The following is a 288358-nucleotide window of genomic DNA, read 5'->3' on the forward strand; positions in this document are numbered from 1 at the left end:
CTCACTAGTGTGGGTGGGCAGGCACCTCTCCCTATGCGTGATAGCTACAGAGCTTTCCGTTTGGTGAATTGTCTGTGTACGTCTGTTGCCATTTTAAGAATTGGGTTTCTCATGTTTTTTCTTTGTGATTTGGAAGAAATTTTATCCTTTTTTTCTTTAACATTGCAAATATCTACTCCCAATCTATCACTTGTTAATTTTAACTAGGAGGTCCTTTATCTAACCCAAATCCTTAATCTTGATGTAGTCATATCTACATGGCTTGTACTTTTGGAGACTTTTAAAAGAAAGTTGACCCCGCCCTAAGTGTACAAGGACATTATGTGATATTTTCTTTTTTTAACTTTATAAGCTTACAGTTCACATTATTCTCTTTTATCCTTCGGGAATCCTTTGGAGTTTAGAAAACTTTTTCTTCTTCTCAGACAAGAAAAGATAGTTATGACCCTGGTAACTGTGTGAACACATGGAAAGGGTCACTGATAAGAACAGTATGATGACTGAGCCATTCAAATCATGTTAGCACCTTCACAGGAATGGGAAAGGGCAAGGAATTCACTTCACAAGCCCCTACAGGATGAGGCTCTTTAAAGAGTGCACTTATTTACTTTATTTTAGAGAGAGAGAGCAAGGGGAAGGGCAGAGGGAGAAAATCTCAAGCTGACTCCACAATGAGTGCAGAGCCTGACTCTGGGCTCAGTCTCACAACCCTGAGATCATGAGCTGAGCTGAAACCAAGAGTTGGTCACTTAACTGACTGAGCCACCCAGGTGCTCCCCAGAGTGAGGCTCTTTAAACCCTGTGGTGGTTTTTCAGTATAGGTACAGAATCTCTGAGTCTCTTCCCCTCAAAAGGCCGAGCCTAATTCCCTCCCATTAAAGCATGGGTTTCTCCTAGTGACTTTCTTCTAACAAATAGAATGTGGCAGAGGTGACGCTATTGTCTTCTGTGAGTAGGTCATAGAAGACACACTGTAGCTTCCTCCTTGCTCTCTCTCTTAAATCACTTGCTCTGGGGGATGTCAGCAGCCATAGCATGAGGATACTCAAGCAACTTTAGAAAGAGATTTATATCGTGAGAAGCCGAGGCTTCGTGTCAGCAACCAGCACAACTTGCTAGAAAATAAGTCTCATCAAACTTCTCATCAGAAACCAGGCAAGCTGGAAGACAAAAGAGTCACATTTCTAAAGTGTTCGAAGACGAAAAAAAGTCAACCCAGAATTCTAAAGCCAGCCAGCAAATGTATCTTCAAAATGAGGGTGAAATAAAGGCTTTCTCAGAGAAACAAAAACAGAGAATTCAGGGCCAGCAGATCTATACTATAAAAAATATAAAAGGAAATTCTTTAAGCAAAAGAAAATATGAGACTGTACAGAAACTTGGATCTATATGAGAACATGAAGAGTGCAGCAATAAGTGAATGTAAAATAAAGTGCATTTTTTGCATATTTACTTTCTCTAAAGGATAAGAGTCCAAAGCAAAAATAGTAGCAATGTGTTGTTACATATAGATATTGTTGCATCTAGCATGTGTAAAAATAAAATATATGTCAACAATAGCCAAGGATGGGAGGAATTGGGAATACACTATTATAAGATAACACTATTCAGGAAGCACTATAACAGCATTTCAAGGTAGACTCTAATTAGTTATCGATATATTAGTAAACCTTAGGGCAATCAATAGAGAATTATAAGGATAGTTATAAATACATAGTAAGTCAATTATGGAGATAAAATAGGATCATAAAAAACGCTCAATTAACCTGAAAAGGCAAAAAAAAAATATGGAAAACACTTAGCCAGATGGTAGATTTTGATCCAACCATATCAATAATCATACTAAATATAAGTGGCCTAAATGTGACAATTAAAAGATAAACTATATGCTGTCTACAGAAAACCTGTTTTAAAAATATTACCTATAGATAGCTTAAAAGAATGGAAAAAAGATATACCATGTAAATCCTGACTGGAAGAAAAATGGAGTAACTGCACTACTCTCTGCCACGGGGTGAGTCAAGCCCCCCATATTCATGTGTTGACACCCTAGTCCTAAGTATCTTAGAATATGACCTGATTCAAAGATTAGGTCTTTATGGAAGTTCTCATGGCCAAGTGAGGTCATTGTGGTAGGCCCTTCTCCAGTTTGACTGGTGAACTTGTAAAAAGAAAAATGTACACAGAGACACAGAAAAAGAAAGATGATGTAGAGAGACACAAGGAGAAGGTGGGCATCTACAAACCAATGAGAGATCCTGGACCAGATCCTTCCTTCAACCCCTTAGAAGGAACCAACCCTGGCCCACACCTTGACTTTGGACTTCTATCCTCCAGAGCAGTGATAGTTTATTGCAATAGCCTTAGCAAACTTGTATGCTATTAGACAAAGTAGACTTTAAAACAAGAAATATTATCAAGGATAAAAAGGGAAAACTTTTTTTATTAACATACAGTGTAGTATTTGTTTCAGAGGTGCAGGTCTGTGATTCAGCAGTCTTACACAATTCACAGCGCTCACCATAGCACACACCCTCCCCAATGTCTATCACCCAGCCACCCCATCCCTCCTGCCCCCCGCCACTCCAGCAACCCTCAGTTTGTTTCCTGAGATTAAGAGTCTCCTTTTCTGGTTTCGTCTTGTTTCATTTTTCCCTCCCTTCCCCTATGACCCTCTGTCTTGTTTCTCAAATTCCTCATATCAGTGAGATCATATGATACTTGTCTTTCTCTGATTGACTTATTTCGCTTAGCATAATACCCTCTAGTTCTATCCACATCGTTGCAAATGGCAAGATACCATTTTTTGATGGCTGCATAATATTCCATTGTGTGTGTGTGTGTGTGTGTGTGTATACCACTTCTTCTTTATCCATTCATCTGTTGATGGACATATAGGTTTCCATAGTTTGGCTATTGTGGACATTGCTGCTATAAATATTGGGGTGCAGGTGCCCATTTGTATCTTTGGGGTAAATACCTAGTAGTGCAATTGCTGGGTCATAGGGTAGCTCTATTTTCAACTTTTTGAGGAACCTCCATACTGAAAAAGGGAAAACTTAAAATGACATTGTAGAACATTCAACAACAGCAGAATATATGTTCCTTTCAAGTGCATCTGGGACATTAACCAAGAGAGACCATATGCTGGGCTCTAAAACAAACTTTAAAGGATTAAAAAAAAACAGAAATCATACAACATATATTCTGTGACCAATGTAAGACTCAACTAGAAAACAAAAACAGAGTTATTTCCAGAAGATACCATGTATTTAGAAATTTTATAACACACTTGTAAATAATCCCTGGGTCAAAGAGGAAGTTTCAAAAGAATCTTTTTTTTAATGATTTTATTTATTTATTTGAGAGAGATAGAGAGAGCACACAAGTCGGGGGGGAGGGCAGAGGGAGAGGGAGAAGCAGACTCCCCACTGAGCAGGGAGCCCGGCGCGGGGCTCAATCCCAGGACACTGGGATCATGACCTGAGCCGAAGGCAGATGCTTAACCGAGTCATCCAGGCACCCCAAGAATTTTTTTTTAAATTAGGACCAATTAAAACATATGAAAAATTGGGGGGTGCAGCTAAAGGAGTGCTTAGACAAAAATTCATAGCATTAAACACTTTTTTTAAAAGAAAAAGTTATCAAATCAGTAGTCTAAAAACTTCCATCTTAGAAATCCAGAAAAAGAACAAAGTATGCTCAAAGCAAGAAGAAAGGAAATAATGAGGATGAAAGCAGAAATAGACACACACAAATACAATAAATGGATATCTGTCAAATTTTCAAGGCAATTCAATGGAGAAAGGATCATTTTTTCAACAAATGGTGCTGAAATGATTTGTTATTTGCAAAAAAAAAGGAAAATCTGCCCACACTTCACATTTTGTACAAAAATTATTTCAAAATGTATACAGACTTTAAAATATAAAACTGTGAAACTGCTAGAAATTAGGTATAGGAGAAAATACTATGATTTTTGATGAGGCAGAGTTCTTATATGCACCAAAGAAAGCACAATCTATGTAAGAACAAAATGATTAATTGGACTTTAACAAAACTATACACTTGCTCTGTGTAAGATGCTATAAGGACAATGAAAAGGCAAGTAAGAAACTGGGAAGAAATACCAGCAAATCACATTTTGATAAGGACTTTTTCCCAGAATATATATAAAATTCTCAAAATTGAACAGTAAGAAAAACACAATTTTAAAAATGGGCAAGGGATGCCTGGGTGGTTCAGTTGGTTAAGCATCTGCCTTCTGCTCAGGTTGTGATCCCAGGGTCCTGGGATTGAGTCCCACATCGGGCTCTTTGCGCAGGGCAGAGCCTGCTTCTCCTTCTGCCTCTCATGCTCTCTCTCTCTCTCTCTCTCTGACAAATAAATAAATAAATAAATAATCTTTAAAATTTATGAATTAATTAATTAATTAAAATGGGCAAAAAATAAATAAAATGAAATAAAAATAAAAATGGGCAAAAGACCTGAACGGACACTTCACTGAAGAGGTAAAAACAGCACCAAAAAAATACGTGGGAGGCAGCTAAGCATACAAAAAGATATTCAACGTCATTCGCCATATGGCAAGTGCAAATTAAAACCATGGTGTGATCCTTTTACACAGCTAGTACAGTATCTGAAACAAAAAACACCACCCAAAGCTGACAGTGTCAAATACTGGCAATAACATGGAGCGACCAAAACTCTCATATATGTTGGTGTCGATGTAAAATGATACAACCACTTCAGAAAACTGTTTGGCAGTGTCACATTAATTTAGGCGTATACTTACAATATAATCTAGCAACCCCACTCTTACTGATCTAAGAGAAATGAACACTTGAGTTCACGCAAAAACCTGTATAGTTGGCTGTTTTTGCAACTGTACTAGTAATCATCAAAAACTGGGAGTGGTCCAGATGTCCTTCAACAGATGAATGCCTAAACAAGCTCTGTTACATCTATACAATTGAATGCTACTCAGCAGTAAGAGGAATGAAATATTATCACAACAAATTGAATGAATCTCTAATACATGTTGCTAAGCAGAAGTAGCCAAACTCAAAAGGTGACACTTTGTAGAATTCTACTTCCATGACGTTTTAGAAAAGACAAACAATAGGGATGGAGAACAGATCACTGCTAAGTTTGGGTATAACATGATGAAATTTTACAGGAGATGGAACTCTTCCATGCGATGACTATGGTAATGGACATACACTGTAGACTTTTGCGAAAACCCATGGACTATATCATGAAGATTAATTCTTCCTCTATGTAAATAAAGAAGACAGTAAATAAGCTAAATATACCAGTTTAATGACAAAGATTGTCTGGCTACATAAAGAAAAACCCCCAGTACAAGCTGTTTAAAGGGTACATTTTAAATACTGGGACACAGTAGATTGAAAAGAAAGGGGTTTAAAATGATACCATGGGGTGCCTGGGTGGCTCGGTTGGTTAGGCAACTGCCTTCGGCTCAGGTCATGATCCTGGAGTCCCGGGATCGAGTCCCACATCAGGCTCCCTGCTCGGCAGGGAGTCTGCTTCTCCCTCTGACCCTCTGCCCTCTCGTGCTCTCTATCTCTCTCATTCTCTCTCTCTCAAATAAATAAATAGATAAATCTTAATAAATAAATAAATAAATAAATAAATAAATAAATAAATAAATAAAAATGATACCATGAAAAGCTAACCAGAAAAGAGCTGGAGTAACTGTATTGGTGTGGTCTGAGAAGGTAGACTTAAGGCAAGAAGAATTATAACATATTATAATCTATTACTGACTTCATAATAAAGACAGCGTCATGTCAGTTTAGTAGAAAGATATGACTATTTTATATTTACCCAATAACTAAGCCTTTAAATATATAAACAGAGAAATCCATTCTCATGGGCATGAAAGATAAAACCTAAAGTTTGAATTTGTGTCTGGGGTTTAACCTGCATCTATAAAAGGATTTGCCATGTGATGCGCCCTTCAAAATTCAGTATTCAGGAGCCCAGTGGCCTGACTGTTCAGCGGGTCGGTCAGTGAAGGCCCATGAGTCTATGTGCTTCAGTCATGTCAGTTTGTATGCTCTGTGGCCAATCGATCTTCACCCTAGCTGCACAGTTTCCAATGCTGTGGGCTGTCAACACTTTACCTTCCCACAGTGGACGGCTGCAGCATTCCTCTGGAGGTGCCACAATGGAACAGACTTCATTCTCAGGTGGCACGTCTGTTGTCATGTCCCTTGGTGGCCAGGGGTTTGGGAAAGCAGCAATGAGCATGTGTGTTGCCTGCTGTCTCTTGGTGCAGATTGCTAAGGCCTCTGCATCCAGGCTTGGCCTTCAGGTAGACATGCCATTTCCATTTCGTATGGGAGCTTTTTGTACCTATTGGGACTTTGGTTCAGAGAAGACCCCAAGTGGGATGAGAAGTCATAACTCTTCTTTGGGCTTGATCGTTGTTATTCACTAGGATTTGAGCATATCAATGCAGTTAGGTCTCAAGGGGCTTACACTTCTCAGAGGTGGGGGGAAAGTGTGAAGTGGAAAAGCCCAGAGCCCACTAAATAATGGGGGGCTGTCACTGACAAAGGCTACAAAGAGCTGTCAGGTTGATGAGAGATTCCCATAACTTCACAGTTCTGAGGAGGATGGGGGACAAAGGCAGAGCTTGTTTCAGATTTAACTGAACCACTTCCAAGGCCACCATTCAGATTTAGCTGCATTTCTGTTGACTTCATTCAGAAAACGTGTGAGAATTCTCAGGTACGTAATTTGTGGTCTCCAACACTAAAGAAGCAATGACATGGGGGCATCCTTTGTCATCGTGGGTTGCATGAACTCAGTGATTCCCCTGGGGAGTTTGTGTGCCCAGACCCCAAACCTAATCTTATGTCCATGTGACAAAACTGAATAGTGAATCTCTGGTGCCTAGATCCACTTTAGTCTCAGAAGATCAAAAGATGGCCTATGGCCTTCTCTCCCCAAAACCCTCTTGCAAGGTGGGACTTCTGATAATGGCAGTATGAAGAAGCAGAGCAAATCTTCCTACAGAAGACAATTATGAAAACTGGACAAAAATATTCAAAACAAATATTTGAAGTCACTGAAAAATAAATACAGGCAGGTAAAAACATGAGAAGAACTTTGATACTGAATTACTTGAATCTTGAACGAAATGGGTAGGAACTGCAAATCATAGCCTCCTTACCTATGGGAGCATTCTCCTAACTCTTTATTGCTCTCTCTTCTTCTCTCATTTTCTCCTTCTCTTTGATTATTTGATAACTGCAGCCCCAGTGGCTCAAGAAGGCGGGTGATGGCTTTCATGGTGCAGAGTAATTGGAAGTTTAGAGGGAAAAATATGAAAGCGAGAGAGCAGCAAAAGTATTGAGATCCCAAATCTAAGTACAAGCTGCAACAAAATCCCTGGCTGACCACTAATCTGTGCATGGTTGTGGGACACTCAAGAGAAACTGCTAAAAAACCAGGAAGAACTAGACTGGTCCTGGTGAATTCTGCACGTCCACACTTCAACTGATGAATTCTTCAGTTAGCACAAAGCTTAGGCAGCAGAAAGCAAAAACCTTACTGGTTTGAGGTGTCGAAGGTCAGAACTTGTGGTTGGGGTGGGTATCTGAAAATTTAGGGGAAATATCAAGGACAAGGCAACCACAGAGACAGTGAGGCCAAAATGGAGTAGAAACTGTCCAAATCCTTCGTTGGCACACTAAATTACACAGATGCAGGACAGATCACTCGAGATTCAGGATAAAAATGCAGCAACTGGATATGGGAAAACAGAGCCAACACACTAGCTATCACATACAGCAGGGGTTCACATTTCACTGTGTGGTCAAGGCAAGTTGACCATTTTCTAGGAAAAAAAATAAAGGCAATCCTCAGAAAAATAAAATAGGTTCCAGATTTGCTAAAATATATCTCTGATATCCACTTTTAAAATAAATATTATCAGACCTTCAAAGAAAGAGAAATATGTAACCATAATGAGAAAGTCAACAGAAATGTTGACAGCATGTCCCAATATTGGATTCAGCATTCAAAGACTCCCACGCAGATCTAAGAATTTCAAAGAATTGAATGAAAACATGTTGAAGGAATTAAAGGAAATCTTGGCATTAAAGGGTGCACAGGGAAGAAATCTGAATGAAAAAAAATAGAGAGAGGACCAAATAAAAATTCTCAAACTGAAATGAAAATTCAGTGGATGAGCGCAAAGGTCTTGGGAAGGCATCGAGGTTGAATATAAATCCATAGAAATTACCCAATCCAAAAAAAAAAAAAAAACCACAGAGAAAAAAGAATGAAAAGTAAATAAATCCTTAGAAACCCACAGAAGAATATATAAAAGGCAATAGGCAATAGACAGTCAATCGGAGTTCAAAACTAAGGAGGAGGGAAAAGAGCAGAAAAAAAGATTTGAAGAAATCACATTTGAAAGGCTCCGACTTTAGCCTATAGATCCAAGATGCTCAATACACCAAGAGAGACCACCAGGAAGACCACCCAGGCACATCTCTATACAACTGATGGAAACCAAAGATAGGAAAAAAATCTGGAAACAAGCAGGAGATAATGATACCTTACATATAGGGTGTGGTGGTTTAAAAATGTTCACAAACTCTAATTTTCCTCCTCTTGAGAGGTCAAACTAATTCCTTTCCTCTTGGGTGTGGACTGGACTCAGTGACTCACTTCTAATGAAAAGAAAAAAGTGGATGCCATGTTTAGAGATTAGGTCATAAAAGGGCCTGTGGTCTTTTGCACTCTCATTCTCTCCTTCTCTTTGATCATTTGTTTTGGAAGAAGCCAGGTGCCGTGTCATAAAGATGATCACGTGTGGCAATGGCCATGTAGTCAAAGGCTAGGGCTTCTGGCTAAGTGGCCAGCAAGGAACCAAAGCCTCCAGCCAACAGCCCCATGTGTGAGCTTGAATACACCTCCTTAGCCCCAGTCAAGCCTTCTCATCATTGCAATTCCAGCCAAACTATCGATAGTAACCTAATGAGAAACCTCTAGCCAGAAATACCCAGCTAGACTGCTCTTCGAATTTAGACACTCAGAAATGGATTGAGATAATAAATGTTCACTGTTTCAAGCTGTCTCCTTTTTTTGTAATTTGTTACACAGCAGTAGATAACTATTACAGGACTTGGTGTCTGGAAATGGGGTGCTGTTGTAACAAAAAATTAAAATGAGGTGGTAGATTTGGAATCAGGCAGTTGGTAGAAGTTGGACTTTGAAGTGAGTTTTTAGGAGTAATAGATTTACATAAATAACCCAAATTTTCAGTAAAAGGTGCAAAGACAGTAAGGAGTCCTAGAGAGCCCTAAAATTCTTCTGTGACTGGAGACTCAGGGCAGGATTGGGAAACACAAATACAGTTATGGGACGGGTTTAGAGAAGCTTTGAAGAGAAAGCAAGCTGAAACATGTGTGCAGCTGCTAGCACAGGCCATCCTTCATGGAACAAGACGGGTCACTAAACATGCAAAACTAAGATCCCAAGTATGTAGACAAGAGCCTCTGGTCCGGGGCTGGGGGATGTCTAGGATCTCATTGTCCAGTCTTCTCCCTGGCCTCTCGCATAATATTTTCTTCCCACAGGAGAAAAAGAAGGGGGCTATGCTTAGCTGGAAGTGAGTTTGAGTCAGGAGGTTGATCCCTAAGACCCTTAGGCCCATGGGCGGGGGGAGCTCGCTCACTCCATGATTCCTCTAGTTATAGCTCTGGGCTTGGACCACATCCCATTGTTGTTCTGCTCCAGGAAGTGAGATTGCCTAAGGCTCTGATATGTCTCTCAGGGTTCCTAAAGGTGAGACCCTGAAAGGCCCGGAGTAGGGGAGGGGTTGGGGCAGAGGGGACACAATGGAGTCATGGGGATTCCTTGAGTGGGACATTTTAGGCACATAATGGACTGCTGAGAATGTCAACACTTGCGTGACTGGGATGCCTGGGTGGCTCAGTCGGTTAAGCGGCTGCCTTTGGCTCAGGTCATGATCCCAGGGTTCCAGGATCGAGCCCCACATCAGCCTCCCTGCTCCTTCGGGAGTCTGCTTCTCTCTCTCCCTCTGCCTGCTGCTCCCCCTGCTTGTGTGCATGTGCGCGCCCTCTCTCCCTCTCTCTCTGACAAATAGATAAATCTTCAAAAACAAAAACAGAAATACACTTGTGTGATGTGACCAACCTGAATTCGTTCGTGATTGCTTTTTTCTAAAGTGTGAGACAGCTGCCTTGGGTCGGACTGGTGACACGCGATTTGGCCCCACTCCCACGGCGGGACCTGCGGATGCCCTGACTTCTCGTCCTGCAGCTGGCATCTGGACAAATCTGTGCTCCTATTAGCACGATGCGAGGAGCTGGGGAGACTGGCCCACCCCTGGCCCGCGAGGACCCCCTCCCCACACTGACCTCTACGTTTCTTCCCTCACCCACTTTCCGGTTCCCGCAGAGGCAGGGCTGGGCTGTATCCCTACCTGTTTGTACTTCATGTCGCCCTGAGTAGTAATGTCTTACTTCCCTATTTAAAATAAAAGTCCAGATATGAATTTCTTTTTTCTACTTCTTGTCACATGGAGTTGATGGGCTAATAAAGGAAAAGATTTGTAAAGTTTGAGACAGAAAATAAGGGGAAGTCTGAGAACCTTCCAGAACCTTCAGGTTTGCTGCTGTGAGTCTGTTGCGGGTGGGGACAGGAGAGGCCCTGAGGAGCCTCGCGTGGACGGGGCCTGTGTGGGCTTTCACCACGGTCACTCTTGGGCATGGTCACCTCCTCTGCTCCTTTGTCCTTGTCCCTTCAGTAGAACCTTGTCCCACTAGGACCTGTGATCATAGGGACCTGGACACCACGGGGACCTTGTCCTGTTTCCAGGGCCCTGGGCAGCAAGGGGTTCATGTAGCTGGGTCAGCCTGCGTTCTGGCCTGGGTCCAGCCCTCAACCCCTCTCCTTTCTGTAGTTGTATTTTTCTTCTGTGGGTTCTTTTGGATTCTGCCTCTTCTTTTTCCTGTGTAGAGTTCTGGTCTCCTTTTCCTCTGGGCTTCCCCCATCTCTCACAGCAGGAGGAGTCGTTCTGCCTGTCAATGTTCTTACCGGTCCCGGGGAACCCCTGCATGCAGGCCTCTGTAGCATCGAGGGATTCATTTTCACACTCATCCAGCTCTTGCCCTCCTTCCAGGGCTGTTTCCTAGGCTGTTTTTCCCATCTTTCCAATCTTTTTTTTTTTAAAGAATCAGATCCTGGAATCAGTAGAGAGGAAGGATCCGAGAGTTTTTCATCTTAAATTCCTGTTGGGTTCCTACGTTCTCTGCAGCTTGCCCCCTTCCTCTGCCCTTTCCTCCAGTTACCCAAGCTCTGGCTCTCATGCAAACTCATGGATTTATAAGACAAAGTCTAATTTAGGTGCCCAGTTGGTTAGGAAATAGGACCCATAAGCCTAGGATCATCTTTTCTGGAGAAATGTAATCCTGTGCTGTGCAGGAGGGTTGGGGTGGAGGGAGGAGCTGAGCAAAGGGAGAGAGCAGCATGTGAGAAAGCATGGGCAGCACTGATGGCAAGTGAGGGGATTCGTGCTACAGTGGCCACCAAATAGAATTTGGCCTAAGGTTGCATTAATAAAGATACTGTCTCTAGAGCAGGGAGGTGCTCTATGCTGATTATTCATTCAACTGATTTCTGTTGTGTGGCAGATATATGACAGACTCTTTTTGATGTAGGAAACCTCAGTGGAAAAAATAAAGAAAAGTAAACATTGCCAGCCTTGTGGAGTATTTGTTCTATCGCTGAGGGGCAGGCTGTACACCACAAGCATAGTAAAGAAGGAAAGGGTTTACATTACAAGTTTACGTTAGAAGCCTGACCTGGGGCTCAATCCCATGACCCCGAGATCATGACCTAGCCGAAATCAAGAGTTGGACGCTCAATCGACTGAGCCACCCAGGTGCCCTGATCCCAGCCTTTAGTGGGCACAGGAATCACCCAGACCTCTCGTCAAGATCCAGAATAGTCTGGAATAAAGCCCGAGATTCTGAATTTATAATAAGCTTGGCGCTGATGCTTCTGGTCTTTGGATCACACATTTGGTAGCAAGACTGCAGACCAGGATTCCCACATGAACGTGCAGCAGCCTCACATGTAGGGCTTGTTGAACAAGTGATTCCCGAGCTTTGTTCCCAACATTCTAAGCTGGTGGTTCCAGGAAGAGGCCTGAGTATTTTGTAATAAACCCACAAGCAATTTTGGCACTCAGCCGTATCCGGAACCACTGAGGTCAGTGATCAGAGAGCCCTCAGGGTAGGGAAGGGACTTAAGTCCACATTTAAATGTTATTTTTTCCTGTGAAGAAAAAGTCAAAACATGCTAGGAGATACATGTTGTTTTCTCTATCCTGGAGTATAGCCAGGTGGAAGATTTAGAAAGTGATTATCAGCTCAACATAAAGAAAATCTCTAAGTTGCTAAGAGTACATTTCTTAAATGTACTCACAACAAAAAAAGAAATGGTAATTATGTAACTTGCAGGTGTCAGCTAACACTGGGATGGTAATCATTTTGCAACACAGAAGTGTACCAAATCAACAGGTATTCATCTTAAACTTATACAATGTTATATGTCAACTACATTTCAATAAAACTGAAAAACAAAATCTCTGAATCCTTGCTGAGACTATTTCTTACATGAATTTCTCTTTCACTTCTTGGTGTGAACAACAGATTCCAAGTTGTTCTAATTGAAATAGATGATAGATATTTATATTTATTATATACTCACATATATATAGATATATATACACATACATAAACACACCTTGTTTTATTTCAGGGAATACCAGAGAACAGGCTTGCAGCCGGCTACACAGCCAGGAACAGAATCCAAAATCCCACCCTATGTGGTTCCATGTAGGAATTTATAATAAGCCCCCGCTGCTGAGCACAAATGCCACTGCCCACAACACTGACTCCAGGGATGCTGGACACTGGACCTTGCAGCAAGGATTGCTGTCTGCTGCTCCTGGCAACTGGATACACTTTGCAACTCACACCACTTATGCCAAATGCATGCAACACTGTTCAGCCTATCTGTCCGCACGTCCTGAGTCAGAGGCTGGCATGCGGTCACTTGAATACTGGAACTTCATGCTCTGTTCAATGCAAGAATGTTTGGGAAGGTGAGTTTTCCTCTCTTAATGGAGGCAAGTGGGCTCTGCTTCCTACCTAGACTCTGTGAATGTGGGACTAATGTGGGAAGAGGGTACAGGTTCCAGGGGTAGAGCATGGAGGTAAGCAATGGAAAAAAGAATGGTAAATTTTACTTTTTGTAGCAATGCTCTGAGATCTAGAACTTTATCTGGTACATTGCGGGCACTTGGGTTTGGTTGGATGAATGAGTGACTAATAAATGACATCTTTCAACTTACTCCCTTGATAGTCTGTTATAGGGTCCCCCTTTTGTCTACTCCAGTTTATACCCACAAATAAATGGAGTGGCAAATAAGTTGAATGATGAAATGATTACTCAAAATCATTCCCTAGAAAACTTGTCAGGCTTTGTTTATTCAAGAAGGGTTGGGAGGACAGATGCAGGAGGGACCCATCACATGATACTAGGGGTGGGATGGGGGTGCGCTGGACCCCAAGCTGACTCCTCAAAAGCCAGGGGAGGAACAGATCCACTTCTTCTCTGGGAGTAGAGTTCCCAGTCACCAGGCTCATTTCTTACCCTTGATGAGGCTGTCACTGCCCCGGGTGAAACTTTCATCTTGTACGTTCAGGACGAGGTTGTCCGCAGTGAGATAGATACTGTTCTGTGATGTGGCAATCGTCTTGGAGATGTTCTGGGCTGCCCGGATCTTGCGCAGTTTGATATAGCCAGGGTTCTTGCTCAGGGCTTCTCCAAGCATTCTGGCGGCCTCAGCCTCATCCTCGGCCTGCACAATCTTCTGCCGCTCTTCCTGCTTTGCTTTTTCCACCAAAAACTGGGCTCGCTGGGCCCCCTGCTGAGCCACTTGTTTGGCTTCCACAGCAGCTGTGTATTCTCAGCTAAAGCTGAGCTCTGTGATGGCCACATCATCCAGGATGAGGCTGAAGTCCTTGGCCCTCTCTGTCAGCTCCCGCCGGATCAACAAGGATACCTGGGCCCACTGGGTGATCAGCTGTGAGGCATTGAACTTGGCCACCATACTCTTCAGCACCTCGTTGACAATGGACGGCAGCACTCGCTCCCCGTAGTCTAGCCCTAGGCGCTGAAACATGCTGGAAAGCTCCATGGCATTGGGTCGAGACAGGACTCGCAGGGAGATGTTCACCATCTGCAGGTCTTTGGAGCCTGTGGGGGAGGAAATTTTTTGGGGTCTGGCCCAAATGTCATAGATGATGGGGTACTGGAACCAGGGGATCCTGAAGTGAAGGCCTTCGGCCAGTATGGTGTCCTGCACGCCACCAATCCGATTAAAGAAAATGGCTCTGTGTCCTCCTTCCATGGTGAACACGGATTCGCAGACGCCGTAGACCACAGCGCCGTCCCACAGCAGCAGCTTTAGCACCGTGCCCATGCCCCGGGGCCCGGAGGGCAGCCGTCCCACTAAGTCCTTCAAGTTCTGGGCCATGTCCGATCCTGAGGCCAGCGGCACCAGAGGTCAGAAGCAGGTGCTGGCCCCCCTCAACCCCACTCCAGTTCAGAGATCACACCCTTCACACAAGGATCCAGGGCCCTTGCCTTTGTCTGTTGCTAGGATTAAAAGAACAAGATCTATAAGATTTCAGAGGATCTGTGTATATATATATATATATATATATATATATACCCTGATATTTTATATTAACTTCCATATTTCTCTTTATGTGCACATATTTCTGGGGAGAGTATCCATAACATTTATCAGTTTTTATGTGGTCCCAGCAAAAGTCTAAAAAAACCATCCTAGTTTAGACATTGTGCTACTCAATCTCTGGTCCATGAAGAGCTATCAGTCTTCAGCAGATCCACTGACATGATATAAATGCTCATCTTTTTTGGCAATTACAGTCTGGGACAAGATAAGGTAGAGGTTTCGTTGCTTATATTCACTTTCAATTCCCAACTGTATCTTGATAACAAATAGTTCACAAACCAGCACTGGCTTACAGAAGACACAAAGTAGCACTGGTTTAGGTAGACTTGTATTCCAGGACCTGTCCTGGTGCCAGATAAATAACAGAAGTGAAAAAATAGTTAATGGGATTCCATGTCCAGGAACAGGGTAGACTAGATTTTAAGTTGCCTCTTACACTAAAAATAATTGATAAAATATAAAAAACATCTAAAACAACTATCAAGAGAAGTCATTTAGTCCAAAAATATAAATGTAGGCAATAATCCAGAGAGAAAAGTTGGTTTTATCCTTAGGGCATCTGCCAAATCTGGAAAAATCTTAGCTTTGGTTTTCTCACGTTCATGAATTATAATAGACAGGAAATGATGCCCAGAGCTTATTCATGTGGGGAGCATATGAGATATACCCTCCCTGAAAATCTGAGAAAGCAAGATTCAAATTCTCAGAGTAAGAATGAAACAAAAAAATAAAGTCTGTTCTACCCTCTAATAAGGAAATTTTCATTTCAGACAGCAAAAAAAGGAGCAAACAACTATTTTGGGGTATCTGCAATCATGAACTAACCCATCTCTGATTTATAGTCTAAATTTGCTTTATCATTTGGGCCAAAATAACCTCAAGCCATGATTTCATTTTATAGGGGCCCTGGATTTGTGATGACCCAAAAACTGGAAGAAAGAAACAAAAATCTCTAGAGAAATCCATATTGAACCTAGGTGTCAAAGAATTTACACAAATAATTTCATAAGAAAAAAGAGCAACTTACAGCAAGAAATGAGTAAGTACAAATGGACAAAGAAACTATGATTGAGAATCAGCAGAAAGAATATATAGTAAAAAGAAGTTCATAAAAATTCAATATTGAAATTGTGAGACACAGAACATAACATAATCAAAACTTTATATAAATACATAATATAAATATGTATATGACAAAAAGAAAAAACACTTAAAAATGCCTGGAGCAAAAATGACAAAAGAGCTGCTTAGGAAATAACTCAACATTGTGAAATATCATTAAATAATTTAAAAATTAGGGTAGAAAACATCCACTTAATAAAAAAGGAGTCAGTAAAAGAGGAAGGAAAGTACACAAGAAACATAGAACACAGAAGGTAAAATGGCATCATAAATCCAACTGGACCAGTATTCACATTAAATGTAAATGAATTAAACAAGTGAATCAAAGTGCAGATTGTTAGACTGAAAACCAAACAAGAACCAACTATGCTGTCTATAGCAGACACACCTGAGATTTAATTACAAATTGATTAAAATTAAAGGGATGGGAAAAGATATCCCAGACAAACAGCAACTGTAAGAAAGCTGGAGTGGACAAAAGTGGACATATTTTAAAAATATGCGTAGAGATAACAGGGACATTCTATACTGATAAGAGGGTTAATCCATCAGAAAAATAAAACAATTATAAACATATATGCACCTAATAACCAAGTACCAAATACATGAAAACAAAACTGATGGAAATTAAGAGAGAAATAGACAATATAACAATAATAGCTGAAGACTTCAATATATCACTTTCAATAATGGATAAGACAACTATGCAGAAGGTCAACAATAACAAAAAAGAAGACTTGAACAATACTATGAACCAACAGGATAAACTAACAGACATTTACAAAACACTTCACCCAACAATAGCAGAATATACATTCTTCTCAAATGCATATGGGACATTCTTCAGGATCAACCATTCCTCTATAAATTTAAAAAGATAGAAATAATACAAAATATGTTCTCTTATCACAATGGCATGGAATTTGAAATTTATCCACAACTGAAAGAAATTTGAGAAACTCACAAATATGTGGAAACTAAACAATGCACTTCTATATAACCAGGATCAAAGAAGGTATCAAAAGGAAATTAGAGGGGCGCCTGGGTGGCTCAGTCGGTTAAGCAACTGCCTTCGGCTCAGGTCATGATCCTGGAGTCCCGGGATCGAGTCCCGCATCAGGCTCCCCGCTCAGCGAGGAGCCTGCTTCTCCCTCTAACCCTCCCCCCTCTCATGTACTCTCTCTCTCTCTCATTCTCACTCTCTCAAAATAAATAAATAAATCTTTTTTAAAAAAAAGGAAATTAGAAAACACTTTGAGATTAATGAATATGAAAACACAACGTACCAAAATTTATGGGATGCTACTAAAGCAGTGCTGAGAAGGAAATTTATAACTCAAAAAAAAGAAACATCTCAAAACACTTACCTAAACTTCCACCTTACATCAAAGGAAAAAGAGAAGCAAACTAAACCAAAAGGAAGCAGAAAGAAAGAAAAAGTAAAGATAATAGGGGAAATTAATGAACTAAAGGGAATATACAAGCAATACATGAAATTTACTAAATCAAATTTGGTCCTTTGAAAGAGTAATAAAACTAACAAATCTTCACCTAGACTCCCAAAAAAATAAAAAGAGAGAGAGAGAAAGAGAAAGAAAGAAAGGAGAAAGAAAAAGAAAGAAAGAAAGAAAGAAAGAGAAAGAAAGAAAGAAAGAAAAAGAAAGAAAGAAAGAAAGAAAGAAAGAAAGAAGGAAAGAAAGAAAGGAAAAGAAAGGAAAAGAAAGAAAAAGAAAAAGAGAAAGAAGACAAATTACTAGGATCAGCAATAAAAGAGGGGACATTATGACTGACCATACAGAAATAAAGAGACTTATAAAAGAATACTATGGGGCACCTGTGTGGCTCAGTTGGTTGAGCGACTGCCTTTGGCTCAGGTCATGATCCTGGAGTCCCGGGATCGAGTCCCGGGATCGAGTCCCACATCAGGCTCCCTGCTCAGCAGGAAGTCTGCTTCTCCCTCTGACCCTCTTCCCTCTCGTGCTCTCTATCTCTCATTCTCTCTGTCTCAAATAAATAAATACAATCTTTTTTTAAAAAAGAATACTATGAACGATTATATGCCAAGAAATTAGATCACTTAGATAAAATAGACAAATTCATAGAAAGACAATGTACTAAAGCTGACTCAAGGAAAAGTAGGCAGTATGAATATATCTGTAACAAGTTAAAAGACTGAATCAATCAGTAATCAAAAACTATCCTCTTCCCCCACCCCCCCAAAAAAGCCTAGGACCAAATGGCTTCCCTGGTGAATTCTACCAAATACGTAAAGAAGAATTAATAATGATTATTTACAAACACTTCCAAAAAGAAGAGGAGGGAACATTACCCCACTCATTCTGTGAGGCCAGTATTAATCAGACACCAAAACCAAAGATATCACAAGGATAGAAAACCCAGTATCTGCGTATAGAAACAGAAATCCTCTACAAAATATAGCAAATTAAATCCAACAACATATAAAAATAAATATACACATGACCAAGTGGAATTTATTCCAGGAACATAAAGCTGATTTAACATCCAAAAAAATCAATTAACGTAATAAAACATATTAATAAAAAAGAAAAACCCATGCTTACCTCGATAGAGAAAATAGCATTTGATAAAATCTGAAACTCTTTTATGACAAAAACTACTCAAAAACTATTAATAGAAGGAAATCTTCTCAATCTGGATTAAGGGCATTTATGAAAATCTTACAGCAAACATCATACTTAATGGCAAAATACTGGTTACTTTCCTCCTAAGATCAGCAATAAGACACAGTTACTTCACATAAAGCCTGGTTCAACATTCTAGTTTTCATAATCTTATTGACCCTGACATGTTTACATGCTCTCAAAACTAATCGCAGCCTGAGTGAGGGCCTCAAGACTGGGTTTTGGTACCACAGTTTGTGGGACTCCTGAATCAAAAAGTCCTGGGAATTTCTCTTCACCACCCCCTCACCATTTTACTCACTCCTGTACAAAATGCTTTGGCTCCCTAGCTAGGAGCTGAACAAGGGACCCACGCCCTTTGGTGACTCTTTAACTTGATTAATTGGCCTGTTGCCTCGGGGGATTGCTGGTCAGGCTTCTCGTGACAATCCCTGCCTTCTAACTCCCTGAGTTTCTCCAAACAGGGGTAAATAGAGTAGACTTGTTTGGGGCCCTTTAATGTTGGTAGAGCAGTAGGGAGTCCCTTTGTCCCACCTAACATTAGGTAGTGCTGTATTAAATTGGTTTAACCCCATCAATATCCATTTTATTCATCCCATTTTTTTTTTTTTTAGTAATCCCCAATGTGGGGCTTGAACTCATGACCTTGAGATCAAGAGTCACATGCTCCTCCAACTGAGCCAGTCAGGTGCCCTTCTTTATCCCGTTTTTAAATAAACATCTAAAAGATTTCCACCCTACGGGAATGAGATAAGTCTCCTGACCTACCCCTTTCTGTTTCCTCTTTGTTTCACTCCTATCAATACTTGCTTTATTCACTTTCTTTCTTCTTTTTTTTTTAAGATTTTATTTATTTATGTGACAAATACAGTGAGAGAGGGAACACAAGCAGGGGGAGTGGGAGAGGGAGAAGCAGGGAGCTGAGCAGGGAGCCCGATGTGGGGCTCGATGCGGGGGTCGATCCCAGGACCCTGGGATCATGACCTGAGCCGAAGGCAGACGCTTAACGACTGAGCCACCCAGGCGCCCCATTCACTTTATTTCTTAGTAACTGTTTTAAAATGTCCACCACTAGGCAAGGAGAATGTTCCTGGGTCACAATGGAGCTTAGTCATTGAGGGGGATTCATCGGGAGGGTGGCCGAGCCTCTTAACAATGCACCCAAATCCAACAGGGCTGCACTGTTCTAATCTGTTTCATATAGTAGTGTTCCACATGAAGTTTTATTTAAAAACTAGATTCTCCTCCTTAAAAAACAGGTGTGAAAGCCATTCAGATTGTCTTTTGCCTTACTTTTGAGCAAGAAACTACTTAAGGAATCCTATACAGAAGCTTAAAGATTTAGAATGGCAGTATTCCATCCTCCTGCACTCGAGACAGTGCACAGTGAAAACAAGTGGCCTTGGAGTCCAAGAGAATCAACCCTAGCTCTGCAGTGATGAGATATGTGGCCTTAAGCAAGTAATTGGCCCCTTCATTATCTGTAAAATGGGGATCATAAAAGTTAACTCACAGGAGTGTTGTGATTGTAAAATGATTAATATCCAGTAGCCAGCTTAGATGGCCACATAGCAGGTTCAGTAAATTTCACCCTCTCTTTGCTTCTTTTCCACCTTAGGGCAACCCCTCCGTACTTTCCCTGGAAAGGAATTTCTTTCCTACTCTATGGTGCAAAACCCATTTTCTCTTCAGCTTCTAGCAAAGATAAAAGATGCTGGATATCATCTTAAACAATGAGCCCTCATGTGTTACAGAAAATTATTTTATTTATTTTGTTATTTGTATACTTACTGTTCCCTCCACATGGTTCCACCGGGAGAACTTGAACTTTGTATGCTTGATACTTTATCCCCATCAACTAATCTGGTCCCAGTACCTGGCAAAATTATTTGCTAGATGATTGAAGATGCTTGAAGACCAGGAGAAAACTCCCCATAGCTTTTTCTTCTCTGGTTAATACCGTCCCATTGCTTCACTTTTTTTTTTTTTTTAATAAAGAACTTGCATTCCAACTCTTTAATCATATTTCCCAAATGACTCAGCAATTTTGGCAATTATGAAAGCAGATTTACTAAAGTAAGACAAAATCATTCACTCTCATGCATTATGACACATGGAAACTTACATCTTGCTTACTTAGTTCAACTTGCTCACTGCTTAGAGTCTAGTCAGGGGGTAGTATACTTAATAAATAAAGCAAAATATTACATCAATAATTCCAAAAGAATGCAAATGGAATTTCAAGCTGAATGGTAGCATTGCCAAAGCTGTCTAAATAACTGTGGTTTGTGGTTTATGGTATATGCTACGGCCATACAGGACCTTGGTAAACCTTTAAAGAAGGAATAGAGTATGACTAATTTCCAAGAGAGCTCTGTAGTATTTTCAATTATTTTATTACTTCATGAAATAATGAAAAAAGTTTAGAACTTTATTAGTCATTCTAGAGGACTGCTGGCAAATAAAATGCTTTCAAGTAGAATAAGGCAGATGTAATGAGTAGAGACATTTGTTTATTTTTCCAAGAAGAGTTTATTTGTTAAGACTGGTGGGAAGAATAAGTGTAATATGGAAAAGTATAAAAAGAAAGAAGCAAATGGATTTATTAAAAAATTTTTTAAATGTATCTGCATTCTTAAGGATTCTTTGTTCAGATATGTATGGAGCATGATAAACAGAAGCTCATTTAAAAGTGTAACTCAGAAAGTAGTGCAGGCAAAGTGTTTATGCCCTGAAAACTCAAATAGATACACAGCTAAGTGGAAATAAAGAACTCTATAGTCAGTCTCACTGATTTGCTTTACAGAATAAGAATTAAAGAGCAAAGTTGCCTATACTATATGAATTAATGATCTTAATATCATATCAGTCCTTCTCAGTAAATGAATAACAGGACTTGCCTGGTTATTTGTATGGAGTTGTCTACTCCAACCTTCCCAAGTGTCCTGGCCCAAACAGTAGTATTGACTTAGGCCAAGAATGGTCCCAGGCAAAGTGGGCACATAGGCCATGTTTATCTCCTGGGTAAGAGTATCTTTTTTTTTTTTTTTTTAAAGATTTTATTTATTTATTTGAGAGAGAGAGAATGAGAGATAGAGAGCACGAGAGGGAAGAGGGTCAGAGGGAGAAGCAGACTCCCCGCTGAGCAGGGAGCCCAATGTGGGACTCGATCCCGGGACTCCAGGATCATGACCTGAGCCAAAGGCAGTCGCCCAACCAACTGAGCCACCCAGGCGCCCTGGGTAAGAGTATCTTGAACCATTTTCTTTCCAGTACATCAAGAAAAAGGACAGTATTGTCAGAGCTTTAAATAACAACAACAAAGAAGAAGAATGTGGTGGTAGTAACTAAGTCAACAATAAAATCATTTCTTGGGGCACCTGGGTGGCTCAAATCGGTTAAGCATCTGACTCTTGAGTTCAACTCAGGTCATGATCTCAGGATCATGAGATTAAGCCCCGTGTCAGACTCTGTGCTGGGCATGGAGCTTGCTTAAAATTCCCTCTCCCTCTCTCTCTCTCCCTCTTCCCCTCGACCACCCCACTTGCATGCTTTCTCCCTCTCAAAATGATAATAATAATAATTTCTTATTTTTTAAGACATAAAAACCTGGGAGATTATGGTTAAGTGGCACAGTTCAAAGGACAAACTTAACCCATCTCTTACCATATGATCCAGCTCTTTAGTATTTACCCAAAGGAGTTGAACACTTATATCCATGCAAAACCTGCATATGGATGTTTATCAAAGCCTTACCCATATTCATAACCGCGAAAGCTCAGAAGCAATCAAGATGTCCTTTGGTAGGTGAATGGATAGAGAAACCATGGTATATCCAGACAATGGAATATTATTCAGTGCTAAAAAGAAATGGGCTCTGAAGCCATGAAAAGACATGGAAGAATCTTAACTGCATATTACTAAGTGAAAGAAGCCAGTTTGAAAAGGCTAATACTGTATGATTCTGACCATATGATATTGTAGAAAGCAAAACTATGGAGACAGTAAAAAGATCAGTGGTTGCCAGGGGTTTAAGGGGTAGGGGGATGAATAGGTGAAGCACAGAGGATTTTTAAGGCAGTGAAACTACTCTGTATGATACTATAATGATGGATACATGTCATTACACAGTTGTCCAAACTCATAAAATGTACAACACCAGAAGTGAACCCTAACGTAAACTACAGACTTTGAGTGATTATGATGTATCAGTGTAGGTTCATCAGTTGTAACAAATGTATCACTCTGGTGGGGGACATTGACAATGAGGGAGGCAATGCATGTGGTAGGGAGGGGACATCTGGGAAATCTCTGTACTTTCTTCTCAGTATCATGACCTGAGCCAAAGGCAGACGCTTAACGACAGCCACCCAGGTGCCCCTCCTCAGGTTTGCTGTGAAACTAAAACTGCTCTAAAATATAAAGTCTATTGAACACGTACACACGCACACATAAAGATAAAGAACTTGTATAGAGAATACACAAAGATTTAATGGAATGCTATTCAGCAATAAAAAGGAACTACTTAAAATAAGACGAAATCAGAGAGGGAGACAAACCATAAGAGACTCTTAACTATAGGAAACAAACAGGGTTGCTGGAGGGGAAGGGGGGAGGGGGATGGGGGAACTGGGTGATGGGCATTAAGGAGGGCACGTGATGTAATGAGCACTGGGTATTATTATATACAACTGATGAAGCCCTAAACTCTACCTCTGCAACTAATAATACACTATATGTAAATTAATTCAATTTAAATAAAATAAAATGTTTTTAAAAAATGAACTACTGATACACGCAATAATATTGAAGTGTGTCAAATGCATTATGTTAAGCCAAAGAAGCCAGATTGAAAGGCTACCCAGCGCTCAGTTTTATTTACGACATTTTAGAAAAGAGCAAAATATAGCAATAGAAAACGGATCAGTGCTTGCCAAAACCAGGTGGTGGTGGGAGAAACTGTGCCCAAAGAGGCAGGAGGAAGATTTGGGGAATGACGGAACTTGATCACAAGACTTGCTTCCTGGATCCTGGAGGGGCCATCGGCAGTGCTGCACCATCAGAAACACTGGAGTGAATTACTTGAACTAACTACATTTCATTAGGCTTTGGACATGCAAATGAGCACGGGGAAGTGAACACCTGAGATGGCTATCTGCTCAGAAATCTGTTTATAAAATGAGGAAGCAGCTACAAAGGAAGGCCATGGCTCCTCTCTGGCATTTAATCTAGACAAACCAACCCGAAGCCTTTGATGGTTCCCTTCCCTTTTCGGAAACAATCCAAAATGCTTAGCTTCGGGCGCCTGGGTGGCTCAGTTGGTGAAGCGAATGCCTTCGGCTCAGGTCATGATCCTGGAGTCCTGGGATCGAGTCCCACATCGGGCTCCCTGCTCAGCAGGGAGTCTGCTTCTCCCTCTGACCCTCTTCCCTCTCGTGCTCTCTATCTCTCATTCTCTCTCAAATAAATAAATAAAATCTTTAAAAAAACAAAACAAAACAAAACAAAATTCTTAGCTTCATTTACAAGGCTTTTCATGATCAGATTTGCTCTCTAGAATGATTTCTTGCACCCCGCACATCCGTCCTGCCCCAGCACACTCTTGTGTCCTTGTCCAGAATGACTTAGAGTTCCTGTAACTTACCATATTCTCTCAAACTTACAGACTTTGCCTATGCTGGCTCCTCCTAAATACATACCTCTTCTCTTCACTTCCGAAAGTGTACTGGTAACTCCTCTTCGCACTTGAGGACCCACTCAAACATCTCTAAATCAAGGGCCACCTTCCCTGATCTCTGCTCACTCTCGATACCCACGCTGAAGCAGACACTCCTCTTCTGTGCTCCCATTATGTATGCTTCACACATTCCTGTGCCCTGATTCTAATCAGGCCACTGGAAAATTGTTGCTTCATTTGTTTCTGCTTCTAGACTGTCATCTCCTTTAGGACAGGAACCATGTTTTTCACCTCTGTGTCTGGAGTCTAGCATGATACCTGTTCTGTGAAAATACGTATTGATTACATGAATGGCTGAATGGATTCTTGGATGGATGTGGATGGATGAATGATGGCTAGATACATAAATAAAAGCTATAAAATAAGCATGTAAACATATGTTTCTCTATTTCTTGTTCATTAAAAAATCTGATTGACTGATTTTGGATTTCTAGTTATCCCACCACCACTCACTGTTTTCAGGTATGAAATGCATACCGATTAAGTTAGATTATAACAACTGTAGAAAATAGTACATAGCAGGTTGGAGGGGACTTACATAGTTTAGCATTGCTTGGCTGTGGATCATCTATATGGCAGAACCATTCAGGAAATACTAGTCTCATGGCTTAGACAATATCAAGATAACCAGCAAATCAGATAGTCATCACATACTATTCCAACTTGATCATGGTTCTATAGGCCCACATTTAATCTCAAAAATAACATCAAGTAACTGAAATATAACTGTAATTCTTCCTCCTCTGCACTGAGGAAAAGGAGAAGTGGCAGGAATGGGCACAAGAGGACATATGCTCTACTTAGATAATTACCGGGGACAGAGAACTAGGCTTAGATGAATGAAGCAAAATGAATAAATTAAGTAATTATGCATGAGGGGGAAATGTAAAAATTAAAAAGTACTTTTAAAATGTACTTTTGGGGCACATGGGTGGCTCAGTCGGTTAAGCGACTGCCTTCGGCTCAGGTCATGATCCCGGAGTCCCAGGATCGAGTTCCGCATCAGGCTCCCTGCTCATCAGGGAGCCTGCCTCTCGCTCTGACCCTACCCCCTCTTGTGCTCTCTCTCTCTCTCTCACTCTCTCTCTCAAATAAATTAAAAAAAAGAAGTATCTTTAAAAAAATAAAATAAATAAAATAAAATGTACTTTTGGTATAACAATGCTTTCTCCCAGATACTCTTAAACTTAATAAGTTAATATACAATTCAAGTAATATAAGTGATAATGATAAATATGCATATAATATGGTATGAAAAGAAAAGCAACCAATTGTCAGGCTGTTATTATTAAAATACTATTGAAGGTCAGTGCAATAATTTTGAGTTCTGCTAATTGGAACTATCGCTCAAATTTTGTTATAGCTTCTAGTTATTTGTGTTTGCTTACAATTTAAATAATATAAACCTATTAATAATAGGAACATAATTCTAGAACAAAGATGCCTTAGATATGAACATAATTCCAGAGTTATGACTCTATAACAAATAGCTGATATCTAAGAGATGGATAACATTCTACTGTTCCAGTTTTAGAGAAGCCATGTAAGAAATCCATAAATCCATACCACATCAAAATCCATACCAAGATCAAAATTCTGTAGATCGTTACCAAATCCCTTTGCAAAGCTGTTTTTTTTAGTATTATTCAAATTTTTTAAATTCAATCCAAGAGAGCATCTCCTGAATACAGTAAACCCTCAATCCCTAAACTTCTGGTTCTCTAAAAGCATAGAAATAATCAAAGCCCCTAGTGGGCAGTTCAGCAACATCTCTCTGCACCACTCCCAACACACACACCCCTCTTCTTTCCATTCACTCACAGCCAAGAGGGTTTTGTCCAACTTGAATTGGGGAATCCACCACAGATGGCATAAACTTTCAATCACCAATCCATGAGCAGGGAGGCTGTCTTCCAAAGTTACGGTACCATTTTAAAATCCAAAATTAGGAAATGGGGATAAATATGCATCCATGACAAAATATTATAAATTGGAGGATCTGGGAAAGTCTAGAGCCATGGTTACAGAAAGTCAGCACCTGAAATCAATGCCATCTTCAGCTACACTTTGCTCAAGAGCCAGCACTATTTTGTCATGTGGCCAGTATTTGCTGTCCTTCTACCCCTGAGAATGCAGAGAACTAGAAAGCTAGCGTCATGATGAGGAACCTGGCACCAGAGCGACCAGCCGAGAAGAGCAGTTGTGTTTTCCAGCCTCTCCCACTGCGGCCCTGCTCAGAAGACCTGGTATCTTCTCTAGCTCTTACCAGGTTCATCCCTCAAGGGACTGGACCCCATTTCCTGCCCTCCTAGCATGGGACTGTGATCCTGCTTTAAACCACATGGACCGACCATCTGAAGTAGCAAGGTTGGGGCTACCTGACTGGCCCCTTGTCCTGTCCACCTGGAGACTCTTATACTTAGTCCAGAAGATCACAACTGCTGTTAGCTTGTGCCAGTCCTCACCAGGAGGTCTCCAGGCTCTTGTAGATGCCATGGTAAGGGTTGCCAGCAGCCAACTAAAGGCATTGCCTCTAGTGAGTGAGTTGGCTGACCTTGTCTAACCAAATGTCTTTCCAAATGTCCAGACATGGAAGTCCCGGCAAGCTTCCTGGTAAGCCAGTGCCAAATATATGTCCCCATATTCCAAACTGAGAGTAGTTACGAAGATTGCGTGTATCAGTAGCAGAGGACTAGTGAAACTCATGTAAACTAGGACAGAGGGGCATACATCACAGTCACTGCAAGAATTAGACTTAATGAAAAGCAGGATACTATAATGAAAGAAAGATTTGGAACCAATGGAGCCAGAATCCTGGCTCAGGTATCATCTGCATAGTTGTACATGATTAACCAGTTTGATTCTGTTTTCTTATCTCTAAAATAGGGCTAATGACTGCATTTGCTAGCTATTGTTGCATAACAAATACCTCCAAACCCTAAAACAATAAACATTATCTCACAGATTTTGTGGGTCAGGAATGCAGGCGTGGTGCACCTGGGGACCTCTGATTTATGGTCTCTCTGATGTTGCCGTGAAGATGTTAGCTGGGCCTGGGGACTCATCTGAAGGCTCAGCTTGGGGAGAATTGCTTCCAAGCTCACTCATCTGGTTGGCAGGACTCAGTTTCTCTTAAGCTGATGGACTGAGGGCAACTCAGGACTGAGGTCTTCCTCAGTCTCTTGCCACAAGGCAGCTCACATCATGTCAGTTGGCTTCTCTCAGAGCTGGCAAGCTAAAAAGCAAGAAAGGGCTCCTAAGGCAGAAAACCAGACTTTTAATAACCTTATTTCAAAGTTTCAGCCTTGCTCTTCTGCCACATTCTATTCATTAGAAATGAGTCCCTAAAGGGGTGCCTGGGTGGCTTACTCTGTTGGGCATCCAACTCTTGATTTCAGCTCAGATCATTATATCAGGGTCGTGGGTTCGCCCCCCCCGCCCCACCATGGGGAGTCTGCTTGTCCCCTTCCCACTGACCCTCCCTCTGCTCCTCCTCTCTCAAATAAATGGATAGATCAAATCTTAAAAATAAATAAATAAATTTGAGTCTGTAAATCCAGACCACACTCAAAGGGAGATAGTTACACAAGGGCGTGGATACCAGGGGCCAGGGACCAATGGGTGTCATCTTAGAGGCTGCCTACCACTAGGCCTTCGATGTAAAGGGGAAAAATATATGGAAAGCACCCTGTGTTTAGTAGGAGTCTAATAAGTAATAAATATTAGTGAACTTCTGGCAAGCAATTCCTGTTTAAAAGCCACAAATTTGTACCTCTCAAAGAAGGAGCCATGATAAATTATTAGATAAGATTCATTTTTATCTAAGGACTTGATCACTGAGATAATTGTGCTTAATTGTATCTCAGACTAAGTTTCAGGTAGTGGAACAGAGATTTCTGAAATGTTTACCTAAGCTTAGGAGAATGAGAAAAATCATAGGGTAAGAGCAGGTGTTCCTAGTTGCTAGGAGAGCAAAATCCCTATAGAGATTAGTCATTTTGCAAGTGACACTTCATAATGACATTTATTTTTAATGTAGTATTAGTGAAAATAATCAGGTAGGTAAGTGTTGAGACCAGAGGCTGTAGCACTTGTATTTTGGGGGAAGAACATCAGAAAGACTTAGCTTGTGATCTCACAAGAAATGTTCGTATAATGGGTCGCCTGGGTGGCTCAGTCCAACTCTTGATTTTGGCTCAGGTCACGATCTCAGGGTTGTGAGATGGAGCCTTGAGTCGGGCTCTGCACTCAGGGTGGAGCCTGCTTAAGATTCTCTCTCTCCCTCTCCCTCGGCCCCTCCCCTTGCTTGAGTGCTCTCAAAATAAATGAAGTCTTTTTTTTTAAAGAAATGTTCATTAAGTGTTGTTCAATAGCCCATTTCTCTCCCCTCTTAAAAATAACTCAGATTAAAATGTTTAGCACTCATGATCTAACAGGGCAATGTTTCTTAGTATATTTAGATAAAATTCAGTAATTTTTTAAAAAAAACATGAATTCGAGGGGCACCTGGGTAGCTCAGTCAGTTGGGCATTTGACTCTTGATTTTGGCTCAAGTCATGATCTTGGGGTCCTGGGATCAAGCCTCAAGTCGGGGAGGAGAGTCTGCTTAAGGATTCTCTCTCTCTCTCTCTCTTTCTGCCCCTCCCCCTACTCCCACCACATACACTCTCTCTAAAATAAATAAATAAATCTTTAAAAAAATGAATTCAAAGATCTCAAAAATCCAATCCTTTACAACTTACTTGAAATAGTTTTATCATAGGGTTCCCCATGAAACTAGTAAGTCCATCCAATGCACTGAGTCTCTTATTTTCCTCTGACTCTTCTTCAAAGGAGTCATTTGGTAATTATGGTTACATAAAAAAATAATAAATTTCTCTACAAGTAGATACTGAGTGCACTTGAAGTAAGCCAACTGGGAATTAAAAACAAAAGCAAAAACAAAACCAAACAAAACCAACCAACCAACCAAAAACCTTCAACGAATGTGAGTTTTCCAAGATAAAAAAGAAGTATTCACAAGAGTTCAAGAATCTCTTGTAATGAATCAGGGGACAGTTTTCTGTTTCTGCTGAAATGTTAGTGTACTCCTTGTTAAGGTCCTGACTCTCCCTGTCAATGAGTGCAGGCTTCTTGATTTCACTTCCCATGTGCCAACAGATGCTGTATTTCAAGCTGGAACAAAGCTTTCCCTTCAGAGCAGTGCACCGAATGGAGGGTTTACTCTGTTCCCTCATTCTCTGCGCATCTGTTCCTCCTTGGTCCTCTTTCCGTGTCAGTTAGCCCCTATCTTTCCCTCCTTCTTTTCCATCTGCTCTTCTCACTTTCTCTTCAAACACTTCTTACTCGTTTACCCCAATGTCTTTGTTTTTTCCTTTTTTCTCTTCACTCCCCACATATGCTCACCAGCTGTCCTTCTTTCTGGTGCACACTCCTTTTCACTCATTTATTATTCACTCTTGAGTACTCACTACTGAATCCTCTTTTCTTGTCACACCTGGTCCTACTGTCAGCGAGCCAGCATCAGTGTTCACAGTCTGTACTGAAATGAGCGTGTCAGTGTGTGTGTGTGTGTGTGTGTGTGTGTGTGTTGGAGAAAGGAAAGCGGAGAAAATATTCAATGTTTTTCCCTTTTCAATAATTTGAGCATCAGCTGTTAAGAGGGATGCCTCTGCCCACCATCCTGTTCCCAGTCTTTATTCCACCTCTTTTAAAATGGCATTATTTAGCTTACTGAACAGGAGATGAAGACAGTACATAGTGTGTGTTGGGGCACTTAGTAAAATAAATTGGAGCGAGAGAAAGGAAAACACTACTTATGCCCTTGGAGACAAGTCACCAGGTTAAAGTGAAGAAGCCGGGCAAGAAAAATAAAAGGACAGGCTGAATTGGACCAGGCACAACTCAGAAGGCATAAAACCGTCACATTTTAGTCACTAATCCAGGAGGACTGATGAACTTACAGAAACCCCTCAACCAGGAAACACCCCACGTGTCATGGTTGCACACATTAGTGCCTGGAGGACGTACATTATAAACAAGGAGTCGCTTTCCATCTCAACACTTTAATCATTTTATCAAAATAATCTGAACATGAATACATACTTGATTTGTTATTAGAACGCGTAGCATAAAAGTCCCTGAGACACATCCAAAAAGAACTTGAAATGTATTCAATGCAATTATTAACCATACTGATTACCAAGAACTTGGCTCCCTTCCCTCATATCTAAGGCATGTGACACTTTAATATATGTGTGTGTGTCCATAAACATATATATGCATGTTTTAATGCTAAATCAGTCTCCCTCTCTGCTGCCTAGTTTTCTGCCAGTTTACTGCGGCTGGGTAGCAAGTCTTTTCCAGACTGTAAGGAAGGCACATGGGGAGGTGAATCAGTTCCTAAGCCCTGGGGTGCCAGTCGGCAGAATGATGGCAAGTGAAACTAGAAGGTCCCCAAAAAAGACTTTGTCCAACTCCGTCATTTTGCAGTTCAAGTGACAGAGGCTCAAAGGGGCTGTGACTTGTGACAAGCACAACTGGTTCTGCCACTGTGACCGTAACCTTAGGCTTGTCTGGACTCCTTCCTCAGTAAAATAGACTGGTGATAATCACAGCTAACTTCTTCCAGGTGCTTCCTATGTGCCAGACACTGCACTGAGGACTTGAAGTGTGATCTAATTCTCCCAACACCTCCATAAACTATAGATGATTACCTTCAAATAGAGATGGGAATATCAAAACACAGAGGGCTTAGATGATGTACCCGAGATAAGACAATTAGGTAACGTTGCAAAGCTGATCTAGGAACCAGGAATATCTGCCTCCAAAATTCTTCGATTCCAATTCTTAAATCCCTTCTAAGAAATACCCATCAGGTAGGTTCTCAGATTCCTTAAAAGTCTAAAAGTCTAGCACAGCGTTGACAAACTATGGCCAAATCCAGGCACCCCATCCGTTTATGTATTGCCAAAGGCTGCTTTTGCGCTCCATCAGCAGAGGTTAGCAGCCGCAGAGACTGGATGGCTTGCAGAGCCTGAAATATTTACTCTGGCCCTTTACAGAGTTTGCTCATCCTGTTCTAGAACGTTGAAAATTTAGAGTATACTCTAACTGTGCAGCACTTCACCGTGTACGAAGCACTTTGGGCCACATAATCACATTTAATCCTCATTTTGCTGGGGCATTCATGCATTATAAAGGAGGAAACTAAAACTCAGAGAGTTTCAGTAACTTGCCTAATCAGGATCACAGGGGCAGAAAGTGGCAGAACCACATACCCAGGTTCTGACCCCAAATTGCAAACTCCTTCCATGAAGCCATCCTGCCTCCTCTAACTTACTGCCAGGGAAGGGCTTAGAAGCTGGAAAGGAGTGTGAATAGTGAAAGCAAGTCAGCCTGTCTTCCCGATCCCAATGTCATTCCGGGTGCGCTCATGTCATTAGAGTCATCAAGTGCCAAAAATATGAAATTTGTAATAAATTTGAAAGAAAAGTTTATGCCTTAAAGGGAGGGCATGACAATCATAGAAAAGACATTCTTAAATATATATGATGCCTTCATATGCATTCTTATATGAATGGATATGAATTTTAACCTACTCAATTTAGAATATGAAAAAACATAAAATGAGCAATTGCTTTATTTAAGATTTTATTTATTTGAGAGAGAGAGAGAATGAGAGAGCGAGCACATGAGATGGGGGAGGGTCAGAGGGAGAAGCAGACTCCGCACCGAGCAGGGAGCCCGATGCGGGACTCGATGCGGGACTTGATCCAGGGACTCCAGAATCATGACCTGAGCCGAAGGCAGTCGCCCAACCAACTGAGCCACCCAGGTGCCCGCAACTGCTTTATTTCTGTCTCTGAAGAGATCAACCTAAAAATTCTGCTCATTCTATACCCAAAATTTGCACATGAATAAAAATGCAAATATACCTTCTTTATGCTAAATATTTAATAAAGGTGTTTAGTTTTAAATAGACTTACCACTAAGAAGAGCGTCAGTAAAGTAATAGTTACTCATGTAACTATATAACTCAATTTTTTTTTTCAAAGAAAGCCAGGTGCTTCCTCCTAGTCTGCAAATTCAAGTTCAATCTAAATAACAACGGTGATTCTTGAAATAATATAGTCGAGCTTTAGAGATATATTTGAAATACACAATATGAGGCCCCTTTTTGTTTCAGAAATATCCTGAAATATATGTTGAGATTTAATTTTACACATACAAATGGATATGGAGGAGCCTGAAATCACTGCAAAAAATGAAGGAAAAAATTTATCTTTTGCCAACTGACTGCTATATGTTAGGCGCCTTTATTTATTTTACTTCCCCTAATGCTCACAATGAACTGTGAAGTATTGTCCTCCTTCATTTTTCAGATAAGGAATCTGAGGCTCAAGGTTATTACTAATTTGCAGAGGTCACACTAGCTGGAATTAAATCTAAGCCAGATTACCTCCAAAATCCACTCTCCCACTGCCACATGTAGATTCCCAACAACACCAAGATCATTGGCCAATACCTCATAAATACTCATTTTAAGAATAGAATTTTTCTGGGCACCTGGGTGGCTCAGTCAGTTAAGTATCTGACTTCGGCTCAGGTCATGATCTGAGTCGGCTTCTCCCTCTGCCCCTCCCCCCGCTAGGGCTCACTCTCTCTCAAATAGATAAATAAAATCTTTTTAAAAAAGAATAGAATTTTAACTTCTTCTTTTTGGCTGGCTGATACTTTGTAATTCCACCCACACTATAATATTTAAATAAGGAAATTTTATCCATGGGCTTTAATTTCTCCTTTTAAGGAAAAGAAAGAACTGAATAAAGAATTGGATTTTAGTGAGCTTTTCAAGTGAGTCTGCAACAAATGAGCAGAGAGAAAACTTACTTTATGATTCAGCTAATTGTCCTAATCAAGTGCATAGTTACTGCTTACAGCAGAACTTTATATAAACCTAATTAATCTCGGACCGTACCCACAATAATCAGTCACTGAGGGTCCCTATTATAATAAATCGAGGATTTCTTTATATTGTATCTATATTAGATGATGGATATTACCTGAACCTATTGCAACAATCATTTCACATTCTATGTAAACCAACCATCATGCTCTATGCCTTATACTTATACAGTGACATGTGCTAATTACTTCTCAGTAAAAATGGAAAAAAATAATCATAGATCAAGGAGAAAAAGAAACCATTGTTTGAGGCTGTAAATCAACTGGCTTTCTAATAATTGACCTATGGCCCGTATTACATTAAAGAACGTCACTTTAAATAAATAGGTTCTGCCAATTTATCAAAGTTACTTACTTGTAGGCAGTGGCAGATTCGAGGAGCCTTAAAGGAAAGGACCTTCCTTGCCTTACACATTTGTGTGTCTTTTCTGGCACCTACAGCCCAGTGTTTGGCACAGAGTAGGGCACAGGGTGACACCTACTAAGTAATCTATTCATTCAACAACTTTTCAAGGCAATGCATATATTTTCAAAGTTGGCCCCATGACACAGTCTCAAGGTCACTAGGCATGTGAGGATGTACTGTACTACCATGCAGACCAGGAGGGGAACTTGCTGGCCCCAAGGAAAGTTGCAGATTTAGATTTTAACAAAAGCCAAACCTCACTGCAGGCACTAATTTAGTTTCATTTCCCAGCAACTAAACATTGCACTAAAAACTGAGCGGGGGGGGGGGGGGGGAACAACAACAACAAAAAACTGCCATTAACAGACACCACGAAATTTTTTTCCTCTTCCATGATTCCACAATGCGGTACAGTCTCTTTCCTTGTTCTGCAGATGGGTAATGCCAGCAACCCTGGAGGACGGACATTCCTGCTGAAATTTCAGGACGGACATTCCTCCTGAAATTTGTTAATTAATTAACAAATTAATTTTGTGGAGAATGACACCGTGGCTTCCTTCTCCTCTTTCTGTAATCACAGGCTGGTTTTCTGGAAAGAGGGAAGAGGTTGCTTCCACTTTATTTTCATATCTGTAATTTTAATGTGCTTTTGAAAAATTTTAGGTTATAGAAAAACAGACACAGAGGAAATAAGTTAGGAGATGATGATTCACATTGCAAAGGGATTCTCCATAGGGTTGCATTAAATACTAAATTCTCCTAAAGCAGTGAATTTGGGACTTGATTTAAAAGCAGCTTTCCAAAAATACATTTCCAAAAAATACATTTGTAAAAGTGAGGTATACCTATAGATTCATCTTAACTCTCCTTCGAGGACAATTTAGCATCTTCTTTGCACTCACAGGGCAGGGGAACAAAAAGGACTTGTTAAGGAACAGTCAAGGGATTCTTGGACCACCCTCCTCATCTGCCTTAGGAGATGAGGCTTCTCAGAATTCACCCCAGACAGAGAAAGACCCACTTGTGGCCCTAGTCCTGTCACTGTTCTGCAACAAGGCTCCTTCTAAAAGCAGGGGCTTTCTGCGCATCGGCCCAGTGAAACGGGCGTCAAGGAGCAGTGTGTGTGGATTTGGATTCCGCACAGACCACAAGTATGGCCTGTGGCCCATGAGGAAGGTCAGAGCAACTGACTCAAGGGCTTCTGGTAGGTAGGCTGTTTCCTCCCCTCTGCACAGGTTACAAGGTGAGGAAGGACCCCCTTCTTCACAGGTGAACACTGATGTCCATCTACAGCAGACGGAGCCCAACTGCTCTTTGTGCAAAAAACCCATGAGAACGGGGAATCCTTCCCACCCGTCTTTGTGCTGAATAATATCGATTGGTAACGACCATTTCCCCACAGAGTACAAATGGGTGTTTGGAAAACTCCGTCCCATGATTCAGGTGTCAAGGAGATGCACCGCTGAGGCTCCAAAAGCTGAGGATTTGACCTCCCTGGGTTACACCCAAGGCAAGAGTGGCTTCACCGCTCAAACCAGTGAGCCAAGTTGCGTATGCTCTTGGGCCGGTCCCCGGCGGTCTGCACAGCCTGGCAGACCCGGCACCAGGGCTCGTCCCAGAAGGAGATGATGTGCACCGCGAAGCTCCTGCGCCAGTTGAAGTAGCGACGGTAGACTGATGGGTTTCGGTCGAGGAAGAGCAGGTAGGCGGCCAGGGAGGAGGCACTAGGGAAGTCATCCACGTGGATGAAGGCACCGCGGGGCAGGAAGCGCTCATAATTGGCACGTTTGGGGCCCAGCACCACCGGCACGCTCCCGGCCAGCAACGCGTTGCGCCAAAACTTCTCGGTGATATAATCCAGGTGCTGCGAGTTCTCGAAGGCCAGGTAGAACTTGTAGCGGGCCACTGTGTGCAGGAGACCAATGTTGGGCACCGGCCGCCCCGGCCCGCTCCTGCCGAACACGTCCACCGCCACGTGCTGGCTCAGCTGGTGGTAATAGCGCACCCGGGCCTGGCGCTCGTCCCAGTTGCTCACCACCCAGGCCACCAGCCCCCGTTTCCGGGCGAGCGGCGCGGCCAGGCCCAGCGGCGGGTCGCTGGGATGGGTCCTGGGGTAGAGCGAGCCGTAAGGCACGAACACGTCCGAGTCGGCCCGGTAGGAGACGGTCCAGTTGAAGAGGTTACCTGCCAGGCTTCGCAAGCCCGGGGAGTGGGAGGGCGACTCGAAGTTCATCCACACCCAGCGCTGGCCCGGGGGCCTGAGGCCCGAGATGGCCAGGGCTTCGGCCGCCGCCACCCCCTTGTCCAACACCCGCAACTCCGGCCCCTCGACCCCGCGCACCTGGACGTCCCAGGGCGGGGGCCAGTCGGGGGGGCCCTTCACGAGGTCCCGGTGGTGGAAGAGGACCGCCTGGGCCTCCGCATAGGCCGCCCGGTCGGTGAGCAGGCGGCAGCCGCTGATGTTGAAGCGCAGCCAGCAGTCCGGCGGCCGCTTCGCGCGGCTCTCGCGCCGGGTGAAGGGTTCCCACCACAGCAGCACGCCCACCGGCCGCCGCGGGCCGGAGGACGCCCGGGGCAGCGGCGGGCCGGAGGACGCCCGGGGCAGCGGCGGGCGGGAGGACGCCCGGGGCAGCGGCGGGCGGGAGGACGCCCGGGGCAGCGGCGGGCGGGAGGATGCCCGGGGCAGCGGCGGCAGCTGCCTCCAGCAGTAGTAGGCGGCCAGAGCGGTGCACAGCAGGCCAACAGCCACCAGCGCCGGGGCGCTCCGCGGAAGCCCCAGGCCTCCGCGCCGCGCGAAGAGCCAGCCGCCTGCCGGGCCCCACGGCGCCCCCATGGCGCGCGCAGGCACCGCCGCCGCCTCTCGCCGGGCGTCTGCAGGCGTCGAGCAGCAGAGGCCGCTCTCATGGTGCCGCTGCGGCTCCGCCCGTCTTTGCCGCTCGCCGCTGACCCTGGAGCGGGAGAGGGCGGTCCCGGAATCCCGAAGCTCGCGGGTGTGGCTCTCCTCCCCGCGAGTCCCCGCAGAGCGCGCCACCAGGGCGAGGTGAGCGGGTCGGGCAGCCCAGCCCGGGGCGGCCCCGTCCCTCCTCGCCACCATGCCTCCAGCCCGACCCGCGCGGCCGCCCCGGGCGTTTCCTGCCACGCCTCCGCCCGCCCCCACCCGCCCCCACCCGCCCCAGGGCTCGCGGCCGTGCGGCCTAGGCCCCCTCACCCTCTCCTTGGGATCCCGCCTCAGGGGGGGTCGCGGGCCTTTCTGCGCGCGCCCAGCGCCCTGGCCTTAACCTGCCCGCGGCTCCCTCCCAGCTGCGCCCCGGCGTTCGGTCGCGGTGGCCTGCACGCTCGCCTGGCACAGGGAGGACCTGGTTCACCGCAGCGCGCGTGCAGAGGGCGCTAGAGCAGGCGCGCGGGCTCCTAGGGAAGGCGGGCCCGGGGTGCCGAGTCCCCGGCAGGGGGACGGAAGATCGGGTCCTCTTCCTTCCTCACCCGCCCTGCTGTGGCCAGCGACGCCTGCCGGAGGGAGGGAGCCCTAGAGGCCGCGGGAACGTGCGGGCTGCGGCGCTGCCAACACGTCGGTGACCGTGACCTCGTGACCCGCCGAGACTGGCCGGCGGCGCGACGCACGGAGAGGTCTTGCATTTTGTGAAACCAAGCTTCCAGGGTGGATATTAGTTAAACCGTACTGTCACAAGAACGTTTCCTCTGCCTACCTCCCCAGCAGAGGATCAGAGGCATAACACATTTTCTGAGCACTTAAAACATTCTTTTCCCTCCCTCCACCTCTAAATACTTCTGACTGCAGGTATCTCGCTGCTGCTTCCCGTGTGAAGGCATCTACTTCCACAGTCGCTTGAGCAATTTCTTCCCCTACACCTTGAATTTAAATTTCTGGGTTTAGGCCTTCACTTATGTTATTAAACTCTTATTCAGTGAAATACCAAACAGGCCATAGATGGGCAACTGACCTAAGAAGAGGAGGCAGCTCTGACACAATTTTTAGTAGAACACAGCTATGCATCGCGGTCCCACAGCTCAGTGCCATATTAAGTTACAGAATGTTAGAGGAGAGGTAGGTTTGCTGGGAATAGGGCCAACCTGTCAGGTGTTTTTGATGCTATGCATACAGAAAATAAACCTGGGGGCACCTGGGTGGCTCAGTTGGTGAAGCGACTGCCTTCGGCTCAGGTCATGGTCCCAGGGTCCTGGGATCGAGCCCCGCATCGGGCTCCCTGCTCGGCGGGAAGCCTGCTTCTCCCTCTCCCACTCCCCCTGCTTGTGTTCCCTCTCTCGCTGTCTCTCTCTCTGTCAATTAAATAAATAAATAAAATCTTAAAAAAAGAAAAGAAACCTGGATTTGCCATTAGAATTTCCTGGGAAGAACTTTCCTCATTAAAAATCAAGTACAGACTGTAGGGGCGCCTGGGTGACACGCTGGGTGACACACCTGTTTTGAGCTCATGTCCTTGACCTCAGGGTTGTGATCTCAGGGGCTTGAGATCCAGCCCCGCATAGGGCTCAGCGGGGAGTATGCTTAAGACTGTCTCTCCCTCTCCCTCTGCCTCTCTCCCCGCCTCTCAAATAAATAATAAACCTTTTTAAAAAATCAAGTACAGATTGTGAAAGCTTCTATAAAGATGGTTTCCTGTGGCATGCCTCCAGTTTTGGAGCTGGACAGCATTAGGCGCCCTGACTGTACCCATCAACCTAGTGACACTTTCTCCTACACACTGAAACCTTTTATGTTTGTCTTTTCTCGTTTTTCTTTTAATTTCACAGAATCATTTTCAAGCTACTTAAGCCAATTGTCATTGAAATTAGGAATTTCACTTCCACTCTTTTATTTTTAATTAAAAAAAAAACCAAGGGCACCTGGGTGGCTCAGTCAGTTAAGCATCTGCCTTCAACTCAGGTCATGATCCCAGCATCCTGGGGAGAGCTTCTCCCCCTCCCGCTGTCCCTGCTTGTGCTCTCTCTCTCTCTCTCTCTCTTTTTCTGTCAAATGAATAAATAAAATCTTTTTTTTAAGTAAAAATGAAAAGGAATAAAAAAATAAAAATAAAAAAAGCTTTGAATGCACAAATAACTTTTTTCACCCAAATGAAGGAAAGGACATATTAGCTTTGCTTTTTATGCAATGCAAAAACCTGTACATTCATGCACATTCCTCCCCCACTTCAGTTAAATAAGACATCACAGGAGGAGCGTAACGTTGTGTCCAGCACCTGGTAGGTAAGGCTTTGGTTAATGTTGCTTCCTTCCCCCACTCCCAGTTTTCCCGTAAATCCTTCCTTCAGATAGTCCAGTTACGCCAACTCTTTCTTGGTGGAATGACTCTGATCTCATGAATATCAATTTCCATTGTCTCTACTGACCTTGGTAGGATGAAGGATACAACTCTCTATTTAGTCTCATCTTGATGTTGGGGGAAGGGATACCTAGAAGAGGGTATAGTTGGATCAATAGAAACCAATCATGACTTCTCTACAAACAAGTGATTGATTTATTCCCTGGGCCATGGTTTGTTCTTATTTTAAAGGAATGGAGTATTCTCATGTCTTTATTGAACCAGTTGGGAAACTGGGATAAAAAACACTTATTTCGACCTTCAAGAATCTGAAAGAGGCAGAGGGAAGGAATCCTAGAAGGCTTTGGTAAGGTGGATCGTGGAATAATTAGGGACCACTGAAATCAGGCAGAGGGCCGAGATGTTAGTCTAAGCAGCAGGGGCAGCACACCAATGGCCAGACAGTGAGGATGAGGGTGGTAGGTTAGAAGTCACTAGGGTTTAGTTTGGCTAAGGAGATGGGGTTTTATCCTGAAGGTTGTAGGGAGCCTTCAAAAGGTTTGAACAAAGCGAGGGAGCAAGAGCAATATAATGGGATTAGTATTTTTTATTTTGTTTTTTGTTTTTTGTTTTAAGATTTTATTTATTTATTTGAAAGAGAGAGAATGAGAGATAGAGAGCATGAGAGGGAAGAGGGTCAGAGGGAGAAGCAGACTCCCCGCTGAGCGGGGAGCCCGATGCGGGACTCCAGGACCATGACCTGAGCCGAAGGCAGTCGATTAACCAACTGAGCCACCCAGGCGCCCGGGATTAGTATTTTTTTAAAAGCTCGTCGTGAGGGGTGGGGCGTATATGGAAGTTGACATAAGATAGGCTTTGGTGTGCTAGCCCTGTTTATTGACATAGGCACTGGATAATGGGTGTGTTTTGTTGAGGAAATTCATTAAGCTACAGACTTATACATGTACTTTTGTATCTGTATATTATACTTCAGTAAAATGTTTCTAAGGGAAAAAAATCATTCTTTCATCAGTAAAGGATGAATTGGGTATTAGGGACCAGGATAAGAGCAGAAGTATCTCATCCAGTTGGAAAGATATTGCTATAAATCACATACGAAATCACATACGAAACAAAATGCCTGAACTAAAATAGTAGATGTGAGAATGAGATTGAATTAAAATTAAAGGAGAGTAGATTCAGAGATAGTTAGGAGGCCAGGGCCTTTCTCCAGGAAGCCTTCCCATATGCACAAATCCAGGGTAGGTTACATATATGTGCTCCCATATATACATCTTTCAGAATACCATGGGGGCAGGGATCATGTTTCGTTCATAACTCCAGCCCTAGCGCAGAACCTGGCACGTAGTAGTATTCATCATCTCAATGAATACTTGTTGAATGAAGGAGGGCTCTTAATGTATTGCTGAAATAATCTGTTGGTATCTGTGTTCCCCACTAGAAAGTGTGTAAGCATCAGGAAAAATTGGCTACGTGAATGATTTGCTGTGACATTAAGAAGCCCCTTAAGCTTTCAGGGGGTAAATGCAACACATGAATTGGAACCCTGATGACAAGCATCAGAAACTCCATCAAATTAGGCTGCCTCTCTTTGGCCCAACCTGGACCAAGTGCTCATTCTTGAAGCAGTCACTGTGGTCAGGAGATGTGGACTCTCTTGAGATCTTCTTCTGGAGCTACAGGATAGGTTTAGCTAAACCTCATGGGCTAACAATAGGGGGAGAGTAGTTCCCCAAAGTAAAAAATAAAGTGCTGTTTTCTGAAGAGGGAAGGGTTGGAGGGCAGTCCAAAACAACATGCCTATTAGCCATACAAAAGGAATTGTTATTCTAAATGAACTCTAAATCACCTCAGAATTTTAAGAAATCAAAAAAAAATTTAAGCATTCTAGGATTCTTCTTAATTTGGTTAAGGATAAACAAAGTATTTCTTGTATATTTAAAGGCCTCTCAGTTTCCACAGACTATTACACAGGAGGAAGTGGCTTTCTGTTGCAAGCATGAAGACAGGGCTTTTGGCCCCTGAGGACTGCTAAACCACGGTAGAAGAGAGGTCCACAATTCAAGGTGCATTTTCCCAAGCTGAGTGAGTCATCACCTCCCAATGTGTCCAAGGAGGATCAACTCAGTTCCAACATTTGATAGCGGATAGAATTCTCTGAGGCCAAGGCCAAGGCCAACTCTGGTTGCTAAAAGTCTAACCCATTCTTTGCTCTTCCTCAAATAGTTCATTGTAAGCTGTCCTGGTGCTCCTCGCCAGTGACATTTGGATGAAGGATAGTTCAAAGAAAGGCAGGCAGGGACAATGGGTCCCTGCCCGAGGAGGAAACCACCCTTAAAGGGATTTTACACCACCCTGGAAGGGGCCCTCCACCCTTTCCCACTCCATAGATAGATGACAAAAACCTGATGGGGTGACAGACGGCCTGGAGGGTTGATCAGATTAAAACAGCCCACCAACAAGCCCATAAAAACCCCTAGACTTAGAAACTCCAGTGGTGAGGCGCCTGGGTGGCTCAGTAGGTTAAGCGTCTGCCTTTGGCTCAGGTTATGATCCTGGGGTCCTGGGACCGAGTCCCGCATCGGGCTCCCTGCTCAGTGGGGAGCCTGCTTCTCCCTCTCCCTCTGCTGCTCCCCCTGCTTGTGCACTCACTCGCTCTCTCTCTCTCTCAATGTCAAATAAATAAAATAAAATCTTAAAAAAAATCAATTAATTAAAAAAAAAAAAAAAAACCAACTCCAGTGGCAACCCTCTCAAATCACCTCTCTCTTTGGGAGCTTTCTGCTATCACTCAATGAACCTTGCTGCCCACCACTCTGTCTGGTCTACCCCTTCATTCCTCGAAGCGACGTGACCAAGAACCGCGGGCACCAAAGGAGAAGAAATCCTGTAACAATTTGCTATTTCCTGGGAAACCCCAGAACAGATTTTGACTGCCTTAGGCCTTTCCACCAGCACTGAGCTGGTCAGCTAGGCTCCACGAGGCTGCCCTCAAATGGGTTGCTATCTGTGCTTGGATCTGAGATTTCTGTGGCTGAACATTGACCTATGTATACTTTCCATTTGTTTCCTTGAAGAGACAAAAGGGCAATTCAGCAGTTCAGAGTCCTTCCCTGGTTTACGTACTTACTGGGGAATGGGGAGCGGTCCACAAACAGGTGTGGTTAGAAAGGCTGACCCGGGTGCAAATAGGTGTACCTTTGTCAGGTACAATTTTTCAACTGTGCATAATTGGGCAGTTGAGTGTGGAAACAATTGTTAGTTAAAAATTATAAGAATTGTGTAAATTCAGCAACAATCCACAATTTATGGTTCATTGCCCTGTTCAATCATTGGTAGAAAAAGAAAACTAACACCAACTTAAAGCGTCTTTCGTTTTTATCCAAGTGCAAAAATTTACTGGCCCTGAAAGACATTGTTAGGAAAAGTCAATATGAGAACTTACTACATTTACTTAAGGTTTTTACTCTTTATGCACTCAAGTTCTTCCTGGACACTTACCTGACTGAAAGGTCATACAAGGATTTTGGATGTTCAGAAAAAATGTACACAGTGAAATTTTAATTGAAGTCAGAAATATTTATATGATTCTTTAAATATTTGGAGGATTTACCTCTGCATTTTTCTTGTTAAACTACTTTCTCCTAAAATAGAGATTATTTGTAGTCACATGTGAAAGTTACAGAGTGCAAAATTTACACAAAGGAAAATTATTTTGACATGGAAATAAATATGTTAATATCACAAAGTGCAGTGCCTGGCACATATGAGGTGTTTAAAAAGTATTTATTAAATAAATGAATAGGTGAATGAATGAATGAACACCACTCTTAATTTTACATTTCATGAGACACTTATGAAACATTTCCATTTCTACACTCATGAAGATTATGCAAAAGACTTTGGACCCTAGGGACTCCTGACTGGCTCAGTTGGTGGATCGTGTGACTCTTGATCTCGGGGTTGTGAGTTTGAGCCCCAGGTTGGGTGCAGAGAGAACTTAAGAATAAAAATCATAAGAAAAAGAAGAAAAAAAAAGATAATTACTAAGATAAATAATACAGCACAAGTGTAGGGTAAACATTGTAAGTATCATACTGGCCTCCCCCAATCCTCTTCAGGTTCACCAGCACTGTCCTTCTACCCCCAACCCAACCCAAGTCTACTTGGGTCTTTAGTCAAGTGACTTCTGAACCGGGCTTACTGTGGGACCTGCCCCACATTAGTACTAATGTGTGGCTACACTCAAGGCAACCAGACCCTAACTCGGGACCAGACCTTAACTCAGGGAGGCACCCCAACCCTCTGCAGATGGAGGAAGGGATCCTGACTACCTGCCCCCCTCCCCACCTTGTCCTGACCCTACTTCTCACACAGCCCCAGGGCACACTTCATGAAAGAAAATGGAGAGAAGATGCATTTTTTTCCTAGAAGTCAGGTAATTATGCCTTGACCGGTCAGTTCCCCTCAAGCGGTCCATCAAAACAGAACTGGGTTCCATCCCACTCATTCCTGTGATTCTACCTCTAAAAAAGGGTTTGAGGTTCTTACAATGTTAAGAGATACTTGTTGGGTGAAAGTGAACAAAATCAGTGACATACAAGTAATTTTGGAGAAGTGTGGAAAAGGGAAGCTAAAGTGAATGTTGCTCAGTTGGCACGGGAAGAAAAATTCCTGAAGAAGATAGCCAAATGTTTATGATTCCGGGTCAAGCTTACTGTGGCCAAATACACCACAGCCCAGAAGTCTCGCATGATGCAGAAGGGTGAGATCTCATCAGTGACGCTGGTCATAATGGGAATGTTTTCAACTGCTCTGAAAGAACCTTTGGTCTGTCCTTAGTAACGTTTGGTGCAATTCCACGAACGTTTTGTCTTGGGAGAAAGAGAAAGACAGATGAAGAAACACTACCCCGGCTATCTAACAGCACTGCATCACTGGGCTCTGCATAAAAAGGAAAATTCTTTCTTCAGTGAGCTCACTGTGCAAAGACTTCGTTTCCTGGATCACCCAAGACAGCGAGGAAATAGCAACGACTCTTAAAGTCAGAGAAGAGAGATTAGATATGAGTGAAAGTGGTAGATGCTGTCTGACCCCCTGTTCACAGAGCCCACCGCTCCTTTCTTCCATCCCTGAACAGCTGTTTTGCCTCTCAGCTCCCCTGAAGCTCTGCTGGCGCATTTCCCCGTCCGCAATTTGAGAAAGAGTGATGGGGATTGTTGTCAGAAGATTTTGATATGACGGCCCCAGGATTTGCTGTGTTCCTTTGAAAGAGGAAATGCTTCAGTTTTTCTTTACTTTGATATACTTCGGCATGATACCTTTTGTCATTATCGGCTTGTAGAGCTATTGGGTTTTTTGTTTGTTTGTTTCCTGAAGGGTTTTCCAAAGAATACAGGATTGAGAATTGTCCTATATTGACACTCGCAGGACTCCATTAGGGTCAGACTCTGTTCTGACCTACAAAAGAGGCGCCTGGGTGGCTCAGTCGGTTAAGCGTCTGCCTTCGGCTCAGGTCATGACCCCAGGGTCCTGGGATTGAGTCCCGGATCAGGCTCCCTGCTCCGCGGGGAGTCTGCTTCTGCCTCTCCCTCTACCCCTCCCCACTGCTCATGCTCTCTCTCTCTCTCTCTCTCTCTCTCTCTCTCAAATAAATAAAAATCTTTAAAAAATTCAACCTACAAAAGCTATAACTTCATGCGATAACATTTATTGAATGCCAGTTAGGTGCCAGGCTCATGACAAACATTTCTGTCCTTGGAGGACATGCTAGTTATCACACTCAATCCACCCTGTTGAGTTACAGCTTTAGAGCAATTCCAGACCTAAAGAATTCAAAGGCTGATACCAGAACCCGAGATGTGTTAGGTCTTCAGTAGCCCTGCCCACTGGCCTCTAGAATATTTCCTCAACTGCCTTGTCACTTACTCTGTCCTTTGCCACCTCTGCATCAATCAAGTGGCATTGTCAGGGTAGAAGTTTCTTTTAGGCCACCTGTCTTTGGAACTCTCTCCTCTACACTTATGATTAATTAGGCAAGGTTTGTCAGGTTGTCAAGGAAGTCTCTCAAGTGAAAGAAAAGCAAGTTTCCCCTCCGCCTCTAAAGACTTCTGACTGCCAGCTGGGAGCGTTCTTTGTACGGGGTTAGGAGGACTCATAAACCAAAGATAAATATAGGGCCCTTGTGGCCTTTGTGCTCAAGGAACTTCCTGCCTATTCAGTGAAATGAATGAATGAAAAGCACTATTGATTTGACTAAGCACAGAAGAAACAACTGAATTTCTGTACTCAAGAAGATCAGGCAAAACACTCTCGACTATACAATGATGGTTGAGATAAGTACTACAGCACCCAAGTTTAGGATGTGAAAGATAAGTATCTCACTGTCGCTTCCCATGTGAAGGCATCTACTTCTACAGTCGCTTGAGCAATTTTTTCCCCTACACCTTGAATTTGAATTTCTGGGTTTAGGCCTTCACTTATGTCATTAAACTCTTATTCAGTGAAATTCCAAATAGGCCATAGGTGGGCAACTGACCTAAAAAGAGGAGGCAGGTCTGAGACAATTTTTAGTAGAACACAGCTGTGCATCGAGGTCCCACAGCTCAGTGCCATATTAAGTTACAGAATGTTAGAGGAGAAATAGGTTTGCTGGGAATAGGGCCAACCTGTCAGGTGTTTTTGATGCTATGCATACAGAAAATAAACCTGGGGGCACCTGGGTGGCTCAGTTGGTGAAGCGACTGCCTTCGGCTCAGGTCATGGTCCCAGGGTCCTGGGATCGAGCCCCGCATCGGGCTCCCTGCTCGGCGGGAAGCCTGCTTCTCCCTCTCCCACTCCCCCTGCTTGTGTTCCCTCTCTCGCTGTCTCTCTCTCTGTCAATTAAATAAATAAATAAAATCTTAAAAAAAGAAAAGAAACCTGGATTTGCCATTAGAATTTCCTGGGAAGAACTTTCCTCATTAAAAATCAAGTACAGACTGTAGGGGCGCCTGGGTGACACGCTGGGTGACACACCTGTTTTGAGCTCATGTCCTTGACCTCAGGGTTGTGATCTCAGGGGCTTGAGATCCAGCCCCGCATAGGGCTCAGCGGGGAGTATGCTTAAGACTGTCTCTCCCTCTCCCTCTGCCTCTCTCCCCGCCTCTCAAATAAATAATAAACCTTTTTAAAAAATCAAGTACAGATTGTGAAAGCTTCTATAAAGATGGTTTCCTGTGGCATGCCTCCAGTTTTGGAGCTGGACAGCATTAGGCGCCCTGACTGTACCCATCAACCTAGTGACACTTTCTCCTACACACTGAAACCTTTTATGTTTGTCTTTTCTCGTTTTTCTTTTAATTTCACAGAATCATTTTCAAGCTACTTAAGCCAATTGTCATTGAAATTAGGAATTTCACTTCCACTCTTTTATTTTTAATTAAAAAAAAAACCAAGGGCACCTGGGTGGCTCAGTCAGTTAAGCATCTGCCTTCAACTCAGGTCATGATCCCAGCATCCTGGGGAGAGCTTCTCCCCCTCCCGCTGTCCCTGCTTGTGCTCTCTCTCTCTCTCTCTCTCTTTTTCTGTCAAATGAATAAATAAAATCTTTTTTTTAAGTAAAAATGAAAAGGAATAAAAAAATAAAAATAAAAAAAGCTTTGAATGCACAAATAACTTTTTTCACCCAAATGAAGGAAAGGACATATTAGCTTTGCTTTTTATGCAATGCAAAAACCTGTACATTCATGCACATTCCTCCCCCACTTCAGTTAAATAAGACATCACAGGAGGAGCGTAACGTTGTGTCCAGCACCTGGTAGGTAAGGCTTTGGTTAATGTTGCTTCCTTCCCCCACTCCCAGTTTTCCCGTAAATCCTTCCTTCAGATAGTCCAGTTACGCCAACTCTTTCTTGGTGGAATGACTCTGATCTCATGAATATCAATTTCCATTGTCTCTACTGACCTTGGTAGGATGAAGGATACAACTCTCTATTTAGTCTCATCTTGATGTTGGGGGAAGGGATACCTAGAAGAGGGTATAGTTGGATCAATAGAAACCAATCATGACTTCTCTACAAACAAGTGATTGATTTATTCCCTGGGCCATGGTTTGTTCTTATTTTAAAGGAATGGAGTATTCTCATGTCTTTATTGAACCAGTTGGGAAACTGGGATAAAAAACACTTATTTCGACCTTCAAGAATCTGAAAGAGGCAGAGGGAAGGAATCCTAGAAGGCTTTGGTAAGGTGGATCGTGGAATAATTAGGGACCACTGAAATCAGGCAGAGGGCCGAGATGTTAGTCTAAGCAGCAGGGGCAGCACACCAATGGCCAGACAGTGAGGATGAGGGTGGTAGGTTAGAAGTCACTAGGGTTTAGTTTGGCTAAGGAGATGGGGTTTTATCCTGAAGGTTGTAGGGAGCCTTCAAAAGGTTTGAACAAAGCGAGGGAGCAAGAGCAATATAATGGGATTAGTATTTTTTATTTTGTTTTTTGTTTTTTGTTTTAAGATTTTATTTATTTATTTGAAAGAGAGAGAATGAGAGATAGAGAGCATGAGAGGGAAGAGGGTCAGAGGGAGAAGCAGACTCCCCGCTGAGCGGGGAGCCCGATGCGGGACTCCAGGACCATGACCTGAGCCGAAGGCAGTCGATTAACCAACTGAGCCACCCAGGCGCCCGGGATTAGTATTTTTTTAAAAGCTCGTCGTGAGGGGTGGGGCGTATATGGAAGTTGACATAAGATAGGCTTTGGTGTGCTAGCCCTGTTTATTGACATAGGCACTGGATAATGGGTGTGTTTTGTTGAGGAAATTCATTAAGCTACAGACTTATACATGTACTTTTGTATCTGTATATTATACTTCAGTAAAATGTTTCTAAGGGAAAAAAATCATTCTTTCATCAGTAAAGGATGAATTGGGTATTAGGGACCAGGATAAGAGCAGAAGTATCTCATCCAGTTGGAAAGATATTGCTATAAATCACATACGAAATCACATACGAAACAAAATGCCTGAACTAAAATAGTAGATGTGAGAATGAGATTGAATTAAAATTAAAGGAGAGTAGATTCAGAGATAGTTAGGAGGCCAGGGCCTTTCTCCAGGAAGCCTTCCCATATGCACAAATCCAGGGTAGGTTACATATATGTGCTCCCATATATACATCTTTCAGAATACCATGGGGGCAGGGATCATGTTTCGTTCATAACTCCAGCCCTAGCGCAGAACCTGGCACGTAGTAGTATTCATCATCTCAATGAATACTTGTTGAATGAAGGAGGGCTCTTAATGTATTGCTGAAATAATCTGTTGGTATCTGTGTTCCCCACTAGAAAGTGTGTAAGCATCAGGAAAAATTGGCTACGTGAATGATTTGCTGTGACATTAAGAAGCCCCTTAAGCTTTCAGGGGGTAAATGCAACACATGAATTGGAACCCTGATGACAAGCATCAGAAACTCCATCAAATTAGGCTGCCTCTCTTTGGCCCAACCTGGACCAAGTGCTCATTCTTGAAGCAGTCACTGTGGTCAGGAGATGTGGACTCTCTTGAGATCTTCTTCTGGAGCTACAGGATAGGTTTAGCTAAACCTCATGGGCTAACAATAGGGGGAGAGTAGTTCCCCAAAGTAAAAAATAAAGTGCTGTTTTCTGAAGAGGGAAGGGTTGGAGGGCAGTCCAAAACAACATGCCTATTAGCCATACAAAAGGAATTGTTATTCTAAATGAACTCTAAATCACCTCAGAATTTTAAGAAATCAAAAAAAAATTTAAGCATTCTAGGATTCTTCTTAATTTGGTTAAGGATAAACAAAGTATTTCTTGTATATTTAAAGGCCTCTCAGTTTCCACAGACTATTACACAGGAGGAAGTGGCTTTCTGTTGCAAGCATGAAGACAGGGCTTTTGGCCCCTGAGGACTGCTAAACCACGGTAGAAGAGAGGTCCACAATTCAAGGTGCATTTTCCCAAGCTGAGTGAGTCATCACCTCCCAATGTGTCCAAGGAGGATCAACTCAGTTCCAACATTTGATAGCGGATAGAATTCTCTGAGGCCAAGGCCAAGGCCAACTCTGGTTGCTAAAAGTCTAACCCATTCTTTGCTCTTCCTCAAATAGTTCATTGTAAGCTGTCCTGGTGCTCCTCGCCAGTGACATTTGGATGAAGGATAGTTCAAAGAAAGGCAGGCAGGGACAATGGGTCCCTGCCCGAGGAGGAAACCACCCTTAAAGGGATTTTACACCACCCTGGAAGGGGCCCTCCACCCTTTCCCACTCCATAGATAGATGACAAAAACCTGATGGGGTGACAGACGGCCTGGAGGGTTGATCAGATTAAAACAGCCCACCAACAAGCCCATAAAAACCCCTAGACTTAGAAACTCCAGTGGTGAGGCGCCTGGGTGGCTCAGTAGGTTAAGCGTCTGCCTTTGGCTCAGGTTATGATCCTGGGGTCCTGGGACCGAGTCCCGCATCGGGCTCCCTGCTCAGTGGGGAGCCTGCTTCTCCCTCTCCCTCTGCTGCTCCCCCTGCTTGTGCACTCACTCGCTCTCTCTCTCTCTCAATGTCAAATAAATAAAATAAAATCTTAAAAAAAATCAATTAATTAAAAAAAAAAAAAAAAACCAACTCCAGTGGCAACCCTCTCAAATCACCTCTCTCTTTGGGAGCTTTCTGCTATCACTCAATGAACCTTGCTGCCCACCACTCTGTCTGGTCTACCCCTTCATTCCTCGAAGCGACGTGACCAAGAACCGCGGGCACCAAAGGAGAAGAAATCCTGTAACAATTTGCTATTTCCTGGGAAACCCCAGAACAGATTTTGACTGCCTTAGGCCTTTCCACCAGCACTGAGCTGGTCAGCTAGGCTCCACGAGGCTGCCCTCAAATGGGTTGCTATCTGTGCTTGGATCTGAGATTTCTGTGGCTGAACATTGACCTATGTATACTTTCCATTTGTTTCCTTGAAGAGACAAAAGGGCAATTCAGCAGTTCAGAGTCCTTCCCTGGTTTACGTACTTACTGGGGAATGGGGAGCGGTCCACAAACAGGTGTGGTTAGAAAGGCTGACCCGGGTGCAAATAGGTGTACCTTTGTCAGGTACAATTTTTCAACTGTGCATAATTGGGCAGTTGAGTGTGGAAACAATTGTTAGTTAAAAATTATAAGAATTGTGTAAATTCAGCAACAATCCACAATTTATGGTTCATTGCCCTGTTCAATCATTGGTAGAAAAAGAAAACTAACACCAACTTAAAGCGTCTTTCGTTTTTATCCAAGTGCAAAAATTTACTGGCCCTGAAAGACATTGTTAGGAAAAGTCAATATGAGAACTTACTACATTTACTTAAGGTTTTTACTCTTTATGCACTCAAGTTCTTCCTGGACACTTACCTGACTGAAAGGTCATACAAGGATTTTGGATGTTCAGAAAAAATGTACACAGTGAAATTTTAATTGAAGTCAGAAATATTTATATGATTCTTTAAATATTTGGAGGATTTACCTCTGCATTTTTCTTGTTAAACTACTTTCTCCTAAAATAGAGATTATTTGTAGTCACATGTGAAAGTTACAGAGTGCAAAATTTACACAAAGGAAAATTATTTTGACATGGAAATAAATATGTTAATATCACAAAGTGCAGTGCCTGGCACATATGAGGTGTTTAAAAAGTATTTATTAAATAAATGAATAGGTGAATGAATGAATGAACACCACTCTTAATTTTACATTTCATGAGACACTTATGAAACATTTCCATTTCTACACTCATGAAGATTATGCAAAAGACTTTGGACCCTAGGGACTCCTGACTGGCTCAGTTGGTGGATCGTGTGACTCTTGATCTCGGGGTTGTGAGTTTGAGCCCCAGGTTGGGTGCAGAGAGAACTTAAGAATAAAAATCATAAGAAAAAGAAGAAAAAAAAAGATAATTACTAAGATAAATAATACAGCACAAGTGTAGGGTAAACATTGTAAGTATCATACTGGCCTCCCCCAATCCTCTTCAGGTTCACCAGCACTGTCCTTCTACCCCCAACCCAACCCAAGTCTACTTGGGTCTTTAGTCAAGTGACTTCTGAACCGGGCTTACTGTGGGACCTGCCCCACATTAGTACTAATGTGTGGCTACACTCAAGGCAACCAGACCCTAACTCGGGACCAGACCTTAACTCAGGGAGGCACCCCAACCCTCTGCAGATGGAGGAAGGGATCCTGACTACCTGCCCCCCTCCCCACCTTGTCCTGACCCTACTTCTCACACAGCCCCAGGGCACACTTCATGAAAGAAAATGGAGAGAAGATGCATTTTTTTCCTAGAAGTCAGGTAATTATGCCTTGACCGGTCAGTTCCCCTCAAGCGGTCCATCAAAACAGAACTGGGTTCCATCCCACTCATTCCTGTGATTCTACCTCTAAAAAAGGGTTTGAGGTTCTTACAATGTTAAGAGATACTTGTTGGGTGAAAGTGAACAAAATCAGTGACATACAAGTAATTTTGGAGAAGTGTGGAAAAGGGAAGCTAAAGTGAATGTTGCTCAGTTGGCACGGGAAGAAAAATTCCTGAAGAAGATAGCCAAATGTTTATGATTCCGGGTCAAGCTTACTGTGGCCAAATACACCACAGCCCAGAAGTCTCGCATGATGCAGAAGGGTGAGATCTCATCAGTGACGCTGGTCATAATGGGAATGTTTTCAACTGCTCTGAAAGAACCTTTGGTCTGTCCTTAGTAACGTTTGGTGCAATTCCACGAACGTTTTGTCTTGGGAGAAAGAGAAAGACAGATGAAGAAACACTACCCCGGCTATCTAACAGCACTGCATCACTGGGCTCTGCATAAAAAGGAAAATTCTTTCTTCAGTGAGCTCACTGTGCAAAGACTTCGTTTCCTGGATCACCCAAGACAGCGAGGAAATAGCAACGACTCTTAAAGTCAGAGAAGAGAGATTAGATATGAGTGAAAGTGGTAGATGCTGTCTGACCCCCTGTTCACAGAGCCCACCGCTCCTTTCTTCCATCCCTGAACAGCTGTTTTGCCTCTCAGCTCCCCTGAAGCTCTGCTGGCGCATTTCCCCGTCCGCAATTTGAGAAAGAGTGATGGGGATTGTTGTCAGAAGATTTTGATATGACGGCCCCAGGATTTGCTGTGTTCCTTTGAAAGAGGAAATGCTTCAGTTTTTCTTTACTTTGATATACTTCGGCATGATACCTTTTGTCATTATCGGCTTGTAGAGCTATTGGGTTTTTTGTTTGTTTGTTTCCTGAAGGGTTTTCCAAAGAATACAGGATTGAGAATTGTCCTATATTGACACTCGCAGGACTCCATTAGGGTCAGACTCTGTTCTGACCTACAAAAGAGGCGCCTGGGTGGCTCAGTCGGTTAAGCGTCTGCCTTCGGCTCAGGTCATGACCCCAGGGTCCTGGGATTGAGTCCCGGATCAGGCTCCCTGCTCCGCGGGGAGTCTGCTTCTGCCTCTCCCTCTACCCCTCCCCACTGCTCATGCTCTCTCTCTCTCTCTCTCTCTCTCTCTCTCTCAAATAAATAAAAATCTTTAAAAAATTCAACCTACAAAAGCTATAACTTCATGCGATAACATTTATTGAATGCCAGTTAGGTGCCAGGCTCATGACAAACATTTCTGTCCTTGGAGGACATGCTAGTTATCACACTCAATCCACCCTGTTGAGTTACAGCTTTAGAGCAATTCCAGACCTAAAGAATTCAAAGGCTGATACCAGAACCCGAGATGTGTTAGGTCTTCAGTAGCCCTGCCCACTGGCCTCTAGAATATTTCCTCAACTGCCTTGTCACTTACTCTGTCCTTTGCCACCTCTGCATCAATCAAGTGGCATTGTCAGGGTAGAAGTTTCTTTTAGGCCACCTGTCTTTGGAACTCTCTCCTCTACACTTATGATTAATTAGGCAAGGTTTGTCAGGTTGTCAAGGAAGTCTCTCAAGTGAAAGAAAAGCAAGTTTCCCCTCCGCCTCTAAAGACTTCTGACTGCCAGCTGGGAGCGTTCTTTGTACGGGGTTAGGAGGACTCATAAACCAAAGATAAATATAGGGCCCTTGTGGCCTTTGTGCTCAAGGAACTTCCTGCCTATTCAGTGAAATGAATGAATGAAAAGCACTATTGATTTGACTAAGCACAGAAGAAACAACTGAATTTCTGTACTCAAGAAGATCAGGCAAAACACTCTCGACTATACAATGATGGTTGAGATAAGTACTACAGCACCCAAGTTTAGGATGTGAAAGATAAGTATCTCACTGTCGCTTCCCATGTGAAGGCATCTACTTCTACAGTCGCTTGAGCAATTTTTTCCCCTACACCTTGAATTTGAATTTCTGGGTTTAGGCCTTCACTTATGTCATTAAACTCTTATTCAGTGAAATTCCAAATAGGCCATAGGTGGGCAACTGACCTAAAAAGAGGAGGCAGGTCTGAGACAATTTTTAGTAGAACACAGCTGTGCATCGAGGTCCCACAGCTCAGTGCCATATTAAGTTACAGAATGTTAGAGGAGAAATAGGTTTGCTGGGAATAGGGCCAACCTGTCAGGTGTTTTTGATGCTATGCATACAGAAAATAAACCTGGGGGCACCTGGGTGGCTCAGTTGGTGAAGCGACTGCCTTCGGCTCAGGTCATGGTCCCAGGGTCCTGGGATCGAGCCCCGCATCGGGCTCCCTGCTCGGCGGGAAGCCTGCTTCTCCCTCTCCCACTCCCCCTGCTTGTGTTCCCTCTCTCGCTGTCTCTCTCTCTGTCAATTAAATAAATAAATAAAATCTTAAAAAAAGAAAAGAAACCTGGATTTGCCATTAGAATTTCCTGGGAAGAACTTTCCTCATTAAAAATCAAGTACAGACTGTAGGGGCGCCTGGGTGACACGCTGGGTGACACACCTGTTTTGAGCTCATGTCCTTGACCTCAGGGTTGTGATCTCAGGGGCTTGAGATCCAGCCCCGCATAGGGCTCAGCGGGGAGTATGCTTAAGACTGTCTCTCCCTCTCCCTCTGCCTCTCTCCCCGCCTCTCAAATAAATAATAAACCTTTTTAAAAAATCAAGTACAGATTGTGAAAGCTTCTATAAAGATGGTTTCCTGTGGCATGCCTCCAGTTTTGGAGCTGGACAGCATTAGGCGCCCTGACTGTACCCATCAACCTAGTGACACTTTCTCCTACACACTGAAACCTTTTATGTTTGTCTTTTCTCGTTTTTCTTTTAATTTCACAGAATCATTTTCAAGCTACTTAAGCCAATTGTCATTGAAATTAGGAATTTCACTTCCACTCTTTTATTTTTAATTAAAAAAAAAACCAAGGGCACCTGGGTGGCTCAGTCAGTTAAGCATCTGCCTTCAACTCAGGTCATGATCCCAGCATCCTGGGGAGAGCTTCTCCCCCTCCCGCTGTCCCTGCTTGTGCTCTCTCTCTCTCTCTCTCTCTTTTTCTGTCAAATGAATAAATAAAATCTTTTTTTTAAGTAAAAATGAAAAGGAATAAAAAAATAAAAATAAAAAAAGCTTTGAATGCACAAATAACTTTTTTCACCCAAATGAAGGAAAGGACATATTAGCTTTGCTTTTTATGCAATGCAAAAACCTGTACATTCATGCACATTCCTCCCCCACTTCAGTTAAATAAGACATCACAGGAGGAGCGTAACGTTGTGTCCAGCACCTGGTAGGTAAGGCTTTGGTTAATGTTGCTTCCTTCCCCCACTCCCAGTTTTCCCGTAAATCCTTCCTTCAGATAGTCCAGTTACGCCAACTCTTTCTTGGTGGAATGACTCTGATCTCATGAATATCAATTTCCATTGTCTCTACTGACCTTGGTAGGATGAAGGATACAACTCTCTATTTAGTCTCATCTTGATGTTGGGGGAAGGGATACCTAGAAGAGGGTATAGTTGGATCAATAGAAACCAATCATGACTTCTCTACAAACAAGTGATTGATTTATTCCCTGGGCCATGGTTTGTTCTTATTTTAAAGGAATGGAGTATTCTCATGTCTTTATTGAACCAGTTGGGAAACTGGGATAAAAAACACTTATTTCGACCTTCAAGAATCTGAAAGAGGCAGAGGGAAGGAATCCTAGAAGGCTTTGGTAAGGTGGATCGTGGAATAATTAGGGACCACTGAAATCAGGCAGAGGGCCGAGATGTTAGTCTAAGCAGCAGGGGCAGCACACCAATGGCCAGACAGTGAGGATGAGGGTGGTAGGTTAGAAGTCACTAGGGTTTAGTTTGGCTAAGGAGATGGGGTTTTATCCTGAAGGTTGTAGGGAGCCTTCAAAAGGTTTGAACAAAGCGAGGGAGCAAGAGCAATATAATGGGATTAGTATTTTTTATTTTGTTTTTTGTTTTTTGTTTTAAGATTTTATTTATTTATTTGAAAGAGAGAGAATGAGAGATAGAGAGCATGAGAGGGAAGAGGGTCAGAGGGAGAAGCAGACTCCCCGCTGAGCGGGGAGCCCGATGCGGGACTCCAGGACCATGACCTGAGCCGAAGGCAGTCGATTAACCAACTGAGCCACCCAGGCGCCCGGGATTAGTATTTTTTTAAAAGCTCGTCGTGAGGGGTGGGGCGTATATGGAAGTTGACATAAGATAGGCTTTGGTGTGCTAGCCCTGTTTATTGACATAGGCACTGGATAATGGGTGTGTTTTGTTGAGGAAATTCATTAAGCTACAGACTTATACATGTACTTTTGTATCTGTATATTATACTTCAGTAAAATGTTTCTAAGGGAAAAAAATCATTCTTTCATCAGTAAAGGATGAATTGGGTATTAGGGACCAGGATAAGAGCAGAAGTATCTCATCCAGTTGGAAAGATATTGCTATAAATCACATACGAAATCACATACGAAACAAAATGCCTGAACTAAAATAGTAGATGTGAGAATGAGATTGAATTAAAATTAAAGGAGAGTAGATTCAGAGATAGTTAGGAGGCCAGGGCCTTTCTCCAGGAAGCCTTCCCATATGCACAAATCCAGGGTAGGTTACATATATGTGCTCCCATATATACATCTTTCAGAATACCATGGGGGCAGGGATCATGTTTCGTTCATAACTCCAGCCCTAGCGCAGAACCTGGCACGTAGTAGTATTCATCATCTCAATGAATACTTGTTGAATGAAGGAGGGCTCTTAATGTATTGCTGAAATAATCTGTTGGTATCTGTGTTCCCCACTAGAAAGTGTGTAAGCATCAGGAAAAATTGGCTACGTGAATGATTTGCTGTGACATTAAGAAGCCCCTTAAGCTTTCAGGGGGTAAATGCAACACATGAATTGGAACCCTGATGACAAGCATCAGAAACTCCATCAAATTAGGCTGCCTCTCTTTGGCCCAACCTGGACCAAGTGCTCATTCTTGAAGCAGTCACTGTGGTCAGGAGATGTGGACTCTCTTGAGATCTTCTTCTGGAGCTACAGGATAGGTTTAGCTAAACCTCATGGGCTAACAATAGGGGGAGAGTAGTTCCCCAAAGTAAAAAATAAAGTGCTGTTTTCTGAAGAGGGAAGGGTTGGAGGGCAGTCCAAAACAACATGCCTATTAGCCATACAAAAGGAATTGTTATTCTAAATGAACTCTAAATCACCTCAGAATTTTAAGAAATCAAAAAAAAATTTAAGCATTCTAGGATTCTTCTTAATTTGGTTAAGGATAAACAAAGTATTTCTTGTATATTTAAAGGCCTCTCAGTTTCCACAGACTATTACACAGGAGGAAGTGGCTTTCTGTTGCAAGCATGAAGACAGGGCTTTTGGCCCCTGAGGACTGCTAAACCACGGTAGAAGAGAGGTCCACAATTCAAGGTGCATTTTCCCAAGCTGAGTGAGTCATCACCTCCCAATGTGTCCAAGGAGGATCAACTCAGTTCCAACATTTGATAGCGGATAGAATTCTCTGAGGCCAAGGCCAAGGCCAACTCTGGTTGCTAAAAGTCTAACCCATTCTTTGCTCTTCCTCAAATAGTTCATTGTAAGCTGTCCTGGTGCTCCTCGCCAGTGACATTTGGATGAAGGATAGTTCAAAGAAAGGCAGGCAGGGACAATGGGTCCCTGCCCGAGGAGGAAACCACCCTTAAAGGGATTTTACACCACCCTGGAAGGGGCCCTCCACCCTTTCCCACTCCATAGATAGATGACAAAAACCTGATGGGGTGACAGACGGCCTGGAGGGTTGATCAGATTAAAACAGCCCACCAACAAGCCCATAAAAACCCCTAGACTTAGAAACTCCAGTGGTGAGGCGCCTGGGTGGCTCAGTAGGTTAAGCGTCTGCCTTTGGCTCAGGTTATGATCCTGGGGTCCTGGGACCGAGTCCCGCATCGGGCTCCCTGCTCAGTGGGGAGCCTGCTTCTCCCTCTCCCTCTGCTGCTCCCCCTGCTTGTGCACTCACTCGCTCTCTCTCTCTCTCAATGTCAAATAAATAAAATAAAATCTTAAAAAAAATCAATTAATTAAAAAAAAAAAAAAAAAACCAACTCCAGTGGCAACCCTCTCAAATCACCTCTCTCTTTGGGAGCTTTCTGCTATCACTCAATGAACCTTGCTGCCCACCACTCTGTCTGGTCTACCCCTTCATTCCTCGAAGCGACGTGACCAAGAACCGCGGGCACCAAAGGAGAAGAAATCCTGTAACAATTTGCTATTTCCTGGGAAACCCCAGAACAGATTTTGACTGCCTTAGGCCTTTCCACCAGCACTGAGCTGGTCAGCTAGGCTCCACGAGGCTGCCCTCAAATGGGTTGCTATCTGTGCTTGGATCTGAGATTTCTGTGGCTGAACATTGACCTATGTATACTTTCCATTTGTTTCCTTGAAGAGACAAAAGGGCAATTCAGCAGTTCAGAGTCCTTCCCTGGTTTACGTACTTACTGGGGAATGGGGAGCGGTCCACAAACAGGTGTGGTTAGAAAGGCTGACCCGGGTGCAAATAGGTGTACCTTTGTCAGGTACAATTTTTCAACTGTGCATAATTGGGCAGTTGAGTGTGGAAACAATTGTTAGTTAAAAATTATAAGAATTGTGTAAATTCAGCAACAATCCACAATTTATGGTTCATTGCCCTGTTCAATCATTGGTAGAAAAAGAAAACTAACACCAACTTAAAGCGTCTTTCGTTTTTATCCAAGTGCAAAAATTTACTGGCCCTGAAAGACATTGTTAGGAAAAGTCAATATGAGAACTTACTACATTTACTTAAGGTTTTTACTCTTTATGCACTCAAGTTCTTCCTGGACACTTACCTGACTGAAAGGTCATACAAGGATTTTGGATGTTCAGAAAAAATGTACACAGTGAAATTTTAATTGAAGTCAGAAATATTTATATGATTCTTTAAATATTTGGAGGATTTACCTCTGCATTTTTCTTGTTAAACTACTTTCTCCTAAAATAGAGATTATTTGTAGTCACATGTGAAAGTTACAGAGTGCAAAATTTACACAAAGGAAAATTATTTTGACATGGAAATAAATATGTTAATATCACAAAGTGCAGTGCCTGGCACATATGAGGTGTTTAAAAAGTATTTATTAAATAAATGAATAGGTGAATGAATGAATGAACACCACTCTTAATTTTACATTTCATGAGACACTTATGAAACATTTCCATTTCTACACTCATGAAGATTATGCAAAAGACTTTGGACCCTAGGGACTCCTGACTGGCTCAGTTGGTGGATCGTGTGACTCTTGATCTCGGGGTTGTGAGTTTGAGCCCCAGGTTGGGTGCAGAGAGAACTTAAGAATAAAAATCATAAGAAAAAGAAGAAAAAAAAAGATAATTACTAAGATAAATAATACAGCACAAGTGTAGGGTAAACATTGTAAGTATCATACTGGCCTCCCCCAATCCTCTTCAGGTTCACCAGCACTGTCCTTCTACCCCCAACCCAACCCAAGTCTACTTGGGTCTTTAGTCAAGTGACTTCTGAACCGGGCTTACTGTGGGACCTGCCCCACATTAGTACTAATGTGTGGCTACACTCAAGGCAACCAGACCCTAACTCGGGACCAGACCTTAACTCAGGGAGGCACCCCAACCCTCTGCAGATGGAGGAAGGGATCCTGACTACCTGCCCCCCTCCCCACCTTGTCCTGACCCTACTTCTCACACAGCCCCAGGGCACACTTCATGAAAGAAAATGGAGAGAAGATGCATTTTTTTCCTAGAAGTCAGGTAATTATGCCTTGACCGGTCAGTTCCCCTCAAGCGGTCCATCAAAACAGAACTGGGTTCCATCCCACTCATTCCTGTGATTCTACCTCTAAAAAAGGGTTTGAGGTTCTTACAATGTTAAGAGATACTTGTTGGGTGAAAGTGAACAAAATCAGTGACATACAAGTAATTTTGGAGAAGTGTGGAAAAGGGAAGCTAAAGTGAATGTTGCTCAGTTGGCACGGGAAGAAAAATTCCTGAAGAAGATAGCCAAATGTTTATGATTCCGGGTCAAGCTTACTGTGGCCAAATACACCACAGCCCAGAAGTCTCACATGATGCAGAAGGGTGAGATCTCATCAGTGACGCTGGTCATAATGGGAATGTTTTCAACTGCTCTGAAAGAACCTTTGGTCTGTCCTTAGTAACGTTTGGTGCAATTCCACGAACGTTTTGTCTTGGGAGAAAGAGAAAGACAGATGAAGAAACACTACCCCGGCTATCTAACAGCACTGCATCACTGGGCTCTGCATAAAAAGGAAAATTCTTTCTTCAGTGAGCTCACTGTGCAAAGACTTCGTTTCCTGGATCACCCAAGACAGCGAGGAAATAGCAACGACTCTTAAAGTCAGAGAAGAGAGATTAGATATGAGTGAAAGTGGTAGATGCTGTCTGACCCCCTGTTCACAGAGCCCACCGCTCCTTTCTTCCATCCCTGAACAGCTGTTTTGCCTCTCAGCTCCCCTGAAGCTCTGCTGGCGCATTTCCCCGTCCGCAATTTGAGAAAGAGTGATGGGGATTGTTGTCAGAAGATTTTGATATGACGGCCCCAGGATTTGCTGTGTTCCTTTGAAAGAGGAAATGCTTCAGTTTTTCTTTACTTTGATATACTTCGGCATGATACCTTTTGTCATTATCGGCTTGTAGAGCTATTGGGTTTTTTGTTTGTTTGTTTCCTGAAGGGTTTTCCAAAGAATACAGGATTGAGAATTGTCCTATATTGACACTCGCAGGACTCCATTAGGGTCAGACTCTGTTCTGACCTACAAAAGGGGCGCCTGGGTGGCTCAGTCGGTTAAGCGTCTGCCTTTGGCTCAGGTCATGACCCCGGGCCCTGGGATTGAGTCCCGGATCAGGCTCCCTGCTCCGCGGGGAGTCTGCTTCTGCCTCTCCCTCTACCCCTCCCCGCTGCTCATGCTCTCTCTCTCTCAAATAAATAAAAATCTTTAAAGAGTTTTTTTTTTTAATTTATTTGACAGAGAGAGAGAGACAGTGAGAGAGTGCGCACAAGCAGGGGGAGTGGGATAGGGAGAAGCAGGCTTCCCGCGGAGCAGGGAGCCCGATGCAGGGCTCAATCCCAGGACCCCGGGATCATGACCTGAGCCGAAGGCAGACGCTTAACAACTGAGCCACCCAGGCGCCCCATAAATACAAATCTTTTAAAAAATTCAACCTACAAAATCTATAACTTCATGCGATAACATTTATTGAATGCCAGTTAGGTGCCAGGCTCATGACAAACATTTCTGTCCTTGGAGGACATGCTAGTTATCACACTCAATCCACCCTGTTGAGTTACAGCTTTAGAGCAATTCCAGACCTAAAGAGTTCAAAGGCTGATATCAGAACCCGAGATGTGTTAGATCTTCAGTAGCCCTGCCCACTGGCCTCTAGAATATTTCCTCAACTGCCTTGTCACTTACTCTGTCCTTTGCCACCTCTGCATCAATCAAGTGGCATTGTCAGGGTAAAAGGTTCTTTTAGGCCACCTGTCTTTGGAACTCTCTCCTCTACACTTATGATTAATTAGGCAAGGTTTGTCAGGTTGTCAAGGAACTCTCTCAAGTGAAAGGGAAGCAAGTTTCCCCTGGGGGAGGGGTAGACCTGAGTGTCTCCACATAGTAGTTTCCACTCTCTCTCTCTCTCTCTATGTGGAATTACAAAGCAGAGGGAAGCTGTTTAGCCCACACACACGTGCTCCAAGCAAGCAGTATAATGAGGCCAGGTAAAACTAAGAGCAGTTGTATTAGTAAGGGTTCTTTGACTTGTAGTTACGGTGACTCACCGGAGGCAGCTTTTAGACCAGAAAAAAGGCAGGGTGGGGGGCACAGTTTATTTTAATGTGAGAACTGAGCCTCATAGAGACCCACTTTTCAAAACATTTTATTTATTTATTTTTTAATTTTAAGTAGGCTCTTCACCCGCCCAGCATGGAGCCCAATGTGGGCCTCAAACTCACAACTCTGAGATCAAGACCTGAGCTGAAATGAAGAGTTGGTCGTCCAACAAATGGAGCCAGCCAGGCGCTCTGAGATGCACTTTGTTTTATAAAGAGTTTTATTAAAGATAGGTTAAAAAAAACCTAACATAATTAAGTTAAACAATTATTTGGCAGAAAGTTCCTGAAATGATAATGAAGGACTTAACCCTCCTGTGAGGCCAAAGGCCCCCCTCCACCGAGGGAGTCTCCAGCAACATCCTCCACCACAAGCATTTCCCAGCTCTCATCTGTCACTCAGTAGCAGCTAAGGCCTTGGCATTTCTACCCAAGGCCAGCCCACAAGAGAGTGCTCACTTGGACATAATTTACTATCACATGAGAAGTGGGTCTCATGGAGCCCAGGAGGAGGATTGCAGCTAGCCCTCTGGGCAAGCAACGCTGTTAGACTGCTGCATCTGCTTCAATTTCTTCTTCACATCCCCACTCACACCCTCCTAGATCAGCTCTCTATACCTCTCCGGGTCTCTGGGCAGAACACAGTACTCCCTTGTTCCAGAGTTCTCTGACAGCAGAGTCTGATGGGCAGATTTTGAATCTCAATTTTAAATCTTTGACAGCAAGAATCCAACTGGGCCATCCTGGGCTTTGTCCACCCTGGTGAGATTAGCTATAGCCTAGAACAGAGTCCCAAGTGGTGGTCAGTGGATTGGGGGTGGGGGGGGTGGGCAGGGAGTCAGGGATGGGGTGGTGGACAGTTCTTGGGGGGAATGAACATCTTTATGAGCTGAACAGTTCTGGAGAGGGGTCCAATGCCTATGTTTATTTTGTTTTTCAAAAAATAAAGATGACCAAGGAAGGAACTTCCTCAACCTTCTTACTAGTTCCAAAAATAAATCTTTCCTTCTATCTAAAGCAAATACTTAAAAACAACTTATTATGAAAAACTTTAAACATAAAAAAAGAAAAAATAGGTTGAACCCCAAATTCCTTTGAGGATTCAACAATTGTTAAGATTACCCATATATGCTTCTTTTTTTTTTTTAAGACTTTATTTATTTATTCATAAGAGACAGAGACAGAGGCAGAGGGAGAAGCAGGCTCCCTGCTGAGCAGGGAGCCCGATGCAGGACTCGATCCCAGGACCCTGGGATCATGACCTGAGCCGAAGGCAGACGCTTAACCATCTGAGCCACCCAGGTGCCCCATATGCTTCTTTTAACCCCCTTTCTTTTTTTTTTTAAGATTTTATTTATTTATTTGAGAGAGAGAGAATGAGAGATAGAGAGCACGAGAGGGAAGAGGGTCAGAGGGAGAAGCAGACTCCCTGCCGAGCAGGGAGCCCGATGCGGGACTCGATCCCAGGACTCCAGGATCATGACCTGAGCCGAAGGCAGTCACTTAACCAACTGAGCCACCCAGGCGCCCCTTAACCCCCTTTCTTTTATTTCTGCTATGTTTTAAAGTAAATCCTCTATGTTATGTCATTTCACTCCTATATAAATCAGAGTTCATCTTTTTTTTTTTTAAAGATTTTATTTATTTATTTGACAGAGACATAGCAAGAGAGGGAACACAAGCAGGGGGAGTGGGAGAGGGAAAAGCAGGCTTCCTGCCGAGCAGGTGCCCCAATTCAGCGTTCATCTTAAAAATATATAGGCATGGGCGCCTGGGTGGCTCAGTCGTTAAGCGTCTGCCTTTGGCTCAGGTCATGGTCCCAGGGTCCTGGGATTGAGTCCCACATCAGTCTCCCTGCTCGGCAGGAAGCCTGCTTCTCCCTCTCCCACTCCCTCTGCTTGTATTCCCTCTCTTGCTATGTCTCTGTCAAATAAATAAATAAAATCTTTAAATATATATATGTGTATATATATATATAAAAGCATATATATAGGTATTTTCTTACATAACCACAATGCTATTATCAGACTGCAAATTTGACAAAATTGTCCCAAGACTTTCTAAAACACAGTCCAATTTTTTAACTAAATTTTTAAAATTAAAATGAAATCGTTCTCAATTGTCTCAAAGTTATCTTTTTTAACAGGGATTGTTTGAATCGGTTATGTAAATAAGGCCTGAATGTTACACTTTGTCATTGTATCTGTTAAGTCTCTTTTTATCTCAAATAGTCCCCCACAACATTTAAGCTTGCATAATTAATTGACTTGCACAGAAACTGGGTCAGCTGTTCTGCACTATGTTGCACATTCTGGACTTGTCTTATGCCTCCCCATGGTGTCATTTAACCCATTCCCCATCCGTACTTAGTATGAAGAGAAGTTACCTATGTATTGAGTACACTCAACTTTTTTGACAAGGATATTCCTAGAAAGCTGTATGCTTCATGTTATGTCACATCAGGTGGCACACAAGGTCTCAACTGTACTTGTGTGGCATTAACAAACAATAACAAGCCCAACGTGGAGTCACTTGTGTCTGAGCCCCACATCAGCAAACAAAGACTTCACATCTAACCTCATTGCAGTGTCTGCCTCTCCCAGGAATGTGACCTGCAACCACTCAATCCAGAATTACCTGGTGGGCACTAACAAGGTCGTCTGCCTGTTAGACCCCGACCCTCCCCACAACAGGTGGCTATAAAATACTTGTAATGTGCTAGTATTGTTACTTAAAAAAAAACCCAAACCTCCTTACGGTATGATTTTTACCTCTATAAAGATTTTAGTTGGAAAACAAATAATGTGTTAATAAGAGAAACCAGGGGATAAGTTTCTTTAAAAGTCAGACTAAAAAGTTATCTTTCAAAAAAATGTTGTCCCATCTCATACAACTAATAGTTTTTCTAGTCATTTTGGCTTTTTATTTTCTACTTCTAATCTTATCATCTGTGTGGCTCACAGAAACTTTTGCCATGACTATTTAACCAAATTAAGAAGGGTGTGAGCCCTATGACATCAAGTTACCCTACAGCAACTTCTTCAGCCTGAACTTAGAAAATTCAAGGACTTTTTGGGCCAGAAGCATATAAAATGAAAACTAAATGGGAGCAAGCTGCAAACATCTCTAGGAAAAAAAAAATTTTTTTTTTATTTTTGACCTTAGAAGGAATGCTTCTAGTATATTTCTTTTTTTAAAAAATATTTTATTCATTTATTTGTCAGAGAGAGAGCACAAGCAGGGGGAGTGGCAGGCAGAGGCAGAGGGAGAAGCAGGCTCCCTGCTGAGCAAGGAGCCTGATATGGGACTCGATCCCAGGACCCTGGGATCACGACCTGAGCTGAAGGCAGCAGTTTAACTGACTGAGCCACCCAGGCATCCCACTTCTAGTATATTTCATCAAGTATTAAAATGGGGACGCCTGGCTGGCTCAGTCGGTAGAGCATGCGACTCTTGATCTCAAGGTTGTGAGTTTGAGCCCCACATTGGGTGTAGAGGTTACTTAAAGATAAAATCTTAAAAAAAAAGTATCAAAATGGCTATGATTTAAGATGGCTATAAATTTCTATTACTTTAAAAAAGTGTCCTTGTAATTCTGGTTTTCAAAGAGTTTTTATTTTAAAAAATGCTTATTGAATTAAAAAAACAGCTGTATCATATAATAATTTTTTTTTAAAGATTTTATTTGAGAGAGAGAGAGAGAGAGAGAGAGAGAGAGTGCAAGTTGGGGGAGGGGCAGAGGGTGAGGGAGAAGCAGACTCCCTGATGATCCCAGGATCCCGAGACCATGACCTGAGCCAAAGGCAGATGCTTAACAAACTGAGCCACCCAGGTGTCCCTCATATAGTAATTTTTTAAAAAAATCATCCCCTATATTTGGCATTGAGATAGTTTCAATTATTCCCTATACATAATGCTGGCATGAAAAACCCTGTACAGGAATCTACTTGGGAAGATGTACATTGGGGCAATGAAGAACAGAGTTTAACCACAAAAGGAACCAGGGCCCCAAAGTAGAATAAGGACAGAAATCCTAGCAAGGAAACAGAGCCATGCAATCAGTCCTTGGTGGTGTTAGCAGCTGATCAGGAAGTGGGAGACTCAAGCAGAGCACCAGGCAGCAAGGTTGAGAATAAACAAGGGGGAGTTTGTTTATTCGGCAGGAGTAGAGTGGAAATGAGGAAGGAAATCCCTGTGTATGAGTTTGAAAGCCACACTGGTAGTTCAAGAGCAAATAGGACATCATTTCAACAGATGAATAAAAGTTGTACTCCCCACCCACTATACTTTTTGTGTGGCATCCTAATAAACATGCAAAAAAGATTATGGCAAGAATTTTTAGAAGGTTGAGATTTTAGATGTGTAAGAATAGTGAAGGCTTCACCCAACTCCAGGTGGTTTGGGGTGTTATATTTCTTGACTAACTTAAAATGTAATCTATCCAATTTTAGCCACAGCACCATTTTTGAAGTAGCCAGTGATGAGAGAGTTCCATAAACATGGTGGTGGCTGGAATTGGCTTACGTGTAGGATCTTGTCTAGTGTGTATTTACTAACTGGAAATTTTTATATTAAATCTGGAAAAGTCTGGATCTTGACTTAAGAGATTATTGACTGTTTCACAGTGTAAATATTTTTAAGTAGGGAAGGGACATACCCAGTCAACAAATCTTTGTTGACTTGACTTGATTTATTACATTAAAACCGAGAAATGAACTTGAGAAATGAGAACTGAAAGAAGTTTTAAGATGAACTTAGCCTAGAAAAGAAGGAAAATGAAAGGTATATAACCAGGATACTGGGAAAAAGAATTTTTTAAGGGGACAGGAATAACTATTATGAAAGTTATATATAAAATGAAAAACTGAAAAAACACAAATGTCCAAACAATAGAGTGATAAACACAAAAATTTAGCACGTATGATTTTTAAGTGTAATTATGTAAAGTTATATCTTAGAAAACACTAATTTGAAAAGATCTATGCACGCTTTGTTTATTGCAGCATTATTTACAATAACCAAGAAGCAACCTAAGTGTCCATTGACAGATGAATGGATAAAGAAGTTGTGGTATATATATATATATATATATATATATATATATATATATATACAATGAAATATTACTCGGTCATAAAAAAGAATGAGATCTTGTCATTGTGACAATAGAGATGGACCTAAAGGATATTATGCTAAGTAAAATAAATTAGAGAAAGACAAATTCTGTCTGGTTTCACTTACATGTGGAATCTAAAAAAGAAATAAACACAGCAAAAATAAACCTGTAAATACAGAGAACAAAGTAGTGGTTGCCAGAGGGAGGATAGGTACAATGGATGAAGGGGAATGGGAGGTACAGGCTTCTAGTATGGAGTAAATAAGTCACAGGGTGAAAGGTAGAGCATAGAAAATATAGCCAATGGTCAGGCACCTGGGTGGCTCAGTTGGTTAAACATCTGCCTTCAGCTCAGGTCATGATCCCAGAGTCCTGGGATCGAGTCCCACATCGGGCTCTCTGCTCAGCAGGGAGTCTGCTTCTCCCTCTCCCTCTCTGTCAAATAAATAAATAAAATCTCTAAAAAAAAAAAGAAAGAAAATATAGCCAATAGTATTATAACACTGTTGCATGGTGCCAGATGAGAGCTACACTTGTGGTGAGCATAGCATGATGTATAGGGTGTCCAATCACTATGTTGTATGCCTGAAACTAATGTACCATGGTGTATCAACTCTACTTCAACTTAAAAAAGTTCTATTTTAATGAATGGGAAATTGTATGATGTTAATGTATGTTAAATAATCATGCATTATTTATCTTCAAATAAATAAATTAGTAAATGAATTTGTAAATTTGTAAATAAATTGTTGTTTTTTTAATTAAGTAGGCCCTGTGCCCAACATGGGACTCGAACTCACAACCCTGATATTAAGAGTTGCATGCTCTACCAACTGAACCAGCCAGGCACCTCTATTTGTTTTGTTTTGTTTTGTTTTTTCCAACGGATGAACGTAATTATACTATGGTGAAGGGTTAAGGTTTACAATGCTTACCTTGAAGTAAAGACTCAATAAACATGCCTTTGTTTTTACCATGTTTCACATATTTAATAAAATAAGCTAATTAGAAACCCAATGTATTTCAAATGTGCCAACTAAAAATAAGTATAATATTCTTCTTCATTGTTTCCAGGTGCTTAGCAAACTTTACCAATAGTCCTTCATTGCCTTGGATTAATTTATAGATAGGAATTAATACCAATAATAAAAATATGTATTTTTTTATACATCTTAAACTGTGAAACAAGCTTGGGTTCTCTGTTTTTCAGACATCAGGAGGAAGTTTCTTCTCAATGGAAAAATGTATTCATCTTATCCTAGAGTAAAGAAAATAGTGAACAAATCAGTAAGTTTCTACTTTGGGAAATGCTCTTTAATCCCAACCCCATTTTAACCTAAATTTGATTTAATATTGCCAACAGTATTTCATTTGGTAGAGCAGAATATAAAAACCACACCCATGTGATCCAGGTAACTAAAGAACCCACTGCTCAGTCTTCCAGACCCTCATTGCTCAGAGTACAGTGTCCAGACCAGTAGTGTTGGCATCACCTGGGAGCTGGTTAGAAATGCATAATCCCAGGGACACCTGGGTGGCTCAGTTGGTTGTGAGATCTCATGGGTTGTGAGATCAAGCCCTGTGTCGGGCTGCATGCTCAGTGGGAAGTCTGCTTGAGATTCTCTCTCCCCCTTACCTTCTGCCCTTTCCCCCATTTGTGTGCATGTGCGTGTGCATGCGCTCTCTCAAATAAATAAATAAACCTTAAAAAAAAGGGGGGGAGGAAAGAAAGAAATGCAGAATCCTGGACCCCACCCCAGACCTACTGTATCAGAATCTAAATTTTAGTAAGATACCCATATCATTTGTAGACACATTAAAGCTTCAGAAGTACTGGGCTAGACAGCTTTAGTTGTTATATGCCACAGAACAAGAAGGAAATGATAGAAGAAAAGGAATAAAACTTGTTAGTATGATGAAGATAGCGGATGCTTCGCAGTTTCTAACAGCAACGTGTTTTAGAACTAAAACTAGATGATTGTGATTCTAATTTTCAATTTTAAATAATGTGTATTAAATGTTGAGAGTCACAACTACAATGACCATGTTGTTCATGAGAAAGAGGAAAAAAAGCTCAAGTGAATAGGAAAAAGATGAGTGAGGACCGGCTGAGTTATCTAACGGAAGTATACTTTACGAGAGAAGTTCCTGGAAATACCGTAATCCATGGAAAACCCATCTTTGAAAGCATCAGTTCTAAGGTGTATATACAATATATGCCACTTTTCATGATTGACACACTAAAATCAAAAGGTTCCATCGCTGTTCCCTCTACTGTTTACATTCTGTTTAATTTGGCAGACTCAAATAGGGAAAACCATATACTTTTGTGGAGGAAGAGATTTATGTGGGTTAGCAGCAAGATGATTCTGAACATATAGTAGGCATCCAGCATACACTTCTTGGTTTGTCATTCATTGGTCATTCTCATGACAAAAAGGGATCAAGTACCTACTGTGCCAGGCACCATGCTAAGTGCATGGTGTTAGTGAAAGAGACATAGTTCATGCTTTCCTGGAGTTTCTGATAGTGTATGAATTACTGCTGATCAATTTTTTAAAATTATCTGTGGATATTGTTCATCTATATTTCTGTGCCTTGCATCTACCTTTTTTGATAATGAGAAAACTCTGATTCTTCATTATCAGTCTGATTCATGTAGATTGATCACATTGTAATTTGTATAGCAGATGGTAGGAGTTGATATAGCAAAATGCAGCTGATAACTTACAGAAATGAAGCTGAGATATATAACTATAGCAGTTATATATTATAATATGGTCACTATTGGGGCACCTGGGTGGCTCAGTCGGTTAAGCGTCCCACTCTTGATTTCAGCTCAGGTCATGATCTCAGGGTAGTGAGATCGAGCCCTGTGTTGGCCCTGGGCTGGGTGTGGAACCTGCTTAAGATTCTCTCTCTCCCTCTCCTTACCCCCCCACCCCCGCTCGCACACATATGTTCTCTCTCTCTCTCTCTCAAAAAAAAAAAGTTTATAACATTATCACTGTAAGTGCTTGACATGGGCTGTAGACAGAGGCCTGGAGGCTGCTAGGAAGGTGGTATGGATGAGTAAAAATGAGTGGTAGCAATGAACAAGCCTCTCCTAAATTGTATGGATGAAAATAATGCAATTATGGTCAAAGTCAGACATGCATTTTTTAAAATCATACGTCCCCACCTGATGAATTGGGTCATCTATTGGACTTTTATATCTTCACATGAAGGTAATTTGTTCTTCAAACCAGTCTTACAATACGGCATTTAGAAAACATTCAGTTTTAAAATAAATAGGTTTGGGAGTTTTCTTGGAATGATGAATTTATCCACTATAATTAGAACCTGACAGATCGGGTGGAAAGTTGAAATAAACAGCCCCCAATGGGCAAGAGGCCCAGACTTGAGTTGAATCAATCCTCACTTCAGGACACGGCTATCTTTGTGGATTTTGAGTGTAGTTGTCTCTCAGGATGGTTCCAACCCCACATTCCCTCAGCCCTGGCATTTGTGCGGGTTTAACTACCACCCCCACTGGTTCCGCCCTGGTTATCCAGGGACTAGAAGTTACTGGAAGTTAAGAGCATTGTCTCAGAAGCCAGAGGGACACAGGTTTGTAGCTCTGGCCTTGCCACCTCCTGGACACAGGATCTTGAGTAGTGTAATGTCTCTGTGCCTCAGTTTCCTCACCGGGAAAATGGAGCTTAAAACTCTTATCTCATGTGATCACGTGAATGACATAGCTACACAGAACACTGTTGTACCCCGCACATGGGAAATGGGGGCTACTACTACTTTATTATAGAACCCAAATCTCCATACTAGTTCCTTTTTGCTACGTGAATCCCCTTTAGTAACAAGTTTTGTTTTGTTTTTTTTCTTTCTTTGACTATGAGACTCAGTCTCTTAGGGACTACATATTCTCCCTACCGAATTCAGATCTTAAGAGGCTGCCTCCCAGGAGGCCCTTCTCCTTTGTGCCACTTTTTCTGAGCTCTCACCCCATTCTAGGTTCGACAGACTCCCCAGCTCTTGGGCACAGTTTGGCTCATAGAGGCAATAATATCTAGGGGTTAAAAGCCGCTGGAGACCGGCTGTCTGGGTTCCAATCTCAGAACGTCCTTTCACTAGCTGAGTGGCTCTCAGTAGATTATTCAACCTTGCTGTGCCTCACTTTCCTAATCTATAAAACAAATTGTACCTGTTTCACATGATTCTTGTAAAGATTAAAGAGATCATTATACATGAAGAATCTAGAATAAGAAGTGTCATATAGCATTTGCTATTATGAGTCATTTCTTGGGTGAAATTACTCAAGCTTGGCATTTACCCACTTCTCTCTTCCCATTCTAGGGTAACCTCCCAATTGTAGAGCTACTTTTAGGATTCATATACCCCATTTCAGGTCCCTAGAGTATCTGGACGCTGCTTATGCTTCTATGCCAAGACCCCTGCGTTCTCCACATCCTGCCACCAATTTCCCGGCAGACACTGGTTATGACAGTGAGGAATGAGTAATATTTTGTTCCAACCTTTACGTCTCTGAGGAACAGTGCACTGGACCCAGCTGGGTGGCCTTTTACCTCAACTAGGGAGAAACTCGGGGAGCCCGGCAAAGTAGTTGCCTGACTCTTCCTTAATTCCCTTGTCTCCCTTTCCTCATTTCCACCAGTAAGCAAAGACCTGAGAAAAAGGGACAGTGCAAGATTCCTACCCACCCCAGCAGGCTGTGTGCCAGAAAGGCTTCCTGCATAAAAAGTACAGAGTCCGGAGGGTAACTCAAGAGTATGACCTTCTATTGTATCCAGGGGGGAATTTGCTCAGCTGAACTGTTAACTCTTTGAGTTCTATAATGAGGTAATGTGGCAAAGCTAAAAGCAACTTGGGAGAAGCAAATCAAAAGATTGCATCTCGGGGCGCTTGGGTGGCTCACTCGGTTAAGCATCTGCCTTTGGCTCAGGTCATGATCCCAGAGTCCTGGGATCAAGCCCCATGTCCAGCTCTCCGCTCAGTGGGGAGTCTGCTTCGCCCTCTCCCTCTGTGCTCTCTCTCTTTCTCAAATAAATAAAATCTTTTTTTTAGATTTTTTAAAAAGATTTTGTTTATTTATTTGAGAGAGAGAATGAGAGAGAGAGAGAGAGAGCACATGAGAGGGGGGAGGGTCAGAGGGAGAAGCAGACTCCCTGCTGAGCAGGGAGCCCGATGCGGGACTCGATCCTGGGACTCCAGGATCATGACCTGAGCTGAAGGCGGTCGCTTAACCAACTGAGCCACCCAGGCGCCCCTCAAATAAATAAAATCTTAAAAAAAAAAAAAGGAGATTGCATTGAGAACTTGAAATAAAGCATACACCACTGGGCTGTGAGCTAATCGGCACACTCGGGGCTTTCAGTAGAAGTCAAGAGTATTAGGATCTTGGTGTGGGATGCCACGAATTCCGTTTGGAGGCATCTTTGAGCTCGCGCAGTAGACACCATGAGCAAAGCTCACCCTCCCGAGTTGAAAAAATTTATGGACAAGAAATTGTCATTGAAATTAAATGGTGGCAGACATGTCCAAGGAATATTGCGGGGGTTCGATCCGTTTATGAATCTTGTGATAGATGAATGTGTGGAGATGGCAACTAGTGGGCAACAGAACAATACTGGAATGGTGGTAATACGAGGAAATAGTATCATCATGTTAGAAGCCTTGGAGCGAGTATAAACAATGGGTGTGTTCATCAGAAGGAATCAACTGCTTCCACATGTCCCCTCCATAGTACCTGTTTTACTACAATATAAAAATCAGGTCGTGTGCATTTTCATATTGAACTTTTTTGTTAAATAAACTTTTATAATAGTCAAAAAACAAAAAAGAGTATTAGGATCTTACTTCTCAGCCCTCCATGCCTCGAATAGTACTTGGCTTGTGGCAGCAAACTGTTTCCGCTTGGCAGTCCCAGTTTTAAGCCTCCCACGGGGAGATTCCTTTTAATGCTCCAAATCCCTTCCAGGGCCACTGTCAATATTTTCAGAAGCAAGATGACAATTACTAGCTGAGTTCCTTTTCAGCGCAACATCTTTTAGAAGTATTTACTGGGTGATTATTTTTTCAGTCATTTGGGTGGAAGTTGATTTTGTTTGATTAATCAAACCAACCAAGGTCTTTAGCATTTGTTTAATCTTTTATTTCAGTTCATTCATTCAATTCTTCCATAGGCAGTTAAACCTCTACAGTGCTATTAGATCATTTAGCTGGCCCCTGAAGACATAGATGAAAAGTCAGTATAGAAAAATATATAACAAAACACAAAAGGATCAGAAATAAATTAGTTAATATAGACACTTCATGCGGCCAGCCCTATCTGATTCTAATTCCTCGAAATACAAATATTTCCAAAGAAAATATAACCAAAAGTTACCATATTAATTCATCATATACATTCATCAATCACCTAAAAGACTGAACTAGATGCTATTTAACTGCGCCTTGAATGAAAACAAGCTCACTGGAAAATACCATAGACAAATACTTGGGATGCAATGTCTATGCATTGATACAAAGCGAATCGTAGTCTTAAATCCTGATACCATTCAGTAAGTATTGTTTTAGTGATTTTATTTGCACTGGATTGTTCTCCATATCCTAAAAGCACTTATTTAGCTCTTGAGAGTCAGTCAACAAGCTTTTTGGGAAAATCTGTCATGTAGAAAACTGTGACCCAAGTCAAATAAGGTTATTCAGGTTAAATACATTGTTTTTACCATTTCTGAAGCCGCAAATTATGCCCAAATATTCTCCACAGATCCAAGGCCGCCTACTGGTATCCACACTAACATCTGATTCCTCCCCAAAGGCTTCTGTACTGTGTAGTGATTAGGGGCACCATGTCTGGGGTCAGAGGGGATGTGGGTTTTTCTTTGCTTCACCACCTGCCAGTTGTATGGCTTTGAGCAAGTTATTGAACCCACCATGTCTCCGTTTCCTCAGCTTTGAAATGGGGATAATACCTAGCTTGAAGAATTATTATAGGATCTGGATGAAATGGATTTAAAGTGCTTTGCATTCAATAAATGGTAACTATTATTTTTACAGGGACAATGATTTTCCCGTCCAAGCATGGACTCAGATTCTGTTTCTGGAAGCAGAATCAATGAGCTGACTCACCAAGCGGAATGTCGATATTTGCCTCTTCCTCCCCACTCCTGAATAGAGTTAGCTGAAGGTATCTGGCAAAGTTCGTTTCTTCCCCCTCCTTCAAAGACCTTCAGGGAAGACTCCACAATCTCCTTCTGTCAAGACCTTACAAACTTTAAGCTGTTCCTTATATCTAACCCAAATCTTTCCCCACCCTTCCAGCCAGTTTCCTCTTCTTCTATCCTCTCTAGAGACAGTAAAGAGCTGCTCTCCAGCCCCTGGATAATAGACTCTCTGATTTAGGAGTCCACCGATATTTATTAAATGCCTCCCGTGTACAACACCCAGTAAGAAACCAAGGAAATGGATTTAGATTTGTTCCACATTGAGAGAAGTTCTGACAAATGGAAAACATTTTGACAACAGGAGGCAGAACTCTGTAGAAAAACCACATTAAATTAGATAGAAAAATTATACTAATCTAATCAAGTTGTGCTCTTTCAGATGCAATCTGGAATCCAGGAATATCTGGAAGTTTACAACTTAATAGGGAAAATACCTCAAATGTAAATGCAGATGCTCAGAAATGCATGAGAAAAATAAAAGCAAAATATAGTTATGTATAAGTATTTACTGTACTCAGGAATAGAGGTTGCTGGAAAAAAACAGCACTACTTTGAATTGATATGTTTGGGTGAAGAAGTTACAGAAGGTGATATGTTCAACTGGAGAAAAAGAGGTCTGGAAAGAAGCACAGATGTCCTTTGAAGCACCTTCTTTAGAGAGAAAGCTAAGGCCCTCTGCTCTGGGCATGCGCATTCCAGGAGGAAGGAAGACCGGAGGCGGGGCGGGGCGGGGCGGGGCGGGGCGGGGCGGGGGGGGGGGGAGAGCCAGGGAGGCCACCGTGTCGGCATACAGCCTGCAAAGGAAAGGGCGGCAGGACAAGAATAAAGCTAAGAGAAGGGAATTAAATCCCCTCTGGAAACTCAGAATCTTCCCGAGAGTCTTCTCTCTTCCCTTCTCTGCTCCCAACCCCTTCTACTCAGGGACCTTTCTAGGTGTGTTTTTAGCCTGAAATGTAAAGTTACTAAACCATGATTTTAGGCTAGACATTTTTTTTTTAAGAATTTATTTATTTGACAGAGAGACACAGCAAGAGAGGGAACACAAGCAGGGGGAGTGGGAGAGGGAGAAGCAGGCTTCCTGCCGAGCAGAGAGCCTGATGCGGGGCTCGATTCCAGGACTCTGGGATCATGACCTGAGCCAAAGGCAAACTCTTAAGGACTGAGCCACCAGGTGTCCCTTATGCTAGAAATTTTAGCCAGAGGGACCTGGCCTGGTCTTTCAGGGAAAGTAAGATCACCCTTCAAAAATATTTTTGTTGTTTTCAGCTGTCTCTGATTCTGAGTAATGAACATTAGAGCCTGAAAAGCCAATTTAGAGCTACATCATCTGTGTTTCCTTTGTGCAAACATGGTCAGAGATTTGACCACAGGAAGAAAAATTTAAGTCATTTAAATTTATCTTTGGTGACTTCTACGTTCTGTAATTATCTTGACATGCCTTTGGTGTCTAGTAAATTCCTTTTATATTGTAGGTACACCAAATATTTTTGTTGAATGAATTAATGAATAACAAACATATCCACACTTGCTGAGTGATGTTTTACATTTTCTAAATTGGTACTAAATGTAATAAATAAACCAGATTCAAAATAAAGTTTTTATGCATTCAGGGACATATAGACACAAAGTCATGGATTTTACACTTGAAATTCATTGAAAGAGGTGATGTTGTGTAAGAGAAAACTAGTACATTTTATTAATCAAAATTTTTATGACTTCTGCAGGTTTCAGCCAGAAAAATATAAAAGCCCTTGCAATTTGAAAACATTAAATTAAAACATAATTTCCACAAAGTCCTCTCTACAAGCTCTTAGAAATGTAGAAATAATTTTAAGGTAAATGGTAAAATGAAAGCCACAGTCTGATAATGCATGTCTCACAAGTTTACCTCTTTTTTTAAAAAGTTGTAAGGAGGGGAAAATCTTCAGGGAATCACTAAGAATATGTGAATGATGACATTAGCTAAATTCTTCCTTATCCAGAAAGTTCCATAAGTGGCCCCAAATCCCATTCTCATCTGACAGAAGATTTGGTCAGAAAATGGCATTTGTTTGTCGGGATGATGAGAACCTTTTTGAGCAGCTCCCAGACCCTGTCCTTATCTGATAGGAATGTGTCAAGCCTCTGAAGGCTGTTCTACCTCCAGTTCGAAGCTAAACTGAGGCAGAACCTGGAAAAGATTGTGACAAACTTTCTTTTACTAAAGAGAATACTATTTGCTCCCAATATAATTTCAAATCTTTTTTCCTCCCAGAAAACATAAGCTTATGTTTCAAAAGAGACTGTATAGCCCAATGGCTAAGAGCAAGGAGGTCAGCTTCTGACAAGCCTATTGCACTGTGCGACAAAGGGCAAGTCACCGTACTCCCTGAACCTCAGCGTCCAGATCTGCAAAATGGGAATTATAAGAGCGCAGGGTCATTGCAAGGACTGAAAGAGATAGTTTGTAAACCCTGTAAAAAATTAATAATAGTAGTATTAAGTATTAATGATACTTATTATTATTACCATCATTGTGTATACATAGAGAGAGACACCCTCCACCTACCCACCCCTACCCCTCACCCCAGCCTCCAGTGCTTCTCACTGAGCCCATCTATCTCTCTATCAGGAGCCGGGAAGGAATCCAAATCCTAGAGGAGAGGGCTTAGTGGCCTGGCAGCCCATTTTTCCTGTGGCCACTGATGCCATTCCCTAGACCCAAGGATCGGGTAACAACCACTCAGAACACCTCGGCCATGTCAATATCTTCACAGCTCTTATTAACTATTGTCACAACACAACCACAAGAACAGGTAGCATAGCTCATTTAGCTGAAGGTCCCAGAAGACCAACAGACCTTCTGCCTGAGTCTCCGTTTGCCCCCCCAAACAAAAATATCCCAGAAGAAATGTTATGTTTGCTGTTAAAAGTCCATAAAAGCTAATTAATGAATCTCAGACTTTTTACTTATTTCATTCAACCCAAGAAAAAGAAAACTTTGATCTTATACCACTTTCATTCAGCCAAAGGAAAAGGGGAAAAGCACAGAAAGAACTGCTTCTGGGCACTTCCACGATTGTCCTCATTAGCTCAGTCACAAAGAAAACATGCTATGATTTCAGTTGCTTGACTTCAGGCACATCCCCCTCCTAATAGATGATATAAGCTCTTCGGTAAGTTCGCCCACACTTTGCTATGGACGGGGCCAGTATTTTGGTGCTTTATCAATGGTTGAGGGAAAACCCAGTCTGGACACTTACTGAAATCTCACTGTCATCATCAGATTGTTGTGAGAGAATGTGGACTTGATAGTTTAAAAATTCAAACAAGGGCGCCTGGGTGGCTCAGATGGTTAAGCGTCTGCCTTCGGCTCAGGTCATGATCCCAGGGTCCTGGGATCGAGTCCCGCATCGGGCTCCCTGCTCCTTGGGAGCCTGCTTCTCCCTCTGCTTCTCTCTCTCTCCCTCTGTCTCTCATGAATAAATAAATAAAATCTTAAAAAATAAAAAAAAATTAAAAAAAATTCAAACAAATCCAGTCAATGCATACATTGCTGTACAAATATGCTTGGACACATGCCTATACCTTGGGGTCCCTAGAATTCAGATAGACTTGGGTATATCGAAGAAATAGTATATATTGTTTATCTAGAGTCACAAAATCAATATATGGAGAGAAAAGCCAGGCAGGTAATATAAGGAAGTAAAGCAGGCCAGGGCTAAGAAGTAATTGGCTCTCCTACTTCTTTTATCTTTTTCCACTTTTGTTGGAGATGGATACCAGAGAAACACATTCTTTCCTCTTCCCACCATGAGAGGAGGAAGTCTGCAGTGGAGGTGTGAACATGAATAGTTTGTGATATGCCCCACCTGGCTGGGGACCTTTAAGGGGATGGGTAACGGCGTGGGCAGGCCAGCTAGGGCAGCGTAAGCCAACTCCAGGCACTGTGCCACGTGTGAATATCCACTTGGCTGTCACATCGTTCTTTCTCCTCCTCCCCTCCCTCTTCACCCCAGATAAGCTAGGAATCTAGATTCGTATGTAAAAAGTCCTAATTTATTAAATGTTGACGACTGATTCATATATTTAAAAAATACAATTCAGAACAAATAAATTTGTCTATATGTTTGCAAGATGAACCTGGCATAGGGGTCAACCATTTGGGACCCTGAGCCAAACTAATATAGCCCCGAGAGCCTAATTAAATGCAAGACATGGTAATCTGGAGTGGGTATGAAGGATGGCTCTGTGGTTTTGGCCTTGGCCATTATGCCATGTCATGCATTTGGATGGGTGATATATAGGAAGGAGTAAGTCGAGGAGAGGTATGAGTTTTATTTTGGACATGTTGATCTTGAATACTTGTAGGACAACCAGTAAGAGAAATTGAGCCTGGACACACAGACTTCAGAAACAGACACATCACAGTGAGGTAGTGGTAGAAACAATGCGAACAGCTGAGATGATCCAGGGACAGCCAACGGAACAAGATTAGAAGACTGTGGTTAACACCCTGGTAGGCATCAATATTTGGGGATGAAGGTGAGTGAAAAGAAGTTTTCTTTTTTTTTTTTAAAGATTTTATTTATTTATTTGAGAGAGAGAAAGCACGAGAGGGAAGAGGGTCAGAGGGAGAAGCAGACTCCCCGCTGAGCAGGGAGCCCGATGCGGGACTCGATCCCAGGACTCCAGGATCATGACCTGAGCCGAAGGCGGTCGTTTAACCAACTGAGCCACCCAGGCGCCCCGAAAAGAAGTTTTCAATGGAGGATGAAAAGGAATATCCAAAGAAGAGAACAAGGATATTTAGTGTCAAGGAATTTGAGGGAAAAAAAAAAGTTTAAGGAGAGAACCATCAATTATGTCAAGTAGGGCAGAAATCTCAAGCCAGCCAAGGCAGACCAGGACCCACGGGACTTGGTCATAATATGTAACTGGAAACACTACAGTGCACAGAATGCCAATGGGATTTGGGATAAGACCTGAGTTTGGAATCTGGTTTTGCCACTTACTTAACGCATAACCTTGGACAGTAGAAACCTCTCAAAATCTCAGTTTACTCATCCGTAAAATGGGAATCATAATACCTATATCACATGGCTTTCATGAGGATTCATCGTAAGCAAAATAAAGCCCCTGTCCTCATGTAGCTTAAGTTCTTGTGAGACAGTCAATAAAGAAGTATACAGACAAATATATAATTTCGAAGTAGTGATTAAAAAAAGGCAGAAAGAAGAAAGTGGTATAAAAGATTAGAGAGTAATTGGGAGAGTAGGTAGTTTCTACTTTAATCTGGTAGAGAGGTTACTTCTGAGAAGATGACATTTGAGCTGAAACTTGAAGGAAGAGGGAGAAAGACATTTGATGATCTAGGGGAAGTAGAAAGGTTCTGAGGTGAAAATGGGTTTGGCATGTTCCAGAACATTAAGGAAACCCGTATGGCTAAAGTGGGGTGGGAAAGTACAGGAACTGAGTTCAGAAAGGTGAGCAGACCATACAAGAGGACTGAAATCTAGACTAAGAATCACAAAGAGCCATCGGAGGGCTTTGAACATGGAGGTGGTATACAATGACTTGTGTTGTAAGAGACCCCTTTGGGTTCTGTGCAGAAAAATGGACTGTGGGGAGAGCAGTAGAAGGTGCTAGAGGATGCTACTGCTGAGCTCGAAAGAGATGATGGGGGCTTGGACAAGGCTGCAGTTGGGGAGATTGAGGATATATTTCCAACGCAGATTTGACAGGATTAGCGGAGGGACTGGACATGAAGTTTGAAGATTTGACTTTTAGGTGTTTGGCATAGTGAATAGTGATGTCATTTCCTGAGATGGGGAAGAGCTGTTGAAGAGCGGTATAGAATAAGAGTTCTGTTCTGGACATGTACAGTGTGAGAGGCCTAGTAGACATCCAGGTGGGAAGTTAAGTAGGCTTTTGAGATTTGAGGGGGAAAGCAGAGGCTAGGGATATAAATTTTGGAGTCATCAGCACACAGGGCTAGATGTGATCACTCAGGGAGTGAATATAGATGGAGAGAAGAGCCTGTGACTGAGCTCCCCAAAGTTTAGAGGTGAGGAGAAGGGGGAGCCAGCAAAGACGACAGGGAGTCGCACCAGCAAAACCAGGAGACTGGAGCATGCTGACCTGGAGGCTCAGTTGACAAAGTGTTTTCAAAGGGAAGGAGTAAATAATTATGTCAGATGCTACAGAGAAGTTGAGTTTGATGAGTTTCTGGATTGTATTAGACTTTCAAAATCATTAGATTTGACTTTCAAGAGGAAGGTCATTCACCATCTGGAAAAGAACAGTTTGCCTGGGCTCATGGAAACCAAAGCCTATTTGCAATGGGTGGGGGAGTAAACAAGAAGTGGAGAAGTGGAGACAATGGGCTAGTGTACTTAAGCTTAACATCCAGGAAGAGCTGCCATTGGAGCCATACAAGTCCCTAAAAGTTTTATGCAGAATTCTGCATGTCTGTGACAAGCTGTGTTCTCCAGAAAGAGAAGCCCCAGCTCCCATGATATATCTAAAGGAGTATGTCACCAAAAATCCTGCAATAGAGAATTCAGTGGCTGGCCCAGAGCTGCCAACGCCCTGAGAGTAAGCAGGAGGCGTGGCACCCCCTCTACGTGCTAGCTCCCTGTTGTGGCCAAGGACACGGGGCGTTCAGCCTTTTAAATTATTTTTTAAGAACAGAAAAAGAAAAAAAAACTAGCAGCTTTTTTCCCCCTAAGTAAAGCCCCTTTAAAACTTAAACTTACAGAATCTACTCTCAGCTTTAAAGGATTTTCTAGACTAAAAGAGCACCTCTGTGCGACCTCTGGTGGATATTATGAAAACGCAGGCCAAGCATTTCCATTTTATATGAAGGACATTTGAAAAGATTGCTTAGAAAAATGAATTTTTATAATCACTTAAATTGTCTAACAACCAAACGTATCCAATAAGAATAATACATCATCTAATTGGTATATAAATTATAAATTTTTAAGTGTATAAATGAAAATAAGCCCAGAATAGAATAGTTTAAGACTTAAAAATTTTTCCAACCACTAGGGGAATAGTAAGTATAGGCTGGGGTTCGGAGACACAATTCAGTAGGTCATTCTGCATCTGTTCACAGAGTTCAAAATAAACTCTATATTTTCTTTCCAGACATAGTCTGAATAAAATTGGCCATTTTGCTGGTTTCTCCTTTTGTAAGAATGGGGAATACAGAAGGCCTAACGTGTGTTTGCATGGCTGGTTTTGCAGTGGAAAGTGGGCAAATCTGTCAGAGTCGGGAAAAGAAAAAATGCACTTCTAGGCCTGCAGCATCTGCTCTCAGGAATCCTTAGAGAATTTGAGCCCTAGCTGCTGGGTATTCAACAGTGCTCCTCCTCTGTAGAAAATGTCAAGTTCTCTTGAGTGCAGAAGTCACGTGTTACAGTTCTTTTCTTTCTTCTAGAAATGCTGGTGCCCAAGAGGTTTGCAATAAAAACCTGATGATTTGAAAAGTGTGAAATGTGTGCCTTGTAATCATTGAGAAGGAATCAGGAAAATGAGGGGCTCTAGTAGTTTCAAAATAACATCTGTTGAGGGGCTGGTGCCTGGGCGGCTCAGTAGGTTAAGCATCTGACTCTTGACTTCAGCTTGGGTCTTGGTCTCAGGGTTGTGAGTTCAAGCCCCGTGCTGGGCTCCGTGCTGGGCTCCGTGCTGGGCTCCATGCTGGGCATGGAAAAAAAAATCTGTGAGGGATTCTGGGCTTCTAGAGCGTATCTTTTCTCAAATGAACTATCAATGCCTAGACATTTAACCCATAAACTACATGTAAATACAATAAAATCCTTGGATGATTTGACCTATTTAAATGACTTCGATTCTTCAGGGTCAGTGATCTTCAGTTTGGGTCCCTGGACCATCAGCCTCAACACCAACTGGGAACTTGGTAGAAATGCAAATTGCCGACCCCCCACCCAAGAACTACTGAGCCAGTGACTCTAGGGATGGTTTCCAGCAATCTGCTTTTAACAGGTTCCCGGGTAATTCTGATGAAATCTAAATTTTGGGAACCACTGTTACTGGTCACACCTATATTGATAAAGATTGAAGATATTGTGCTTTTCTTGGAAAAAATTCGACTTCTTATTGAATAGAAATAACTCCACCAAAAATGAGGGATAGCAATGTAGATACTGATACCTAGCTACTTTTTGTAAATATAAGCTTATTTGGACACAGGCAAAATAATTATAAAATTAGCTGAAGAATTTCCCAAGTATCCATTTTTCTTTTGATAGTCATGGTTTTGTAATAAAGAAAATAATCATTCTACCATTAAATAGGTAATTTCATATTCATTGCAGAAATATACTTCATTTGTCATGGAGATTACCTGCAGGTGGATTTTTAATGCGGCACTCATCTCTTTTAATAGAAAGTTCTTCTTCTAGTACTTCCTTAATTCTCTTATGTGGCTCAGAATACAAGAATTTCTTCCCTATAAAGACATTAATAAAACTGATTATCTATCGTAAATTATGCCAAACTTTCTAGCCATTATGCCTACATGAATAACTATTTCTTAAGAAGACACATCCCTCCATACAAACAGCAGATGATTCACCCTCTTTTGGAAAGATCCCTTTTTGGTTCTTTTGGGACTTTACACTTTCACATAATTCCTGAACTTTTGTGGTAAGTTTCAGATACCTGTTTTAGGTGTTAGGAAGAAATATATGGAGTTTCCTTCATTTGCTTCAAGAAAACTCATTTATTCGATAAATCCTTGTTAAGGACCTACTCTGTGCCAGGCGCTGGGCTAGGGACAGAGGACAAGCAATGAAAAAGACAGATGTGCCCATGGAGCCTACTACAGCTACAAACCACAGAACACCTCAGCCTTATTTAGTTATCATTTTGAGAGGTAAACGTGAATTGTTGTAGTGAATCACTTATGGACACATGACTTTTTTCCTGGTCTCTAAGCCTGGCACTATAGGACATCACTGCTATTGTGGAGGATTGGCTTATTTGTTCTAAGTACCTTAGCATTATTTCTTCCGCTCACCCCCCAGAGCTCTGTGCTTCCTGACACTGTCACCCCCGTTTGTCCTGTCAGCCCCTCTCTCTTGCTTTCTGGGCTTCCTTGTGGCCCTTCTGTTCATTCCCACATCAAAGCCTATGTACATTCTATTTTGTGCCTGAACTGCCTTTCTCCTAGTATTTTTGCCTGCATAACTTCTACTCGAATTTCAATCCTAGGCTTAAAGGTTGGTGCCCTGGGGAAGCTTTCCCTGACTCTACAATCCTCAAATGTTCCTGGATACTTTTTTAGCATCGGACTCTTCTCTTTTCCTTCATTTCATTTACTGCAATTTATATATGGCCTCATTTGCTTTATATGCCATTATTTACGTAATTATTAGTTGAATATAGGTCTTCCTTATCAGACCATAAATACCATTGGGCAGGGATGTTTTCTGTTCAGTTCATCAGAGGCTTAGAGCAGAACTGGTGTAATAATAGACCAAATGTGTGTCCAAGTAGAACTCAGCATTGTTAAATTAGATGGAGCTCAAAGACTATTCTTGTGGATGAATGTCAATGCAGCTTTGTGAATGTCAGGGAACCAGTGGTTCTAGTCTTAATACTCAAAAGCTCAATGCAAGGAACCATGGAAAACCTAACCAACCCAATACTTTAGCTATTTAAGATGTGACTTTAAACTCACAATGGCAGGTGCCTCATCTTTCCCAGACTAACCAATAAAGAACGCAAGTGAAGAGATTTGACTTGTGTACTAACCAGCCCAAATGGGGTAAGAGACCACTGCTGTGGTCCTGGGTCACTCCTGGTCAGGAAGACTCAAACACACCTTCAGACACAAACAAGGTAGAATTAGATACTTTCTGCATCTCATTTTTGTTTCCCAGAAGTTAGGAGTCATATGAACACAAGGTGGGGGTTAGCTTTACTCAAGCTTAACTTTGGTTTAAACTTGTTTGGCTAGATCATGATCCTAAGGCAGAAAAGAGTTTAAGAAACATGGTTAAGAAGGAAGAAAATCCTGTAACAGTTCAGTAGAACAGAAGAGATCATCTCCTCTAAGTTCAAGTCTCTTGACGAATTTCAGCCCTGCTGTTATAAGAAGTTACAGAGGAAATCACTAAAGGTTTTGAGGAACTGTGAAAAATTAGAGTAGCAAAGAGCTTAGTATAGGCAAATATTCCCTGCTCCAGGAAGGAAGGAAGGAAGGAAGGAAGGAAGGAAGGAAGGAAGGAAGGAAGGAAGGGAGGGAGGAAGGGAGGAGAGAAGTAGGAAGGAGAGAAGGAAAGAAGGAAAAAAAAATTCTACAAACTCTAACATAGCAGCTTGATGTTGATCTTCACCAACATTTGAGTTAGCCAACAGATGGCTTGTGAGTACATATAATGAGGAACAGTGATCACTAAGTGTTAAGGACTACTAAGAACAATATTATTCCAGACTAAACTGCTTTCTTTTGTTAAGAGCTAATAACAATTGCTGTAATTTATTGAATGCTACCATACATATATTATTAGCATCTTACATATATTATTTCTCTTTTTCAAAATCACTCTATGGGCAGGTATAATTATTCCTATTTTATAGTTGAGAAAGTAACTCTCAGAAATCACAAAACTAGTCATAAAAATTAAAAGCCATGCCACCTGACTCTCCCAAACCCAAGTTACTAACCTAGCTAGATTAGGAAGATGTCATAGCCACAATGCATCTGCATTTCAGCAAGACATTTGATAAAGTGTATTTGTAGGAGGCAGAACGCCCACGCCAAAGATGCTGAATGACAGGTCAGGGACTTCCAGAGACTCTCCTTGGAACTGCTGGAAGTACCACCTAGTTTGCTAATTTGGATATAGAGAGGAACTGCCTACTCACCGATTGTGAGAATGGCACAAACTTGCTGAATGGCAAACTTAGGACTCAAAGGGCTGCTTCTGTACCTGGAATGGAGTGCTAAAATTCATAGAATGGTACTGATAGGGATAAATATAATAACTTGTATTTAGGATGAAACAAATTAAGTGCATAAATTAAAAAAAAAGCCTGGATCAAATGTTTTCTATTGGACAACAGGGGAAAGAGAAACTAAGGGTGTCATAGACTGCATTTGTTATATCTATTAATAATATAATGTGCCTGCCAAAACAGCTAATTGATTCTGGGTCCATTTAATAGAAGTAGAATGTTCAGATCAAGGGAGGTTATAGTCCCAGCATGTTACCCTAACCTGATCATACCTAGAATACTGGATTCAGTGGTTTAATAAACTGGAGAATGTGGGAAGAGGTTAGCCAGCATGGGGAGAGTGCTACAAAGTATTTTAAAGATGAGCCTGAAGTCTATGAAAGATTTGGTGGCTGTTCAAATAGCCACCTTCATACAATTTAAGGATGTTTTACCAGGAAAGGCCCATATTTCATCTGTGTATATTTCAGATCAGATCTATGATTAGGGAGTAGAAGCTACAGAGAGACAGAAGACTTTCCCAGAAAACATTTGAGAATCGAATGGGTACTTCATGTGGGTGTGAATAGCCTGGCTCTACCTGAGGCCCTAAAATGAGGTTCTCTGGGAGGCTGAAGCAAGAGTGCTCTATGCCCTGACCCTGACTTTCTGAGGTCCTCAAAGTTTGGACACATGCCTTAATTCATCACTCACTTATCCACAACTTGCCCAATGCCTGGCATGCAGTAAGGATTCAGTATTTGTTGAATGGATGGGTGAATGATTTAATTCCACCTTTTACTCCTACAGAACTCCAGAGGACAAAAGAACCTTTCATTTCTAGCATCTTTAATGGGAAAATTCCCAGACAGAATTCGAAGTCAGAGTAAGAACTTACTTAAATATACCGAATACTTAAATATACTGGATTTAGTTGCCCCGAGTAAGGCCTCTGCATGCTGTTGATAATCAAAGGAATGGCGGAATGGTCCTTTCTCTAGGAGACACTGGTTCTGCAGCTCCTTAATGAGAAGTCCTGGGAGCAGGCTGGGTGGCCCCCTGAGGCAGGGGAGCTGAGCTGCTTCAGCCTCACCCTCCCTCCTGGGGTCTGCGGAGCTACATGACCTGAGGCTGGTCTCTAGAGAGGCAATCAAGGAGGCGATGCAGAAGGGCCAGAAACTGCGGGCATTCCTCATTGACCTATTATTTTCCCCATCATCATTCCTTAGCACTTCCTGAAAACGTGTAGAGCACAAGGGACTGTGAAATATAAATTCATGGAACAATATGGATGAGCGCGGAGGCCTGGAGCGGACTCCAGCTTCAGCCATGTTGGTTGTGACTCTGGACCAGAACCGCCTTTACTCACTTGAATATTGTTTGTGTGTTTGGCAGGGCAAGGAAGGAAACCCTTGTGTTAAAATGTGGCCCATCATTGTGAGATTCTAAAAGTATCAGGTAGTAATAACTGTTGAACTGAAAGTCCAAGACGGGTGAGGTTAAGCGTTTTAAGTACTTCTCTGGCATTGACTGAGTCACTGTGAGCAAGTCACTTCATTTCCTCTAGTCTAGACCTCAGTTTCCTGGTCTGTAAAATGAAGGAATTGGCAAAAATGAGCCACATGTTTCTCTCTGTGTGTGTATATAATTTATATATTTATGCATATTATAAATCTTTATACATTTTATATTTTATTATATATAAATTCAAATTTATATATTAGATTTTTCTTATTACACGCACACATACACACACACTTTTTTTTTTTTCCAATACCTTCCAGGTCAATGCCACTACCTGTCAGGTTGGAGGCTACCTGGGCTCAGGCAGCCTTTGGTGAAGGAGGCTTTGGGGAAATGCACCGGATGCTTTCTGCCACATCACCTCTGCCTTTGCCAAAACTGCAGCTCTGCCCCTACCCTCCAACACCTTCAGCGAGTCTCATTCCGGATCCCCCGCTTCCCCTTCCACGCGTTCGACACGCCCCACGTCCCTGCGCGCACTCTGCGCGACCGGAGGGGAACTCACACTGTTTGCAAGACTCCTGGGGGCCGCCGCCGCCGGGCTCCCCGCGCGCCCCGCACCCCAGCCCGGCCGGCGGCTGAGCCTGCTCCCGGTCGCAGCCCGCCTCCGGCGCTGCCACCGCGCTCACCACCACCGCTTCTTCCCGCCTCATGCCGCGGGGGTCTTCTTCGCAGCCGGAGGCCCGCTGACCTTCTCAGCTCCGCCGCCTGCTGCCTGGGAACGCCCGGCGTCGCCGGTTCCCATAGTGACTGCGGATCCTCGCTTCCCCAGGGGCTCGCAGCTTGCGGCTCCCAGGCCCCAGGGGTCCCGCGCGCCGGGGATGGAGCTGAAGGTAGGGAGCTGCGATCACCCCCTTCCCCCTTCCATTGCCCCCCCTCCCCAGGCCAAAACAGCCCAATCTCAAGGTCGTTTCTTACTCCAACGGCGCAGGAGTAGCTTTGCTATTCCCAGGTAGGGAAAGCGAGATTCAGAAAAGCTACGGAAATTGTCCAAAGTCACATGGCCCAAGAATAGATCACCACCTGGTACAGGTAGGGGTGGGAGCAGGTACTAGACAGGTGAGTTCAAGGTAAGGTCGCTAGTTCCACACAGCGTTGTGCTCCTCCTGTCCCACTCCCTGCTACACACAACGTGATCTAATAAGTGAATGCTGAGGATCCCAAACTTTTGGATCAAGGTTTTTTTAAGATTGTATTTATTTATTTGTCAGAGAGAGAGAGAAAGTGTAAGCAGGGGGAGCAGCAGGCAGAGGGAGAAGCAGCAGGGAGCCTGATAAGGGACTCGATCCCAGAACTCTGGGATCATGACCAGAGCTGAAAGCAGACGCTTAACGACTGAGCCACCCAGGTATCCCTGATCAAGCTGTTTTTAAACAACTCTTGTTTTCAGGCACTTTTGTATTCATGATCTGTTTCAATCTGTATCTAATAACTAATTTTACAGATGAGAAAATCAAATTCAGAAAAGTTTGATTTGAGTAGCAAGTGGGGAAATCTAGAGCTTTATTTGGAGCAGGAGGTTGCTCTTGTTTGTTTTTGCAGTCATTAACAAGTAAATTGTGGCGTGTTGTTAATTTTATAAAGGCTAAGTGCATTATTTTACGGAGTTATAGTTCTACAAACTTGTAACCAAATAGGGGGGACCCCATCTGCCTCCATTTCATGGCAGAAGCAACCTCTTTCACGCCTCTTGCCTGATAATTTAGTATTTATGACCGTATAGCAAAATGTTTATTTTGATGTGTTATGTTTTCAATCTTAGGTATCATATGTTGATTTCCTACTTTGAAAGGTAAGGATTTAGTTTTCCTTCATTATCAGCCATCTAGCTGCTCAGAGTGGGGAATTTGAGGGTCTGTTTTATTTTTATTGTGGTAAAATACACATAAAATTTAACCTTTTTTAAGCATACAGTTCAATAGCATTAAGTATACTCATAGTGTCATACAGCCATTACCACTCTCCATTTCTAGAACTTTTTCATTATCCCAAATAGAAACTCTGTACCCATTAAATAATAATTCCCAATTTCCCCCTCTCCTAACCACTGATAACCTCTATTCTAGTTCCTGTCTCTATGAATTTGGCTACTTTAGGTACCTCATATAAGTGGAGTCGTATAGTATTTTACCTTTTGTGTCTGGCTTATTTCACTTAGCATAATTTTTTTAAGATTATTTATTTAAGAGAGAGAGAGTGGGGGGAGGGGCAGAGGGAGAGAATCTTTCAAGCTGACTCCCCCCTGAGCATGGAGCTAGACATGGAGCTCCATTCCACAACCCATGAGATCATGACCTGAGCCGAAACCAAGAGTTGATGCCTAACAGACTGAGCCACCCCGGCGCCTCACTTAGCATAATGTTTTTAAAGTTCATCTATGTCATAGCATATATAAGAACTACATTCTTTTAAAGTTGAATAGTATTCCATTGGGTGGACATACCACATTTTCTTATTCATCTGTTGATGGATGTTTGAGTTGTTTCCACCTTTGCCGGTTTCCAATAATGCAACAATGAGCACTGACATACAAGTTATCTATTTGAGTTCCCGCTTTCAATTCTTTTGAGTACATATCTAAAAATGGAATTGCTGGATCATATGGCAATTCCATGTTTAACTTTTAAAGGAACCATCAAACTTTTTCAAGTGTTTACACCATTTTACATTCCCAACAGCAATGTACAAGGGTTCCAGTTTCTCTACATCCCTACCAACACTTGTTACTTTCCTTTTTTTAAAATAATAATAATAGCCAACTATCCTCGCATGAAGTGGTATCTCTTTGTGGTTTTGATTTGCATTTCTCCAATGACTGTGATGTTGAACATCTTTTCATATGCTTATAGGATATCTGTATATCTTCTTTGAAGAGATGTCTATCCAAGTATATTGCTTGTTGGATTATTTGTTGTTGAGTTGTAGGAGTTCTTTATATATTTTGAGTATTAATGTCTTATCAGATGTATGACATAAATATTTTCTCCTATTCCATGGGCTGCCTTTTCATTTTATTGATAATGTCCTTTGATTTCAATAAGTTTTAATTTTGATGTAGTCTCATTTATCTGTTTTTCCATTTAATGCTTTTGCTTTCGGTGTCACATCCAAAAACCACTGCCAAATCCAATATCATGAAGATTTTCCCCCCATATGCTTTCTTCTAAAAGTTTTATAGTTTTAGCTCTTACATTTAAGTCTTTGACCATTTTGAGTTAATTTTTGTATTCCATTACAGTGTGATATATGAATCTAACTTTATTCTTTTGCATGTGGATATCCAGTTTTCCCAGCACCATTTGTTGAAAAGACTGTTTTTTCCTCCACTGAATTGTGTTGACACCCCTGTCAAAATTCAATGGTCCATAAATGTGAGGGTTTATTTCTGGATTCTCAATTCTATTCCATTGATCTATATGTCTATCCTTATGCCAGTACCACATGTCTTGATTAACAGTTTTCTAGTAAATTTTGAAATCAGAAAGTGTGAGGCCTCCAACTCTCTTCTTTTTTAAAACTGTTTTGGCTCTTCTGGGTTCCTTGCATTTCCATATGAATTTTCGGATCAGCTTATTGATTTTTGTAAAGAAGTTACCTGGAATTTTGAAAGAGATTGCACTGAATCCGTAGATCAATGTGGAGAATGTTATCATCTTAACAATAAATGTTTTGGGGCGCCTGGGTGGTTCAGTCGTTAAGTGTCTGCCTTCGGCTCAGGTCATGATCCCAGGGTCCTGGGATCGAGCCCCACATCGGGCTCCCCGCTCCGCGGGAAGCCTGCTTCTCCCTCTCCCACTCCCCCTGCTTGTGTTCCCTCCCTCGCTGTGTCTCTCTCTGTCAAATAAATAAATAAAATCTTTAAAAAAAAATAAATGTTTTGATCCATGAACATAAGATGTCTTTCCATTTATTTAGTGCTTCTTTAATTTCTTTCAATAATGTTGTGTAGTTCTCAGAGCAAAAGTTTTGCACTTTTGTTAAGTTTATTCCAAAGTATTTTATTCTTTTTGATAGTTTTGTACATAAAATTGTTTTTTCACTTAATTTTCAGTTTGCTTATTGGTCCTTTTAGAAATATAATTGATTTCTTATATATTGATCTTATATTCTGGAGTGTTGCTGAACACTTAATAGTTTTTTCAGTGAATTCCTTATGATTTTCTATATACAAGAGCATGTCATCTGCAAATAGTGATACTTTTACTTCTTTTCCAATCTGGATGCCTTTTATTTTATTTTCTGGCTAGAACCTCCAGTGCAATGTTTAATAGAAGTGGTGAGAACAGACATCCTTGTTTTGACTTGAGCATCTTAGATGGAAAGGATTCAGTCTTTCACCACTAAGTATGATGTTGGTTTTGGGTTTTTATAGATGTCATTTATCAGGTTGAAAAGTTCTCTTCTGTTCCTAATCTGTTGAGTGCTTTTGTCGTGAAGGTTAGCAATAGTTCTTTGTTTTGCTATTTTAGTGGTCACTTTAGTGTTTACAGTATATGTCTTTAACTTTTCATGCACTACCTTCAAGAGATAATATACCTCTTTATGTATAGTTCAAGAAACTTCCATTTCTCCCCTCAGCCATTATATAATTGTCGACATATATTTTACTTTTAGATGTAAACTCTGTAAAAATTGTTAACATTGTTTAAATAGTCAATTATCTTTATTTTAAAAGATTGTATTTAATAATTTGAGAGAGACTGCGAGTGGGGAGAGTAGCAGGGGGAGAGGGAGAGAGAATCCTAGCAGACTCTGCGCTGAGTGCAGAGCCCATTGCAGGGCTCAATCTCAGGCGCCTGAGATCATGACCTGAGAAAATCAAGAGTCAGACACTTAGCCAAGTAGTCAATTATCTTTTTTAAATATTTATTTTATAAATTTGTATTATAACATTTACTTGTAAAACCAATCAGTGAGACCATTTAGGGTATTTGGACAATCACAAACATTTGTAATTTACCACCTTAACCATTTTTAAGTATCTTTACATTGTTGTTTAACAGATCTCTAGGACTTTTTCATTACGCAAAACAGAAACTCTACACCCATTGAACACCAACTTCCTATTTCTCCTTTCCCCCAGCCCCTGGCAAGAACCATTCTACTTTCTGTTTCTATGAATTTGAATACTTTGGATATCTCATATGAGTAGAGTCATATAGTATTGGTCTTTTTGTGACTGGCTTATTTCATTTAGCATAATGTCTTCAAGGTTCATCTCTATTGTAGCATGTGACAGGATTACCCTCTTTATAAAGGCTTAATAATATTCCTTTTTCTGGAAGATTTATTTATTTGTTTAAGGAGGGGAGGGGCAGAGGGAGAGGGACAGAAATCTTGAAGTAGAATTCCTGCTGAGCACAGAGTCCGATGCAGGGCTCCATCCCAGGACCCTGAGATCACGACCTGACCCGAAATCAAGAGCTGCACACTTAGCCTCCGGAGCCACCCAGGTGCCCCAGGCTTAATAATATTCTATTTCATGTATATGCTACATTTTATTTCTTTGTACTACATTCATCTGTCAATGGACATTCATCACCTCTTTGCTGTTGTAAATATTGAGGTAATGAACGTGGGTGAGCAAATATCTCTATATGTTCTGGATATTAATTCCTTATCAGACACATGATTTGCAAATATTTTGTCCCATTCTACAGGTTTCCCTTCTACTTGAAACTCCTTCAGATTTCTATTATCTATCTTCTGTATATTGATTTTTCTTTCCTTATCCCTATACTGAATTGTTCCATTTCTATTCAAAAATACATAAAATCCTTCCCTTGACCATACTAAATATCCCAAGCTTATATTATTCTACTTCTTTTCCTTTGTGGCCTATTTTCTTGACAAGATAATTCACATTTGGTCTCCAGTTGTTTACCCAATTCACTTTTTTTATTTCCTATATTCTGTTTCCACTCTCACCACTATTGAATTTAGTCTCTTAAAGGTCACCAAGTGCCTCTCCAATCAAGCCATGCTTTCTCGTGTCTCTTGACCTCTCTGATAGCATTTGACAATGTTTTATGCCCCATTTTTATGGAAAGTCTCCTCTTGGTTTCCAAAACTGTCCATTTTCCTGGCTTTCTGGCTCCTCTCTCATGGCCATGTCCCCATTGCTGTCACCATTCTTTTCAGAATTCCAAATTCATCAATGCAGACATTCATTCAGGTTCTCTCTTTGCTCTTTTCTCTCTTTTTGCTATTTTGTTCAATTCCAACACTTTAATTATCACCTTAAGAGGCAGGGCCTTTTCAGTATCTCCAGATTCGGTCTTTAATCCTTGGACTCCAATCCTGCATTTCTAACTGCTGGTTGAACATCACAGTCATAAAACTTTGGAGCAGTGAGAAGCCTAGAGAACATTTAGTTCCACAGGACCCAAGGGATTTCCTGGAGACAGAGCAGGTGCTCCTTTATATCAGGCAGCTCCACTTCTTTCTGCATTGTTCTTTCACTTCATATATGTTTATTGAATGATTCCTTAATGTCTTATAGACACTAAAAAGATAGTAAGAAGATATTATGAATAATCTGATGCCAGTAAATCTGACAACTTAGACGAGGCAGACAAATTACTTAAAAAAACACAACGTGCCAAAATGGGCACAGAAGAAATATAACCTTTTATAGAAGTAATTATAGAAACAGAACTATTAAAGATCTTGAGCTCAAATTGAAACCTGTCCCACAAAGAAAATCTAAAGTCTCACTACTGAATTCTTCCAAATATTTAAGAAATAACATATAACACCAATCCTATCCAGCTCTTCCAGGAGTTAGAAAACAAAGTTAACACTTCTCAACTCACCTTTATACCGAAATCTGAAAGAACATTACCCAAAAAAGTAAAAATATAGGTCAATCTACCTCATGGAGATTCATTTAAATATTAAGTATTAGCAAAACCACCCAACATGTTAACAAAAAAAGGTTAGCACATCATAATAAAGTGACTGTACTAGGAATGCAATGTTGGTTTAACGTTTGAGAATCAAGCGAAGAGCCAGAGAACGAAACAGAGTACAGTATTTGCCCCTGCAATCTACCTAAAGCGAAGTGGCTCTTCAGGCCACCAGCAGATCATAGACACCCCCGCCCACCCGCATGTCGCAGCTGGCCTGAAGGATCCTGTTCCAAGTGGATTTTCTGTAGGAGAAGTTTTGATTCCTTTAGCTGATGAATATGATCCCATGTTTCCTAATGATTATGAGAAAGTAGTGAAGCGCCCAAGAGAGGAACGACAGAGACAGTGGGAGCTGGAAAGACAGAAAGAAATAGGAGAGAGAAAAAGAGGCGTAAGGACAGACCTGAAGCTAGTGGGTTTTCGAGGCAACCAGATCCAGGTTCTTTTCTTTTTTAATTTTTTTAAAAAGATTTTATTTATTTATTTGAGAGAGAGAGAATGAGAGACAGAGAGCATAGAGGGAGGAGGGTCAGAGGGAGAAGCGGACTTCCTGCTGAGCAGGGAGATGCAGGACTCGATTCTGGGACTCAATCCCAGGATGCCAGAATCATGACCTGAGCCGAAGGCCCTTCAAAAGACAATAAATACATTATTGTAGTTCATATAAAGAATACTCCACAGCAATGAAAAGGGGAAAACCCCGAGTACATACAAAAATATGAATGAATCTCACAGATGTAAGGTTGAGTGCATGAAGCAAACACAAAAATATTACAATAAACAGTTCTTTTTATTTAGGCAAAATGAAATGATAGTGATAGAATTTAGGGTGATGGTTATCTTTGAAGGAGCTCAGAAAGAGATCACAAAGTAGACTTTTGGGGTGCAGGTTACATGGGTATGTTCACTTTGTAGAATTCACCAAGATTTCTGAACTTTCCTCTGTTTTCTATAGAGCTACAGAGTTATACAAAAATGGAGCATGATTTAGTTAGAAAAAATTAGTCTGGAAATATTTTTATTCTTAAAAAAGCAATGTGGTGCACTTTGATCACATAATAAAGAATTATGCAATTACTGGTTTCTTTTCTTTTTTGTTTCCAATATCAAAAATCTTGGGGATAACTGTCAATTGTAGTGACCATATTAATTTAGGTGGTTTATTTCCGTCTTCCTCCTAAATGGCTTTTGATTTTCTATTTCTTCTTATTATATATGTGTGTTTTTAATTATGTACCACCTCAAATCTCCTCGGGAATCAATTTCTGATGAAGATAAGTATAATACATACCATTCTATCTAGAAATTGTGATTACCATTTTTCTTTACTTTTTTTAATTCCAAAAAACTAAAAACGAACAACAAAACCAGGATGCTTATACTTTTTTCAATTAAATGTAAAAGACCAACATGTCCACTAGATGGGGGCAAACCCCAAGGCTAAATTTTTCTTGTAAAAAAATATTATAGTTAATGTAAAAACACAGTCTTTAGCAAAGAAATAAAAACTTAATATATTACCAGAGTTAATATATGGCTTTGTATTACTTAATGGTATCTTAGTAAAAACTAGATGGATTAAGTTTCACATTGGTATTTAATTTTACAGATTTTAAACATATCTCCAGAAGTCCCCTCAGTCTGTCTTCTGCTTAGTAAACAGGGCAATTGAATAAAGCAATGGATGTTTAATGCTACTGTTTTTTCTTCAGAGAAGTAGATGCTGTAACCATTTTGGTTTCCTATTCTAGATTCTAACAGTCCTCATCTAAATTATTTAAAAAGCCATCAAAGTCCTTCTTATAGTAACTAAGCCATCTTTTCAAATTTGTTGAATGCTGTCAAATGGACTAATTTTAGGGGAATTATTTTGTTTCCTACTCTATCATTTAATGGAGAAAATATTCCTTCCTGTTATAAAGGGCTTTTTGCTTGGGATTGTAAAATTCCAGTAAATTGGTGATGTCTTCTCCTCTCCCTCCTCCTCCTCCCCCTCCTCCTTCCCCTCCCCCTCTTCCTTCTTCCCCTCCTTCTCCTCCCCCTCCTCCTCTACCTTCTCCTCCCCTCCTCCTCTACCTTCTCCTCCCCTCCTCCTCTACCTTCTCCTCCCCCTCCTCCTCTACCTTCTCCTCCCCCTCCTCCTCTACCTTCTCCTCCCCCTCCTCCTCTACCTTCTCCTCTACCTTCTCCTCCCCCTCCTCCTCTACCTTCTCCTCCCCCTCCTCCTCTACCTTCTCCTCTACCTTCTCCTCCCCCTCTCCTCCCCCTCCTCCTCTACCTTCTCCTCCCCCTCCTCCTCTACCTTCTCCTCCCCCTCCTCCTCTACCTTCTCCTCTACCTTCTCCTCCCCCTCTCCTCCCCCTCCTCCTCTACCTTCTCCTCCCCCTCCTCCTCTACCTTCTCCTCCCCCTCCTCCTCTACCTTCTCCTCTACCTTCTCCTCCCCCTCTCCTCCCCCTCCTCCTCTACCTTCTCCTCCCCCTCCTCCCCCTCTCCTCCCCCTCCTCCTCTACCTTCTCCTCCCCCTCCTTCTCTACCTTCTCCTCCCCCTCTCCTCCCCCTCCTCCTCTACCTTCTCCTCCCCCTCCTTCTCTACCTTCTCCTCCCCCTCTCCTCCCCCTCCTCCTCTACCTTCTCCTCCCCTCTCCTCCCCCTCCTCCTCTACCTTCTCCTCCCCCCTCCTCCTCCCCCTCCTCCTCTACCTTCTCCTCCCCCTCCTCCTCTACCTTCTCCTCCCCCTCTCCTCCCCTCCACCTCCCTCCTCCTTCTTCTCCTCCCCCTCCTCCTCCTCCCCCCTCCTCCTCCCCCCTCCTTCTCCTCCCCTTCCCCTTCCCCTTCTCCTTCTTCTTCTTCATCTATGACTCACAGGACTCTGCAGCATCCAGAAAGTTATACCCCTAGAATTCACTGAAGAGGTTTCCATATGCCCCTTGCTTGCTATGGAAAATAACACAAGGATGAAACTAGTCATCTCTGGATACCTACTTTTAAAAATCAACTTTATTAAAGTATAACTTATGTACAAAAACCTACATTCCATTTAAAGAATACAACTCAATGACTTGGGCAGTTGTATACATCTGCAAAACTACCATCACAAACAAGATATAGAACATTTCCATCTCCTCTGAAAGACTCTTCCTGCCCTTTTGCAATCCAACTTCTGTCCCTGTTGCCAGGCAACCACTGCTCTGCTGTCTATAAATGAGTTAATTTTTCCCCCAAATGGATATTCAGTTGGAACACAGCACTATTTCTTTAAGAGAATTTCCTACTGCAGTCCTTGGCACCTTTGTCAAAAATAATTGACCATTTATATCTGGATCTGTTCCCAGATTCTCTTTTTTCCTATCAATCTACATGTCTATCCAATACCGCACTGTCTTGATACTGCCATTTCGGTTAGTTTTGAAATCAGATTGTATAAATCCCCCAGCTTTGTTGTTCTTTTTAAAAATTGCTTTGGCTCTTATGACTTAGGAATTGCTTAATGTTTTATGCCATAAAATGCAATTTGCTCCTAATAAGGGTAATTTTTATGTCCCCAAACACTACTGTAAATAAACTAATAATTTGAAAGAAAATGGAATTTTTGTTGTGATTATTTGATAGACTAATTGGTGGTACATGGATATTAAGATTCAAGGACACCACAGATGAAAAGCTGTATTTGAATGTGAGCTTTCTGGAAACATAGTTCCTGACAGTGGGTCATTTACTTAACCTCCATAAGCCCAAGTGAAGAGACTTGTACGATGGCATCTCAAAGGTTATCATGAGATAATGTTAGTGAGCGTCTACAGCAGAGAGGGTACATGGCAAGCACTCGATTGTTAGCTATTAATATTATCACAATGGTCTGGTGTATCACATCTGGGACATGTAAGAACTTTTATAAACAAGATCAGATGAGACTATGTCACTCATGCATTACATAAAAGATGACTGGGGGGCGCCTGGGTGGCTCAGTCATTAAGTGTATGCCTTTGGCTCAGGTCATGATCCCAAGGTCCTGGGATCGAGTCCCACATCGGGCTCCCTGCTCGGCGGGAAGCCTGCTTCTCCCTCCCCCACTCCCCCTGCTTGTGTTCCTGCTCTCACTATCTCTCTGTGTCAAATAAATAAAATCTTAAAAAAAAAAAAAAAAGATGACTGGGGAAGGCTGATGATCAGATGTGAAATTTTTTTACATTGATTTTGATACATTTCATCTTGGAATTAATTTTTAAGGTGAAAGTAATTGCCAAAAAATTATACGATATTATTTTTGTATTTAAGTACGAAACTAAAATTTTAGATCTGTAAAGACATTAAGAAATTATCTATTTTCTCAGCTGTTTACACTGGGAAGCTGCTAGCTCCCTCCTCAGTTCATTCTTCTCTGACAGAAGGTGTTGGCTTTTCTTATCCCTTCTAGAAGTAAAAAGCCTCTGTGTCAACCTAAGAGCATTTTATCCAGCAATGCAATAAAAAATTTACAGTTGTAATAGTGCAACCTATTAAAAATCAGGATTTGATTATTATACCCACTAATACCCAGAAGTTAGAATTTCCCTAAAAATAAACTCATCTGAACTAAGGAGTAAGTTTCCTAGAAGCCAAAGTTGGGAGTAGGAAGTGGGCTGTTTTTACCAATGATACTCAGTATTGAAGAGTTTTCTTTTTCTTATTGTATATTTTATCCCAATTTTTGAATGTGTTCAAAGACTCTCATTAATAAAATACTAAAAATTTAAAATAGAATCAGTGATGATCTAATTTTTGAATGTATACTGATGAATATTTGGAATATAAAAAATGTACATCAAATAAAATTTAATTGCATGCTAAACAACTTTGAGGCTAGCCAAATTATGAAAGCTTCTGCCTTACATACAGCAGGGAATATTTGGCAATGTCTGGACACATTTGTCAGAGCTGGGGACAGGGAGTAGGAGACACTACTGGCATCTACAAAGTCAAGGCCAAGAATGCTGCCTAACATCCTACAAGGCACAGGATGCTCCCCACAACAAAGAACTATTTGTCTCCAATGTCAATAATGTGAGGAACACTGACATATAACTACTTTTCTAGGTGGAACCCAAAACCTCCTCATTGTGTCCAAGGGTGCAGACTAAAATGAAAAGAACGGATGAAGACCCTAACACCTTTTTCTCCCTTTTGATTCTTCTCATAGGCTTTGCATATCTTCAAATAAAAAAACATGCAAAAGCATGTGAAAGCAAATCTGAACTCTAGGGCTTTTTTCTGGTATGTGCCGTGAAGGATCTGATTTTTGCATCCAGTCTTAATATGATTCTCACAACAGAGCTGTGTCTTGGTCCTAGGGTTTGTCCCTTCAATTAGGATACGTTTTCTTCGTGAATTATTAAATTGAGGTTTGAAAACACGGGATAAAAGCTGGTGGCATCACAATTCCGGACTTCCAGCTCTATTACAAAGCTGTCATCATCAAGACAGTATGGTACTGGCACAAAAACAGACACATTGATCAATGGAACAGAATAGAGAGCGCAGAAATGGACCCTCAACTCTATGGTCAACTAATCTTTGACAAAGCAGGAAAGAATGTCCAATGGAAGAGACAGTCTCTTCAACAAATGGTGTTGGGAAAATTGGACAGCCACATGCAGAAGAATGAAACTGGACCATCTCCTTACACCACACACAAAAATGACTCAAAATGGTTTAAAGACCTAAATGTGAGACAGGAGTACATCAAAATCCTAAAGGAGAACACAGGCAGCAACCTCTTCGACCTCAGCCGCAGCAACTTCTTCCTAGAAACATCGCCAAAGGCAAGGAAAGCAAGGGCAAAAATGAACTCTTGGGATTTCATCAAGATAAAAACCTTTTGCACAGCAAAAGAACAGTCAACAAAACCAAAAGACAACCGACAGAATGGAAGAAGATATTTGCAAATGACATATCAGATAAAGGGCTAGTATCCAAAATCTATAAAGAATTTATCAAACTCAACACCCAAAGAACAAATAATCCAATCAAGAAATGGGCAGAAGACATGAACAGACATTTTTCCAAAGAAGACATCCAAATGGCCAATAGACACATGAAAAAGTGCTCCACATCGCTCGGCATCAGGGAAATCCAAATTGAAACCTCAATGAGATACCACCTCACACCAGTCAGAATGGCTAAAATTAACAAGTCAGGAAACGACAGATGTTGGCGGGGATGCGGAGAAAGGGGAACCCTCCTACACTGTTGGTGGGAATGCAAGCTGGTGCAACGACTCTGGAAAACAGTATGGAGTTTCCTCAAAAAGTTGAAAATAGAGCTACCATATGATCCAGCAATTGCACTACTGGGTATTTACCCCAAAGATACAAATGTAAGGATCCAAAGGGGTACGTGCACCCCGATGTTTATAGCAGCAATGTCCACAATAGCCAAACTGTGGAAAGAGCCTAGATGTCCATCGACAGCTGAATGGATAAAGATGTAGTATATATACACAATGGAATATTATGCAGCCATCAAAAGGAATGAGATCTTGCCATTTGCAATGACATGGATGGAACTGGAGGGTGTTATGCTGAGTGAAATAAGTCAATCAGAGAAAGACATGTATCCTATGACCTCACTGATATGAGGAATTCTTAATCTCAGGAAACAAACTGAGGGTTGCTGGAGTGGTGGGGGGGTGGGAGGGATGGGGTGGCTGGGTGATAAACATTGGGGAGGGTATGTGCTATGGTGAGCGCTGTGAATTGTGCAAGACTGCTGAATCACAGATCTGTACCTCTGAAACAAATAATGCAATATATGTTAAGAAAAAAAAAAGAAGATAGCAGGTGGGGAAGAATGAAGGGGAGTAAATTGGAGGGGGAGACGAACCATGAGAGATGATGGACTCTGTAAAACAAACTGAGGGTTCTAGATGGGAGGGGGTGGGGGGATGGGTTAGCCTGGTGATGGGTATTAAAGAGGGCACATTCTGCGTGGAGCACTGGGTGTTATGCACAAATGATGAATCATGGAACACTACATCAAAAACTAATGATGTCATGTATGGTGATTAACAGAACAATAAAAAAATTTAAAGAAAAAAAAGAAATATGAAAACACGGGATAGGCACCTGATTTTTTAAAGAAGGGCAGGTTCACTTTCTTGTGTTTGTTTTTTTTTTTAAGATTTTATTTATTTGAGAGAGAAAGCACGAGCAGGGGGGAGGGGAGAGGGAGAGGGAGAAACAGACTCCCCTCTGAGCAGGGAGCCCAATGTAGGGCTCTATCCCAGAAACCTGGGATCATGACCTGAGCTGAAGGCAGATGCTTAACCGACTAAAACACCCAGATGCCCCCCTCCTTTTTTTTGATTCCTAAAAATTGCCTCTGTTTAAGTTATCTGTGTCTGAAAACGGAACTCCAGTGACTGCTCAGGAGACAGTGCTCCTTATCAATTCGCATTAACTCTCCAGTGAAGTTTGCCTAATTTTCAAAGACTGTACATCTAATAGAGATGAAAGGTTGAACATATGCGATGAAAAGAAGAAAAAAAATTAGGTGGCAGTTTGCTTTTAGGTTTTATATTTATTTCATTAAGCGGATTTTCTAGCCTACAAATCCTGCTCCTCTGAGATCCACTTGCAAATGTGGCCATGTCATTAAATTCATAATGACGGCTATTAATGTATCTGAGCATTGACCGGATAATCAGTGATGAACCAAGTATGAGTGTTTTTATTCCATTTGCTCAACATTAATAAGACTCATCCTGAAAGGGGGAAAATTTGGTATGAATTTAAAGAGGAACTCATGTAATAGGCATCGAGGAGCTGTATACAGAACAAAAAATAAGCCACTCTCAGCTTCTCAGCCCTGGATACAGGAAACACATTTTCTCTCAGAAACTGATTTCCTCTCAGTCCTTGTAATTATTTGCTATAATCCTTTTGTTTTTTTTTTCTTATTCCTTGGGTTTCTTGTGGTTGGAGACCTCTGATGCCTGAAAGGGACCTTTGAAAATGACATAAACAGTGTTTCCAGGAATGGAAGTGTTTGGATTTTTGTCCTGATAGATGCCAATGAATAGAAATAAATGAATGCTTTTACACCCATAGAATAAAGACTCTAAATCCTATCACTGTGGTAGGTTGTGGGTCAGAAAGCTCCCTGTAGAAGCATATTTAAGATTTAGAAAAAGCCAACTCATTTCACTGTGAGCCTGTGAATTATGATATGCTCCTTGAATAATGACAAAGCACATTTCCTTAAGCATATAAGCTAATAAAATTAAGCCCAGATTTACGAAAAACAGATTTAAAAAAAAAAAGCCTTTGGATAAACTCTGCCAGATTAGAGAAAACTTTGTTTGCAAACTGAGCTTTTTTTTTTTTAAGCCTTCTTAAAGCAAACTGGAAGGTACAGGTAAGTAAAGAGTCCAAAGCATGATTAGTGAATGCCTTCTGTGGTTAGGAAACACTAGTAAATACTAAGGAAAGTACAAAGGAAGCAAACAATACAAATTCTGCCCTCAGAGATAGAAGAGATTTTGCTTATATGTGGAGTTTGCTCCTCAGCACTGGTTGCATGTTGAGTCCTGAAACCAAGGGAGTAGTCACATCTCAGCTCCTTATCATAAATAAGGAGGCCTCTTTGGCCCCATACTTAAGTGGAAAGCTTACATAAACCATGGATGCAACTCATTCCAAAGAAAGGAGCCATGGACTCTGTGACTTTCAGGTAAGCAGGTAGCTCATTTAGCAGTCTGCTAGGATAGATGGAGTCCTATTCTATTGTCACTGCCTGTCAGCTGTACCTATCATTTGGTATCCCTAAATCGGGCCACTTTTTTTTAAGAGACAGAAAAAGAGAGTGTGTGAATGTGGGCATGTGCGGGGGGGAGAGGGGAGTGGGGGGGTTGGGCAGAGGGAGAGAATCTTAAGCAGGCTCCACGCCCAGCACAGAGCCTGACACAGGGCTCCATCTCTCCTTCCTGAGATCATGATCTGAGCCAAAATCAAGTCAGATGCTTAACTGCCTGAGCCACCCAGGCACCCTGGACCCAACACATTCTGCCAAACCCTTGCATCGTAGACATTGATACTCTGAAACTGAGGCTCTCCTAGCCAGAGATCACAGTATAGTTAAAGCTCTCCTCTTTCTTGAATCCTATTTGTCATGATGACTCAGTTCATACATTAACTTTTCTGAGATGATTGTTTTTTTAACCCGAAAACCACCTAACATATTTGATTAAATAACATTATTAGTTAATCCAGAGTGATTGGATCACATGAGCTGGCTCAAAAAGACAAACCTTGGTGAATATATAACTGAAGAAGAGGGCCATTGGTTTAGTTTCCTTTTCCTTCCTCAGTGTTAAGAAGTTAAGAGAAAAAACCCTTTGGGAATAGTCACAGAGAGGCTACGTAGTCAGTGAGAAACTCCTGCTGGGGAGACTGAGCGAGTAGTTGCTCAATCAATGTATGCTCCATGAATACATAGGTTATGGGTCCAAGGGAGATATGTGCTAGTAAAAAAAAAAAAAAAAAAGAATTGGTGCCATTTTTGTTGTTCAAAGCTTTTATTTTTTTCTGAATATTCATATTTATACTTGTGTCACCATCTACACTGTGGCTTTTTAAAGCCTGAGCCACTTATAATCTAGCCCCAGTATAATCATCATCCCTTCACTCTTAGAATTCCTTTTCCCTTGTCTCTTTGCCTTTGTAGGATTTGTATAAAAGGAGGACCTTGGAAAAATCGATACTTCCTGTGAACGAGAGAGACCATCTGAGCAGTGCCCCAAACAGGATTAGGCAGGTAAAACCAGTTGGCGAGCAGATATATTATGATCTCTTGGACCAAGGTAGAGTTGTGTGCATGTCTAAACTGTCATGCTGACTCACCAATGGAAGAAGGATCATGTGGGTTGACCAGGGTGAGGTAGGACTGTCCACAGGATTGTGTGAACTGTGGTAGCGGAGGCAAAGTATATAACATTCATGGACTAAACACTTTAGCTAACTACTTTGCTAAAAATGGTCTACGCTCTAAAAGACAAAGATCTAAGCTCTTTTAACATTTTCTTAAACTTGTGACAATTCAAGTCACTAGTAAGTTAGTTCTTACGGTTTAAAATGAAAGCAAATGGCCATAGTGATGTGGAGAAGACAGCTGAACTGCACCAGTATACTTGAATTTTTTAAATTAAATTCTGAGTTACCTCACCTTATAAAAATACATGTCAATATACTAAATACTCCACAAAGACCCAGGATGGGGGAATATTTAAAAATACACTTCTCTTGGATCAGCACCAAAAATATCATGTTTTCTGTACAACCCGTTACAAGTTTTTAAGTGTGTTAAAATTATTTCTGATAAAAATTACAAAGTCCACATAGATCAGTAAAGATGTATCCAAACAACTTTCAAATATATTTTGACATCAAGGTTAGGCATGTCGCTTGGAAGGGCATTTGAATGTGTACCACTGGATTTCTACTGTGAAACTTTTGATGTCAACCTTGTATCATGGGGATATGTCCTATCTCACACAAAGGAGGCACTGGTACTTGGGAACTCAAGAAAATTATTAGAACCGTTATGGCTGAGGTGAAGAATTTGTGCAGCCTTCCACAATTTCAAAGAGGTAGTGATAGATACTTGTCCTCCTGGCAATATCAAAGGCCGTTTCTTCCAAGTTGTTTTTCAGGCCTGGTTTGATGTAGCGGTTCATCAGGAGGAGCTCCAGGGTATCTTTGCTGTCCCTGTTGCCGGCAGCGAGATGTAAGGGGGTCAAGAGGCCTTTTGTTTGGGCATTAATATCTGCATCGTGCTGGAGTAAGAAAGAAGCTACTCTGGTATTATTCCACTTACAAGCACTGTGCAGGGGTGTCCAGCCATCCACAGTCACTGCATGGACATCTGCCCCTTGTGCGATCAGCTCACGCACCACGTCTAAGTGTCCACTGTAGGCTGCTCGATGAAGAGGGGTATATTCATCTTCATCTCTAGCGTTCACGTGAGTGGCCTTTTCAGACAGCAGTCTCCGCACTGTGGTAAGCTGAGAAGAAAAGGGACCTTTTCAAAACCCAACGTGACCCAAAACAGTAAATGAAGAAAATTAAACTGTCTAGTGGTGTTAATTTTTTTTTAAGTTCCATAAGAACTTGTTAGCAGAGGACTTTAAGATAAAAATGATTTAAGATTTCTTTGGGGGGCAGATGGCCACAGATTTAAGAATGCACAAGTTAGTGTTAACCACTCTCTTGCTTCCTAAGAATGTGACTCTCTGAAAATCACGAATCAGTATCGAATGTATGACTATCATGCACTTACTCCTGGCCCAATTAAGGCCCACTGCATATAAGCTTTAGTCCTAGATGAATAATACAGACTATAACTGTATTTAATATTTTACACTTCATTAGTGAAAACCTAATAACTGATTTTTCTACAGTAGGATTATCGTAACAATATACATTGTGCATAAAACTTTGAAAAATAAATTTCTTTCTCAGAAGAATACAACGGTAACAAGGAAATCTAGAGATTAAGGAGCTCAACTCCTTCAAACTAAAACAACCTTAGAAACATGTTTTCAGGAAGTGATTTTCAGTTTGGTCTCTGGATCTCTGGTGGGATGCAGTATGCTCCTGGGTGAAAAAGTTATCCAAAAAATGCAGGACCTTTTTGGTTATTAATTTACTACCACCAGCATGGAAGAACTTAGTAAAATGAAGTAGAAGTGGCTGAGTGGGAAAAATATATTTGATGATACTGCTTACATGATACTGGGCAAATTGATATTCCTGAATCCCATTTTCTTAAACTGTAAAAGGGAAGAATATTACTTATTTTGTGGGGATATATGAGGATTAAATTAAATAATGTAGTAAAGCACATGGTATAGTTTATATTCAAAACATGTTAATTCCTATCCTCCCTCTTCTAAATGATAGTTGTCTCTAGGATGATCTTAATGACTTAATATAAATGATTTAAAAATATAGGTGATTTCTTGCTAACTTTATAATTATCCCTTAAATTTCCAAATAATACCCGGTAGGATGCTTTGTGACTTACTATGTCCTTTCATGGACATTGCCTCATTCGATCCTCAAATCCTGTATAAAAGATACAGGTATTATCATGGCCATTTTTATAGGTAAGAAAATAGAGGTTCAGGAACAGTAGGATTTACCCAAAGTTACAAACCAAATAGAGGTTCAGGGACAGGTCTTCTGGCTCTGAATCCAGTACTTTTCCTACTATATTATGGTTTCCTCTTTAACTGTTTTGTTTGTTTTTTTACCCGATTTTTTTCCGCAGCCCAAAGAAGCAATTTGCTTGGATCTTTTTCCATCTTTTTTTCTTGCAATTGATACCACTCTTCAGTTTTTTCATCTTGCTCCTCGTCTTCGTCAGAATTCCCTACCCAGAGACTTTGGGTACCAGTGGGAATAAGGTGTCCATGTGTTTCCAACAATTCAAGTTGGTTAAAATGTTCAGAAAAGTCCAAGGAATTTTCTGGGTCTGGTTTTCCATCATCATTTACTTTCCCTTTTTCCATTTTTACTATGACACTAAATACAAAACATTTCAAATGCCAGGGTATAAATAATCTTTCTAGAGGTGAATTATATCTGCTTTATTTTATCCATCAAGATCTGGAAACACAAACACAAAAATTATTAGCAAAACAGTAATTGTTTATCAATTACAAAGTCTTCCAAACATGCACAATAAACCCTGTCTAAACTTTTTGGTTTTATTGGTAGTCTTTACATTCTCTAAATACCAGAGCTGAAATTTGTTATCTATACCTTTAATGGTTAAAACTCCTTATTTTTTTTCTTCTACTAAGTCAATGGTTATATTATTCTGAATCTATTGGTTTCGATACTATTGTATTATACTAAGAGTGATAAATGCTTAAAGCTTTTAAACCATAATTTAAAAAACAGGCACATTCATGATTTTTATAAACTAGACACACAGATGATGTAAAGCAGAAACAAAAACTTTTAGTTTCTAATAAATTACTTCAAAGACTTAGGCATTCTTAGAGACGGAATAGCCCCAAGGAATCTGTACAAATCTCTCATCAATCCAAGTATCTTTATTATAACATCTGTAATAATTATCCTATTTCTACTTTAATAATTTCAGCTTGGGAAAATTCACTGCTTTAAAAAGGAGTCCCATTCATTGATAGACAACTATAGTTCTTAGTTGGCTTCTTGTTCTGAACTGAATTTCAGCTGTCATTCACCATTCAACAAATATGAATAGAATGCCTGGTCCATGCCAGTCTTTGGGTACTGGGATTCAATAATGAACAAGGTCCATGTCTTAACCTCAGGAAGGTTATTGTCTAGTGGAGGTGACTGGCAACAACAGCATGAGCTGTGCCATGGCAGGATTCTGTCCAGACACAATGAGTATACAAGAGAGTTACAATGAACACAGTCCTAAAGGATTAGAGAAGGCTTCTTGAAGGAAGTGACATTAATTCAGCTAAGCTGACACATTAATTTATAAACCAGTATTAGAGTTACACAGCTTATTAAATCTTAACCAATTTTTAAAAATGCAAATAATAAATATCTTTTAAAAATACCATTTCTCAGGCTTCTGATTCATTTGTTGAAATCCTACCAGTCTTTCAAGGCTCTTCTCAGATGTTTTCTCTTCCATTGAGTCTTTCTTGAACTTCCAAATTAGATTTCTCTCTGGTAGCCTTTTTTGTTCTACCTATTGTCTTATTTCAGCACTAATTATTTCCTTAGAAGATTATAAGCTTAAGGATAGAGACTGTATTTAACTTTTATTTATGTCCTACTTATACAGAGGGCATTAATATTTGTAGAATTAAATCTAATTAAAGCCCTATCACTTGATTTTGTTTGGAATGGCTACTGAGAAGTTCCAGAGTTGGACTTCCCTTAAGATACTAATTTCTTTCTAATTTCACAAGTTTAACAGTATTCAATCCTAATGTGGCATTAGATTTTACTAGTGCCAAAGGAACTAAACTTAGGTTTAAATTTATCACTTATGACTAATAGCGTCTCTGGGCCTGTTACTTCATTGTAAAATATAATGACTGTACTAAAGGATTTCCAAGTTCTTCCCAGCTTTTCAGAGTCTACTGAGACCCATCAAAATTACTTTATGTTTTATTAGTTCTTCTGGAATTTTCACTTTTTATTATTGAAGAATTGATGATATACAGTGTTAGTTTCAGGTGTACAAACACAATGATTAGACAATTCTATACATTACTCAATGCTCCTCACAGTATACCGTATTACAGACTACACTTACTGTATTGTTGACTATCTTCTCTATGCTGTGCTTTTCATCTCTGTGACTTATTTATTTTATAACTAGAAGCCTGTACCTCCTCAAACCTTTCATCCATTTTGTCTATCTCCTCACCCCTCTCCCCTCTGGTAACCACCAGTTTGTTCTCTGCATTTGTGATCTGTATGTAGGAACTCCCATTGGGGTTCTCATTTTTTTACTATCAAACTATTTCCTGAACCTTGCAACACAAAAATGATCCTACATCAGTTTATTAAACACTGTGAACAGATACCATAAAGTTCATTTAATTATATCAAATACAGAAACAATGAGGCACATATTTTATCCTTTCCTTTCTATAAAAACTCCCCCCACTTTTTAAAATAAATTCTGAACTTAGTGCTCCAGATACAGTAACTCACATATAAAATTTCTTTTCTAATTTTAGATGATTTAATTTAAAGAGTCAAACCTAGGTGCATCTCCCTGACTCAGGATTTTAAAAAATCGATTAAGATTCTTACTCGATGATCCTCAACGAAGAAGAAATAGGGAATGTTTAAAAGAACACATTTCGACAGAGATCTAAACTATGTCAACGCCTCACAAATAACTCAGTGACAGATGCGGTCATAAACCCCTTTTTACCGGTGAAGGCGCCGAATAAAACAACCTGCCCTACATTAGGGATGCTTCAATGGAACTAAAAGGTCAAGTTTTCTAATTCAAAAGTTTCACATTATTTTTTTACTGTACTATATTTTACTGCTATCAGCACAAAGCAGTACAGATGTGCTGAACCCGGGATCCAGGGGTGAAAATAAGGGGAAGCAGGGAATAAATGGGTCCGAATACTCTAACTCTGGGGAGTGGGAGTGAGGGAGAAGGCCCCCAGTCCCGGCCCTCTGGCACCGACTGGTCACTTCCCAGGCCCGGAGTCGTGCCTACGGCCTTCCAAACAGCCAAGAGTGGGGAAGCCGCTCCAGCCCTACCCTGGACCCACGACGCGGCCCGAACTGCAGGGCTCATTGGGGTCGACAAGTGACCCGCCCCCAAGGGCCCGGCAGTTTTTAGGTGGCGCGAGAGGATCAAGGACCGCGGTCCGGGCCAAGTAAGAGCTACCCACCTTAAAGAAGGGAAACATCGCCGTCGCGAACCTCGCTTCCGGGGTCGTCCCTCGGCTTCTGAGGATTGGCTCCTGCTTGAGGGCGGGGCGTCGCCGCTACTTTCCCGGCTCGCTCACGGCATTCGGCAGCCAATGAAAGCCGAAGAAGACTTGAAGCGCTACGTCATCAGAGGTATCGCGAGAGAAAGAGTTGCTTCCCCACCCCCCCCCCCCCCCCCCCCCCCCCCCCCCCGCCTAATTCAGGTTTATGGCCCCGCGGGTTGTTTTTAACTTGCAGGCTCACGAGGTGCAGTTGCTTTTTTTCTCACGAATCCCGCTCCTTCTTCCCGGGTAAAAGACAGCCTGGGGGTCTGGTGCGGGGGCTTTGGATAGTGTAGGTGTGGGGTAATTTAGGAATCGTACCGCCTCCTATTTTGTGGGATCCCGGGCGGAAGCCCTAAGTGGATTGACTCTCTGGAAAGAATGGGACGGGTCTGCTAAGCCCTGGAGGGTTCTGATTCTGGCTTCAGACAGTTGGGGGTGGGGGTGGTGTGTTGAGGCTTAGAATCTGGAAGGAGCCAGGAGTCCGGGAGTGGGAGGGGTTCCCGGAATATTTTGGCCCTTTCTACTTGCCTTGCGGGCGCATGGCGTTTCTCCGCGGAGCACGTGTTTGTTTATTTACACTAGTTTTTAAAGGTTGGGCCCTTCTCTTTTCGTAAACTGGACCATTGCTTTAAACGGTCCTGTGGTTGAGCAGGAATTACGGGATTTTCTCGACGCTCCAGGGTAGCCTGTGCAGGCTGTTTAAAACATTTCTGCACGTCCAGAGTTGTTTGTGTGCTAAACCAGAACTGCTGTATGTGTCCCTTTCTGTCCATTTATCTGATAAACATTAGTTTCCAGTAGTTTAATCATAATGGTGAAATGGTACTGGAGATGTGCTATTTTCTATTGTTAGCCCTTAAAAAATAAAAATATAGTACGTGCGTAGATGAAAATGAGATTCCCAAAATTGGTGGTTTTTTAAAAGAATATGTTTTTACAATAATGTAATTTTGCTTTTAGAATTTGCTAGAATTTGGAATCGAGTGAGTTTTCTGACGTATTTGATCACACAACCCAGGAGTACTTGGAGAGAAAACTGGTTCCGGAGGAGCTGGACTGACTATAAAAATGAGTCCTGCGGATGCCCTGTAAGAACTTGTCTTCTGGGATCTTTTTTGTTGCTTTGGATTCCTAAAGCGCATCAACTATGACCACCATGAACGAAAACTTACTTAAAAAATTAGCAGTAAATAGCTTGCTTATGAACAGAAATGTTAGTCATTAAAAAGAATATTTAGAATGTTAAAAAATTAATATGTGTTTGCTAACTAAAAGATAATATATAGCTATAGATTGAGGCTTTGCAGTAATTTGGTATATTAGTGTAGTATATAAGTTTATATTCTTAGGTTTTGTCTTGAAATATTAGCGCTATCAATATTCTTGAACTTTTGTGGGGAAGTCACACTGGTCAAGGCAAGCCTGTTTAAGCAGATTGCTAGAGTAGTAAATTGCTCTAGCATTGAATAAATTGGAAATGAATTTGAGTAAAATGAAAATCAATAAAAGAATCAGAAGTTATGTGGAAAAAGCTCTAGACTTGGAGTGTTTCACCCCGATTTCAGTTCCTTGGTTAATACTGTGTGACCCTGGGCAAGTTAGCAATTCTCTGAACCTTGCATCAATTTCTTCACTCTATGTATATAATTGGAACAAAATTGCCTTTCTCAGATTAATTTAGATGTTTAAATGAGAGAATTCATTTGAAAATATTTTATAAATTGCTATGGTTGCATAGGGTAATGTGATTTTGAAAGTATTCTGATCAGCCTGTGTGTGTGTGTAGCAGTTAGAACTGTGTGCATGTATTTCATCTTTGAAGTTTCTGAAGAGAAGTCTTTTCTGGAAAAATCTCATATATAAAGATTTCAATTTTGGAGATATATCTAGAAGTTGTTTTAAGTTCATTATGGTTTAGTGAAAATAGGCTGAGTGGTTAAATCCTGTTTCTTGCACTTATTTGTGCGATAAATTAATTTCTCTGTTTAGTTTTCTCATTTTTCAGAGATAGAAATACCTATTTCTTTACATGTGGAAGTTGAGAAGAGATCATAGATACATAAGTATTTTAAAGAAAGGTTTTTAAAAATTTTTTTAAAGATTTTATTTACTTATTTGAGAAAGAGAGCTCGAGTGGGAGGGAGGGGCAGAGGGAGAGGGAGAAGCAGGCTCCTCACTGAGCAGGGATCCCAGAGATACATTCCTGACCTGAGCGGAAGGCAGGCACTTAACCAACTGAGCTACCCAGGTGCCCCAAGTATTTTAAAGAAAGTTAAAAGTTACATTAAACTGAAGAAGGTATTAATAACTACAACATTGCTGCTTCACATGAGAGTACCTTTGGATACTACCAAATTCAAATGGAATTGTAACTCTATTTTGTTACTTGGCCAGATTTGTTAATGAAACACTAGCTTTATGTAGGGAATAGAATCAAGCAGGTGTCTTTAGGGGCTTGAATGTAAGTTACTAGTTTTTTTGGGACAAAATCTACTTACAAAGTAAGAAGAGCTTTTTAAATTAAGTCAACTCTGATTTTCCTTGAAGAGTGCAAAATAGATAAATAGCAAGTTTAGATATGGGGTCAAATCCTCTTGGGATTTCAGGATGGAACAGAATTGGAAAACAACGAAGCTTTTAGGTCCAGGGTCCAAAGGAGTGTGTAACACTGGAGTTATAATAAGGTTATACTTTTTTGAAAGGAGTCACAGAATCTTTTTAAAGTTCACGTGTGTCTGGGGCGCCTGGGTGGCTCAGTCGGTTAAGCGACTGCCTTCAGCTCAGGTCATGATCCTGGAGTCCCGGGATCGAGTCCCACATCGGGCTTCCTGCTCAGCAGGGAGTCTGCTTCTCCCTCTGACCCTCTTCCCTCTCGTGCTTTCTATCTCTCATTCTCTCTCTCTCTGAAATAAATAAATAAAATCTTTAAAAAAAAAAAAATAAAGTTCACGTGTGTTTGTTCTGTTTTGAATTAGGTGTAGGCAAACTATGTAACACTGAAGATCTGTTGAATGCTTCAAATTTTCAGACCTATTTTAAAAGCTAGAAAAGTGATTTTACTGTATAACTACTATTATATATGTTCTAAATTTAGGTTTTAATCTTAGCATCTTTTAATGAATTATATTGAAATGTTTCTTCTTTTTTTATATAGTGATGATGAAAATACATTTAAAATCTTAGTTGCCACAGATATTCATCTGGGATTTATGGAGAAAGATGCAGTCAGAGGAAATGATACATTTGTAACACTGGATGAAATTTTAAGACTTGCCCAGGAAAAGGAAGTGAGTTTGGTTTACATTTTTTCAGTTTCTACTATGCTCCCTTAGTCAGTAGACTCTTTTCCTTTCTTAAAGTTGGAGGTTTGTTTTATAGGCTCATGTGCTCACGTTGCCTGCTTAAATATCAATATACTACAAATCCAAAGCAGATTTTAAGTGCTTTGTGACCTTAATTCAAGTAGGAGTTGGTTTTGTTAGAAGTTTGTGAAAGTTTACACATATTTATGGGGTGTTTACTGAGTGCAGGATCCTGTGGCAGTTTCTGTTTGAAATGGAAAGATGACTCATCGTTTCTGTTTGCCAAGAACATACAGGATACTGGTATGTGAGGTAAGACAAATGTCCATAATGCTCAGATGCAAGGTCTTGTGTGGTAAGAACCATAAGAAAATTACAATCAGCTTTTCTGGGAGTTTAGAAGTAGAAGAGATCACATATAGAGGATAGCAAGATCAGTTTAATGAACGAGGTGGCATTTAACTTGGGCTTTGAAGAATGAGTAGGCTTTTGATGGGTGAAGAGCATAGAGAATGTGCATTTCACAGGAAGCAGGAAGAAGGGCACAGAGGTGAGACAGTATGAGGTATGTTAGGGGTACAACAGGTCGGTTTGGCTCATTAGTAGGCCATATGTTAGAAAGCGTGCTGAAAGACCAGAAAGACTGTTTGAGCTGCATTAGGAGGGCTTCAAATGCCAGATTGAGGAGTTTGTACCCAATTCAATGGAAAATCTTTTGGCAACAGGGTATAGGGTGAATTGGAGACCGTGGTGTGGGATGGAAAAGAGGAAGTGAATGCAAGAGGTATTTCAAAGATTAGATTTGCATACTTCAGGGGTGAAGTTGAGGGAAAGGGAGAGGACAATGTCTAGAGTGTGTTAAGTTTGGGAGGGAAAGGGAGAGGACAAAGTCTAAAGTATGTTAAGTTTGGGTGAATGGTGGTACCAATAATAGAAATACCTTCTAAATAAGGAAGAGGTACTTCTTTATGTGGGAAGGTGATGAATTCTGATTTAGACTATTTGAGTTGGAGATTCGGATAGGGCATTCAGGTCAACGTTCCAGCAAGCCCTTGAAATGTCCTGGACATTTTAGGAGAGAGTTGGGGAGTGAACATAAATGCTTGTGACTTACAAATTAGTATCTTCAGCCTTGACTTTTCCTCAGAGTTTTGTTCAGTTTTTCTGCAGGTCCTTTGGTTCTTCCTCCTGAATGTATAGGGAAAGTGTTTTTGTGCCTATGTGTTTAGCCTAAAACATTTATCCTATTTTGCTGGACTGCATTGCCTCCCCATTGGTCTTTCTATTTGCATTCTTTTTCCCTACATCTATTCAACATAGCAGCCAAGTGAACATAAAACAGATCCTATCACTCTGCTGCTTAAAATCTTCAAGTGGCCTTCCATTGACTAAAATAAAATTCAAACTACAAGGCTCAACTTGATCTGGCCCCTGCCAGGAGACTTTTACAACTCTCTGCATCCTTCAGTATGCTCCATCCACCCTAGAATGTTCTACTCTGGGACTGCTGCACGTCTGGGGAGCATGTTTTACCTTTTTGGAGAGGTCTTCCTGGATATCTCCAAACACTTCAATTACTCTTTATTTTTTTCATAACACCGTCTGAAATAATATATTGAATTGGCTACTTGTTTACTATCAGTCGTCTCCACTAGAAGGTCAACTCCCATGAGAGTGAAAAATCTTTTCTGCTTGTTCATGCTGTATCTTAAAATCTAGGAAGGATCTAGCAAGCAGTAGGTAACTCTTAAAATTTTGTTAATGAATAAGGGAGTATCTAGTACGAGCTCCTTTTAAGATGGCTTCCTCTTATCCCTGAGAGCAGAGAAACTTGTGAGCCGAAGGAGGTCTGTTTCCTGCTAGAGAATCTTCAGTTGGATTTGTCTGATAGTTCCTCATGGTTAGATTCACTTTTGACAGAAATACCACAGAAGCAAGTTGTGCCCTTTTCAGCCTTCCCTGGAGTCACAAACCAGCTTTTAAAAATGAAAAGAATTTTTTTTAATTTGTGGTAAAATACACATAACAAAATTTACCATCTTAACCATTTTTAAGTGTATACTTTATCAGCATTAAGCCCATTCACGTTGCTGCGTAACCAACCTCCAGAACTCGTCTTGCAAAAGTGAAACTGTATCGTTTAGATCACTACTCCCCCTCGAAATGTTTTTTGTTTTGTTTTCTTTGTTGTTTTTTTCCCATGCTGTTGTGATCCTTTTCTTCCTTAACTCTTGTTCATTTTTGAAGACCTAGCTTTAGTCCCACACTTTTATTGAAGCTTCTCTGACTATAGGATGGAAAACTTTTAGGTTCTTGGGCTGGTCTAATAATTAAATCGATATAAGACACATGAACAGGAGCAAAACAAATTTTGTATGTACAGGAGCCTCATAAAAATATTAGACTCCCTGGGGACGCCTGGCTGGCTCAGTTGGTTAAGCGACTGCCTTCGGCTCAGGTCATGATCCTGGAGTCCTGGGATCGAGTCCCACATCGGGCTTCCTGCTCAGCGGGGAGTCTGCTTCTCCCTCTGACCCTCTTCCCTCTTGTGCTCTCTATCTCTCATTCTCTCTCTCTCAAATTAAAAAAAAAAAAAAATCTTAAAAAAAAAAATATATTAGACTCCCTGACAGGTAATTGAGGCTTATATTGCCATCCTGAGCTGAGGAGAGAGGGGGTAGAGGTCTGGCGCTTCAAAGGAGAGGAAGATAATTCATAGGAAGATGGGAAGAGCAAATGTTTGCCATGCCATGTAGAGATAAAAAGTTATCTCTGGTAATAGTTCTCTTCCTGGTATAGGCCCCCTGTCTAAACTCTTTTAGGCAGTTAAGGGGGATAAAACAAACAAAAAAAGCTTTTCCTGAGTCTACCCAGTCTTAACTGCCTTTAGCTCAAAACAATCCACGTGCCAAAGTGACACTTTTGGGGGTGCTGTATTCCGCTCCCCCTCACTGCTGTAGCCCAGGTGATCTGTACTGCTGGGTTCTCTTGTATAATTAAGAATTTAATCAAGTTTCTTTAGGTAGATTATACACTTCCTGAAAGTGTGAGTGTTGAACACTTTTTCTATATAATTTCTTCTCTCTTGTTTCTAGAATGCTCTTCCTTAAAGTCTCATTTATTCTATATAGTGCAACTCAGACGCCACCGTGTTGGCATATCCCTTCTGGACTCCCTGTCCTCAGATGAGTTTTTTCCCTTCAGTTAGAATTGATTGTGATGTCATTGCTACTCCTGGTTTGTTTACATACCCATTCTAGTGCATGTCTGAGTTTGAGTTCTCTTCAGATGTGTAACACTTTGTCTCTTCTATTAGACTCTGAACATATTTAGGAAAGAGGTTGTATTTTGTCCATCATTTGTATCCTCAGGGCCCAGTACAGGGAATTGCACTTTGTCAGTGTTTAATGAGAGCATGGACATCATCTGTTTTGTAGATTGCTATTTCCTTAGGTGCCAGTGCCTGTAGGAGCCCTAAATAATTGTTGAATGAATTGAATGAGTAATCTGAATTGAATTGGCTCTCTTGTCCATAGGTGCTGTTAAAGTGCTAAATTTGTGTTTGATTTAGATAACAACAACAAAAAAAATAATGGTCACTTCCAGTAGAATGAGTCAGAGGTTTGGTATAATAATTTGAAGGTGGCTTTTTTGAAAGGTGGCCTAAGAACTTGAGTTGGAGTCAGATTAATCAACAGACTGGCAGGCCCCTTGAATAAATAAAATATAAAACTTTAAATCTTCATACACAATAATATCTTTTATGAGTTTTTTTCCTACCCCTTTAATCTATAGGTTTAACGTTCTTACCCATAAAACATACTAATTTTCACACTGTTTTCTGTTGATTAGGTGGATTTTATTTTGTTAGGTGGTGATCTTTTTCATGAAAATAAGCCCTCAAGAAAAACATTACATACCTGCCTTGAGTTATTAAGAAAATACTGCATGGGTGATCGTCCTGTACAGTTTGAAATTCTCAGCGATCAGTCAGTCAACTTTGGTTTTAGTAAGTAAGTATATTTAAATGCTTAAGTGAACGTTTCCTTGTGTATAATATTTTCTGTAAAAGACAAGCACGTTTTAACAGCCATTTCACCTTCACTAAAAGCTATTTTCATAGTAAGCATAATTCTTTGAATTTTCCGTACATCATTGTGTTAGTTTATATTTTCCAAATTGTGGGACTGAGTATCTTCTCAAATTTTTATTGTACATTTTGGTATCTTCTCCTGTTCATATCCTTTGCCCATTTAAAAAATTAGGATTTTTTTCTTTTCCTGTTGAATTTGCAGAGGTTGTTTATATATTCTAGAGACTAAACTTTTTTTTAAGATTTTATTTATTTATTTGACAGAAAGAGACACAGCAGCAACACAAGCAATGGGGAGTGGGAGAGGGAGAAGCAGGCTTCCCGCAGAGCAGGGAGCCTGATGTGGGGCTCGATCTCAGGACCCAGGGATCATGACCTGAGCTGAAGGCAGACGTTTAACGACTGAGCCACCCAGGCGTTGGAGACTAAATGTTTGTTAAGCATGTGTTTCTTTTTTCTAGTCAGTGGATTGTCTTTGACTTTTTTATGGAGACTTTTCTTGACAAATACTTAATTTTAGTCAGATATATCATTTTTTTCTCCTTAAGATTTGTACTTTGGGGACTGACTGACGATATCCACCTAGAACCCCATGTCGTAAAGATAGTCCAATGTTTTTTCTTAAACATTGTACAGGATACCACACTGCATGTAGTTGAAGTGTTCTCTCAGTCTCCTTATACTATGCCAGTTTTTCTGTGTTTTCTTACCTTTCATTTTCCTGATAATTTTTTGAGGTATACTGGTCAGCTATTTTATAGACTGTCCCTCAATTTGGGTTTTTCTCATGATTAGACCGGGATTGTGGGTTTTCAGGAAAAAATATTCCACAGAGGTGAAGTGCCCTTCTCATTGCATATCGGGAGTACATGCTGTCAACGTGGCTTATTATTGGTGAGGATAACCTTGATCTCTTGATTAAGGTGGTGTCTGCCAGGGTTCTCTGCTGTCAAGTTAGAATTTTTCCCTTTCCATACGCTGTTCATTAGAAGTGAGTTGCTAAGTGCAGCCCACACTCAGAGGGATTTAAGTTCCACTTCCTAGAGAGAGGAAGGAGTGTCACAGGATATGGGCGTATTGAAACTACCATAGTCATTAGTAAGTATTTTGAGGGAGCTATTTTGAGGCTGTACACCGTTCTGTATTTCCTTAAAGTTTGTCCACTAATTTTAACATTCATCAGTGGTTCTTGCCTATAGCAGTTATTAACTGTGGTGTTTTAATGGTGATTTTCTGTTTCCCACATTTTTGCTACATTTATTAATTAGAATTCTTCTGTAAGGAAGATCTGTCCCTTTTCCCACATTTGTTAATTTATTTACTCAGTTGTCTTTCATTAGGAACTTATTTAGTTGTTTACATCAGTATGAACCCATTTTATCCTTTGGATTATAATTTAATACTATTGCAATCTTATTTTTTGCTCAAATGATTTGTTCTAGGTTTAGCCATTAGGTGCTTTTTCAGATTGATTCCTGTCTGCTTTTGATATACCCTCATCTTTCCCCCACTCCCTCTTACTTTTTAGCACTAGAAGATGCTCCAGGCTAATTTTTTATTTTCCCTTTCATAATTTTAGACCCATCCATTTCTTTAAGGAGCCCTGATTCCTTTGGAGAATGGTATTTGAAAGCCCAAATCTAGATGCTGGGCTTGCACATTGCTATTACCTTGCCACTGCTTCTAGGCTCTCTCAGTGCCTAGAGCTAAGAAATACATGTATATGTACTAACCCATGAAAACAGACCTATCTATTTATTTCTTAAAATAAGTTCATGTTGGGAGGTAAATTTTTAAGGGATTTTTGTTTGTAAGAAAACGGCTATATTTACCTTTACTCTGGATTGATAGTTTCGCTGAATATAGAATTGGATTTTAAAAGATTCCTGTAATTTTTAACATATAGCCTTGTTTTTAGGAATTCTGATCAGTATCTTTACCTGTATTCTATTCAGATCTAGAACTTTAGTGTTTTCTTCTTCCTTTCATCTTTTTATTTTTTTTTAAGATTATATTTATTTATTTGACAGAGAGAGACACAGCGAGAGAGGGAACACAAGCAGGGGGAGTGGGAGTGGGAGAGGGAGAAGCAGGCTCTCTGATGCGGGCTCAATCCCAGGACCCTGAGATCATGACCTGAGCCAAAGACAGATGCTTAACAACTGCGCCACCCAGGTGCCGCTCTTTCATCTTATTTTTAAACTGCATGCTATGGGTGCCTGGGTGGCTCAGTTGGTTGAGCGACTGCCTTCGGCTCCGGTCATGATCCTGGAGTCCCGAGATCGAGTCCCGCATCGGGCTCCCTGCTCAGCAGGGAGTCTGCTTCTCCCTCTGACCTTCCTCCCTCTCATGCTCTCTCTCTACCATTCTCTCTCTCTCTCAATAAATAAATAAAAATCTTAACAAAAAAAATAAATAAAAATAAACTGCATGCTATTTTTAAACTGCTCCACCCGCCTTTGCAAACCTGTTTACCTATTTCTTTGCTCACTGTTGTTGCTCCTTGTATTTCATTTTTTCCTCTGAATTCCGTTTCCTTCTTTCTGAAGTACAATTTTCAGTAGTTTTTTCATTGAATGTCAGTGAGTAGTAAACTCTCATTTTTTGTTGGTGTTGGGAAGTCTGCTATTACTTTAGTTGCTGGAAGAGCAGTATAACATAGTGATTAAAAGCATGGATTTTGGTACAAGACCATCTGATTTCAAGTCCTGGCTTTGCTCTACCTTACTTTTATAATTGTAAAATGGGAAAACAATAGTGGTGATCTTACAGAATTGTTGTGAGAAGTAGTTGAATTAATAAGAAAATTGCTTAGACTAGTAACTGACAAAAAGAAAACACTCAGGTGTAACTATTAAGTTTTCTCATTGTCCTTAGCATTTAGCAGTCTTACTATGACATTTAGCTGTGGATTTAGTTCTAATTGTTCTGCTTGGCTATCATGCATTTCAATTTTTTTTTCCAGCAATTTTAGGAAATTCTTACCCATTACATTTTCAAACATTGTTTCCTATTCTTTCTCTTTTTGAATATTATTTATATGTCTTAATCTTTTTGTTACATTGTCCTTTACTTTATCTCTTTGTGCTGTATGCTGAATAATTCCCCCTTCTAGTTTACTAGTTCATATAGAAAAATAAACAAGAGAAAAGATAGAGAAACTGAAAGAAAAGACTGATAAGTAATGACTAGCCCCATTAGGTATGAAAGTGTATTATACCACATTGAGAAGAGGAAGGATGAAAATTATATAGTCATCTCAGTAGATGCAGAAAAAGCATTTGACAAAATTCAACATCCTTTTATGATAAAAACTCCCCCAACAAAGTGGGCATAGAGGGAACATACAAAAGCCACATATGACAAGCCCACAGCTAACATACCCAGTGGTGAAAAGCTGAAAGCTTTTCTTCTAAGATGGGGAGCAAGACAAGATTCCCACTCTCACCCCTCCTATTCAGTATCGTATTAGAAGTCTTAGCCTGAGTGGTGAGGCAAGAAAAAGAAATAAAAGGCATCCAAATCAGAAAGGAAGAAGTAAAATCATCTCTATTTGCAGATGACAATATTATATATAGAAAACCTGAAAGACTTCATCAGAAAACTGTTAGAACTAATAAAAGAATTCAGTAAAGCTACAGGGTACAAAATCAGTATACAAAAACCAATTGCATTTCTATATACTAACAATGAATTAGCAGAAAGAGAAATTAAGAAAAAGAATAAGAAAAAAAGTAAAATATTTAGGAATACATTTAATCAAGGAGGTGAAAGGTCTGTATACTGAAAGGTATGACATTGGTGAAATAAAGTAAAGACAAAAAATGGAAAGATATTCTGTGCTTGTAGATCAGAAGAATTAATATTGTTAACCTGTTCTTATTACCCAAAGCGATCTAGATTCAATGCAATCTCTATCAAAATTCTAATGGTATTTTTCATAGAAGTAGAACAAACAATCCTAAAATTTGTGGGGAACCACAAAAGGCCCCAAATATCCAAAACAGTCTTAAGAAAGATAAAGGTGGGGAGGCATCACCCTTGCTGATTTCAAACTGTATTACAAAGCTATAGTAATCAAAACAATGTGGTATTGGCATAAAAACAGACATATAGGTCATTACAACAGATTAAAGAGCACAGAACCCATGCATATTTGGTCAATTAATTCATGACAAAGGAGCCAAGACTACAATGAGGAAAGAACAGTCTCTCAATAAATGGTATTGGGAAAACTGGACAGCCACATACAAAAGAATGAGGCTGCTCCCTCTCTTATACCATACACAGAAATCAACTCAAAATGGATTAAAGACTTGAGTGTGAGACCTGAAATCATAAAACTCCTAGGAGAAAGCATGGGGAGTAAGCTCTTTGACATCATTCTTGGCAGTGATTTTTTGGATTTGACAGCAAAAGGAAAAATAAACAAGTGGGACTACATCAAATTAAAAGGCTTCTGCACAATAAAGGAAACCAACAGAATGAAAAGGCAACCTATGGGGAAGAAAAGAATAAAGTCATATATCTGATAAGGGGTTAACATCCAAAATATGTAAAGAAGTTATATAACTCAATAGAAAAAAAAAAAACAAAATCCAATCCAATTAAAAACAAGCAAAGGAACCGAATAGACATTTTTCTAAAGAAGATCTACAAATGACCAACAGGTATATGAAAAGTTACTCAAAATCACTAGTTGTCTGGGAAATGCAAATCAAAACCACAATGAGATATCACCTCACACCTGTTAGAATGGCTAAAATCAAAAAGATAAGAGAGAACCAATGTTGAGGAGAACGTGGAGAAAAGGGAACCCTTGTGCACTGTTGGTGGGAATGTAAATTGACTAAGCCGCAATGGAAAGCAGTATAGTGGATCCTCAAACAATTAAAAATAGAACTACTATATGATCAAACAGTCCTCTTCTGGATATGTATCCACAAGAAATGCAGACAGGATCTTGAAGAGGTAATCTCCATTTCTGTGTTCATTGTGGCATTAATTCACAGTAGCCAAGATATGGAAACAACCTAAGGGCCTGTCAATGGATGAAGGGATAAAGATGGATTAAGATGATGTGGCATGTATATATGAATATGAACATGAAATATTATTCATGTATGAGAAAGATGGACATCTTGCCATTTGTAACATGGATGGACCTTGAGGGCATTACACTGTGAAATAAGTCAGACAAAGAAAAGTACCGTGTAATATCACTTAACGTATGGAATCTAACAAAGCTGAACTCAGAAACAGACTAGAATGGTCAACGGGGCCAGGACTTGAGGGAAAAGGGGAGATGTTGATCAAAGAGTATAAACTTTCAGTTACAAGATGAGTAAGTTCCGAGAATCTAATGTACAACATAGTGATTGTAGTTGATGATATTTTATACTTGAAAGTTGCTAAGAGTAGATTTCAAATATTCTTGTCACAAAAAGGAAACGGTAATTTTGTGACATGATTCAAGTGTTAGCTGTAGTGGTGATTTTGCAGTATATGTGTTTTAAATAACATTGTATACCTTAAAGTTACACGTTGTTCTATGTCAATTATTTCATGATAAAACTGGAAAAAATACAATGCTACAGTAATTAAAAATGTGATATGATGCATGACTTGATAGGCAGATAAATGAAAGAGTATAGAGCTTCCAGAAATAGCCTCAACACATGTAGGAATTTAGTGTTTGGAGAAGGTGGTGTTTCATATCTCCAGGAGAAACATGGATTATTCAATAAATGTATTAGAAGAAACTATTAGACATTTTTTTAAAAATTTAGATGTGGGAAAGGCTTTTCTGTGTATGATACAAACTGAGAAGCCATAAAAGTAATACTGATGTTTGTAAAAGTAAATTTGTGCTTGGCAAAAACTGCCTGAAACAAAATGAAAAGTCAAGAGTTCAACTAGGAAGAATATTTCCAACTCATTGCAAATTAAAGTCTAATTTCCCCAATAGATAAATAGCTGTTTCAAATCAATTTTAAAAATCCTAGAGTTAATAAAAACGTAGGTAAAGAATATGGATATAGTTCACAGAAAAAGTGGCATTTAAATATAAGAATATGAAAAATACAAAATAGAATTCATTCATAAGAAAGATACAAACTTAAGCTCTACTGAGATATTTTTCTCCTGTCAGATTGGCATAGATCCGTGATTTTCAATTCTGGGTGCACATTGTAGTTACCTAGAAATATTAAAAAAGATACTAATAACAGTCTCCAGGTCAAATACTCTCTGAGTGTGTCATCGGCATTGTTACTTCTTAAAAGATTCCTAGATGATTCTAACATGCTGCTAGGGTTTAGAACCACGGACATAAATTTAAAAGCTTGGTGGCTTACTATGTTGATAGAATAAAGGGAAAAAGTTGTCTCTCATGCATTGCTGTTATATGTAAATCTGTCCAACTTCTATGGAGGGAAATTGGCAGTATTTTCAAATTTACAAATGCATGCTTATCCTTTGACCTAATTCCCTTCTAGATATTTTCTTATACTTGCACAAGGGCAACTTTGTACAAGATTACCCACTGTAGCATTATTTGTAAAGCAAAAAAACTAGAAATATTCTAAATGTCCATGGGTTAGGTAACTACTTAAACACATTATGATAGCCCATTCAATTGAAGTACTGTCCCGCCAAAGAAAGCACAAGGAAGCTCTTTATGTGGTGATATAGAATGGTTTCTAAAACATGAAATAAAAAGCAGGGTACAGAAATCTGTATTGTGCTACCATTTGTGTAAGAAGGAAGGAGATGCATTTATTTGCTAATGAAGGTATAGGACATTATTGCAGAGATACACTAGAAGTTGCTAAATTGCGTTTGCCTCTGAGAAGAGGAGCTGGATGACTAGGGGCAGAAGTGGGTGGGAGACTTGTAAATTGCACAAGTAGTAAGTGATAGAGCTGGAATTTTGAATCTTGGATTCCAAAGTGGATGTGTTTCCTTCCCTCCTTCTCCTTCAAGTAACTATATACAAAGGCTTTCAAAATTCTTAAGGCCTCTTTACTTTCCATTAGTCAGGTATAACTCTCTTTCATACGATTCACAAATACCGAATATTGCAGTGTTTTCTTTAAAGTGTAGTACTTTGAGATACTTCAAACTTGAATTGAAATGAATTGTTGCCGGTCATTTTATTTCTTTAAAGCTCCAAACTAGTGGTCGTCTGCCTACTTATATCATCCAGTTAGCCCATAATTGCATTAATTTTTTTAGAGGAGGATATTGGGGAAAACAGCTTTTGTCTTTTATACAAACATTAATTTTTTTTTTTTTAAGGTTTCCGTGGGTGAACTACCAAGATGACAATCTCAACATTTCGATTCCAGTGTTTAGTATTCATGGCAATCATGATGATCCCACAGGGGTAATTATTGGGTTCTTACAGTTTGTTGTCACTTTAGTTTGCGGAAAGCGTTCTTGTTCTTCCCAGAAATTTTTAGTCAAATTGAGTCAGAAAGTGAAGTTGACTTTGTACATTCATATAAGCTTTTATACTGCTTTTTAGATAATTTTCTAAAATCTGGATTAATAATTGGTGTGTGAGGTATGCTTTTATTTCATTAGTGCTGAGGTTGACAATAAGTAACCAGGAGTAGGAATGAATACCTAACATTTGTATAAAGCTTTATAGTTTACCTGATGTTTTTGTGTCTCTTACCTCAAAATCTTACCTGTAGGAAATGATTTCTCATCAAAAGTTTTAAATCTAAATTAGATCATCTTATTGCCTGTTTGATGGGGAAGCAATAATAGAGGTCCTGCACTTAAAATACCTTTTTGTTTTATCTGATCATTAATATCATAAATCATTAGTTGCCTAGTTTTTTTTTCCCCCATGACTTAAGAGGTCTGCTTAATATTACAAAGCACTTAATTCAGGGCTGGTTTTTATTAATTAATTATTTATTAAAAAATTTTTTTAAAGATTTTTTTATTTATTTTTTAACAGAGAGAGAGACAGCGAGAGAGGGAACACAAGCAGGGAGAGTGGGAGAGGGAGAAGCAGGCTTCCCGCCGAGCAGGGAGCCCGATGTGGGACTCGATCCCAGGACCCTGGGATCATGATCTGAGCCGAAGGCAGGTGCTTAATGACTGAGCCACCCAGGCGCCCTAATTTATTTATTTTTTAATGCTGGTCTTGAACTCATGCCTCTGAGATCGAGACCTGAGCTGAGATCAAGAGTGGGACATTTAACCAACTGAGGCACCCAGGTGCCCCTGGTTTTTATTTTTGGTGGCCAAGACATCATAAGTATTTTTTTTTTTTTAAGATTTTATTTATTTATTTGGGGGAGAGAGAGAGTGAGTTGAGTATGAGCAGGAGGAGGAGCAGAGGAAGAAGCAGACTCCCCACTGAGCAGGGAGCCTGATGCGGGGCTCAATCCCAGGACCCCAGGATCATGACCTGAGCCAAAGGCAGATGCTTAACCGACTGAGCCACCTAGGCACCTCACATCCTAAGTTTTGATGAAATGTTAACTTTATATTTAACACGTGGTTCTAGTTGCAGTAGGTCATTTGTAATTGAAGAAAGGTAGCAAGTACTTACACTATCGTAATTTTGTTTTGAGAAGGCACTATCTTAATCTATGTTTTAGTTAGTATATGGGATATACTTTAATAGGTAATGTGATATGTAGATTACTTCTTTTTAGTTATACATTAATATTCTTTGAAAATATTTTGCATAGGCAGACGCACTCTGCGCCCTGGATATTTTAAGTTGTGCTGGATTTGTAAATCACTTTGGACGTTCAGCGTCTGTGGAGAAGATAGACATTAGTCCAGTTTTGCTCCAAAAAGGAAGCACAAAAATTGCTCTATATGGCTTAGGTAAGATGATTTTATTTTACTGTTTATGTCAATAAATAGTTGTTTAAACAACAACTGAAATCAAATTCTGGAATTAACTTTGTTGCTGTATGGAAAAAAGTGAGACCATTCTAATTATTCCTGATGCGTGACTATAAAAAGTGATAGAAGGTTTTGGTTGAAATTTTTTATATTTAATAAGGACCACTACATCTTTTAATAGCAGTTTTGGTTAAAAAAAATTGCTTTAGTTTCTGTTGTTGATCTTTTTCTTTCTTTTAGACTCAGATATAGAATCCTGAATGTTAGAATTATAGAGTAATTTGAAAAGCTGCATTTTGGTATCTTGGAAGTCTTTGAAATGTCTGAAGCTTCGCTGTCCAGTACAATAACTACCAGCTTCATATAGATACTGAGCACTTAAATGTGGCTGGTCTGAATTTAGATACGCTGTAAATATAAAATCACAGGAGATTTCAAAGACTTAGAAAAAAATGTAAAATACTTTATTAATATATTAGCTTAAATTAATTTCACCTGTTTCTTTTTACTTGTTTTAATATGGTTATTAGAAAATTTAAAATTACATATTTGGCCTGTGTTAGAGGCTCACTTTGTATTTTTGTTAGACATTGCTAGCTCAGAGCTGTCATCTGTAATGCTCAGAATATTTGCTTTATCAACTTGGCTATCTTCAATTTATTTAGTGTCCAGTAGGTGAAAACCTATTTGCTAGGCTTGATTCCATATGAACAAAAAATCAAAGAATATTTTATTTAGAGTGCATTCAAAGTCTGTTGAGTCTTCCTTGGATTAAGTTCAGCTTGATACTTTGTTTTATGAATGCTATGGCTTTGCTGTTTTTATTGTGTATAATTATAAAAATTATATTTCTGGGTGCCTGGGTGGCTCAGTTGGTTAAACAACTGCCTTCGGCTCAGGTCATGATCCTGGAGTCCCTGGATCGAGTCCCGCATCAGGCTCCTTGCTCAGCGGGGAGTCTGCTTCTCCCTCTGAGCCTCCCCCTTCTCGTGTTCTCTCTCTCATTCTCTCTCTCTCTCAAATAAATAAATAAATAAAATCCTTAAAAAATTTTAAAAAAATAATAAAAATTGTATTCCTTGTTAAATCATGAACCCTGAGAGAAATTAGGAAAAATTTCACACTGTAGCCTTAACATAGTTTTTATATTTTTGAGTGATTTTAATATAATAGAAGCTGAGGAGACTTTATTTACTTCATTCAAGTTTCTGTGTGTATATGTGTGTATATTTTATTTTTAAGATTTTATTTATTTACTTGCCCAGTTGAGAAAGAGCACAAGCAGGGGGAGCAGGAGAGGGAGACGCAGGCTCCCCGCTGAGCAGGGAAGCTGACTGGGCACTCCATCCCAGGACCCTGAGATCATGACCTGAGCCAAAGGCAGACACTTAACCGACTGAGCCACCCAGGAGCCCCTCTTTGTATATGTTTTTAAAAGAATAATTATGGGTGGTTTATGTAAATACTTAACCCTAGGGAACTTTTACAGTCTTTGTCCAGTTTTCATGATTTCTTTCTTTTTTTTTTAAGATTATTTATTTATTTATTTGAGAGTGAGAAAGAGCACAAGTGGGGTGAGGGTCAGAGAGAGAAGCAGACTCCCCGCTGAGCAGGGAGCCCGATGTGGGACTTGACCCCGGGACTCTGGGATCATGACCTGAGCCGAAGGTAGACGCTTAATGACTGAGCCACCCAGGCACCTCATGATTTCTAAAAAGTAGAAAAGCATCATGGTTATCTATATTTTAGAGATAGGAAAATGAGATCAGAGTGTTATGTCTGATTTCCCAAATGGTAGAGCAAGAAGTGAAATATATATATATTTTTAAAGATTTTATTTATTTATTTGAGAGAGAGAGAATGAGAGAGCACGAGAGGGGGGAGGGTCAGAGGGAGAAGCAGACTCCCTGCTGAGCAGGGAGCCCGATGCGGGACTCGATCCCGGGACTCCAGGATCATTGACCTGAGCCGAAGGCAGTCGCTTAACCAACTGAGCCACCCAGGCGCCCATGAAATACGCTCTTTTAAAAAGATGCTAACAGGTATTTTAATCACTGCAGTGCTAGGGATCATATCTGCAGAAAATGGTGATCTCCTACTTTCAGACTAAGCCAGATCCCAATATGCCTCAGGCACTGCCTGGAGCATTGCTGAGGTCATCCATTTTCTCCCAAACTCTCATTTCCTCCTGTTCTGTTCTCCTTAACTGGATTCCACCTCCCACCCCACATTCTCACCCCAGCCCTCTCTCTACAGTTAACAGATTCTTTCATCTCACATTTCTTCTCTACTCCTGACCTATGCGGAAACTGACTGGTCCCTAAGGTTCTGTGTCCCACATGCTTCTCTCTGGCTTCTTACAGACTTTAAGGCAGAAGCGGGGGTCGGGGGAAGGAATCACTTATCCCCCTTCTCCCTGCTTGCCGCTTCCTTTCCTGTCTATAAACACCCTGCCCCCTTGAGGCTAATTGGCTAAACTGCCCTACCCTTTCCTTTCAAATTTTTCACCTACCTGCCTTCAGATTTTGTCAGCGTTCTCAAGACTTCAACACCTAAGTAGATCAACCTTCTAATGCCCTGGACTTTGTATGCCTTGACTTTTTTGTTTCCCGTTTATGTGTTCTGTATTCCACCATCTGTTCCATTGGTCACACTCTAGAAATTCTCTTTAAGAAGCTAGACTTTTTCCAGTTCTTGGCTTCTGCATTATTGGCTTTTCTTCCAAGGCCTTCCGTAATGACTGCATAAAGTAGCAACTTGTCCCCCCACTGATATTCGCCATATTAGCATCCTTTTTCCCTTTTATGATATTTAAAAGTGGAATTTGTGTGTTTAGTTGTTTTTTTGGCCTTCTCCACTAGACTAAGGTGATCCTTTGGGGTACAGGAAGAACTATTTAAAAGTTATTACATTAATAAAAAGCATAATATCCTTATTTTAAAAATATATATATAAGAATAGTGATCTACTCAGGAAACAAACTGAGTGTTGCTGGAGTGGGGGGGGTGGGAGGGATGGGGTGGCTGGGTGATAGACATTGGGGAAGGTATGTGCTATGGTGAGCGATGTGAATTGTGCAAGACTGTTGAATCACAGACCTGTACCTCTGAACCAAATAATGCAATATATGTTAAGAAAAAAAAAAGATAGGGGAAGAATGAAGGGGAGTAAATCAGAGGGGGAGACGAACCATGAGAGACGATGGACTCTGAAAAACAAACTGAGGGTTCTAGAGGGGAGGGGGATGGGGGGATGGGTTAGTCTGGTGTTGGGTATTAAAGATGGCACGTTCTGCGTGGAGCACTGGGCGTTATGCACAAACAATGTATCATGGAACACTACATCAAAAACTAATGATGTAATGTATGGTGATTAACATAACAAAAAAAGAATAGTGATCTAGTATACACATTATAAAATAAAGATGTTAAAAAGGATGAGATAAATAAATGTATTTAAGTATATCATCCTTTTTAACATTTCTAGTTTATAATGTGTATATTAGATCAAAAGTATGTATAATAAATAAAGGGATAGTGAAAAACAGTATTACTGGAAATTTTAATCAGAATTTAAGCATAGAAAACTTCAAATTTTCATTCCATGTTTTCCACATTTTGAAGGTATGTATGCCTGACATGGGAAACATTTTTTAAATTACAAGTGTCTTCTCAGCAGCTGTCATGCAAGAACCTAGAACACAATCATTTGTAAATAATGATTCCAGATTTCAAATATATCTCTAGTAAGAAAATGAAATACTTGGAGAAGCACATAATTTAGAAGGAAAACGTTCATTTTTAAACCAAGTAAGAAACCAGTTTTAAAATAATATGTTTCAGGTTCCATTCCAGATGAAAGGCTCTATCGAATGTTCGTCAATAAAAAAGTAACGATGTTGAGACCAAAAGAAGATGAGAACTCTTGGTTTAACTTATTTGTGATTCATCAGAACAGGTAAAAGTATTCTTTGGAAAAAAAAATTTTTTTTTTTAATTTTTGAGTCAAGTATTGAGGTTCCTCAAATCTCTGTTTCCAGGCTTCCATATTTCCATAAACTATTCCTTATTCTTTGAAAGTTGTCAGGGCAGGATCATGCAAAACTTACATGTGCTTTGTGTGACTGCATTTTGAAATTGATATCTGTAAAGAATATTTATGGATATTCTATATCCATACATATGGATAAGGCACAAGAATAACCATAAAATTGAATACTCTTAAATTCAGCAGAGAAGTAGAACATTACCAATACATTATCCCATGCACTTCCCTGACCCCATCTCTTTCTACATACCCAGAGGGAAGCACTATTTTTAATTTGTATTTAATCAATCTGTTGCTTTTCTTTATCATTTAATCACATCTATATCTGTCACGAGTATTTTGTTTAGTTTTGGTACAACTGGAACCCTGCTATATATTTTGTAGCTGGCTTATTATGTTCCACATTATATTACTAAGATTCATCCATTTTGATGCTAAAAGCATAATTAATTTTCACTGATCTGTACAGTTACAGTTTTTCTTGTGTTGGTGGATGTTTTGTGTTATTTCCAGAGTCTTGCTTTTTTAAACCTTTTTGTTGTGAATACTCTTACATGCATGTCCTGATGCATATATCAGGTGTTTTTCTAGAATATATTAAATATAGCTAGATCAGCTGCCTTTTGTTAGCATTTTGAGGAAGTTTGATCTATTGGTAGGGTGCAGGACTGATTGAAAGGAAGGAAGACTCGATGAAAGATTTATTGTGTGGTGACTACAGTTAAAGTGTGGAATGACGGTAGTGATGGCAGTGAAACTGATGTGGAAGGGACAAACCTGAGAAGTTACAAGGAAGAATCCAAAGGGTTTTGGGCCTGATTATATAATTTATTATGTACTGAACAGATATTTATTCAGTGCAGAATACTGTGGTACTAAAGCCCACTTAAGTGCCCAGTGAAAGGGAAGGCCTTATGAGGCAGCCTTATGTGTGCTCTCAAACAGTGGGTTTCAAAGAAGGAGCAGCAGGCCAGAGTTTTAGTAAGTGTGGTCTTCCTATAACTTGGCACCACTGGGAATTTGTGTTTCTACTTGCTTAGGGCTTCCCTGTTCTGCTACCCTTTCTACTATCCCAAAGTAGGGAAAAGTCAGAAGGAAAAATCATAAGTGACTCCAAGAACTTCAGCCAGAATGAGGGGTGGAATGGCAGCATCAAGAATGGGAACGGGTAGTATGATGTCGATAATGGTTAGTTGCTGGTGATGTTAACATTGATCATGTGATGAAGGTGGTGTATGCCAGGTTGCTCCAGGGTCAAGGTCCCATTTTCCATTTTGTAATTAATATTTTGGGAAAAATAATTGGAGGGTATATGAATATCCTGTTTGGCCTTAAAATTTTGCCCACTAATTTTAGCATCCTTTGGTGGATCTCATTTCCAGCAATGAATACTGTGGTGTTGCAGTTGTTGTTTTTTATTTTCCCTCATTCTTTCTGCATTTATTAATTGAAATTCTTCTATAAGGAAGATTTGTCCCTTCTCTCTCGTTTATTTGTTCATTTATTTATGTTGTTATGGACTTGAAGGATATTTATTTTATCCTTTGCGTTATAATCCAATACTGTCAGGTTTTTTGTTGTTCTTGCTCTAATTGTTCCAGTTTTGACCATTGAGAGTTCTTGTATTTTAGCCTCTTTGTCCTTTCATCATGCCCTCTTCCTTTTTATTTATTTATTTTTGATCATGTCCTTCACTTTCTGGTACCACAAGATGCTCCAGGCTCATCTTGTATTTTCTATCCTAGCCCTGGAATCAACCACTTTTCCACGGAGCCCTGATTGCCTTTTTTGGAGAACAGTATTTAGAAACCCATATACGGCCGATAGATGTGTTTGTTGCTGCTGGGATTCTCTTAGCCCTCAGTGATCAGACTTAAGGAAATATGTGTATATATCCTAACCCGTGAAAACACATCTGTATTTGTTAAAAACACACACGCAGGCATGAGTTTGTGCTTATTCTAACCCAGCCCGACAGGTTCATTTTTTTTCTTCTCCCTTTTTTTATGTGGGAGTTCTTTCTCTAACAGAAACCTGGATCATTTTATCTATAATATATTTACTTAATTTTTTCAATCTTGGTTGACATATAAGGTCATTTCAAAATTGCTGACCTGTACCCATGAGAAACAAATTTGCCAACTAGTGTTTATGTAAGTTATTTTTGTCTTTAGCCTTACTATATCTAGTTAAAACACCACTTCTGGACTTACTTAGGCCAGCTTCTTTTCCCCCAGCCCCTTCAACATGATTATGCAGTTCTTTTGTAATACTGTTAGGCTCATTTGTCACCCTCTGCATTCTTACATACTTTTTTATTGCTTTCATGGACTTAAAAAAACAGGGTTTGTCCTAGTGAGTGACTTTTTAGGAGCTTTTTATATTTTACTTTATTTCCAATTTGTGTCTATACATGGGCCGGTTTCTTTCTCTGGCTGAAAAAGAAAGTAGACTCTGAAGCAGAAGAGCCCATCTTATCATACAAAATATTTCCATAGGGATGTTTTGATCAACTTTTAAGTCACAAATCAGAGTCAGCCCACCAGCATAATCTTCCCTCTTCCATGAAGAGCCGGTGCTCTATGAAAGCACAGTTGCATCATATGGTATTCAAGTTATTCTGTGTTTCTTCAGTAACTGTGATTATGTCATACCCTAGATAGATGTTTTTTACATAAAAACATCCCTAGATACACGAGCCTGCGGCTTCTCTGATTTCACTTTCAGCCCTTCCTTGCATTCCTTCTGCTCTGCCATGCTCCTCTCCTTGCTGTCCTTGAACTCACTGAATACATTCCCACTTCATCACCTCTGCCATCGATCTGCTCTAGGACTCTGCCCAGGACTCAGCCCTCTGCCAAGGACTTTCTTCCCTTGCATGCTTGATCCCTCGTCGTGGTTTTCTGCTCATGTGTCGCCTGGCAGAGCAGCCTATCCTGACCACCCTCTCTGCATAGTAACATTCCTGTTCTGTGTCACTTCTCCCTTTTTCTCTTTACAGCACTTACCACCACCTGACAGATTATGTATGAGTACACAGGCACACACATGTACATACTGTATTATTGCTTGTTCCCCCACTAGCAAGGACTTTGTTCCCTGCTGTGTCTTCAGTATCTAGAACAGGCCTGGGACACCTGGCACAGAGTAGACCTGCAGGAAATATTCTTGAATGAATGAATATTGATTTGCCTTAAGTGAATGCTAGGTTGAAGTATTTGATCACTTTTACTTAAATTCCCAGTGATAAAGTCAGTGTTAGGGAAAACTTCCTTCTTGTCTTTCCTCACTTTGGGTTTTCACATATCTTTTAATAATGACAACTAATCTAGGTATAAAACTGGACTTTGCAAATCTTCCTACAGTATTTTATTTAGTATTGAAAACTCATCTCTTATGTAAGACTGAAATTCTTAACTCCCATTCTTATCAGTAAACAGACATGTTAAAAAATGGCTGGACATCTTTAGAAATTTGTTTTTATTCTACAAATTTGTTTTATTCTACAAAGACTTAACTCACTTTCATTTTCTGGCCGCCCCCCCCCCTTATATATAATCAAAACAATTTATACGTTTCACTATTGATAGAGCTCGTGCTGCTGCTTTTCTGATTTTACTCCCAGCTCTTCCCTGCATTCATTCTGCTCAGCCACACTATTGATAGAGTGCATGCTTTTCTGACTTTCCCTCCATAAAGCCTTTTGCAATCTGCCTCTCAGTAGAATTGACCAGTTTCTCTCTTGCGGCTCCTACTTGTCTGTGTCCTGCAAGTTTGTAAACCTTTTGAGGGCAGGAATTAGGTGTTATCTTTGCACCCCTAAACCCTTGAACAGTTTCTGGCACAAATAAGAGATGTAATAAGGCTTTAATGAATAGAGAAAGAAAGGTCTGTACAGCTTTACTTACTATGAAGTGTTTCTGTATCTCTGGACATTGATATTTATTTTTTAAAATCTTGGTATAGGAGTAAACACGGAAGTACTAACTTCATTCCAGAACAATTTTTGGATGACTTCATTGATCTTGTTATCTGGGGCCATGAACATGAGTGTAAAATAGCTCCAACCAAAAATGAACAGCAACTCTTTTATGTATCACAACCTGGCAGTTCAGTGGTTACTTCTCTTTCCCCAGGAGAAGCTGTAAAGAAGTAAGTAATTGTTTTGTTTTGCAAATCAATTACAATAAAATTCTTGCTACAATCATCCTACAGGTTCAAAGTACTGATGGTTTTTTATATGATAGATTTTTTTATGAAGATTGGTTATTTGGTGTAGTCTATTTTCCCAGATCTTAAAGCCATTTTCAACAGGATAGCGTCCCAGTGGTGGTAATGATTTTGCTGCTTATTAGACATATTCAGGGCTAACACATTTACCAGTTAAATTTCAAGTTAGAGTGCTATGGATGATGATTACTAATTTCACAAAGTCCATTTATAAACCAATTCACCTAAAGCCATTTAATTGAGATTTTTCTGGTTATAAATGCAACATTGTAGCATATCTCATTTCTTTTAATTCTTTAGGGGAATTATATGATAAAGTAGTTAACAGTGATTAAGCCCAGTTTTTATAATGGATTTCACCTTTTGAATCCACTCAGCTTTTGATTGTTATGTTAATAATAGGTTTAAAGACTATGGTACTGGAATGTAAGTTTGGCTTTTTTTCTTCAGAGTTCTGCTAATTCATTTTATGTATGTCTGTGTATGTATATACTCACGTAATCTGTATATGTGTGATAGTCTCTACCATCGATACTACTGTCATAGTCCTAGTAACATTATGTCCTACCTACTGTCTGTCTTGCCTCACTAAAGTGTATATTTGTTTAGGCAGGGAGAGATAAGTGGATTTTATTCTGGGGAAGAATGTTAACATTTTTTTTTGGTGATAAAACATTAAAATTTTTTTAAGAGTATGATTTTATAGAGAAATATTTTGTAGGAACTCAGATACAATAGTTTCGGTGTGCAGATTTTTCCGAGAAAATTTACAGTGTGACTAGACTTTCATTTCCCTCATTTCAGACATGTCGGTTTGCTGCGTATAAAAGGAAGGAAGATGAATATGCAGAAAATTCCTCTTCACACAGTGCGGCAGTTTTTCATGGAGGATATTGTTCTGGCTGATCATCCAGACATTTTTAACCCAGATAATCCTAAAGTAACCCAGGCCATACAGAGCTTCTGTTTGGAGAAGGTAATTCCTCTAGATAAAGGTCAATGAGATCTGCTTTAGCTGAGAGTTGATTTACATTGAATTAAATACTTCCATAGAGTAGAAGAAGTCTTTGTACTTGTTACAGTCTCATGAAGCCCATAAGGAAGCATGCTGTTCCATGAGTTTAATTGTATCAAAGACACTTTTTTAAATCTTGGAGATGGAAGAATGTTAAAGGTAGAAGAAACTTTGTTTAATTAAGCCCCCTCCCAGTTCCATTCCTCTTCCTCAAAAATCTAACACATAATCTTTTCTTTGTTTTTATTCTGATTTGATAATTTGTTCATTTTATTTAGGAAAGCCGACGGTGGCTTTGATTGGGAGTGGAGGATACTGTGGAGGATGAGGAAAGCCTTAGCATCTCTAATAATCTCTGTTAAGCATCCCTTTCAGCCTGAAAGCTACCCCACATGGAATCTTTAAATGTGTCTGCTATGCGCCTTGTAGCTTCCGCATAAGTACCATACCTCACCTTCCATGCAGATTTGCCACCCCTGAACTTCTGAGAAATTCTAGAGCTGCTGCCGAAGTTGCCTAGATGCACTTGATAACGTGTAAATTGACACCTTAATACCATTAATTGCTTGTAGTTGCTGTAGTTCTTATAATTATCACTGATATTCATCGATTGCTCATATATTCTGGGCACTGTTGATAGCATTTTGCATTTAATCCGCTCAACAGTGCTGTAGGTAGGTAGATCCTGTCATCTGCATTTTATGGAAAGAGGAACCGAACCTCAGATGAAATCACTCACCCAGTGTCACGGCCTTCCTGGCAACATATAACTCACATAGCTGAAAAGTTGGAGTATGCTGGATTCAAGAGGACTAGACCCAAAAACTCACATTAAGACTGCAGTTTCTGTGTTTAGCCCCCATGACACCTGCTCTGTAGGTAGCTGTCTGAAGCTTCACCCTGAGGACAGTATGTCTGCCGGGTGGCCCCCAGACTCACAAAGTCCTTAGAGCAGAAAGAGCCTGTTTTCCCAGTCATTCCAGATCAACTCCTAGTACTGCTTTCTGTTGGAGTGTCCCTGGGAGGTGGAAAATGGATTGGTTGGTCAGGCCTATGTCGGGTCTCTCAGCCTTGACAAAACTGACATTTTAGACTGGGTAATCCTTTGTTGTGGGAGGTTGCTTTGTAGGTGTTCAACAGTATCCTCTCTGACCTCTGCCCGCTAGAGTAGTGTCCTTCCCCCAAGTCATGACAATATTTTTATTTTGAGATTAAAGAAATGCTTGAAAATGCTGAACGAGAACGTCTGGGAAATTCTCGACAGCCAGAGAAGCCTCTTATACGACTACGAGTAAGTCCTATGTAGATAAATTAAACTTTATTGATTTTCAGAGGATAGTACTATACAGTTTACATAATTTTTTTAAAAAAATTAGTAAGAAGAGTATATACAATAATAATAAAAGCAATCACCATCTGGCACCAGAAATAATAAAGCTGTCAGGATTTGATTTAATCATAGTTTGATTCTGGTAAATTTGATTTTTTTTTCTTTTTTTTAAATTTATTTGACAGAGAGAGACACAGCGAGAGAGGGAACACAAGCAGGGGGAGTGGGAGAGGGACAAGCAGGCTTCCTGCCGAGCAGGGAGCCCGATGCGGGGCTCAATCCCAGGACCCTGGGACCATGACCTGAGCCGAAGGCAGACGCTTAACGACTGAGCCACCCAGGCGCCCTGAATTTTTTTTTCTTATTTTTTTCATTTTCTGAATAGTCTGTTGTTCTATTTAATAGGTTGGTCAAGTCTCACCCATCTTTTAGTCTCCCTCTCCCCTCACTCCATGTGGCCTCCTACAGCTCTACTCTCACACTCTCCCCTCCTTATCTGTTCAGTGAGGCCCCCCAGTGAGATGGCACCCCCATGTCTTCTCACCAGCACTCCTGATTTCACTTACCCTCTTCTGCTTGTTCTTCACAACACATCCTCTTAACCTGCTATATGCAATGTATTTATTTTGGTTATTGTGTGTCTTCAACTACAAAACTGTAAGTTCCATGAGAGCATGGAACTTTGTGAATTTTGTTAACTAATATATCCAGAGATCTCAGAACAGTTCTGGCATATAGCAAGTGCTTGAGAAATATGTGGAAAGAATTAAGTATTTTAGAGTATTAAAAAATTTAAAGAAATTGAAGCGCTTCCTATGCCTGGAAACCTACTATTTGTTTCCATCATTGTGTAAAAAAAGTAACAGGCCTCTTTTTTTTTGTGCCTCTGCCTTTCTTTCAATTAGTTCTGCCCCTGTCTTTTATTTTCTTCCAAACCCCTGGAAATCCATAGCCCTTCCTACTCATTTAACATTCTGTTCCTCAGTCCACTATAAACAAGGCTCTGACGCTACCAGCTCAGGTAGAAAAGATGTTCAGTTGTCAAAGCGAGTGGCTTGTTTTCATCTGGCTGAATCACTCTTTGGCTTTCTTATCTTCGAGTTATGTTTGACCCATCCTCTATCTTAGCCCTCTTTTCAGCCTAGGCATATGGCTTTAAGGACCACCTATAGAGTGATGATGCCCACATCTTTACCTCCAGCTTAGATCTCCTTGAGGTCCAAGAGCCACCACCACCGCCCCGCCCCCCAGCGCCCCAAAGCCTGGTACTCAAGGAATAATCAAAACAGCACTGACATCACCTGGGAAACAATTACTCCTTTTATTTATTTATTTACTTAGAGAGAGGGAGGGGGAGAGAGAGAGGGAGAAGCAGAGGGCAAGGGAGAATCCCAAGCAGACTCTGTGCCCAGTGGGCAGCCCAATGCGGGACTCGATCTCACAACCCTGAGATTGTGACCGGAGCCAGAATCACAAGTCAGAAGCTTAACTGACTGAGCCACCCAGGCGCCCCTCATGCGGGAAATTTTTTATTTATTTATTTATTTATTTATTTATTTATTTATTTATTTATTTATAAAGATCTTATTTATTTATTTGACACACAGAGACACAGCAAGAGAGGGAACCACAAACAGGGGAGTGGGAGAGGAAAAGCAGGCTTCCTGCTGAGCAGGGAGCCCAATGCGGGACTCAATCCCAGGACCCTGAGATCATGACCTGATCCGAAGGCAGACGCTTAACAACTGAGCCACCCAGGCACCCCGGGAAATTTTTTAAAATGCAGAATCTCAGGCCCTATATCAGACCCACTGAATTGCATTTTAACAAGATCCCTAAGAGATTTGTATGCACATTAAAATTTGAGAAATTCTGGGATAATATAGTGTGAAGATAAGGGTATAGTCAAGAATCAGAATGCCTGGGTTACTATATGATCTTGAACAGTTGGATCTTTTGTCCCTTGGTTTGTACCTCGTAGATTTACAAGATCAAAATGAATTAAATATTACCTGTTGCACAGTAAGTAATCTGGTCCGTTCTGTCTATGTCTATCCCATTGTCATTGCTGAAGTTGAACCCTGATTTTCTCTTATCTGGCCTATAAATGCAGCTTCCTTTCTGACTCTGCCTTCAGTTTTCTCCTCCCCCCCCCCCCACCTCTAGCCTCTTTACACTAATGCCAAAGTCATCTTTGTAAAACACAGTCTTGCATGACTTTCCTGCTGAAAATGACTTAATGATCCCCTAGTGCTAATAGGAACAAATCTTGCATGGCATTCAAGGGTTTACAATGACCTGGTCAAAACCGACCTCTTTGGCTTCTACCTCCTTTTTCTGCCAGAACCTTCTAAGTTCCAGCTATATTAGACTAAAAGTTACTGTTCCCTGGGTTCAGTGGAGTTTATTTCACTTTTCTGTACCTTCGCCCATGTTGATCCTGCTGTGTGGAATGTGCTTCTCTCCTTCCATAGCATCTCCTTCAACATCCACTTAAAGCTTTCCCCTTTTCCAAGAGCCTGTCTTGATCTCCCTTCAGAATCAGTGCTTCTGCCTTTGTGCCCTCGGTCTGCTTTGTATGTACTTGTTAAGTACCAATCCTATTCTGCTTGTACTTATTTATTTACATGTTTGTCCTCCCAGTCAGCTTGTGAATTTCTTGACAACCAAGATTATACTTTCTTATGGCTGTATCCCTGGCCCTTAGCAGAGTGCCTAGCAAATTGTGGACTCCTCAGTAAAGTTTGCTTAGTGAATGAGTTTTGTGACTCTTGGGAGCAGAAAATTGCAAATCAACCTAAGCTGGAGTATCATTGATAAAATGTATAGAAGAGTTTTGGGGAGACCCAATAACCTGAGCATTTAGCATTTTCTGTTTTATAACATGGTTGCTGTAGAGATGTAATACATAGTTGCTTTGGGAGAACCACATAGTTCTCTTTATCTGGGCAAAAGATCCCATGTTTCTCATCCATGTCTGCCTAATACCATTAGAACCAAGTACAGTTAAATAGAAAATTGACACTCCTTTTGCTAAACACAGTGAATTATTAAATCATTCATGAAACAAAAGAATAGGTATTTTCATTAGTAATAGTCCAAAAGTACATTGTATCAACTAGGGGGCTCTCACTAATTTTATGATTCAGTAAACAAATACTTTTTGAGTACATTTTGTTCTGCATGCTAGGGGACACAGTGATGATAAAACAGAGGAGGTTTTGAATTAATGGGGCTTATGGGAGGTGGAAGTGTGAGGAGAGACATAAAAAATAGGTAGCAGCAAAATGCCAGCCCGTGCTAAGTGTGATGAAGAGTGTAAACTGGGTGGAGGTTAGGGGAATCTGGATAGGCCAGTGATGCAGTACGATGCTGGTTCCCAGAGTCTTTATCTTTAGAACAGCTAGTTTAGGGAAATGATTATTATCTCTTGGGAAAAAAAAAATGTAGTATGCATTTCTCTTTGGAAAGGTCTCTGTATGACTATAAATTTCTTAACTTAGAAAGAGCCTGCCTTGAGAGGGACTGTGACTTCTAAATAGATACTGTACTTTGAAGGTAATCATTTCTCAAAGCTAACACATTGGATTCTTTTCCTGCATGACTTTTCCAGCATGTCTTTGTTAGTGTGAAAGTATACCCCTAAGATGATAGTCCAATTAACTAATGCATCTAGGGCTGGCATTTTATTTTAGGAGAGAATTTTCTTTCTGTTATGAAAGTTTAAGTATTTATGTTTAGAAATTTCACCTCCTTTCCTGGTGGTACTCCTGGTACCTAGGCTCTTATCTTAATGTTATCATAGGGGGATGTAAACATTCAGAGCTTGTGGGAATTCTTGATGTATCTTGGGTCCATTGAGCAAAATGTCTCGTGTAAGCTCATAAACCTTTGAAGCTTTGTTTTCTCAACAGAATAAAAGGTCTAACACCCATCATGATCTTTAACATGACTTGTAGAACATTTATTAGCTTTAAAGTATTGAGCATAAACATAAATAATGAAATTGGTAAACTGTTGTTTCTAGGCCTCATAGCTTATTTTGTATTTCCAGGTGGACTATAGTGGAGGTTTTGAGCCTTTCAGTGTTCTTCGCTTTAGCCAGAAATTTGTGGATCGGGTAGCTAATCCAAAAGATGTTATCCATTTTTTCAGACATAAAGAACAAAAGAAAAACACGGGTAAGCTAGTTATTTTCACAAATTAAATACTTTTTATAGGGCTTACAAAAATCAGTCTTTAGTAAAAGAAACAGAAAATGATGAAAATATTTTTATATGATTATTTCTGATACCTTAAACTGGCAGTTGGAATAATTAAATCGCTTGTCTTCTGAAAATTAGATAGCAATCATTTTAAATCTGGATAACAGTAAAGAAAGGGAAGGCTTTCTCTGGAGATACAGTTTTTAAAAACAGTGCTGCTGAGTAACAGTGCACACAGACTTTAAAGATTTATTGCTCAAAATATATATTATTGACTATACATTATTAGTGTTCAGAGAATATACTCAAATTTTGCATCAAATATTTCAACTTTTGAGTATATAGGGATTTAGGAAGACTGCAGTCTTGGAATAAGAAGTATCTCATAATTTGATGTTTCTCATGATCAGATAATTAATTCCTAATTAAATTTCATAAAAACTAATTGCCCTTATTTTAAGTGCATTTATAAAAATAGGCCATCCCGCTGAAATAGTGCTTTTTCACAAGAAATGTTGATCATGTTAAATAAGAGCCTCTTCTAAAACTATTAATGCAGAGAATTTTTATAGAAAAATATGGCCCTTGTTTTATAGGTAAAGCTACTTAGGTTTTTTATTAATAAGCCTCGATTTTCAGTTTCAAATTGTGACCAAATTCTGTGTGCTGTTAACCTGAAACATTCGTCCAGATATTTAAATGGAACTCATAAAATATTGTTTTAGGAAAAAATCCTTATCAGATAATTATTTTCTTATGCTATGAATTTTAACTACTTATTGATAGTGGTTTACTTTAATTGTCCATGCTTATCAATCCCTTGAGATTTTATGGGTGTACTGTTCATAATAATACAGAATATAGAACTGGTACGTTGTTACTTGAGTTTCGTACATAGTCAGTTTTGTTCTAATGATTCCTTTTTGGTTTAAACATAAATTGCTAAATGGAAACAATAACCCTTTTGCGTGTTTTATTGAAAGCATTTTTTGTTATTTTGGCCAGCTCTACATCTCAAGTACCTGTGTGACATTGTACAATTTACATGAGCTCTCTGTTTGATCTTCTTGCCTGTGAAATCAGGATAATAACTGAGCCTGCCTCATAGAATCCTGGTGAGGATTAGATGATACGATGTGTGTAAATAGTCTAAACATAGTATCCGGCATCATAAAATATAGTGATTGTACTTAGGAAGCTGTATTAATTCTACTGTCCTGAGATTTGAAAAAGATTTCCGTTCACTTGTCTTCAGCACTTTGCAAGAAACACACTGAATGTTGTGTGTGACCCTCCAGGCCATGGCACATAGTTTTCCCTCTGCCTCAAGTAGTTTTTTCTTTTTCCTGTTTTGCTTAGTGAATCTTATTCATTCTGCAAGTCTTGATTCAAATGGTAGCTGCATTTGATACCTGCACATTATTTTCAACCTTCCCTGAGAAGAATTAGGTTATTTCTTCTCTGTGTGTCATACTCTCTGTTTTTACCTCTCATAGCATTTCCCGCCTTTATTGTAATCATTTGCTCTTATGTCAGGGATCCTGTCTTTTCACCATTGTGTTTTCATGGCCAGGTCTAACATCCGCTAGACAGTTAATATTTGTTTCCCTGACAAAGGTTATTAGCAGAATAGGTCCTGGACCCTTGGCTTCTTGGCTTCCTCCTGTACTCACCGTATGCTTTACCTACTATGTGTGAGACAGCTCTCCTGCTTAGGAATGCAGCAAAAGTGCTGTAAGCACACATCCCATTTGTCTCACACAGTATTAAAAAGGGCTGAGATTTAATTAAATGAATAATTTCCACAGTTTCATCAAGGACATTCTTAAGTGAAACTGGCTTTCTTTGTTTTGCTTTGAGCTGTGCGGATGTGGTGGTGAGTGTTATACAGTTCCAAGCCATTGCCTTGACTTATAATAAGGAACCGGCGATTGTACCCACAATTGCTTTTGTATCATCAGGGCAAATGGCAATGTAGCGGAACAGGTAAATAGCATCTTGGTGTCGTTACAAAAGTTTTGGTCCTGAACATTCCCTGAAATGGTCTTGGAGAACAGAGGTCTGAAGATCACCCTTTGAGAACAGCTATAGGAGCCAAGACTTGGAATAGGAAAAGAAATAGACGTTTTGAGGAAAAGACTGTGGCTATTAGCAATAATGCCATGTTTTTGCCTAAAATTTGCCATGTTGAGCAAGCTGATCATTAATCAAGTTTGGCCATACCTCCTGTACTGAACCAAACCTGCCATGAGTTTGGGCACTTTTACACTGTCACAGAAGCTACTATTTTTCTACGGACTTCCTTTTTCTAGGAGAAGAGATCAACTTTGGGAAGCTCATCACAAAACCTTCAGAAGGAACAACCCTAAGAGTAGAAGACCTTGTAAAACAGTATTTTCAGACTGCAGAGAAGGTAATTTCTTAATTATAGCCTACATGTTGAAGAATGGCTCTCTGAGGATAACCGACTTTAATTTGGGATATGTATAATTGATATTTCAAACAAAAGAGATCCTCACAATGTTTCCATGAACTAAGTGGGACAGCAATTAATTACATTCACTTCTGATTGCTCTTCATCAGGAAAAATCAGTGCTGAATTAATGGTGTTATTGTGGCTATTATTGTTACTGTTGTTTTGCTCTTTTTATCTCTACTGCATTTTTTTTTTTAAGATTTTATTTATTTGAGAGAGAAAGAGAGAGAGAGGGCACATGAGAGGGGGGAGGGTCAGCGGGAGAAGCAGATTCCCCGCTGAGCAGGAAGCCCGATGTGGGACTCTGATCTTGGGACTCCAGGATCATGACCTGAGCCGAAGACAGTCGCTTAACCAACTGAGCTACCCAGACACCCTCTACTGCATATTTCTGAATCCAGGATTTACCTCTCTTGCATCTAGATGTAATTTCAGAACTACTTTATTAAGACAGACACAGGATGGTAAGGCTACCTTCATTGTCATGAGTTTGTGCCACTTTAGATCTGGTTCTATTAATTGCCTATTACTGCTGAAACAAATTTCCACATAAAACTTCATAATTAAAAATAATGCACATTTGGGGCACCTGGTTGGTTAAGCAACTGCTTTCAGCTCAGGTCACGATCCTGGAGTCTCGGGATCGGGTCCCGCATCCGGCTCCCTGCTCGGCGGGGAGTCTGCTTCTCCCTCTGACCCTCCCCCCTCTCATGCTCTCTCTATCTCATTCTCTCTCTCAAATAAATAAATAAAAAAATCTTAAAAAAAAAAAACACACATTTGTTATCTTATAGTTCTGTAGGTCAGAAATCTGACACCAGTCTCACTGGCCTAAAATTGAGGTGTTAGCAGGGTTGTGTTCCTTTCTGGAGATTCTAGGGGAAAATCCATTTCCTTATCTTTTCCAGTTTCTAGAGGTGTCCACATTTCTTGGCTGACAGCCTCCTCCTTCCACCTCCAAAGCCAGCAGTGTTACATTTCTCTGGCCATTTCCACCCAGTCTGATCTCCCTCCAACTCCCTCTTTTGGCCTCCCTCTTCCACTTTTAAGGATGCTCGTGATTACACTGGTCCCACCTGCACAGTCCCTGGTAATCTCCTGATTGTGCAGCCAGCTGATTAGCAACCTTAATTCCATCTGTAACCAACCGTAGTTTTCCTTTGCCGTGTAACATGTTCACAGCCCAGAGATTAGGATGTGGACATCTTTAGGGGGCTGTTACTCTGCCCACTACACTGGTTAACCTAATCTCTTAATCATCAGCTACCATTTCAGGACTCTACATCACAACCACTCAGTCCTCTGCATTCCCACCTGTCTTAAAAACTACTCCCATTTCTTATTTTTACTTGACTTCTTCTGGCTCATAAAATTTATTAGTAGGCTTACTTACTGTCCATTGTTTTGTTTTGTTTTGTTTTCCCTTCAACTAGATAACTTTATTGTCTTTTTCCCCTGGTAACATTATACTCTGATTTTCCTTGCTCATATAGAATTATTTGGTAAGGAATAGATACTGATTTCTGCATCCAGTGATTTGTACCTCTTTTACAGAATGTGCAGCTCTCACTTCTAACAGAAAGGGGAATGGGTGAAGCAGTACAAGAATTTGTGGACAAGGAAGAAAAAGATGCCATAGAGGAATTAGTGAAATACCAGTTGGAAAAAACACAGCGATTTCTTAAAGAGCGTCATATTGATGCCGTAGAAGATAAAATCGATGAAGAGGTAACCAATTTGGGGTGGAGAAGCTAGTTAGACACTCACTCCTTAAGAGTAGCTTTGACTTTTCTTTCTATTAAACTACTGTTTAACTTCTTTGATTTGTTTAGTTTCCTCATCTGTAAAATTGAGTTTGTAAAATGAGGATTAAAGTAAAAAGGTCTGGAACAGAATCTTAAAACAGGATTGAAATCCATTAAATGCTAGCTTTGTTCTCCATAGATAGGATCTTCTCTTGAAAATGCTTTAAAATGAACCTTACAGGATGAAAACTTCTGTTCTTTTCAATTTTTTAGTAAGTTTTGTTTGAGATTTTGAATTTCATCTAGAAATTCAAATTCATCTCTAAGCATAAAAGCAGTGGAAGGATCAGAGGAGAAGCTCTTCAGGTTTGACTGCGTAGGAATTGTAAATGTTTGTATGTCAGATTATCAAAAAACAAAATGTATTGACATGGAGAACATACTTGTATGTGGGCAGAAGAAAGGTTGATACTCATAATATTAAAGTATCTTAGTAAATGTTAAGAAAAGTAGTAAACATTTCAATAGAAATAATGAACAAAGACATGAATAAGTGGTTCACAAAAGAAAAACAAATGGTAAGCATATGAAAATGGTGTTCAAAGGAACTCACATGTATTTTTTATTTGTCAGAGTGACAGCAATTTGAGGAGAGTATTTAGTATGCTGCTATTGGGAGTATCAAGTTTGAGCTGCTGCATTGAAAGGCAGTTTGTCAGTGTTCATCAAGAGGCTTAAGATTTCTCCTTTAACTCAGCCCTTTCCCAAGACAAAGTGAGGTGGAAATTTGTGTATGGAGTAATTTATCTAAGTGTTGTCTGCAGTGGGAAATGATGAAGTAAATGTTGGCACATACACACTAGATATTCTGCAGCTATTAAAAATAACACTTTTGAAGAACGTGGAGAAGTATTTTCACTGTTATGTGGGGAAAGAATGCCATAGATTTAAAACTATATACACGATGATTCCAGTGATTTTTATTTTATATGTGAGTGTGTGTGTACGTGCAAAGAATGAAAGAAAATATTCCAAACATTATCATTGGTTATATTCAGGTAATGGGATTATAGGGGATCATTTTCTGTGTCTTCTAGATTCCCTCTAAGCAGAACAAAACATGATTTTTAAAACTCAATCCCTTTGATTTTGATTTTAGTGCTTTGAATTAGTCAACATGGTTCTCTTAAAGCCTAATGATGTCAGTATGCAACTAGTAATATTCCATGCCAAGTACACTGGGTATATGGGGTTCATAAATTTTTGGCAGGGATGCATTTCTCCATTAAGTACCAGAAATAAAACATGATCATCCCACTCAAATGTAAATATAAAATTATGAAACTCCTAGGAGATAACATAGGAGAAAATCTAGATGACCTTGGGTGCGGCAATGACTTTTTAGATACGACACCAAAGGTATGATCTGTGAAAGAAGGAATTGATAAGCTGGACTTTATCAAAATGAGAAACTGTTCAGTAAAAGACAATGTCAAAAGAATGAGAATACAAGTAACAGACTTGGAGGAGAAAACAGTTGTAAAAGACACATCTGGTAAAGAAATGTTATCCAAAAAATACAAAGAGAATTCTTTTTTTTTAAAGATTTTATTTATTTGAGAGAGAGAGAATGAGAGACAGCACGAGAGGGAAGAGGGTCAGAGGGAGAAGCGGACTCCCTGCTGAGCAGGGAGCCCGATGCGGGCCTCGATCCCGGGACTCCAGGATCATGGCCTGAGCCGAAGGCAGTCGCTTAACCAACTGAGCCACCCAGGCGCCCAATACAAAGAATTCTTAAAACTCAGCAATAAGCAGCGCCTGGGTGGCTCAGTTGGTTAAGCGCCTGACTCTTGGTTTCTGCTTGAGCCCCGTGTCACTCTCCATGCTCAGCCCAGAGTCTGCTTGCCCCTCTCCCTCTGCTCCTCCTTCCTCCCTCTCTCAAATAAATACAATCTTTAAAAAAACAAAACAAGATTCAGCAATAAAAAACAGGCAACCTGATGTAAAAACAGACCAAAGACCTTAATAGATATTTCACCAAAGATTTACAAATGGCAGGTAAGCATGTGAAAACATACTGTATATCATATGTCATCAGGGAATGCAGATTAACAATGAAATATGCCACTATGGACCTATTAGAACGGCCAAAATCTGGAATACTGACACAACACCAAATGCTGGTGAGGATGTAGACAACAGGAAAGCTCACGCATTGCTGGTGGAAATGCAAAATGGTACTACGGTCACTTTGGAAGGCAGTTTGGCAGTTTCCTAAACAGCTTAATATACTCTTACCATATGATCCAGCAGTCGTGCTCCTTGGTATCTACCTAAATATGTTGAAAGCTTATGTTCACATAAAAACCTGCACACAGGTTTCTATAGCAGGTTTATTCATAATTGCCAAAACTTAAAAGCAACCAGGATGTCCTTCAGTAGGTGAATGGATAAGTTGTGAAACATCCAAACAAGGGAGTATTATTTAGGCCAGAAGAAGGGAACTGTCAGTCTGTGAAGAGTCACGGAGGAATCTTAAATGCATATTACTAAGTGAAAAAAAAAACAATCTGAAAAAGATTATGATTTCAACTATACAACATCATCAAGTATATAATCATACAGACTGTATGATTTCAACTATACAACATTCTGAAAAAAAGCAAAACTATAGAGACAGTAAGAAGATCAGAGGTTGCAGGGGTTTAGTGAGGAGCAAGGAAAGGGATGAATAGGTGCACAGAGGATTTTTAGGGCAGTGAAACTCCTCTGTATGATACTATAACTTAGGTTGATACATGTCATCATACCTTTTTCCAGACTCCTAGCTCACTGAGTGAACAAAATATAAACTGGACTTTGGGAGCACCTGGCTGGCCCCATCAGTGGCTCTTGATCTCGGGGTTGTAAGTTTGAACCCCATGCTAGGTGTAAAGATTACTTAAAAATAAAATCTTAAAAACAACAACAACAGACTTTGGACTTTGGGTGATTATGTGGCAGTGTAGGCTCATCATTTACAACAAATGTCCCGATTCTGCTGGAGGGAGGCTGATAATAGGGAGTCTATGTATGTCTGGGGCTGGGGGGCATATGAGAAATCTCAGTGCCTCCTTCTCAATTTTTTTGTGAACCTAAAACTACTCTTAAATAAAAAAAAAACCCCACAGATAAACAGAAAAGCAAATAACTTCAGCATCCCCACCTGGAGAGTTGTTAGGACTCCTGAGAGGGTGCATAAGGGATGGACTCTGGACCAAACCACCTGTGTTCAAAATCAAAACGCTTACTACCTGTATAACTACCAGTGAGTTTTTTAACCTCTCTCCACCTCTGTTTCCTCATCTGTAAAATGGGAGATAATAATAGAAACTCCTTCAAGATTGTTGTAAGGATCCAAAGAATACATGTGAAGTCCCAGAACACCGGCAGCACATGGCACCTACTCTGTATTTTTACTCTTGACTCATTTCTGCAAATGACTTAGCACTTTTGGAATGGTATATACCACCTAGAGCACTATTACATACTATGCCATTTTAAAAAACAATTTTTATCCCTTCTACCAAATTTTATCCCTTCTACCAAATCATAACAAGCATACTGTCATTTCTTTTAGCTTAAACAACAAAAGCCCTCTTCACTTCCATTTCCCTTTAGCTACTACTCATCTTCTTTGTTTCTCTTTTATAGCAGAATTGCTTCAGAGTTTTCTATATTTGCTGCCCTGATTTTTCTCCCTCACTTTTCCCTTACACCCATCGTCTGGGGGTTTTGACCCATCATTCCAGTGAAGCTGCTCACATCGAAGTCAGCGTTGACCGCCCTTGCTAAATCCACTGTCAGTTCATCTTAAATCTCCCTTGAACTCTTCTTGAAATCTTTTTCTCTTTGGCTTTAGGACCCCACCCTTTTCTGCTTTTCTTCCTGCCTCACAGTGCATATTCTCAGTTTCTCTTGTTCCTCATATCTCTCCTGCCTCTTAAATTGGGAGTCCCCGGAACTCACTCCTTGGAGCTCTTCTGCTACGTATTCCTTTTGTAATCTCATCCAGCTGCCTGGATTTAAATTGTTGGGTGGTGATTTTCAAAAGTCTAGCCCAGCCCTCTCTCAGCTCAAGATTTCTGCAGTCAGCAGCCTGCTAGACATTTCTCCTTGGATGTTTAATAGACACCTCAAACTACTAACATTCCCAGTCTGAATTGCTGATTTTCAGCCTTTGCTCTTTGTGTTGGTTCTCTTTATGTCACCTGGATCCTGACTGTCTAGAAGTCCTTGGCATTACTTCAGAATATATATAGAATCTGACTGCTTGTCTAGCCTTCACCACTACCAGAGGTCCATCGCATTGCCATTTCTCACTTAGAATAATCTAATAGCCTCCAGACTTGTCTGCCTTTTTCTACCTGTACCCCTCCTCCACCCCCCCATTCTGTCCTCATTTCAGCTGTCAGTGATACTAACATATTTCAGATCAAGTCACTCCTGCCTTCAATAAAAGTCCTTAGAGTTTTTTTTTACAAGGCCCTATTTAGTCTGGCTTTTTGTTACTTTCTTACCCTCATATCTTCTTGAGCCACAGCAACCTCCTTGCTATTTCTTAAACATACCATGCATTCTGCCCCAGTACCTTTTTTAAAAAAGATTTTATTTATTTATTTATTTAATAGCAAGGGAGGATCAAAAGGAGAAGGAAAAAGAATCTCAAGCAGACTCCATGCTGAGCATGGAGCCCAGTGTGGAGCTCGATCTCACCACCCTGAGATCACGACCTGAGCTGAAACCAAGAGTTGGACACTTAACCAGCTCAGCCCCTCAGGCACCCCTCTCCCAGTGTCTTTATGTACACTTTTTCCTTCGATTAGAATGTTCTCTCCTTGTTATGCAAGATTCATTCCCTTTGCTCATAAATTACCTTTTCATTGCGGCCTTGCATGATCATTCTATTCAGATGTGACCTCTAGTCAGTATTCCTCACCCTCTTCCCGCTTTATTTCTCTCTGCACACTTACTGTCTTTTGCAAAGCGTTCACGGGTTCAGATATTTGAACATTGAACAACTCGAGACTCCACTGAGCATACTCATTTAAGGTTTTTATTTAAAGGCAAAAGATATGGTGCATCAAGGAAAAGAGTATGGGCAGGCATTAGAGACCTGTGAGAAGCCAAACATAAGCTCTCATGTCCTCATTTGCACAGAGTGGTCCCTGGATTGAACACACCAAGATCTGTGCAGAAGTTCCCAGGGAATCTTTTATGCCCCTCTGGTCTCATTATCAAGCCATGCTTCTAACTGGTTATACAGGTTGAAAACCATCAGTAAATAAACATCAGTAAATAAATGGCTCCCCAGAGCTGACAGAGCATTCTTAGTCTGGCTGTAAATTAACTCCGGCCGACCCAACTTCTAAAACACAATATAACTTCTTATTTTGTTTTTGTTTATTGGCTACATACACAGGCACACAATCCTAAACTCCATGGCGGCAGAATTTGTAACGATTTTGTTCATTGTTGGATTCTCAGTTCCTATAATAGTGCTTGGCACATAATGGGTGCTCCATAAACAGGTGCTAAGTAAATTACTAAACAAATAGAGGTTTTCCCTAATTACCTAACTAGGCTATAAGAGCCTGTTGGGCAGGAATTTAAAAAAAAAGAATCTCTAGTTTCCCTTTTGGTTCCAGGACCATTATCAGCAAACAGTAAACATTTAGTAGTTGACTTGATAAAATGATTTTCAGAGGCCCACCCACTTCAGATACTATTTTTTTAAGGATTTATTTATATATTTTAAAGAGAGCACACACGCGAGCAGGGGGAGGGGCAGAGAGAGGGAGAGAGAGAATCTCCAGCAGACTCCCCACTGAGTGCAGAGCCCTATGTGGGCTCCATCTCAGGACCCTGAGATCATGACTTGAGCCAAAATTAAGAGTTGGGCGCTTAATCTACAGAGCCACCCAGGTGTCCCCAGATACTATTTTTAGAGAGCCTCCTGGGTGTCTTACAGCCAAGTGTCGAAGAATGATTTGAGCCATGTAATAAGTATTTCAAGCCTCTGAAAGAAGAGATTTTTGTTTTTAACTATTTTACTAAAGTATAACACTCATAGGTATCAGTTTTTTCTTTTGCAGTCTAATAGACCCATTTTTCAGTGACATGGAACATTTTGGCAACTGGTAATACAGTTTTGCTTAGGGCCAATATACGTATATTTTTTAGAGTACAGTTCTGAAATATTAATGTAAGTCACTAGGGAACTATGATTTCTTTAATCAGTCAACGAAACTGTACTTAAATTTCCAAGTTTTTGGTGCAGTCACTCTTGAAAACAGTATGAAGTTTTCTCAAAAAGTTAAAAATAGAACTACCCTATGACCCAGCAATTTTGCAATACTAGGTATTTACCTGAAGGATACGAAACTACGGATTTGAAGGGGCACATGCACCCTGATGTTTATGGCAGCATTATCAACAATAGCCAGACTATGGAAAGAGCCCAGATGTCCATCGACTGATGAATAGATAAAGAAGATATGATATGGTGTACACACACACACACACACACACACACACACACACACACACACGATGGAATATTACTCAGCCATCAAAAAGAATGAAATCTTCCCATTTGCAGCAACATGGGTAGAGCCAGTGAAATAGAGAAAGACAAATACTATAGGATTTCACTCACGTAGAATTTAGGAAACAAAACAGATGAACATAGGAGAAGGGAAAAAAAAAGAGGGAAGCAAACCATGAGACTTAACCATAGAGAACAAACTGAGGGTTGATGGGGGAGGTGGGTGGGGGATGGGCTAGATGGTGATGGGTATTAAGGAGGGCACTTGTTATGATGAGCACTAGGTATTATATGTAAGTGATGAATCACTAAATTCTACTCCTGACACCAATATTACACTATATGTTAACTAACTAGAATTTAAATAAAAATTTGAAACAAAAAATTCCCACGTTTTATGTTGTAATAGAAAGCATTTCTTAATCAGTTGTAGCCCATTGTTTTATATTTCCGTGATAGGACTAAGCAACATTTTTGATTTACTGTTTTAACACAGGTACGCCGTTTCAGAGAAAGCAGACAAAAAAACACGAATGAAGAAGATGATGAAGTTCGAGAGGTAATTTCTCGTGTAAATGGCTATGCTTCTGTGTCAGTTTGTTAGGCTAGGATGACTAGTAGGTTTGTTTAGAATAGTGAACCTTACTTTGGTAGATAGGACTGAGCAGGGGTTGGATGAGGAGATTTATACCAGCGCAGCCTGCCAATATTCGGCTTGCCGGTATTCCTTTTTTATCCTTTTGCTTTTGTCAGAAACTTATTTAATTGTGTGTGTGTTGGGAGGGGGGGAGCATATACAACAAGAGCCCTTAGTAATCAAAATAATACATAATTGCTATCAGAGCATCTTATTAGCATAAGATGAAATCTTACCCTACTGAGCTGATACTATTTTGGGCAAAAAGGAAGAAACTTGTGTTTTGCTAGCAGTATTACCATAGATAAATACACTGTGTCCACTGGACTTTCTAAAATGTTGAAATGGGCTTGATCACCATCAATGCTGTCTTTCTCAGTCTCTGCAGTTTAGGAACTTCTGGTTAGCAACCATTTACCGAAACTTCGGGCCTCTATCTAGTACTTCGTGAATTCATGGTTGAAAATAGATTTTTCTATTTTCTGATTTTCTGTCCTTGTTGTTTTATGATTACTATCTAGTATTTAAAGGTTATCTGATAACTAATTTATTGTTGGGATTATCTTGATTGCTTTCATTCGTATCTGTTACAACCTAGCCATTCTACTTTGCATTAGCAATACAGATATGGAAAATGTGTGGTTTGTGTCCAGCAGAGACTCTTGGTTTAGTAGGTGAGGCAGATGCATGTAGAAAGAAAATGTTAAACCGTAGCATGACCTAAAGGGTCGCCTTCGCTGAATTAATAAAACAGTCCTGCTATACTTGGGAAAATATTTCAGAACTGCTCCTGTCAGGCGGTGAATTGGAAAGAGCTGGAGCACTCGACACATCCCTCAAATTAACTTTTATATCTTCGACTATTTTCTGTGCTGCAAGCAAAAAAGAATTAATAAGACACCCTTCTCCCCCCCGCCGCCACCCTTCAAATATTTTTTGCCTTGTTTTAAACACACTCCTTAGGTAAAAGTCAATACCTGGGACACTCAGTTTATTCCTTTTTCCTCTGAATTCTCTTCCAAAGGAATCCCTGTTTAGTGGTTGATCTACTGATGACCACTAGGTAATACCACAGCCTTTAATGTGAAGCAGTTTTAGATCCTGACAGAGGAAAAGTCAGTTATCAAATAATTCTTTGGTAGCTCAGATGGTTAATTGTTTGCCTCCGGCTCAGGTCATGATCTCAGTGTCTTGGGATCAAGTCCCGTGTCGGGCTCCCTGCTCAGCCTTTCCCTTTCCCTCTGCCTGCTGCTCGCCCTGCTTGTGCTCACTCTCTCTGTCAAATAAATAAAGTCTTTAAAAAATAGAAAATAAAATTCTTTGGTACCATCTCTAAAGGCAGTGAGATAGACTTTTTTTCTTTCTTTTTCAAATAAAATTTCCAAGTCTATATCTGATTTACTTCATCATCTGTCATACCATACAGGCTACTTAGGATTTTAGGCTGATCCAATAATGCGCCTTACCTGGAATGTTAAGGAATAGGAACATAGCATTTTGGGTGTTATTTTTTTCTTTTCTCTGTCTTACTACAAAAATGTGATGCCCTGTGCTTACTGTGGGTGGGGAAGTCACCCCCCCAAATTATGTCCCAGTTCATTAGAATATGTAGAAATAGCAGTATAGTAACAGTTAATAACCTTTTCTTTAGAGAGGATATGCGAGGATAATCTTCTCAAGTGTCTAGTTTTGTGTCAGGTTTCTTCCCTTTGTACAACTTACACTGTCTCCCATCATGTAATATGGGGAATTTTGCAACATTAACTAACATTACTAGCAGTAGTGCCAGTTTTGTTTCCTACCTCCTTCCTCCCTTTCGTGAATAGCCTTCAGTACTTGATTATAGAACTAAAAGCTCTCACCATTCACTGAATCACAGTCAGCATTCCCGATGTCAGAGTCATTCCCCTCCATCAGTGTAGTGGAAAAAGCAGGACACGTTACCTACTTGGTTTTATTCATTACTGTTTTAAAGGGGAAAGGGCAAATGGTATTCATTAAATTTTCATTTACTGAATTTTTTCTAGATGTGTCATGTACACAATTTCAGTTTCCATTTTACAAATGACACTGAGGAAAAAAACAAATGACACTGAGAGCACAGTAAACGTTACACGGTGGGGTGGAATTTGAACCTATTTCTACCTTCAAGTCTAGACTTTTCTACCATACCATGTCCAGAACTTTGTATTATAACAACATTAATATAATGCATGGCCAATGAATGGCTAAAAATGTGAAATTTCTGAAAGTTTTTGATGTGCAGAACATCAAAAATCACTGTTCCTCAGAAACGTAGATGGAACTGCTATACTACTTACAAGATGGTTTTGGGGAGCTAAGAGGAGGAAGCTAGAGATTAGGGATCCCTTACCACATTTATATTTGTATTCATCTTACAGAGCACCCTTAAAGTACAAAAGAGTTTGCCAAATAGCAAGAATGAATACTAGAAGAAAGAAATGACTCTTGGTTCTTGGATCATTTAAACTTAACTAACCATTTCAATTTAACATAGATTACAGAAACATTTCTTTGCATGCTCTTTGTGTTTGGAGCCCCTAAACTGTTTTTCATTAGTCTTTTAAAGAATTAGAGTGAATATTTTATAAAAGGAAGGTAGTAAAGGACCTGACAAATTGCATTTGGGAGTTTTTCAGAAGAAAGCACTTTTGGGTTTAGATTTTTCAGCTATATTTTAAGACTTTAGTAGGTAATTGGGGTTTCCTAGGTAATTGTCAGCTTGCCATAGGATGTGATAAATGGTCTTAGCATACTATTTAGGACTTGTAATGGAATTTGAGACTTTCCCGAGCTATAACTCCCAACCGTGTAGAATCATTTAGCTCAGAACATGAATCCTAGTACCATGTTTAAATTATTTAACAGACAAAAGCGTTAGTCCTTCCAAGAGGCTTTAAAACCTCTTTGGAAGCTCTTTTCAAACCACATTGAAAAGCTCTTAAGTATTTTCTTTAACTGTAAGTTCACATTTAAATAAAAGGCCAAACGGTAAATATTTTGGGCTTTGCAGGCCATATGTGGTCTTTGTCACATATTCTTCTCTGTGTATGTGGTTGGGTTTTTTTTTTTTTTTTAATCCTTTAAAAATGTAAAATCTATTCTTGGTCTGACTCATAGTCTGTAGTTTACCCAGCCTCTGGTCTCCTGTGTTCTACCTGAATTAGAGGCAGGATTGATACCCTCTTTCAAACTGTAATACCAAGCACTATCAACAAAGCGAAAAGGCATCCCATAGGATGGGAGAAGATATTTGCAAATCATGTATTTGGTAAGTGATTAATATTCAGAACGTACCAAAGAATTCCTAAAACTCAGTCACAGTAAAAAGTAGATGAAGGACTTGAATAGACATTTCTACAAAGATAAACAGGTGACCAATAAGCACATGAGAAGATGCTCAACATCTAGTGAAATGCAACTCTAAACCACAAAGCCACTTCACATTTATTAAGATGGCTATTACAAAAGAGAAAATAGTGTTGCCATGAGTAAGGAGAAATTGCAAGCCTTGTGCATTGCTGGTGGGAATATAAAAGCTTCTGTGGAAAATAGTATGATTTCTCAAAAAATTAAAAATAGAATTATGTGACCTAGCAGTTGCACTTCTAGGTATTTACCCCAAGGAATTGAGAGGAAGGACTCAGATATTTGTACACCCATGCTTATAGCATTCACAGTAGCCAAAAGGTGGTAGCAATTCAAACGGCCGTCAAAAGGTGTACAGATGAACAGAATGCGGTGTGTGTGTGTGTGTGTGTGTGTGTGTGTGTGTGTGTGTGTGTGTGTGTGTGAGAGAGAGAGAGATGATGGACTTTTGCTTAGCCTTAAAAGGAGTGAAGTCCCAGTAATGCTACAATATGGATGAACCTTGACAACATTATACTATGCGAAGTAAGACAGCTGAAAGGATGCGTATTACATGATTCCACTTAAATGAGATCCCTAGAGTAGTCAAATTCATACGGACAGGAAGTAGAATAGTGGTAATGAGGGGAAGGGTGTGGTTAGGGAATGGGGAGTTATTTTTTAACAGGTATGGAGTGTCAGTTTGAAATGAGAAAGGTCTGGAGGTGGATGATGGTGATGTTGTACAACAGTATGAATGTGTTTTTAATGCCACTGAATTGTACACTTAAAAATGGTTAAGATGTTCTGTTTAATGGTATATATATTTTGTCACAATTTAAAAAAAAAAAAAAGGTGTACTACCAGGAGAGGTTTTCGAATCTCACAGAAAAGCTTATGGAAACATTGTCCAACCAGTGGCCCTGGCCCTGCACTTAGGGTGGCTGTGGACCTACACTCCTGAAGCCAGTTAGAATTCCAGTGCTAATTCTTAGAAGTGACATACTTCATATATATCTGTACACTCCAGAGCCTGTCGCACAGAAAAGTGGAGTTAAAATATTTGAGTGTAATGTTAAATGATAAAATGAAGGTATGGTATTTAGATAAAGGGAAGGTATAAAATTTGGAAATGATGGTGGGTAATTCATTCCAAGAAAGAATCATAAAAGGGCACATGCATCTTAAATTTTTGCTAGATAACTGCCATATCATTCCAGAGATGTGACACCAGTTTGTGTTCTAACCTGTATTTGGGAGTGCTTATTTCTCCACATCCTTGTCATCCTGATGTGTTATGACATCTTGATCTTTACAAATCCAAGGGGTGAGGAAATTGTTTCTTACTATTGTTTTTAACCCGTACTACTTTTGTTACTAGTGACTCAGCGATTTTTATGTTTATAAACCATTTGTATTTACGTGAAACACCTGGTCATGTTCTTTGCCCAGAAGTTTTTGTTTGATTTGGTTTTTGTGCCTAGGACATTGGTCTATCTGTAAGAGCACTCACAGGAAAATGTGCACACACACTATGTGTGTGGGGCGGTAGCATATTTTAGGGTATTTTTTGTGCAAAAGAAGGGTTTTGGGGTTTGTTCAAATCCAGAATGGGTGATGAACTAAGTGCCTTTTTGACATTTGTGGAGTTAAACGTGTGGGATTTTTCCTCCGTTTTATTAATTCGGTGAATTATATTAAAACATGTTCTATTTATTGCCCCATCCTGTTACCACTTTGTGAACCTTCTGGTAATGGGTATCCTGGTTTTTCCATATGTTCCTGGATTCTCTTTGTTCGCTTTTATATTCATAAGTGAGATCCTGTAATCTTTTTGTGCATGCAGTCCTTTATCAGTTTTTCAGTACCATGTTATGCTGGCTTTGTACAAAGAAATTGGAAGCTTGCTTTCTTTATGCTCTGGTACTATGGAAAGAGCAGTGGAATTATCTGTTCTTTGAAGATTTGATAGAGTACCTGTGAAACTTTGTGGTTGTGGTTCCTTCTCCAGGGGTGTTGTTCCTTTAACAAATTTCTCCCATTATTCTTTGATATTATTATTATTAGTCTGTTGAGACTATGTGTCTCTTTGGATCCGTTTAGGTCATTTATTTTCCAAATTACTTAGAATTGAAGAGTATTTTGTCAAAATTCTTTTAATTTCTCCTCAATCTTTTTTCTCTCCCTTCTGATTTTTAATGATGTATATTTGTTTTTTCTTCCTTCTTATTAAGTTAGTGATTTTTATCAATGTGGCTTCGTCCCAGAGGATCAGTTCTTAAATTTACTAATTTGAATGGATTTTTGCTTAAAATTTGTTTCTTTATGATTGTATCTTTATTGATTTCTCACAATTCCTTTTGGATGGGCTTTACTTGTCCTAACTTATGGAATATCAAATCTACTTATTTCATTCATTCTTTTTTAACAGGCTGTAGGCTTTCTTTATAAACACTGCTTTGTTTTGTATATTCCAGTATACAATATTTTTATTATTTTCTAGATTTCTGCAATTTTAGTTTTGTGGGTTGGAGGCAGGTGTTTTTTTAACTGTCATTAATTTCTAATTTTATTCATGGCAATTAGACTGTATAATACCCTTTACTATTTAGAATTAATTGATATTTTTCTTAGCACCCCATGATGTATTAGTTAAACATTTCATGAGGTCTTGAAAAGTATATATTTATTTTCAGAGTATAGAGCTCAACACAACATCAATTAGATCTGTCTTATTAATTATGTAATTTAAGTCTCCTTTTTCCCCTTCAGTGTACTTTTTAAAAAGTACAGCTGGTTCTTGTTATTTCTTTATGTTCTATGTCACTGCAAACACTAACCTAGTGAATACTGAACTGTATTGCTCCTAGGGGATATAACAGGATTGGGTTCCTGCCAACTACTGGTTACAGCATTTTTATCCCCTGAGCAGTACATAACCTTTTTCATGTGTGTTTCTGTTTTAATGTATATTGAGTTATTAACAATGAACTTAGAGCCAGCAACCCTATAATCATGCCTGAATGAAGCTTATCTCACACACCTATTTCATCTGTAAGGCATATCACAGCCTTCTTGCACTTGGGAGTACTGGACAGCACTTCAGCTACACTGAATCACCGACTAAACACAAAAAAATGTGAAAAACGTGGCACTAAATATGCCACAGAAAGGACACTTGTTTAAAGTGTGAGAGCTGAAACAGAAAGGCTTGAGTGTTCCATTCTTCGTCTTCATCTGGGAATGTGTGTGTCGAGAGACTCAGAATTTTTGGGTGCCCGGGTGGCTCAGATGGTTAAGCATCTGCCTTCGGCTCAGGTCATGATCCCAGAGTCCTGGGATCAAGTCCTGCATCAGGCTCCCTGCTTAGCGGGGAGCCTGCTTCTCCCTCTCCCGCTCCCCCGCTTGTGCTCTCGCTCTCTCTCTCTCTCTCTCTCTCTGTGTCAAATAAATAAGTAAAATCTTAAAAAAAAAAAAAAAGAGAGAGAGACTCGGAATTTTTACCACTCTGCACTGGTCCGTAGATGACTGCAAAAGTATCAGGAATATTGTTCTGGGGTTTACAGATAAATTTTGGCGAGTAGGTGATTTGCAAATATAGAATCTGGGAATAATGAGGATTGACCATACTTCATCTGGGACAAGAAAAATGAGTTGAAATCTTTCTCCACAATTTTTTCTTTGTATTTTTTTTTTTTAAAGATTTTATTGTCAGAGAGAGAGCACGCGCGCGAGAGAGCACAAGCAGGGGGAGTGGCAGGCCGAGGGAGAAGTAGGCTCCCTGCTGGGCAAGGAGCCCGTTGTGGGACTCCATCCCAGGACCCCTGGGATCATGACCTGAGCTGAAGCCAGACGCTTAACCGACTGAGCCACCCTTTTTCTTTTTATTTTTTGTTATGTTCCCTGAAGTTTTTTTCTTTTTACATGGTAATGCCGTGCTGAGCCCTTCATGCTGGGATTTTGATGTTATTTCCTTTAAGCTGAGATCATCATCATACAGCTAGATTATCTCCCACCTCCCACTTCACTCCTACTTCTACCCTATGTGCTTTGTTCTCATCTCATTTAGTCCTGCCTCTCTTTACTTCATGATACCAAGAGAGCTCAGAAATGCTTTCTACCCACCTATTCTTAGACCTGGAATTTTTTATTCCAAGCAAGAAACTATAGTCATGGTCTCTTTGGATATATAGATCAATTTTAGAGAGCTCTCTACTGCCTAAGACTCTTCTGTACCTTGTTCCTTAGGTCAGATCTTCATTATATCCATTAACCCTTCAGAACTTTTGTGTTTAGAAGTTGGAGCTATTTTCTAATTTTATTGAGAATGTATTATGTTCATTTCTGTTCTCCTTACTACAGTTAGATTGGTTTAAGGGAAGAGCTCAGGGCAACATTGCTTTTATTTTATTTTTAATCAAAAAATCTGTATTCATTTCAGAGTTAAAATATTTCATTAAGTCTCAAACTTGTCTTTTCTCGGCAGTTTCTTACCAGACTAAAGTTTGTGGCATATTCTTGGTCCTAAGCTTTTTATTCTTTCCCAGGCCTTCAATTGTTATATAATACTTAATTCTTTTTATCTTTTTTTTTTTTTTTAAGATTTTGTGTAGTTATTTATTTGAGAGCACAAGGTGGGGGAGGAGCAGAAAGACAGGGACAAACAGACTCTAGACGAAGCGCGGAGCCTGATGCAGGGCTTGATTTCACGACCCTGAGATCTCAACCTGAGCCGAAATCAAGAGTCGGACCCTTAACCAACTGAGCTATCCAGGCGCCCCTCTTTTTATCTTTTTATTCTTAATTCTACTTAATTTTTTTAAGAGATGATTGCTCATAATTTTCTGATTAGAGTAATATTTTAGAAAAACTATATTGTAGAAAATTTATCCTATTTGTGAATAAAGAAGAAAAGAGCACCCTAAAATTTCATCACCCACAGATAACACACATTTTTTGTAAGCATTTTTCTTGTCACGTATTAAGAGCCCATTGTACAGAGTAGCTCAAATGATGACAGTCTCTTACAAATGGTGATATTGAATTAGGGGCGATTGCCAATATTCCTACCAGTTCTAAAAGTCTTGATTCTGTGGAATTCTATCGTTCTCAGCACAGCTTTTCAAAAGGTCTCATTTTACAGGTAGTATGGCGGATTGATCTGACAAATCATAGGAATTGAATTTGACAGATAGGGGAGGGGAGTTGTCCTGCTTGGCATTTTTATAGCATGATTAGTGAAAAATAATAGTGTAGACAGTTTGGCAATAGTGCATGTTACCTGAATGACCAGATCAGTGACTTAGGATGCTGCATTACCTACTAATGTGTATTTTCTCCTCTTTCCCTCTCAGGCTATGACAAGGGCCAGAGCCCTCAGATCTCAGTCTGAGGACGCTGCTTCTGCCTTTAGTGCTGAGGACCTTATGAGTATAGATTTGGCAGAACAGATGGCTGAGGACTCTGAAGAGGACATCACAGCAGCAGCCGCCAGCAGAGGAGGAGGCCGAGCAAGAGGCCGCCGAGGAGGAAGAGGGCAGAACTCAGCCTGGAGAGGGGGGTCTCAGAGAGGCAGAGGTTAGCACTCAGTACCGGCTTGCACACACCTTCAGTCTTGGCAGCTGAACGGGACACACAGGATCGTATTCCTGTCGTCAGAATTAAGTGTGGCTGTCTTCTAAAATTTTGTGTTTGTATTGCATAAAGCCAGTCTTTAATATAGTTCTGACATGTATGTTGACTTAAATAGATTTTAATGGTCATATTTAAAACATAATGTTTTGGGGCGCCTGGGTGGCTCAGTCGGTTAAGCGGCTGCCTTCGGCTTGGGTCATGATCCTGGGGTCCTGGGATCGAGCCCCGCGTCAGGCTCCCTGCTCAGCATAGAGCCTGCTTCTCCCTCTCTGCCTGCCTCTCTGCTTACTTGTGCTCTCTATCTCTCTGTCAAATAAATAAAATAAAATCTTTAAAAAAAAAAAAATAAATAAAACATAATGTTTTAATGACTTTTTTTTTTTTTATTTATTATTTGACAGGGAGAGAGAGACAGCGAGAGAGGGAACACAAGCAGAGGGAGTGGGAGAGGGAGAAGCAGGCTTCCTGCGGAGCAGGGAGACCCATGGGGGGCTCGATCCCAGGACCCCGGGATCATGACCTGAGCTGAAGGCAGACGCTTAACAACTGAGCCACCGAGGCGCCCCTGTTTTAATGACTCTTAACAACATATGTTTTCTAAGAACTTCACTGTGTTCCTCACACAGTATCTTTTGGATACATTTAATGTTATATTTACTCTCACACCTATAAAATAATGGGCAGATATGAGCTGCTAAGGAAAATGGCTATCTAATGACCATTGGCAGGAGGAAGAAACTGCAGGTCATAAACATTATTTTTGTTACTGTCATAGGATACAAATGCCTTTATTTTTATAAAGTGGCTTCATAAAATTTGTTCAAAAAGAATACTACCCTAAAACAATTTGATTTCTTAAAGCAGTCATTAACATTAATTGCCATCATTGTATTTAACGTGGGACTATTGTCATTGAATAATCCAAATAATAGAAAATTGGTCATCCAGTGATTTCCTGATGCATTGTATGGCTTCGTTTCTAGGAATATTTTTAAATTGTTTTTATTAAGTATTTATCCATTGGAATTTTAAGCTGGTAAAATAGCACTTAAAAGTTAAAAAATTTTCAGGGAAAGAGATCCTCATCCTCTAGTGATAATTTATTTTCATTATCCTTAAGTTTACAAAATGTTTCCTTAAATTTTGATTGGAAGAGTATGAACCAAATGTGGTATAAGTATAGTTTTTGAAAAGTGATTAGACTATGTGTTTCTTGTTATATATGTCTTTTACTTTTTATACATAAACTGTTTTGATGTAACTTTATTTACATTTCATTTTGGCATTGTCTTAAAACCTTGGCTTCTGATATAATTGTATAGTGACTGCTCATTATTCTAACAATAGGCACTGGTCTAGAGACTTCTACTCGAAGCAGAAGTTCAAAGGCTACTATGTCAACACCTAGAAACATGTCTATTATAGATGGTGAGTATGGATTGCAAATGATTTTTCTAGCAGTTATTTATAAATTCCAACATAGGAAGACCTAGGAAATCCTCATTAGGAAACCTCATTGGTTTGTGTTGCCATTGTTGGGGGGGGGGGCGTCAAAAGGGTTATTAGCATTACAAGATAAATTATTCTTTAAAAGGTCTTTTCCATTCATCAGAGCTTTTGAAAAGAGTGAACCTTGAAAAGTATTTTTTATAATCCCTTACTTCTGGACAGATTTGATTATTTCCTATTTATAGAGAGACCCTGAAGACAGAAAAATGAGTCAGTTGGTCAGTATGTCAACAATGATCAAGAAAGTACCACTTCTTAATATAGTGTTTATTTACTTTCTTATGCTGCTTTTCTCCGGCTCTGTGGTTAGCACAAAAAAGTCTGTGATCTGTATTTAAGATAATATTCATAATAGCTAATGTCTATGAAAGAGTTACTGCATGCTTCTCAAAGCTCTGGGGTTAGATACTTACGTTATCCCTGTTTTACAGAAAAGGGATCTGAGGCTTTGAAAAGATAGGTGGTTTACCCATGGTCTCACAGCTAGTAAATTTTAGAACTTGGGTTAATCCCACATTCCCTAGACTCCAGAACCAGTGGTTAACCACTATAGGGTTGATCCTTGTACAGAATGGGTTTGAACTGCACAGGTCCACTTATAAGTGGGTTTTTTTCCAATAAATTACAGTACTGTAAATGTATTTTCCCTTCCATATGAAAAATATGATTTAACATTTTCTTTTCTCAAGCTTACTTTGTTGTAAGAATACAGCATATAAACAACATACAAAATAAGTATTAATCAGCTGTTTATGTTGTCAGTAAGGCTTCCAATAAATAATAGGCTATTAGTAGTTAAGTTTTCGGGGAGTTAGAAGTTACATGGGGATTTTTGGACTTTGCAAGGGTCCGGACCCCTCACCCCTGAATTCAAGGGTCAACTGTACTGCTAGTTCACAGAGCAAGATAAGATTAGAGACCTAGCTACTGGTTCTCAGTAGAGAGGTCTTTGCATTATACAGAATAACCTATCGAATTAATGTAAAGATAGAGTAAACTGCCCCAGAAGGAAGTGAATTGTGACACCATCAGAGGAAGTCTTGGACATTTATTGGATGGCAGCTGACATTGGAGGAAGGAAACAAACATCAAATCCAGTAAATGACTCTTATTTGTTGTTGTTGTTTTAGTGTTCATCAGTTTATCAGTTGCGTAAATCCAGTAAATGACTCTTAAAGAAACTTTTTAAAAAAATTTTTTTAATAATTAATTTTTAAACAATATTTATTTGAGAGAGAGAGAGATCACAAGCAGGGGGAGTGGCAGAGAGAGAAGCAGGCTTCCTGCCAAGCAGGGAGCTCGATGTGAGGCTCGATCCCAGAACCCTGGGATCATGACCTGAGCCAAAGGTAGACACTTAACTGACTAAGCCACCCAGGCGCCCCTTAAAGAAACTTCTTATCAAGAGTTCTGGGGGCACCTGAGTGGCTCAGCCGGTTAAGTGTCTGGCTCTTGATCTCAGCTCAAGTCTTGATCTCTCGGGGTTGTGAGTTCAAGCCCCATGTTGGGCATGGAGCCTACTTGAAAAAATAATAATAATTTTTGAAAAGTTCTGTTGCTGTATTTTTACTCTGGTTATTTAGTACTTGAGGAGAGCCAGCTAAGGTTCTTATCTTGACTTCAAAAGCATGTTGTCTTTTAGGAAATGGCGTCCAAAAAGGTGCTCTTCCATTCTTGGCAGGAGTAAGATAAAAGCAGAGAAGGGGAAAAATAAGCACCATAGAAAGGATCTAGGCAGAGTTCAACATGGTAAAAATGCCTAGTGACTTTTAACAAGTCACTTAGACTCCTAAGTTTGTTTCCATAATAGACTCTACATAGTGGGTTGTTCTGGAGATGAGAGGCAGGGTCTGGCACGTAGTAGGCCTTTACAAAATGTTCGTTATAAGAAAAAGAAAAAACAGAGGGAGATAGAAAAGCAAAGTGCAAAAATATGTACACTTCCAGGTTAAGTCACCAGAAGTTGGTTAGCATGTGACACAAAGGCATACCCACCTTTACCTTAACCCAAACTACCTTTTTTCGTCCTGGCTTATCTATTTTATATGAAGCTTTCCTTGCCACAAATGGGCAGAATTAATCACTTAAAGTGAGTCTTTGGGCTTCCATTTTGTTGTTGAGAAGTGAGCTAATATTAGTTAAGCTTGCTTTTTTTTTTTTTTGAAGTAGTCTATTTTTCCTCCAGCTGGCTGTCTCTGATGTTCTGCAGTTTCAGTGATGAATTTAATATGAGATTCTTTTTTATTCTGCTTAGGATTTATTGGGCTTCATGAAACTGTGAATTGGTGTCTTTCATTGCTCCTAGAAAATCCTTTCCCTTGGGGCGCCTGGGTGGCTCAGTCGTTACGCGTCTGCCTTCGGCTCAGGTCATGATCCCAGGGTTCTGGGATTGAGCCCCGCATGGGGCTCCCTGCTCGGCGGGAAGCCTGCTTCTCCCTCTCCTGCTTCCCCTGCTTGTGTTCCCTCTCTTGCTGTCTGTCTCTGTCAAATAAATAAAATCTTTAAAAAAAAAAGAAAAGAAAAGAAAATCCTTTCCCTTTAGATAATACCTCTGTGCTCTTTTTCTCCTCCCTTCAGAGTCTTCAGTTATTTAAATGTAAGATTTACTCTGTCCTCCCGGGACTACTAATCTCTTGTATTTTCCCTTGTTTTATCTTCCTGTGTTATATTGATCTTCTGATTCACCCATCTGTTGTTTTTTTTTTTTTTTAAGTAAACTCTAACCCCAACATGTGGTTCAAACCTATGACCCCAAGATTAGACGTCGCTTTTCCTATGGACTGAGCCAAGCAGGCTCCCATGCCCATCTGTTCTTAAAAATGTCCTTTGAATTTTTTATTTTCATTGTTTTTGGTGGGGGTAGAAATTCCACTTAGGTCTTTTGAAATATACTGTGTGATTTTAAAAATTCCCTGCAGATGTTTTTAAGCCTCTCTGTAATTTTGTGTGTGCCTAGTAAGGGTATTTGTTCTTTTAGTCTTTGTCTAATGACCCAGTGTCTGACTGTCTTTGGCCTCTTTTTATTGTCCATTTCTGATTTCTGTTTCTGTTGGTTCTCATTTACGGTGACTTGTTTCCTTGCATGTTTCATTATCTGTTGTCCCTAAGAAATGATCAGCAGGAATAATTTGAGGTTAGGATTGAAGTTAAGTTGCCCCAGAGTTGATTCGTATTTGTTTCTCCAGGCTTCTAGGGGCGCCACAAGTGTTAGGCCACATTAAACTACATTTAAACTTGTGACTTGAGGTTCGACCAGCTGATAATGTACTTGCAAAATCCTGTTTATATCTGCTTCTCTCCTTAACCACTGGGGTCCCAGCTTAAGGTAGGGAGGAAATGCATCAGGCCCCCTACCTTGAGCAGGCCTTGACCTGTGGTAGCTCTTTCCCTCTCTCTACAGAACTGTCAAAACCAGTGTGAACATTTGTTCAGATAACAGGTCCCCAGGGAAAAGGATTCTGCTTGCCTCTCTCAGTTTGAGCTTTTCTTCTGTTTTGGCCTATTAATTCTTTATGTGATCAGCAACTCAGTGCCGCTAGAATTTTTTTTTATATGTTTGATGAAGCAATTTGGGTTGCTTTGAGCAGCAGTGTTTACCTGAAAACCTAGACCACAGTAAACAAATACAGAGGTTTTTATCTTTATTTTCTTTCTTTAAAACTCACATGTGGCTGCCTCCTTTGCATCTAGAACTTTTTATCTCATAGGGTTTTTTGTGAGCATTTTTTTTTTTCCACTTTCTGCCCTCAGCTCCTTTCAGAACTGCTATGCCTGTGAGGCTTTTCACAGACATTGTTTCATGAGTCCTCTTCTGTTACCCATTGAGAATGTGGAATAAAGCTTCTGTTTGTATAGAGAAGACAAGAGAGCAGTTACAGTGCTTTAAAATGTTCGCAAATAACCCTTTTTTTTACAAGTAATATTCATTTGTAAAAAGTGAGCCAAATTAATATGAAATTTAGGATTTCCTGAATTCTGTGTAGGAAAAAATCTAATTGTGGCGCCTTTTGTAGCAGATGGTGTGGTTAAGACCTGGGCTTTGGAATCAGACCCGTATGGCCCGCCAGCTCTTCACTGGCTGGTTTCACGCCCTCACACTGCAGGCACCAGCAGAACAAGGGTGGAGTCATTCTTTTTCATCATTTCATCAGGGTGTCCGTAGTGCCTGGCTGTAGTAGATGCTTATTAAATACTTGAGAATGGCTGAATAAAAGTTACTTAGAGATTGGATAGCATAAAGGTTAAAAGCGTGGTTCTAAAGTCAGCCATTGGGCGCCTGGGTGGCTCAGTTGGTTAAGCGACTGCCTTCAGCTCAGGTCATGATCCTGGAGTCCCGGGATCAAGTCCCGCATCGGGCTCCCTGCTCGGCAGAGAGTCTGCTTCTCCCTTTGACCTTCCCCCCTCTCATGCTCTCTCTCTCTCATTCTCGCTCTCAAATAAATAAATAAATAAATGAAATCTTAAAAAAAAAAAATAAAGTCAGCCATTGGTTTGAATTCTGACTCCTTGATTTACTAGTTCTTTGTCCTTTTGGGCTTTCCATCTTCAGTGTCCTCATCTGTAAGTGGGCTGACGATTGCATTTATCTCATTGGGTTATTTTGAGGATTGATGAGACGATACATGTGGACTATTTGGCATAGTATATACACATATTAAGCCCCCAGTAAGTGTAAACTGTTTCTATTCTATAACCTTCAGATCCTTAGCTATAAAATTGGCAGTGTAGTACTGACTCCACAGAGTAGTTACAAGTATCATTGAACTTATGGGTATACATTACTTAGCACAGGATTTAGTAAGAATCCAAAAAAATGATTGCTGCTATTAGTGGCAGTGTTTAAGATAAACTTAAGAAAATGGATGTTTTATAAATATTTGTCTAAATTTGTCTTTTATGTAAATTCATTTGGTCAAATGGTTTACAACTGAACTATCTCTAACATTGGGGCTTTTTTGAAAAGTGAAATAGACTTTTTAACAGATACATGAAAAACATTTTTATTAGGTTAGATTTGGTGTTAAGTCTTTGACAAAATAACCATGGGTTATTATAAATAACTATAGCTACTGTAACGTTGGGACAAAAGCACCTTTAAAACTGAAACTTCCAAAACCCCTATTGGAAATGGAAATATGAAGAGAGCTATAACGGTACAGTTCTACCATTATCAAGCCCTGTGGAGTGTAGAGATTTATTAAAGTACTGGAATTTTGTTGGAAACGATAGATATTACACTTGCAGCCAGCAGCAATTGTAAATAATAGTTGACAGCCCAAATTTTTCCCTTGAAGTTTGTCTGCAGAGGGTGGTGAGTAAGTGAATAGTCCCTCTGAAGGCTCTGTGATTGTGTGTGGTTTACCATCATGGCGGCCACTGCCACATCTACGGCTACTGCTGCTAGCTACATTATTTGAATACCTGCTACTTCCTAGGCACTTGGCAGAATTATTTCCATTAACCACCTCTTTTTATCTTTTCAGCGATTTTCTGCATGAATTATTAACACTATTTTGTGATGTAGGAAAGACGTTAGGGTCCGAAGCCGATGGCCAAGAAAGAATTCTTGAGACGTCTTTGATGCAAAAAGATGGTTTTATTAAAGCACAGGAACAGGACCCGTGGGCAGAAAGAGCTGCACGGGGGGGTCATGAGGAGCGGCCCGTTATATACTTTCAAGTTGGGAGGGGGTTGAGGCTAGTGTAAGCCTCCCAGGTATTTTGGAAACAAGGTTTCCAGGATCCTGAGGGGGCTAGCTATTGTTAGGAAAAGTCATTTATTACTGTTTAGTAAAAAGTCCATCATGAGACCCTTCAGATGTATATCGGTGGTTCATATACTTAGGGGATGATTGCCAACATGTATCTTGGGGGTTAGAGATAAAGGAAGTTTTCACAGGAATTTTTTTTATATGTTAAAGTGGACTTACAGGATCCTGGGGTTGGGCTAAGATTGCCCTTTGCCCTTAGCAAAGTATCAACTTCAAGGCAGTTGAGTCCCTAGAGGAATGTCACTCTGCCTGTTTCAAGGACTTGTCAGTGGGCTGTAGGTAGTAAGGAAACTTAATAATTTTTCTTTTGCCTTTGTTTCCCACATCATTTTATAGGTAGGGAAATTGAGACTTAACGAAGCCAAGGAGCTTGGCTCTGGTCACCCAGCTAATCAGTCAAAATGAGTTTAACTCTACAACCACCATACTGTATTGCCTTCCTGACAGACCTCAGTGCTTGTTTTTCTGATAAAGTTAATTTCTCTCACTGACATTTGTTGGGGATAAAAAGAAAGGAGGGTTTGGTTTGTTTTTGTTTGTTTTAGGAGGGCTCTTCAGGATGTGAGAGTTTGAGGAGTCAATTAGTGAATAATTATTGGGCATATTCTTTAAGAGTCATGATGGCTGATTTTTTTATTCAGTTGCCCTGTTTAGCCTTTTGAGTAGAGTTAGGATGTGAGGCCCTAGTAATTGAGTAGAGTGGATAAGAACTTTGCTTCTGCCCTTAATCTCTCCTCTCAGACATCACAAGACTGGGGATAGACCTGGAATAGGAAAAATGAACAAATCATAGATTTAGGCTAGATAGAACAATTCCTTAGTTTCCAGACTACAAGAATTTTGGACTTTGTGGGTTTCTTTGAGCTTTTGACTTTTTCAAGGCCTCTGTCTTTTTTTCCTCCTCTTGCCCTGTTCAGTTTGGGGGTTGTCTTGGGGGAAAGCATTGTTTTATATTAAGAAACTGGTAAGGCTTAAGAGAAAATAAAACTCTTAATTGGCAGTTTGAAATTTATTCTAGGTTTTAAATATTCTATGCCGAATTCAGTATGGGGGGGAGTGGGGAGTTACCTCACCCCACTAAGCAATTCTTGGACATCAGCTGGGTTTCCTACAATTCGACTCAATTCTGACACTGTCTATCCAGAGGTAGCATTAGATTCCACAGGGTTAAGGGCTGAGTTCCACAAGATTGCCTCCTTCCACTTCAGAGGCTCATCACAAATCTAGTTGTGCTTCTGACTGACTGGCTATCAATCAGTTTCCCCTAATTCCCTCTTCGGGTTTAATTAATTTCCTGGGGCGGCTCACAGAACTCAGGAAACTAGTTTATTCACTAAATTTATTGGTTTATTACAAAGGATACAAATCAGCAGCCAGTGAAGAGATACAAAAGCTAGGTCGCAGACAAAGAAATTGTATCCTCAGAGAGTTTGGGGGCCAGCACCCTGGCGTATGGAAGCAGTCTGGTTCACCACCTCTAAGCTCACCAAACCCTTCCTTTGGGTTTCTGTGCAGCTTCATTACCATTAATTGATTGAATCTTTGGCTATTGGCGATTGATTCAACCTCCTGTCTCCATGGAAATCATGGGATGAGACAGTTCCAACCTTCATTTCCGGATTTCCTGGTTGGTTCCTCTGGCAACCAGCCCCCAGTTTTAGGTTTGGTCCAAAAGTCACTCCATTAACCTAAGAAAAGTCACTTTCCTGGCTCTTAGTACTTAGGAATTTCCTGGGGTTTTAGGAGCTCTGCCAGAAATGGGGACCAAGACCAAACACATATTTCTTATTATAAGATCACAGTATCATTGTTTTAACATGGGAAAAAATAAAGGGTTAGCTAAACTTCATGTTTCTAAGTTTTTTTTGTTTTGTTTTATTTTAAGATTTTATTTATTTATTTGACAGAGACACAGCGAGAGAGGGAACACAAGCAGGGGGAGAGGGAGAGGCAGAAGCAAGCCTCTTGCCGAGCGGGGAGCCCGATGCGGGGCTTGATCCCAGGATCCTGGGATCATGACCTGAGCCAAAGACAGATGCTTAACCGCTGAGCCACCCAGGCGCCCCTGTTTCTAAGTTTTTAAAGCTAAAATGTAAGGATTTAAAAGAAGTGTTATCATAGCATAAAAGATACACTGTTTTCTAGGATTCCCCCTGGACTCTTCCTTTGATATGGCTAACAAAGTAGAGGAGAATAAGAAAGCTCTTCCTGGAACCACAGGGTTCCTAATATAGCCACAGGGAATGGTACTTCCAACTGTAAGGGAAAGAAGAATATATTTGGAGTTTAATCCATTAGATGGTCAGATTTTATCCTTCATGTAGTTTGTATAAAATATTTTTAGTGTAGGTGTATTTATGAGTGTTACCTGTTATTATATTTGAATAAGCCAGGAAATCAGGAGACTGGCAGCTGGGCATTGATTTATTTGAACATATATTTCCACCTCCCTTTAGATGTTAAAAAATATAAATGTTTTATAATTGGCCATCATGGATTTTTGCAGATAGAGCTTACAAGATCTTTAGCTAACAATATGTACAAATTTTTCTGTTATTTTAAGAATAACATAATGGATGTTTATTCTTTCACATTATAGCCTTTAAATCTGCAAGACAGCAGCCGCCCCGAAATGTTGCTGCTAAGAATAATTCAGAGGTAAGATAAAAAGTTTTATAGTTGTGTGTTAATAATTTCTATTCCCTGCATTATGAATTGTCAATTCTTTAATCTACAAAGTAAATAAAAGAAGGAAAAAGTGGGAAGCATTAAAGCTGGAGAGAATTTTATGGATTATCCAGACTGAGGGCTTCTAGGATTTTTGTTTTCTTTAAATACTGTATCTCATGATTAGAAATCCATAAATGAATGTTTACAGTAATATTTTCAAGGATAACAATGTTAAGCCAAAAAGGTCCATGCATGGAATATTAATATTGAAGATTGGAGTTCAGTACGTATAGAAGTCTTACTTAAATCTGGTTTCCTTTTGTTACTTACCCTCTCATAATACTGTGGCTTGTTCGCTGATGGCTGGAGCTAGACTCAAGACAAACTAAGCAGCCAGAATGTAAGGACCTCTGTCTTAAGCTCTAGATTCAACATAGGCCCTCTGTACTTCCTTTGGATTCCAAGATTTTATATGGGCTTGGTGCTCGTATTATCTTACTTTCAAGACCCACATGTCTTTACGCCTAAGGCAGTGCTCTTGATTCTGTGTCAGGGTTTCTCAGTAGCAGCACTGTTGACCAGATAAGTCTTGGTTGTCAGTAGCAGCACTGTTGACCAGGTAAGTCTTGGACCAGGTAAGTCTTACTGGGAGGGACTGTTGTCTGCATTGTAGGGTTTTAGCAATATCTTATCCCCTACCCTCTAAATGCCAGTAGCAATCCCCCTAATTATGACAATCAGAAATGTCTCCAGACATGTCCATAAGTTTCCAGAATAGTAGTTATTATCACCTCCAGTTGAGAATCCGTGTTCTGTATCAGACCTGCCCCACCAGCGTTTTTTCCAATTTCATACTTCGTCTCTTGAATATGTGACACAATTGACCCTTTTCCAGGAAACTTCTCTGCTCTGATTCTCATTTTGTCCTTTTATCTCCCTTAACTTCATCTCCCCCCACTTCCTGTTGTTGCTGGTATGTGGGTGCCAGTGCTAATAACTTTTATCCTGAGCTCCATTTTATTATTTGCATTCAACTATTACCTGCTGTCACTTGCAGATCATCTAAAAGCAAAATTAGCACATCTACAAGGTAGTGTCTTTTCTAGATTTTTCTCTTGTAAGGCAGGAACATGAGTTCAAAAGGAACAAGTTGTGCTAAACTAGCTTTTTTTTTTTTCATTCTTTGATTGTGGTTACACAGTGGTAGATTGGAGGAGTGTTGAATACATTTGATTCTTTCAAGGTACATAAGACGGTCTTCTGATAGTTTTATGACAAAATGCAGAAATAATAGCTGGGTTCATAGTTTCTTGGACAACTACATTTAACAATTTTTTATTAGTAGTTCAATGTCAGCCTGGAGGGGGAGATCTCAGGTGCTGTTTTTTTCACTCTTTTGTCCTTGGCTTCATTCGCTAGTTGAAGACATAGCAAATGTGTGTATTAAGTGTCCAGATAACACAAAACGTAGAGAGATAAGTAGTATTTTGGATGATAGAACCAAGAATAACAAATATCTCAGGGCTCCTGGGTGGCTCATTTGGTTAAGCATCTGCCTTAGGCTCAGGTCATGATCCCAGGCTCTCTGCTCATTGGGGAGCGTGCTTCTCCCTTTGCCTGCTACTCCCCCCTGCTGTGCTCTCTCTCTCTGACAAATAAATAAATAAAATCTTAAAAAAAAAAAAAGAATCACAAATATCTCTACTGGGACCTAAAACTAACAAATGATATTTAACGGGGATAAATATAATAGAAAGATAGATATCCAGTACTTCCCACATGGTTTTATACCTAATTTTAAACTGGAAATGGAGCACTAATGGTCTGACTCCTTACTAAAACCCAAGAGGGCCACAGGCACTGTCTTCACATGATGTTGTGTGAGTCATTCACCCGTCTAACTGCATATTTCTCTAGGTACCCTGGCTGCCATGGTGTTCAGGAGAAAAGTGAGCTCAGACATGTATAGAATACCCTTTGTGATTGAAGAGTGACATTGGAGGGAAGTCAGGCTAAGCTTCAGGTTTTGTTTTTTGTTTGTTTTTTAAGATTATACGTATTTATTTGAGACAGTATGCATGAGCAGAAGGGAGGGAGAGAGGGGCAGAGGGAGAAGGAGAAGCAGACTCCCCACTGAGCAGGGAGCCTGATGCAGTGGGACTCGGTCCCAGGATCCTGAGATCATGACCTGAGCCAAAGGCAGACGCTTAACCCACTGAACCACCCAGGTGCCTAAAGCTTCAGTTTTAACAATTGGTTTCTGCCCCCTTTTTTCTGACTTTTTTTTTTTATATTTGAAAATTTTTTTTTGAAATTCAACTATTTATTTTTATTCAGATAAATTCCATTCCCATAAAAACTCTTCCCTGTTTTGTTTTTCCCTTAGGTGATTGAGGTGGATAAGTCAGATATGGAAGAAGACATTTTTCCTACCACTTCAAAAACAGAACAGAGGTAGGTGCAGTGATTTTCTGCAAGAAGAAACATCTGAAAAAATTTAAAATTATCCAGAATTCTACCTATATGTTTTTCTGTGCCATAGAAGTTTAATAGATTTAGTTTCAACTGGTCAAGTAAATAGAGAAGTGAAAAATAGAGCAAGGGCTAGTTCATAGAGGTGATACAGCATTACTGCAGGTGTTTTTCAATGAAACTTAACCTGTAATTTATTTCCTTTTGCCTTTATTACTCAAGAATTTTCCTGATGGAGTTCTGTGTTCTCTCTAACAGAAAATAGTTTTGTATTTTTTTTAATATTTGATTTCAGCTTCTCTTCTTCATTATCACATTTTTACATACCGAGTTACACAGAGTGCTGTGCTGAACACTAAAGACAGGATCACATTGGCTTTTCCTGCCTTTGGAGCACTCATATGCTTTTTCCTGCCCCTTTTGGTTTTTGCCATTTTTGCTATTACTGTAAAGCTTGGCTTGATGCACTGTTAGCATTTCTGTGTTGGTATTTTAGGTGGACACTGCTTAACTGAAGCTCAGTTAATGAAAATTTCTACTTAAGAAAATAATCAAGAACTTGTTTTAACTCTGATTTTCTGTGTGAGCATTATGTAAGGTCTGATGGGGGACAGAATAAATGTTTTAACATGGTTACTGCCTTTAGGCAACATAAGTTATAGTAGAAAAGAGAGATGAACACATTTCAATCCATTAAAGGATGATGAGTCAGTACATAATTATGTGTGAAATTTTATGATACAGACTTGGTGTGAGTGCTCATAGGCGCTTAGAAAACAGAGCAAGAATTATGGGCTATGGAAGAAGAAAAAGGATTCTAGAGGGAGTAACATTTAGCTGAGGTTTTGAGATAGGAATCATCTGGAGCAGAGGGGTGGAGAAAGACAGCCAAGAGTAATGGCCTAAGCAGGAGCTGTTAGCAATAAGGGGGAGAATGAGAAAAAACCCTACCTCAGTGTTTCTCACCCTTGTTTTCATGATCTCAACCTTGTTTTCATTACCTAAGGATAAAAATTAAATTTGATTTAAATTAATTAAAATAAGAGAAATTAAATGCTAAAGAATGAAATTTTGCTGGGTAGGATTGAGCTTGGGAAAGGCCAAAACCATTGTAGTATCTCAGATTTTTCACCTACTCCATCTCCTAGAACCAGTTTTTGTTCCTCGTGTGTGATAATGACCCCACTAAGAATATATGCTTTTTGTGAATTAAGGGTCTCTGTTAGGAAAAGGGTATGTGTAGTTACACAGCCACCTATTTGTTCAGTTACATGTTATGCTAGGAGCTGGGGGTAGAAATAATGGAAGAAATGTCTCCTTCCTTCGAGGAATTTCCACTTTAACAGTATGCTAATTACAAGGCACTAATAATCCAACAAGATAAATGTTTTACTCAAGTAATGAAATCTAAGGGAAGTGACACTGTCTTCTAGAATAGGTCACTGAAGACTTCACAAAGAAGGTAGCTAATGTTTGGGCTGATGATCAACAGGTGTGTAAGAATATTTAAAATAATTTGTCAGGGAGGAAGAATTTCTTCTGCCCTTCAAGATCTTTCTAGCTAGGCTAAGAACCAAATTGACATGAGACAGATTAAGAGGAGGAAATCAAAGTTAATTTCATCCATAGGGGGAATCCACACAAACATGGAAATTCCAAAGACGGACAAAATGAGGTATATATGTCCTTCTGAACTAAGGAGAAAGGGGGTAGGGGTCTTGGACATCGACTGGAAAGAAAGCAATTCACAGGAAGATAAAAGAGAGTAAATGCTTGGTAAACAAATGTTTGCTGGGCCACTCCGAATCAGGACAGAGAGGACTTTGATCAAACAGGCCTTGCTGGGTTCCTCCCTATCTACTATACCTAGTTCATACCATAATGTAGTTACCTATCTATGGTGATAGCTCTCTTCCTGGAACAGGTCCAGTATCTAAATCCTTTTTAGGCATTTGAGGGGAAGGTAAAGAACTTTTCCTGAATCTCCTGAGTTTTATTGCTTTTTAACTCAAAATAATCTTCATGCCAAAGTAACCCATGTTGGGGTGGCCTGCCATTGGCCCCTACAAAATTACCAGGGTGCAGCAATAAAGAGTAATGTCACAGGCCACAGACATCTGCTTTGAAAGGGAGATCAGGGAAGGCGTCTGAGGAGGTCACGTTTAAGCTGAAATCTTACTGAGAGACTTGACCTTACAAAAAGCAGAGGGAAAAGCACATATGGAGTCTCTCTCTCTCTTTTTTTTTAGTTTGTTTTTTCTTTTTAATTTAAATTCAGTTAATTAACATATAATGTATTATTGATTTCAGAGGTACAGGTCTGTGATTCATCAGTCGTAATGTAACACCCAGTGTTCATTACATCACATGCCCTCCCCAATGCCCATCGCCCAGTTCCCCCATCCCCCCACCCCCTTCCCCTCCAGCAACCCTCAGTTTGTTTCCTGTGATTAAGAGTCTCTTACGGTTTGTCTCCCTCTCTGATGTCATCTTGTTTTATTTTTTCTCTTCCCCTGTGATCCTTTGTTTTGTTTCTTAAATTCCACATGGGTGAGATCATATGATAATCATCTTTCTCTGATTGACTATTTCACTTAGCATAATATCCTCTAGTTCCATTCACGTCGTTGCAAATGGCAAGATTTCATTTTTTTTTTGATGGCCGTAGTATTCCATATACTACTCTCTATATAGGTGGTATACATATATACCACCTCTTCTTTGTCCATTCATCTGTCGATGGACATCTGGGCTCTTTCCATAGTTTGGCTAGTGTGGACATTGCTGCCATAAACATTGGGGTGCAGGTGCCCCTTCAGATCACTATATTTGTATCTTTGTAAATATATATATATTTGTAAATACCTAGTAGTGCAATTGCTGGGTTATAGGGTAGCTCTGTTTTTAATTTCTTGAGGAAACTCCATACTGTTTTCCAGAGTGGCTGCACACCAGTTTGCATTCCCAAGAGTGTAGGAGGGTTCCCCTTTCTCCACATCCTTGCCAACATATGTCATTTCCTGACGAGTTAATTTTAGCCATTCTGACCCGTGTGAGGTGGTATCTCATTGTGGTTTTGACTTGTATTTCCCTGATGCTGAGTGATGCTGAGCATTTTTTCATGTGTCTATTGGCTATTTGTATGTCTTCTTTGGAGAAATGTCTGTTCACGTCTTCTGCCCATTTCTTGACTGGATTTTTTGTTTTTTGGGGGGTTGAGTGATAAGTTCTTTATAGGTTTTGGATACTAGCCCTTTATCTCATAAGTCATTTACAAATATCGTCTCCCATTCTGTAGGTTGTCTTTTGGTTTTGTTGACTGTTTCCTTTGCTGTGCAAAAGCTTTTTATGCTGTTGAAGTCCCAATAGTTCATTTTTGCATTGGTTTCCCTTGCCTCTGGAGACAAGAAGTCTAGCAAGAAGTTGCTGCGGCCGAGGTCACAGAGGTTGCTGTCTCTGTTCTCCTCTAGTATTTTGATGGATTCCTGCCTCACATTGAGGTCTTTCATCCATTTTGAGTTTATTTTTCCGTATGGTGTAAGAAAGTGGTCCAGTTTCATTCTGCATGTGACTGTCCAATTTTCCCAACACCATTTGTCTTTTTTCCATTGGATATTCTTTCCTGCTTTATCGAAGATTACTTGACCATAGAGTTGAGGGTCCATTTCTGGGTTCTCTGTTCTGTTCCATTGAACTATGTGTCTGTTTTTGTGCCAGTACCAGACTGTCTTGATGATTACAGCTTTGTAGTAGAGCTTGAAGCCCAGAATTATGATACTACCAGTTTGGGTTTTCTTTTTCAACATTCCCCTGGCTATTTTGGGATCTTTTCTAGTTCCATACAAATTTTAGGATTATTTGTTTCCAGTTCTGTGGAAAAAAATTGATGGTATTTTGGTAGGGATTGTATTAAATGTATAGATTGCTCTGGGTCGCATAGATATTTTAACTATTTGTTCTTCCAATCCATGAGCATGGGATGTTTTTCCATTTATTTGGGTCTTCCTCAGTTTCTTTCATAAGTGTTCTGTAGTTTTCTGAGTACAGATCCTTTGCCTCTTGAAAAAGAAACAAGTTTACTGTAGTTTAGGAGCCAGTAACTAAAACATGGAAAAGAAGGGATTTGAGATACGAATAGGAAAGGCAGGAGTACATCATGAAGCAGGAAGAGTTGAGCAGGGTAAGGTATTTGGACTTTATTATAAATGCAGGGAAATCATGGAAGGATTTTGAGAGTAGTGGCACCATCTGATTTAAGTTTATAAAGGATCCCTGTGGTACAGGAGGCAGGGTAGAAGTAGGCTAACCTGAAAGGAGCGTGCTGTGGGTAGTCCCCAAAAGATGACAGAGGCTTGCACCAGAGCAGTAGCAGGGGAAAGGGAGAGAATAGGCGGTTTCGGGGTATATTGGGAGGTAGACATGGCAGAAGTCGGGGATGTATTGAATATTTGGAGTGAGGGAGAACGAGGTATCATGGTTGATTTCCAGGTTTCCTACTTGAACACTTGGTGCCATACACTGAGAAAGACATAAAAGAAGAGAAACAGATTTTTATAAAGGATGATAGGCAGATAATCAAAAGTTCTGCTTTAGACGTGGAAAGTTTGAAATGCCTGTGAAATTTATATGGGGGGGGTGGTTGTAGGCAATTGGATATATGAGTCCAGAGTTCATATAAAGAGGTTTGAATGACACCTAAATTTACTTCTCAACAACATATAACTGATACACGAATACTTAACTTGAATCATTGGAATGGACTGATCACCTTAAAAGAGAAGGTAGAGAGAAAAGAGGGCTTGTGTTCCAGTACCTGGGTTTTAACCTTTAGAATTTAGGAAAAGTAGAAGCAGTGAGAAAGACCCAGAAGAGTATAGAGTTACCAAAGCCAGTGCCTGCCTTGGTAAAACTGGGAGCGCAGAATACCAAGACAGGCTCAGATGCGAGTCAGATTGTGTTTTTGTGGTCCATAGTTGAGGATAATTGGGATAGAATTTCTCAGTCTTGAGTTACTGTCTTACACTTGAGTCCTATATTAATCAGGCCTCCTTTGGTTCTTTGGTCCAATAGAAACCTAACTCACATTTGCTTGGGGAAAAGAAGATTTATTGAAAGAATATCAGAATATGTCCATTGAAGGAAGAGAGTCCCTTTTGTACTTGTTGGGTCATTTTTGTCTTTGTGAGTAAAAACACACACAAACAAGAACAGGTGTAGCTTTCTGAGGTTTTTTTTCCCCCAGTTGTGCATCAGTAGTTGAGAGGAATATAGAACTTTAGCTTGCATGAGGTCCTTATTTTTCATTATTGGAACTAATGAAAATACTATTTTAGTATGTTTGACATATATTTTAAGGGTATTAAAGAAAAATATCTTGATTTTGTTACCATTTGGGGTTGTCTGCTTTTCAGTAGAATAAAATGTTGCTTTCTTACTTACTGGTGAGGTAATAAAAATAACTGAGTTGTTTATTCTTCTGAGCCTTTACATGTGAATTAGCTTGTGGGGTATTCACATGCACCCCAGGAGGGAGATGAAGCTGTAACTATGTTATCCTCATTTTTCCCCTGGAAGAAAGTGAGGCACTTGGAAGCAAGTAGGTGAAGTGACTTACCTACAGTGACCCAGCTAGTCACACATCCAGGCATTCTGCTCCAGACCTGTCTCTGCTGTTGCTTGTTAGCATAATAGATTCACCTCTCAAACCATTGTGCAGGCAATTTAGAATTGCATCATGCATCACCTGCATCATCATTTAAATGATGAAAGGCAATTTAGAAATTAACATTTTGGCAGCAGATCTGAAATCAGCCACCGTAGATTTGTAGTTTCTGATGACAGCAACTGAATGACACAATTTAGGCGGGTTTTGAAGAATTACTTACTAATGGCATGGTTTATATGGTTATTTTGATTATTTACAGTACTTAAGCTCTGCAACTTACTAGGTATGGTCCTTATACAAGTTTTTTTTACTTCTCTCTGCCTCGGTATCCTCGTTTTGTAAAAAGAATATAATAATATTTACCCCATAGGGTTATGAGATTTAAGTGGGTTAATATTTATAAAGTGCTAAGTACAGTGCCTGACACACAGTAACAGCTCTGTGTTTATTAAATAAATTAAATAACAGGCTAGGGAAAATGGAGCAAGAATAATAGGAGGAATGGTAAGCAATAAAAGCATTAATATGCCCAGCAGTTAACATGAAAAAGGAAGTAACTTCCAGTTGTAAAACTCCCTTCTGCCAGACAGGTAACAGAAAGCCTATTTTCCCTGGAAAAGTTGTCCAAACTTTGTCCTTGCACTGGGAATAAGAGGACCCTTTAGGTTTTATAGAGGTGGCAGATAAACTGAAGACCCAGCCCCATGGGGGGGGGCAGGGGGAGCGGAGATTGAGAGGATTCTGTTCAACCTTGGAGTGGTGGGGAGCTCACATTTTTGCGGCACCTGTTATGTGCCAGATACAATATGAAGCCAATTTAACATGTTACCTTGTGCTTAGAACACTGCTACAACGGACTTCTTGGCTGAACATCTCTAGACGGGACCTCTAATTTATGACCCCAAATGATATCTGAACAAAAAGGTAGAAAACTTACAGCTCTTGGCGCTCAGTTTGACACACCCTGTTTATTTTAGCCATCCACATGAACCTAATCAAACCCTTTCTCATATCCAGGACAAGGCCCATTTGTTCGACCCAGCAAATCAGAATTTCTTTCCCTCCCCACTGTTGATTTCTAAGGATAGGGGATCCTTTGCAGATGAGATCTGTAGGTCTGTGGGGTTTCTTGATGTAGAACTTAGGACTCTTGCTATGATCAGATGAGCCACTGTCCATCATAGATGACTGGCTTGTTTCTGGGTCCTATTGGTTATTTGGGGAGTCATCAGAAGCAGAGTCAGGTCTCAGTGGTGTTTCCTTCCGTAAACCCCCCCCTTTGCCCAACCCCCAAGAAGAACACATTCACTTAACTTTGCCACCTTCGCACTGTGGCTCTATGCTCTTAATGATCTGCTTCTTCCTGTCACAGAGAGAAACAAGTCAACAACTGACCAGTTCCTGCTTAGGTCAAGTATAGAGAGATGGGCACGCCCCAGATGGATCACTTGATCAGTTTCCTTGATCTCTACTTCTAAAGCCTTGTTGCCCATCACGTTTGCCTGATAGATCCTCCAGTCCTTTACTTTTATGTAGATGAACCTGTGGTTTTTTTCTTTCCTTCTGACACATGACCTCTTGATTCTCAACCTACTTGTCCAGACAAGACCTTCAGACATACTTCTTTCGCTATAACATCCCAAAGCATGGTAATAAATTATTAGCTAAGAATTTACAAGCTGCTTTCATTTAAGACAGGAGTCAGCAAACTTTCTTAAAGGGCCAGATAGTAAATATTTTAGGCTTTGCAGACCAAGAGGCAAAGTTGAGGATATCATGTAGGTATTTGTATAACCATTTAAATGTACCCCATTGCAAAGTGGGAAAACCATTCTTAGTTCATAGGCAGTAAAAAACCAGGCCGGCTGGATAGGCTGCAGTGGCCTGATCTAAGAGGGTTTAGAATTCCTACTGATAAAAAGACATACGAATACGAGTTCCATTACCACAAGTTAATAAGCTTCATAAGGATGGGAATCATGATCTTTCGCTGATGTTTCGCAGGGCCTATAGAGTACCTGGAAAAGAGCAAGCACTCAGTATATATTTGCTATTTGATTTGGATTGAACACGAATAATACAAACAGTGAGGTAACCCTAGAAAGCAGTGAGCCTGCCCTGAAATCTCTTTATCTTGTTACAGAAACATAACTGGTACTTAAATACAAATATTTCAATGTTAACAGTTTTCAGGAGTGGGGGATGATAGATGCATGTTAATATATGCTAAGCACTATAATAATAAGGATCAGTGTAGTACTGAATATATGTCAGGCACTGATCTCGTATATTAACACAGTAAATCTCTAAAACATTATTATTATCCTCATTTTATGGATGAGGAAATTGAGGCAGAGAGGCTAAGTAACTTGCCTGAAGCCACATAGCCAGTAAAGACAAAGCTGGAATTCAGACCCTGGCCCCAGAGTCCTTTTCCTCACCATTAAGTTTTTACTGTCTCTAACATAGGTTGAAGGGAAGGTATTAGCTATTTTTATTCATGGCTGCTACTAGAATGAAAAATTTAGCTTAAAACGGCTTATGAATCCTCTGGTTCGTTTTCTTTGTTTTTTTCCATGTTTCTGCCTCAGGTGGTCGAGCACATCATCATCAAGCAAGCGCATGTCCCAGAGCCAAATAGCTAAAGGGGTCGATTTTGAATCAGATGAGGTAATAAAGTAATATTGTTAAATATTCATCAATTTTTAGCTGTTTATAAAATTGAAGTAAGGACTGCTAAGCTAGTTGCTGGAAATTATTTTTTTTAAATACTTACATTGATAACCTTCCTTTGAACTGTACTTAATGTTGAGTCCACAAGTAGCATTTGTTGAGTAAATGTAAATACTCAGATAAAAAAGGCCTGCCAATGGATATTCACTCAATTCTTAACTTAATTTGCCCTGTTAATCGTGGATCAGAATAGTTTTTCTCAGCTTCTGTCATTTGTATTTGAAGAAGTGGTGATGATATTCTAGAAGTTTTTAGTGTCACTTTAATAAAATATTTATTAAGTACTTACCATATGCTTTATACATTTCATATACAAAAGGGTACATGGTGGTGATTTTCATTTACAGAGGGGTTCAGATATTGACTGAAGGTGCCACATGGCAGGATGTGTGAAAGAAACTCCAGTTTCTGTCTGGACCAGAAAACTATCGAATCTCTTCTAAACTGAATGAGAAGGAATAGGAAGAGGCGGACTCAGAACTAGCCTCTTGGCTTTACTCATCCTTTGGTTCAGCTGCGTTAAAGCCTGGCCTTTCCTGTTCGTCCACGGCAGCCAGTTGAAGGGCCTTTGCTAGTTTTTGTTGAATTGCTTTAACATGTTTTTCTTAGGTCTATAACCCCTTTCATTTCTTTATTTTTATTTATTTTGTTTTTTTAATTTTTAATTTTAATTTTAATTAATTTATTTATTTTTTAAAGATTTTATTTATTTATTTGACGGAGAGAGACACAGAGAAAAAGGGAACACAAGCAGAGGGAGTGGGAGAGGGAGAGGCAGGCTCCCCGCAGAGCAGGGAGCCCGATGCAGGGCTTGATCCCAGGACCCTGGGATCATGACCTGAGCCAAAGGCAGATGCTTAATGACTAAGCCACTCAGTCGCCCCTTTTTTGAATTTTTTAAAAGATTTTATTTATTTGAGGGAGAGAGCGAGCACAAGCAGGGAGGAGGGGCACAGGGAGAGGAAGAAACAGGCTCCCTGCTGAGCAGGGAGCTGTACCTAGGACCCTGAGATCATGACCTAAGCCAAAGGCAGATGCTTAACCGACTTGAGCCACCCAGGCACCCCATTTCTTTATTTTTATTTAAAAAGTTTTTTAATTGTGGTACAAACATATGGTGTAAAATTTGCCATCTTAGGGGCACCTGGGTGGCTCAGTCCAAGAAGCGTCTGCCTTTGGCTCAGGTCATGATCCCAGGGTCTTGGGATCAAGCCCCACATTGGACTCCCTGCTCAGCAAGGAGTCTCCTTCTCCCTCTGCCCTTGCTCATGCTCTCTCTCTCACTCTCCCAGTCTCTCTCAGATAAATAAATAAAATCCTTAAAAAAAAAAAACTTGCCATCTTAAACATTTTTCAGTGTGCAGTGCTCTAGTGTGAAGTATATTCACTTCGTTGTGCAGTAGATCTCCAGAATTTTTTTATCTTCCAGAATTAAAAATATCCACACATCGAACAACTCCTCATTTCCCTTTCCTCCCAGCCCCTGGTAACCACCATTCTAATTTTTGTTTCTCTGAATTGGACTGCTTTAGATACAGTGCTGTAAGTGGAGTCACAGTATTTATCTTTTTAGTGACTGTCTTATGTCACTTAGTATAATGTCCTACAGGTTCATCCCTGCCATAGCATGTGACTCACACCTTTCATTTTTGAGCTTCAGCTGTTGCTGTCATGTTCCTGTATCCCAGCTGTGGTTTTGAACCAGCTTGAGGAGAGGACTCACCAGCAGTTTAGGCTGCAGAGAAGAACAGTAGCATGAGCTCAGTCTCCCTGTGAGATACTCACATATTGCCTCGAGGAGGGAAGCAAGCAGTTGTGGACTCATTTGTTCATTCCAAACATCTAGATAGACATGTTAAATGTTAAAGATTTGTATATAATTCATGTTAACTGCAAAGGAAAACAACTAGCAAATTATTATGCCTCAAGTTGGATTTATCTCTGGTTTTTAATAAGTTCTGCCTTTGTTAATAGCAGAAAATGAATAAATGTGAGTTTGTATTTTTCAAGGCATTCATTTCTCACTAGAGATAGTTATTTTAGCCAACATTTGAATGTGTTGATGGTGATATCACCAACAAAGCTTAACACCAAATAATTACCCCTTTTTATCAATGTCTTAAACATAAATCAGGGGCGCCTGAGTGGCTCAGTCGGTTAAGTGTCTGCTCAGGTCATGATCTGCATCGGGCTCCCTGCTCAGTGGGGAGCCTGCTTCTCCCTCTCCCTCTGCCACTCCCCCTACTTGTGGTCTCTTGCTCTCTCTCCCTCTCAAATAAATTAATTAAAAAAGAAAAAGAAAAAATTTACAGACAAATTTGCTTTCCCTGAATATTTAACTGGAGAATACATAAAAATCAATTTTAAGTTATCCTCATCTAAATTTTATAATTGGGGCTTATCTGAGATTTGTTAATTTTCCTACTCTTTAAGCAAATTGCTAGTTCTAATATCTGATATTCCTGCCTGCTCTTACTGTGCATATAATCTTCAGCCTCATTCCAGCATGAGAACTCTTTCATATGGCTTCTTTTTCCAGAAAGAGATTTGAAAGAATTTGATTTGCTTGGTGCTTTTTGCAGCTGTCTGAGAGTAGCTGTCTGCTGCTGGCATGAAATGGGTAATAGGAAATAAAAATTATAGCTATTTCTGAGTTAGGTCATGTGCCTTCATTATTTTGGGGGGTGAGTTTCCAGAACATTAGGTAACACCAGTAATAAAATGTAATTGGAAAAAAACCTATTCAAAAAGCAAACAGAAATGACTTGAAAAGTATTAATTTTCCTGGCTTACCATACCTTATTTGCCTCTATTAAGGTTAATAATTGAGAGAAATGTATATGGTATCTATTGTAGGGTACATACACACACACACATAAATATATCAGGATCAGTTATTTTCAGTGCTTCCTAAGAATTGAATTGACTTACTTCCACGGTGAAATAGCTACTAGGGAAGGGAGGAAAAGATAAATGAACAGACTATTCATATTCATAAAGGAAATAGAACAATGAAAGTCTATGTCATGTGAAAGGAGGAAATGGCTTTTACTGGTATTGTTGTTTACCCACGAGCTTGTCTATCTTGTCTGAGTGAAGCACGGAACGGTCACTCACATAACATTTGTATGTCATTTCAGGATGACGATGATCCTTTTATGAACATGAGTTCTTTAAGAAGAAACAGAAGATAATTAATATAACTTTGAAGTTTTCAAGATTCAGGAAAAATCAAAACATTGCAAGCTAAGAGTTTACAGTTGAAGATTTTTAAAATATTGCTGTTAACTAAAGAATTTGAAGGAGACTTAACAGGGAAATTTATAAAGTATAAGAATTTATGTTTTTGAGTATCATTTCCTGAACATGACTCCTTTGAGAAGCTTCCCAGCTCAAGAACATACAGAATAACATTGGTTCTCCTTATTTTTTAAATCTAGTTGTTAACATTACCTGGGGCTGCTCTATAAAATCAGAATGTTATTTTCTTTACACCTATTAGTGTATGTCTTACTGAATGAGGGCTTTGCTTAAATACCATTCTTGAGAGTAGGGATTAAAAGAAGTCTATCACTATATATTTCTGCTTCATGATCAAAAACTATGACTATTTTAATGTAGTTACGTTTAGCTGAAGTTGAGGAAAAGAGCTTATAAAATTTCACCCCTTTATAATTTTAATAATTTCTAGAGATTCTGGATTTCCTGAAGGTAAAATAATTTTTGTGAAACTGTGCCTAAGCTCGCTCGCTGTTCATTACTCTGTATTGTTCTTTTTCTAAAGCTTGTGATAGTTCAGCCACTGAGACTTTGAATGTTAGAAGTATCTTATGCTTTGAAAATTAGACATATTTGTATTAAAAAATAGAAAAATCTCAGAATTATTAAGCTTTTGATTTTAGTTGTAGCAGATTTTTAAAAGATTGTATTCCCATTGGGTTCCCTTTAGTCATTTTCTTCATTCTTTATGGTTCTCTCTTCTCTTACTTAGAGCTTTCTCATCTATTTCTACAAGGAAAAGTGTTAAAAAAAAAAAAAACCTATTCTTAACCGTATTTTCCTTAGAAAATATTGCACTTTTTTAGATAGAGTGATCAGTTGAGCATTATATTAGATTAAGATATTGAAATATAATTTCTGTGGACTCTGAATGCCAAAATTTCATATTAATAATATTTTATCTTAACATTGGACATGGCCAGTTCCAGAAATCTTAATGAAGCAGCTTTGTCAAGCCCATATTTTCTCCCATCCAAGTACTGGCCAGGCCTGACCCTGCTTAGCTTCTGCAATCAGGCACGTTCAGGGGATACGGCTGTGGGCAAGCTTGTATTTCTTTACTTGAGTTCGGGGGGAGGGGGACGTAATTTGACCTCTTCAGATCTAAGTTCAATAATTCCATCTCCATCTTTAGACTGTTAAAACACCCCCTGAGTTATTTCTTCTTTTCATCTCTGAGGTAGCTATATTTAAAGACTCCTTAGGGAAGTCACAGGTCTTGGTGGTACAACAGCCTGACATTTCTTCATTTGCAGAATTAAACACTTGACTGAGCAATATTCATGATTACTGGCATGGTCACACCTGGACTATGTCAAATTATAAAAGAACATTTGCATAGTGGCTCTCTCCATATTATAGCCCTTGGGGAAATGGCCTCGGTCAAGAACTGGGATATAACATTCTGTGGGATAAATTGGGATGAAACGTGTTTTAAATTTAAAAAAAAAAAAATTTCTGTACCCAACTTGAGCAAAGAGATTAAGTGAGCAGACAGCATTAACTCAGCAAAGGCATTGGCCTGTGAAATATTTTCAGGTACCTGTCCCAACATCTTTACTGTTCCCAGCAGCAGTGAAGCCAGGAGTGAGAGTTGCTTTCCATGTACAGTGGGAGCAGGCTTGGGTGGCGGCATCTGGGAAATGTAGGAGACAGTCACGAAAGCATGCTGACAAAGTTCTTGCGAAAAAAAAGACTTTTTCCTCTAAAAATTGCTCCATGGTATGACAAAGGTACTAAATGTCATACCGATGGCTCCTAGGAAAGGTGATTCCATGGCAATTAGAGAAGTGAAATTCTCAGCAAATCCAAGTCATTTTGTTAACAGTTTGTGTCGCTTCAATATGGTAAATAAAATGTGAAAGAAAATCCTTTCTGATGGAATATTGTTAATGTAGTTAAATATGCCATAGAGCCTTGCTGTTCTGTATCGATGCCATAAAATCTAGGGTTTTTTGGGTTTTCAGACATTTTCAGGTGTGTATAGGTGATTCCAGATGATCGCAGAACACCTGCAGTTGCTCTTGGAGGCCGAGAGAGCAGTGATGAAAACATTGAGGGAAAAAATCCTTCCATCATTTCCCAAAAGAATATACCCCTTTCTGGTGTTTTGTTCCTATCACAAAAATATAGCAGTGCATTTACAAGGTTAAGAATGCATTGTAGTTCTAGGAAATTCTAGGAAGTATGACTGGTGCTTAGAAAGTTCAAGCATTTAGGCATATGACTTAAATCAGGTCCATAGAAACCATTTTTCTTTCCCCTAAACTTTTAAAATTACAGAGTACAAAAACAGAAAAGTCATGTGGTTTAATAAAGAATTATAAGGTGAGTACTCATGGCACCTCTGTGCAGGTCAAGAACTAGACGATCTCCAGTGCCCTGGAAGCCTGCTGCATGTTCTCCCCTCTCCTCTGGATAACCAGTCTTGACTTCTGTCTTTGAGAAGCTCTTATTTTTGCCACAAGGTGGTGCTTCCACTGTTAGATGGCAAATAGGATGATGCAACAGCAAATCTGAAAGGAGGAAGTTAGTATAGTTTTGCAGTAAATTTGGAACCTATGCAATAATACTAAGCCTATGCAGTAATACCAAATTAGCCTTCTAATCTTAGATGTAAATTGCTTTACATATTTCACCTGGCTCTGCCTGTTACTAAGGAAATTGATAAATTTTACAAATAATGGTTCAAGAAGAAACTTTCAAAGAGAAAAACCCTTTATTAGAAAAATTAAAAAGTTTCCCATTGTAAAATTTGTCTTTTGAAATGTACTATATTTAAAAATAACTTACCCCAGTGTAATCTGATTTTTCAATCTATCATGCATTTAATTCATGGTGTTCTGTAACTTTTTAAAGCTAATTACCATTAAGATTATTGTAAAAGTTTTATAGAATAAAGGTTTGTGTTTTAAGTCCAAAGAGCTTCCATATTCTTGAATGAAAAATGTCTGCATTTTGTCATTTGCTTATCCCTTTTAATACTTTTTAAGTCATTGTTTATTAGCTAAGTCTGAAGATACTAGAATTTTAGTTTGATTTCTGTAAAGCCAGTTCACACAGCTTGCTATTGCCAGCACATTTGTATATCTTGACTGTGACACTTCACTAGATTCAAATTATAGTTTAAATACAGTTTTTAAATTATAAAGGCAATGTATATTTATTCTTTAAAATTCAAACGTTGGAATATGTATTAAAAATGTATTTCCCTGTAATCCTCTCCCCAGACTTAACTCCCAACAGTTAGCTACATATTTCTGCAATTGCTTTAGCATGATTACTGACAAAAATTGTTGAATTAGAACCCCCAATTATGTAGTCAAATATTTTAGTCCTTATATCAAGGTGTATTTTCAGCTTGGTACTTGACATCCTGATGTTTCCACATCCGATTTGTCAACCTCTTTTAGTTAAACCACCATTGTCTGTTTTGAAGGATGACTGTACTGCTTTTCAATGCATAATTGAAATGTTACTATTCCATTTGGGTCAAATGCAAGAATGTTCAATCTGTGTGCCTTGCCATCAAAAGTAGTGAATGATTTTCAGAGGGCTCTTGGCCAGTGACGGCACGTAATAGTTGATTAACTGAAGGAAGCGCGGTGCGTATCAGGCTGGTTGACCGAGGCCACACTCTTCTGCTTCTTAGAGCCACTCTACAGTCCTGATAATTCATGTGGAGACACCAACACTACTGCATTAAGTACCCTTGATCACATTTCCTGTTTAGTTTCAAAGGTTTCATGTTTACTGTATTTAAAAATCAGTATTGGCTCAACTGTAAGCATATAAATGTAAATCCAGTCTACCTATTACTGCATTTGAGTTGATTACAGGGTGTATCTGGACTTGGAGCAAATTACCAAAGGCAAAAAGCCATTGCTTAATAGGGTGAGAGGCACAACTGCATTTCTGTGGGTCCTGTGACAGTCTGGAAATAGGACGCATAAAATGAAGGTATCCGTTTTACATTTACTAAAATGTCTTACTATAAATACTGAAATCAGTCAATCCATCTATCCATCCATCGTAGACAAAAGCTCCCAATGGTTTAACATCCCAATCTCGATAGAGTTTTAGTCATGGCTTAAAGCTAGATCATGGGTTTTTGGGTTTTTTTTATTTTTAAAAAAATTTTACGTATTTATTTGAAAGAGAGAGCATGAGTGGGAGAGGGGCAGGGAGAAGCCGATGCCCCACTGAGCAGGGAGCCTATTTGGGGCTTGATCATGACCTCGGCTGAAGGCAGACACTCAACTGACTTAAGCCACTCAACTGACTAAGCCACTCAGGCACCCCTAGATCATGTTTTTCTAAATTTTTATTTTGAAATAATACTGAATTTGGTGGAAGATTTGCAAGAATAATAGAGAACTTGTTTACCTTTTACGTAGTTTACTAATTTTTAACATTTTGTCATTTAAAAAATCATATATGTGTGTATATTACATACATACGTACTCATTCAGATGTGAATATGCACACACATATAAAAATTTTTTTCAGTCTTTTGAGAGTAGGTTTCAAGGAGTAATGCTCCTTTACCCCTAATACTTAATGTATATTCCCTAGGAATAGGATGTTGTCTTACATGACATCAGTGCAGTTAGACTTCCAGAAAATTTAACAATGATTTAATACTTTATTTTTTTAATTTTTAAAATTTTTATTTTTTAATACTTTATAGTCCATATTCCAATTTTGTCAGCTGTCCCAATTTCCTTACATAGCATGATTTTCCCTCTAGTCCAGGATTTAATTTTATTTTTTTAATATGTAGAACATTTACATACTTCCAGAAGTCTAACCATTCTAAATGTGTACTCAAATCTTTTCTCCCTTCCCTATCCCTTTCACTCCTTTCTGCTCTACCAGCTGTAGGTAAATAATTTCATTCTTGTTTACCCTTTCTGCATTTCTTTTTGCTATAATAAACAGTTTTGTGTATTTTTTACTTTTCCCTTCTTACACAAAAAGTGTGTGTGTGTGTGTGTGTGCTCTTCCCTCCCACCCCCAATAATCTATTCTGGAAATCACTCTCTGTCATTTTACAAAGATCCTTTTTTTCATAGCTACATAGTATTCCATTGAGTTTAAATACCATAGTTTTCACTTATCATTCTCTCATATTTGGGTATTTAAGTAGTTACAACATTTACAATTACACAAATAATGCAGTAATACTCATCTCACATGTTAGTATTTTGACATTTTTGGAAGTATATCTCAAAGAGTAAATTCCTAGAAGTTGGGAGTTACTGGGTGAAAGAGTAAATGTATATGTAGTTTATTAAACATTGCCAAATTCTCTACCATAGAGGTGGTACCATTCTCACTGTAGTTTTAGTTTGCATTTTTGTTACTATGAATGAAAAACTTGTAAAAACATGTTTAAGGGTCATTTTTGTATCCTTTTTCGGTGAATTGCCACCAAATTCATGTGTTTTGTCCATTTTTCTAAGGTATATAGTCCTTTTTCTCTGTGGATTAAAAAAAACATTAAGGATTTTAGCCCTTTGTCTAATAATGCCATTTTTTTCCAATTTGTTATTTGTATTTTGATTTTGCTTATAGTATTTTTTGCAATGCACTAGTTTAATTAGTCCTACTTTTTTTTTTTTGCCATCTGGACTTAAATAGTTAGAAAGTCTGCCTCTATACCCAAGTTATAGAAGAGTTTACTCCTACTCTCTTTTTGTATGCTTATAGTTTGAAGTCACTTGCTGCTAAGATCCTTCATTTAGCAGTTAAATTTCTAGGTGTAGTATGAATAGTGTGGTCATCTTCCCCACACAATTTAAAGTAGATTTTATTACTGGTAAGCCCTTAATTCCAGGTTGGTAAGGATCTGACTTTTACATTTAGATCTGACTTGTTTACTTGACTGTGTATAACTCTTCCTCAGAGAAATATGATCATCATATTTCAAACACCACAGACTTCCTTGATTCCACTGCCTGCAAGCTGAATTTTCAACCGTAATTGCTAGAATTTATCTTTATTGTTGTACTAACTAAAATAGAAATCAGCACAAAATTAATATGAGAAAAGACAACTTTTCTTCTGGTGCTCAAAACTAATGACCTGAAGTGACATTAAAAAAAAAAAAAACTTAAAGCACTTTTCAGGAGTGTAGGATCAACAATAGCTATTGCTTACATCCTGTGAAAATGAGTTGCAGATCCAGTGATGCCTTCTAGAAATATAATTTTTACTTGGTATTATTAAAAAAAAAAAACAACCCAGGAAACATCCTTCCTCCCTCTATAAGATGCAGTATTAATCAAATGGCTTAGATACCATGCTTAATTTTCTTTCATTTTCTAAGGATCTGATTTGAAACACACAGCAGAAATAAAAGAGAAGTAGAAAAAACAGCTCAATAGCAATTAAGAACATAGAATTAGAGCTTGTGCTAGGAAATATGACTCAACTTGTAGGATTACAGAAAATCTCCTTGAAACATGAACTCCATGGTTCCACCTGTTAGAGGAATCCTATCTTCTCTTTGCCCCTTCAGAGACCTAATGAAGAAATCCTCATTTTAAGTTGTTAACTAGCAACAAAGTCAGATATTTTCACAGAAGGTAGGTTTTACATTGAGTTTAGAAGATGAAGGTTTATATAATTTTCTATGATGAAAACTTAGATATGCCCCAGGATCCTACTAGATAGCAAAAGGGAGTACCCAGAAAAATTAAGACTTGCTTCCTGGGTTATCTGACTGCAGGTCCAGTGTCTATCACAATATATATGACCATTTCCCCTGTCTGGGCACTGTGTGAGGCTCTAAGACATGACATTAGGAATAATATCATCCTGACCTGGAAGAGCTGGCAGATTAGTCACAAATAGAGTATCACAAGGGAAGTGCACATCAGAGAATGGATCTCATGTTACAGGAGCACTTTAACTGAGTAGATATGGCAACACGTCTTGTTCCTGAGTTGTGGAAGTCAAGGGGGTCAGTGAGTCTTCACAGGAGAGAGAACACTTCAGCTAGGTCTTCAGTGAAGAGGAGTTTTTCTGGCTCTGGGATCAGAGAGAGGATGATTCTAGACAAATAGCATCTTCGAATGCAATAGCATCATGAACTGGGGGTGGGCTGTGAAATGACTCCAAGATCTTAACCATGGGTGAACAAGTGAACAAGAAAAGGAGCAAGTGTAAGAAAGTGAGGGAAGAAGAGGATATAATGAGTTTAGTTTGGAGCATGTTGAATTTTAAGTGTGTGGGAGTATTCCAAGTGGGAATGTCCAGGCAATAGTCGAATGTGTAATATCAACCTGGAGCTTTCAAGAGGATTGGTAAGTAGAGATACAGATCTTGGAGCCACTTGTGAGTGATGGTTCAACCAATGGAGATGGTTGAGATCACCCAGGGGGACATTTAATTCAAGAGGACCAGATAATGGAGGATGGCACTCTGGAGCACCAACAGTAGCTGGGAGGTCTGTGGTTGGCACAACTAATGCTACCATTTGTTGACTGTATGGACTAAATGGGCTATTATGAGTTAGCCCAATACCCACTCCACCATTTATAAAACTTTCTGTGTAAAAGTGCAGAGTAAGTTCAAACCACTTACAGAAGTATTTGGAGCCACAAACTGTACGTTGGAACTTGGGTGTACTTCCTTTTACTTATCCTAAATATATCATTTTTTTAAAGATTTTATTTATTTGTCAGAGAGAGAGCACAAGCATGGAGAGTGGCAGGCAGAGGGAGAGGGAGAAGAAGCAGGCTCCCTCCTGAGCAAGGAGCCCAATGCTGGGCTCGATCCCAGGCCCCTGGGATCATGGCCTGAGCCGAAGGCAGACGTTTAACTGACTGAGCCACCCAGGTGTCCCCTAAATATATCATTTTAGCCTATGGCTCCAGTGTACTGGAATATTTCCAGTGTACTTGGAAACCGATTGCAAGGGTAACATGCCCACACACTGTGTTTTTATTACATTGGGAATATATCTTAAGCCATACTTGATATTTCAGGTCTACGTGATTCATTTGTAACTAAAGTATGATGACACCCCCCCTTTGCCATTAAAAATTCAACTTGAGGGACTGTCATGTGCCTGACATGATGCTAATTGTTCTTTCTTCCCCTCTGCCACTATGATTGGCACCAGATAAGAATTGTGGGTGTGGTGAGTTTTTAACTCAACTAGGACCTTTTCAGGAAATACCATTGGCGTTAGGGGAGAAATTGCTCACAGTGCCGGGACTGTCGAGGTAGTGAGGCTCTCAAACTCTTCTTTCTGAGGCCTCCGTGTGATGTTATTATTTTGTAATTCTTTGTCTTGTGAATGCTGGTGAGCTGATTTACTATTTTTCTTCTGTTTCAAGTCCATTTGAAAGACTTAAACTCTCTGCTCTTCGGTATGTTTAATACGTGTGACTACTATTAGAGACAGAAATATAATTACTATTTGGCCCATCCTGACTGTACACAGTGTCCTCAGTTTTATTCAGAATGCACAAAGGAAGGAACTGTCTCATTCTGTAAGAGCAGCTCTGTGTCTTCCCAAATCTTCTTCATAATAGCAAATGATATTGTTACAGAACAAAATCTCTGAGGAAGGAACTTCTTTTTAAACCTTAGTCTTGATGTGGGGTGGGTGGGGGGATATTCTTCTCTCAGCACTGGGCTGTTGCTATAGTTGAGGGTAAACTGGAGCCAGGAGAGCTGGGCGCTGGGAACTCGGGAGGCTGAGCGGAAAGCCGAATGCCTGGGGAAGAGGAAGAAGAAGTGATTCTAGACTGTGCCTAACCTTGGATATTGTGAGTACCCTCCACCCCTTCAGACTACATCAGTCCAACTTCCAACCAGCACCAATACTTACTTGCCTACCTGACAGCTGGAAGTGCAAGAGAATTCTTACACCCCAGGGAGCAGCCTTCAACCAGTGACTGACAGGAGTTAGTGGGTAGATACCCAGCTCCTGTCCACTGGCTTGGATAGCCGACATGTCGGCTTTACAACGGCTTTCCCAACAGGATGAAGATGCAGTCACTCACAGCGATAGCTGGCCTGACAATAGACCATTGGCCAGCTTCCCTTCCTTGTCTCGCTTTTCCACTCCCTTACTGGTTTTTGCCTTCACTTCCCAAATAAACCCTTGCTCTAGAATCTTTTGTCTCAGGATTTGCTTCTGTGGAAAGCTAAGAGCTAAAATATGTCACCTTGTCTTTCGGGGAGAAGGTTTCAGACACCTGGCATAAATGCCATCACCTCTACAAGGTGGGCATGGGGAACAAGGAATCAAAGTGAAGGCATTAGTTAGGTTCTCCAGATTAGTGCACCTGTCACAGAGCACCAAGCAGGATACTTGGAAGACATGCCTGGAAGGCCACTGCCTACCTTTGATTCCTTTCTCTGTGCTCATTGCTGACTAGCCTTAGTCTGCCCATTCATTCTTTCTCAACAGTGGACACAATTTGACTAAGTAGGATTCTGTTCTCTGAATTACCAGCACATTCCAGCCTTGCCTTCCTGAAGTGGTGCCAAGTCATCTTAGTAGAACATCAAGTCTACCCAAGCTCTTGAATAACATGCTTACAGGCAGTCCCTTGGTTTCTTTTCTAGAGCTAAATACCTATTACTTCATCTGCCTGGCACTCCTGTCCCTTCTCGGAGGACCAGTCACATACCAGTCACACACTGCCAGGTCCATCAGCAGAATCGAAAGACAGCTGCTCGCCACCTTCTCCCCTACACAGAGTTGCCGAAAGTGAATGTGAAGTGAAAACTGGAGACAAGAGTGGACTCCTTTGAACTTGCTGATAAAATCATAGAGAAAGGTAGGTTCAAAGCTCCAGGAGGGGGTGAGGTCAGAGGAAGATCTTGGGTGTGTTTTGTGTTTGACTTCAAGCTGAACACTTGGCAGTCAGCCATGCTTCCTCCCTTCTGTCTCTGTCACCCTTGCTTCTCCCTCCTTGCCAGCACCTTGATTCAGGTCCCACCTCTGCTCCTGGATCACTTGAACAGCCTCCAAACCTCCTGCTTCTGGCTGCAGCCCCTCTATTTCCCAGGAAGTCACTAGAGTGTTCTTTCTAAAATGCAGGCCTGATCTTGTCAGTTTTGTACTTACAGCCCTTCTATGAATTCCCAGTGCCCTCAGGAAAACGTTCAAATCCCTCCTGCCGTTGCTGAATGTGCCACAAGCATACTCACCTCCATGTCTTTGCGTGTACCATGGTTCCTTCCTTATGGAATACCCCATCTTCTTCCCTCTGCCTCCTCCTCTGTGACCTGTCTCTTGCTGGTCCCTTAGGACTGAGCCAAAGTATCACTTTTCTGGGAAGACTTCCCAGACTCCCTCCCACCTGGATAAATGCACCTGCTATTTTATTATGATGACACTTAAACCATTTCCTAGCTGCTTGTTAGTAGGAGAGCTTGAACTGTATTTCTGAAGTTTGAAAAGGGTACAGAAACTGACATCTAACTTTCCCAGAAGAGTTCCAAAGTGAGAGGTGGCTGGGGCCTCTCCTCATGCCCTTGTGAGAAAAGAAGACTGGTGGGAGGGGCCCATTCTCCAGGGTTCCTGTGGGACAAAGGAGCAGGCTTTCCTGTGGGCCAAGTGGAATTCTCAGAAGGAACCTGGGCTTAAGTCATTTGCTGGAGTCCCAGCATGGTGAGATGACGGAATAGACAGTCTACCTGACCTTTACCATTTGAATGGGGGTGAGGCCCGCAGTTACAAGTAGTCAACTTGTATACTAGATACTGCATATCTAGCACCAGAGAGAAAGGTGGTGGGACATCCATACAGGTGTCTCTGAAAACCCCACAGGCAGAAAAATGAAAGCTTTTTTTTTTCTTTTAAAGATTTTATTTGTTTATTTATTTACTTATTATTTTTTTGAGAGAGAGTGCACAAGTGGGGTGGGGTGGGGTGGGGTGGGCAGAGGGAGAAGCAGATGATTCCTGGCTTGATCCCAGGACTCTGGGATCATGAACTGAGCTGCGGGCAGACGCTTAATGAACTGAGCCACCCAGGTGCCCAGGAAAGGTTTTCACCAAGGGCAGACAAGTTAAATAACTTGCCCAGGATTTCACAGCTAGGAAGTGACAAAGCTGTGATTTAATTCTGACTCCACAGGATGGGGTCGGTGGGTGGCCGGGCTGGGGTGACTGGGAGAGACTCCACAGTCTCTCTCGTAATGAAAACAGGTGAGCAAGATATCAAGATTTCCTGTAAAGTAGGCAGAGAACAAAAATATGGGTAATATACCCCTTACTACAGCTTCAAAAGTTTCTACGGCAAGAAGTGGCATATAGCTATTTATCTCCTTTGATTCTTGGATCCTGTCCGCAGATTGTCCCGCTTTGAAGTTTCCCTGGAAACCGCCCCCCCCCCCCCATTGTCTTAATACATGTGAGGAAACAACCTAGGAAGCCCTCCGGCAAATCTGAAGTCTGGTCGGTGAAGGGGCTTGGAGAAGCCCTGACATCTATTGCATTGCTCGCCTTGCTCCTAAAACAGCCGGACTGGGGATCCACCGCTGCAGTATCGAAACCGCGCCGGGGCTGGCGCTCAGACCGAAACAGGTGGAGTGCATCCCGGTCTCCGCACTGGCAGCCGCCTGGAGCCGGCACACCCCGCTTGACAGCACGCCCGCCACAACCGCGAGGCACCCGCGTGGGCGGCTCCCACCTGCCTGCCTGCTCCCTAGACCGTAACGAGGCTGAGGCGGGATGGAGGGGCGAGTGTGACTTCGGGAAAGAGTCCTGGAAGCCGGGCGGAGTTTTACTCCCGGCGTGGGAGCGGGCAGGGTGCGGGGAGCCAGAAAGCCCGCGGGCGAGCGGGCGAGCGCGCGCGGCGAGAGAGCTTCGCAAGCCCCGCGGGGTTGCAGTCCCGGCGTGGGAGCGGGCGGGGTGCCGGGCCCCAGAAAGCCCGCGGGCTAGCGGGCGAGCGCGCGCGGGGAAGGAGCCTCGCAAGCCCCGCGGGGTTGCAGTCCCGGCGTGGGAGCGGGAGGGTGCGGAGCGCCAGAAAGCGAGCGGGCGAGCGCGCGCGAGGAGAGAGCCTCGCAAGCCCCGCGGGGTTGCAGTCCCTCAGGGGCAGCCGGCCGGGCGGGAGCCACCGCCGAGCTGGCGGGGCGGGCGCGCGTCACCGCCTAAGCCGGAGCCGGGGCGAGCCGCGGTGCCGCGCAGAGCCCGGGAAGTGCGGCCAGCAGCCCCGAGCGCAGCCGCGCGCCCTCCCCTCCCGGCGGACGTCGGCGCGGCGCGGGCTCGGGCTCGGGCGCCGGGGCTCGTCTAGGATGGGCCCGCGCGGGGTGCTGCTCTGCCTGCTCCCCTTGGTGCGAGCCGCCGGGCGCCCCGAGGCCCCGGCCGACGAGCCGAGCCTGGAGGCGGCCGTGGCCGTGCCCAACGCCTCGCACTTCTTCTGGAGCAACTACACCTTCTCCGACTGGCAGAACTTTGTGGGCCGGAGGCGCTACGGGGCCGAGTCCCAGAACCCCATGGTGAAAGCCCTGCTCATCGTGGCTTACTCCTTCATCATCGTCTTCTCGCTCTTCGGCAACGTCCTGGTCTGTCATGTCATCTTTAAGAACCAGCGAATGCACTCGGCCACCAGCCTCTTCATCGTCAACCTGGCGGTCGCCGACATCATGATCACGCTGCTCAACACCCCCTTCACCTTGGTGAGGCCCCGGCCCCCCGCCTGCCTCAGCGGGCGCGGCTCTGCTAACCTCGGCCCTCCACGCCCCCGCCCGTCCCGCTCCCCCGGGCCCCCCTCTCCTCCGTCCGCGGACTTCTCCTCCTCCGGTTACCCCGGGTCCGGCTGGCTGGCCTCGCCTCCCCAGCTCCTTCCCCTCTGCCCTCCTCGCTCAAGTCTCAACTCTCTCCTCTGTTCTGTCTCGTAGACTTTCTGTCCCTCTGCTCTGTCTCGCTCTCTCTTTGTGTCTTCATCTTTTTCCCTCCCTGTGACTGTCCTTCTGTCTCTCTGTTCCTCCGCCCTGCCTCTATCCTTCCCTTTCCCTCTCTTCCTGTCCTTCTCTGTGCTTTTTTCTGTCCTCTGTCTCTTTCACTTCTGTCTCATCACCTTCTGAGCCCGAGCTTCTGCAGCTGGGGGCACTGGGGTCAATGACTGGAGTGTCTGCAGTCATCCCGGAGCGAATGACCACTTCCTATTTAATATCACTGGGCACTGGGCCTATTTGATATCAAGCAGTAAATCGAAGCTCCTGGAGATGTTGGCAGATTGCTAAGTCACCCCCCATCCCCGAAATTCCAGCCCATTCAGTGCCCTCCACCGCCACCCTAGGATGCTGCTTTGTGCCACAGCTGCAACAACAAACAGTTGCAAATTGTTAACAGAAACTTAAGTGCATTTTCCTAGACCACTTATTTAAATTGTGTCTCTCTTCTGTGGTTTGACCATGAGGCTGTGGTAAGAAGTGTGTGTTGGGGAAGAGATGAAGATGAGGTGGGCTTTGGTCCCAGGACCGGGCTGGGGGCATTTGCACATGGGTGGCAGATGAGCCCCGCCCCCCGCCCCCCCCACAAGCCCTGGCTGCTTAGCATTAGTGGTGTCATTTCTGTCCCTCCATGACTTGGGAGTGCGGTGCTCCCAGTGGTTTGGGACTGTGAAGGTTAGGACTGAGGTTTCTGAAGCATGAGTTAACGTTTTTTCACTTTATGGAATAACCTTATTGTTATTTGAGTTATTACCAAAGCAGTATCTGTTCGTACTTCTCTCTCTCTCTCTGTCTCTCACACACACACACACTCAACCAGAAATAATAGACAAGCCAAAAGAAGGTGAACTCCCACAAGTCCATCCACCTGTGTGAACATCCTTCCAAACCTCACATTTTAAAACTACATTCTCTCTTTTGTCCTCACTTATGAGAACATTGCATTTTGCAGATGAGGAAACTAAGGCACAGAGGTTCACTCCCTTGTCCAAGGTCACTTAGCTAGTACTTAGCAGAGACAGGATAGGAATTACTTTTCTGACTCAAGTCCAGATGTCTGTCCACTAAGCCACCGAATCCGGGGGTGGCAGGTGAGGAGGGCTTCTTGGGCCATGTTAAGCTTCCACTACTCCAAACCATGGACTTTTCCTGCTCCCCGGTCAGCTTATATCTGACCGATTCCTGGCTACTCAGAATCCTCTCGTCACTAGCCAAGGACATCCCCATCCCCTTACCCCCGGTTACCTTGAAGCACAAGAGAGAGTATCTCTGGCTCCCCTTGGCTCCCCCACCCACCCCCTTGGCGTCTATGCTGATAGCCTGCAATGGGGGGGGGGTGGGCTGGGCCACCCAGGATGAGAACTGGCCCCAGGGCATGGCCCCTGGGCTGCTCTGCCCAGAGCAGGATGCAAAATTAAATCTTCAGCAGACACAGGGGGGTGGAGGAGAGAAGCCATGGACCCCGGGCTAGACTAACTGAAACCTGACATGTCCTGCCTTGGATGATCTCTTGCAAGAGAGGAAGTGGCAGGGTCCTGAGAACCCAGAATGCCTTCGAGGTAATCCAGCGCAGCTTGGCCTTGTACCTGACCAGTGTAACTGCCCCAGTCTAAACACTTGTCAAAGCTTACAAGGTGCTGGCAAGCAGGGAGGATGAAAGGGTTGGGGGGAGGGTCTTCTGAGGTAAGGCATCCTGTCTTCCAGCTATTTGGTGACAATGTTTTTCCTCCCTGGTTTCCTTTCCTGTCCACTTTACTCATGTCGGCTCTAGTCGTTGAGAGAAATGCAAACAGTACTTGCAGTTCCCATGGCAGAGGCAGACACAGAGTGCGATGGAGCCTGGAGGAGAGAATCATATATTCTGTCCTGCCAGAGTCCCAGGAGAGGGTCAAAGGAGACTGTACAAAGACCGTGACATTTCAAAGGCGACTGGAGGGGCAGGAGTTTCCCAGGTTGAGGTGAGGGCTCCATGCAGATAGAGGAAAGGGGAGATCAAAGGCAAAGGGCATCAAGGCTCATGGTGTGTCTGGGGGGTTGTTGAATGGCTCAATGGAGCTGGAACAGTGAGGTAGGAAGCACAGTGGGGGGTGTGCTGCGTGGGGGCGTGGGTAGCTGGAGACAGGCAGAGATGGGCCAGAAAGGAAGACTGAGGCCAGCTTGTGAATGGGCCTGGGAACTCCGGAGGCATCTGGCTCTGGGGCCAGATGATGTGAGGGGCCAGGATGATGTGAAGCAGGAAGGTGACAATAATCTGATTTTTAGTTAAGAAAATACCATCAGCAGTGTGAAGGCTGAGTGGCAACTGGGACAAGACTGGAGGACAGGGGAAGCTGCTAGGAGGCCGTAAAAGGTCCAGGCGAGAAATGATGGGGCACTCCATGAGGGCCATGGCCTTGGGACTGGAGAAGAGGAAATGGATCTGAAAGCCATCGAGAGGCAGCCCTGGTTGGCTCTGTAATGTATGGAATGTGGGAGGTGAGAAGTAGGAGTTGCTAAAGATGTCTAGCTCCATAATGTTAACGGACTGCTCGGAAGCCTCGTAAGGCTGCTACCTGCCAACCACACAGGGAGTAAAGCTACGGTCTACTGTCCTAGTGTCATAATCTGGCCACACTCGTCGTCCCTCATGACTCTTCCACACACCCCCACTAACCGTCCCACTGCTTATTGCTCACACAGGGCCTGGGGTTTCTGACTCAGTGCCAAGCCCTTTGTTCATACTGCCACGGGTAGGAGGCCCACTTATTCCGTAAAGCTCATCTCAGGTATCTCATATGTCATAAGGAGGGTAGTTAATGGTGTTAAGCGCTTCCTCTGTACGAAGCACTGCTCTACCTTCTTTGCACGTGTTACCTCTTGTCTGATTTTCCTAATGACGGTTAGCGCATTTTACCCACAAGGACAGTGAAGCCCGGAAAGCCTAAGAGCCTTGCCCCAGGTGACAGTCGTAAGAGGCTGAGTTATTACTATAACTACTATATATCACTACATGATATTCTTTCTGTCCAACTGACTTGCTTGGTGTCTTTCTGTATCATTTTTCCTCTCTACCTCAGCCCCCTCCCACCCTGCCTTGTGGCCCTGATGCCTCTGTCCCGGCCTTCTGTAGGGCACTGAATACTTTCCTCCTTGCATCCTGAGATACCTGAGTCCTCTTGCCAGACTCCTTCAGAATCAGCGCTTAATCTTTCTCGGGCATGGGGCATCACTCAGGAACGGCTCGAGTGCTGAGGGAGTGAGCAGGCAGCCATGGGTGATGTGGGATGAGGCCTAGGCCTGCTCCTAGGGCCCCATGCAGTCCTGGAGCTTGTCTTCTCCCTGCCCTGCCCACCCCTCTCCAGGCTCCTCGGTCCCCTTCCCAGATGAAATTGCAAGATTTGCTTAGTCAACATTAGAGAACACAGCCCCTACGCTGTGTTGTGATTTTTCAGATGTGTCTCTCCCATTAAGTCTGAACTCATGTGGGCTAAGAATGGATTTTATTGTTACCAGAAAAATAGCTACTATTTATTTCTAATAATACCTTTCTACCAATCTGCCAGACATGGAATTCTACCCTTTATAGACTTTTTAAAACCTAATCCTTACAATAAGCCTACAAGGTAGAGATTTTTAAGTCTCGTTTTGCAAACAAGGAAACTGAGGTTCAGAGAGATTTTATAGCTCACCCAAGGTCACACAGCTAGAAACTAGTAGAGGCTGCAAGTCCAAGTCCAAAGCCCATGGATTCCCACGCTCTCCTGGCACCTAAGAGGGCTTAGCCCCAGCGATATGATCAGGTTTTGTTGAATCGAGTGATTGAAAATCGGTCATGCCAGAGAAGATCATGTGTGACGCACAGTTGAGTAGTGTAGAATGGAAGAAGGGAGGGGCTTGGAAGAAGCCTCCTGAGGGATGCTCCTCAGAGGCCACAGGGGGTGGGTGTCAGAGTCAAGGCTTGTTTGTCTTCTGACCTCTGTGGGCTGGTTTCCAGGTCCGCTTTGTGAACAGCACATGGGTGTTCGGGAAGGGCATGTGCCATGTCAGCCGCTTTGCCCAGTACTGCTCACTGCATGTCTCAGCACTGACGCTGACGGCCATTGCTGTTGACCGCCACCAGGTGAGGGCACTTACCCCCAACACCCCGTCCTTCCCCCTCTGGCTTTGCTTCTCAGGGAACTGCAGGGCCCCTCACGACAGTGTTTTAGCACATTTTTCAATAAGTATTTTTGTCCTCTTATTGACCAGTATGAGCCCTTAGACCTGGCATTTTAAAACACATGTGCTAAGTGCTACAAAAAAATCATTATTCCCAATTTGTTGTTCCTTCAAAGGGTCATTGCTTCCATTTTGTGCCTCAGAAATTAATGAGCTTGTTTTGGGGGTTGAAAAGCAAACCTGAAAGTCACACATGAGAAGAGATTGGCAAATCATTGCAGGGCAGAGACAAGGGAGATGGATATTCCCTGGTCCCAGTTGTTGAGGAGGAAGACAAGCTAGGGTGTCCAGGTGGCAGGAGCAGGCCTCAGGGGAGGGCAGGAAGGCCCTCCTCACTGTCCTGCCCCATCAGACGCACATGGGTGGATATGGTAAAGGAAACCAAAGAGGGCCTGGGGTTGCCTATCCTGGAGGAGGATGGCTCCATGGCAAGCACCTCACACATGCTAACCCAGTAAATCCATGTTGCATCCTTAGGTCTGTGCTGAATCAAGGAGTGGAAGCTAAGGAAAGTACATGGGTAGCTTTCCCAAGATCACCTGCCTGGTGAATGATGAAGCTAGGATTAGCACTGAGGTCTGTCTGGCTTCAAGCCTCTGCTCTGATCACTAGACCACCCTATTCTGAGAAGGCTCAGAGGCACCTACAAGGGCAATATCATAAGGACCATCAGGACAAAGAGAGGGTAGGATTTATTCTGAGTAGCTCCAAGAGGTACAAAGACCAAGGGAGAGGAGGCTTCAAAGATGCAGATTCAAAGATGTAGCTCAGTGTGAGAAAGAATTTTCTAACAGATCAAAGCTGCCTGGGGAGGTAATGAGTTTCATTTCACTGGCCATTTTTAAGCAAGGGCTATGTGACACTTGATAAGGATGTTTTAGAGGACATTCATCATCTGGTAGGGAATTGGGCTTGGCAAACTATGAGATTTCTTTAGCCCTGAAATGCCATCATTTTGGCATTTATATTGCAGATGCTTTGGGCAAAGTCTGAAAAGGCGGCATACAAATATTTTTCTGCCTTTTCTTAACCTTCTTCCCTAATTCAACAAGAGGGACTCTGAATTGCCTTTACCTGGCCCATGCTTACCCCCATTTAACAGAGCTAAGCGACAGTTGACCCTTGGGCCAAAGGTGGGTCGGTCTGAGGAGCAAGGGGATAAGTCTTGCCCACATTGACCACGTTGCTGTGACATAAACCCCAAATATGGGACCTTGTCCCAAAGCCAGTAAAATCTTTGAGTGATGTCCGGGGCCTCTGATCCAGGCTCTCACTTCCTTCAGCAACTGGACAACGGGAGAGCGTGAGGGGCAAAGATGACAAAATCCAGAAGGGGGATGTGCTAAGCAGCTTCTAAAGCCTAGTCACTTCCTCCCATTAAACCTAGAAAAAAGCTGGAGAAAAATTTGGGGGGACCCAGCCAGAATGTCCACTGTGTCCTGGGATGACATCCTCAGGTGGTGGCAGCTCTTTATGACCTCTCCCCCTGACCTTGGATTCACCTGTCTCAGGGTGCCTTTATCAAGAAATAATGCCCCTAGTCTTAAAATGAGGATGCCATGAAATCCCCAAGTCTTGATTTAAACCTTTTAGGAGAATGGATTGTCATACTGTAGCAATTCCGGGATGCTTTTTCAGCCCAAAGCTTGCAACACGGGCTTTACTAGAGGCATGGGAAAACCGGACCCCACTGCAATTTTAGCAATAAATGCAATAATTTAAATAAAGAAAGAAAGAATTGTATCACCAGTGTTGTGACTCCCCAGATAAATGTCATTTTAACTTCCCATGACAGGTGGGGAGAGTCTCCTCTCCACATTTGTCACCTCAGACCCTCTCAGAGCCCTCCATAACCTAAGGGGTCCAGAATCATGGGGGGGCGGGGCCCGATCAGATCCCAAGATGGAGGCCAACCATGGGTTTGTCCCCCTGCTGGCCTTGTGTGTGTCACGCAAGCAGACCTACTCCACCCCTGCCCCGTCTCCTCACTGACCCCTGGTTCGGCCACATATGAGCTGCAAGAGGCCTCTGAGCTGCCTGGAGTCTCTGAGCCCGGAGGACATCCTGGAGGGGGGTGGTGGGGGTGGGGCAGCCCAGGGGCTCCATCCTGAATGAAGGGGTGCCTCTTTATAAATAGGACCCACCTGCCTACCTGCCACACAGGAGCTGCGTCTTCGGGATTCCTTCTGCTTCTGAACTGCTTCAGCCAGTGGTGCACACCTTGCTTGTTTTCCAGGTCATCATGCATCCGTTAAAACCCCGGATCTCCATCACAAAAGGCGTCATCTACATCACAGTTATCTGGACCATGGCCACGTTCTTTTCGCTCCCACACGCCATCTGCCAGAAATTATTTACCTTCAAGTACAGGTGAGTTGACTAGTAAGGAGTAGCCTGGGGCCTCCCAGGCCCTTGAGGGAGGGAAGTCGGAGCCCCCTCTGCCTCCGAGTTACCCAGGGCTCGCAGCACCCGGCTGTTCCTTCCGTCTCTCTCCCGTTCTCTTGCCCCCAAGCCCCGGGGCCTATCTGCCACATTCCTTCCGCTCTTTCTCCGCTTTTCCTCTCAACCACTTTAGCTCCCTGCTTGTCCTCTACCCAGTTTGTCTGCAAGGTCAAGGCAGGAGTGAGCAGCAGCTTTCACCAGGAACACGTACTTACACGGTCACCCAGACCGAGATTCAAAATCGCGCAGGCCTTGTCCAAAGTGGCAATGTTCAAATTCCGTTGCCCGGCCTGCAAACAGAACATGCCCGTGTCTGTGTGTCCGAGGCACGAAGCTCCACTTTCCCCTACCTCCCTTTCAGGCTTCTTTGTCATATGCTCTCACAGAATGAGAATTTCTTTCAAAGCACTTCATGTTTTTTTAAATTTAAACACTTGTGTATACTACTAGTTCATCGAAAGTGCTCTCCCCAGCTAGACTATGAGGCTGGGGAGAGTTGGTGCCATTTCTGATTCTGCTACCTTGGTGTCCCCGAGCACCTAACTTACTCTCTCCACATAACAAGCCCTCAATACATAATTACTTACTTACTGAATAAATGAATGGATGAACGAATGAGCTTCGAGTGATTTTCATCAGTTCACAATTGTTTTCTATGAGGTTCCTTAGAAACAGACCCTGAGATACAGATCGGGCTTTGTGATTTTAAGGAAGTGCTCCCAGGGGTCATGGCTGAGGGAGTGGGGAGGCAGGATAGCAAGGGAAGGGAGTCCAAGGGAAGGTGCAAGTCAGGGGTTGGAGGGATGTCAGAGGTAGCTACAGCCAGTTGCATGGGGGGCTCTAGAGCAGAGATAACAGTTTGCGCAGCCTTGAGGCAAGGGAGCTGGGCTTTCATATTCCAGGTTTCCCTGGGGAAAATGGAAACTCCCAGCCCCTTTTGGCTTTTAGGGGATCTGTAGGAAATGATTTCAGTGGCCCCTGAAGCTAGGCACCTACAAGATTGGCCGGGGGGCTAGAGGCCTGCCACTCCAGATCAGTGAAGGGGATCTGAGGGGATCGAGGGGGTGCAGTGCTGGTGTGTCCAACAGTAGCCATGTACTGCTCGTCCTGAACCGTGCACTTAAAAACTCACATTTCTGTGACACAGGCAGGGTCAAGAGACTAAGCTCTGAAGGCCGGTTACAGCTACATTTGACCCTTGAACAACACTCATTTGAATGGTGTGGGTCGACTTCTGTGTGGATTTTTGCAGTTAATACAGCCCAGCACTGTAAATGTATTTTCTCTTCCTTCTGATTTTAATAACATTCTTTTTTCCTTACTTTATTGGAAGAATACAAGTATATAATACATATACAAAATATGTGTTAATCAACCATTTATGTTTTCAGTGTGGCTTCCGGTGACTAGTAGGTGATTGGTAGTTAAATTTGAGGGGAGTCAAAAGTCATCCATGGGTTTTCAGCTGTGCAGGGGTCAGTACCCCTAACCTCTATGTTGCTCAAGGGTCAACTGTAATTTATAAGGTCTCCCTCCCCAAATTCTACAATATTGAAATGAATCACATATCTAAATCCCCTAGCACTCAGATTCCCATCTGCCTTCACACATGGGGAGCTGGGGTTTTTTCTCCTGCTAATAAAAGCAAAGAGCATTCTCTCTCTTTCAGTAGTGATGGCCACCAGCACATATAACAAGAGCAACAAGCTCCGTGGTGTGAGGAGAAAACAGCCATTTTGAGTTGCTGCTCAGACGTTTTATAATATGACAACCCCATTCACACCACAGTCTGGACATTTAGATTAGGACACGGGGTTAGGATTCCCACCACAAGTTCCTGCCTTGTTTTTCCCGGGTCACCTTTTAAAAGGACCACTCAGAGTTGAGGCTGTGAAAAATTAGTGACCACTGCCCCAACCACCTTCCACGCAAGAGGTGCTTGCAACCCTGCTCTCTGTCTCCTGCTTGCTCATGAGCCGGGACAGAGGACTGCCCTTCCCCCAGCTCCTTGTGCCTCCATTCTGGGATTTGTAAGTAATAAATCTTGGGACTTTGTTTCCTTTGTGTGAGTGTATTGAAACTGAGCCTTCCATCAAAATGGCCCTTGGGTTTTCACTTCCCCAAAGTGGGAGCTTGGATGCCAAGGGAGGTACTTACCAACCCTGCCTGCGGGCTCAGGCCTCCTCATTCAGCAGGTCTTTATCTGCAGAGTCTTAACACACCAGCTCTGGGGGCTCCTCAAAGAGGAACCGGGTGCATTCTATAGAAAATAAATACTTGTTATATGAATGGCTGAAGGTATGTTAGTTCAGGCTTTCCCACTCACATTCTTAAGACCCATCATTTCTTTGCCCCACTCCTTAATTCCCTTCTGGAATGGGAGTAGGTAGTAACATGAGGAATTCCAAGATTTCCTGAGCACATTGTGCTCTCAGGTTGAGTTAGTTCTAAGACTAGGAATACCAGTGTTCCATTCATTCATTGAACAAATATTTACCGGGTCTCTGTTATAGGCCAAGAATAATATAAGGTTAAGAGGACACAGAGAGAGCAGGTGTTTTCCTTATCTTTACAGAACTCCCAACCTATTGGAGAGCCAGAAATATATCAAATAATTACACTATAGCAAAAATGCTCTGAGGGATGTGCCCAATGGGGAGAAAGGCCAGTGTTTCTTGGGATGAGGCCTTTGCACACTAATGGCACACCCTCCTCTTTCTCTCTCTCTGCCTCTCTCTGTTTCTCTGTCTCTGTCTCTCCCTCTCTCCCCTGCCACCAGTGAGGACATTGTCCGCTCCCTGTGCCTGCCAGACTTCCCTGAGCCAGCTGACCTCTTCTGGAAGTACCTGGACTTGGCCACCTTCATCCTGCTGTACATCCTCCCCCTCCTCATCATCTCCGTGGCCTACGCCCGCGTGGCCAAGAAGCTGTGGTTGTGCAACACAATTGGGGATGTGACCACAGAACAGTACCTGGCCCTACGGCGTAAGAAGAAGAAGACCATCAAGATGCTGATGCTGGTGGTGGTCCTCTTTGCCCTCTGCTGGTTCCCGCTCAACTGCTATGTCCTCCTCCTGTCCAGCAAGGTCATCCACACCAACAATGCCCTCTACTTCGCCTTCCACTGGTTTGCCATGAGCAGCACTTGCTACAACCCCTTCATCTACTGCTGGCTCAACGAGAACTTCAGGGTTGAGCTGAAGGCATTACTGAGCATGTGCCAAAGGCTGCCTAAGCCCCAGGAGGAAAGGCCACCCTCCCCAGTTCCTTCCTTCAGGGTGGCCTGGACAGAGAAGAGCAATGGCCGGAGGGCTCCACTAGCCAACAACCTCCTGCCCTCCTCCCAACTCCAGTCTGGGAAGACAGACCTGTCTTCTGTGGAGCCCATTGTGGCAGTGAGTTAGAGGGGGGTTGGTGGGGGGCAGCGGGGGGAGAGGCAGAGGGAGGGCTGTCTCCAGCTGAGGTTGGGAAAGGGCCTGAGGACAGAGCCTGGAAAAAAGCCTGTCCTCTCACACATGACCTTCACAGTGCTTGAAACAAGGTCCTACAGAAGCCATGGGACCCTTGATTTCCTAGGAAATGCTGTCTAGCCTCCTCCCCCATTTGATGTGAAAACTAAAAGACAACTACCAATTAGACACATGTTTATGAATTTCTGTCTAAGAAATGCTGCGAGGCATATCACCCTGGTTCCCTGAGCCAGAGAACCCAGGACAGCTTCAGCCCACATGAGGGCTGAGTCAGCCCTCTGCCTAACAACCCTCCCTGCCACCAAACATTCATAAAGAACACCTGAGTCATCTTGGGGATGTGGCTGACCCAGATACAACAAACTCTACTTGAACAAGATTCACTGGCCAGTGAAAGGTGAGTGAGCCACAGCTGACACGGAGGGGTTTTTTTGCCTCACTTTCTGAAGTCCTGGGCCAGGATGAATCACAATAGTGTGGCAGCTGGCTGGATAGATGACAAGAAAGGACCAATTCAGTTCCCTTAAAACAATGAGGAATTATTGAGTTCTCTTAAAGAGGAATTATTATTAAAACTTGGGAAAATTTAGAAAAGCACAAAGAAGAGAACAAAAATCACCCCCTTCTGTCACCAGTGGTGATGAGTTTTGTTAATATGCTGTGGATTTATTTGCAACTTTTTCCTTTGTGTGCATGTGTGTGCACACTCTTCCTTCCATTCTGAATTACACTTTTCCACATAGAGATAAGCAAGAAACAGGGCATAACAGAGAACTTCTGAGCACTTCTTCCAGGAGTAGTGTACACCAGAAGAGTTGGAAGAAGAGGTGGGAGAGGAACCCAAGGAGAAGGCTGTCATGGAGCCAACAGACTGCCCTCATCTCATAACCAGTGGTAGGAAAGGTCTGGATGAAGTACCTCTTCTCCAATGGCAGCCATCATGATGAGCCGGGGAACAAAACTCATTCAGGAGGCATAATTCCTTCTCTCCTGCACTCACATGGAACAAGAGGTGGTAAAATGTTGCCTTGCCTTTACAGGAGATGATGGAGCAGGCTCTCCAACATGCCAGAAATAATTGCACTTAGACACTTCAAATCCTCCCAAGCTGTCTAGACAGGCCACTTCTCTGTGTTTTCTGAATAATAAGGCTTCTTCACGCCAGTTCCCCAAAGACGACTCACTTGTCAACATCACCCAGCTCACATATCACCTTCAGAAACCTATGACATCGTCATAGCCCTTAAGGACTCAACATGTCAGAGAAATCTCATTCCAGAGACTGAGTGTTTTCATCACCTTCTGTCTGGTCCTGAGTGACTCACTGTGTCACCCAGGAGACAGAGGCAGAATAGAACTTAATTCACCCACCCTAAACAATTGCCAATCTCACACTGATTTTGGGTTTTTTTCTAGCACCAGACAGATCTTGAAAGCAAACATGGATATGGAGCTGAGTGGAAGACTGAGGTTTGGGGAGAAGGGCTTTGTCCAAGGTTCACTTAGATCTCTTGACTATTCATTGAAATTGAAATTGAACTTGGTCATATCATCTGCTTTCCTATAATGAACTATTTATGAGAATGTTTGAAATGTTTGACTTTCATGGGACAGAGAGGCTTCTAAGCCCATAGGGATCTCAAGATGGATTTTCCAGGCCAAATGGCTTCCAGGCCTGTGCCTACTGTCTCTGTGGTGTCAAGAAGTAGCTAATTGTTTCATCTTAATGCTGTCACGGAAATTCTTTGAACCAGACAGAGAACAGACAGGACTACAAATAGTTTGTCCTACTCTAGAATCATGGGAAAAGTGAAGCTTTTCCTTGCTGAGGGCATCTGGAAATACTGCAAAGTCAGAGGAGACCCCACAGATGGCCCATTAGGTCTAGGTGTCCTGTCAGCACCTTGTCTCCCCCATTCCTCTTATTCTCTGTGTGCCTCAGAGCCAAAAGCAATTTGTATTTGTGAATGTGAAAGTTGTTAAACTTGAGTCTTTCCAGTGTGTCATAGTGAGTACTTTATTATCAATGCTCCAGTCTCAATAAAATATATCTTGGATGCATGGACTATGCTTCTTGGACTTCTGATTAAACCACAGTTTGTAACCTTTAAAATGGGGGTCCATGTGGATCACAAAGAGAGCATGAAGACCATCTGTCCACACCCCTGTGTGTTACAACTGAGGAAGCACAAACATGCTTTGGCGAGGGTAAACGGCCAGCTGGAAACCTCTGATCTCAGTCTAGTTCTTCCATTAAGCTGGCTGCCACGTCCCCACTTTTGTGAGGACCCAGGACTCCACCCGTGAGTCGTTGGTGATTTGGGAGGAGACAGAGCTGCCACTGGAGCCTTGGGATTGGATTCCTCACCCACAGTGTGCAATGGATGCCACATTCCTGTGTTGGCCAGGATTTCTGCCCCATTGGGCCTGGGGTCCCCTTGTCCTACCAGGTAAGCTGGGTAGGTATACAGAGTTACTCTGATGCCACACAGGGCCCAGGAAATCAGTGTCACACGATTTCATGGAAGGTTGTATATAGGGGTAATTTACTGAGCCTAGGGGAAGACTTGAAAGAAGGGTAATAAGATTTGCTGACACCTAATATGAGAGATACTATGCTAAATGCTTCTCAGCTCACGATCTCATTCACCCTCGCAGCAATCCTCCAGGGTGGGTATTATCATTTCTGCATTGCAGTTGAGACTGAGGCTTAGCTGTAGAGCACACAGCAAAACTGGGGAAATGCTACCTTCTTGGAAATTAGATTTTGAGAAGGCAGGTAGAGAAAGAATCTTGATTTGTTTTTAATTCAACATTCTACAAATTTCCTTGATTGTGAGACACTTTTGGGGTAAAACCTGTTAACCATCCTAAAAATGAGTTCTTGAGTTACATGTTTTGGGAAATGCATGACTAGGTAGACCCCGTGGCCAATGAGTCCATGGCTCTAGTACAGTAGAACTCAATTCTGGTTAGAAACATCTTCCGAACAGACTGTAAGTGACTTCCAGATTGCTGGTGCCCTGCTTGACTGACCATGGTATGTTGCCAAGGCAAACAGTTGTCTTTTAGCAAGCCTGGGCCTCGGGGTCCTCAGATGGCACAGGCAGAACTCAACTAAACCCTTACTGCTCCAAATGGTGTGATATGCAGGCCTCAGGGCCTCTGTGCTGCTGTCCAAGGTACAGGCTCTAGGATAATAGGAGGCATGCCAGAGTTTTGGGGGCCAAGGGCAAATCTGGAAGATGTCAGGGGAACATCGACTGGGGAAACAAACTTGTCTTAGAGTGTTGCCTGTAGGTGGTAGAAGATGCTCATAGTGCTGAGTTGAGGTCATTAGCATCTTGCTTTGGCATCTCTCTGTACCCGCCCCCACCATTCTCTTTCATTTCAAGGAGTAGCTAGAGAGGGAACAAATAAGGTATGTGCAATGCTGGATGGCACTTAAAAAATATTCTAATGGTATTTAATGTGAGAAAGCCCTGAGTTCACTCTCCTTTCTGAGACTTTGTAGCCTCTCTTGCTGAGAATAAGCTATTTGCTGCTTTGTGGGTACAAAGTGGTTGATATTAATAGCTCCTTCTCTCCTCCTGTTTCTAGTCTAGCAGGAACCTTACCCTCAGACTGGTCATGGATTGAAAGTGCTCAGATTAAATGTGAGGAAGGCAAAGGAATCATGATCACAGGATTTAGGATATTGGTTACTTGAGATGGAGAAGAAGGGGTTAGGGTGATAAATAATTGTCAAGGTTCTAGCTTTTGTTTGGGGCAACATTAAGAGTGAGGCATAAACCAAGGATTATGATTAATTCAGTTCTGTGCCTCTGTAGTCTATAAATAAACAAACAGTAAACCAATAAAAATGGAGTCTAAGCCTTTATTTTTCTTCCCTGTATCCTTCCAATCAAGTTACTTCTATGTCTGTATTATTAAAACATGCAAATAGAGTTCACTTCCAAGACAAGTAGGGTATGACAATTATATTTGTTTTTACGAACAGCCTTGCTCTTCTGGAGTTAAAACTTCCTCTTTGTTTCTTGGCTTAGTTTTCTATGTCACTATCACTAATTCCTCCCCAATTTTTTGGAAGAGTTAAAAACCCCTTTGTGACCTGACCACGCACATAGAGTGTCTGCCATCGCCCCTCCCCCACACCTCCTGGGCTGTCAGCTGCTCCTCCCCAAGCTGGCAGATCTTTCTGTCTGCAGAACACCTGCTTTCCCAGGATCCCCGTTCTCCTCTACCCAGTGGCTAGGTCTTGCAGTTTCCTAGATACCTGTTTTCCTCTTTTTTTAAATTTACTCCTTTATTTTGGAAGACCACATTCTCTAGCAGTTGCCCAAGAAAAGGTACATAGAAACTAACTGAATTTTGAAAACATTTCTATTAGTTTTCTATTGCTGCCATAACAAATTCCCACAGTCTTAGTGGCTTAAACAGCACAAATTTATTATCTTACACTTCTGTAGGTAGGTCAGAATCTGACACAGGTCTCCTGGGGCTAAAGTTAAGGTGTCTTCAGGGTTGCACTCCTTTCTGTAGGCTCTGGGTTGGATCCATTTCCATGTCTTTTCCAGCTTCTAGAGACCCCCCCCCCCCCCCACACACACACATTCCTTAGATCATGGAGTGCTTCGTCCATGTTAAAAGCCAGCAACATGGTATCTCCCTGACCTTCTAAAGTCACAGTTCCTTCTCTCTTCTTCTGCCTATACCCTCCACTTTTCAAAGGTGATTACAAGGATATAATTTGTGAACCTTTGTGATTACATTGTGTCCACCTGAATAATCCAGGATAATCTTCCAATTTTAAAATCAGTGACTAGCAACCAAAATTCCATCTGCAAACTTAATTCTCCTTTGCCTGAGCATATTCATAGGTTCTGGGAATCAGGAGGTGGGAGGCCATTATTCTGCCTACCAGCGTTGCTCATCTACTTTCCAGCACTTCTGCTGAGAAATTGGATGCTTTTCTGATTCCTAGTCCTGTGTATGTGACCTGATGATCTATTTTAGGTAGAGGTCAAGCAGGTGAGTTGAATGGCTTTAGTAAGAATCATTACCTCTGCACCTGAAGTATTTAATATTGGCACAAACCTCTGTGATTCCTTCCCAGAGATGACATTGCTTTTGGCTTGTATTTGCACTGGGAGGAGGAGCTTCTGGGGGCTTCCATTTGATACTACTGTAACTGACCTCATGTGTAGATTCTGTTGGTTGCTAAGTATTCCAACTCTACACTTAGAAACTCAGGAATTAGCCACAGAATAGACCCAGGGACCCCATATGAGTGGGACAAAAGCCAAAATTCCATTTATCACTTGACCTCTACAAGACCTTACTCTCACCTATGGACCACAATGACTTTTTTCATCTCTAAGAATTGGTGTGAACAAAAAGTCAGTCCAGTTATCCCCAAATTGGTCATCCCATAAGCCCATTCGGAGAAGCTGATTGGGAGAACTATAGCACTTACTGTGATACTGTCATAGTCTTTTCTTTATTCAAGGGGTCCATGATCTGTAAACTAACTTGGGTATGGAAATTAAATGAGGGGCTCTGAATTTCAAATGTGGTAGCTAAAGTTAGGTCTCCATTTGCCAGACCTATGGGTTTTTGTTTTGTTTTGTTTTGTTTTGTTTTACAAATCACGTAGTATCTTAGTAGAATGTCCTTCAATTCATTCAAGGTCCCTGTGATAATTGAGTCACTATGAAGTTCCTGTGGGCCAAATAATTGATTAATGAGCTGACCCTGCTGATTGTCATAGTAACCATACCCTCTATGCCACTAGAGGTGAGTACTACTACTTGGCTTCTGCCACCTCAGAATCCAATCCCATCAACCTCACTCACATTAGGAAGTCCATTTCAAAGACAGCTTCTTCACATTCATTTTTGATGCATGGAAAAAATCCACTCTAGCACTTTTACATATGTCTGCATTTCTCTCACTAGTGTGTTTCTCTATGCCTTGGAAAGGTCTGGGTCCTCTCAGAGGACATATTTAAGGGTGAATGCATGGGTCATACCTAATAAATCCACTGCACTATTCCTATTTCTCAAAGTCTTTGCATTACTTCTCCTAACTTATAAAAGAATTTATGACATCTCAAGCTCATTGGGCATAGACCATTACTGAGTCCAGAGACAATAGAAACCTAGCAGATCATTAAATTAATTATAAAATTATTATTGCTTATTAAATTAGTTAAAACCATTCTCAAAACCCCAAATAGCTAAAATAATCTTGAAAAAAGAAGAATAAAGTTGGAGGTTTCATTTCACACTTCATGATTTCAAAACTTACTATAAAGTTATGGTGATCAAAACCGTGTGATAACTGGCAAAAAGACAGCTCTAGAGACCAATGGAATAGAATAGAAAGCCCAGAAATAAACCCTCACATATAAGGTCAAATGATTTTCGGGCGCCTGGGTGGCTCAGTTGGTTAAGCGACTGCCTTCGGCTCAGGTCATGATCCTGGAGTCCTGGGATCGAGTCCCGCATCGGGCTTCCTGCTCAGCAGGGAGTCTGCTTCTCCCTCTGACCCTCTTCCCTCTCGTGCTTTCTATCTCTCATTCTCTCTCTCTCTCAAATAAATAAATAAAATCTTTAAAAAAAAAAAAAGGTCAAATGATTTTCAACCAGGGTGCAAAGACCAATGGGGGAAAGGAGACTTTTTAATAAATGATGTTAGGTGAATTGGATATCCATATGCAAAAGAATGAAGTTGGACCCTCACCTCATACTGTATACAAAAATCAATGCAATATGGATCAAAGGCCTAAATATAAGAGCTAAAACTATGAAACTCTTAGAAAAAAACATAGGGAAAAAAATCTTCATGACATTTGATTTCACAGTGATTTCTTAGATAGGACACAACAGCACAGGCAACAAAAGTAAAAATAGATAAATCTGACTACATCAAAATTTAAAACTTCTGTGCATCAAAGGAAACAGTCAACAGAGTGAAAATGCAACCTATGCAATGGGGGAAAATAATTGCAAATCAAATATCTGATGAGGAGCTAACAGTCAATATATAAAGAACTCCTACAATTCAACAACAACAAAACAATCCAATTAAAAATGGGCAAAGGAGAGGTGCCTGGGTGGCTCAGTCGGTTAAGCTTCTGCCTTCTGCTCAGGTCATGATCCCAGGGTCCTGGGATCAAGGCATGGGTCGGGCTCCCTGTTCATCGGGGAGCCTGCTTCTCCCTCTCCCTCTGCCAGTACCTCTGCTTGTGCTCTCTCTCGCTCTCTTTCTCAAATAAATAAATAATCTTTTTAAAAAATGGGCAAAGGATTAGCATAGACATTACTCCAGAGAAAATATACCAAGAAACATATGAAAAGATGCTCAACATCAAAAATCATTAGGGAGATGCAAATCTAAGTCACAGTGAGATACTACACATTAGGATGGCTAGTATCAAAAAACCAGAAAATAATCAATTTGGAGAGAATGTGGGGAAATTGGAACTTTTATACATGGTTGATGGAAATGTAAAAGGGAACAGCTACTAGGGAAAATAGTAGGAGAATTCCTCAAAAAAATTAAAAATAGAATTGCCATGTGATTCAGAGATTCCACTTTTGGTTGTAAACCCAAAGGATTTGAAAGTAGAGTCTTGAAGAGATATTTGTACACCCAACTTCATAGCAGCATTATTCACAAGCTAGAAGGTGGAAGCAACTCAAGTGTCCCTCAGTCTATGAATGGATAAACAAAATGTGTATATGTACACACACCGGAATATTATTCAGCCTTAAAAAGGAAGGAAATTCTGACACATGCGACAACATGGATGAACCTTGAGGACATTATGCTCTGTGAAATTAGCCAGTAACAAAAACACAAATATTGTATGATTTTACTTATATGAGGTACCTAGAGTAATCAAATACGCAGAAACAGAAAGTAAAACAGAAAGTAAAATGGTGGTTTCCAGGGACTGGGGGAGGAAAGAATATGGAATTACTTAATGGGTATAGAGTTTGGGGTTCTGCAAGATGAAGAGTTTAGGAGATTAGTTGCACAACAATATAAATTTATTTAACACTACTGAACTGTACACTTAAAAATGATTAAGATGGTAAACATCACTTGCCGTGGTAAAAAGAACCATGTGCTCTTTTTTTTGGTCTTATTTTATTTAAAAAAATGGTTACGATGATAAATATTTGTATTTATAAATAAATAAATATATTTTAGAATATCATCATAACATCATATAAATTTTATATGCATTTTAACCACAATTTTAAAAATTTTCTTTCTTTTTTCTAAAAGATTTTATTATTTAACAGAGAGAGAGAGCATGCGTGCATGCGGGCATGCACAAGCAGGGGGAGGGGCAGGCAGAGGGAGAAGCAGGCTTCCGGCTGAGCAAGGAGCCCGATACAGGACTGGGTCCCAGGACCCTGGGATCATAAGATCATGACCTGAGCTGAAGGCAGATGCTTAACAGACTGAGCCACCCAGGCAGCCCTTAACCACAATTTAAAAAAAAAAAGAATATAAACTGCATATCAAAACCAAAAAGCTATTCTCAGTAGCCCAAACTTAACCCACTGATTCCAGAATCTCTGGTGTGTTTTCCCAGTTTGATAAATTCAGCCTAATTTACATTTTTATTCTTTCCTCCCTGTGCTAGCACTCTGATAATCCATTTGCACATGTTACCTCCATGTTTATATAATTCAATTATTTAAATTATACAGTTATTTGGTGTGTAATATCTCCTCTGGGTTCGTTGTTGTAAATGGCCGCTTACAGCACCCTGGGCCTTAGCATTAGCAGTGGAACTTGAAGAGGCTTGACATTTTATATCAGGTGTTCTTTGATGAGTTTACTGTAGGTCTGTAATCAGGGTGGGCTGGCCTCAACCGATGGAGAGGAGTAGCTGCTTCTTCAGCAAGAAAGGCTCAGTGAAATGTGGGGTTATTGGAGTCATCTGAATACCCACAAATATTCCCATTCCAATTTTCAGGGTGCCATACTTCCCCTATAAATGCCTTAACTCACGTTAGAGACCAAGTGAGGCTTTGAATTAAACTGTTGTAAGTTTTCAGCCCACTATGTCTGATTAACCACTACATTGGTTCTTCAGTTTTGAGATACAGGAAAGTCTTTCAGATCAATCGTAGAATATCCTTCATTCTCTGATGTAAAATTCTCAGGCTATGATTTTCTTTTTAAAACTATTATAACTTAGTTAGAAGCATCCATCCCAAATTACAACTCATATATATTTCCTTATTTTTAAAGATTTTATTTATTTATTTGTTTGTTTGAGACAGAGAGCATGAGCAGGGGGAGAAGCAGGGGGAGGGGAGGGAGAATCTGAAGCAGACCCCATGCTGAGTGCAGAGCCTGACACAAGGCTCGATCTCACGACAAGATCATGACCTGAGCCAAAATCAGGAATCGGATGCTTAACCAACTGAGCCACCCAGGTCCCCACAACTCAGATATTTCTTATGTCTATGATAACGGTCAATTGCTGTGGCCAGCAAAGCTTTGCTTTCAATATGCATTTCATTCCAAGTGACCATGGTGGATCATTTAAGTGACTGCTAAGCCCAAACATGCTCTAGAACACCTGTGCCTCATCCTGTAATGCTAACCCAATCCCCTTCAAACCCACTGCCTTCAAACCCTATGAAATAAGATAATTAATTCCAGATCCCCGTTTCTTTGAAAGTCTGTAGCCTGCCACCAGTTCTGGAACAAATGCCTTATTAATCAATGTCCTTTGTTACAGAAAACAGAACCCACTCTAGCTAGTTTAAATCTAAGTGCAATTTTTACAGGATATCAGAGAGAGAAGATTTTCAGGAACACTAGGGAACTTAGTTGGGATGTTTTATCTTTTATTTATTTATTTATTTTAAAAAGATTTTATTTATTTATTTGAGAGAGAGAATGAGAGATAGCATGAGAGGGAAGAGGGTCAGAGGGAGAAGCAGACTCCCTGCTGAGCAGGGAGCCTGATGCGGGACTCGATCCCGGGACTCCAGGATCATGACCTGAGCCGAAGGCAGTCGCTTAACCAACTGAGCCACCCAGGCGCCCTGTTTTATCTTTTTTTTTTAAAGATTTTATTTATTTATTTGACAGAGAGAGACACAGCAAGAGCAGGAACACAAGCAGGGGGAGTGGGGGAGGGAGAAGCAGGCTTCCCGCGGAGCAGGGAGCCGGATGTGGGGCTCAATCCCAGGACCCTGGGACCCTGACCTGAGCCAAAGGCATACGCTTAACGACTGAGCCACCCAGGAGCCCCAGTTGGGATGTTTTAAAAGCGGAAGCACAGCAGCCAAGAGAAATGCTCAATTACTCCATGGGACAATGCTAGAAGAAACCCACTGATGCAACTGACCATCATTCACCACCCAGCATTGTAGAATCTCTGCTACAGCTGCCACAAATCAACCAAATGCCTCAAGCTCAGTGCTCCCAAGAAGAACTCTCTGACCTTTACCCAGATCACTGGTCTACCCAGGTCTACTGAAGTCACCTTCACATAGCTCACTTCTGTGACTATGTCTGCCGGAACCTGGGCCACATAAAGATTGCTAGTTGCAAGTTATGGAATATGCAAAATTTTAAAGCATTCCAGGCAGGGAATTTAAAGCATGACAGGGTCCTTGGGAAGTGTCTGCAGAGCCGTCAAAAGAGTACAGGTAGTCACCCCAGACATAGTCACTTCAAAGGAAGGGTTACCTAGCTCTGTGCCTCAGAAATACTGGATACATTTTCAGTCCTTATCCACTCAAAGCCATTTTATCAGCGAGAGGCGTGATTTTTCTTTCTGGGGGAAGCTGGAACCTCTTCTTTCCCTTATTATACAAAATTTTGCTGAAGCATTTTTTCCATCTAATTTTATGTTTTATTAAAGTTCCCTAACTCTGTCGGGCCCTAAGGGCATTTATTTGTTAGGCCATCACTTCTGGAATTCTCATTCCTTTCTGTTGATCCAAGATATAGAAAACATTTCTTTTTATATCGAACTCTTATCCTGCAACCATGCTAACTCAGTAATTCATTCTAGTAGACTTTTTTAAAATAGATTCTTTATGATTGTCTATGTACATCATCATGTCATTTGCAAATAAAGACGGCTTTACTTCTTTGTAATATACAGGACTCATATCATTTTCTTGTCTTATTATACTAACTAGATTTTCTTCTACCATAGTGAATTGATGTATTGTGCATGGACTTTAGATGTTGTATTTTTCAGCTTTAAAATTTTTAATTGGTTCCACATTTGACTATTCTAATAAGTGTGTAGTGGTAACTCATTGTTATTTGACTTTGCATTTCCCTGTTGACAAGGTGAAGCATCTTTTCATATGCTTATTTGCCACCTGTATATCTTCTTTGGTGAGGTGTCTGTTAAGGTCTTTGGCCCATTTTCCCATGGGGTTGTTTCTTTTCTTATTACTACATTTTAAGAGTTTTTTGGTAACAGTTCTTTGCCAGATGTGTCTTTTTCAAATATTTTCTCCCAGTCTGTGGCTTGTCTTCTCATTCTCTTGACATTATCTTTCACAGAATAGAAATTGTTTTAAATAATTTTGTCCCATTTTATAACTTTTATCTTCAAAAGCAATTGCCTGAACTTTTTATGTCACCATTGCAGAAGTCCCATCCTTCCCCTATTTAATTATTTTTTATAATTTTTTTTTCCTTTGCTGAGATTATCACTCTGTTCATTCACAATGAGTATATTTTCCTGTAAAATATTTGAATAATTCCAATAGTGGCTGTTTTAAATAAGTTTCTTGTCTGCTGAGTACAACTTCTAGGTCATCTTAGAATTAGTTTCTATTGCCTGATTTTTCTTTAGAGAATGGGTCACATATTTCTGTTTCTTTGCATGTTTAGTGATTTGTTTAATTGATTGAATTATGAATATTACAACGGTATGTTGAACATATTCTGGATTTTATGTTTCTCTGAAGGGTTTTGTTTCTCTTATTTTGATCTAGCAGGCAGTAACCTTGATATCCCCTATGGTGGCCAGCAGAAAAACATCTCTTCTCAATTCCCTCAATGTCCACTGGCTGCTTATCAGCTGGGCTTTGCAGGGTTTCCCCAACACATGCATGGTTCAGTGATTTGCCAAGGATTTTGGCTCAGTTTATATTGATTTTGTGTTTCACTCCTTCTGCAGCTCCTTATCCTCCACAATTTCTACCCATAACTTTCTAGTCACTCCCCAAGCCCTGAACTTTGTCTTGTGCTGTTTCAAGGAGGAAGGTTCTGGCTTTCTGCCACCCTGAGCTTCATGCATTATTAAGGAATTTCTGTAGACAAAGGCCTCTGACTCCCAAATCACACCAGTTGTCATTGTATTTCAAGAGTGGGCTCATCCCCATTTCTACCTGCTTTTTGTCCCTCTCCAATGCCTTTGTAAAGTTGCTTTAAAATATTTTTCCAGATTTTTAGTTGTTACTACAAAAAGATTAATCCAACCTAGATTTTCTGTTACTACCACTCTGAATGAGTTTGTAAGGTTGTTTTCAGCTTGGGCTTTCCAAACCCCATGAGTAGTGTGAATTTGGGGCCACATCCAAGCATAGAGCTGGCTTAGATTTCCAATTTCTTGTGGGTAACTCTATTTTCCACCCTTGGCCCAGGAGGAGTGGGAAGTTTCCAGATCATTTCCCCTGGCTACTCCATATCCTAGTTCCACTTACACCATTTAGTCTGAGAACACAACCACTCATAGGTTTCCATCTTCAGGCAGGAAATTCCAGCCCGACCCCAGTATAACCTCAGCATCTAAAATGTGTAGTCAATCCTGATAGTCTCATGGGCAGTTCTGATATCAACTCCTACTTACCAGTTTAGCTTTCAGTTTACTCCTTGTTTACAGAATTTGGATTTTTCCATTTTTTAGTTTTGAACAACATTGTTAGGCATTTGTAGTAGGCAGAGAGCATCCTGCATGAGCCCAGGCACACATTTTCAACAAAAAGTTCAATAATTCACTTTGCATAAGAATTTCTTAAAGTATGTTTTAAATCCAGCTTCTATTTATTATGCATTAACTAATTGAGAAATGCAATTTAGTATGCGATTTAGTCCACTGAAAGTTAAAAGCTTACTTTAGAGTCACCATAAACTGAACATAATGTGCTCATTTCAGACCTTATGACAAATTCTTAGGGAAATTGTAAATGAAAAGGTTCAGGAAGTATTCAACAAATATTTATTGATTCAGGCATTCTAAGTGCTAGCGAAACAGTAGTGAATTCTCACTGTGAACTGCGCTAGGAAGTGTTACTGTCTCTATTTTATAAGCAAGGAAACAACGACTCGGAAAAGTGAGGCTGAAATAATTTGTCCAATTTCACAACTGGCAAGAAGTGTATAGTGGGTGTTAGACCCGAATCTTTCTAATTCCACTGGTCATGCTTTTGACCACTATTCTATGTGGTTGCGGGTTTTGCCAAAAATTATCTAGTAGCCATGATGAAGACCTGGAGGAGATAGCTCAAAGAGGCTGCCTTCAGTACCTGGCTATGACACTCTCAGAGGTGCTAATTGAATTTGGAACCTCCTTGGGTGACCCCAGGAAACATCATGCCAAGCAGATTCTTGGCAGTCCCTGTTTTAAATTTGTGGCTTCAACGATCACACCCCAAGGTGTCCATGACATGTAGTAATTTACAAACCTGAGGCATGATTTCTTTTCATCCTTCAAAGCTTTCAAAATTTTAAAGTTTTAAAAATGATCTAACCTTGAAAAAGATCAGAAGAGAAACAAAAGTCTCTGACCACTTACCCATGGCCTCACACGTTAGAAGACACTACTTTTAACCATTCCGGTGACAGGTAGGTAAGGTTAATGCAATACCCATTCCTAAGCCCCTTCTTTCTTTCAGCTAAAGGTGACCATGTTACAGTTCTGGCCAAAGATATAAGCTAGTCTCCTGGTGCTATCCCTTCTCCCTCACTTCCTAATCCTGTCTGGAATGAGGTCTTAATGGCTGGAGCTGCAACATCTAACATCTGATCGTGAAGAGAAGGCCACGAGAATTGCGGTGATGTTGGCCCTGTCAGTGGGTATTTCTGAACAAATCTCGTAGTTACTTACCCCCTGCACTGCTTGTTATGAGGGATGGGGAGAAAAAAACAACTATTTCTTCAATCCACAATATGCAGATTTTCTATTAACTGAAGTGGAAGCATTCTTCAATGGTTCACCTCTGTAACTTTAAATAATGTATTCAAAATTCCCCTTTCTTGGTTATCAATTTGCTCCAATATCTATTGATTCCCTGTCATAAGACACGAGTAATCAGCTCACTTACAAGTCCGCACTTCCTCACTTCTCCTGGACTCTTTCCCAGACCCTCACTGCTTCCTCCTTTTGTTACTTAAATAATCATTTTAATTCCATCGAGTGGTATTGTGTGAGTCTGCTAGGGCTGCCGTTATTACCATGTTAATACCACAGACTGGGTGCATCAAACAGCAGAAGTTTATTTTCTGACAGTTCTGGAGGCTTTAAGTCCAAGGCCGAGGTGTCACCAAGGTTCTAGTGAAGCCTCTCCTCCTGGCTTGCAGATAGCCCCCTTCCCACTGTGTCCTTCTATGGCCTTTCTTTTGTATGCTCAAGCTAAGGGTGAGGGGAAGAGAGTGAGGATGCTCTCTGGTGTCTCATCCTCTTCTTATAAACATACCAGACCTATTGGATTGGGGTCCCACCCTTATGACTCATTTAACCTGAATTACCTCCCCAAAGGCCCTATCTCCATCTAGTCACATTGGGGATTAGGGCTTCAACATATGAATTTGGGAGGACACAATTCAGTCCATAATAAGTATTATCATGAATGATTTGCTTAAACATCCCTTTCTTGTTCTGTTACATTTATACCACTTAATTTGATTACTTATCTTGAAAAATGACCAAAATAACTTCTTACACTTACTTCCAAGAGAAAATAGTTGTGACCGTCCAGAGATTAGAAGTTCAGGCTATTTTAAGGAGGGATGCTTTAGGAAGGACTCAAGTCTTTAATGTGAACAGGAATAATCCACACAAAAAAGGTAAAGGGTGGGCGCCTGGGTGGCTCAGTCAGTTAGGCATCCATCTCTAGATTTCAGCTCAGGTCATGATCTCTGGTCGTGAGGTCGAGCCCTGCGTCGGGCTCCATGCTAAGTGTGGGGTCTGCTTGGGATTCTCTCTTTCCCTCTCTCTCTGCTTCTCCCCTCCCCACTTGTGCACTCTCTCTCTCTAAAAAAAAAGAGGGGGGCAAAGGTAAAGTGGATTTTATGGAATTTTCAGTGAGTGTTTATTAGGTGTAAGATAAAACTTGAATGAAAAATAAAAACTTAATTAACTTAGATTGTGTGGTTGTATATAGGAGACATGTGACTTTTGACTAAATTAACTTGAAGGGCAGTTAGGTGCCAGTCTAAACATTCTCACAAAAGGCATTCCTAGGAGTTGGCCAAAATCTTGGGAACACCCCTTCGAAAATGTCAAGGATCTGCTGTCCTGTGAGAGGGAGACCTGAACAGCTTATTTTTTTCTTCTTTTTCAGGTAAAATAATGAACATTCAGTATATGTTGTTTGGTGAATATTTGTCATTAGAACTGTATGGGGCTAGAAATAGACTAATCTGAGCATATGTAGGATGTGAAGTTGCCCTCATACCTCAGTGTGAGAAAAAAAAGCATAGCACTTCTTTTAAAAAGTACAAAGAAGAAGAAAACCAGCTTAGAGAGCATTCATTTTTTCTTTTCTTTATTTTTTCCCAAATTCTCTTCAAAGAAAAATGATTTTCGAGCTTCATTCCCTTGGCAATGAATAATTTTTATTTTTGCTAACCCCACCCCCCACCAGCCAAAAAAAAAAAAAAAAAACCCACCATTTTATTTTTACTAGCTAGAGCATGATCTTGAAAGTAAGAAATAAATCACTGTTGCCAACAAGTCCAAAAAAAGATGGAGCTGTTTTTTATGAAGGATGGAGACACAAGTATTTTGAAATAACACTTCAATTTCATTTTATTCTAAGCCTTGCCAACTAAACTAAAGAAGAAGCAATGAGTTGAAATTACAGCAAGAAGCCATTAGGTTTTGATAGAGGAGAGTTCTCTGAGCAGTGAATGTGAGGCTTACGGACATGGAATCGTTTTCTCAGGAAGGCTGAGAATCTCTTTTCTCAGAGATGCTTGTTTGGGAAGTAGGGCTCAGTGAAGAGTCCTTTGCTGGGAATTTGTCTCATCCTGTGACTCTGAAGCCAGGAGGGACAGGAGGGTGTAGTGGTTAATGCCTTGGCTCTGCTAGGGTTAGACAAATGGGCTTAAGTCTGTCTCACCCATGTGTGCTTTTGGGCAACTAAATTAACTTCTCTGAGGCTCGATTTCATTATCTGTAAAATGGGGCAGTTGTAAGGATGAAATAATGCATGTAAAGTGTTTATTCTTTTGCAATTTGATAAATGTTCCATAAATGTTTGATAAATGGCAACTCTGGTTATCATCTATAAGATTCCCTACATAGCTCAGAAAGGGAGACTAAATGAATTAACATTGATGGAACAAAGAGTCTGGTGGGTACTATGCCGCCAGCACTTTTTATTCCCTCACTTAATCTTAACAATGAACTTGTAAGGCTTTATTCTTCCCATTCTGCATCTTTATTTTTTCCCATTCTTGAGGCTTTTGTTTTGGTTTGTGATTGATTTGTTTAGGGGGCATCTGCCCTAAATGTGCTTGAAGGCCATTGCCTTGGAGCACACTGGGGGTACCAAGGGATGTAGATTCTGTTGTGAGGCTGCCTTGGGCATGGATGGACACTGCCTGTCTCAACATTAGCTTGGCTCTTAAAACCACACTGAAGAGCCCCCATCTCTTTTGATAAAGTTACTCCCACATTAGAAGAAAAAACATCTTTCTCTCCCTTTCTCAAGAACCTCATCCTGAGCAGTCAAACCCACTGGGTTGACCAAACAAGAAAGGAATGGAGCTCTTTTTGTAACACTTGTGGACATGTTTGTGCATGCTGTTGTGTGTTGGGTACATTAGAATTTCATAGGATCTTATTTATGGTAATTACTCCTCTAGCTTGAGGGTTCTTTCTACAAAAGCAAATACCTCAGTCAACACGTAAATGATCAGTTATCAGTGCATGAGCTCATATTCTCAACTAGAGCTTGGAATAAGATGGGGCCTCCCCCCGGGTAACCCCATTCTCCAAACTGGCCTCCAAGTCCTGGTCTTATCCCATCCAATTAATTCTTCATGCCATGGGTGAAAGTAGCCCAAAGCCAAGCCTGTCATCTCCTGACTGAAACACTTTATGGGCCCTCATTGCCTACAAAACCCTACCTGCTCACAGAGTCTCACCTCTTCCCTTTCTTCCTGCTTCATGAACTACCGACTTGAAGTTCCTTAGTGTTCTGGACCTCTGCACAGGCAGATGCTCCTGCTTTTATCCCTTATTTACCAAAGGTTTTTTCTTTACCTTCTATATGTCTTTCAAGAATCAGCTCAGAATCGTGCCCCTTGCCTCATGACCCCAAAATCTGGGTTAGGAGTCCCTCTTCTGTGAAAGCTCAGAACTCTGGTCTTCCTCAAGCTCTTTGGATTACAATTGCTTCTTTGCTTGTCTGTCTCTCCCATTAACTGTCTGAGGGGGGAAATTATGTCTCACCTTTCAGTTAGACTTCTCTTGAGTGCCCAGCACAGAGTAACTAGGAATAAATGTTGGTTAGATGTCTATGTAACACAGATAATATTTTACAAAGACTTCTGTATTTCTCCTCTTAGAGATTTTCCTTTTCATACTCAAAGACCCTTAAGACATTAAAATTTGGGGGGCACCTGGGTGGCTCAGTCCATTAAGCATCTGCCTTCGGCTCAGGTCATGATCCCGGGGTCCTGGGATTAAGCCCCCTGTGGGGCTCCCTGCAGAGCGGAGGGTCTGTTTCTCCCTCTCTCTCTGCCCCTCCCCCATTCATTCTTTTTCTCTTTCTCTCTGTCTCAAATAAATAAATAAAATCTTTATTTATTTAAAGATATTTATATAAAGACATTAAGATTTGGCCATAAGACTTATTGCTTCAGAGAAGGGGGTTGTAAACATCACCTAGAAGAAAGAAGCCCACAGAGCAAGGAAGAAGGAAGAAATGACACAAAAGGGAGCTCCTGTCACATAGGAAAAGGAAGGAGAAAGCCCCTGTGGTGCTGGGAAAATGGAGAAGGGGAGAGAGAAGAGCAAGAATTCTCCCAACCCATGCTTCTCTCCCCAAGCCTTGAAGGGGCTGATGCTAGATATATGCACATGGGTGTGGAAGAGATTGAGGAATCCTTCGGCTGGTGTCCTGCTTTCTCAGATGTGGATTGAGGAGTCTTGGACCTTCATAGAGAGGCATGGGCCAAGTCAAACATGGCAAGGGAGCAGAAGAGCAATCAAGGTGGGGTGAGGGGGTCTTGGTGAGATTAGGATATGATTATTTAATTATTTCTTATTGTGCTCCAGATGTTTCACTGGTGGCATCTACTTCTTCCAGTACTTGATATCATTATAAACAACACCTTTCCATTTTCAGGGGGGTGAGGGTGGAGATTGAGCAGGGAATAGTGCCTGAGAAATGCTCAGAACCTGTGAACCCATCAGCTCTTCAGCTAGCCATGTCCTGCCAATCACTTGTCATTTGGGCACAGGGCTCAGAGACACAAACATATTTTTAAAAATATTTTATTTATTTATTTATTTGAGAGAGAGAGAATGGGTGAGGGAAGGGGCAGAGAGAGAAGCAGACTCCCTATGGAGCAGGGAGCCCGACACTGGACTTGATCCCAGGCCCCTGGGATCATGACCTGAGCTGAAGGCACACGCTTAACTGACTGAGCCACCCAGGCACCTGACACACAAACAAATTAAACTCCTGTGTGGCAGGCAGCCTCTGTTCTTCAGCAGAAAACAAAGAGCAGCTATGATAAAGTGGTGCTTATGTGGAACAATTATCCTGGTCTGTGCAGGAAAGAGGGAAACAGGACAGCATGAGGAACAAAACAAGGGCAGGGAGATGGGGGTGCTGAATAGAGGGAGTCACACACTCATCCATTTATCCATTAGCTCATTAAAAGTGGACTGAGCACTCATATTTGCCAAGCGCAGTGGAAACACATGTAATGGGCACCTGGGTGGCTCAGTCGGTTAAGTGTCTGCCTTCAGCTCGAGTCATGATCCTAAGGTCCTGGGATTGAGCCCCACGTTGGGCTCCCTGCGCAGTGGGGAGTCTGCTTCTCCCTCTTGCTCTGCCTCTCCCCCCGGCTTGTGCTCTCTCTCTTTCTCTCGCTCACTCTCTTTTCCAAATAAATAAATAAAATCTTAAAAAAAAAGAAACGGAAGTAAAATTAATAAAGTATAATCTTTTTCTTTTAGGAGCTAATTATCTAGTTGGAGGACATTAACAAGGATATAAATATATCATTATGTAGTGTGATAAATAGAGTGTATTTTAAGGTAGCACAGGAGAGGAAGGGTTGGCTGTCCTCCTATCTGGAGAGGGAAGGGAATCCAGGAGGCGGTGAATCTGAGTTGGTATTCCATTTCCACCCCAACTTGTCCAACACCAACGGGGCACACTACAATTCATTTCTGACACTAACTACCCAGAGTGAGCACAGATCCTGCAGGTTCAGGGCAGACTCCTCTATCAGATGGCCCTCATCAGCCACAAGTTCCAGGGGTCTCCAGGCCACCCACACTTCTGACCATCTGGTTACAGAGGGATTCCCAGGCTCCCTCAGGTGGGTTAATTCACTAGAACCCAGTGAAGGCACTATATTTGTGATTGCAGTTTTAATATAAAGGATACACATAGGGTGAGGTATGGGAGGGATGTAGGGCTTCTGTGTCCTCTCCCCATGAAGTAGGGGTGTATCACCCTTCTGGCATAGCAGTGTATTCAACAAGGAAGCTCCACTGAACTTTGGTGTCCAGAGTTTTCATTTAGGTTTTATTATGTAGTCATGGTTGATTACATCATTGGCATGTGATTGAACTCCATCTCCAGCCCCCATCCCTTCCCCAGAGCTTAGGCTGGCCCAAAGTTCCAAACCCTAATCATGTAGTTGGACTTTATGGTGATCAGCCCCAGCTTGAAGCTATCCAGGGGCCCACCATGAGTCACTTCAGTAGCATAACAAAACACTGCTAGCCATCAGGGAATTCCAAGGGCTTTGGGAGCTCCATGCTGGGAACCCCGGACTTAGACGAGACAAATTCTTTATTATAGCACCCTTGGATTTAGAAGGTTGAACAGAAGTTCAGTAGATGGACATCCTGAGTGAGTCACCATTTTTCTGCATGAATGAGGAGACACTGCCAACCCTGGCCTCCAAACCACCTCTCCTCACTCTGCAGGACACGGGAACTGGAACTGTAATTTCCACCATTATGACCACTGCTTGGGAATGAGTCATTGAAATCTCAGGTTAGGTTGTAAGTAAATCTGTTAATCTGGTGAGGATATTGGTGATCAAAGACCAGTTCAAAATCCACTATCAGGTTAGTTCTAGTAGATAGCAGGATCCCAGAAGGATCAATTCTTAGAAGCAGAAGAGGCCATGGTTTAGGGAGTCTGGGTTTAAACCTGAGCTTGGCCACTTAGCTGTGAGATCTTGGGCAAGTCGGTTAACTTCTGTGTGCTGCAGTCCCTCACCTGTAACATGAAGGTTTGGGACCAGATGCCCTGTAAAGGCTTGTGTCCAACACTGCCTGTTGGCTACCCCAACACCCATTCTGAAAGTTCAAGAGCATTCCAGAGATGCTGTCCTAAACTGCTGAACCTAAGCCAGCCATCTACCTCCAGGTGAGCAAAACATTGTTACGTGACCAAAACAAGGCCCTATTTAACTGAACCCCCATTACTTGGATTTTCTGTTACATGCACTTGAAACCATTTCCAACTGGTAGGTTTCTATAGGTCTAGAATTCTAAATACTTACTGAAGATTGATAATGTACAAAGCACTATCTAAGTTGCACAATAATTGTTAAATATCGTCATGCCTCCCCAGAAGACACCGCATTGCGTGGGTGGGGGGTCGGGGGGAGAGAACTGATCAGGGTGCATGGGCCCCATACTTTTTGGAGTCAGGCTAGTTTGTAAACCATTCTGCCACTTATGGGCTCTGTAACCTTGAGTGTGCTCCCAGACTTGGTAATCTCATTCACACAACGGAGACAATAATGCATTCATTACTGTGTACAGGTATCCCTTGGAGATATTGCAGGTTTGGCTCCAGACCACTACAAAAAATGAATATTACAATAAGGTCAGATGAATACATTTTTTGGTTTCCTGGTGCATATAAACAGTATGTTGACACAATACTGTAGTCTAGTTAGTATGCAATAATAGCATTGGTTTTAAAAAAAACGATGTACATTCCTTAATTTAAAAATACCTTTGTTGCTGTAAAGTGCTAAAAATCATCTGAGCTTTCAGTGAGTTGTAATCTTTTGGCTGGGGGAGGATCTTGCCTTGATGCTGATGGCTGCTGACCAATCAGGGTGGTGGTTGCTGAAGGCTGGGGTGACTGTGGCAATTTCTTAAAGTAAGACAACAGTGAAATTTGCTGTATTGATTGACTCTTCCTTTCACTTAAACAGTTAGAGACCATTGTAGGGTTATTAACTGGTCTAAATCAATATTGTTGTGTCTCAGGGAATAGGGAAGCCTGAGGAGAGAGAAGAGAGATGGGGTGTAAGCAAAACACACATAACATTTGTCAATTAAATTCACCGTCTTATGTGGGCAAGTTTTGTGGTGCCCCCAAATAATTACAATACATCGAAGATCACTGATTACAGATCACCATACCAAGTATAATAATGAAAAACTTTGGAATATTATGAGAATTACCAAAATGCGACACAGAGACACAAACTAAGAAAAGGCTGTTGGAAAAAATGGTACCGACAGACTTGCTTGACACAGGGTCACCACACACCTTCAATCTGTAAAAAAGGCAATTTATCTGCAAAGCACGATGAAACAAGGTTTGCCTCTACTGATGTTGTAGAAGCTGAAGGTTAATCTTTATAGAAGCCTATTTCCTAACACAATAGAATTTTACAGCTCTAAAAAACAAAAGGGTTTAGAATAAGCTTACTTTCCACCTCTGCATTCTAAGAAGTGACTTTGCAGATTGTGTGAGTCATTCTCCACAAGGCCAAGCAGCTCTTGGAGTAGTTATGGAATTACCTTCCTTTGTTACAGTCTGCATTTCCTCTAATTTATAGTGTCTTATGGCCTTCTTTATAGGAAATGGCTTCCTTGTTGGATAGGTTGAATTTAAAACACTATGGTATGTGCCAGTTGGGAATGGTTGGAGAAGCAAAGTTATTTGAATGTCAAGGAGTTCTTGAATACTGTGGAAAGGAGATTAACTACTCAAGCAGTATCAGAAGGGTTTGCTATGGGGCAGGAGAGAGCTCTATGTGTGGTGGGATCAGAGGAAGGGTGGCCTTGGTAGAATGTTGAAGAAGATTCTGTTACAATGAGAAGGGCCTGATAAGTAGTACCATTGTTGAGAATGTTTCCTTCTCTGAGATGGATTTGAGACTTTGCTTGGCTGATTTCCAGCAGTTCGTGGTCACCTGAGAATCAGAAAATCTAAGATTCTCTAAACCCAACACAGCGTTCACTTCTCCAGTCTCAGTTTTTACAGATAAAAAAACGGAAGGCAAAAGTGAGTGCGTCACTCAGCCTGCAGTCTAGGAATTATTTATAAATAATAGTAAGGCAATGAAGGCCTCTAACCAACAGCCAGTGAGGAGCTGAGGCCCTTAGTCCAATAAACCTCAAAAAACTGAATCCTGCCAACAACCATGTGAGTGGGACAGTTGTGAGTAGTCTTCGCAGTGGATCTTTCCCCAGTTGATCTTAAGATGACTACAGAATGGGGATGCTAGGGACTAAGTATTCGGTTCTCTCAGGCCCCTGAACTTTGGCCCACCCTCAGCTTCAGCCGGCATGTAGCCTTTCCTTAATGGTCCTTTTGGAAAAGAGGCTGGCCTCTGGGTAAGACATTCTCTGAACTGCTACACAGTCATGCATGTACTAGCTCCTTTCATCCCATTTCACAACATGGGTTCTTTCTAGCCTTGTATACTCTGCTTTATAAAAGAAAACTCCTTTTCTTTGCCTATATGAGGTCTTTTGTTGTTTCATACAAATTTAGGATTGTTTGTTCTAGTTCTGCTGTCAGTATTCTGATAGAGATTGCATTAAATCTGTAGATTGCATTGGGTGGTATAGACATTTTAAACAATATTTATTCTTCCAATCCATGAACATGGAATGTCTTTCCATTTCTTTGCATCATCTTGAATTTCTTTCATCAGTGTTTTATAGTTTTCAGAATACAGGTCTTTCATCTCTTTGGCTAAGTTTATTCCTAGATTATTATTTTTGGTGCAGTTGTAAACGGGATTTTTTAAAATTTCTCTTTCTGCTGCCTCATTATTAGTGTATAGGAATTCAACAGATTTCTGTACATTGATTTTGTATCCTGCAACTTTACGAACTTACTTATCAGTTCTAGTAGTTTTTTAGTCTTTTGATGGAGTCCTTAGGGTTTTCTATATATAGTATATTATGTTGTATGCAAATTACTAAGAGTTTTGCTTCTTTACCAATTTGGATGCCTTTTATTTCTTTATGTTGTCTGATTGCTGTGGCTAGGAGTTCCAGTATTATGTTGAAGAAAAGTGATGAGCGTGGACATCCTTGTCTTGTTCCTGACCTTAGGGGAAAAACTCTCAGTTTTTCACCATTGAGTATGATGTTGGCTATTGGTTTTTCACATATGGCCTTTACTATGTTGAGTTAGGTTCCCTCTAGACCTACTTTGTTGAGGTTTTGTTTTGTTTTGTTTTTAAATCATGAATGGATGTTGTACTTTTTCAAATGCTTTTTCTGCAACTATTGAAATGATAGTATGGTTTTAATCCTTTCTCTTATTGATGTTTTCTTTTTTGTGATATCTTTATCTGGTTTTGGTATCAGGGTCATACTAGCTTCATAGAATAAATTTGGAAGTTTTCTTGTATTTTTTGGAAAAGTTTGAGAATAGGTATTAACTCTTTTTTAAATGTGAGGTAGAATTTGCCTGTGAAGCTGTCTGGTCCCAGACTTTTCTTTGTTGGAAGTTTTTTGATTACTGATTCAATCTCATTGCTGGTAATTGGTTTGTTCAAATTTTTTATATATTCCTACTTTAGTTTTGGTAGGTCCTTTGTTTCTAGGAATTTATACATTTCTTCTAACTTGTCCAATTTGTTGGCATATAGGTTTTCATATTTGTTACAGTTGTTTGTATTTTTGTGGTGTTGGTTGTTATTTCTTCTCTTTCATTAGTGATTTTGTTTATTTGGGTTCTTTCTCTGTTTTCTTTTTTTTTTTTTTTTGATGAGTCTTGCTAGAGGTTTATCAATTTTGTTGGTCTTTTCAAAGAACCAGCTCCTGGTTTCATTAATTTGTTCTAGTGTATTTTTAGTTCTTATATCATTTATTTTTGCTCTAATATTTATTATTTCCTTCCATTTGCTGGGTTTGGCTTTTATTTTTTTCTTCTCTTTCTAGCTCCTTTAGGTGTAAGGTTAGATTGTTTATTTGAGTTTTCTCTTGCTTCCTGAGGTAGGGCTGTATCGCTATAAACTCTCCTCTTAGAACCATTTTTGCTGCATACCAAAGATTTTGGATCATTGTGTTTTCATTTTCATTTGTTTCCATGTAATTTTTGATTTCTTCTTTGATTTTTTGGTTGACCCATTCATTGTTTAGCAGCATGTTATTTAACCTCTATGCATTTGTGCCCTTTCCAGATTTTTTCTTGTGCTTTTTACTTTCATAGTATCATTGTCAGAAAAGATCCATGGTATGACTTTGTTTTTCTTTTTAATTTTTTATTGTTATGTTAATCACCATATATTACAACATTTGTTTTGGTGTAGTGTTCCATGATTCATTGTTTGTTCATAACACCCAGTGCTCCATGCAGAATGTGCCCTCTTTAATACCCATCACCAGGCTAACCCATCCCCCTACCCTCCTCCCCTCTAGAAACCTCAGTTTGTTTTTCAGAGTCCATCATCTCTCATGGTTCGTCTTCCCCTCTGACTTACTCCCCTTCATTCTTCCTCTCCTGCTATCTTCTTCTTTTTCTTTTTTCTTAAAATATGTTGCGTTATTTGTTTCAGAAGTACAGATCTGTGATTCAACAGTCTTACACAATTCACAGCGCTCACCGTAGCACATACCCTCCCCAATGTCTATCACCCAGCCACCCCATCCCTCCCACCCCCGACCACTCCAGCAACCCTCAGTTTGTTCCTGAGATTAAGAATTCCTCATATCAGTGAGGTCATATGATACATGTCTTTCTCTGATTGACTTATTTCACTAAGCATAACACCCTCCAGTTCCATCCACGTCGTTGCAAATGGCAAGATCTCATTCCTTTTGATGGCTGCATAATATTCCATTGTGTATATATACCACCTCTTCTTTATCCATTCATCTGTCGATGGACATCTTGGCTCTTTCCACAGTTTGGCTATTGTGGACATTGCTGCTATAAACATTGGGGTGCACCTACCCCTTCGGGTCCCTACATTTGTATCTTTGGGGTAAATACCCAGTAGTGCAATTGCTGGATCGAATGGTAGCTCTAATTTCAACTGTTTGAGGAACCTCCATACTGTTTTCCAGAGGGGTTGCACCAGCTTGCATTCCCACCAACAGTGTAGGAGGGTTCCCCTTTCTCCACATCCCCGCCAACATCTGTCGTTCCCTCACTTGTTAATTTTAGCCATTCTGACTGGTGTGAGGTGGTATCTCATTGAGGTTTTGATTTGGATTTCCCTGATGCCGAGCGATGTTGAGCACTTTTTCATGTGCCTGTTGGCCATTTGGATGTCTTCTTTGGAAAAATGTCTGTTCATGTCTTCTGCCCATTTCTTGATTGGATTATTTGTTCTTTGGGTGTTGAGTTTGATAAGTTCTTTACAGATTTTCGATACTAGCCCTTTATCTGATATGTCATTTGCAAATATTTTCTCCCATTCTGTCGGTTGTCTTTTGGTTTTGTGGACTGTTTCTTTTGCTGTGCAGAAGCTTTTTATCTTGATGAAATCCCAATAGTTCATTTTTGCCCTGGCTTTCCGTGCCTTTGGTGATGTTTCTAGGAAGAAGTTGCTGCGGCTGAGGTCGAAGAGGTTGCTACCTGTGTTCTCCTTTAGGATTTTCATGGACTCCTGTCTCACGTTTAGGTCTTTCAACCATTTGGAGTCTATTTTTGTGTGTGGTGTAAGGAGATGGTCCAGTTTCATTCTTCTGCATGTGGCTGTCCAATTTTCCCAACACCATTTGTTGAAGAGACTGTCTTTTTGCCATTGGACATTCTTTCCTGCTTTGTCAAAGGTAAGTTGACCATAGAGTTGAGGGTCCATTTCTGGGCTCTCGATTCTGTTCCATTGATCTATGTGTCTGTTTTTGTGCCAGTACCATACTGTCTTGATGATGACAGCTTTGTAATAGAGCTGGAAGTCCGGAATTGTGATGCCGCCAGCTTTGCTTTTCTGTTTCAACATTCCTCTGGCTATTCTGGGTCTCTTCTGGTTCCATACAAATTTTAGGATTATTTGTTCCATTTCTTTGAAAAAAGTGGATGGTATTTTGATGGGGATTGCATTGAATGTGTAGCTTGCTCTAGGTAGCATTGACATGTTCACAGTGTTTGTTCTTCCAATCCATGAGCATGGAATGTTTTTCCATTTCTTTGTGTCTTCTTCAATTTCTTTCCTGAGTATTTTATAGTTTTCTGAGTACAGATCCTTTGCCTCTTTGGTTAAATTTATTCCTAGGTATCTTATGGTTTTGGGTGCAATTGTGAATGGGATCGACTCCTTGATTTGTCTCTCTTCTGTCTTGTTGTTGGTGTATAGGAATGCCACTGATTTCTGTGCATTGATTTTATAGCCTGCTACTTTACTGAATTCCTGTATGAGTTCTAGCAGTTTTGGGGTGGAGTCTTTTGGGTTTTCCACATACAGTATCATATCATCTGCAAAGAGTGAGAGTTTGACTTCCTCTTTGCCAATTTGGATGACTTTGATTTCTTTTTGTTGTCTGATTGGTGTGGCTAGGACTTCTAATACTATGTTGAATAGCAGTGGTGAGAGTGGACATCCCTGCCGCGTTCCTGGCCTTAGGGGAAAAGCTCTCAGCTTTTCCCCATTGAGAATGATATTCGCTGTAGGTTTTTCATAGATGGCTTTTATGATATTGAGGTATGTACCCTCTATCCCTATACTCTGAAGAGTTTTGATCAAGAAAGGATGCTGTACTTTGTCAGATGCTTTTTCTGCATCTATTGAGAGGATCATATGATTCTTGTTCTTTCTTTTGTTAAAGTATTGTATCACGTTGATTGATTTGCGAATGTTGAACCAGCCTTGCAGCCCAGGGATAAATCCCACTTGGTCGTGGTGAATAATCCTTTTAATGTACTGTTGGATCCTATTAGCTAGTATTTTGGTGAGAATTTTTGCATCCATGTTCATCAAGGATATTGGTCTGTAATTCTCCTTTTTGATGGGATCTTTGTCTGGTTTTGGGATCAAGGTAATGGTGGCCTCATAAAATGAATTTGGAAGTTTTCCTTCCATTTCTATTTTTTGGAACAGTTTCAGGAGGATAGGTATTAATTCTTCTTTAAATGTCTGATAGAATTCCCCTGGGAAGCCATCTGGCCCTGGGCTTTTGTTTCTTGGGAGATTTTTGATGACTGCTTCAATTTCCTTAGTGGTTATAGGTCTGTTCAGGTTTTCTATTTCTTCCTGGTTCAGTTTTGGTAGTTGATACATCTCTAGGAATGCACCCATTTCTTCCAGGTTATCTAATTTGCTGGCATAGAGTTGCTCATAATATGTTCTTATAATTGTTTGTATTTCTTTGGTGTTGGTTGTGATCTCTCCTCTTTCATTCATGATTTTGTTGATTTGGGTCATTTCTCTTTTCTTTTTGATCAGTCTGGCCAGGGGTTTATCAATCTTGTTAATTCTTTCAAAGAACCAGCTCCTAGTTTCGTTGATCTGTTCTACTGTTCTTTTGGTTTCTATTTCATTGATTTCTGCTCTGATCTTTATTATTTCTCTTCTCCTGCTGGGTTTAGGCTTTATTTGCTGTTCTTTCTCCAGCTCCTTTAGGTGTAGGGTTAGGTTGTGTATTTGAGACCTTTCTTGTTTCTTGAGAAAGGCTTGTATTGCTATATACTTTCCTCTCAGGACTGCCTTTGCTGTATCCCAAAGATTTTGGACAGTTGTGTTTTCATTTTCATTGGTTTCCATGAATTTTTTTAATTCTTCTTTAATTTCTTGGTTGACCCATTCATTCTTTAGTAGGATGCCCTTTAGCCTCCATGTATTTGAGTTCTTTCCAACTTTCCTCTTGTGATTGAGTTCTAGTTTCAAAGCATTGTGGTCTGAAAATATGCAGGGAATGATCCCAATCTTTTGGTACCAGTTGAGACCTGATTTGTGACCTAGGATGTGATCAATTCTGGAGAATGTTCCATGGGCACTAGAGAAGAATGTGTATTCCGTTGCTTTGGGATGGAATGTTCTGAATATGTCTGTGAAGTCCATTTGGTCCAGTGTGTCATTTAAAGTCTTTATTTCTTTGTTGATCTTTTGCTTAGATGATCTGTCCATTTCAGTCAGGGGGGTGTTAAAGTCCCCCACTATTATTGTATTGTTGTCAATGTGTTTCTTTGCTGTTGTTATTAATTGCCTTATATAATTGGCTGCTCCCATGTTTGGGGCATAGATATTTACAATTGTTAGATCTTCTTGTTGGATAGACCCTTTAAGTAGGATACAGTGTCCTTCTTCATCTCTTATTACAGTCTTTGTTTTAAAATCTAATTTGTCTGATATAAGGATTGCCACCCCAGCTTTCTTTTGGTGTCCATTAGCATGGTAAATGGTTTTCCACCCCATCACTTTCAATCTGGGGGTGTCTTTGGGTCTAAAATGAGTCTCTTGTAGACAGCATATCGATGGGTCTTGTTTGTTAATCCAATCTGATAGCCTGTGTCTTTTGCTTGGGGCATTGAGCCCATTTCCATTCAGGGTAACTATTGAAAGATATGAACTTAGTGCCATTGTATTGCCTGTAAGGTGACTGTTACTGTATATTGTCTGTGTTCCTTTCTGATCTATGCTGCTTTTAGGCTCTCTCTTTGCTTAGAGGACTCCTTTCAATTTTTCTTGGAGGGCTGGTTTTGTGTGTGCAAATTCCTTTAGTTTTTGTTTGTCCTGGAGGCTTTTATCTCTCCTTCTATTTTTAATGACAGCCTAGCTGGATATAGTATTCTTGGCTGCATATTTTCTCGTTTAGTGCTCTGAAGATATCATGCCAGTCCTTTCTGGCCTGCCAGGTCTCTGTGGATAGGTCTGTTGCCAATCTAATATTTTTACCATTGTAGGTTACATATCTCGTCTCCTGAGCTGCTTTCAGGATTTTCTCTTTGTCTCTGAGACTCGTAAGTTTTACTATTAGATGGGGTGTTGACCTATTTTTATTGATTTTGAGAGGGGTTCTCTGTGCCTCCTGGATTTTGATGCCTGTTTCCTTCCTCACATTAGGGAAGTTCTCTGCTATTATTTGCTCCAATATACCTTCTGCCCCTCTCTCCCTTTCTTCTTCTTCTGGGATCCCAATTATTCTAATGTTGTTTCGTCTTATCTTATCACTTATCTCTCGAATTCTGCCATCGTGATCCTGTAGTTGTTTCTCCCTCTTTTTCTCAGCCTCTTTATTTTCCATCATTTGGTCTTCTATATCACTGATTCTCTTTTCTGCCTCATTTATCCTAGCAGTCAGTGCCCCCATTTTTGATTGCACCTCATCAATAGCCTTTTGATTTCCACTTGGTTAGATTTTAGTTCTTTTATTTCTCCAGAAAGGGTTTCTCTAATAACTTCCACGGTTTTTTCAAGCCCAGCTAGTATCTTTAAAGTCATGATTCTGAACTCTAGGTCTGACATCGTACTAATGTCCGTATTGAGTAGGTCCCTGGCTGACGGCACTACCTCTTGTTCTTTTTGCTGAGGTGATTTTTTTCGTCTTGTCATTTTGTCCAGAGGAGAATAGATGAATGAGAGAACAAAATGCTAACAGGTTTACAATGTCTCCAGCAAATATACTGTATACAAATCAGAAAAGACCTGAAACCAGGGGAAAAGAAAGGGAAAGAAAGAAAAAAGAAAGAGAAAAAAAAAAAAGAAAAAGAAAAAAAGATAAAAATGAAAACAGAACAATACAAAAAAAGCAGAATGTGATCAAATATGATCAGGCTAGTGCATAGATCAGTGCCACACACTAGATTTTGGGCGTATTTTGGTCTGTTAGAAAAAAGTGCTTCCTAAAATTTTAAAGGAAGAAAGACATATATGTACAAAATAAGGGTTGATACAATGAAGGGATAGAAGATGACTGTAAAGATGAACATTATAAAAGATTTTATAAAAGGACTTGATAAGAAGTTTGAAAAAAGAAAGAAGATTTAAAAAAAAAAGAAAAAAGGGAGAGAATGTGATCAGGCAGGAGACTAGAACAGAGCCATACACTAGTGATTTAGGGTATATTTTTATCTGTTAGAAGAAACTGTATCTCAAAATTTTAAAGAGAGAGCAACTTATATATATATGCCAAAAATAAGGGTAACTACTATGAAGGGATAAAATATGACTCTAAAAATGAAAAATAAAAAAATGTTTTTTTTTTTTTAAAAGAGATTGATAAGATGTTGGTTGAAAAAGTGAAAAAGAAAAAAAAACAGTTAACAAAAATTAACTTTGATGAACTAATGAATCATGGTAAAAAAAACCCATGAATTCTATGTGCAGTATTCCCCTAGCGCTGGAGTTCTCCCGTTCTCCTTGATCGGTAAACTTGGTTTTGGCTTGCTGGCTGTTCGTGCTGATCTTCTGGGGGAGGGGCCTGTTGCTGTGGTTTCCAAATGTCTTTGCCAGAGGCTGAATTGCCCCGCCCTTGTCGGTCTGGGCTAAGCAAGCTGCTCGGGTTTGATCTCAGGAGCTTTTGTTCCCTGCAAGCTCTCCGTACAGCCTTGGAGGACCAGGGCAAAAATGGTGGCCTCCCAATCTCCACCTGGAGGAGCTGAGAACTCGGGGCCCCGCTCCTCAGTGCGCCCCCAGAGAAAAGCAGTCACTCCCTTGTCCCCGGTCTCCGGCAACTCTCCGTGCTCACCCGGCCTGTGACCGAGCGTTGCTATCTCTGGCACCTGACCCCGTGTGGAGTCTCCAAACCCAGCAGATCCCTGCGGTGCGCTCCCGCACCACTCCTCCCAGGGGAGAGAGGGGAGTCTCCCCGGATCTGCCGCTTGTTGGGTCCCTGCTGCAGGAGCAGTGGCCCGACTGGGCCGCGGATCACAGTTTATGGCAACCCCAAGCTGAGAGCCCGCGCCTCAGCTCCGTCTCTGCAGCTGGCTTCCCCGCTCCGATACCTGGGAGCTCTGGCGCACTCAGGCTCCCCCGGTCTTTCTGTGACCCCAAGGGTCCTGAGACCCCACTGTCCCGGGAGGATTCCACCCCCTGCTTAGCCACTGCAGCGACGTCCCTCAGCGGAGCCGACTTCTAACAGTTCCAATTTTGTGCTCCGCAGCTCTATCACTTGCCAGAAGCGGCCGGCGGAGGCCCCCTCCCCCGCCGTCTATCCTCCCGAATATCACCTCGGATTCACTTCTCTGCACGTCCTACCTTCCAGTAAGTGGTCACTTCTCTGTTCAGAGAGTTGTTGCTACTCTCCTCTTTGATCTCCTGTTGAGTTCGTAGGTGTTTGATCCCTATTCAGCTGAATTCCTGAGACCAGACAAAATCTAGGTCTCCTACTCCTCCGCCATCTTGCTCCGCCCCCCTGACTTTGTTTTTCTTTTTAATTTATTGAAACTTGTTTTATGGCCTAATATGTGAACTCTTCTGGAGAATGTTCCATGTGCACTTGAATACAATGTGTGTTCTGCTGTTTTAGGATAGAATATCCTGAATATATCCGTTAAAACCTTCTGGTCCAGTGTGTCATTCAAAGCCACCATTTCCTTGTTGATTTTCTGTTTGGATGACCTGTCGATGTAAGTGGGATGTTAAAGTCCCCTAATATTACTGTATTACTATCACTTAGTTCCTTTATGTTTGTTATGAACTGTTTTATGTATTTGGGTGCTCCCATGTTGGGTGCAGGAATATTTATAATTGTTATATTCTCTTGTTGGGTTGTCCCTTTTATTTATTTATTTTAAAGATTTTATTCACTTATTTGACAGAGAGAGAGGAGAGCACAAGCAGGGGGAGCGGCAGAGGGAGAGGGAGAAGCAGGCCCCTGGCTGAGCAGGGAGCCCCATGTGGGGCTTGGTCCCAGGACCCTGAGATCAAGACCCAAGCTGAAGGCAGTCACTTAACCAACTGAGCCACCCAGGCGCCCCTGTCCCCTTTATTATTATATAGTCTTTGTCTCTTGTTATAGTCTTTGTTTTAAAGTCTATTTTGTCCAATATAAGTATTGCTACTCCAGGTTTCTTTTGACATCCATTTGCATGATAAATGTTTTTCCATTCCCTCACTTTCAATCTGAGGGTGTCTTTTGGTCTGAAATGAGTCTCTTGTAGACAGCATATAGATGGATCTCGTTTTTTTATCCATTTCTTTACCCTGTGTCTTTTGATTGGAGAGTTTAGTCCATTTATGTCCAAAGTAATTATTGATAGATATGTATTTATTGTCATTTTGTTACTTGTTTTGTGGTTCTTTCTATAGATTTTCTCTGGTCCTTTCTTCTTTTTCTCTTTTTCATGGTTTGTTGGCTTTCTTTACTGATATACTCCAACCCCTTTCTCTTTATTCTTTGCATATCTGTTACTGATTTTTGATTTGTGGTTACCATTCAGTTTGTATCTAACATCTTCTGCATATAGCAGTCTATATTAAGTTGATGGTCACTTAAGTATAAATCCATTCTTTACTTCTCCCTCCCCATTTTAGGTATATGGTGTCATATTTCACATCCTTTTATTTTTTGAATCCCTTGACTGATTTTTATAGAAATACTCATTTTTTACTGCTTTTGTGTTTGTTTGTTTTTTTTTAAACATTTCATACTCTCACTTCTGGTTTTTCCTTTCCATTCAAAAAGTCCACTTTAGTATTTCTTGTAGGGCTGGTTTAGTAGTCATGAACTTCTTTAGTTTTTCTTTGTCTGAGAAACTCTTTATCTCTCTTTCTATTCTGAATGATAGCCTTACTGTATAGAGTATTCTTGGCTGCAGAGTTTTCCCTTTCAGCACTTCGAATATACCCTGCCACTGGCCTGCGAACTTTCTGCTGAAAAATCTGCTGATAGCCTTATGGGGTTTCCCTTGTATGCAACTATCTTTTCTCTTGATGCTTTTTAAATTTTTTTCTTTATCACTACTTGCCATTTTGTTTACTATGTGTCTTGGTGTGGACATCTTTGTGTTGAATTTTTGGGAAGATCTCTGTGCCTCATGGATCTGGATATCTGTTTCCTTACCCAGATTAGAGACGTTTTCAGCTGTTATTTCTTCAAATAAATTTTGTGCTCCCTTTTCTCTCTCTTCTTCTTCTGAGGCCACTGTAATGCGAATGTATTATGCTTGATGGAGTCACTGAGTTCCCTAAGACTATTCTCAATTTGCATAATTTTCTTCTCCCTCCTTTGCTCAGCTTGGTTACTTTCCATTACTCTGTCTTCCAGGTCGTTAATTTGTCCCTCTGCTTCATCTAGCCTATTTATTCAATCTAGAGTATTTTTAATTTCATTTATTTGTTCTTCATTTCTGAATGGTTATTTTCTGTCTCTGTGTTAAGTGTCTTACTGATATCCTCCCCCCTTTTCTCAAGTCCAATGAGTATCTTTATGATCATGACTTTAAATTTTCTGTCAGACATATTACTTATACCCGTTTGGCTTTGGTCTCCTGCTATGGTTTGCTCCTGTTCTTTCATTTGGGAGATATTTCTCTGTTTCCTCATTTTGTCTGATTTCTGTGTCTCTTTCTCTGTGTTAGGAAAGTCAGCGCTTTCTTTTGCTCTTAACAATAATAGCCTTATGAAGAAGAGGTTCATGTACTGCCCTGCAGTGGTGTCCCCTGTTCCCCAGAGCCTGCTGCTTCAGGGAATGTGTGTGTGTTCTCTGCTGTTGAGGCTTGGCCTCTTTTTCCTTCAGTCGAGTTTCTGCAGAGGCCCTCTATGCCTAGTATGGGCAGTGTTTGGTCCCCAGCAGGGGTGGGGTGCATTTTAACAAGGTATGTGGTGGTCTGCCTGTGAAATGAGACCTGCCCCCACTGCTGCCAGAATTGAGGTCCCACAAAACACACAGGTGAGAAGATGTGGTATTGGCAGTGTTTGCACCAGTCTTCTCAGGGAGGGGGCCCACAGCACTGGGACTAAGGCCATCTTGACTTGGAAGGGTGGATCCACCAAAATGTAGGGGTCAGGGCTTGGTGTAAGCAAATTAGGTAATGAGTGTTGGGGCAGCACTGGTACCCACAGGTGGCCATTGTTTATGCTGGGGGTGGGGAGGGAAATGGTGCCTGCTGGCTCCTTTGTTCCTGTAGTACTCTCCCCATGATCCTTGTCTGCCAGGCCATGCTCTGAGATGGGCAAATCACTCTCCCTCCCTGTCTACCCCTGGCATTTTTCAAAGTGTTGGTTCTACACTGTATCTGCAAGAGCTATCATGCTATCTCTTTAAGGGCAGGGATTCTACTTCCTAATGCCCTCCAGGCTCTCCCAGAGCTGAGTACTGATTTTTAAAATTCCAGGCCTTAAGTCCCACTGGTTGTAAGAACTCAAGAAATTTGGCCCCTCTCGCTTTCAAAGGCAAATGTTATGAGGATTCATCCTCCCTGTTCCCTGTTCATTAGTGGCCTCCCTGGTGTGAAAGTCTGTTTTTCACCCTTCTCTGCAGCACCAGTTCCATCCCCACCATGGATGGCCAGATCACATCTTCACCCTTCCTACCAGATCATGTCTTCTCTCTTACTACCTTCTTCAATGTGGCCTCTTCTCTACCTTTAATTGTGTAGTTTCTTCTGCCAGTCTTTGGGTCATTTTCTGGGTTATTTACACTGATGTGAATGTTATCTAGTATCATGGGACAAGGCAAGCTTAGGGTCCTCCTACTCCTCCATCTTCCAACAGATTTTGCCCCTTCTTGATTTTTTGCCCCTATTTTCAACTCAGGACCAAACTTAAAAAACCAAATATGCTTTCCAAATCAATTATATCCACTTCTAATTATCTGACCTCCACCTTCCCTGTCCTAACAAACTCCAATCAGAGCATACCTAAAGTATACCTTTTTAATTTTTTTTACTGTAAAGCTTCCTGCTTGCCTTTGAATCTCTACCAAATGCAAATGATGGTAGCTGACTCCCTTGTTATAGCAAACTCTGAATAAATGTCCTCTGTTTGTTCTCTTTAGGTCATCTTCATTTATTTCCATGTACCCTGCTCCTCTGCTTACATGTATTCCACTGCCTCCAATCTGTAGGGCCAAGCTGTTCTAGATGTTTCTGCAGAAACAGTAGGAGCAGTAACCCAGGTGGCCAATAGCCAGTTATCTTCTTTCTTCTCCACTCTATATGATGGCATTCACTGTAGGTTATCTTGTGATTAATTGCTTGTTGATTGGAGCCTTTAATTTATCCAAATTGAGGGGTGCCATTGGTGAAGTGAACCAAAACTCCCCTTTCTTCCTCACCCCAGTGTTCAAAAGAGAAACATGGGTTCAGAATGAAGTTATGGAGCCCTAATTGTCAGACAGTGGAGGAAGTTGTAGACTGTAACCAGGGTGGAAAGGGGCACTCTCTATCCATAGCTTGTGTTACAGCTTTCTAAGAAATAGGCCAAAAGAAGGAATTTGAACTTCTCTAACTTCCCATCCTGGGGATAGGAAAGTCTGAAGAAGGAAATGACCCCTCATGGTGGTAAAATGTTTCATTTCAAATGCCTTTGGGGGAAAAATTGCTTTAACTCAGATTGGAAAAATCACCCTCCCTCCATGCCCCATTCTTCTATCCTTCCAACGTTCCACTGCCCCAAAACTCCCTCTCCCACTCCCTCACTTCCTAGCAGAGCCAGAAGATGATAAGACCAGAGTTCACTCAAAAGTTCTGCTAAATCAGGTAAAGCCATTGGCTGTCACCAAACGCTTGTAATTATGGAATTCTAATGCCCAACAAGGGTACTAGGGATTGATTATTTTGAAGGGAGAGTCAGACAGAGGTGTTTAAGACACAAAAGAGAGAGGACTATGAGACAAAAAAAGAAGGAAAATTTAGAAAATGGCATATCTTTTTAAGCTCTGGACAATGGCTTTATTCTTTTGTTCAGAGAACTGAAGCTGGATCAGGGACAAGACAATTGATTTTTTTCATCACTTCTCTCCAACCCCACGTGGCCTCGGCAGTAAGTGTTGGCATAACTTTTCATCAGAATTCAATGAAAGGAAGGTGGGAAAACAGAAAAAGTGATCAGTAGAGCTCATCTATTAGGCTGAGGAAACAACTTCATTACAGAGCACAAAGTGATGAGGATATGCCCTGAGCACAATGGCCCATTTGGAGACCAAGTAAGGTAGATTCTGTCCCTGCCCCCTGCCCCTCCCTGCTGCCTGTTTCTCCTTCCTGGAAGGTGATTAGAGACATCATTTGTGGACGAAAGAAAGGAGAATCTTGTCACATGGGTTACATCATTGGGTAAATCTAACCTGATTCTTCTCATTTTTTTTTTTTGCCTTTCCTTATCTTACCTTGTGCCTCTCCGGACTGATGAAAAAACTCAAAATCTGGACAAGGGTGTACGGTACTTGATGGTGTTCCTAAAATAGATGGTGGTTGTAAGGATAGGAAGAAATATTACTCGTAGAGATTTCCAGCATAGAAGCCAGCATATGGGTGATCCTCAGTAAATGGTGGTAGGTGCTGATGTAGAATGAAACATTGCTATTAGCTACAACCTTTCCTCTAGCAATGCTCTGGAAATATTAGTACAACCTCAATGAAACATAGACAGTATTTCTTGCCCCTGGGTTGTTGAGAGCATCTGGAGAAAGTGACTCTCCTTTATAAGCATCCTCTTCTCTCCTTCTTTATAGCAGAGGCCTTTGCCTGGGATCTCCTCTCACGTCTTTCTCCTTCATCAAAGTCAACTTTTCCTTTTTTTTTTTTTTAAGATTTTATTTATTTATTTGAGAGAGAGAGAGAGAACAAGCGGGGTGAGGGGCAGAGGGAGAAGGAGAAGCAGACTCTCCGCTGAGCAGGGAGCCCGATGTGAGGCTCAATCCCAGGACCCTGAGATCATGACCTGAGCCAAAGGCAGACACTTAACAGACTGAGCCACTCAAGCACCCCCAAAGTCAACTTTGTTATTTCTTCAGAGCTGTTATGCCCAGGTGCTAGTTATGTGTTAATGAAAGGGTATTGATTAAAATTATACATAATATATTAAGTCAAAATGGATATATTTGAAAATATTCCTTCTTCTTTAAATCCTGAAAGACTTTGTGTAGAGTGGTATGACTTCTCTAAAAGTTTGGTATGATTCATCAGCCAAGCCTTTTGGACCTAGAGTTTTCTTTATGGGAATTTAAACTACAAGTTTATTTTAACTACAAATTTATTTCTTTAATAGATATAGGACTATTCATATTATCTATTTCTTCTCAAGTTTTGTGTCTTCTTGATAGTTTGTGTCTTTCAAGGAATTTGTTCATTTCATGTAAGTTGTTGAACTTATTACCATAAGGTTGTTTAGAGTATTCCTTTATTATCCTTTTAATATCTGTAGACTCTAGAATGATGTTACTTTGCTCATTCCTGATATTGGCAATTTGTGTCTTCTTTCTTTTTTTCCTTAACAATCTAGCTAGAGAGTTATCAATTTTATTGATCATCTGAAAGAACCAGCATTTTATTTCATTGATCTTCTCTATTATTTTTCTCTTTTCTATTTCATTGATCTCTACTCTGCCCTTTTTATATCTTTCTTTCTGCTTACTTTGAGTTCAATTAGATCTTAAAAAAATAGTTTCTTGGGGTGCCTGGGTGGCTCACTTGGTTAAATGACCAACTCTTAATTTTGGCTCAGGTCATATTCTCAGGGTCATGAGATCAAGCCCCGTGTAGGGCTCCATGCTCAGCATGGAGTCTCCTTGGGATTCTCTCTCTCCCTCTGCCCCTCCCCCTGCTCACACACACACACACTCTCTAAAAAAGAAATAAAATCTCTAAAATATAATAAAATTTAAAAAAATATTTCTTAAAGTGGAAGCTGAAGTCATTGATTTGAGACTTTTATTCTTATCTAATATAGACATTTGGCATTATGACTATCCCACTAGGTATTGCCTTACCAGCATCTTATGAATTTTTAGTATGTTGTATTTTTATTTTCATTCAATTTAAAATAATATCTAATTTACCTTTTGATTTCTTCTTTGACCCATTATTTAAAATGCACCAGTTTCCTAACATTTGGCATCTTTCCAGAGGTCATATTTTTATTGATTACCAATTTAATTCTATTGTGGTCTAAGAATAAGCCTGCTTTTACTTTAATTCTTTTAACTATATTGAGACTTGTCCTGTGGCCCAGAATATAGTCTATATTGATAAATATACCATATACACTTGAAAAATAGATATTCTTCTGTTCTTGGGTGGAGTGTTCTAAAAATGTCAATTAGGTCAAGTTGGTTTATTGTTTTATTCAAGTCTTCTATATCTTTATTCATTTTCTGTCTACATGTTGTAATAATTATTGAGATGGGGATTGATATCTTTGACTAAGGTTATGAATTTGTCTACTTCTTGCAATTCTATCAGCTTTTGCTTAATGTATTTTATAGCTCTGTCATTCTGTATACAAGCATTTGTATGGGTTGTTATGTCCTCCTGTTGGATTAACCCTCTATCATTATAAAATTAACTCCTTTGTCCCTGGTAATAGTCTGCTGTGAAATTTACTTTGTCTTATATTAATACAGACATTAAGTCAATACAGATTTCTTTTACATGGTGTTAACGTGATGTATCTCTTTTTATTTATTTATGTGTTTAAGTGAATTTAAGGTGAATTTCTTATATGCAAGATATGGTTAGGTCTTCCTCTTTTTCTTTTTTTAAATCAAAGCTAACAATCTCTACCTTTCAATTGGGGTGTTTGATCATTTATATTTAATGTGATTAGTGATATGATGAGATTTAAGTCTCTCATCTTACTGTTTTGTGTTTGTCCCATCTGTACTGTTTGTTTTTTCTCTTTGTGTGCCTTTATTTTGGATAATTTTTATGACACCATTTTTATTTATTTGTAAATAACTATAACTATTTTTGTGTTATTTTAGTGGTTGTTTTAGTGTTTATATTACATGTATATATATATTTAACTTATTCCAGCTTACCTTCAAGTCTGTGATGTTGTGATTGTTCAGTAAAAAATGAATAGTTGACCTCACCCTTATTTCTGGCACAAAGCTTCTAAAACCCTTAGAATTTCCTAAGTAATGAGAGTGATAAAGGTGTTTTTTGCTTTGTTAATGAGGTTGACTTTTGGAAAGCCCCTAAATCATCTAAGAATAAGGGCTGGTTGCCAGTGGAGTCATCCATATGATTAGATGGTTAGAACTTTCAGTTTTACCTCCCTACCTCCAAGGAGTGGAGAGAGGTTGGTGTTTGAATTAAGTTGCCAATGGCCAATGATTCAATCAAGCATGCCTGTGTTATGAAACCTCTGTTAAAAAAAAAAAAGACAGGGATTGGAGAGTTTCCAGGTTGGTGAACATGTTGAGATTCAGGGAGAGTGTTGTGCCTAGGAAGGGCATGGAAACTCTTCACCCCTTCCCCATACCTTGCCTATTTCATCTCTTCCGTCTGGCTATTCCTAAGTTATATCCTTTTATAATGAACTGGTAATCTGATAAGTAAATATTTCTCTGAATTCTGTGAGCCACTCTAGCAAATTAATTGAAATGAAGGAGGGAGAACTTCCAATCTATGGCCAGTTGAATAGATGTGCAGGTGATAACCCGGGCTTGTGAATGGCATCTGAAGTGTGTGTGTGTGTGTGTGTGTGTGTGTGTGTGTGTGTGTGTGTGTGTGTGTGTGTGTGTTAGGGGACAGTCTTATAGGACTGGACACTTTACCTGTGGGATCTGACATTTTCTCCATGTAGATAGTGTCAGAATTGAGTTAAATTGTAGGACATCCAGCTGGTGTTAGAGAAGTTCTTGGTGATATGGGGAAAACTCCACACATACACATTGAAATTGGGTCCAGAACCAGTAAAGTCATATTATACCACTTCACTATGATATAAGAACCTTACAATAACATGCTGCCATTTCTCCCCCACCACATGATATAATATTCTAAGGAGATTTAAATAATTTTTAAAGCTTTTACATACCTATTTTTTTAAAGCTATTACATATCTACTCATGTAGTTAATCTTTCCAATGCTCCTCGCTCCTTTGTGTAGATCTGTATTTTGATATATCCTTTTTTCCTGCCTATTTAATATTTCTTACTGTGTGGGTCTGCTAGCAATGAATACTTTCAGATTTTCTAAAAAATATTTTTTAAACCAGTATTATGTCTTTATTTTAAAAATATATCATAGTAGTTTTCTAGGACTGCCATAACAAAATACCCAGACTGGGTTTCTTAACAGAAATTTATTTCCCCTGAGTTCTGGAGGCTGGAAGTTCGAGATCAAGGTATTCACAGGTTAGGTTTCTTCTGAAGCCTCTCTCTTAGGCTTAGATGGCTGCCTTCTCACTATGTCTTTGTGGTTATTTCTCAGAGTGCATCTGTATCTTAATCTCTTATTATAAGGACACCAATCATATTGGATTAAGGCCCATACATATATGACCTTATTTTATCTTAATTACCTCTTAAAAGGCCTATCTCCAAATACAGTGACATTCTGAGCTAGTAGCCCCAAACAGATACTTTTCCAGGTATAGAATTTTAGGTTGACAGTTTTCTTTCAGCATTCTGAAGATGTTCCTCCACTATCATCTCACTTGCATTGTTTACCATAAGAAATATTCTGTCACCCTTAATTTTGTTCCTCTGAATATATTTAATCTTTTATTTCTCTGGCTGCTTTTAAGATTTTCTCTTTATTCAAGATTTTGAGCAACTTAGTTATGATTTATTTTGGTGTTATCTTCATGTTTCTTGTGCTGGAGATTCATTGAGCTTCTTGGATCTATCTAAAGGGTTTATCATTTGGGTTTGAAGCAGAAGTGAACTTTTCTTAGGACTCTTCATAAACATAGACTTGTGGCTCAAAAGATTTGAAAATTTAAATTTTGATGCATTTTACCAATTTGTCTTTCATAAAATATCAACCAGCTTACATTCCCACTAGTAGACAATTTGATATTCTTTTTAATTATTGTCAATCTAAATGGTTTTAAAAAGTTCTTGTTTTAATTTGCATTTTTTAAAGATTTTATTTATTTATTTGACAGAGAGAGACACAGCGAGAGAGGGAACACAAGCAGGGGGAATGGGAGAGGGAGAAGCGGGCTTCCCACAGAGCAGGGAGCCAGAGGGGGGCTCGATCCCAGGACCCTGGGATCATGACCCGAGCCGAAGGCAAACGCTTAACGACTGAGCCACCCAGGCACCCCTGCATTCTTTGATTACCTATGGAATCAAACCTTTATTCATGTTAATTGATCATGTGGTCTTATTTTTCTTCATTAATTTGTTTAGTCATTTTATCTCCTGCTATGAACCAGGAAACATTCTATATGGTAGGGATACTGCAACAAACTGAAGATGTGACATTTGAACTAATACCCAATTATGAGAAAGACCTAGGTATGCAAAGGTATGGGGCAAAAACATCAGAGGAATAGGGAAGAGCAAGTGCAACTGTTCTGAGGCAGGAAGGAGTTTAGTCTATTTGAGGACTAGAAGTAATCCCATGTGACTAGAGAACAAAGAGTAAGCAGGAGAGAAAGTCTTAGGAGCTGAGGTCAGAGAAGTAGGCAGTGGCAGATCCCTGGAATCTGTAAGGTCAAAGTAAGGAGTTTAGATTTTATTCTAAATGAATTACTTATACAAATCATTTGCCCATATTTCAGTTGGAATGGTCATATTTTATATTGATTTTTTAAAAATATTTATTTATTTGAGAGAGAGCGAGGGAGAGTGCATGAGCAGGGGTAGGGGTAGAGGGAGAGGATTTCAAGCAGACTCTGTGATGAGTGTGGGGCTCGATCTCATGACCCTGAGATCACAACCTGAGCTGAAATCAAGAGTCAGTGGCTTAACCAACTCAGCCACACAGGCGCCCCATATTGATTTTTTAAAACTCTTGTATTAAAAATATTAACATCTATGTATATGTGTGTGTGTGTTGTAGATATTTCCCTCTATTTTTCATTTGTCTTTTACCTTTGTTTACAATGTTTTTAAAAATCCCTTTCCTTTTCCTTTCTATTGTGCCTTTTAAAAATAATAGTAATTATTAATCCTTTACTTTGTAGCTCGTGTCTTATGAAAGTTCTTCTCACCAAAATTATGAAAATAGTCACCCAAATTTCCATCTCACTCATTATTTTCACACACCATCAATTTGTCGGTTACTTTAAAAATTTAAGTCATGTGCAAGACAAACATTTCTACCCCACGTCTGAATCTCCCTGGAGGAACCAAGCCTAGGAAATGGGTTGAGAACTGGGTGATGTTATACCTCTTACTTAATAATGAAAACATAGCAACATATACATTTAATGTTTTGGTATGGCTATTTTGATGCTCTTGGAGGGCAAAAAAAAAAAAAAACCCCAAAACAAAAAACCACCTATATTTGGCTTATGTCCATGGAGGATAAACTCTAAACCTAGCCATTGATGAGAAATGGGCCCTTCCTCATTGTTCCCATCTATGATCTGGCTTTTTGGAGCTCTCTGCTAAGGAGCCAGGATCCACTCCAGGGAAAACTACTCCTTTCCAAAGCTCACCTTTGATTCAAAGTAATCAGAGCCTGTTAAGTTCTAGATTTTTCCTCTGTGAAGCAGGAATCAAAGGACCCGAGACCAGCAGCTTCACAATCAGAGGCTGTTCTGGGAACAGGAATATAGCCCCTGTCTCTGCAGATACATGCGGAGCTCGGAAAAGGCCAGGATGAATTTAAATTTTTTGATTTTTCATTGGTGGCCCTAACTCTTAGCCCTTCTATTCATAAAATGTCCTGACCCTGAAAATAATCCCATTTCAGTTTTTTGAATCTCACCCTTGGGTAGATATTAATCCTCTGGAAAATTTACACTAACCATATGGCTAAGATAGACTAACTGCCTGGGGTGTGAATTTGGAAAGCTGGTTGAGGAGCAGCAGTCCAGGCTCGATGCTTTGGTCAGAACACTCCCTCTGGCCTAGTGGTCTGGATGTCTAAACTCCCAGCAGATGGCAAAGTCTTAATGTTAATTAGTCAGTGGTTTATATTTGAAGCATTTTAATTTGAAATCACTTTTTCATATTTTCTCCCTTCTCCTTCTGTCTCAATGAAAAGAAGTGTCCCCCTTCCTTGCCAAGATCAATTTTTGTGTTTATGCCATGGATCACCCACACCTCCTTGAACTCATTCCCTCAACTCTTCAGCTCTCTTTTAACTTTGTCTCCGTAATCCTTTTATCCTACAAACCTCATTTGTCCTACAAACATACCCCTCAGTCCTCAAAAATGTTCCCTAAGCTTCCTCCTCCTTTAAAAGATCTCTCTCATCCAAATTAGCCACCTCCCCCAATCCCCCCAAGGTCCCCTGTATGGTTCCTTCTAAACAATTGTCTCATTTGTATTTATTTATTTCTTACTGCTTACTCAGATTTTTATTGTATTCCTCATTACTATATAGATTCCCTGAGGACGGGAATCAGGTTTGCCTCACTCATTATTTTATCTGTGAAAGTAAATGAAGACCAACCAAATGAGTATAAGCAAAGACTAATTTGCAAGGGTGTCAGTCACCATCACTTGAATTTTGGCAGAGACTCAAAGGCAGGCAGAAGAGTGGAAAAAAGAGAAGGATTTGAGTATGCCCTCATTTGATGCTGTTAGCTTGGGAAAGCTTAGGTGACTAAGCAGAAATGAGGCATTGCATGAGATTGGTTATGGATGCATATTTGGCTTTCTCCAATTGGTCCTAAGTTGGAAACAGGGGCCAACAAAAGAGAAATTGTCAGTAATTAATCAAGTCCTGGCCATTGGGGACTGATTGTTAGAGGGGTTATTATTTGGCTTCCTGAACTGGTTGTTATGGATAGTAGTTTGACTTCTTGGACTGGTTCCTGCAGGAAGTAGCTGACTTCTGGGGCTGATTGTTATCGGTTATGGGGCAGAGTCCTATTTTTATATACAGTCTAGTCATTGTTCATTGTATACTCAGTCCCTCAGTCCCCAGCACCAGCACAGTGTCTAGCACAGAGTTATAACTCAGTAGTTTTTTATGAATTAATATATGGATGGGAACTCAGAGTTTGATGTTATCCCTCTGAGATACAGTTCTTTTCATTTCTCTTCTACCCTTAGCTTCTGCTTTCCTGCGTCTTGACTAGCTCCATTTTCCCTGTCCTCTCCAAACCATAAGTTAGGGATTCTCCACAAGCTTTTTGTTTTTCTCTCTACATTTTTCTTAGAAAACATGTCTACTTCCACAACTTCAAATAACACTTCCAGAGAGGTGATTCCAAAATTCTTATCCCTAGCTCTGACCTCTCTTATGTACCCCAAGCCAACTGTTTGATAAACAGCTCTACGCTGACATCTGACCAGTATCTCCAAGCCTATGATCAGCCTCTCCTTCCTGGGAAGTCCTTGCTCTTCCTCCAGACTTTTCTGTTTAGTTCATTTATAGCAAAAGCACTACTAAAAGTAGTTTCCGGTTCTTGGGAGGGTAAATTCTGAGAATGGATGTGAGAACAGAAGGAAAGATGGACAATGAAAACAAGTGATTGGTTTTGTTGGCAGGAATACTGCCCCTTTGAGATGCAAGAAGACATGGGACACTCAAGCTGTCTCAAGGCCTGGAGCTGGGGAATGTGATCCGGTGTGAAAGACACCTGCCTTGGACACCAGAATCATCTCCAAATCTGTGTGTTCCATCCCCCTTCCCAAACAAAACCAATGGGACAACAGGAAATACCTAAGGAAGTTGTCATTTTTGTGGAGGGGGTCAGCGGTGATGGGTTGGGAAAAGGAGTAGACAGGACAAGGAGTAGACAGGAGGAATGGAAGGGGTGGGTGCTCAGCATTCCTTTTTCTGGCAGCAGAGGTTGGTCTGGGAACAAGATCCCAGTGCATGCATACCAGGCTGCAGTGACTTACCCACTTTGATATGAAGTCTTACTGAGGAAAGTTACTCAAAAAGGAATCTTAAAGCAAGGGAAGCATGCATGTTTTTCACCTGCTACCCAGAGCTTCCCAGCATTCTCTGAGAAAGGACTTGAACGGGATTTGACGTTCCCATAGTGGAAAAGTGAATGGGTTGCCTCCAGTAGAAGGAGTGTCCTCTACCCAAGCCCTGCCTCGTACAATCTAGGCTAGGGAAAATACCTCTTACCAATGGGAGCATCACAATTGAGTTATCCAAGACTGTTGTTTCCTTTGTGATTGTTCTCTCTCCCCAACATTTCATCTTACATGTATTTTGGGGCACTGTGTACAAAAGTATGGTCCAAATTTCCATAGGTTCCATCTTTCTAATAGTTCCTGAATCTGCCATGTTCTGATTCACTGTCTCTCCTGTAGTCTAACTTAATGCCTAGTTCCTACCATCTGCATTTCTTATGTCATTCCCCTCCTGTACATTTCATCCTATACATTATCCTCAGCCTCTTTGTCTCCAGTTTGGCCCTCTTGTAATCTTTTCTTTATACAATGAGATCTTTTTTTAAACCTGCAGTTTCTGGTTACAGAAGGTAGAATGAATTACTGGGATCTCACTAAAATATTTGTTTCTCATTGTTCCTTTATGGAAGAGCATGAAGGAAACTACCAGTGAACAAGAGATTTCAATAAATATTTAGAATATAGCATATGGAAGTGCACCAAAGGGAACAGGGGTGGCTAGAAGAAGTGGAAGAGGCAGCTGCCGTGGAAGGAGGAGCTCATCTTCCAGGCAGAACCTCTGAGAGGCTCTGGGCTCAGTGCTGGCAGCCATGAGGGGAAGAGAGAAGAAGTCTACACATGCTCACTCCCATGTCCTCTACCCAAATCTGGAGCTCAGGTAACCCAACTTTAACCCCCAGATGGTTTCTTCTCCAAAAAGTCAATTCCTAGATAGTGCTGAAGTTTCAAGTATGGTGAAATTTATGGTGTGGCATCCCAAAGAGAACCATCTTTATTCCAGTATTTGAGGGGTCTGCTGTCCATATAGCTCCTGCCAACTCAGTCTCGCGAGACTGCACGTACAAATGGACGATGGCTGGGTGTATATAAAAAGAGTTTTAATCCATTATCTGCAATAATCAGTCCAGAAAGGCAACCTGCTATCTAAACCAGATTTACAAGAGATTAGACCACTATTTTAACTACCAGCCCAGGAAGCCAATTACCCCTTTAACAATCAGCCCCAAGCAGCCAGGACTTGATTAATGACTGACAGCTTCCCTAATTTTTATCCCAGCTTCCAAATGAGGATCAACCAGGGAAAGCCAAATACACATTTCTAATCAATCACATAGGATGCCCCTCTTCTAGTTAGCCTGTCTATGCCTTCCCCATGCCAACAGCCACAATTAGGGCATACCTGAAGCTTCCCACTTCAAAGCTTTCTCTCTGCCTGCTTTTGAGTCTCTTTCAAAACTCAAGGGATTTGGTGGCTGACTTCCTTGTTACAGGAAGCTCTGACCAAATAGCCTTTGCTTGTTTTCATTTACTTCCACACTCAGGAGCAGCCTTCTAGCCCACAAGCCTTCCCCCACATACCCAGAACTCCCCCTCAGCTTTGCTAGTCAGGGGAAAGAGCCACAGACACAACCCAGGACACCTAGACCAGCTAGCTAGAAGAATCAACCCAGCTTATCATTCTTAAATGTGGATACACAGCCAAGGAAACCAGACACAGATTAAACTAGTGGCACGCAGGGGAAGATGAAGATAAAGAGAACAGATTGCCCTTGGAAGAAATAGGTCATTCAGACACTAGAAAAAAAGACTTTAAAAAATTCTAATTAGATTCTCAGATTTGAGAAGATATTACATCCATAAAACCAAAAACAGCAGGTTGTAAAAATCTCCTCGAAATTAAAAGTGGATTGCCAAAATTAAAAAGATTGGAAGATTAAGTTAAGAAACTAACAGAACAAAGAGCAAAAAGGTAGTCTGTGTGGCAGAAAAGATAAGCCACCCTTTGTAATGTTTTCATAGCTAAATCCAGAAATGGCTCAAAGTGAGTACCTCTGGAACCAAGGGGCTGACTGGCTGGGGCTCTGTCATTCTGTGTTAGAGGTCCTTTGACCTATGTGTTATAGCCACATGCATGGATCTCTCTGCTTAAAACAAATCATTTAACTGCAAATCTAAACAATTCTATTCCACTACCGAAAACTGTCACTCCTCTAACCACAAACAGGGAGAAAGCTTAGTCTCTCTCTCCTGACCATCACTTGCTGTCAGCCTGCCCCCTCTCCCTTCACTCCCTACATTTGCCCCAGTCCCACTTGCCAGGGTGTTCTGTGTAAGCCTCATGAGCTGGGACTGTGGAATCTGACCTACCTGGTTTCAAACCCACATATGTCTGTCTTAACTTGAAAGATGGGTGTTTAAGAGTGACTCTCGGAGGGGGAGACGAACCATGAGAGACGATGTACTCTGAAAAACAAACTGAGCGTTCTAGAGGGGAGGGGGGTGGGGGGATGGGTATTAAAGAGGGTACGTTCTGCGTGGAGCACTGGGTGTTATGCACAAACAATGAATCATGGAACGCTACATCCAAAACTAATGATGTCATGTATGGTGATTAACATAACAATAATAAAAAAAGAGTGACTCTCAAAGCTTTTGGAAGGATCAGATCAGCTAATGCATGTTAGGAGTTTAGCAGAGCCCCAGACACAGAGTAAATGATCAATAAAGAGTAGCAGTCACTAAAGCTCCCAGAACTAGTCTTGTTTGGGCTAACTCAATTTTAACCTTACTTTGATTATGTTTAGGTAAAAATACCTAAAAATATTTTTTTAAGTTTTATTTATTTGACAGAGAGAGAGTGAGAGAGCACAAGTAGGGGGAGCAGCAGAGGGAGAAGAAGGTTCCCTGCTGAGCAAGGAGCCCGATGCGGGGCTCAATCCCAGGACCCTGAGATCATGACCTGAGCTGAGGGCAGTCGCTTAACTGACTGAGCCCCCCAGGGGCCCCTAAAAATACTTTTTAAAAGTCATTTAACTCTCAGCTTTATTACCACACACATATCCTCAGACACTCCAAATCCTTAACTCTTAAGAAATTTTACCTATATGTATTTTTGAAGCCATAATTTATTGATTCACTTAAGAGCAGGTGAAGTTCCTGCTTCAGATAGTTCATGCTTTATGGACTGGCTCGTTTTTGTTCAGCATTTTTGTGTGGTGTGTGTGTGTGTGTGTGCCTAATGAAAAGACCTTTCTTCAGTGGACTCAGGCATCACCCCCTTTGTGAGGACCCCCAGCCCAGTCCCTATTCTTGCAGGCTTCTAGCCAAGTGCTTTGTCTCCACTGCTAGTGTCTGTCTCCTACTCCAGACTCTGAACACCTCAGTTAGGAGGTCTGTCCTCACTGGTTTTAGAACTCGAGTGTCCTCCCTGTGACAGGATCTGTTCAGTGAAGGAGCACATTCAGGGTAAGCGTGGGAGGAATGGAGATAGAACTTAATTATAAGCAAGGCTTACTGATGTCTGGTGAGAATGAGTAATTGTTGGAAAAGCCAACTACCTCAGATGCTGACATATTAGAAACCCTCTTTGTCAACGAAAAGCTTGTAGGGATGGCACTATCTATGCTGGGAAGCTGCTGGGCTTCAGGCTCTGGAAGGTTCTGAGTGGGTGGGTCGGCTCCCAGTCCACTTACAGAAGGGATGTGGAGGCTGCCCCAGTGCCCCTTCTCGAGTTCAGTTCTGACTTCTGTCTTGTTCTTTAGGGTGTGGGACTGCCTGAGAAGCACAGACTATATCCCAACAAACAATGGCATTGGCTTTTTCCTTTTTCTTTTTGTAAGTTAAAATCATGGAGTCAAACTCCCTCATTCCTCTCAGGGGAGAGGGAAGCATAGACAGTCTTAAATGAAGGCCAATGGACTTGCCAAAAGTCATATAGAAAGTGGTAAAACATGATTAGAGCTTGGCTTCCAGAATTCCAGAGCTGTGTGTTGTGATTCTGGGGTTAAAAGAACAGGAAATGGGGCACCTGGGTGGCTCAGTCCGTTAAGCGTCTGCCTTGGGTCACAGTCCCAGGGTCCTGGGATTGAACCCCACATCGGACTCTCTGCTCTGTGGGGAGTCTGCTTCTCCCTCTCCCTCTGCCCACCCGCCCCACCACTGGCCACCACTTGTGCTCTAAAAAAAAAAAAAAAGAACAGGAAATGCCTAAAGCAGTTGAGGGGCTTCAATCTTGTATCCAAAGTAAAACCAATGGTCTGGGTGGTTCTTACCCTGCCTTTGGGTCTTCTGTATGGCATACTGCTTATGGGGGCGGGGAGGTGGTGTCGAAAGTCTTCCCACCAGGAGGTGTTGTGAGGATGTAACGAGAGGTCCTGGCACATATGAAGAAGCTAACTGTTATGAATTAAAAGTGGCAACCAACTTTGAGACATCAGTGCGGCTGGCGGACTGGCTCCCTCTTTGTGCAGCCTGACTCCCTGACCATAGAGCTAGGACAGAATGGGTCACACAGAGGGGAAAGGTCAACTGCTGTTTTATTGGAGGCACCATCATGGGAAGGGAGGCCAGGGCTGTGACCACCAGCTCTGCCACGGAAGGAGGTGGGCATGCACTGGATGAGAAGGGCCTGGAGTCCCACATTGGAGTCCCACCGGCCATAAAGGTGGAAGGGGGCAGGTCACGTTGGCGCTCCCAGCCCCTGACTGCCTTTCAGGCAGAGGAAGGCAGAACAGAGCAGAGGGGGGTGGGGTGAAGGCCTTGAACTGAATGTTCACGGCTCGGGCACCAGCTCCTGCAGCCTCAGTGTCCCCCTCGCCCCCCAGCCCATGCTGCTCCATTTAAAGAAAGGACCCAAGAAAGGGGGCTGCCATGGCGCAGGCTGACCCACAGCTGGGGGAGTGCAGGTCTGCAGGTGGGAGAAGAAGGGGCTTTGGGATAGGAACAACAGGAGCAGGGAGAAGGCCATGAGCGTGTAGGAGCCTTCCCAGGACGGGCCCGTGCTGGCAAAGAGGCGGGCCACAGCCACATTGGGGTTGCACTGAGCAGGCTCAAACCACTTCTGCAGGCACTGTCCGCTGCCCCGGTGCTCGGGGCTTGCCTTGAAGGAGCGGCTCCAAATCCTCTCACACAGGTCAGCCGGGGTGGGGAAGTAATGGGGGAAAGGGCGACAGACAGCCCTTGCAGGGCAACGGTTCTTCCCTGTCGGGGGAGATGGAGGCACACCCTTACCTCCCTGTCCTTTGCCCTGGGGGAGCAGAGGGAGCTCGCGCTTGCCCCCAGGCGGGGGCCCTGCCAAGCACCACTCACCCCCACTCCAGTCCCAGTCGCCATGCCAGTTGGATTTGCAAGTGTAAGATGTACGGCAGTCTTCCCACCACTGCTCACAGTCCTCCTGGCACAGGGGCGCATCCAGAATTCTCTCTCCTGGCCCGCCCGAGTCCATCTGGGTACAGGCATGGCAGGAGACAAGAATGCTAATAGCAATCATTTGAAGGTCATCGGTAGTGACGAGGGTACTTGTGCCAGGTACCCTCTGAATAGATTCTCTTAATGGAGTCTGTAAGCCTTGCTTTACCCAGGATAACAAGGAGGTTCAGAGGCTCAATTGTTTGGCCCAGGCTACACAGCTTCCTGCATCCAGAAGAATGGGATTGCAATAGCCCCTCATCCTACAGTTCTCATCTCTTACCCACTACGCTGTTCTGCAGGGCCTGAGGTGGCTTCCTCTCTGGCCTTTTCCCCAACCCGGCCTCTGACTCTGCTCTTGTCTGTAGGGGGACAGCGCGGCCTGCTCCCGCCAGCATCACGGGGCTCAGGCCCTTAGTAACAGGGCACTGTGCGGACATGCCTCCCGCCTCCCCGGCCCAGCCTTCTGACCTTCCGGATCCAAGGCCCCAGGTTCGGGGAGCACTCGTAGAAGCAGATGGCCTGGAGGAAGTGCTTCTCGCAGCCTGGCATCATCACCCCACAGTGGAGCAAGCTGAAGTTGTAGAGCAGGGACACGTCCAGATGGGCTTCCCAGCTGGTGCCCGCCGTGCAGCAGGCATTGCCTTGCCAGGGGAGACACTGAAGGCCGATGAAGAAGGAAAAGGCATAGGGTTGGCTAAGACGCAGTAGACCGAGTAGGACCTGGGCAAGTGGGATGGCTTCAAGCCAATCATACCCATATAGAAGAAATGCTGAGAACGTGTCAAAATCCCCAGCCAAAGAGCCCTGCATGCTGATCTCCCCACCACAGGCTGCTGCAGTCCTCTAGAAACGGGACTTGCAGGGTCTCAGCTCCCGGGGGGTGGCAGAGGAGCCCCACGAGCCCCAGGGGGATGTGGAGCACTGAGAAGCGCTCACAGGGAAAGGCCAGCTCCACAACTCCTCCTTGCCCCCCTCCCCATCAACTGCCTTTAGGGCTTGGGGAGGGGTCGCCTAAAGCCTAGGTCTCCCCAGTGCCTATTGGTAGGAAGAAGGCTAGAGGAGGACCTTGTTTGCATCTGTGCTGAACCAGGCCTGGGCCTCTGGGATCGCCATCTGCCCCTCTTCCCCCAGGCTGGGCAGCTCAGGGATGGGAACTTTGAAGCACTCAAAGACTATGATCTCAAAAGGCCACAGTGTCCCTCCAGTGGCCTTGGCCTCAGTGCCAATATAAGGAACCACATGAGTCAGTGTTGATGGTGGCTCAGAAACCGTCGTGGAATTTGTGTCCCTTCCCTGATCTGCCAAAGCAGCCTCACTCCCCCCCCCCCCGGTCCCCGCCCCAGGCAAGGTCCAGCCTCCGTACCTCCTCGTAGAGCTTGTCTTCTGGGCCAGGCTCTCGCTTGTGGTGTTTGGTGTTCATGCAGACATTGAGCAGCTCGTCCCCAGCCCAGGTGGGCGGCGTGACTGTCCACAGCCCTAACAGGAGCTGCCACCACCGTTCCATGGCCCACTGCAGACAGGAGCCCCGCCTGCCTGTGCAATAGACAGGACAGGCACTCCATGCCCTCTGCCATCCCAATGAGTGAGGATGGGTTTCAGGGCTCTCTCAAGTGACCCTGACCCTCTGGCTGCCCGTAGGACCTCTATCGGAGGTGGCATCATAAAATGTCAGGGCAGGTGGAACACGCCTTAGCATTCTGACACCCACCCCCAAAAATGGACTCCCGGGAAGAGACCAGCCCTAAGGTGAGGGAGGGTCAGCGTGGAATGGCTCCAGCCTGGGAACTTATCCTGGCACATCCCCCTGGGAGGCAGACTTTCCAACCCCGTGACATATGGGCTGGGAAGTCAGAGCATTGATCCTGGATGAGTAACAGAGCAAATGCTCCGTAACCAGATTCTACAGGGCGTAGAGGGCATGGTGGGATGGGGTGGTGGGATAGGTGCATCCTTATGCGATAGACGGCCAGCCCTGATGGCAACCCCCCTGAGGAGTCCATGCAGCCCCCCACCCCAAGCAGCTGGTCCTCCCCCCGGGAGCAGTAGCTCTGCTTCCAGCAGCCCCAACCCATCTCCGACCCTCCTAGCGGGAGCCACGGGACGCAGAGCCCAGGGGGAGTGTGCCCACACAGAGTCAGCTGCGCCGGCCTTGCACACCCAAAGCCCACTTCTCAGCACAGGAGCGCGGAGCCTGGCTTTCTTTCCCCTTGCTGTTTGTTGAGCGCTGTGTTTCCCACTCTGTTCTGGGTAGTACTGGTAACGCGAGGGAGGGGAACGAGAGACTAAGAAGAAGAAAGGCAGAAGAGCACCCTGTGTCCAGTGCCCAACGCTTTGGGAAACAGGGCTCCCTCAGCCTTCACGCACCCAGGAGCCCCTGGCTCCCACAGTCCCCCGGGCCTTGCAGGAAGGCCCCCGTGGCCCATCGCGGTGAAACTGAAAACCCCTGGCCTCACCTGAGTTTAGAGCGGCCAGCGTGCTGGGGATGGAGACCCCGGCCCCACCTTCCGAGCCCACCCTCAAGCCCAAACCTGCAGCTGCCCCCGCTCCGGTATCAGGCACAGCTGCGGCCATCTGGTATCTTTAAAGAAGCTGCTGTAACAGGGGAACAGAGGAAAGATGCTGCCCCTTCTAGCGCTTTCCGCATACTTACTTTCAAAGCAGGAGCCTCTCCCTCCTACTTCCAGAGATGGGAAGCTGCCATCTTGCCCATTTATTGCCCCCTCCACTCCCCAGCAGCCCAGGTGAGGGCGCAGAGCTCCAGGTGGCGCCAGTTTAAGGGCATCCATCTCACCCAGGTTGAGGGGCCTCCTGTGGCTGGAGCTGGAGGCTTCCACTTCCTCAGAGAAGCAGAGACCCAGGAGCGGGAAGGATCCTGGGCTCTGGTCAGCGGCTGACTTCTGCCCTTGGCTCTGCCCGGGGCCAGCTGCATGACCTGGAGAACGTGGCCCACTCTCCAAGTTGGCCTCTCTATAGTATAAAGGGCTGTTTCATAACAGGGATGGCTGGGGGAAAGAAATGAAAGAGAAAATTCACAGAAAGGACTTGGCATTGTGCCTGGCACAAGTGAGTCTTTTGGCTTTAATTCTTTTCCTTTATTCTGTGAAGCCTTTGTCTCTGGGTCCCTGCCCCCGTCTGCCTGCCTTTCCACCTGCCCCTTCCTCGGCTCAGACGCCTGGGATGCACCACCTGGTGGCTTGAGTGACAGCGACCTTTGTCAGCGCACAGGAGCTAAGGTTCCTGCTGGGGAACAGACACAGTGACCCAGAGATAAGGCAGGGCCTTGGAGACCCAAGAATTTAAATGTGTGACCAAAGCCCAAACCAACAAAACCAAAAGAATCCCTCCCACAGCCCACAAAACGACCTCCCTGAGCATGCGGAGACCCCTGTCCCGTGAAATACTCTGCAAGTGTCCTCGGCAGTGATCATATTCACAAGAAAGTCCTTCTCAACCAGGAGAGGCTGGGACACTCGAACAGGACTCTTGGGAGAGGCCCAAAGATGATTAAAACGCTGGAAAAGGAGCCCCTCTCCTTGCCTGTTTCCTAGAACAAGTCCCCTCTCCAAGGAACAAGCAGCCAAAGTGACTGAAGTGTTACCAATACCTAGGAAATGAGAACAGTAAGAGCATTTTTATACTTGAAGCACACAAAGCCCACTCTGGGTTGCTCAGCTACGGAGCTGATGTGCAGACGTGAGTTAGTCATCATGCCGGAAAATGGAGTTCTCCGCCCCGTGGTAACCACCAGGGCGAGCTGAGTGCCACGAAGGACCCAGGCGCTGGGCTGGCGTCTTCACTCCATGGTCTGACTCACTCCTAGAAACGACCCCCAGCCTGACCGCCCTCTCCGATTTCACTGTGGGGAGCCTGAGACTCAGCTGGGGGAGGGGCAGAGCTTCATATCTGTTGCCTAAGGGCCACCTGAGTGGGTTCCCTCCAAGACTGAAGGGGTAGATGCTGTCGGGGTCTCAAGTGAGGTCAGTTTTTCGAAAGTCAAAGGCCAGAATCAGATGGTGTGCGGGGAGGCATGTGTGTCTAGCTTTATTTGGGAGCAGTGATGATTATTGGCCCAGACTCCCATGTCTTTTTTTTTTTTAATTTTTAAAGATTTATTTGAGAGAGAGAGCTTGAGAGAATTGGTGGGAGCAGGGGCAGAGGGAGAAGGAGACTCCTCGCTGAGCAGGGAGCCTGATGCGGGGCTCGATCCCAGGACCCTGGGATCATGACCTGAGCTGAAGGCAGACGATTAACTGACTGAGCCACGCAGGCGCCCCCAGGCTCCCATGTCCTTAAGCAGAGTTGGGAGTCCCCCTTCTAGGGTCCGATGCCAAACAGTCACTGCATTTCTGTGGCCATGGGCATCCCCGTGGATGTGGCCTGCCCGCCCTGCTCAAGTCCTCACAAACACTCCCGAGGCGCGTAAGCCTCCCAAGGCCGTGGGTGTGACAGGGACAAGCCTCCAGCACTGAGACCCAGAAGTAATTATGGAATGGAAAACAGGTCGTCTGATAAACGTCCTTCACAGGGAGGGAAGAAAGTCGAGGAGGGGCTTGCTAACGGTCTCCAGCGCAAGGCATGTAGGAGATGAGCCGAAATTACAATCTGCCCGTAGGCGCCGGGGAGGGAGGGACCCCGGAGGCTGCCTCTCCCAGAACCATCAGGCCAACATCTGCTCCAGCCGAGAGGCAGTTTGCAGCCCTGAGGAAAACTCATTTTTGCTTTATTGTGATTGAGTCTTCCCGAGAGAAATCTGGTTTGCAACTGAAAGCTGATAAATTAAAGCTGGCTGAGGATGAAGAAGCCATTTGAAGCTGCTGACCCCAAACAACTTTTGTTCTGAGAAAACAGAGCACTTAAATTGACAAGAGCAGAGCTGCAGCAGCGCTGGGGAGGGCTGAGGGGAGGGTTGGGCGGGAGCAGCCCAGCCCCTGCAGGGAAATAGCCGCTCTCCGGCTCTCCCCCCTGCTCTGCTGGAGGAGTGCCATGGTGCCACAGCCCACTGAGTTCCGCACGAGTTCCAGAGCAGACCAAGAAGGCAAAGAATTCGTGCCAGGAATCTCCTGGTGAGGACCTGAAGTCAGAGGCCAGTTGAAGGAGACACCGGTGACTCAGAGTTCTTCATGGGTCTTATGAGTCCTTCTTTTCACCCCAAAATCTATTGGCCATCCTTGCTCAGCTCTTGATTGGTAGGTTTGTTTATCGCTAGCCTGCCTTCCCTCCACAGCCATTCCGTCACCAAACCGTTGATGTAACTTCCTGAAAAGGCTCTTGAATTCAAATTCTTCTCGCCCTGTTTCTCCCCAGTTTCTGGGGCCGTGACTACCTCTTGCCTCAATTACTGCAGCCACCTCCTCACTGGCTCCTGTGTCCCTCTCTAGAACGTTCTCCAAGCAGCCAGAATGATCTAAATTTCCCCGTATTTTATTATGAACATTTTCAAACATAAGGGAAGTTGAGAGAATTTTACAATAAGCCCCCTATCCCCACCACTTTGATTTTACCATTACCATTTTACTGTATTTTCGTTGTCCCACATCTAGCCAGCCTTCCAGCCTTCTAGTTACCCACCAGGCTTCTTTTCCGTCATGCATTTCCAAGTAAATCACAGACCTCGGTATACTTCCTCCTAATTTGTGCATCCTTATCATTAACCAAGTTCAATATTTGCCTGCAGGTGTTTCCCCCCTCCCTTCGGAATGATCTTTTTAAAAGGTAAAGGTGGTTAGGATACTTCTGTGTTTTTAAAAGCCTTCTGGGCTTAACATTAAGTCCCAAATCCTTAACCTGTCACAAGGACCCTGTCTCATGAGGTCGCTGTTTACTTCCCGTGCGACTCTTGTATGTCTGTCGGCAGGTGCTCCTCATGCTGACATCGTGACTGCCCTCACTCTGCCTGGCGGTTCTCTCCGAGCTCACGCTCTGTGGCTTCTACCTCCTCCTGACCCGTCAGCTCAGAGGACGGATGGTTTCTCCGGGAAATTTTGTGGGCCACCCCCCCCAACCTGCCCGGGATTGGTGAGTTGTTCTCTCGGGGTCTTATGCTGGCCCCTGCTGTGAATGGCTGCTTGCAGCTGGGGGCAGGCACAGTACTGCTCATGCACCGAACACGGTGCTTGGCCCAGAGTGGCTAGCCAGCACGTGTTTGTTGGGTAAGTGTGCAGAAAATACCTGAGTAGAATAAAAGCTCATTTCTTTTTTTTTTTTTTAAGATTTATTTATTTATTAGAGAGAGAGCGAGAGCACAGGCCCTTGCGCACAAGTGCACGGGGAGAAGCAGAGGAAGAGAAACTCCAGCAGACCCCCCACTGAGTGCGGCGCCTGACCTGGGGCTCCGTCTCACGACCCTGAGATCACAGCCTGAGCCGAAACCAAGGGCAGGATGCTTAACTGACTGAGCCACCCAAGCACCCCTAAAACTGCGTTTCTTATACACACTGTTTTAATTCACATGCTTGCCTAGTTTAACCTGACCTATTCCCTCTCCTTGCCCCTCCCCCTCCTCTCCCCCCTTTATTCCTTCCTCACCTATGCTTCCCCCCTGGAGTTAGAAATAACCTCTCATTTTCTGTTCCCTGTCCTCTCTCCCCTCCCTCCTCCCCTCTCTCCCCTCTCTCCCCTCCCCTCTCTCCCCTCCCCCTTCAATTTTCTCCCTCACCCTCGGACTTTCACACGGGATCATCTCAGTTTCTGGTGATTTCTGTGAGATTTCAGTGTGTAAATGCTGGGGCTTTCATCCCCCTTGAAGAGACCACTTTTTCAGTCTCATCATTAACAAAGGAAATGAGTGTGAAGCCTGTCAGGTGTTGAAGAGAGTCCAAGTAGGTAGAGAGAGAGAAAAACATCAAGGTCCTACGGGAAAGAGATGAGCTGAAAACCAGAGAAGGTATGTCACAAAGAACAAATGTCTTTAGTTTCCTACTTATTTTTCTTCTCAGGCTGCTAGATTCTTCTCTCTTCAACACAGTTTCCCCACTGCCAGTGTCTCATTGTGACATTCAAACCAGGCTACTGCTGGGTGTCCTGGAGACCGTGTTAATAAGTAACTGAGGTTTGCAGGCAGTTTGACAATGGGCAGCTGAGATCAATCCATTTTCTCTTTCAGTCCTCCCAACATCCCTCCCCACAAATATCTCTTGACTCAGAGCTTTGCCCCAGCTACAAACCTGTCTCTCTCTCTTCCCAGCCTTGCTTCCTAAAAGACCTGTGTATGTTCATTGTGGTTCCATGTGTCACCTCACATTCATTTATCAACCACTGGTATTCAGCTTGTACTCACCATCCCATAGAACCCACTCTTGCCAAATCCACTAGCAACCCCCAAATTGTTCTACGCAATGGGAAGGGTCATTCTGCATCATACCTGACCTCTTGGCTGCCTTTGACAAAGGTAATCCCTCCAGCCTTCTTGAAATTCACCTCTTCCTTGATTCCCAGGGCTCCACTCTGTCCTGGTTTCCCTCCAACATCTCGACTTGTTCCTTCTCTGTCTCCTCGGTAGGCTCCATTTCCTCCATCTGCCATTTAAGTGTTTTTTTTGAACTCTGTCCTTGGGCCTACACTGTGCATGGTCTCTTATATGCAGATAATTTCTAAATCTCTCTCCAGTCCTGACCTGCAGAATGGCCGGGGTGTGTGTGTGTTGATCTATCTCCGGTAGTATTTTACTTGGATTTCCAACAGGCACCTTACATTCAATATGACCCAGCTGTTTGCTCCCCATTCAATCTGCTTTTCTATGTTGGTTAATGGGACATTTATTCTTCTGGTCATCCAGGTCATGGCCTCTTTTTTTTTCTCCCCCACCCCACACAAACACTTCAACATGACATGCAGAGTTCTTCATGGCCTGGCACTTGGTCACTCTGGAAACAGCTCCTCTCCCCTTCCCCATTCTCACTCTCTACACTTGCCATACTGACATGCTTGCTGCTGTCTGAATTTGCCACTGCTCGGTACCTTTGCACCCATAGCTCCATCTGCCAGGAATGTCTTTCCCTGCTTCTTCACTCAAGTTCTCATCCTTTGGGGCTCCCCTCAAGCATCGTCATCTCTAGGCAGGTTACCTTTGCCCCTCCTTGGGTTCGGTTCCCTTCTGTGGACTCACATGGCTTTCTGTACTTCTTTTTAGTATTGCATTGATCACAAGGTGGTATAATCTTCTGCATATTTGCTTGCCTCCCCTTGTAGATTTTGAGCTCCCTGAGGATGAGGACTTTATCTTATCCTGCTGCTGCTAGCCCCTAGTTTATGGTCCATATACAAGCCTTCAAATGTTTGGATAAATGAGTGAGTGGTATGTGCCACATCGGACAATGCACAGGCGCCTGCACCTATATGTAGAACCCAGTCTTTCTGAGCCCATGGACAGTGCTCTTTCTTCACGGTCCAGTTTCCAGCACCCATCCCTTGAACGTTCCATCACGCCTGCCTAGTATATTTAAAATTGAAAATTTGTTTGGAAAGGCCCAAACCTATCAGCAGGTCCTTTCAGAGGATCTTTTACACTGGAACAAATTGACATGGTTATAATACATATGGTTTAGTGGCCCGTCCAGGCATGGCTGTTTAGAGCATGACTCTTAGCACCACTGTGCGCCCCCCTCCATTTCTCCCTCCCACCATCTATGGGATGTGAGCCAATGCTGGTGTTAGCCTTAAAATTGTAACCATCATCCTATCCCACCTGTGAGAGAAAGAGACGGGATCCAGAACCCCAGCTAAACTGAACCAACTTTAATACTTTCAACATTCTGTGGTCACTTTTGCCTCAGATCTTCACACATGCTATTCCCTTTCACTTGGGACCTTGCACCTTCCCTCAACACTCTTAGTACTTCCCTTATCAGACACCTTATTTTTTAGGTCTCAATTTGGAGCGGTCCACATTCAAGGGAGCCCAAGTCTAAGTTAGGTGTCCCTTCTGGTGCTGTCACAGCCCATGGGTGACCTCTACCACGATGCCACACTATCGTGGAATAGCCAGCTGACTCACATTTTCCCTACTGGTCTGAAAGCTCCTGGACCGGTAGAGACTGTGTCTGTCTCTGGTACACAGTAGACACTCAGTAGGTGTTTGTTGAATGAACAAGTGATTTTTTTGGTAAGAAGGATTCTCTCCTATGATTCATTTTTTACTAAGAAGCATACCAGGACAAATTTTAGGAACTCTCAGAGTTTTTGTGTGTGGTCAGAGTGATAAGAGTGATGTGTATGTGGTACACAAGCTTGTGGATTTCCACCTTCTTTTTTTTTTTAATTGTTTTTCTGTCCTTCATTCACATCTCACTTATTACTGAATGACCTGTGCTTGGAAGATCTCTTCTTGCTTATCTTCTTGACTCCCCACAGCTCTGATAACCATGAGGCTTCGCAAATGTGGTTGGTGAATTCTTTTTCTCTTGGACATGTACACAATTTCAAGTTCAAAAATGGAATTGGGTCAGTTGTATATTTTCTTTGATTTATGAAATGTGATCTTTCTAGATTTGTGTCTTTATGTCTTGGTCTTGATCTTACATTGAAAATGCCTGAGAAAATGCACAGAAGGGTTGGAAGGGCCATAATGTGTTTTGTTGTTTATAGAAAGAAAGTGGCAGAAAGCAAATCATTTTAAACTGGCAAATATTTGACTCCATAGGCTCTTGTACCTACAAATGAAAAGATGGAGATGGGAAAAATCAATTTTGCAAGAAACTGTGGATAAATTGCCTTCTGATAATGCAATGATTAAGCAGTTGCCATCTCTAGAAAAGTGAATTTTGTGATTCTTCCATGACCTCTTTTATAAACACTATAATATAACCCTATGTGAAGCTCTTGAATGTATTATGTTTACTTAAGACTTAATTCTCTGGAAAATGTTAATGGTTGTGAATATTCAATTACTTCAGTTTACAAAACTAGATTTTAATTTGCTAAGTGTCTGCTCACACTTGAGTTGATGATTCTGTTTTTCTTTTTACCAAAGCTTTTGGAATGTCTGGTTGCTATGGATACTGGCGTTTAAGAGGAACCATTGAGTCATCTTACTGTATTGTCCGTAAAGACAAAGCACTGCACACATCCACAGAAATGTGGAAATATCTCTATCTTCTCCATCTCTCTGGGATGGTGGCTTCTTTGGATTCAGAAGAAGTTTTCAGGACTTTCTACTGCAGGATGAATGGTCCCTTTGGGTAGAGTGAAGAGACATAAGCTACCACTGGTTATTCTGAGACCTGTGGCTTCCCCATTCTAGGAGGAAGGGGAAGTCAACTGAGGCTTCTCAAGCATTACTCTGTTCTAGGCCACATGACACAGTCTTCATAGACCTCATCTCATTGCCTTATGTGCTAGTCAGGGGCAAAGATGTGTCCAGTTCAACACTGTATACTATATAGTTTGTATTGATTGGTACAAAGGACTGCTGATGAATGAGCAAATAACCCTGCATAAGTATTATAAACCCATTTTACAGATGACCTCAGACAGGTTATACAAGTTGTTTGAGGTCTTCTCTCCTTATCCTCTAAGATGTATTAGTAGTAGTTAACTTTATATCACAGTATTTAAGTTATAGGATATCAAAGGAGAAGAGTGAATATCACCCAAGGATCTGAATCCTCTTCTGGGGAATGGATTAGCATATTTCGGGTTGTTTATGGGATAATTGTATCTTGTGGAAGTATGACTTTATTGTCTTTACTTGGAGATTCAGTATGGTTTAAGAGCTGTACAGGGGCCAAGTTGACAAGAGTAGACTGTAATTGTCAGTTTCGTATGTTAGCTTGTCTAGGTTAGTATCCCCTGTTATTCAGTAGCACTAATCTAGATGTTGTTATGAGGGTGTTTTGTAGAACTTAATAAGGTCCATGAGTAGTGGCAAGGAATAAATAAGGATTTGAGTGTAGGTCTATCTAGCTTCAAAGTTTGTGTTTTTCTGTGTTACATTAAACAGGGGGAAAAAAAAAGGTCTGTTGAATTATTCCTTGGCACTTAAAATCTTATAATAAAATCTGCAAAGTATTGCATGCTTGTTAGGGCCCTGGGCCATGGGTGTCACTCAGGTTATTACACGGCAACCCTAACTACCATCACTCCATCTACTGTCATGGAGAACGTGGGGTCTAGAAAACCTCCATATTATGTTTAACTCTTTCCTGCACTGTTTCCTAATGTATGTTCCCTGAAGCTCCAGTCTCCAAAATGACAGATTCTTTCCATGAACCAAAAATTGGGGAAATAGTCATGCTATCACCACCTCCTGAGGACTCAGTGTATATGCATGATATATTACAGACTTCAAGGAGTCCTCTAGTAAAGACATTTCTCGAACTCCTCTTAACCCAGCATTTCCAAACTCCTCTTAACCCAGCATTTCCAAACATATTTGACCACAGCAGCCCTAGTGTGTTTTATAACCATCAACATGATAGTATGAGGGTTTTGCTGATCACACTTAGGGGAATCCTGGGCTGCTATGTGGCACTAGGCATCGGTTTTACAGCAGCAACAGTGGGAAAGGTGCTCAGACCATATCAAGCTCCTGGGCCATGCATATTACTTAGATAATGTTTTGTATTTATATCACATTTTTCTAAAAGTCTTGTGTGGGCTAATTTCTCTTCAGAGGGGCCTCATTTTGCCCATAGGCTACATGTCAGATTCCAGTGAAAAACAATTCTTGCATCTTTTGGCAGAATAAGCCTGAGAATCTCTCAATTCTTTTTTCATTTCTTATCTTGTGTGCCATTTTGATTTCCTCTCATTTCTTTTTTGCATATTTTTAACTTCTTTTTAAAATTTTTTTTTAAATTTTATTTATTTTTTTCAAGTTATTTTCTAAGTGATTACCCTGGGGATTACAATTAACATCCTAAAGTTCTAACAATGTAGTTTGAATTGAAACCAACTTAACTTTTTTTTTTTTTAAAGATTTTATTTATTTATTTGACAGAGAGAGACACAGCGCAAGAGGGAACACAAGCAGGGGGAGTGGGAAAGGGAGAAGCAGGCTTCCCGCTGAGCAGGGAGCCTGATGCGGGGCTCGATCCCAGGACCCTGGGACCATGACCTGAGCTGAAGGCAGACGCTTAATGACTGAGCCACCAAGGCACCCCTGAAACCAACTTAACTTTAATAGCATACAAAAAGTCTGCTCCTGTATAGCTCCACACCCCTCTTTATGTTGTTTTTGTCACACATTACATCTTTATGCATTGGTGCCTGTTAACATAAATTTATAATTATTGTTTTATGCATTCATATTTTATTTTTTATTTTATCTTTTTAAAGATTTTATTTATATAAATGAGAGAGAGAGCGAGTGAGCATGAGCAGGTGTGGGGAGGGGCAGAGGGAGAAGCAGACTCCCTGCTGAGCAGGGAGTCTGACATGGGGTTCGATCCCAGGACCTTGAAGATCATGATCTGAGCCGAAGGCAACCACTTAACCAACTGAGCCACCCAGGAGTCCCTATGCATTCTTATTTTAAATCATATAGGAAAAGAAAGAGAAATTACAAGCCCAAAAAAAATGCAATAATGCTGGTTTTCATATTTGCCTATGTAGTTACCTTTACTGATGTTATTTCTTTATATGGTTTTGAGTTAATGTCTGGTGTTTTTTCATTTCATCCTAAAAGACTCCCTTTAGTATACCCTGTAAGGCAGGCCAGCTAGCAATAAAATCCCTCAGCTCTTGTTTATCTGTGGATATCTTAATTTCTCTTTCATTTTGGAGGATACTTTTTCCAGGCATAGACTTATTGGTTGAGAGAGGTTTTTTTCCCTCAGTACTTTAAATATGTCACCCCATTGTCCTCTGGCTTCCATAGTTTTTGATGAGAAATCAGTTGATATTATATTGAGGATCCCTTGTACCTGACTAGTTGCTTCTCTGTTGTCGCTTTCAAGATTGTCTGTCTTTTGACAATTTAATTACAGTGTATCTGTGTGGATGCCTCTGAATTTATCTTACTGGAGTTCATTGAACTTTTTGGAGGTGTAGACTCATGTCTTTCAACAAATTTGGGACTTTCTGGACATTATTTCTTCAAATATTTTTTCTGCCTCTTTCTCTCTTTCCTCTCCTTTCTGAGATTCTCATAATGTGTATGTTGGTACATTTGATGATGTTCCACATGTCCCTTCAGCTCTGTTCACTCTTTTCTTCTCTTCAGGCTGGATAATTTTAATAGAACTATCTCCAAGTTACTGATTGTTTGGCCTGTCAGATCTTCTGTTGAACCCCTCTAGTGAATTTTTCATTTTAGCTGTCATACTTTTCCGCTCCAGAATTTTTATTTGGTTCCTTTTATTGTTGATTGATACTCTCTATTTGTTAAGATATCATTCCTCTGGTTTCCTTTAGTTCTTTGAGCATGTTTAAGACAGTTGTTTAAAGTCTGTTCTGGTAAGTCTAATATATGGGCTTCCTCAAGGGCAGTTTCTGTCAATTTATTTTCTTTTTCCTGTGAATTGGCCATAGTTTTCTGTTTCTTGGCATGCTCCTAATTTTTTGTTGAAAATCTGACGCTTTAAATATTATAATGTGATAAGTCTAGAAATCATATTCTCCCCCCTTTCCATGATTTGCTGTTGTTGCTTATTGTGAGCTGCAATCCTCCACTTATTTAGTGACTTTTCCAAATGATTTTAGCACAGTGTATTTCTTGTCATGTGTACTCATGCCTTCCATTATCTGGCAGTGACCTGAGAGATATTTCTTTAAATGCCCTGGAGCCAAGAAGAAAACATTTGATCGTAGCCAAAAGGCTGAGAAGCAATTGCCAAAAAGAAAACAAAACAGAAATACTTTATGGTATTTGCAGTCCTTGTAGATTGTTTCTGAACTAGAGCCCTCAGTGCTTAGACCATCTACAAGTGTCTTAACCTTTACCTCCTGTTACATGGACCCCGAAGGTCAACCAGGGGTATAAGCATAGGATCACTTCAGGCTTTTTCTGAGTATGAATTCAGACTTGGGCATGCACATGGGCCTCCAGACTCCCTGGCATACCCGGGAGCCATCTTCCTCCTTAGACTTCTCTTTCCCAAGCTTTTTGGTCTGTCAGTTGCTTGTTCCATTCTCCATCCCTTCCTCAGGTGACTGTCGCTAGTATAATGCTTTTAAATCCTTTGACAAATGCTGTCCAGAAGACCATTCCATCCCTGAGAAAATTCCAAGAAGATCAAAACAAAGGCAGCCTCTGAGCCAATCACTTAGGGAACCACCTGACAGTTCTTTTTTTTTTTTTTTTTAAAGGAATGGAACTGTTTTTTTTTTTTTTTAAAGATTTTATTTATTTATTCATGAGAGACGGGGGGGGGGAGACAGAGAGAGAGAGAGAGAGAGAAGGAGAGGGAGAAGCAGGCTCCCAAGGAGAAGGGAGCCGGATGCGGGACTCGATCCCAGGACCCTGGGATCATGACCTGAGCCGAAGGCAGACGCTTAACCATCTGAGCCACCCAGGTGCCTGACAGTTCTTTGATAACAAAGTTTGAATTGCCCCTCTGGCATTAGCAAGCTACACTACCAAGAATGTGAGTCATCATCACCATGGCCACTGGCCAAGTTAGGGAATGGGGGATGGTAGGTGGGTAAGAAAAATGCCACATGCTCTTACTAAAATTTAGCAGCTGCTGCTTCATTAAACATTACCCTTATTGTTACAAGTCTTTTTTTTTTTTTTTTTTTTTTTTACTTTCCTGATTCTGAATGTTTTTGCCAGCTTAATGTTTTCTTCAGTGGAGGGATAGATACTTGGAGCTCGCTACTCCACTAATTTTGGTGACACCTGTCCTCCAATACCTAACACATATGGAAGCAGAGATGCTCTTGTTGGAGCAGGGACGCCTGGAGTTCCACTCTTGCAGGTAGCTATTCCACATTATCCCTCCTCATATTACCTGAGGCCTTTGTGGCACACAATTTAAAACCACCAGTACAGAGGATAGAGCATGAACTTTTGGGCTACACAGCCCTGCCTGCCTGCTTGCGTGTTTTTTCATTTTATTTATGCCTTTATTTATTCATTGCCCAATAAATATTTATTGAAGACCACGTGCTAGGCACAGGTTTGAACCTTGGCCCCATGGTCTGTTAGCTGTGTGACTTTGACTTATTCTCAGCAAAATGTGTTTCTTCCCTGGTGGGGGACTAAACACAGCCTGGCTTCAAGAGTGGCTATTAATGACTGGCTTTATTACTGAACAGGCTTCCAGTAGTTTCCACTAGCACCGCTCTAACATGTTTAAAATCATATCATTCAAGTCAGCAAAGACAACTGTATATGCTTTAAATTTTCTCGAAGGCCAAACACTTCTTCCATTATACAGATAGTGTAATGGCTAAGAGTGGAGGCTTTGGAGCAAGACTACCTGCCTCCAAATCCCAGTTCTCCCTCATATCTGTGGTGTGACAGCGCATAAGTTGCTTAATTTCTTTATGCCTCGGTTTTCTTATCTGAAAAATAAGCATATTAATAGTACCTAGCTCATCATACTCTTATGATGTATAAATAAGATTATTTGTTTGGAACATTGTTTGACATACAAAAAGCTCTCAATAAGTGTTGCCTATTATTATTATTTTCATCATTTTTGTTTAAATGGTGCTCTAGATAGTATGTCCAGAGCTCTGGGGAGTGGATGAGGAAAGCTCGGGCAAATGATAAGAAATCAGACCTTTGCAGTGTGGGGGTAGGAGAGAGAAAAAGAGGAAAGAGCATCTAGATGGTGAACCCTTCATGGATTCATTTATCTCTCAGCATAAAGCAGGGGGATTGTATTCATATCCTTGGGTCCTTCCATGGCTTCTTTCTAGGGCTATAGCAGGTACACAATCATGATTGTGGAATGAGCGAATAAATGAATGAATGAGAAGTGAATCCTGCATAAGTGAATCATTGATGATGGAATGAACCAGAGTCATGTTCCTTTTCAGTCTTTGACGCTCAGTTTATCGTACTTCACCCAGACACATAGGTCTACTTATTTTAGTCTCTTTCAAATTAAGAATCTGGGTAATGGTACACTGTGCCCTCCTTCCTCCCGCGCCCGCCAGAAAGAGGACTCTCTTTTTGTGGCTTGTGGCTGTGCTTTCTGGGCTCTGTGATTCTGTCCCAGATCCTCTGTGCTTCATAGGTGTGCCCCTTCACTCCCCTTCTTCAGGAGGAAACAGCAGGAACCCACCTGGCTGTCATAGAGAAAGCTGATGTTATCAGCAGGTCCTGACGTCCTGACAAGAAACAAAGATGGTGCCATGTGGCCCTACTTTCCAGAAAGACTAGGGGATAGTCACAGGAACATTGGGACATTCAGGAGTTTTTTTTGCAAGAAGTCTTGGATTCAAATTTCATGATAGAATGTCCATATAAGGTTATAGAGTGTTAGCCTATCTGCTGGGTATTTCCGTTCTATGTTGATCCTAAGGTAGGCACTGGTTTTCTGACATGGCATTGTCATAAAGTACCATGGGATGAGACAGTGCAGGGTATAATTTCAGAAATCTTTCAGGGATGAACTGGTATAGGAACTTCCCTTCTGTTTCCTAATGCACTGGAAGGGGAAGGAGGCTGTGCTTGGAATTTGGCCAGACCAAGTAGGTAGCAACAGTTCGGTTGAGCATAGGACACGGTGAATTTGTTGCCTTCCCTCTCTCCATGTGGCACAGGCCCCTTTAACCTTCCCAGGCTCAAAGGAGGTCATGCTCCTGTTCTGTAATCTCTGCATCAGGAACAAGGTAAAGGGAAATGGGTCTGCCCCATCTCTATTTCAGGATGTGTTTTGTTTCACTTCCTCTTAATATTTACCAGATTTAGGGTTCTGACTCTCAGCCATTTTTCAACCAATTGCCAGTTTCCATCCTTATTCTTACCTCTCTCTCCACAATATTCTTCCTGATGTGTCTTTGGTACTTAGAGGGTCTCTTACTGTAGAGAGAGTTGAGATGAGGTGGTCAGCACTTGGGACTAATGCTAACACCCCTTCAGTGATTCTCTGCAGTTGTGTTGTCAAACTTGTCCTAACGCTTCCTGCAGGAGCTTCTTCTCCTGTAGCAACAAGGAGTGCAAAATGGTAATGATGGTGATGAGGTACGGGAAGGGAAAGAAAAATATAATTGTAGAACAAGTAAAGCACTTAATGCAATTTTGTTTCTATAATTGCATTTATTATAGAAATTATAGAAAATATAGGTGATTGAAATCCACACACATAGCTTCAGTAATACCATCTTTCTCTAGAAAACTTATCCCAGAGAGTGTATGTAGCCACCTCATGGCCCAGGAGGTGGTATTTGGGATATTTGGGATTAGAAATTGGAGGGTCAGGTTTCAGCAGTGGCTTTGCCATCAACTCTGGGTGACCTTAGGTAAATTACATTTCTGGGCCTTGGATTGTTCATCTGTAAACTAGAGATAATAATACCTATCTGGAAGCACATGCAGATTAAGTGAGAGAATGTGTATAAAGTGCCTAGCACAGGGCCTGGCACTGTGCACAGCTGCTTTATGGGTCCTAACAACTTTATTAATTGAGGATAATTGAGGTCTGACTTGAGGAACTCTTTAGTGATGAAAATGAGAATGTGCTTTGGAACGGGCCCTGTTAAGTGTTCTTGGGGTCCAGCACAGAAGGTCTGCTTAGGGATAGCCCATGTTTGGCAAACGTTTGAATTCAGTAATGAGGAGCTGACAGAATCCAGGGAATCTCTTTTTGGTACCCCTGAGAAGTATGGGCTTTGTGAAGAGTTCCCTGCTAGCTCTTTGGATGGTCGGCATCATTTGCTTTTATGTTCAGGGGAATCTCAGAATCCAAAAAGGAAGTTGTGGATTTGGCACAATTTACGGTGCTGCCCTTCTCCAAGTTAAAACCATTCTCGTGGTTTCTGACTTTGGGGGGGTAAAAAGGGCAGATCCATGGGTCTGCAGGAGCTTGGGCCTGGGGTTCCAGCAGGGGGAACATGAGTGCAAAAGGCATGGAAATTAAATTTCTGAGACCTGGGAACCTCTTGGAGTCAGGGAGAAGGCTTATTGCGTGTACCTGGCCTTGTACTTGATACAAAGTTGGTACTTAGAATTTATGCCTGAAAGAATGAAAGAGAGCAAGACGTCAAAGCTGGTAGGGCTGGGGGACACTCAGAAATCTGTACAGCTGAGTTCTGCTATCAGTTTTATCATTTTCTAAGTAGTATGTTTAATTACATATAGGGCATGACCAACCAACTTTGGCAATTTATATTTTATTGTTAATAATGGCTGTAATTTTTAAAACACCATTTATAAGTCTGGCCCTGTGCCAAGCACTTTACAAATATTATTAAATTTAATGCTATAGCCCTGTGTCAAATCAAACTTCACTGGTTACCTCCTCTTTAGCCATACCTCCCTCTTACTTGGTTAAATGGCTCTCAGACTCAATTCTAATGTGGGGGGTGGGGTGGTTACCCACACCACCACCAGTTCTCTGAGGACACCAACTGGGTGTCCAACAGTTCAACTCAATTCTATCACTATCTACCTGGAGATAGTATTGGACCTCACAGAGCTGCCATATGTCTGAGTTCTGGCTACTAGCCTCTAAAGAAAAGTGCAGTACAAGGACTACCGGGAGGCCTTCTATTTTCCTGCCTTTTTTTATTATATTTTATTTTATTATGTTAGTTACCATACAATACATCATTAGTTTTTGATGTAGTGATCCACGATTCATTGTTTTTGTATAACACCCAGTGCTCCATGCAGTATGTGCCCTCCTTAATACTCATCACCGGGCTAACCCATCTCCCCACCCCTCTCCCCTCTAGAACCCTCAGTTTGTTTATCAGAGTCCATAGTCTCTCATGGTTCGTCTCTCCCTCTGATTCCCCCCTTCATTTTCCCCTTCCTTCTCCTAATGGCCTCCCTGCTATTCCTTATGTTCCACAAATAAGTGAAACCATATGATAATTGACTTTCTCTGCTTGACTTATTTCACTTAGCATAATCTCCTCCAGTCCCACCCATGTTGATGTAAAAGTTGGGTATTCATCCTTTCTGATGGCTGAGTAATATTCCGTTGTCTATATGGACCACATCTTCTTTACCCATTCATCTCTTGAAGGGCATCTTGGCTCTTTCCACAGTTTGGCTATTGCGGACATTTCTGCTATGAACACTGGGGTGCATATGGCCCTTCTTTTCACTACATCTGTGTCTTTGGGGTAAATACCCTGTAGTGCAATTGCTGGGTCATAGGGTAGCTCTATTTTTAATTTTTTGAGGCACCTCCACACTGTTTTCCAAAGTGGCTGTACCAACTTGCATTCCCACCAACAGTGTAAGAGGGTTCCCCTTTCTCCACAACCGCTCCAACATTTGTTGTTTCTTTCCCTGTCCATATTTGCCATTCTAACTGGTGTAAGGTGGTATCTCAATGTGGTTTTGCTTTGAATTTCCCTGATGGCTAATGATGATGAACATTTGTTCATGTGTCTGTTAGCCATTTGTATGTCTTCTTTGGAGAAGTGACTGTTCATGTCTTCTGCCCATTTTTTGACTTTATTATTTGTTTTTTGGGTGTTGAGCTTGAGAGGTTTTTTTTTATAGATCTTGGATACCAGCCCTTTATCTGTAGTGTCATTTGCAAATACCTTCTCTCATTCTGTGGGTTGCCTCTTTGTTTTGTTGACTATTTCCTTTGCTGTGCAGAAGTTTTTATCTTGATGAAGCCCCAAAAGTTCATTTTTTGCTTTTGTTTCACTAGCCTTTGGAGATGTATCTTGAAAGAAGTTGCTGTGGCTGATGTCAGAGAGGTTACTGCCTATGTTCTCCTCTAGGATTTTGATGGATTCCTGTCTCACGTTGAGGTCTTTCATCCATTTTGAGTTTATGTTTGTGTATGGTGTTAGAGAATGGTTGAGTTTCATTCTTCTGTATATAGCTGTCCAATTTTCCCAGCACCATTTATTGAAGAGACTTTTTTTTCCATTGCATATTTTTTCCTGCTTTGTCAAAGATTATTTGACCATAGAGCTGAGGGTCCATATCTGGGCTCTCTATTCTGTTCCATTGGTCTATATGTCTGTTTTTGTGCCAGTACCATGCTGTCTTGGTGATCACTGCTTTGTAATATAGCTTGAAATTAGGCAATGTGATGCCCCCAGCTTTGTTTTTCTTTTTCAACAGTTCCTTGGCTATTCGGGGTCTTTTCTGATTCCATACAAACCTTAGGATTGTTCTTTCCAGCACTTTGAAAAATGTCATTGGAATTTTGATCAGGATGGCATTGAAGGTATAGACGGGTAGCACAGACATTTTAACAATGTTTTTTCTTCCGATCCATGAGCATGGAATGTTTTTCAATCATTTTGTGTCTTTTTCAATTTCCTTCATGAGTGTTCTGTAGTTCCTAGAGTATAGATCCTTTACCTCTTTGGCTAGGTTTATTCCGAGGTGTCTTATGGTTTTTGGTGCTATTGTAAATGGAATCGTTTCTCTAATTTCTCTTTCTACAGTTGCATTGTTAGCGTATAAGAAAGCAACTGATTTCTTTGCATTGATTTTGTATCCTGCCACATTACTGAATTGCTGTATGAGTTCTAGTAATTTGGGGGTGGAGTCTTTTGGATTTTCCACATAAAGTATCATGTCATCTGCGAAGAGAGAGTTTGACTTCTTCTTTGCCAATTTGAATACATTTTATTTCTTTTTGTTGTCTGATTGTTGTTGCTAGGACTTATAGTACTAGGTTGAACAATAGTGGCGAGAGTGGGCATCCTTGCCGTGTTCCTGATCTTAAGGGAAAGGCTCTCAGCTTTTCCCCATTGAGGATGATATTCGCTGTGGGTTTTTCATAGATGGGTTTTATGAACTTGAGGACTATTCCCTCATTCCCTATACTCTGAAGAGTTTTAATCAGGAAAAGATGCTATATTTTGTCAAATGCTTTTCTGCATCAATTAAGAGGACCATATGGTTCTTCTCTCTCCTCTTATTAATGTGTTCTATCACGTTGATTTGCAAATGTTGAACCACCCTTGTATCCCGGGGATAAATCCCACTTGGTTATGGTGGATGATCCTTTTAATGTATTGTTGGATGCTATTAGCTAGGATTTTGTTGAGGATTTTGGAATCCATATTCATCAGGGATATCAGTCAGAAATTCTCCTTTTTGATGGGATCTTTGCCTGGTTTGGGGACTAAGGTAATGCTGGCCTCATAGAATGAGTCTGGAAGCTTTCCTTCTGTTACTATTTTTTGTAACAGCTTCAGAAGAATAGGTATTATTTCTTCTTTGAATGTTTGGTAGAATTCCCCAGGGAATTCATCAAGCTCTGGACTCCTGTTTTTTGGGAGGTTTTTGATCACAGCTTCAATCTCGTTACAGGTTATTGGCCTATTCAGGTTGTCATTTTCTTCCTCTTTCAGTCTTGGGAGTTTATAGGTTTCCAGGAAGGCATCCATTTCATCCAGGTTGCTCAGTTTATTGGCATATAGTTGTTGATAATAACTTCTAATAATCCTTTGTATTTCCTTAGTGTTAGTCCTGATCTCTCCCCTTTCATTCACAATTTTATTAATTTGGGTCCTTTCTCTTTTCTTTTGGATAAGTCTGGTCAGTGGTTTATCGATCTTATTCATTCTTTCAAAGAACCAGCTTCTCGTTTCGTTGATCTGATCTACTGTGTTTCTGGTTTCTAATTCACTGATCTCCGCTCTAATCTTAATTATTTCTCTTCTAATGCGTGGCTTAGGCATCGTTGGTTGCTTTTTCTCTAGTTCTTTAAGGTGTAAAGTTAGTTGGTGGTGAATTCAGGATTTTTCTATTTTTTTTGAGTGAGGCCTGGATGGCTATGTATTTCCCCCTTAGGACCACCTTTGCAGTATCCCGTAGGTTTTGGACCGATGTGTTTTCATTCTCATTGGTTTCCATGAATTGTTTAAGTTCTTTGATTTCCTGTTGACCCAAACATTCTTGAGCAGAGTGGTCTTTAGCTTCCTAGTGTTTGAATTTCTTCCAAATTTTTTCTTGTGATTGAGTTCCAGTTTTAAAGCATTATGGTCTGAGAATATGCAGGTAATAATCTCAGTCTTTTGGTATCGGTTGAGACCTGATTTGTGACCCAGTATGTGGTCTGTTCTGGAGAAAGTTCCATGTGTGCTCAAGAAGAATGAGTATTCTGTTGTTTTAGGGTAGAATGTTCTGTATATATCTATGAGGGCCATCTGGTCCAGTGTGTCATTCAAAGCTCTTGTTTCTTTGTGGATTTTCTGCTTAGATGATCTATCTTTTGCTGAAAGTGGAGTATTGAGGTCTCCTACAATTAACATATTGTTATCAATATGACTATTTTGGTTAAGAGTTGGCTTATGTAGATGGCTGCTCCCATGTTGGGGGTGTAGATATTTACAATTGTTAGATCTTCTTATTGGATAGACCCTTTAAGAATGATATAATGTCCTTCTGTGTCTCTAACTAGAGTCTTTAGTTTAAAATCTAATTTGTCTGATATAAGAATTGCTACCCCAGCTTTCTTTTGAGGTCCATTGGCATGGAAGATGGATCTCCATCCCTTCACTTTCAGTCTGGATGTATCTTTAGGTTCAAAATGAGTCTCTTGTAGACAGCATATGGATGGGTCCTATCTTTTTATCCAATCTGCAACCCTGTGCTGTTTTATGGGAGCATTTAGGCCGTTCACTTTGAGAGTGATTATTGAAAGATGTGGATTTATTGTCATCATGTTGCCTGTGAAGATGTCGTTTTTATAGATTATCCCTGTAAATTTCTGTTCTAGATCACTCTTGGGGTCTTTCTCCTTTTATAGAACCCCCCTTAATATTTCTTGCAGGGCCGGCTTAATGGTCACATATTCTTTCAGTTTCTGCCAGTCTTGGAAGCTCTGCATCTCTCCATCCATTCTAAATGACAACCTTGCCAGATAAGGTATTCTTGGCTGCATGTTCTTCTCATTTAGTACCCTGAATATGTCTTGCCAGGCCTTTCTGGCTTGCCAGGTCTCTGTGGATAGGTCTGACGTTATTCTGATGTTCCTTCCTCTGTACGTAAGGAATCTCTTCCCCCTAACTGCCCTTAAGATGATTTTCTTGGTTCTAAGATTTCGAGTTTTACTATTACATGCTGGGGCGTTGGCCTGTTTTCCTTGATCTTGGGAGGGGTCCTCTCTGCCTCTAGGACATGAATGTTTGTTTCATTCCCCAGATTACGGAAGTTCTCAGCTATGGTTTGCTCAAATATATCTTCTAGTCCTCCCTCTCTCTCCACCTCCTCAAGGATCCCAATAATTCTGACATTGGAACGTTTCATGGATTTCACTTATTTCTCTGATTCTATTTTCATGGATTTTGAGTTGTTTTTCTCTGGCCTCCACTTTTTCCTTCTTGTCTATTAATTGGTCTTCTAGTTCCCTAATTTGTTTTTCTGCCTCGCTTGCCCTAGCTGTTAGATTATCTAGATTAGATTGGATCTCATTGATAGCATTTTTAAGTTCTGCCAATTCAGCTTTCATTTCTGCCCTTAAGAGATTCTATGTTGCCATTAATTGATTTCTCCATTCTAGCTATAGTCTTCACAATTGCTACCCTGAATTCCATCTCCGACATCTTGGTTATATCTGTATCCATTTGTAAATCTGTGGCATAAGTCATAGTCTCTGAGTCTTTCCTATTTTGGGGGTTCCTCCTCCTAGTCATTCTGTTGAGGGGTGGTTGAGGGAATGTAGAGAGTCCAAATTATTGACCACAACCCAAGCAAGATGCACCTGTTTTATGGAGACCTTAGGGTTGGTGGCCTCCTGTTCTCCCAGCCTGTCTTCTTGGGGAGGGGCCTGCCATGCTGTTACTCAGGCAACCCTGTTTGGGCAGAGGTAGGGGATGGGCTCTGTGGTAGGGGATGGGCTCAGTGAAAACCGGTTTTGGGGGGCTTTTGTTCTCTGGTGGCTTTCGCTGGCGGGTTTCCGCGTCTCTTCCGAGAGTCAGAGCAGAAGAGATTATTTCCAACCCTCCGCTTCAGAGCAGAGAGATCCCAGTCTGTTCTTCAGTGAGCTCTCCAGGCCACACTATGTCCATTTCTGTCTGTGCTGCTATAAACTGCAGCGTCCTGGGTTGTGCGCCCCTCAGCAGCGCTCCCTGTCCTTGCCTCCAGGCCGGGGCACGTCTCTGCCCTTTGTGCTTCTAAAACCGCCAGCCACCCCCGGTTCGCATGTGTGGCCCTGCCACTCCAGTTTCCCTCTGGGGGGCTGCCCTAAAGGGACGGCCCTTTCCCCACTGCTACCAGTCTGTGAGTCTGTGCCTGGTCCCCAGAGCAAGAGGATATCATTCACCAGCGGTGTAGGATCCCAATGGCTCTGCTCCCTCCCCCTTCCGTTTATCCTCTGATATCTGCCCGTGGAATCATGGCTCCCTGCTTCCTACCTCGAAACCAACCGCCTGCAATACTCTGTTTGTAGAGATCCAGATCCATCTTCTCACATCTCAGGCTGATTTCATGGGTGTTCAGAGTGGTCTGGTAGATATCCAGCTCAATTCTGGGGACCGGTTGAAATAGGGTCCCTTACTCCTCCACCATCTTTTCCGATCCCCTGTTTTCCTGTTAAAAGGAAAGATATAGGTACCTTGAATATCAATGTGGTATCTGGAGCCACAGCAGCCATTTTATGAGCATGAGGCAATAAGGATGACATAATAAGCCCAAAAGAATCAGGGAAATATTATTGAGGTACTGAAACAACACAGTTAGTCACCACTTCCAGAGCTCTTAAGTGAGAGAAACTGTATTCCTTTTTGTTTAAGCCACTGAGTCTGATTTCTTTACTTGCAACCAAATGATAAAAAATGTGTTCTGTGGATTCTATTGTTTTCATTTCTGGATGAGAAGATAGATTAAAGTAACCAGCTCAAAGTCACATAGCTGCTGAGTTGTGGTGCAAAATTCAAATCTAGTTCTATCCAAATTTAAATCCTGTCTTCTCAACCGCTATGTTATGTTGAAATTGTCAGTGTGGTTAATAAAAAGTATGTTTCTACATTGCTGGGAACTCTAAAAAATAGAATAACGCAAGAGCAGAGAAGAAAAGGTAGGCTCCTCAGAGCCTTTGCTATATCTGGAGCCCAGGTCTTTCTGAATCTGGGATGCTGATCTCCAGTTAGAGGCAAGAACCATCCTGCAGACTTATTTGCTCTCACATCTGGGAAGTTCTTCCAGCTGCTGAAAGAGATAGGTACCCACATGGGGTAAGGCCAGAGAGGGAAAAGCTGGGATTGAGGTTTTGGTGTACCAGCTCTGCTGGGTTGGTGAGGGAGACTGGAACAACCCTGGGGAGCTAGTCCAGGGCCTGGATTGAGACCCAGCCTTAATGCTGACCTGGTGGGAATTGGACGTCCAGCTATACCCTCTGCACAAAGTCAGGGAGTGTGGCAACTCAAGGCAGATGTGACAAGAGCCAGAGACTGCCACTTGCTTGCTGCATGCTTATCATATAAACAGAAAGAAGGGAGAATATGCCTGAAAATCATATCCTAGAACGTGCAGGTAGTGACAAGGGAGTGTGGGCCTGCCTGAGGGGTTTGAGAGGCAGCCGGATCCTGCAGTCCCAGAGTTTTCTACCAGGAAATGAGGGCAAGGATACTTTCAACACCAACTATGTCTAGGCAAGGGGGAACAAAGATGAGTACATTTCTGTATAATGTGCCAGACTCTGAATTAGGTACTTTATGCATAATATCTCATTTAATTCTCACTATAACACAATGAGGTAATTATTACGATTATTGAGTTGTTAATTTTTAAACATTAAAGCTCAAACGAGTTAAGAAAATTTTCAGGCTGCACAGCTAGAAAATGGTGAAAATGGAACTCAAGCCTAGGTCAGTCTGCTTCCAAAGCCCATGGCATGCTACACTGACTCTCAGAAAGCTCAGGGTGGAAGGAAACAGGCCTCTTTCTTCCCACATGGCAGAGAGAAGGCAAGAGTGGCTCATGGTTCTTTGTGTTTGAGCTCTGCAGAGGAGCTGATTGATGACAGATCTAGAATTAACAGTGCCTGGCAGCCATCACCACCCAAAATGGCAGGGTTAAGAAGGGGAGTTCTGAAAACGTGGGCCAGTGGAGGCAGCTCCTTTTTCTGAAATCACTACGGTTCTGATTTGGATAGTTGGGCACAGACTCATTTTCCCTTTGCATTTCTTCAGTACCCAGGAGCTGTGACCCAGACCTCTGTCTCAGGACAGACTGGAGGTGGCGGCAGAAATGACTGCATGAGTACATCCACTCTAAGGATGAGAGCAGAGGTTGCCAGGAAGTAGGCCACAAACAGACATGCAGCTGAGCACAGCCGAGGTTAGGGGTAGTCCTCGAGTGGTTTTCATGCTTCGTTGATAGGATTCTTTATGGCTCTGAGTTCATTAAACAAAATCTTCATTCTATGTCATCAAGTCCCTGGGGTGGGCTTGGTTTCTGGACCATGCAGTTGAATCCCCTCAAGACATACCACATGTCCTCTCAGGCAGGCCTGTGATGCCCACCCTTTCCTGAGCAATGCCTGCTACGATCACTGCAGCACATCTCTCTCACCACAAGGCTTTGGCTGTTGCCCTCCCTTTTCCTTTACCACACCCCTGCCTTGTTGTCCCTCCTGCCATTCCCTTTGGAGCCACTCTGTCCACTTCTCTAAACCACACCAGCTCTCCCACCGCCCCCATGGCCTCTTCCTGCCTTTGGAGCAGATCCATTCTGCTCTGCCCCTCACTGCTCACCTCAAATCGAATGCCCCCAGAGTCTATCCCAGACCAGAGCTGGCCTGTCCTAGTGCCCCTCCTTCTCTCTCACATCACCCCATCCTGAAATGGACTACCTTCCGACCACCATCCTCCTCCACGACCATTCCTGCTTCCCGAGTCCTAGAGCTATGGAGGACCCGGCTGCAGGTAGTCTGGGGGAGAATGACGAGAGGGATTGGAAGGGGTCAGACAAAACGGACCCCTGGACACACCTCTTCAGGGGTCCTTGTTGCCCACGATGGTTAGATTCCAACATACTATTAGATATGTGCTGTAAGAGAGGTTGAACTACCCAAATATGTGTTTTTGTATATAGACATGTACTTTCTTAAACAGTTTTTCACGGTGCTTTTTAAGATATATATATATATATATGTATGTATGTATTTACTGCTTCAAAAAATTAAAAGTCAACTTATCGCAATAAATAAAGCAGAAAGGGCAACACAGTATATTTCTAGAGGCTTATTTTATATCATGCCACTATTAAAATACCCAGATGTACAATCATAGGACCAAAATCTTCTCAGTGTATATTGAGGCAGATGGCTCCCAGCTGCACCATTTCACATTCTTGCACAAAATTTGGGATCATAAAGCCCTGACATCAGGTCTTTTGTGCAGCATTTAGGCTTAGTGTAAGCCACCCCGATTGTGCTGGTTAGAAATAGCATTATTACAGTTTTTTAAAAAATTATTATTAAAATAACCTTTCTCTACTTAGAAGAGTTCAAAAGTAGTGCAAAGTGAGTCAAGCAAAAAATTATTTTCTTAAATTCTGCTGCCTCACCGACTAGTCTTACTTTTTAGAGGCAAGCACTTTTAACCATTTCTAACTTTATTTTTTGTTCTGGTTATTACCATAATTGTAGATTAGTCTTCTGCTATTTCCCTGCTGTCAAAGAAGATGAATTTCGGTCACTTGCACTCTCCCGCACATTAGCCTGTGTGCCCCACGAGGGCTGCCTGTCATGTTCAGCATTGTAGACGTATTCAGCATTGTAGACGTGTTCAGCATTGTCTCTCAAGACCCAGAGCAACGAGGGGCATGTGGAGGGCATGTAATAAGTAATTATAGACTGAACTAAACAATATACTCCAGTATGTACTTCCGGCTCAATAGACTTGAGATGACCATTGTGGGGGGAATGGGCACATCAGAGCCAATGCAACATCCACTGTTTCTTTTGTCAATTACAGAATATCATTTTTACCAGCCTATACCATTTGAATTCTTTTCCATACCTATAATTATATCTCATGTTCTGTCTACAGATTGACTCTAAAAAATAAGATATCACCATCAATATTATAGTTATATATTTTTCAATTATTGCAGACCCAAATATTAATTAAATCATATGTTGCTAATCCTGTGGAGTTCAAAGAATATACAAGCCTATGGAGCAAGTGAATTCTTTTACGTTCCACCATTGCTCAAAACTACACCATTTTAAAGTTTGCTTCATCTTTGCCCTGGGATTTTTCTCACATTTGCTTGTTTTTCCTGGAGTTTCTAATTCTTTTGTTTTTCTTGTTGAGAGAAATAAGTGCCTTTTTAAAATCAAGTTACAAGGTATTTCCAGGTTTTTAATACTATCTGTTGAGCAAAATCCATTTTTTTCTTGGAGATCATCATCTTGGAGTCCTTTGACTTCAAATTCTAGTTTGGGCCAATTGTTTTATAAACTCCCTGTATAGTTGTCATCTAATATGCCTTTTTCATTGTATCCATGGATTAATTCTTTCTGTTGTTGTTGTAGACATGCCTCTAATCCATATTAGTTTTTTTTATAAAGATCTTATTTATTTATTAGAGAGAACATGCGCATGAGAGGAGAAGAGAGGCAGAGGGAGAAGGGCTCAATCCCAGGCGCTTCATGTCTTTTCTCTCATGTTTTGTATCCTTTCTCTTTTGTTCCATGTTCTTGACAGTTTCCTTAATTTTATCATCCAGCCCTACTATTAAATTTATATTACAGAAATCACATGTTTAATTTCCAATCAATTATTTTTTCAATGCCCTATATATTAGCAGCTGATTCATGTTCCGTTGATGTAATAGCTTCTCAAATATCTGAGCATTTTAATAAAGATTGTTTTAAATTTTCCTTCTTTTCCTGAACAGTCTGTTTCCTCTAAGGTCAGATTTTCTTTTCCTTTTTAGAATTTGTTTTGAATGAGTTTCTTGTTTTGTTTTCTCATCTTGGTCCTTGTCTTTTAACCTATTGATTTTCCTTGGAAAGATTGTGATCCTGGATTTCCTTTTGTATTTATGAAAGACTAGGTCAGTTAATAGAGATGCTGGCAGAGGTTCTGCCATTTCTCCAACATGTATGTTCCCAGTGAGAGGGCTGGTTGTGAGCTCTGTGTACTTGTACAGAGTACGTCGAGTGAATGACTATGTTTGTGGGAAGAAGACAGGCAGGATCACCCCTCACCCTTATCTCCACCCTTACAGATGAATAGGTTCACTCTGAGGTGGGCAGCAAGCTCCCACACTGAGAGCCCTGGTCTCTCCACGCAGACTCTTCCTGGTAGAGCAGGTCTTCTCAGGTTTTGCGCCGAGGGCAAATACTGCTACCTGGTAGTTGCTCTGTGTGCTGAGGGACTGGTGGTAGAAACAGAGAAAGGTATTTGAGTAACTGACTCCGCTGTTCAGTAGGTTAATTGCAGGACATGCCCCTTCTGGTCAGTTACACCCTGCCAAGGAGAAGGCAGTAGGGTATGGACTTTGGGGATTCATGTGTGCGCACGCACACATAAAAGGAGAGAGAGAGAGAGAGTGAGAGCAGGGAGAGAGATGGGGTGGTTCTGGCAGAATGAACGATTTACTGGTATTTGATTATGTATCTGTCTCTTGATTAAACCATAAGCATTTGAAAGGCGGAGATGTCTTTATCGATTGGCAGTACACTGAAGAGAGAGGTTGGGCTGCAGATACAGATCTAGGAGTCACCTGCTGAGATGTAATAGCTGGGGCTGAAGAGACAGATGAGGCCTTGGAGAGAGTCCCAGAGAAGAGGGCAAGGACAGGGCCCTGGCTTGTTCAGTCAACAGATCTTTGCTGTTAGTCTAGGGCCGAAAATAGAGGCTGGAGCAGACAGCCCAGTTCTGCCATTTACCAGCAGTGTGGCCTAGGACAAGTGTCTTGAACTCTCTGGGCCTCAGTTTCCTTATCTCTAAAATGGATATAATATTAACACTGAGAATTTTAAAAAGTTAACAGACGTTAAGAATTGAGAGCACATGTGACACGCTCTGAGGGCGGGATGTGTGTTAGTTGTTATCAGAGAAGTGTTAGCTGTTCCTGTTGTAGTAGCTGTTGTCATAAGCTCCAGGCACTGAGCTAGAAGCTGTTAATGAAATAATGAGTTAAATACACCCTTACCCTTAATGGGGAATCTAGTGGTGGAGACAGCAAGC

The 288358-nt window shown here is 41.4% G+C and overlaps 7 protein-coding genes, 1 long non-coding RNA gene and 1 pseudogene across 15 annotated transcripts; 4 read left to right on the forward strand and 5 right to left on the reverse strand.

The window, feature by feature from the left end:
- Positions 1 to 13717: 13717 nt before the first annotated feature.
- On the reverse strand, positions 13718 to 14614 carry LOC113915329 (annotated as a pseudogene).
- A 17487-nt stretch (positions 14615 to 32101) lies between these two features.
- Positions 32102 to 36864, reverse strand: FUT4 (fucosyltransferase 4). The gene has a single exon (XM_027580639.2). The coding sequence runs from the start codon at positions 36826 to 36828 to the stop codon at positions 35257 to 35259; it is 1572 nt and encodes a 523-aa protein (XP_027436440.1). The 5' UTR covers positions 36829 to 36864; the 3' UTR covers positions 32102 to 35256.
- Positions 36865 to 67402: 30538 nt separating this feature from the next.
- Positions 67403 to 86951, reverse strand: C11H11orf97 (chromosome 11 C11orf97 homolog). The gene is made up of 4 exons (XM_027580065.2): positions 86657 to 86951; positions 82031 to 82135; positions 72311 to 72436; positions 67403 to 67697 (listed from the first exon to the last, which is right to left on the reverse strand). Exons 1-4 carry the CDS (start codon positions 86802 to 86804, stop codon positions 67693 to 67695), a joined length of 384 nt encoding a protein of 127 aa, XP_027435866.1. The 5' UTR covers positions 86805 to 86951; the 3' UTR covers positions 67403 to 67692.
- LOC113914648 (small nuclear ribonucleoprotein G-like) lies at positions 71864 to 72264 on the forward strand. The gene has a single exon (XM_035722941.1). It carries the CDS (start codon positions 71912 to 71914, stop codon positions 72140 to 72142), a length of 231 nt encoding a protein of 76 aa, XP_035578834.1. The 5' UTR covers positions 71864 to 71911; the 3' UTR covers positions 72143 to 72264.
- LOC113914650 lies at positions 86881 to 105498 on the forward strand. The gene is made up of 4 exons (XR_003517495.2): positions 86881 to 86984; positions 87914 to 87943; positions 102764 to 102853; positions 105368 to 105498. It is a non-coding gene; the product is annotated as an uncharacterized LOC113914650 (long non-coding RNA).
- ANKRD49 (ankyrin repeat domain 49) lies at positions 101487 to 108585 on the reverse strand. 2 transcript variants are annotated; one of them, XM_027580063.2, is made up of 3 exons: positions 108474 to 108585; positions 105351 to 105705; positions 101487 to 104099 (listed from the first exon to the last, which is right to left on the reverse strand). In XM_027580063.2, the coding sequence occupies exons 2-3, from the start codon at positions 105606 to 105608 to the stop codon at positions 103638 to 103640; spliced, it is 720 nt and encodes a 239-aa protein (XP_027435864.1). In that variant the 5' UTR covers positions 105609 to 105705; positions 108474 to 108585; the 3' UTR covers positions 101487 to 103637. The 2 variants fall into 2 exon arrangements, with proteins under 2 accessions (XP_027435864.1, XP_027435865.1); XM_027580064.2 differs by lacking the exon at positions 108474 to 108585 and adding an exon at positions 106659 to 108451.
- A 118-nt stretch (positions 108586 to 108703) lies between these two features.
- MRE11 (MRE11 homolog, double strand break repair nuclease) lies at positions 108704 to 187196 on the forward strand. Of its 5 annotated transcripts, none has more exons than XM_035722916.1 (20): positions 108704 to 108803; positions 109518 to 109645; positions 111712 to 111844; positions 115712 to 115872; positions 123252 to 123339; positions 124667 to 124808; positions 128672 to 128786; positions 132843 to 133028; positions 133911 to 134082; positions 135332 to 135412; positions 139506 to 139632; positions 141969 to 142069; positions 143687 to 143860; positions 150960 to 151022; positions 159824 to 160046; positions 161451 to 161531; positions 169982 to 170040; positions 172439 to 172506; positions 180781 to 180859; positions 184063 to 187191. In XM_035722916.1, the coding sequence occupies exons 2-20, from the start codon at positions 109626 to 109628 to the stop codon at positions 184114 to 184116; spliced, it is 2127 nt and encodes a 708-aa protein (XP_035578809.1). In that variant the 5' UTR covers positions 108704 to 108803; positions 109518 to 109625; the 3' UTR covers positions 184117 to 187191. The 5 variants fall into 5 exon arrangements, with proteins under 5 accessions (XP_035578809.1, XP_035578810.1, XP_035578812.1 ...); XM_035722917.1 differs by having other exon boundaries at positions 108704 to 108759; XM_035722919.1 differs by lacking the exon at positions 172439 to 172506 and having other exon boundaries at positions 184063 to 187196.
- Positions 187197 to 196404: 9208 nt separating this feature from the next.
- GPR83 (G protein-coupled receptor 83) lies at positions 196405 to 209293 on the forward strand. 2 transcript variants are annotated; one of them, XM_027581610.1, is made up of 4 exons: positions 196405 to 196851; positions 201101 to 201226; positions 203561 to 203694; positions 206546 to 209293. In XM_027581610.1, the coding sequence occupies exons 1-4, from the start codon at positions 196468 to 196470 to the stop codon at positions 207168 to 207170; spliced, it is 1269 nt and encodes a 422-aa protein (XP_027437411.1). In that variant the 5' UTR covers positions 196405 to 196467; the 3' UTR covers positions 207171 to 209293. The 2 variants fall into 2 exon arrangements, with proteins under 2 accessions (XP_027437411.1, XP_027437412.1); XM_027581611.1 differs by lacking the exon at positions 201101 to 201226 and having other exon boundaries at positions 196445 to 196851; positions 206546 to 207190.
- A 47801-nt stretch (positions 209294 to 257094) lies between these two features.
- Positions 257095 to 261610, reverse strand: IZUMO1R (IZUMO1 receptor, JUNO). 2 transcript variants are annotated; one of them, XM_027580383.2, is made up of 6 exons: positions 261574 to 261610; positions 260964 to 261174; positions 259536 to 259705; positions 258641 to 258829; positions 258071 to 258206; positions 257095 to 257962 (listed from the first exon to the last, which is right to left on the reverse strand). In XM_027580383.2, the coding sequence occupies exons 3-6, from the start codon at positions 259674 to 259676 to the stop codon at positions 257535 to 257537; spliced, it is 894 nt and encodes a 297-aa protein (XP_027436184.2). In that variant the 5' UTR covers positions 259677 to 259705; positions 260964 to 261174; positions 261574 to 261610; the 3' UTR covers positions 257095 to 257534. The 2 variants fall into 2 exon arrangements, with proteins under 2 accessions (XP_027436184.2, XP_027436183.2); XM_027580382.2 differs by having other exon boundaries at positions 260823 to 261174.
- Between the last annotated feature and the right edge of the window lie 26748 nt (positions 261611 to 288358).

The sequence above is a fragment of the Zalophus californianus genome, chromosome 11 (genome assembly GCF_009762305.2).
Source record: "Zalophus californianus isolate mZalCal1 chromosome 11, mZalCal1.pri.v2, whole genome shotgun sequence".
Lineage (NCBI taxonomy): Eukaryota > Metazoa > Chordata > Mammalia > Carnivora > Otariidae > Zalophus > Zalophus californianus.

Excerpts from the sequence above, each read along its gene's own strand:
- FUT4 (XM_027580639.2), bottom strand. The coding sequence starts at position 36,828 with ATGGTGGCGAGGAGGGACGGGGCCGCCCCGGGCTGGGCTGCCCGACCC.
- LOC113914648 (XM_035722941.1), top strand. The coding sequence starts at position 71,912 with ATGAGCAAAGCTCACCCTCCCGAGTTGAAAAAATTTATGGACAAGAAA.
- C11H11orf97 (XM_027580065.2), bottom strand. The coding sequence starts at position 86,804 with ATGAGGCGGGAAGAAGCGGTGGTGGTGAGCGCGGTGGCAGCGCCGGAG. Across the intron at positions 82,136-86,656 it reads CCAGGAGTCTTGCAAACAGT|GGAAGAAATTCTTGTATTCT; the intron begins GTGAGTTCCCCT and ends ATGTCTTTATAG. Across the intron at positions 72,437-82,030 it reads CATTAAAAATCCACCTGCAG|TGGCCCTGGAAGGGATTTGG; the intron begins GTAATCTCCATG and ends AAATATTGACAG.
- ANKRD49 (XM_027580063.2), bottom strand. The coding sequence starts at position 105,608 with ATGGAAAAAGGGAAAGTAAATGATGATGGAAAACCAGACCCAGAAAAT. Across the intron at positions 104,100-105,350 it reads GGGCTGCGGAAAAAAATCGG|CTTACCACAGTGCGGAGACT; the intron begins GTAAAAAAACAA and ends TTTTCTTCTCAG.
- MRE11 (XM_035722916.1), top strand. The coding sequence starts at position 109,626 with ATGAGTCCTGCGGATGCCCT. Across the intron at positions 124,809-128,671 it reads AATTGCTCTATATGGCTTAG|GTTCCATTCCAGATGAAAGG; the intron begins GTAAGATGATTT and ends AATATGTTTCAG. Across the intron at positions 170,041-172,438 it reads CTGCTAAGAATAATTCAGAG|GTGATTGAGGTGGATAAGTC; the intron begins GTAAGATAAAAA and ends TTTTTCCCTTAG.
- GPR83 (XM_027581610.1), top strand. The coding sequence starts at position 196,468 with ATGGGCCCGCGCGGGGTGCTGCTCTGCCTGCTCCCCTTGGTGCGAGCC. Across the intron at positions 196,852-201,100 it reads TCAACACCCCCTTCACCTTG|GTCCGCTTTGTGAACAGCAC; the intron begins GTGAGGCCCCGG and ends GCTGGTTTCCAG. Across the intron at positions 201,227-203,560 it reads TTGCTGTTGACCGCCACCAG|GTCATCATGCATCCGTTAAA; the intron begins GTGAGGGCACTT and ends CTTGTTTTCCAG.
- IZUMO1R (XM_027580382.2), bottom strand. The coding sequence starts at position 260,958 with ATGGATGCCCTTAAACTGGCGCCACCTGGAGCTCTGCGCCCTCACCTG. Across the intron at positions 259,706-260,822 it reads GAGAGGCTCCTGCTTTGAAA|GCAGGCGGGGCTCCTGTCTG; the intron begins GTAAGTATGCGG and ends TCTATTGCACAG. Across the intron at positions 258,830-259,535 it reads AAGACAAGCTCTACGAGGAG|TGTCTCCCCTGGCAAGGCAA; the intron begins GTACGGAGGCTG and ends ATCGGCCTTCAG.